The sequence below is a fragment of the Rhamphochromis longiceps genome, linkage group LG3 (genome assembly GCF_057381845.1).
Source record: "Rhamphochromis longiceps isolate RC_006_pf linkage group LG3, R_longiceps_female_GT1.1, whole genome shotgun sequence".
Taxonomy (NCBI): domain Eukaryota; kingdom Metazoa; phylum Chordata; class Actinopteri; order Cichliformes; family Cichlidae; genus Rhamphochromis; species Rhamphochromis longiceps.
The window spans coordinates 6300175-6588532 of NC_140559.1; the positions used below are offsets into that span (position 1 = coordinate 6300175).

Sequence of the window (288358 nt, forward strand, 5' to 3'; positions counted from 1 at the left end):
TGTGAGGGCCTACAGGCTTCCTGATTGTGGTCATTGTTGCACCATTTTCAGTAGGGTTGAAATTGAATGGACAAAGAAAGAAAAGGTACAGTTTAGAAAATATTTATAACATACATCAGAAATAAGAATATAGTGTGTGTGTGTGTTCTGCTGAAGTTCCTCTTCTACATGTTGTGGTGTTAAAAACATTTAAAAGTTCTAGCTTATACAGGGCTTCTTATCCTTAACAGACAGAGGGTGCATCATTCTGTTAGTCAAACCCCTGCAAAAGTTACTATACATACTATACATCTGGGGTGATCGTGGCTCAAGAGTTGGGAGTTCGCCTTGTAATCGGAAGGTTGCCGGTTCGAGCCCCGGCTTGGACAGTCTCGTCGTTGTGTCCTTGGGCAAGACACTTCACCCGTTGCCTACTGGTGGTGGTCAGAGGGCCCGGTGGCGCCAGTGTCCGGCAGCCTCGCCTCTGTCAGTGCGCCCCAGGGTGGCTGTGGCTACAATGTAGCTTGCCATCACCAGTGTGTGAATGTGTGTGTGAATGGGTGGATGACTGGATATGTAAAGCGCTTTGGGGTCCTTAGGGACTAGTAAAGCGCTATATAAATACAGGCCATTTACCATTTACCATAAACATACTATGAACCTCAGGGTGTCCCCCTGACTGCACGTTAGGACTAACGTGCAGTCAGGGGGACTAGAGATTGATTTAATTTTATGTTTCTGTACAACGAGACAGACAGCATAAACTTGTTCTCAGCATTACTGCAGGAGGTATTCTGCAGCACTCAGTTCTAGGAGGGTTATGTTGCTCCTGAGTGCTTTAACCCACCAACTGAAATCTCTTAGTAATGTCCTGCGATGATAACAAATATTATACAATGAAATTATCACTGAATTTGCATTTAAAGCAACATTATAAGTAGAAAGAAATGCTGCTATTCTGAGAATGACTTGTACTGTAGTCTCTGCAGCTTTTAAAGTGTCTTATTAATCCACATTTGTGTCTTGTAGAAAACGTAACAGTGGTCTGACCTAAAATTTAGGTGAACTTACCTAAATTACTGTCTCTGACAACAGAGAGAATTATGTGATAATTACTCTACTAATATTCTCACACATTTAACAGGGGCATTGTAATGGGGAGGAAAGAGATATTGACTGTACTGCTTGCTCTTGCTAGTCTCAAATGACCATTTATTTTTGTTTGCAACCTTTCATTTTAAGGAATTCGATGAATGCAACTGCAATTCGTTAAAACCATAAACCATTGTTAGAACAACTTAATATCATACCTTACTCATACCTTATTTTAACCTTACAGCCTTAATTCAAGAAAAGGCGAAAGAATTAAGAAGGAGGCACCTCTCCAGGTGATGTGCAAGATGTGGTGCAAGCTTTTTTTTTTCTTCCTCTCCTGTCCGATAGTGTAGCAATCAGAAATGTTTTCTAAATGGCAAAAAATTTCACAAAAAAGATTTGCTTTCACAAGTGGAGCATTATGGCATTCGCTATAGTGGTCCACCAGTCATGTTTTATTTGAACTTTAATAGTACTATTTACTTTGATTTATTACAGCCACAATGGACAACATGGGGGGGGGGGACAGAAAAGATGAAGACGAAAGAAAGTGAAGTTAGGGAGAAAGTTAACAGGATGAAATTGTCAATGGAGAATTGTACTTAGTAGTCAGTATAAGCTTTTAATTATATAAGTTTGCATATGATAGAATACTGCATGTTGACCTTTTGATGACTTAGACTGTTGTTCACTACAAGACTTGTTCAGTTCTCTTTTTTTAAAAGGACGGAAGTGACAGGTAAGGTAAGTGACCCATGTTGTAGGTGACGTCAGACGCCGGAGATTTGGCGGAAAAAAAGCGAATCCTTGTCGGGGCCTGGGGCCTGGGGCTCGCTCGGGCCCCTTTGGAGGTGGGGTGCCCCCGGCCTCTCGGCCTGGGGCTCGGTCACTCAGGCACAGCTGGGGGCCGGCGGAGCTCACGGGCGCGTCACTGCAACTCCCCCTGACTTCTGCTCCGCGGCTGCTGGGCGAGCTCTCATCTGGGACTCTCCTCAGCTCTTACTGGAACAGTGGCGCGGCTGCCCCTCTGTTGGTCTTCCATGGTCTCTTGTGTTCTGGGGGCCTCTGGATGTCTGGAGTTTTGATCTCCTCCATACCCGCTTCACACCCTGGAGGACGGGGCTGTGGCCCCCCCACACTCCCTAGCAGATCATTACATGGAGAAACCCTTGGAATGCAAGCATGCTGATCCACACAGGTATGCACACATGGGTATTCACAGACGCGGACTAAAGCTTTCTTGGCTGCTACCTCAAAGCACACTGTGCGCTGTCTATCTTGCGTGCTGCACAATATCGTTTATTATTTAGTAAATATTGATATCTATGACTAGCTAGTTTATTGTGATGGTGCTTTGTTTTCTCTATTATTATGTTGCTCTTTGTTGTTTGCTGTCTCCTCTGTTTGTTTTTTTTTTGTTTTGTTTTTTTTCTCCATACAGGTGACCCAGGAGTTCTTTTTTTTTTTCTCTCTCTTCCCCCCCCTTCTCACCGTCTCTTCTCCCCTTTGGTTTTCCTTCTTTCTCTCCCCCTCTTTCTCTCATTCATTCCCCCTGTCCTATTTATTAAAAAAAAAAAAAAAAAAATGACAAAGGATGAACTGAAGCTCTGCCATCACGTAATGTCGCATACTGCTGTTTCTGATGTCATTTAAAAAAAAAAAAAAAAAAAAAAAAAAAAAAAGGAAAAAAAGCGAATGGTAGCATAGAGTTTAACAAAGTTTTTTCAAGCTTCAGTATTACCAAATATACTAATCGATTGTCATATAACTAACAACATCTATCCTATCATCTCTAACACCCTGGAGGACAACGGGGAGAGTTTAGACGCTCTCCAAGATTACACCCACCGCTGTTTTCAAGATTTAGTAATGAAGAAGGCCCAGAGTGCATCTTCCCCGGCCAAAATTGAGACGCCGTCATCGAAGAGATGTCGCCCGGCAGACTCCCCCGGCACAACATCACCTGCCGGCAAAGACATCGCAGACATCCTGGAGTCAATCGACAAGCGATTGTCCAGTTTCGATGCGAGGCTGGCCCTGGTGGAGATTTTACACCGGGAATTTAAATCTCTGAGAGAATCCCTGGAATTCAGCCAGCAGCAGGTGGAAACGCTTGCCGCTGAAAATGCCACGCTACGGGAGTCGGTCAAATCTCTCACCGATAACGTGACCCAGCTAAACATTGAAAATAAAAAAATAAAAGAGTCCGTTATCGATCTACAAGCCCGTAGCATGAGAGATAATCTTGTGTTCTCTGGTATTCCAGAATCTGTCGGAGAGGATGCGGAGGCAACGGTGAAAAGCTTCATCAAAATCCACCTGATGCTGCCGGAGGACACCGTAAAGAACATCGACTTCGATAGAGTACATCGCTTGGGGGGCGTTCGGTCGTGGACCGGGAGACCACGGCCTATTGTGGCCAAATTCGGGCAATTCAAACAGAAGGAACAAGAGAAGAGTCGCGGCAGAGAGCTGAAAGGAACGGACTTCAGCGTGAACGACCAGTTCCCCAAAGAGATCCTGGAACGACGCAAGGTCCTGTTCCCAGTTCGATGTAGCTTCATCCAGAAAGGCTCCCGTGCTGTCATCGCTGTGGACCGGCTCTACGTGGACGGACAGCTCTACCGCGACCCCGGCACCACACTGTGGTTATATTGACTGCACTCCAGATAAGAACCCGCTACACTCTTTTCTTATTCATTCACACGTTCTCCTTTAAAATGGGTTTAACCTAGTAATATCAATATGATGTCATAGCAGATATAACACCGTCACCCTCCGTCATTGCTTTAATTGGAATGTTTCCGTTTCGTTTCTTTTTTGTTGTTGTTGCTCACAGTTCATGTGGTTTCTTTCTTTCTCTTGTCTTTCACTGCTGTGATCACCTACTTCCCCACTCACCTACAAACAACACCCTGATAAGTATGCCCAATAATAAGGCTCCAGGTCCAGACGGCTTCCCTACAGAATTCTACAAAGAATTCTGGACAATTCTGGCACCAGTATTCCACGGCATGTTGCAGGAAATCGAGGAAAATGGCAGACTACCACCAAATATGAATTCTGCCAACATTAGTCTCCTGCTAAAACCAGGCAAAGACCCTTTATTTCCCTCAAGCTATCGTCCAATTTCTCTTTTAAATGTAGACCTTAAAATAATCTGCAAAGCTCTCTCAAAGAGATTAGAGAAAATAACCCCCCTCTTAATTCATCCTGACCAAACTGGTTTCATAAAAGGTCGGCACTCCTCAACAAACACTCGTAGATTACTTAATTTAATAGACTACTCATACAATAAAAACGTTGAAACCATAATATTATCTCTAGATGCAGAAAAAGCATTTGACAGAGTTAACTGGAAATTTTTATTCGCAACTTTACACAAATTTGGTTTTGGAAACTCTTTCATAAACTGGATAAGAATATTATACAATTCCCCAACAGCTCGTATCAGAACAAATGACCAGACATCCTCCAGCTTCTGTCTCCTGAGGGGCACCAGACAGGGATGCCCACTCTCCCCTTCACTTTTTGCAATTTTTATTGAGCCACTAGCAGCAGCATTTAGACAGGCTACAACAATTAAGGGCATAAAATGTAAGAACATAGAACATAAAATCAGCCTTTATGCAGATGATGTGTTACTTTTTCTCCAAAACTCACAAACCAATATCTCTGGGGTAATTGCATTGATAAATTCTTTCTCAAGTGTCTCAGATTATTCAATTAACTGGTCAAAATCAACAGTTCTTCCGATTAATTGCTCCTTCCATAATTCTTCTCCTTCCCCACTGCAATCTTGAAATATAAAATATTTAGATATTAATGTCTCTCCTAAACTTTCAGAATTAACTAAATTAAACCACATCCCACTTTACCCTACTGCCTACTGGTGTTGGCCAGAGGGGCCGATGGCGCGATATGGCAGCCTGGCTTCTGTCAGTCTACCCCAGGGCAGCTGTGGCTACAACCGTAGCTTGCCTCCACCAGTGTGTGACTGCGAGAGTGAATGAATAGTGGCACTGTAAAGCGCTTTGGGTGCCTTGAAAAGCGCTATATAAATCCAATCCATTATTATTATTATTATTATTATTTTAAAGACAGTAGAAGGCGACCTGGCTAGATGGAAATCTTTACCCATATCACTCATGGGAAGGGTCGCCGCTATAAAAATGATGGTCTTGCCAAAAATAAACTATTTATTTTCAATGATCCCAAATAAGCCATCACAAGATTGGTTCAGATCTCTAGACTCGTATATTTCTAAATTCCTTTGGAAAGATAAACCCCCATGTATCAGCTTAAAAACACTACAAAAGACCAACAATAAAGGAGGATTAGATCTGCCTAGCTTTAATCACTATTTTTTAGCCAACAGGCTTCAGTTCATCTCTAGATGGTTTAAACACACCCTCTTAGATGAACCTTGGATAGATGTAGAACAGGCACTATGTAATAACCTAGAAATTTCAGACCTACCATTTATCAGCTCAAACATCAAACGACATGAATGCTTTAAAAGCATCAATATTGGTGGGAGTTTTTAAAAATGACTCTTCATTAATCCCATGCAAACGTACACCTATCTGGAACAATCCAGACATATTACAAAACAAAAATATGATAAACTTTCCAGATTGGAGTTGCAAAGGAATTAAACACCACCAACTGTGGTACAATTTTTTAGTCTAAAACCCCCCAAATTCCATCCATCCATCCATCTTCATCCGCTTTATCCAAGGCCGGGTCGCGGGGGCAGCAGCCTAATCAAAGAGTGTGTGAATGTGTGTGTGAATGGGTGGATGACTGAATATAGTGTAAAGCGCTTTGGGGTCCTATGGACTAGAAAAGCGCTATACAAATGCAGGCCATTTAATCAAAGAGGCTGCTGCCTCCCTGGGCCTGGCTCCAGGGCGGGGCCCCAGTAACCCTATCCCGGGCAGGGTAAACTGTTCCCTCGATATCCTTTTCATAAGGGTCTTCTGAATCGCTCTTTGTCTGGTCCCTCACCCAGGACCAATTTGCCATGGGAGACCCTACCAGGGGGCAAAAGCCCCCAGACAACATAGCCCCTGGGATCCCTGGGACACACAAACCCCTCCACCACGATAAGGTAGCGATTCAAGGAGGAGACCCCCCAAATTATTTTCTAAAATATACAGAACACTTTCTAAAATAGATGAATCAATATCCCTTCCTATTGCAAAATGGGAAGCAGATTTATCAATCAACTTAGACCCAAACCTTTGGTCTCAGATATCCTTAAAACCCTTTCAATGGATCAGAAATCCCAGTTTGCAACTAATACAATACAAAATATTATACAGAGTGCACTATACTGGTCATAGGATGTTCAAGATGGGCTATACGCCTTCCAACAACTGCTCACACTGCACAGCAATTACATCCACGCTCTTTGGTTCTGTCCACCAGTTCAGAAATTTTGGCGTGAGATATGTGAAGACTTATCAAAGTCCACTTCCCCTGCCAGTGGCAGACTCCCTCAGACATCGGTGCGTTGGTGGTTCTTTGTGTCTGGCGATGGGCGTCCGGGTACACACTGGCTCACTCCTTGGCGGCCGCTTATCGGGGCCTAGAGCCTGGAGCTCGCTCGGGCCACTTCAGAGGTGGGGTGCTGTCAATGGAAGATTGTACCTATTAGTCAGTATAATCTTTTAGTGATATAAGTTCGCATATGGTAGAATACTGCATGTAGTTATTTGTATTAGGAAATATTTAACCATGTATGCTTAGAGGCGTATAATCAGTTGTGTAGTGACAGGATGTGTGATCTCTAGCAGGCCGCAAAAGGCTTGGTGTGCATTCCAGGAATGCACCCCCACATCCTGGGAGCATGGGAAGAGCTTGTACCTTGTTTTATTGTTTTAACGTAGCTATGTCTGTTTTAGTCTAAGTGCCTTTTGTTTAGATGAACTGCTGAACTTCTTCACTTTGTTATCTAGGGTGAACCATCTAGGGTGAGGGGGAGACTACCCTCCTCCTGACCAAGGATGTACCTTTTGTGCTCATGTTATATGACCCTTTGATCAGCAGAACCCCCCCCCCCCCCCCACAGACACACACACTGAAGTATAAATAAAGACCGGGGCAGTTTCTTAGCGCGAGTCTCAGTTCTGGAGGCTGCCCTTGCTAGCAAGAAGTGTGTTTCTCTTCTCTGAGTCTTTACTGAAGAAGTGTTTTAGAGTATATTTCCTTAACAGGTGCCCCCGGCCTCTCGGCCTGGGGCTCGGTCACTCAGGCACAGCTGGCTGCCGGCGGAGCTCACGGGCGCGTTACTGCAACTCCCCCTGGCTTCTGCTCTGCGGCTGCTGAATGAGCCCTCATCTGGGACTCTCCTCAGTTCTTTCTGGGACAGTGGCGCGGCTACCCCTCTGTGGGTCTTCCTTGGTCTCTTGTGTTCTGGGGGTCTCTGGATGTCTGGAGTTTTGATCTCCTCCATACCTGCTTCATGCCCTGGAGGACGGGGCTGTGGCCCCCCCACACCCTCTAGCAGATCATTACATGAAGGAACCTTTTAAAAAAACAAGCGCGTCCATGCTCACAGGTGTACACACGGGTGATCACACCCACAAACTACACCCTTTTTGGCTCCTACCTCAAAGCACACTGTGTTCTGTTGATCTTATGTGCTGCACAATAATGTTTAATATTTAGTATTTACTGTCATATTCCCATATATCATTGTGATGTTGTTTATTCTATTACTCTTGTTCTCTTCTGCTTGTTTTCTTTTTTCTTTCTCAACAGGTGATCCAGGTGATCGATATATGCATTTTTTTTCTTATTTTTTTTCTGCCCATTCTGTTGGTTTTTGTTTTTTGCCCTTCAAAAAAATATAATAATAAAATTAAGAAGACTTATCAAAGTGTCTGAAGTGTAACATTCCAGCCTCCCCTTTAGTATGCTTGCTGGGCAACTTGGATGAGGTCACTGCAGAAATAAACACAGCCCACATTGTTTTTACGGCCCTATGCATTGCCAAGAAAATGGTCCTCATCAACTGGAAAAATAAAAATAATCTTAATTCTAACCAATATAAAAATCACATTAGTCTTGATATAACCTCTGCCATCACATTTGATCAATCCCTTTGGGCTCCGTTGATCGGCCTCATCACCTAGTGGGGGTGGGGTCATGGTTTGGTCCTGCCTTCGCTATTGTGGTTGATGTGGGGGTAGGGACGGCCTTAGGGCGTCTGGGGAGTCCCTAGGGATGTTTCCCTGGAGTGCCTAACCTGGGGGATGTGGCCATGACCTGGTTAGGAGCATCTCTCTTAGATGGTGTTTTCCTTGTGGCTGCGTACAGCGGAGATGGGGGAGGGTCTGTGCTGGCGGACGTTGGTTACTGGCCTGGTAGCCTGGCTGCCCCTGGGAGGATCCGGGACGGGCGTGGAGGCTTGGGGGTCTGGGGGTGCTCCGCCCCCCTGGTGGGGTGCTAGCCGGGCCTTGGGGGCTTGGGTCCTGGCTGTTGTGTCGCTGGAGCAGTGGGCGGGTGGGTGCATGGGGGCTCAGCCCCAGTGCAGGGGACCTCTGGTGCATCGGCCCAACTGGGGGGCTCTCTAACTGGTGGGGAGGTTGTTATATCTTTGCAGGTGGTCTCCTCACTACAGGAGCTCACTCTGCAGGTGGGGGAGAGATATAGGAGAGGTGGAGAATGAACTCAACCTGGGTGTCTATTGTCTTGTGTAGTTTGGGAGATGATTGGATGATGGGGTGGGTGCAGTTTTCTCTGTGGTGTAGTCAGGTGGGCTGCCCCAGACTCTGTGGCGCTGGGCGGTGCTGCTGCTGCGGGCCCCGGTCTGGATGGGCCTGGGGCCCCTTGCCCTGGTGGGTTCCAGAGTGTGGGGGTGCCTACTGGGGTCAGCGGGGGAGCTGGCCCCAGGGAGGGGCCGCTTGCCCCTCCCTTTCTTCCCTCCCCATCCTCAGCTGCCTCCCTATTCCCGCTCTAACATACCCACCCACACATGCAGGGCTTGGGGTGCAGGTATGTCACCAGGGTGCAGGGGAGGCACTCCCCCTCATAATTATAATAAAGGTCAATCAAATGGACCAATATTGTCATGGTCCTGCGGCCATGACTCAGTGACTTTGTGTTTGTGTTCCTTATTGTTGTTATTCTCTTTATTATTCATGGGCTGTTTTGGGATGGTTTGTGTTTTGGGATTTTAGATACTGGGTTCTGGGTTTGTGCTCCCTCTATTGGTCCCTGGTGTTAGTGTTCCCCTGTCTCGTCAGGTTAATTAGGTACAGCTGTGTCTCCCACCTGTGTGTGATTTCCCAGTGTCTCTCTGTGTACTTATAGTGTGTGTTTGCCTCTGTTCCTCGTCGCGTCATCTGTGTTCATACCCGGTGAAATCCCCTGCGTGCTCTCCCTGCTGTTCTCCCTTCATGTTCAGGTTTGCCACTCCTTTGTGTAGTTTCTCCCAGTTTAGTTCATCCTTAGTTCTGTTTTGCCATCTCCACTTTATGTTTGATATTGTCAATAAATCGCCTTCACATCTGAGTAAGCGCTGCATTTGAGTCCTCCTTCCACTCTTCACACGGCCGCTGCCCCGAACCGTGACAAATATGGCAAAGCCATGATTATAATTCCCTTGAAGCACAGGCAGACGCAAGTGGTTTTCTGTCACTGGTTTATTTGAAGACTTCTCTCCAAAACCACCGTGAAAACTATACAGCATTAACAAAATAAAACTCAGCATAAGACACAGCAGTAAAAACACTGTAAAAAAAAGAAAGAAGTAGTTCTCTTGGTACACAGACTGCTCTGTGAAAACATTTCAAGTTTGATGGTTTGTTATCAGCTGATTAATATTTCAGTGAACATGCAAATTACTCACAGAGTTTATCACAACTTACTTAGCTAGGATCTGACTCGTGTGTCAAATCGAAAAATCACTTCGCAGCAGGACCTTGACTTGAAAGATACATTTACTACGACTCCCAAGATGCATTGCAGTAAAAACCATCCAATTGCCTTGCTTAAGATCTGTTGACGTGTCGCTAAAGGCGCGCTGTAGATAAATATTGCAATTTGTGAAAATTTTTTTAAAAAAATGAAATTATCGCTGGTTATTATTTTAGAATAAATAAAGGAATAATGGGTAGCGCAAAGCTGCTGATTGTCTTCATTTCCATTGCAACGGCGGTTGAGCATTATGGGTTGTGTGCAGTTATGGGATTAGTGCACCGTTAGCCTAAATTGGTCTGATTGGTTGGAGCCAAGCGCATCCAAAACTAACAGGAGTGGTGAATGAATCTATAAATGTGTTTTACGTGTGAAATGAAAATAATAAACCTAACAAAGGATTATGTACGTTAAATCTGCGCACTTTCAGATCGTGAATCAGTTTGGAAAACACTGTGTGATGGCCACAACATGAAGCGATTTTATTGTTGAATTATCAGTGATACTTTCATGTGTTTTTGTTGAGAAATGTCAACGATATCATTAAAAGAAGGCCTTAAATTAGGGAGAAAGACACGTCCGGGGAGACTGTCCCCGGTTCCGCAGTAAGATTGTATATCACGGCGTCATGTTTCGCCATGACGGGGTTATTATTGGAGTAAATGGATGGCTGGAGCCTCTGCTCGAAGCATGTGTTATCGCCGCGCGCAGGTTCATATTGGAGTCAATTGAGAACCCACAACGTTTCCTACAAACGTGGAAGGGTACCTTATGCGTCAGCATGAGAAGTTTAGGGACGTGACAAATCGTCGGTATTTTACGCATCAGGAGTGAGAACGGGTTGCAATTTTACTTTTTAAACTGGTTTGCTCAACCAAGCCATCATAAATGTTTTTATTCTTTCAGCTCCCACAGCTTCCCTGTGGAAGAAATGCAAAATATCTATTAGAGATGCAAGGGTCTCTGTCACGGTTTGCTTGAGGACTCACACGCAGAACTCAGAGGCACAGTCGGTATTTATTACAGTTCCACCAGGTGTATATACAAAGCAGTGACAGGGAAAGGGCTCCGGGGAAATCCAGGTAGGGAAAAGACACTTGCTCCTCTTCTGGCTCTCTCTCCAAACACTCACACAAAAGGGGAATCTACTCGGGGGATGCAGGGTCGGGCCCAGGGGATCTATGTACAGAAGGAAACGCACGTTAGACGTTTTGCACAGGGAAGCAAAAGAGAACTTGCTCGGAGCCGGGCTGCACTGACGCGAGTCACACACAACGATCCAGCGACGAGTAGAAGCCACTCCCTGGCTTAAATGCTGGCTGCGCTGATGAGGCCCAGGTGTTTCCTCTTCAGAGGGGGCGTGGGCCGAGGGCGTGAACCCACTAAATCAAAATCTAATCAAATCACTTTTATTGTCACATCACATGTGCAGGTACATTGGTACAGTACATGTGAGAGAAATTCTTGTGTGCGAGCTTCACAGCAACAGAGATGTGCAAAATACAATAACGTAAACAAGCACTATGAGTTCCACCCTAGCGAGAGAGAGAGAACACTAATAGTCAGCGGCCTGCTGATCCCCTGGCCGTGACAGTCTCTCTGCTTCCCTTTACTTTCAGTGACCACGACCTGCTGGCTTTTTTTTTTTACAACAGGAAATGAGCGCTGGCGGTTTGCAGTGAAATTGTTTTTGTGGCACTGTGGAACCTGCTGCATGTACCCACAAGAACAACACATTCAGAGTGGTGAGAAAAAATTCTTGCTGTGGGATAGCAGGTTTTTTTTTTTCTCAACATGCTTAACACAATATCAATTGAAAATGAAATACTACAGTGAAAAGAAACATATAATTCCATGCAATATAAAGAAAGTAAAAGTGTTAATAAGTAAGGTGGGTGCAGAATACGCCTGCAACACATCACTGGATTTTTTGTGAAATCTTGAGATATTATTGGGATTTTGTTTAAGTTTATCCCTCTGTTTCCTGTCTTAACTTTTTTTGTTTTTACAGGTTTCACTTTGCAGCTCGTATCTGGGATGGTGTGAAAAAGTCCTCGGCCCTCTCTGAATACAGTCGTCTGCTCTGCTGACATGTGTTGAACTGCTCTTATGTACAGTTTTATTTCACTGATCAGATCACACAAAGACGAAATAAGTGCAGCTGAATGGGATGTTTGAAGAAAGAGTCAGTATGAACATCACTGCGGCATAAAATGAATATAATTATTTAGACTTTGAGTCCTGCTTGTTAAATAGTTTCCTGGGACTGTCCTCAGGAATTTTGATAGTTACAGATTAAGTTACAGCCTGTGCAGAGGTGGTGAGCAGGAAAAGAAAGAGTCTTCTCTCAGCACGTCTAATAAAAATGTGAGGATGCTTTTTAAATTTAAGTCATTCTTGACTGTGTTTCAGTTTCGATTTACTGAAAGTTGACCTGTTTTATGAGGTGCAAATACAGATTTCTGTCTTTTTTTTTTACCCTTGTGAAAAGAGTAGGGTAAATATGTAAAAAATATACCACTGAAAACTGGTGTGTCTGGTTTTTATGTATATGCTGTAAGATTGAATGCATGTGGCAATAATGGTTGAATACATTTTGTGTGGTTGGTGTCATGAAATTAATATGTATTTTAAGGCTGATTTTGGTGATTATATCGTTTTAGGTGTAAGAGAGGGCCAGCTTTGAGACTAGGTCACATACTGACAGGAAACTGCATGTTTTTGTATGAGCAACAGAGTGAAACTAAGTTCAGACAGGTTGCCCTGGCAACAGACCTTAGAAAGGGGAAGTTATTGCAAGCTGCACAGGAAGTTTTAGTGCACTTCATTTCATTTGTAATGAAACTGTGTGTGATGTCTGATGTACAGAAATAACACCATATAAGATGTTATGTAAGATGTAAGATATGTGGAGCAAAAATTTTAGAGATCGTGCAACTAGCGTTTGGGCTGTGCAGGGCTCTCTCTTCCGGAAGATGATTGAATAAAAAGAAATATAAAATGTTTTGACCACTATGAGTCGGGTTTTCTCTGTTCTATCATGGGGACAAAAGAATCGGGGTTTAATACTTGGTGTAACTTTCATTTCTCATGAATCTCAGTCAGTTTTGTTTTTCATTCAGTGCAAGAAATGAAACTGAAGAAGAACTCAAGAACTATCACACAGAGTGATTTCTTTCACAACAAGAAATGCGCACTGGTGGTTTGTAGCTTACACACTGCAAAATAGTTTTCTGTGTCAGTGTACAACCTGCTGCATGTACCCTTGAGCACAACACATTCAGAGGGGTGAAAAACATTTCTTGCTGCATGATATCAGGTTAATTTTAATTCTCAACATGCTTAATAGATTATCAATTGAAAAGAAAATACTGTAATGAAAAGAAGCATATAAAGCTTCAGGCAAATTTGTGGTGTTGGTAACTTTCATTTCTATGGAAACACAATCCATTTTGTTTCCACTCTGTGCTTAAACTGTACACAAAATTAAACTTTCTTCAAGAACTATCATACACAGTGATTGCATGGTTAAAGCATACTCTGCTGACATTTAACACAGTCACTGGTCATCAAAGGAAAACCAAGTCTATTCTTAAACAAAATTATTTGAAGCCTAAAAATATTTCAGCAATAGAATTAAACATCATAAAAAATATTTCATCAAATATATGATAAAATGAAATGTTAGTGTTATTAAAATGCTTTGAACAAATAAACCAAATAAAAAACAAAACAACGGTTTTTCAAATTCCTTTTAACAGAATCCCATAAGGGCTGACAGAATAATGTACCATAGATGTTATTCTACGGTGGCGATTTCTAACTAATACCATTTTAATTATGTGGATACAGGGCCCATGAAGTCTTTATTTAACTTTACAAACAGCAGAGGCCTTCCAATAAAATAGGTAAACAGATACAAATAGAACAAAAACTGTTGCTGTGGATACCCGGATATCCTCCAATCATTGTTACAAAAGCCCAGTACTGAGAGTTTTTGAATTGCTTATTTCACTAACTTTACTATTTACTCAGACTGAACTATGTATACAAATACAAAAATAGGAAACAAACTTAAATTCGGTTTCAAAGGCTTGTTTTTGATAGTCAGGTTCCTTCACTGTCAAAGAAAGAGTTAAGGAGTGGTCACAGCAAGAAGACCACTCCCCCCAATAAGAATTACTTATAACCTGAAGAGAAACTAAACTAAGACTCACTTCTATCTGACCATCACACAAAGCAGATCCTTGTGCTGATCCTTGGGATCGGGCTGATCCCTAAAGGCAAGTTTTTGTTTAGTTATCTGTTCTTGAACATTTTTTAAACAGTAAGTTCTGTAATATTCAATGAAATGTTTTCCTTTTTAATGCTTCTACAACAAATATTATTACATCTTAGTAAAGGGTTGTCTATTTTCTACAAATGATTGTACTAATTATTGTACTGTTACCCTCTACTTTTTTAAAATGTTTGCTTTAGTGAATATTTTAGAATATGTCCATGAACTGGAAACAAGAAAAAGTTGACTTATCTTTATCATTGTTTTATCAGCCTGTGCTTTGAAATGTTTCGAATGCCCACCGGAACTCTCTGGAAGCTGCATTCAGACAACAAAAGAATGTCCTTTCAACACTCAGTGTGGATCAGTCAGAATGACTTCATATGCAGGTTTGATATTTTATAGTTTTTATTTTATTATTTTTTTGAACTGGTTCAGTTTTCAATGGTTCCTCTTTTTGTTTCAGGTGGTTCAAAACTGTTTGACATTAAAGCGAAAAGTTGTGCTGCGGCTGAGGAGTGTGTTCAGGCCTCAGTCAACTTTGGAGTTTCTCAAACTCTAATGACCAGCAAGTGTTGCACCTCTAATCTTTGCAACTCTCAAGATGCCCCTGGTAATTTCTATCATGGTTCTTGGTATTTTGAAATGAAATTTCTTGTCCTTGAAACTAAAAGAAAAATTAATTTTTTATTAAATATGTTGAGAAAGTTTTGAAGTGACTCAAAACCTTTCTCTCAATCGCCGTATTCGCTTGAATAGATGAGGTCGAAATAATCAGTCTGTGAAAATTTTCTGATTGAAAAATCTCAAACAATAAACATATTAATAACATAAATTGTTTCTTTTGTTTTCTGTTGTTTTTTTCGTGCTGATGTTTTTGGCACACAGCTAAAATAAGCAGGGAAACAAATATTACAAATATTTCTGTATTCAACAGAGGCCAGCATCTCCTCTCCAAATGGGAAAAAGTGCTTCCAATGTGATGGAAACGATTGCACAAAAACTGTAAACTGCAACGGAAATGAGGACCACTGCATCTCAGCAGCAGGTAACAGGACGTTAGCATTCAGTGTTACCGTGTTTTTTCTTTTCTGCTCAGAAAACATTCAGTTATTCCCTCTTTTCATTTCCTCAGTGACTGCAGGAGGGCAAAAGGTGACTTTAAAGGGCTGCGCCTCCAAGCTGATTTGCTCAGGCATGCAATCTGCACAGATCCCAGGAATCGGTGGAGCAAAAATGAGCTGCTGCCAGGGTGACCTCTGCAACAGTGGCAGCAGTACAACTGTCGGTCTTCTGCTCTTTGTCACACCACTGATCTCTCTGGTCTTGTTCTCTTAGCTGATGGAAACAACAACATCACAGCCCAGCTTTTCTTATGACTGTCACAATGTTTCCTCCCATTTCACCACAGCTTAAAAAAAAATAATGAAATTTTTGTAACTAAACATAATTTTTGGTTTGTGGAGAAAATGAATGAATAAATTTTTTAAAATCCTGTACGTTTCTCTATTTTCTTTAAGTCAAGGAAATTATGGGCTATTATGGGCTATCAAATTAAGAAGACGTATACAGAAAATATGGTTGAAATAATCTACACTTGGCTGACTTTTATCATAGATATTAGCCACTGATTTATTTTTCTAGAACGTAGATCATTCTGTCCACGTATTTAACTGCATTTGATACTCACTGCTTTAAAGGTTAATGTTGGAAGTGGGTAGGATTAGATTATATATTTTATGTTTTCTCCATCTAATGGACAAATATTTTTATAGTAGGCAATTTAGACATAGACTTTATTAACCCCACACTGACACATGTTACAGCACCACATGTGTCAGGAAGAAAAGTGAATAAAATATATTAGGAAAAAAAGAAAAAACAAATGTAGCTCATCAATAAAAAAGCCACAATGTCACAGTCCTGGGTCTTATGACCCAGTGTTTTGAGTTTCAGTTCTTTTGATGCTGTTAGTGTATGTTCTAGCTTATTATGTTTCCTATGTGCATCTGTTTATCAGTTCCCCCCTTGTATTGTCATACCCTGTGAAGTCTCCCTTGCCCTTCGCTTCGTGTGTTTCTTATCTATGTGTCTTATGTTGTCAGGTCTGCGTTTCATTAGATTTCCGGTTTTATTTTGAAGGGTTCCTGTGTTCCTAGGTTCAATGTTGTTAATGTTACGCTCCCCTTGTCACGTCGTTATGTTCATGTGTGTCAGCTGTTTCCTCATGTGTTCCCACTTTCCTCATTATCCTCCTGTGTGTATTTAGTCCGCGCGCTTTCAGTCATTCCTTGTCAGGTCGTCTGCTCATCCATGTCTCATCTCCAGGTACCCATGTCAGTTCATTATGGTTAAGGTTTTTCATGTTTTGTTATTAGTTCACCCAGTTTAGGTTATTGTTTAGTTTTCACCCATGCCCTATTATTTTGTACCCTTGTTTCTTGCCTTATTAAACGGCTTGTTTTGTTAATCCACACCACGTTTTGGTCTGCGCTTGAGTCCTTCCCTGCAACACATACGGTCTGCCCCAGCCAGACCGTGACACACAATAAACCTATAAAGACTAATTTGTACCATGTACAAATGTACATAGTTGTAAAATATATTTTGTTTTATATATATATATATATATATATATATATATTTATTTGTATTTTAGAAGTATCTAGTGTGTGTGTGTGTGTGTGTGTGTGTGTGTATTGTTACGTGGTCTGTCACACTTGTTTCCATCATGGTCTGGGTGAGTTGGCTGTATTTTTCCATGTTCTCACCCCTGAGTGGAGCCTCATCACCACACCTACTTGCTCACCTGTCAGTGATCCAGGGCTATCAACAGACAGTATTTAAGGCCAGCTTCCTTATTTATTTCTCACCAGTTTGTCAGCCAGGTCCCGTTTGCGCCTTGCATTTTATGTCTATGATTAACTTACCTCATCCTTCCTGTCCTTGAGGCGACTTCTGTTGTGATTTGGCGCTATAAATAATAATAATAATAATAATATAATAATAATATATATAAATAAAATTGAACTGAATTGAATTGTGCTTACAGCAGTCCACACAGCCACTCTCACTTTCTAGTTTGTAAGTCGACCTGGGCGCTGGCCACCCCTTTTGAAAACCTCAAGCCACTTCAGGCTTTCTGGACACCACAGCACCCTCTTGCCTTCTTGCCTTCAACGCTCTGGATCAGCGGACACATCAGGTTGGACTCCCTTCATGCTGTCATCTCTCTGGACACTCACCCAGCCAATAGCACCATTAGTGCTATCAAATCAGATCATCACCATACAATTTTAATTAAAGTAATAATTTTGATAAGTGCTATTAAACATATCCAATTTAGAAACCATGGTTGAACTGTGAAGTGTGTTCCATGCTGCGTGCACGCTCCACTGCATTTGCCTCTAGTGACACAGAGGGCTACAAAAAGGCCAGATATGACCTACATAGATCCATCAGGGAAGCCAAGAGGCAGTATAGATTGAAGCTTGAAGGATACAACAACAACTCAGTCCTGATGCATGTGGCAGGGCCTGCAACGCATCACTGATTTCCAGTGTTGGGCAAGTTAATTTGAAAAAGTAATTAATTATACTTACTAGTTACTTCTTCAAAAACGTAACTGAGTTAGTAACTAATTTACAATATTCAAAAAGTAATTAATTACTTGAAAAGTAACTATTGCGTTACTTTAAAAAAAAAGTTTAACCCTCTGGGGTCCAGGGTAGAATTGGCCATTTTTAACTACTTTTGTCATGGTCCTGGGTCGTTGACCCAGCGTTTTGTGTTTTCTGATTTTGTATTAGTTTAGGGGTTAACCTGAAGTTTGGTGTGTATTCAGCCCTACCCGTGTCTGTCCTTGGTGCTCTGTTCATGTCCCCGTGTTGTGTTGTAAATCAGTCTGTGTTCCCTGCTTTACTTTGAAGGCTCATGCCCTAGATTTCCTGTTCTATTCTGAAGGTCTGTGTCTGTTGTCTTTGTGTTCAGCTTGTGCCCTCCAGTCATCATGTGTATTCAGATCAGCTGTTCTTCCCTCCTGTGTGCAATTACCCGATTACCGTGTGTGTGTATATATAGTGGGTGTCGGTCTGTGTTCGTTGTCGGCTTGTCTGTGTTTCTTGGTATCCTGTTCCTTAGTCTCTGCTCCGCTCTCCGTTTTGTAAGGTTTCAGGTTTGCTCTTTAGTTTCTCCCAGTTTAGGTTTGTCATTACTCATGCTTCATTGCCTGTTTTTGCCACCACCACCACCTTGTAAATAAAACTTCACTCGTATCATCAGTTTGCTGCATCTTGGGTCCTCCTTTTTCCTCCACTCCACACGGCTCACTCCGCCAGCCGTGACAACTTTTGATCTTTCCTCCACATTTTACCTTTAAAAACTATTTACTTTGCCTTGTTTGGTTTCATCCTTTTCAGCACAACCTCGCGTGTCTGAATTTATTTACAGTTATGTTTTCATTTTTGATGTACTATATTAACACACTTGATCTAAAATCAGATAAAAAACATAAAATCACAGTAGAAAAATGATATATTTCTTTACTGCAACGACCATAAACATGTTTATTGAATCCTATTTCATAACTTTAAACGCAATTATAACTTGTCAATTTTAAAATCCTATGCACCAGATTTGCAAACAACAAAGTTATCTGCATCCATTTACCTTTGACCTTGATTTTTTTAATAACCATTTCAAACTATTTACAGAACAATCAGCTGTTCTTCAATAAGATGCCACAAATTATTTGTGCCACTCCAAATATTTGTGTCCACTATAAAGGAAAACATCAAAGCCTGATCCCTGCAGGTCTGACAGCAGCAGGTGTGTCACTGCTGTTTCTACCTTTTTTTTTCTTTTTTTGGGGGGGGGGGGGTCATAAGCAGAGAGTGCTTGCTACTGCAGTCCTTACGTGACGAAACTATCGAGGAAAAAACGCAGTGTATATATTGTTTATCATGACTCTGGTTTCACGTGGCCTATCAACACAATTCATAAACTGGTATATGTCACCTTGTTGCTTTGTCTTTAAATGGTCATGTGATTGTCTTACCACGACTACTTTATTCTTCCTCAGTCAAACAGCAGCACTCATGTGATTGTTTTGCCCCCTGAGCTCCAGCTGTTGTGCTTATCGTCCGCGGGAGCGCGCAGCTACTTAAAGCTGTACTTATGTAGTCAGCTACTTCCATGCAACTGATATAAGATGCGGTAAGCTGAACACAGCTTCAACCGTCTGTTTGTTGGAAAATAGTAACGGACCGCATTTTCTTGTTAGTAACTGTAACGGCATTGTAACAATAGGAATAGTAATTAGTTAGATTACTCGTTACCAGTGTTGGGACTAACGCGTTATTAAGTAACGCGTTACAGTAACTACGTTATTAATGTGGTAACGAGCACGGTAACTAGTTATTATGCCAAAACCAGGAACGCGTTACTCGTTACTGGGATTTAGATAGGCTCGTTATTCGTTACTTCGTGTGGTGGCATCGCGGAGCTTCCACAGATTCAATAACATTAGCAAGTGGTGGAAGCCAGCAGGTGGATGAAGGAAAAGGGAGGCAAGAGGAGAGACCCGAGGCGGCTGCCGGTCCAAGTGTGAACTGAACTTCAGGTAAGAAGTTATGACCTGCAGTCTCTCTGGGTCAGATATAAACCAAGTTTAGGTGGAGTTTATTTTCGTTATGCTGACTTTCTCCGTACTGAGTGCTAGCTAGCATGACGGAGTTTCTATACAGCTGGGTGGGTGCTATGAAGTTAATGATGTTGAACTTTATTTTGTTCATAAGTTATTAGAGTTGTCAACCGTCTCGTCTGGTATTCAGAGAAAATATTACTCGTTTCTTATTGAGGTGAAAAGGAACAGTTTGTCCCGTAATTCAGCTACAATGAAAAAGACACAAAGCTGGAGTTATTCTGTGTTTACGCTGCACAGCTGCCTCTTCTTCTTTCATTCTCCCCCCTCCCTCTCCTGTTTCTACTTCAATCATGAAACTGATCAATGATCAGCTGATCGGCTCTCTTGTTTGTTTATCGCCCACTTTGCGCCGAAAGAGGAAACCAGCGGATGTCGCGCTAAACAACAGCAGCACGTTTAAGCTTGATCAGCTGTTGTTAGAATTTATTTAATATTAATTTCTAGTATCAGCTGATGTTTGCTGGAGCCACAGCTGTAAACCTGCTGGTCATGATATGGTTTGGTTATCTGGTGAGAAACATGAAGATGAAACCAGGAGATGTCCTTACTGGATCATCATAGCTGAACAGGTGATGGAGAAACAGGTTTACCTTTTAGGTGACATGAATGAGTTGAAGTTATGAACTGTTTCTGAGAGACAAATAACACCAGGATCCTTTTTTAGGTAGCTGACAGCTGGTAACTGTGCAGGTGCGGATCTAGCAAAGTGTTGCCAGGGGGCCAGGTAGGGCATTAACAGGGAAAGGGGGGCACAAAGAAATACTTTTCTTTCTTATTTATTTTATAATATCTCGCTTTTTTTTTCTGCCTGTCCCGTTTGGCTCTTTTGCCATCAGAATTATTGTCTAAAGGCAAAGAAAGATGCCCAACGGATTTACTTTACCAAATTGACCATCCCAGCCTTGCCGTAATGGTCCATTTGATTCACCTTTTATTGTTTATTTTACTTTCACTTGCTGAATACGGGACAGACTTGACTGGGGGAAAGAAGGGGAGAAAGAAAGAGGGAAAGAGAAACAGCTGAGAAGAGGGACGGGGGAGAAGGGCAAAAGACAAAAACCAACAGAATGAGCAGGAAAAAAAAGAAAAAAATGCATCTATCAATCACCTGGATCACCTGTTGAGAAAGAAAAAGGAAAACAAGCAGAAGAGAACAAGAGTAATAGAATAAACAACATCACAATGATATATGGGAATATGACAGTAAATACTAAATATTAAACATTATTGTGCAGCACATAAGATCAACAGCACACAGTGTGCTTTGAGGTAGGAGCCAAAAAGGGTGTAGTTTGTGGGTGTGATCACCCGTGTGTACACCTGTGAGCATGGACGCGCTTGTTTTTAAAAGGTTCCTTCATGTAATGATGTGCTAGAGGGTGTGGGGGGGGCCACAGCCCCGTCCTCCAGGGCATGAAGCAGGTATGGAGGAGATCAAAACTCCAGACATCCAAAGGCCCCCAGAACACAAGAGACCATGGAAGACCAACAGAGGGGCAGCTGCGCCACTGTCCCAGAAAGAGCTGAGGAGAGTCCCAGATGAGGGCTCATTCAGCAGCCGCAGAGCAGAAGCCAGGGGGGGTTGCAGTGACGCACCCGTGAGCTCCGCCGGCAGCCAGCTGTGCCTGAGTGACTGAGCCCCAGGCCGAGAGGCCGGGGGCACCCCACCTCCGAAATGGCCCGAGCGAGCCCCAGGCTCCAGGCCCCGATAAGCGGCCGCCAAGGAGTGAGCCGGTGTGTACCTGGACACCCACCCCCAGATACAAAGAACCACCAACGCACCGACACCTGAGGGAGTCCACCACCGGCAGGGGAAGTGGTGGTGGGTGGAGATAGGCCTCCAAACCTTGGAGGGCCTGAGATGTCCCCAGAGAGGTGGCGTCTGATACCCAACCTGACATATAGACACAGACATACAGGCACACACAGATACAAACATCCATTCCCACCCTCATGCTCTCATATGCACTTCACACTCAACCAACGTGGAGACAGACATAAAGGGACGCTGTATACACGATCACACTCCCCAAGCGTACTCTACAAACTGGGTCTAGGTACCCTTGCCCCTGGAGGGGGGAACCGCACCCAGACCCAGGTGGTGTTACCCTTTTCCCTGCGGTGGGGAGAGGCAGACCACCCCGACTCCGCAGCAGCAGGGAGGCCCCACACTCCAGACCGCAGCCGGACGGCCAACTCCTCCTAGCCCCCCCGCTCCAGCAGGTCGCAGAGAACGGGGGTGAGAGAAGACTCCAAACCTCCCTCCACCCGCTCATTGTAGTGTTGATGCATGTGTGTTCTAAGGTGCAATTAAAACCCAGGAGGGCATGGAGCTATCTCATCATCATCATCATCATCATCATCATCATTTATTTATTTATATAGCACTATAAAAACACACCTGGTAGACCAAAGTGCTGTACAATACTAATATGCACATAAAACCAGACATAGCAATAAAGTTAAAAAACAATAAAAAATGTCAGTTACCCACAGAGTTAAAAGCCAGGGAATAAAAATAGGTTTTTAATAAAGACTTAAAAACTGTCACTGATGCAGCCTGTCTAATATGGAGAGGAAGGTTATTCCAAAGCATCGGTGCAGCAACAGAGAACGCTCGGTCTCCTTTAAGTTTCAGCCGTGACTTTGGGACCGAAAGCAGCAACTGCTCAGCTGACCGAAGGGAACGAGTGGGGACGTGGGGCTTCAACAAATCAGACAAATAAACAGGTGCCAGACCATTTAGAGATTTATAAGCCAATAAAAGGACTTTAAAACGGATCCTGAATTCAATTGGAAGCCAGTGTAAAGAGGCCAAAATCGGAGTGATGTGATCAAATTTTCTTCTGCCAGTTAAAAATCGTGCCGCAGCATTTTGCACTAATTGCAAGCTGCCCAACCCCTGTTAAAAGAGAATTACAATAATCTAAACGTGAGGTAATAAAGGCATGAATAATACTTTTCAAGTCACGCTTGGAAAGAAAGGGCTTAACCTTTGATAAACGTCTGAGGTGATAAAATGCTGATTTTACCACCACGTTTACATGGTCATCAAAGGTGCAGAATCAATTTTAACTCCGAGATTTGTGATCAAACTCTTTAGTTGGGAAGTCAAAGCTGCAAGATCAACATCCAGAGTATGAGAAGAACGATTTGGGCCAAATAAAATTGCTTCTGTCTTCCGATCATTAAAATTTAAAAAGTTTTTTGCCATCCATACTTTGACATCAGTAAGGCAGTCAAGCAGAGGTCCAGTTGGGAGACTATCAGAATGACTAAAAGGTAAGTAGAGCTGGCAGTCATCTGCATATACACTCAACAAAAATATAAACGCAACACCTTTGTTACTGCTCCCATTCCCCATGGGATGGACGTAGAGACCTAAAATTCATTCCAGATACACAATATAACCATCCCTCCCAAACAGTGGTCACAAATCAGTCCAAATGTGTGGTAGTGGGCACATCTGCTATATTGAGATAATCCATCCCACCTCACAGGTGTGCCACATCAGGATGCTGATCTGACATCATGAGTAGTGCACAGGTGTACCTCAGACTGCCCACAACAAAAGGCCACCCTGGAATGTGCAGTTTTGTCTCACAGCAAAATGCCACAGATGCCACAAGCAATGAGGGAGCGTGCAATTGGCATGCTGACAGCAGGAATGTCAACCAGATAATTTCATGCAGCAAAACTATTTTGTACAAATTACATATCATTATTTTTCACATGGGCTCAAATTGTGGTCATAAATATTTTGTACTTGACAGTCAGTAAAGCAACCGTCTAACAGCCAAACCCATCTGTTCTCTGATTGGATTGTTAAATTTGTGATTGACATGACATTGACCAATAAGCTGAAAGGAAGAATAATTGAGTCAGAATTCATACTTGCAAGTTGAAAGTCACACACAGTCAGGGAACTTAAGTGCAGAGTTTTACACCTAGTTTTTTTGCTTTGTATCTGTAACTAGACCTTAACAAATGTGTGACTTGTGTAAATATTTTTTACACACACACAAATTCTTATCTATAGAGACACAAGTCAAAGGAGCTTGCAAAGAAAAGCGTCTGGACTTCTTTAAGTTGCTTGAAGACGTTTCACCTCTCATCCGAGAAGCTTCTTCAGTTCTAAGGTCAAATGGTGGAGAGTCCCAGATATAAACCTAGTGGGAGTGACCCCCCACAGAGGGACAAAAGGACCCCCTGATGATCCTCTAATCACCTGAGCCAAGGTGTGAAACTGGGTGTGGGCCCCAATCAGCCAGAGTTTCGGGTGTGTTCATTGTGAAACCTGGCCCCACCTTATCATGCGAATTCCTGAGGTCAGATGGCCCAGGATGTGAGTGGGCGTTAAGGCGTCTGGGAAGGGATCTCAAAACTGGATTATAGATGGCAGAGAGTTGGTGTCGTAAACCCCGCCTCTGTTCAAAGATGGTCGCTCACAGTGGACATAGATGGCTTCTTTCACTCCTCTTTCAAACCATCTGTCCTCTCTGTCCAAAATGTGAACATTGGCATCCTCAAAGAGTGTCCTTTATCCTTAAGATGCAGATGGACTGCTGAGTCTTGTCCTGTGGAGGTGGCTCTTCTATGTTGTGCCATGCGCTTGTGAAGTGGCTGTTTGGTCTCTCCAATGTAGAGGTCTGAGCATTCCTCGCTGCACTGTACAGCATACACCACGTTGTTAAGTTTGTGTTTTGGCGTTTTGTCTTTCGGGTGAACCCGAAAAACAGACGCTTTTCTTTGCAAGCTCCTTTGACTACGATGACCTGGATGACTGAGAACCTTCACAGACATATAGAGACACAAACATTAAATTTACACATATTGTGGTTTACAAGGTAACAAAACTCAGTTCACAACTATGCATTCTGATTTACAAGTAAGGCCCATACTCTCGTGCTGGACAAATCGAACACACCATGTAATTTCTTTGTGTATAGTGTTGATGATGTTGAACTCGAGGAAACTGAAGTCCTTTGCTTCACTGAAGCAGAGTGATGGCATTCAGGGATTACTGTAGCCTGAGAAAAAAATTTAATCTTTCAACGCCATCAGTTCTGGTTGCACGCGATGTCACCAGGAATTTCGGTCAGCATATTCATCATGGAGCTGCACCAGAAAAAAATGAGGACAACATAATTACAGACAATTCAGCATAAATGACACCCGTATGAAAGAGAGACTGCTACGAGACAATGAACTTACCTTACACAAAGCCACAGAGATATGTAAATCCACAGAACACAAAACACAAATACAGGCAATGCAGATAGCATCTGTCATCCAGGGCACATCAGTGGACGCAATAAAGAAAACCAAAGAACAGACACGAATGGGCGGCTAAAACAAAGGCAAAAGAAGTAAGAAACAAACAACAAATGACTGTCATAAATGTGGAAATAGGCATGAGCCCCGTCAATGCCCAGCTTATGGAGCAGTGTGTCACAAGTGTGGAAAACCACTTCTCCAAGGTATGTAGAGCAGACACTGAAAAGAGCAGTAGCTGTAAGACAGTGGTTCGCCCTTCGGCCACCCTAGACCAATAAGAGGGCCCGGCAGCGGGTGAATAAGACCTAAGCATGGGAGACAGAGAAAGAGTGTGACAGGCAGAAATATGGCATGGTAGCTGGTGGCAGCTTTAGTACCTTGATTTTAAGTCATTAAATTTAATTAGTGGCCTGTCCAAAAGCTAGCCAGTAATTCAAGTCAACCAAATCATATTCAAAGCATGCAAAGTTTTATTGTTGGACTAGCCTTCCCTTTGAAATAAAGATAAATTGCAGCTATGCTTCAGTCTTACAGCTTTCACAGGATTTCAGAAGAAGCACAATACAAAAAGAAGTCCAAAAACCTCTTCTAGTATTAATATACTGTATATATTGATGTTTTTTGTAAGATGATTTATCTACAAATTGATCAGAGGCTATTGTTGCTCTCTTTAACAGTGAACATCCTGCAAAGATCACTATAACCACCCCAAATGCCCAGTTCTGATAGAGAATTAAGTCATTACAAAACCTGAATTTCCAGTGTATTACCAAGAGAACAGTTCACCCTGCCCGGGATAGAGTCCTCAGTGTTCTGTTGGAGGTACTTCGGGATTATCCAGTGTCTGGCACCTTGCTGCAGGCCATTGGATCCTTATGCAACTGTTGCAAGAGCTTGGTCTGCATAGCCAGCAATTAGCCGGACTCAATTCCGATGGGTGATGAACTCCGCCAGAGATGCCCTTTGTCAACAACTCTGCTCGGAACTTTTAAGGGCAGAATTTCTAGGTGCAGCCAAATGGCAGAAGGCTTTCACCTGGGTGGTCTCAGAATCTCATCTCTGCTTTTCGCAGATAATGTAGTTCTGTTGGCTTCATCGGGTGATGGCCTCCAGCAAGGAACTGTTTGCACCCGAGTGAGAAGCAGTGGGAATGAGAATCAACACTTCCAAATCTGAGGCCATGGCCCTCAGCCAGAAAAGGGTGGAGTGCCCACTCGGGATCAGGGACGAGTTCCTGCCCCAGGTGGAGGAGTTTCAGTATCTTTGGGTCTTGTTAACAAGTGACAGGAGAAGGGAGCGGGAGACCAATAGATGGGACGCTGTACTGGTCTATCATGGTTAAGACAGTGTTATAGTTCTGGGTCTTTTGACCCAGGATTTTGAGTTTCATGCCTTTTTCTATTATTATGTTCTAACTTGTATAGTTTAAGCTTCAGTTAGTTCTGTTTGAGTTCTGTTTCCATATTTAATTCATATCTGTTTAGGTTCCTTCCATGTCTGTGTAACCCCACTATGTTGGTTATAGTGTCATGTGGTGAGTTCTGTCAAGTCCCCTGTGTTCAAGTCTCTCTCACCCTTTGCGTGTTTCAGGGATGTCTTTGTCTCCCTTTGTGTTCCTCTTACTCCCTCTCTCTCATGTCCCCAGTCTCTCTATCCCCATGTCTCGTCTCCTCCTCTTGTTTACATGTTTCCCCTTGTGTCTCATTCCGTGCCTCCCCATCTGTCATGCCCTCTGTATGTGTTCTGTAATTGTCTCCATGTCTTGTCTCCCAATTCCACTTTCCAGTTCCCTTGTTAAGTCTGAGTATCTTAGTCTGCATATTTTCTGTTTTATTTTGACATGTGTTCCATGTTTAATGTTTAGTTTAATTTCCCCTGTGGTGTCATCTTCATTTGTATCAGCAGTGTCCCCCATGTGTCTGGGTTTAGCAAACCAAATGAAAAAATAAAAATCCACAAGAGCAAAACATCAAACCACAGTACAACACATGGCAGACATATTTATATTTGTACCAAGTCCTATAAATAATTAAATAACACAGACTTCAACCACTTATATATAAATTAGAAACACCTTAACCAAACTGTCCTAACCTGGAACATTTGTTTGCTCCAGGAGCTCTTACGCAGGTGATTGAGTTACTTTTGATTATTTGTGCTGCAGCCTGCAAAGGAAGCAACCAGGAAAAACTTCTCTTAATACATATACAAAGAATTTAGGTTGCAAACAAATATTTTTTTTTTTTTTTTTGAGGTGGGTTTTTTTAGTGACAAGTAAGTAAAACACGGGTGCACCGTGGGTTTTGGACTCAAGTTTATAAAGATAATTTATTCTCCACTAAGTCATCGCTTCTGTCACTAATTAGCTAACAAAAAACTAATGTATGTCTATTAGCAACCAACCAACTCAAAGAGTTCATGTTGCTAACAGCTCACCTCTCTGCAGCAGACACAGGCTGGACTTTAAAATTAAAGGGCTCATCTTTAGACTTGTCACTCTGTAAGGACACACAGCTGGGTCCAGGTTCAGGTCCAGCAGGTCTCCCATGGATCCTGTCAGAGAAGAAAAATGTGTTTTGAGAATGAGCAGAAGGAAAGTAGTGTTTCACAGTGTAAGAACAGAGCACCACCCAGGGGTCATTTACACTCTGCAGGACTATTGATGGTCCCACTGTGAGCAGCAGGAGTTTAAATGTTGGACATGTTTGATAGAAATAAGGAATAAAGGTTCAGTGACTTCCTTTGAGATGCAGTTTAGAGACCAGGAAACATCAAACAGTTCATTTAAATCAGATAAACTGACATCAAAGAGTTCATGTTGCTAACAGCTCACCTCTCTGCAGCAGACACAGAGCTGGGTGGAGGTCCAGGTGGGTTCCTGTGAATAATGATGGAGCAGTGATGTGAGTGCTGAGCTGTGACATGGAGAAGAGTCATGGACAGTTAGAGATGGTCATCTCACCTCTGAGCTTTGGTCTGGCTCTCATGTTCCCCACACAGAGTGCTTTTAGAGGGAGGGACTCCCTCCTCTCTGTCCTCACACTGATCCATGCTGCTCAATTCACATCAGCTCACACACACTTTCTACCTGCAGAGGAAACACAAATCATTCATGTGCACATCAACTGAGAGCTGCAGAGGTCGTGTCCGATGTGTTGGACTAACATCTGAGACGCAGCTTTCATCAGTTCACTACAAAAAGTGTTAGAGAGCCGAGTTCAGCCTCCTGCAGCATCTGGACTCCCCAGGAACCTACGCCAGGATCCTGTTTGTGGACTTCAGCTCTGCCTTCAACACCATCCTTCCAGACCATCTCCGAGGCAAGCTTTCCCAGATGAATGTGCCTGATCCCATCTGCCGGTGGATCACTGACTTCCTGACGAACAGGAAGCAGCATGTGAGGCTGGGAAAGAATGTCTCAGACTCCCGGACCATCAGCACCGGCTCCCCTCAGGGCTGTGTTCTTTCTCCCCTGCTCTTCTCCCTGTACACCAACTGCTGCACCTCCACCCACCAGTCTGTCAAGCTAATCAAGTTTGCAGATGACACCACCGTTATTGGACTCATCTCGGACGGGGATGAGTCTGCCTACAGGAGGGAGGTTGAACGTCTGGTGTCCTGGTGCAGCCACAACAACCTGGTGCTGAATGCCCAGAAGACAGTGGAGATTATTGTGGACTTCAGGAAGCACACAGCCCCACTCCCCCCCATCATCCTGACTGACACCCCCATCACCTCTGTGGACTCATTCCGCTTCCTGGGTACCACCATCACCCAGGACCTGAAGTGGGAGCCCACCATCACCTCCGTCATCAAGAAAGCCCAGCAGAGGATGTACTTCCTGAGGCAGCTGAAGAAATTCAACCTGCCAACACGGACGATGATGCAGTTCTACACTGCAATCATCGAGTCCATCCTCACCTCCTCCATCACCGTGTGGTACGCTGGAGCCACTATCAGGGACAAACAGAGACTGCAGTGTTGTGCGCTCTGCTGAGAAGGTGATTGGCTGCAGACTCCCAGCTCTGCAGGACCTGTACACCTCCAGGACACTGGGGCGTGCAGCTCGGATCTCAGCTGACCCTTCTCACCCTGGACACAGTCTGTTTGACCTGCTCCCCTCAGGCAGGAGGCTCCGGTCCATTCGCACCAGAACCTCTCGCCATAAGAACAGTTTCTTCCCCTCTGCTGTTGGACACATGAACAATAACCGTATGACTGTTCCCACCACTAGCACATGACCCTACGCTGTGTTCACTGCATCATTCCATGTTTGGCACTGATCACCACCTGCACTCATGTATATATCTATCTACTTAGCACTTTTAATTCTTATTCTTATGTTTCTTTAGGCGTTGTCTGACAGTATGTTTGCACTGAAGCACCGCAGCAATTTCCTAATGTTGTAAACCTGCTCAACATTTGGCAATAAAACCCTTTCTGATTCCAAATCCTCCATTACTGTAGTTCTACAAAGCAGCAGGTCCAACATGGCTGCAGACAGCAGCTTTATGTCAGTAACAATGTCCAGGACCGAGCTGACTGCTTAAGTTGGCCCACACTGTGTGATCTTTGGACCATTTTGAGACCATTTTTCACTCGTGTGACTGTTTTGGGGATCGGCCCGAGTTTGCCCTTCATCGTGTGTTGTGCATCGTGTAATACACATGGGGTAATGAGAAGCAATTAACACCTCAGGCTCCTGATCAGCAATCACAAGAAAATCAAATCTATTTGCATCAGGGCTGTATAGTGTGAGACCCTGCATCGTGACCTACAAACTTCTAACCCCTGAGATTCAGTTATTTGAGCAGTTTGAACACAAGCCGAATAAGGCGAGTGAAAAAATCACAGTGTATACCCAGCGAGACAGTTCATACTCTGACAACTAGCAGCATTTAGTTCTCCAGCAGTTCACCGGCAGGGACAGCTCAGTAGGTAGAGGGGTCGCCCCATGATTGGAAGGCCAGGGATTTGAATTCACTGAATGGCTACCCTGAGGTACCCTTGAGCAAGGTACCGTCCCTACACACTGCTCCCCGGGCGCCCAACGGCTGCCCACTGCTTCACTGAGTGAATGGGTTAAATGCAGAGAGGAATTACCCCACGGGGATCAATAAAGTACACATTATTATCTTTAATCCTTATTATCTGCTCCTCTCACCTCTGTTTACCTCTGACAACAAGAACATTTAGCCAACAGTTTATTAGCTTTGGTGAAATTATGAACAGGCATCAGTGCGGTCACCTACACTGTCCTTTCAAGATTCTTGATTTGTCACGTGCACAGTTATACAAGCACAACACGCAGTGAAATGTATCCTGACGTGCTCCTCGACTGTGTACAAAGAGACAAAACATTATATACATGAAGTGAATATATACAGGAGGACATTATGTGCAGTTAGCAGCATTTAGCTTTAGCGCTGAAGCAGCAGGACCAGTTCATCTGCAGCAAACAGGCGTTCATTGGCTCCTAAAACAATGGTGGCTTTGCACCAAAGTCTTTTGGACTGTCCCTGATATCAGTGCTGTTATTCAACTTATTTACTGTTTCACAGGAAAACGTATTTAACATGTTAAAGAGCTAAAGCACGACGTCACAGATGATACTGAAGCTAACAATCAGTCCAGACTGAGCTCTTCATCGTTGGTATCGTTGCTTTGTTTTTAGGCAGCAGCAGTGAAAGCTGAAGAAAACAAAGTGTAAATGTTGATGAAGGTTCAACTTTGCCAGCACGTCTCCTCTGCCTGCAAACGATGGAGAGAGATGCTGGTGAAGTTTAGACCTTTGACCCACAGGAAGCTTTTTAAAGACACAACGATCAGGTTAGTGAAGGTGAGCATGACAAACTGAGCTGATCAGTCATTGTTCAGCTTTTTGTAAAACATGTGATCAGACTGATTTGTGTTTGTGTTGGATTGAAAGCAGCATTTGTGAGTCCTCAGAGGTTACACACAAACCAATGCGCACATTATAAATATTAGTTTACACTGATGGATCATGTTGAACCTATTGGTAGCATTTTGGAGGCATATTTCCCTCCATACATTTCACTGGTTACAGTTTGTTGTCCTATTAAACAAGCTGCAGATCTGAGCATTTAAAGAGTGTCGGAGTGAAAAACATCCCTGAGTGGAAACAGAATCCAACAGGAACGAGCAGCAGAGCGCTGACTGATGATGACTGCAGTAATGATGTGTTTGATTAAGTTTGAGCTGATGTTTAAAATAAATTGATAAATAATCTGTACACAGTTTGATTGGTTTGTTTTTCTAACCAGGACAGCAGAGAGACGAGGAGGAGGAGGAGAGACCAGAGGAGATGAAGAGTGCAGCAGATTGATGAGACAGTGAAGAAGAGGAAAGCGTCTGACAGAGCAGAGCCAGCTTAAAGGAGCCATTATGGCTCAATAGAAGCTCTGAGGTCACTCTGTCAACATGTCAGCACACAAGCTCACACATGACTGCTTCATCAACATGGAGCTCTGAGGGTTTATTAAAGGATCGCTGTGTGAAAGAGGCTCTAACACAGCTGACTGCAGCCTTTAGCTGTGAGCACACAGTGTCTCACATTTACATTCACTTTACTGTCAAACACAATAACTTTGAACAGCTGCTGTGGTTCCAGGGCTGAGCAGCCAGTGTTTCAGGATCCAGCGTTTCCCCTGATCAGGTCTCAGATATCTGCCTGCACTGACTGCAGGGCCCAGCTACAGGATCAGGTTCAGCTATAAATAGACTGCATGTTTTACAGGGCCTGTCAGCACTAAGGGAGAAGAGGACAAACTAAACAGGACACAAACAAACACACACAGTTTGTTTATGAAGAAGTCAGACTGTTTGATTCCAAGCGATCAATAATCTACAATCATGTGGATTTGTCTTCAAACACGAGTGATCAAAGTTTGTCCTGAAATAAGAGCTGAACATTTAGGTCCAAACATCACAGGAACAGTCAAAGTGTTCAAGGAGGAAACAAAGCAAACTTACAATTTGTTCACACAGCAACAACAAGCTCCAGCGTCTCCACCTGTCAGCTGCTCCAGCTGCTGCTCTTCTGCTGGACCTCAGACAGCAGGTGGTGCCGTCTCAGTGACTGGATGTTCTCTTCAAACTGGTGAAATCTGAACATCAGCGCGTCACAGCGGGACACGAAACATCGCTCCGAGCTGTGTTTAGGAGGACTCAGTGGTGTGATGTTCAAAGACCGGTGACATTGATGCATTCAGGAACGTAGAGGTGTTCAGTAAATGTCACTGTTGTTCGTCTTCACTGGTCTGTGATGTCAGCATTAAAACTGCAGCTCACACTTCCAGTTACCTGCTCTCAGAGTGAGGTTAGTGCACGTGTGTCACAGTGGGACAGCCCACCCACGTGATCCTGTGACACACTCATGAATGTTATACATCTATGCTCTGCTGCAGCCTACAGCTCAGTGATGACAGAGAGCTGACTTTAAACACACATCCAGAAATAATGTTAGCACCGAGAGCAGAGCTGAAAGCATCCGTCCAATCGCTGATGGCCCCTGAAGGAGGCTGCAAAGAGCAGAGCTCATTGGCTGTGAGCTGTTTGTGACACCAGTTTCCCTGCTTGTTTCAAACGTCTCACTGGCATCAAATTTCAAGCGTGTGTTTAAAAGCAGGAACGTTTCCAGAGTTTGATCTGTCGTCTCTGTAGGATTTTACCTTCAATATGGACGCAAGTGACTGCAAATCACTGCTTTGTCTGCTTTTCATGGACACTTTACAAACATCACAGGAGCCAGAGATTAACAACAAGTGTGATTCAGTGCAGAGAGGTCTATTAACACACAGTGAGTGAAGAAGAAACACCCAGTGCATCATGGGAATGCCCCAGCAGCCTACACCTGTTACATCAATCATTTGCAGTCGGGTGGTGGGGCTGCACACAGGCACACACTCTGACGTTCAGCTTCCTCCTTCACATTCTTCATATATCCATGTTGGAGAGTGTAAAAACCGGGGCTGAATGCCCTTTGTACCAGAAAATACAGCTCTTAACAACGCAAAGCTGTCAGCACAGGTGGTGAAAGTACACACAGCATTTATTTACATAGAAGCACTGATACTAGTGTTGAAAAATACTCTAATAAAAAGTAAAGGCTCTGAAATGTGCTGGAAGTAAGAAAGTAAAAAGTAGCTGATTGTAGGACAATGGTAACCTATTGTGACTTTAACATTTATAATATAATACAATATTATTATAATTGATGGATCACCAGCATCACTAATTGAAGCACCTTAAAAATCTCCCTTCTTTCAGCTGTGATCACACACTTTGGTTTTCAGAGAAACGGCCAACAAAAGGAAAGACTTGACTGAGTGAAAAAGGATGGAGATCCAAGCTGGTGATGATCCAGTGCAGCTGGTCTCGGGGAATAAAGAAACAGCCTGATCAGCTTCTCTACAAAAACAAGGAGCGTTTCATGCTGTGCTTGAATATGTCTGTTACTTTAGTTATAAACCGCCTCTATTGGAGCTGAATGCTGTCATGTGTCTGCAGCTCTACATGTATTATAGGAACATGAATGATGATAATCCACAGCAGATCTGAGCAAAGCCAAAACTCTGTTCTTTCAATGGTAGCGTGCACACATTCACTTTGTTTTCCAGTTATTTCCCACCTAACTTTTCTCAATACTAAACTTTGTATTTGGATTCTTTGCATTTGAAGCCACGTTAACTGCGACTGCTGAAGTTCCTGTATGAAGCCAACAAGTGTGAAAATCCAGAGTGAGTGTGTTTTCTTCAAAGCTCAGGTGGAACTTGGTGGACTAACATGCAAACTGAGGCTGCACTCAGGACTTTGTCACACTGGTATATGAAGAGTGGGCCCAAGAGAAAGTGTGCACACACAATGGTCACTTCATGCTGGCTCTTCTCCAGCCTCTGGTGTCACTTTGTCCTCACTTGTGTTGTTATTGTCACCTCAAGAATATTTCAAGGATAAAAGATCTGATGTCTCAACAGGACCTGGAAAAACTAGTCCATGCATTCATCTTTAGTAGGCTTGACTACTGTAACAGCATCTTTACAGGTCTACCTAAAAAATCAGTCAGACAACTACAGCTCATTCAGAACTCTGCTGCTCGAGTCCTCACTAAGACCAAAAAAGTGGACCACATCAGTCCAGCTCTGAGGTCTTTACACTGGCTGCCTGTCCGTCAGAGGATAGACTTTAAAGTTCTGATGCTGGTCTACAAAGCTCTGAATGGTTTAGGACCAAAATACATCAGTGACCTCCTGACCCAGTATGAACCTTCCAGATCCCTCAGGTCATCTGGATCCGGTCTTTTATCAGTTCCCAGAGTCAGAACCAGACACGGAGAAGCTGCATTCAGCTTTTATGCTACTTATATCTGGAACAAACTCCCAGAAAGCCTCAGATCAGCTGAAACACTCAGTTTATTTAAATCCAGTTTGAAGACTCACCTGTTCTCAGCTGCATTTGAATAAAGCACCAAATCCACACTTTTAAGCTTAAATTTCAAAACTTACATTAACTACTGATTTTATCTACTGTTCTGATTTTATCTGTTTTGATTTTATATACTGTTTTGTTTGTTTGTTTGTTTGTTAATTAGTTAGTTAGTTTATTTGCTTGTTTTAATCAATTTTAAATCATGCTTTTTATTTGTTTTTGTTTCTAATGTCTCTGTAAAGCACTTTGAATCACCTTGCTGTTGAATTGTGCTATACAAATAAACTTGCCTTGCCTTGCCTATTGTCTTATTTGTTGTGATTGAGGCTCTGTGAACACAAGCAGAGGCTTTTGCTTGGGAAGTAACCGTGAGCTGGTTTTCAGAGGCTTCTCTAACATTTAATGGTGCTGAAATATGTCAAACTTTTCTCCTCGACTTTAACAGCTGCGAGCATTTTGAGCACAGCGGAGAAAAAGGTGTGCATGAAGGATTTTGATGTTTAAGTGTTGTCACTGCTGAGGATTGGTGGACGCAGATCTTTATTCACTTAGCTGCTGTTTACAGGTTCAGAGTCTTCATCAGAACCAGCTCTTCTAATTGGACTTTGCTCTTAACTGTCTTTGAAAAGCAACAAATTCAGTAAATGTAGTTTAAAGTTTGGTCTAAAAACGTGCTGTCAGCCCTGTGCTGAGAGGGCTGTGCTCATCCATCCGTCCTGTTCTAATAAAGCCACATTTCAGGAACACCTTCTTTAGATGTCTTCAGCTTTATTCATACAGCACAACTTAACACGTTTAGTCTCAAAGCTCATTATATTTATATATAAGACTTTCTTGCTTTAACTGTTTTAACCTCCTTCAGTGGGTAAATGAACCAACCCATGTTAAAGTTATGTTACGGACTCGCCACTCAAATTTTCAAAGTGCTGCTAGAATGGCTAAGGCATCTTTTTTTCCAAAGTCATTCTGGCTAATGGTCACAACCCCCGTATGTTATTTCAAATGTTTAATTCTGTTGCTAATCCTTGTTCTGATATGCCTTTACCATATTCACACGTTCTTTATGAGCGTTTTCAAATTCTTTTTTAGATAAGGTTTCATCTTTTAAGTCTTCCTCCTCGTCTGCTTCTTGTCCTGATTGTTCCTCTGAGTGTAATCCAACTTTTTTTTATCATCAACAATATTTATTTCATTTTAAGCTTCAGTAACAGAACTAAAGGATAAATACATAAATAAATAATTCAAAAAAGTTATCCTATTCTTTCTTCGCACACCAATCCCCACACCACCACTGTCATCACTCCTGTTCTTCAAGTTACAGAAAGCCAGCTTGTAAAGGGCCAAATACAATCATATTGATGCAATTTGTCTAATAAACCATAAGTCACTTTTTCATAAGACGCCAACTGAGCCATTGTCTTTAGCCACTCTTCATAGGGAAGGGGGCTCTTTTTCCACCAATGTCTTAGCAGGACCCCTTTGGCCGTAGTAAGAACCAGAATAACCCATCTTTTTGTATAACTGGAAAAATCTCCATCAGAAAGTTCTGTGGTTATACCAAGGATGGACAGTTTTGGTGAGATACCAAATCTCCTTTTTAAAACACTGAAAATTACCTCCATTATATTTTCCCACCAATCCTGAAGTGCCAAACAGCTCCATAAGATATGTAAGATCGAAGCATTTTGACCATCACATCTTCAACATTCGTCCGTAGAGGCCAGGTTCCTTTTATACAATTGTTGAGGTGTTCGATGCCACCTATGGATTATCTTAAGTTGAATAAATCTACTGCCTGTTTCTTTACACATAGTATTAGTGATGTGACGTTCTGTATCGAGGCTTCGAAGCGTGTGTCGAGTAATGGAGGGGGCGTGTCCGCGAAGCGCGTATCGAGGCTTGCTTCATTTATGGGAGGAGCTGAAAATGATGACGTCCGAAGCCTCGCTGCCCGGCTGTACCACGTGACTGGTTCATGAAGTGGTTCGAACTTTGCCGCGAGCTATGACAGCGATATAAACCCTCAGACTTCATTCAAAATGTGGGTGTTTGATGGAGAGTTGCGGTTAGTGAGAGTTAGAGACAGTTTAGGGGAAAAAAATCGCCTACGACCTGCCACAGTGGAGAAACTGTTGTTTTTAAATAAAAACCAATGATGTGTCCCCTAAACACTAATCACTGTCCTTGCCTCAATGTTACAAAAGCACAACCACTGTCCACACCTCACCTCACAGTATATGATCATTTCCATTTTAGGCATTTCCAAATAATCATGTTCCATACTGCCAGCATAAATATACACAGTAAACTGCATCACTACAATATACATGTTTTACACACTCCTTTTGTTGTTGACATTTACAGGCTGTGTGCAAAAGGCCACACTCTTCAAATTCATGCCAACTAATATTTTTACGTCCAGTAAGTGTCCTGCTAGAGCAAATGAAGCTTCAAGAAGCTTCGCGTTGGGGTGAACCAATTGGATGAAAAGCTTCAGTGCTTCATGAGACATATTAACATATGTCTGTTAATAAAAAATCATGTGTCCATTTTCATGTTTGCATCATGTTTCTGTAAAATCATCAGCTGTTTCTGAACCTTCTTCATTGTTTGACTCATTCCAACAGCTGTGAGCTGTGATGGAGTCAGAGCAGCTTCATCACTGATGTTCAGGTGAAGCTGAACTTAATAAACTGTAGAAATGATCAGGATTCAGGCTGGATGTGTAAAACACTTCTGTGTGAGGTCGCAGTGCTTCATATGTGTGTGTGGGCTGAAGCACACACGTGTGAGTCCTCAGAGGTTTCACACACATCACTGCACACACTTATAATCCTAGTTTAAGCTTGTGGATCATATCGGACACATCAGCAGCTCTTTGGAGACAAAGATTTGAGATTTAAGATGAGTCATAGTCTTTCTATCCATGGTAGCTTCCACTGCTGAGGCTCGGGAAACATGAAGAGGATGATTAAGAGCAAGCATCAGCTCTGTCTCATCTAACTACACAGTATTATGATCATGCACTTATGTCTCAAACTAAGACACAATGAGACAAAATGAGTTCTGTGAGTCTTTAGATTATCAGTAAATTCTGGTGACAGTTTGACGCTCAGTGGAGCCATTTTTGGTTTGTGATGAGTGTTTTGTGAGCTTCTGTTTTGTGAATCGCTCTTTGTAATTTAGAAGCTCGTGCAGAAATGTGCGCGCCCTTATCTGAGAGGACACGGAGAGAGTGTCGCAGACTCGAGGTGAGGAGATAAACCTCGGAGCAGGACGGCCTGCACGTTACCCATGTGCATCTTTTCAGTGACATCAAGTGAACCCATAATAAGCATTTCTATGTCTTAGACATCATGTCCATTTCTAATGAGAGATTATTTTTAAATGAGGGAAACCTGGTGTAACAACACGTTTACAACAGAGCTAAAGGTTCACCACAGTGAGACGGTGGGACTCTGATAAGAACTGAAACACTGTGTATGAACAGCTGAGACAAAACTATATATAAACACTCATTTATTCCAGTTTAGTTTGCAATGATTTTAAAGTAATGTGGAACGATTCATGTTCATGAGCTGTTACAAACACAACTATTGATTTGTCTATATATGGTCGGACTACAAGGCTTGTGTTGAGGCTCTTGGAATAATGTGTGAATTACAGCAAGAAATGATGGTTTTCCATTTTACCAAAGTGGAATAAAATCACCACAGCAAAGAAATAATGTTATTGTCTGCAGCTAAAATATATGGTGAACATGGTTTTATAATAATGTGCAAACACAACCTCACTCTGCTCTATACGAGGAGCCAACCACAGCTGTCCGGGTCTTCATCCACCACCTCCACCATCTTTGCTCATCATCATTCACTTAATTGCTGATTGGTTTAAATCAAACTCCATTACAGGTTCAACTCCATTATATAACAGCATGTTGACTTTGGATCTGGTGTGCAGTGCCACCTTAAAAGATGAGGAAACTAAGAGATTACACAAAAAGAAGTGGAGGAGTTAAAGAGCTGCAGCAGATTAACAGTTTCTGACAGTCATGTGTTAGAAATAGGACGATTAGATGAGCTGAGGGATCCATCTACTGCTCAGTGAAGCCTCATCAGAAACAGTCTCAGTGGAAGGATGGCTCTATTGTTAAGGAAGGACACAGGCAGAAAGACTGGCGTCTGTCACACAGGAACTGGGCTGAAAATCAGCTGCACATATTCATCAGTATGTGCAAACATATTATAGGTGTGGAATTCAGGACAGTACCATCAGAAGTTGATCCACTGTGCAAATGTCTGATTGGCAGTGGCTTCATTTTTCACTATGAACAAACTGCTAATGCAGCATCACAGGACGTCAGCCATGGATTGGCCTCCCCAGACCTCAACATTACTGAAACATCTTAACAGAGGATGGAAACAAAGGGAACCAACATCCAAGAAAAGAGCTGCTGCTGAAAACTTCCTCACAGAAAACACAAACAAGCTTGACTAAGAGACTCCAGGCTGTGCTGAATTATAAAGGTGGACTGACCTCCAGGGTCCTTAGTATCATATAAGCTCAGTTTGTGTCTTATATACTTTCCATTTATATAACAAAATATATAGAAAGGAGGGTGGTTTAAGATGTGTGTAGAGTTTTATTCATTATCTTTAGACAAAGAAAGAAAGCACCATCCATTCGTCTCCAGTCTGTATGAAAAACAGGGGAAAGGTCAAATTAAAACTTTGAAATTCCTTTCACAATAAATCCATAAATAAACAAAATAAAACATAGAAAAGTGTTTAAACCCACTTTTCCATGAAGCTGTCAACAGGAAATGTTCCAGTAAACATGTCTGTGTTTCTGCTGTTTTCCTTTCATGCGTCCACAGCTGACAGGTAACCCTATTGGAGTTGCCATAGTGACGGGTGGCGTCTCAGCTTCAGCGTGTTGATGGGCACAGCCATGGTTACCATAGCTGGAGTTGGTGTACGGCGAGCTGTGAGAGGACAGAGATGGAGAACGCACATTTAACTCTTTAACAGGAGATACGTTACGACTAACAGACGACTGCTGTCTACATGATGTCTTTGCAGCCCTTATGCTACATGTTACACAACTTTTCTTCATGCCAACAAGACTGAGGTGCCACATAGTCGACACATACAGCTGATTATGATGCATGTTTTACTATTGCTATGTTCACATCATCTGCTTGGCTTTATTACTGAAAGCCTGGAGATCCTCTGACGTGTGCATGGCTGATGTGAAGTATGATTAGTCCTACATGACATCAACAACAGAGGCAATGAAAGCTTTGTTGTTAACAGGTTGTAGGTAAAGTCAAATGTCTACTTCTACACTTGTGTTGGGTAAAGTTCTTCTCACTGCAGCAGATTTATATCTGTGCTTTCACAGGGCGTGATGTGGAGCTCAGCGCTGAGGTGCAGGTCTCCTTGGAGACGGCATCCTGGCTGAAATATTATCATGCTTCCAAAACATTTCAGCTTTTATTTTGAAAGAAACAAGACTTGAAAACGAATCCCCTTCTTCCTCTTTGTCTTTATTCTTCAGAGGAGTGTCACCTGGACAAACTCAGGGCTGTTCTAGAGCCTTTGTTATTATTTGACTCCATAGAAATAAAACTGAATCGAATCAAACAAAAACTCCCAAACAGCTAAAACACTTTGCTTTATTCTCTTTTTTAACAAATACGTTGAAGTCCATCCATCACAACACAGCTGAGATCTCCTTTGTAATCAAGTGTTTACATCCTTTGTACAGATCTGCATACAAAACAATCATTTACGTCCCACAGAAGTCTAGTTATACGTAACTATACAAGAACTGGTGAATGACAGAAACATAAGACACATGATCACAGGTGATAACAAAAAGAGAAAGAATTCATGTGTTAGTGATGTTTTTCAGCCCTGATGGCTCATGTTGGAGAAACAAGCTGAGGTACGTGGAAAGTTCACACACACAAGTGGGCGTGAGCGCACACACAGAGAGAAACACAACTGAAGCATCTGTTTGCTGTTTCTGCTTTCATCATCTCTGCTGCTGTGTCAGGCTGGGGTCTCTCAGTGATGTGGTTGAGGTGAAGTATGACGAGTATCCCTGATTCAGTCCATCGAGACAAAGGGCAAAGAAAGCTGTTGTTAACAAACTCTATGGTGATGTGGCATTTAGCTCTGACTCTACGCTCTGCTGAATCCTTTGAACCTGCTGATCAGTAAAGCTCTACGTGCTGCAGCAGATTGACCTCATCTGTGTTCACAGGTGTGGACCTCAGCGCTGAGGTGCAGGAGACTTTCATTCAGTTCTCCCTGCAAACAGCATCCAGCCTGGAAATACTGTCATCTTTCCCACAAATGGTGCTCTTATCTCAGAGAAGAAGTCTGATGTAAATAACTGCAATCAACATAACTGCAATCAATAATGCCAACATGATGACTGTTCATAGCTCCTGCTTTGAAATACTGAACTTAAACATTGACCTGATGAAAGATCACAATTCACAGTGGCCCACTGTCAGAATCATTCTGAATATAAACTCATCGAGTTAATCTGAACCTTTCTCAAATGTGCTGTGAATAAATGCTGCTGCAAGCCACTGTGGGAAAGCTGTGTTATTATTAGAGATGGCACGATACCACTTTTTTATGTCCGATACCGATATCATAAATTTGGATATCTGCCGATACCGATATGAATCCGATATAGTGTTTTTTAATCAACAAAACTGTTTTTTAAAATATCTTGCTGCATTTTGAAAGTCTGCAAGTTCATACTCAAGTTTAAAACAACAACTACACTAAAGCTATTCTGTTATACCTGTATACAAAAAAAACATTTCATAGTTCAGCAATACTGATCAATCTAATAAACTTAGACCTACACCATCCTCCCTATTCTGGTATTTTAAAGAGTACTTAGCGTAAATATTAAGCAACCTAACTAATAGGGTTCCAACTCCCAGCAACAACAAAAATAAATAAATAAAAAATAGGGAACCACCCTTCACGCGCCACCTCATGATGCTTAATCGACGTAATCAACCTTAATTTGATGCAGTGTGAAAAAAAATGCACAGAAATCAATTATTTTTCAAGATTAAATAGATTCAACATCTTTCTTCAACAAAATTGCAGACTGCACAGATGGTACCTTCCCAAAGGAAAAAGTACTATAGCTTACTAGGGTATATATATTAGACTTAATAGTCACTATATACAGTAATTGACTTCTATTCATTTTACATCAAATTAAAACTTTGGGTGTCAGATAATTATTTATTAAAAGCTAGACATTTTAAATGAGAATAAGAAAGAAAAGTATGTCTTTGTGCCCCCTTTTCCCAGTTAATGCCCTATCGGCCCCCCTGGCTAAACTTTGCTAGATCCGCCCCTGCACAGTGTAACAAACCTTTTGGGTTATAGCACCACTAGGGGGGGTTGCCCAACTATTGTAGTAGCTGTGGGGGTCTCCTAGTGGGTGTGTGAGTTGTTAGCGGCAGCCATTCCATGCTGCCCATGTTCCATGCTCCAAGAAAACACCTTACTTACTGTTGTGACAAGCTGGCGCTGGCGGTACCAATCCCCGCGTATGTAGGTTCGGACGAGTACAGCCGAGGAGACCTGGCTTATAAAGTGTAATGTTGCTGACGGCGAATAAAGGTCTGTTATTGGATCTAACCGACTGGCTCCGTGTTATCCGGCTAACCTCCACACCTCCACACCGGCTAGCCGCTCCTTCCTCGCCAGACCGCTGTTACAACAGTTACCAGCCGTCAGCTACGCAGAAAAGGATCCTGGCGTACAAAGTAATATTAAATAAATTCTAACAACAGCTTATCAAGCTTAAATGTGCTGCTGTTGTTCAGCCGCTGGTTTCCTCTTTCTGGTGCAAAGTGAGCCAAAAACAAACAAGAGAGACGGACTCGCGACAGAAAAGCCGATCAGCTGATCATTTAATCAGTTTCACGATTGAAGTAGCAGCCGGAGAGCGAGAGGCAGTCGCTCCATATATCGTTTGTTAAGCTTAACGCAGGAATGCTTTACAAACATTCAGAGATGGACTTACACACTTGCTTTACTTCTCTTGGGGATAACTTTGTCGGAGATGAAATGCCAGGTTGCTAGCGAAGCTCCACATGCTATCCAGACCACCGACAGGTCCCGCATGCCACAGCCGCTCTATCACGTGATGCATACTGCTCCGACGTGCTAACGTTCTGAGGCGTGTTACAGCGTGTTGCGTGAGGTGATTTCGTGATATTTAATGGATCAGATTACATTTTTTATTTTTCTCCGATATCCGATCCAGTAATTTAGGTCAGTATCGGACCGATACGTAATATCGGATCGGTCCATCTCTAGTTATTATCATGGAAACATCTGTGGCACATTCACAGAGGACGAGGACACAAAGGGACGACACGCAGAGGCTGTGTTAAAGTCAAAAATCCAAATCTTTAGTCCTAAACAGGCAGTGGTTACAAACAGGAAGACGAGCAGTCCATTAAACAGTCTACAGGGTCAAACATACAGAGAATTCAAACAGCTATTAAAAACAAATAACTGGACACTGAAAAACTTCAGTGATGTGTGAGGCACCAAAGGGAAGCAGCTGAGTATATTCAATGAATTATCTTCAAATACAAAGACAGAAACTCCTACAGGCAGCATGCAAACTGAGCAGGATACACAAAGATCAGAGATTACAAAATAAATCAGAAAAGGATTTCAAACTTACTGAGAGCAAGGCCTCTGTTACAAATCTGTCTAATAGAAAAACATGCTGTACAGATACAATACGCTCAGTGTTCATGGTCATTTAAAAACTGGCTCTACCTGAACCACTTCAATATTTTATGAAGTCACTGAGTCGACCATTTCTACAGTTTGTTTCCTTCATTGCAGTCAGAGTGCGGCTGGTAAGGATGAAAACACACACAGAGCGTAAATTGTCTTTGTTAGTAACAAACGTCAGCAAAGAAAAGACAAAACACACAAACACTCTGATATTCATGAATCATTAGAAAGCATCCAAACATTCTGCTCGTGGACTTTTACAGTCTTATTTGCACTCGCTCATCTTCATCATCATCCTGATCAATACATGACAGGGGAGGCTTTGAGGTAGGCGGGGCTCTCTGCTGATGTCAGCATGAAAGGCAGGACCAGCGTCTGCCACATGTTGGTGAAACATCACAGTACACTGGCGTGGTTTCCTTTCCAGATGTTGGACGTTTGACACTTCAACGTTGAGGCCAACAAGAAGACACAGTTTTGGGTCGGGTTGCTGCAGGGTTTCTAACTGAGCAAAAGCAGAAGCACACAGACCAACAGGGATCAGATGCTGAGTGTTAGAGGAACATCTGTGCTGATCACTGAATGCTGCTGTGGTCTCTTGTTGAAGTTGGCTGGTGGGACAGTCTAATAGTGATATCCTGCCCATCGGAGGAACACTTTTAAAAACACATGCAATACTTTGTTTGTATTACAGTCACAGTTTATGTTATTTTTGTCCTTTAAAAGTGTTGCTGTACTATAAAGTCCTATAATTTGAGGCTAAAATGGCTCAGAGAGTCTCTCTCTCAGAGGATCTCCTTTGAAAGTGGAGACGACTTTATCCGCTGATCCACGTCACTTTACCTGGATGTTTTCTTTGAAGCTGGATGAAGACTCCTCTCCCTCACTCCTGCTGCAGCTGTGTGGTCCAGTTGGCCTCTGAGGTCACAGTCAACATCTGTAGCAGAAGAGGGGAAATAAAAGTCCAGGTTACCAAAACTGGGAGCTTTTCCAAAATAGAGCGTAACTGGACTTTTTCAGCCTTACAGGCAGATAGTCGTCTGGAGCTGCAGCTTTTTCTTTTTAGCTTTTTCCAATCTCTGCTCTCGGCTTTCTTTGAGAACATGTCTGCTTTCTTGGCATGGGTCTGTCTGCTGTTGGTGAAGAGACTAAATCCACATACTCGCTACTAAGATCTCCTCAAGTAGTCTCAACCAGATTACAGTTTAAGAGTAAATGTCTCCTGAGAGTTTCACCTTGGGGAGATGCTGTCTTGCTAACATGCAATCATGAGCATTAATCTATGAGGTGAAAAAGTAATTTTAAAAGCTCCAGCCACAAGTTTTATTTCATCTGTGTTTTGGTCAGAGTCCCATCAGACCTCCAGAATGGTGTCAGAGTGTTTTCTATCCACGTGATGAGCACAGGCCTCAGGTCCAGACCTCCACGGGCACCATAGCCTCTTTGGAGCTAATAGGTGCAAGAAGGTTTTGTTGGGATAGGAACTGAAGAGGAAACTGACGAGGAAGGCAAGGATCTTCTTCAGCTCCTCCGAGCCGGGACCTCTTTGTGTAGGCCAGCATTGGCCAGGTAGCCCTCCAGCATCGCTGGATGGCCGACAGTGGAAAACCTAGAGGAGTAGGAGAGAAACAGCAGCTTGGAGCATGTCTTTATACTGTTTAGTTTTTAGAGCCACAGACTTTCTTTTAATGTCATTGTTCAGGATCTATGACTGATTATGTATTTATTGTATTCCTCCATGACTGTGTGACAGCAAGTGGAAAAAACCAGCTTAACCTTTGTTGATATGCTTGTAATTTTAATATTGATTAAATGGCCCATGAAATAATAGAAAGCTCATATATGAAAATGTATTTTAAGAAGTAAAAAGTTAATCTGAGTACAAAGGAGTACACTCACCTTCTGGTAGATGGAGGTGTAGCGAGCGCTGGTGAACATCCAGGCCTCCTCGTAGAACTGATCACTGATTGGATCCAAAACATCGATGGAGGATCTGTGTAAGCGCTGAGGATCGTCCTGATGGACAGAACAGAAGGAGAGTGAGACAAGTGAAGATATACTAAACAACACTGTGACATGAACTGAGCCACACACAGTTTGATTCACAGGTGATTGACACATTATTTGACCACGAGCAATCTTTTCTGGTTTGACGCCGTCTTTGTAGCCAGAAACCAGCTCTCTCCTCGGCTTCCTCCACTACACGCTTCCCCCACGCCAGTCTCCTCCGTCACTATAAAGGGGAGAGTCATGAGCTCCATCACCCTCACCTGTGCCGTCCAACGTCCCGCCACCAGCCTCCACTGCAGCAGGCCAGAGACCACACCCCTGCCACAATAAGTAAAAGTATATCCTTGCTGTACCCTTAATGCTAAATGTGCTAAATTAACCGCTGCCTTTGCCCCTTTGGGATTATTCTTATGTCACTGGGATGTTGACCTTTGACCTTCACATTAGAGAGATGGGCAGACATAATTAGTGTATGAATTTTAAAGTAACAGGTAATAAAGAGAGTGTAGCAAATGTAGTCAGGTTTATTACTCTGTATCACACATGAGTGCCCGAGGGAGGCGGGGCTGACTGGGGAGACACAGGAAACAGAGAGACAGGGCTGACTCGACATGAAACGATGAAACGTGGGACACGGGAACAGAAACTAAACACAGGCTGAAATGAACACTGAGGGAGGGAGAACTAAGATTACTGAGAGCCTGATAAATAAGAAGAACAAAAACCAAGAAAAACAAGAGTCAAAGAAAACCAAAAACACAAAGCATTGGGCCAGGACCCACTGCTGTGACATTTATATGTGATAAAAACATTAAAAACTGCTCAGATGTTGAAATCTTTCTACGTATACTTTAGGTTCAGCTCTCCAGCCTGGCATTTGGTTAAGCATGATTCAAACATTTGATTTTGTTTAACTGGTTTTAATTATAGTTACTTTTTGTGAACATTTGTTGCAGCATTTAAAAATACATCATTTATTTTCAAACTTTTATTTGATTTAGAGCATCATATTTGACCAACGTAAATGTTTTAATTTCATATAAAATAACTGAAGCAGTGAACTAAATATCTGAAATCTTTCCTTCCTTAAAAGTTATAATCCTACTTAAGTTATAGTGCAAACGCTTAAGCAACAAATATACTTGATGCTAATTAATTAATATTTCCCTTTGATGTTGCAACTATGCGGTCACTTCTGTCTTTAAACAAAATAATATTTTCCAGTTACAGAAATCATAAAGTCCAAACTAAAGTGCTACTGTTGCTATATGCATTTTATATAAATCATGGATGATGGTCCTGACATGAAGGAAGAGAAAGTTACAGGTTGCATCCTTTGACTTTGTCTCCGTGCCTTTGGGCGATTTTCAGAAGGACAGATGTTTCTGTTCAATTCTTAAATCAATTTTTTCAAACACAAACACTATTTTAAAGCTTCTAGAGAGTAAAATATTAATGATAATTATAATAACAATAATAAAAACAAAAGCTCTCAGATCCATCAAACCAAGCAGCAGAAAGAACAATAACTGAAGAGAAAACTTTAACCTTGTAGACTTCATTATGTTCCAGCTGCTCTACAGACGCTGTGACCTCGAACTTAAGCAGGTCGTAAAGTATGTGCAGCTCAATAACTTCATAATCAATTCAATTAAATCTTTATTGGCAGACTTCATGTCCATAAAAACAAGACAAGAAAAAAAACACACAACTCCCACACACACACACACACACACACACACACACACACACACACACACACACACACACACACACACACACACACACACACACACAAGGTATAAACCATTAAATATATGTATAAATAAGTATATAAAGCATTTGTAAAAATATAAAACCATAATATACATAAAACACAATTACTTAAAATAAATCAATAAATACACAAACACTTTAACAAGTGCTTTCTGAGACTGGATGAGTAACGGGAACCACTCACTGTCGGATCTGTAAGTGCTAAAATTATACTGTTACTCGAACCATCCAGTCGTTCTCTAAAATTGAACATTAACTTTCTTAAAAGTGCTTTAAAAGTCCAGACACCCACAGCTACAAACATCTGGCTGGCACTACCACTTCTAGGTATCCTGCAAAGGATTCTCATCGCATCATTATATGCAACATGCAGCTTCTGCATGCTACATTGTTTGTAGGATGACCACAAGGGGGCAGTATATAGCGGTGTGCAATACGCTTTAAACAAAGCCACTTTAACTGGAAGTGAACAAAAGCTGAATTTGCGTGCAATAGTATTTCCCTGCACATAGAGCTTACATCGCTGTCTGTATATGTCATCATCATCATTCATTTGCTCAGTAATAAAGTGACCGAGGTATTTCACCTTTTTATGAACTTCAAGAGTTTTTTGTGCCAGTTTAAACAAAGGGAAATTTAGCTGTTTATCCTGCTTGGTTCTACATATCAGAACAGCACTTTTAGCAGCATTGTACTCAATGTCATATTGCACACCATATTCAGTACAGACATTGAGAAGATCCTGTAACCCAGCACTGCTTGGACTAAAAACAACCAGGTCATCTGCATACATGAGATGATTTATCAGTGCTTTACCTAATATACACCCAGTGTTACAGGCTCTCAGCTGTATGGACAGATCATCAACATATAAATTAAATAAAATTGGAGACAAAATCCCACCCTGTCTGACACCATTGCTGACACCAAAGGGGGCAGAAATACTGCTTCCCCATTTAACCTGCATGTTCTGATGAGCGTACCAGTAAGAGAGAATCCTCACCATGTATTGAGGAACTCCCCGTGTCTTCAGTTTATCAAAAAGTTTTCTGTGGTTCACTCGATCAGAAGCCTTAGAGGCATCAATGAAACACATGAGGACAGATGACTTTTTAGCCCTATACAAACTGACTATTTCCTTAAGTGCATATATGCACATGTCAGTGCCGTGCTTTGGTTTGAAGCCAAACTGATTATCCAGAGAAGAGATGAACACACTAACTCTATCAAACAAGATTCTTTCTAACACCTTAGATAAAATACTGGCGAGTGCAATCGGCCTGTAATTATCCAAACAGCTCACTTTTGCAGCTTTGTCTTTCATAACTGGTACCAGTAAAATACACAGCATTGAGTCTGGTAATATGCCATGAATCATAAACCCAGTGAAACAGAGCGCTAGAAGAGGAGCTAGCCTTAAACTAGCATGTTTTAAATGTTCTGCAGTGATGTGATCCAAACCAGAGGATTTATTATCAGACAACCTATGAATGGCTTCATATACTTCACGTGTCCTTACACTTATTGTGTCATTACTCATGTCAAGATTGTCCTCATATGGATCACTTTTTATACAGTTAAACAACGCACTGTAATGCTGTCTCCATGACGCTGCAATGTTATCTGCCCCAGAAACACCTTCAACAGTTGATGGTAGAGATGGTTTACAGTTATTAAGAGCTTTCACCTCTTTCCAAAAATCTGCCATATTATTTCACAGCATTTACCAAAGAATCTGCTCTCAGCATTTGCTCATTTTTAGTTATAAAGCGAACAGCGTACTTATATCTGGCATTCGCACATTTTTTCTGTTCAAATTCTGGGCCTTGTTTAGGTCTTCCAGCCATGACCCAACATTTATAAGCTATGCGAGCTTCATCATGGTACATGGATACATGTTCTTTCCAGCCAGGTCTGATGTTAGGTTTCTTATGCTTATATTGTTTATCAAGCAGTGTACCACTTTCATGCAGAGCAGTCACTATATCATCATACATGGAGCAGAGTAAAGGTTTATGCACAGCATTCTTACAGTTGACATCCTTGCACAAAATAGCTTCTTTGGGCAAAGAAATGTTGTTCAGATGTATATCGGTATTACTATGATAAGCTAAGAAATCATCTTCACTACAAGCTGACCAGTCTAATTTTACACTGCACTGCAAAAAACGATTTTCAAGAAAGTAAAAAAACCCTTCTTTATGGACATTTTTTCTTATTTTTTGTCTAAAAAGAAAATATATTCTTAACAAGCAAGTTTTGCACAAGAAAATAAATCTTATTCTAGGAAAATATGTCTAACTTTTCCTTAAAAGGATATTTCAGCTCATCTTGAGCTTTATTTACCAGTTACAAGGTATGGTTGAAATTCCCTAATAAAAACAAGATTATTTTTCTCATTTCAAGAGTAAGGCCACTTAAACAGCTGCTCAGTTTAAGAAATGTATTTATTGACACTAAAGTGTAATAAAACTGCTGTCAAGTTTGACAAAACATGCACAAAAGCTGGAAAAGCACATGATAAACATGAAATACAGGCCCATTTGAAAAACAGAAACGGCATAACTCATTCACTTTAGGCCAGGTCAAACAGATTAATAGATCAGCATCAGACAAGTATCAGTACACATATCTTCACTGTGGCAATGCTACAATCGCATTCAACTGTCAGATTTGATAGAAAACTCAACAACAAAACTGTCCAAAACAATAACCTGATAATACAGTTCATGCATGTAAAGCAGTGTACCTTTTATAAAACATCTGTTGAACTCATGTGTAGTCCAATTACATCACACAGGTAATATTTCATGACTGCATATGTCATATCTTTGTGTGTGAAACTGTAATATGGAGTGAAATCTATAAGATTATCAGCGGATATCAGCTCCGTTGCTTGTGCCATGTTTGGAATCTCTATCTTATATGACATGTAATCTCTGTCATAACAAATGGTATTGTGCTGCTGGAATTCAAAACAGTACAATGATGAATTGATCACATAGATATTTTTCACAAGCCCAAATATAGGTAAACCACTAGAACCAACAGCACAAACAATTAATGACCTATCCCTTATGTATTTGTTACCATTTAGATTAAGCCATTTAACAGTCACTGCATGGTTTACTTCATCATTTCCAAGGAAGGCCCTCATTTTTTCTTTTAAGTATGACATTATGCTTACTTCTGAGGTTGGTCCTAATGTGCATTCATTGGAAAAAATGGGGTGATCAAAACTATCCACATTCTGACAACATTCATACATTTGATTATGCTTTATTAAAGATTTGCAAACATTTTTAAAATTTATTTTTGACACCCATTGTTTGAAAAAGCAATGTTTCGATTCAAATCTCATGCACATATGACGGACCATTGGTCCCAAACGTTTAATTTGGCTTGGTGTATGAATCAAATAATGTTGTTTTGGTGTGATGTTGTTATCTGGGAAAAGGGCTTTCATGTGCTTCAAGTGCTGTTCAATGAGGATTTTCAACTTGTTAATAGTCTGCAGACTGATGACAGGAGCAAGTAAAATCTGAACTATCTCAATGAGTTCAAGAATGAATGCGTAGTGTTCAGTACCTTTGGCTGATTCAATCAGAAATGGCAAAATTTTCAGAAGAACAATCATTTGCCCCGAGGACTGCTTCAACTTATTGTCACTGGAAGCTAATGTACTGTAGGTAATAACACTTGGTTTATCTCTAATATCAACTGGAGAGTATGGGAAACCAGTCATTGCAGCATTGAAGAGATCTAAGTCTAGCTCTCCCATAAGAACTAAGTGTTTCAACACACACTTTATTTCTAATGGAGCAATCCCTTCAAAAATTACATGCATCATGTCTTGGGGTGTTTGTTGGATCAAGTTGAATGCTGGGAAATTAATAAGTTTGCTTCTTCTGTTTATTCCATATGTTGTTTTTAAGCTGCTTCTTAGATACTCTGTGTTGGCCTTCTCAATTTCGCTACATTGCCGGACATGTCGTTCAAATGTCCGTTCCTCAAAGTTATCCTCATCAAAATAAATTTGCATGTCCTCAAATGAACATTCACACTGCCTGCATTTACTATGGGCAAACCCAACACCCTCTTTAAACCCGCAAAGCTCATGCTGCGCCAAAGTGTCTCCACATAATGAAACTAATGCTCCAAATATTTCACGTTCACCATTTCCAGTTTGAATTTTAACTCCATTATATAGCTTCACTAAGTCCTCATGCAGCCTTTGCAAGATTCCATCTACACCACATTCAGAAAGCGCACTCTTTTTTGCAATGGCAAGTAGACGAATGGCAGCTAGTTTTGATCGATATTTAGGATTAATGTTTCCCAAAGTATAATAGAACATTACCAACTTATTTTTGGAGGCATGAGACCCAAGTGGGTTACAAATTTCAATTTCATCTGAGTAAAGGATAATCTGTAAGGCAGAGGGGTGTGCAGAAAATAAACGGTGAGACTTCATGAGTTCTCCATCTATGATATCATATAAATACTCATTTCTGTAATTTTTCTGCTCATCTATCAATGCCAAAACTCTTGGATGGGACAATAACTGCTCCAAACTTCTGACAAGCGGAACATAATGAAAACATTTGGGCACAGTAGTGAGGAATCTTTTTTTCCCTTTTTTTACCATGACAGCAGTATACCCAACACAAACCTCCTCGGACTCCACAAAATTGAAATTTCTCTTTATCACATCATCCTGCCTGTATGTTGTTGAAACAGAGGAAAATGGATCCTCAATCTGGTCAAAGACTGCCAAAACATCTTTTTCAAGTCCACTTCCATGATGCTGCTGGAAAACCTTTTGTACCTGACTTCTCAGATTATTGACCAACGATGCCTGATACTGTTGTAATGCTGCAACGACATCATTCACACCACTCTGTAAAACAGACAAAAAGAACAAACGACATCTTAGTTGTTTGCTATTAAAAGAGATTTATTTTTAGCGAATAGACAACTTATAATGTAAGGACTAATAACGTACGTAGCTCTGCAACCAAAAAACTGCATAGAATTATTTGACTGTTTCTTATAGATTTTTTTCCTCACTGAAACTGAAGGAAAAAATTTTTTTTTAATTCCTTCTCGGATTTCTTGCAAAACTCAAATTTTTAGTTTAATTAAGATTACAATTTTCCTTTTTAAACTGAGACTAAGAGTTAGGTGGCGGAGGAAGGCTTGTGATGGGAGCAACCCTGAAAAGGATAGGCGGAGGTGAATGGATGGATGGCTGGAGACTATGACTGCCTTGGGTAAACTGGAAAGTTGGAGGCACATACAAGTGATGCTCGGTTTTGCATAGTTACTATTAGGATAATCAGAATGAATTAAAGGCAGTTACAGTTTAGGGAAAATTGTTAATAATAAATGATGAAAAAAAATAGAGCCACATGTTAAAATAATCATTCTAATTTTGTATGAGCACAAACCTGTGAAAGACGATGTTTCTCTCTTGCAGTCAATACAAGAGCTGTTGCTTGTCTGGTAAGAACATCGTGGCAGGAGTCATCCTTCAGAAAAGAGAAATAAATATAGGAGTGTAATAAACTGGTAAAATGTTTTATCAAAAGAAGTTGTTATTGTTCAGTAGTGATAGACTCACCATAGATTGGGATGATGCTACTCCATCTGCAAACACGCTTGGACAAGCTGCTGAAATGTTTGGAGTCGAGGTATCATTGTTGGTCTGGGATGGAACAAGGGGCCTTTGCGAGATATGGGCACCATCATCGAAGCCAGAGTACAATGTCTTATTACTGTCAAAAGTACCAAAATGTTCGGGGCACACACTGTCTGGATCATGCTGTATTGTGTTTTGATCAATCACTGCATCTTCTCCTGAGTTCAATCTGGTGTCTACAGCCGCATCCATTGTTGGCTGGCTTGTTGGCTGGTTTTCGACCACTGGATCAGTCCTGTAGGCCCACATGTTACTCAGACTTCTGTTCTCCGCTGATGAGGGTTCCCTCCTAGAACTGCAATTGAGATTAATTGATTAATTGACTAGTTAAAGATATTAATTACAAGCTACACTGATAATTTCTAAATAATTCTATTCGCATTTGATAATTTACTCCAAAATATGTATGTTTTCAGACTGAGTTTAATAAAATTTTACTAATTTATTGCTGATTGATACTTGGCAGCTTAACTGTAGTTTAAAAGCTGTAAGAATCCTCAAAAACCTAAACCTGGAAAGCTAAACTAAAGAACACAGGAAACATTGAAAATGTTGCAAAAACCTTACAACCTGGAGCAAGGATCATGAGACATGAAAACCCGAGGGAGGGAACACAGATGACACAGAGGAGAAAATGCAGACGATCCGACAAAGAACAGAGGGAAGAACACACTAAATATACATACACAAAAGGAAACGAGGAATTGGCAGACAGGTAAGAAACACAGCTGACACTAATCAGATGAGAAGAGACCAGGGGGAAGGGCAACAAAATACACTGATGCAGGGCAGGGACTATCAAAGTAAAACAGGAATAAACATGAACATCAAACCAGGGACACTTGACTCAAGACAAGGGAGGCACGGAGAACACCTAAACACTGGAAATAATTAACAAATAACCAGGAAACTAACTGAAACAATGAATATTAATAAACACAAACAACCAAGGAGACTCTGGACCATGCCCATTGGTTTATTTAAAACAAAAGTTTTAAAAAAATGGTGTTTTCTCTATTAGGAGAAATTAAACACTCAGAAAAATTGTTTAGAAATAGCATTGATGTGGATCATAAGGAATTAGCATTAACATATCTACTGTTAAGCTGTAAAAACAAGTAGGAATCTAACATGAATACTTTATATGATTATTTACAAAGATATCAAAGTATATAGTCAGTCTCACCTTACAGATTTTTGTGTCCTAGTCGATCCGCTGCATCGTCCATTGCCAAGGTGGTCGGAGTGTGTTCGACGAATGTGATACCAAAATGAATTGTAAACACGATATTCTTTGACACATCCATCTATGCCACAAACTACACGGAAATCTGGACTATGGCTATGTGCAGAATTAATATGACTCAGTAAGGATTTGAGGGTCAGACCCACAAATACGAAGCAGATAACACAGCGCCAAATCATTTTGTTTCACTGGTCCGTGAACCGTTTTTCCCATAAAGCCAAGATGACCAGGATTATTCCATTAAGGGGTAGGAATGGCTATCCTAATTCGGTGCCTTATAACAGCTGTACTAAGTAATAGTACCGACATGTCAGTATTTACTTAATATAATCTAACTAAATAGTCATATCTTTAAATATATAGAATTTTATAGATATAAAAGAGCGAACTAAACCATTTCTGTACACAACCCCATACTCCTGAGTTGGTACAGTCCAGCTTCGCGCCTCTAGCTTCGCACCTCAAATTTGGATTGCAGGATTAGTAATATTTTTGGGTCTGGGATACAGTGGTACAGTGTGAAGAAATTAAGGCATGCTATGGAGAAACTGGACGAAATAACAATTGCCACCTTGAAAGGTATGTGACTGTTTTGTTTTTTCTATGTTTTGTGTTCTGCTATGTTGCATGTTAAGTCGCTAGCATGGCAGGCTATACCGGTTGTTAGCTTAGCTTGTGCGGTTAGCTTAGTTGCATTAGCATATTTAAATATGCTAGTGCTATTACACTATGTACATGGGTAATAATCCCGTCCACACGTAAACGCAGAAATTAAGGAAAACGCTGCTAGGAACATGCCAAAGCAACAGGTGGCGATATATTCCTAACCGTGTTCCTAACCTGAATGTTGGCCAATCAGAAGTCTAGAAGCCTCGGTGGGAAATAGTAAAGAAAGATAGGGCATAAAAGCAGAACCCAGTCCTATGTGTGGAGGGACAGTAACTGTGTGTGTATATGTAAGCATTTAAACACTGCAGAGAGTACAATTAACAGTATTGTAGAAATTCATTTCACCGAAACAATAATGCGGCGCACAGTGTGTCGTCAAAAAAGGCCCACACCTTTGACGCTGCGTTTTCTCCGTTTTTCTCGTCCACACCTAAATGCAAAAAAGGAGTTTTCAAAAATATCCACCCTGGCAAGCGTTTTTAGAAATCTCCTTTTTCAGTGACCGAAAACGCCATTTACGTGTGGACGAAAGGTGCAAGCGAATCACAACTATAATGCTTTTTCCAGTCAATAGGAGGAAGGTAATTTAGAACCTGTGGAGCAGTCAGGAGGGAATATAATGGAATAGAGAATTGTTTTTAAATGGTAAATATTAAATTACCGGTATGTTTCTTGTGTATCCTGTTTGTTACCCAAGCAAAGCTGTCAGCTGGCTTGCACATGAGGATAGTGCAATGTAGTGATAATTGGAAACTCCTATTGCAGAAGCAAATGTTGGAGAAGACCTGCTCTCATCACTTTCACGAGATGACATCAAAGATCTGTTTCCTGGTCCTGAACATTTCCTCAGGCGTCGGGCTCTATGGCTTGCAGTGCACAAATGTGAAGAAGTAAGTTCTGTCCTATCGCTGTGTGACAAAACTGAGAACACACCAGCTTGTTTTATGCAGTTTCAAGTAATTCCACCAATACTCGTTTAACAGATAGACAGTAGAATCTTCTTTAGTTTTGATTTAAATCAAGTGGCCTACACATTTATTAAATATACATATTTTTTATTGTTCGACACTTTACTGATATTTTGTTGTACTTTCTTTCATGTGTAGAGACCTAAAGTTCTTATGCAATTTTATGTGAAATTAGCCCCATGTACACTGTATTTTAGAACAAGACTGCTGCTGAAAAAACGCTAACAACTACTGGAGATGGTGACTTCTCCAGAGAGGAACCCAGCACTTCTAAGTTTGTGACTATGTCCAACCCAGAGTACATAGTCTTCACAGACAGTGAACTTGAGCAAGCTCGACATTCCTACTTTGAAAAGAAGCGGCTGGGGACAGAGTGTGCTGAACCTTTGTCAAAGGAACTCTTTTGTCGACTCGTAAGAAACACCATGACAAACATGATTTCAATAGCAAGAGCAGCTGAGGACTCCAGATACCCCAGCAAACATGAGGTTGATGCCATGGCAAAGCGATTAATGGAGTACTACCCAATGCTTAAAGAAACGTGTGGTGAGTGGGTAAGTAGCATTTGCTCAATACCACTCTGTGTTAATCATGAGTGATGTATCTTATCATCTTTTAATTTTTATCGTTTGTACCTATTAGGAGCATGTTGCTAAAAAGCTAATGAAGAGACTCTCCAATGTCAAAAGTCCAAGAAAGGGCAAAAAACCTCCTGTGAAGAAGCCAAGAAAGGATGGGAATGAAAGCGTTGCAAAAAATGACAGCAGTGGGGAGTCCAGTGCATCAACTATTATTCTAGATAAATCACCAGTTAGATCGATGGGCACCCCAGTGCACCACCAGGATGGCAGTGATGAAGAATGTAAGTATAATATAATGCACCCTCTTATTACACCCTGAGTGTAAATGTGGTTTGGACGAAACTTTTTGTTTTTTTGTTAAAAATTCTGCTAACAATGGAACACAACTACTTCACTGTTTATCTTGGAATCTTTGTGTTCCATTTAATAGTGACAACTTGACAGGATGAATGAACAATTTTAAGTTAGGTGTTTAGTTAATTTGTTGATCTAATTTACAGATATATTTTGGTATTTTTGTTTTATTGTTTTGCACCAATAACAGATATATAAAGCCTTACTGTGGCAATAAATGATTTACACACCTCTGCTCTGTGTATTTAGCTGGTTCAGCTGACTTCTTTGACAGCCAAAAAACCCAGGCAAAACACTACAAGACACTTCAAGAAATATACAAGACCAAAAAACAGAACAAAGCTGCTGTTACCCAACTGCTGAACCTGGAGTTTGAGTCTAGAAGACAATTCATTAACTCTGATGCTATAAAGGAGCAGGACAGAGCAGTGAAGATACTAGAGGCATATCCTTGTTTCAGAGAACTGGATCATGTAAGCAGTACTTATTTCTTTTAGCCATCCTGTTATTCCTTTGGGGACATTTTGATATGATTTTCAAATTTCTTAAATACTGGCCCTCATGTTTAAATTGTTATCACTTATTGTCAAGACCAGATACAGAGCTAGACAGATCTATCTCAGTTGGGTTTCTGTCTGTATTTTTCAGGTCCTTGATGAGCTGCGGAGAATTATTCAACCATCCAACTTGAAATACATTTCTGAGATGAAGGATAGATGGGAAATCTTCTACTCGAAGGTGCAGTTTTATGGTGTCATGAAGAAAGTTATGAAGCCGCCAAAAACTTTGGATGGAGGTAATGCTACAGTATCTTGATTTGTCTACATTTATGCTTTGCAGATTAAATTATTTTCAATGCTTAATGGTGTTGCCCTGTCTTATTTTTCTTTTTTCAAACCAGTGGAACATGCAGCAACTGTGTTCAGAGCCCTTCCCATGCTTTTCCCTTCCAGCACAGTACCACCTAAGAAGCTGGGCATCTGTAGTGAGGCTTTTTTCCATGTCCTAAAGGTAAGGCTGCAATATTCTATGTGTATATATTGTTGAATTTTGCAGTTACTCATATTTTCATTTTATATATTTTACTGTGGAGTCAGTCAAATATTCTTAAAGTTCAGATCCCCATAACATGTTGATGTTAATAAAAACTACAAAAAAAGTTGATCTATTTTAAACTGTAATGCAACTCAAAAATTGTCTTTCTCACGGTCTTGTTCTAATCCTCTTTTTTTCTGTCATGTAGACTTCAGAAGACCCTGAAGGCTACCTGCGTCAGCGACCCCTGGCTTGCCCAGTTCTGCTTGTCTCTGAAGGCAACTGCATGATAGCTGTTGGAACCACACCGGTGAGCACTTTTGACCGGAAGGATCTTAATGAGGGACTGCTCTATCTGATGGCATATTACTATGCCCTCCACCTCACATATCCAAAGTGCATTTCCACACTGCTGTCTGTCTTGCAAACTGAAATACTCAAAGACTCCATCCATGACCGAGATTCAACCCCCTCTTACAAGAAGGCGCTTGGTGAGTGGAAGTCATTCATTGAGTGAGTCTCTCAGATGACAGACTCCATCTGCCTTGTTTATCAGACTCAGTGTTGGTCAGTGAGGTTGTTTTTTTTTTCTCTAGAAAAGTTGTTCAAATGTAAAACACATGTTTGTTTGTGTGGTCGTTAAACTTGTTCTTCTAAAATGTTATGTAATATAGGATTTGAAATAGTGATTGTTTTAAGCTTCAGCAAAATGTATTTTTGATACCAGCCTTGAGTGTGTTATACTGTTATTATTCATGTTAAGAGTATCTGGAATATGCACTTCTTATATTGGCCATGTTACACAGTACCCTGCTGAAATGTATAATTTTAGACATGATTCTCCTGGAACAGACCTCAGTGAGTACTGACCCATTGCTGTGTCAATAAAAGCGCAAAAACTAAGAGTGCTTTTGCTGTCTTAATTTAAGATGAATTCCCTTATTTTTAGTAGCTTTTGAAGAGATGGTGTCTTATTCTCAGGAATTTTTGCTGATTATTGTTCTCAGACTCGAAACAGAATTCTTATAGTTAGCTCAATCAAGAAAGAAACAATTCAGTTTTAAGAAAATTTGTCCTATAGTAAGGTGTTTTTTTTATGTGAAAAATCTAAATTAAGGAATCTTAAGAATCTTAAAGTAAGCAAATAATTCTTGAAAACAGCTTGTTCAAGAAAGCATAATGCTCATTTTAGGTACAGATTTTCTAAATATCAAAGTGTCTTTTACTTATAATAAGTCACATTTTCTTCAAATAAGCATACATTTTAGACAATTTTGTCTAGTTAAAAGGCATATGGCAGTTAGATTAATTTGCTAGTTTTAAGAATTCTAGTCAAGCAACTTTTGCTTACCCCATTGGCAGATTTTTTGCTCAAAACAAGAAAATTTTGTCAGATTTAAGAATATTTGGCTTGTTTCAAGTATAGCTGTTTTTGCAGTGTGGTAGCAATATTGTTTCCAGTTGATGCTGGCATTTGTTCCACATTCACAGTAAAACCAAAAGGTATATGATCTGACACAGTTACCGCATACCTGATAGTCATGTTTGCTAAAGCTGCATGTCCATCAGCTGTACAGATACAGTGGTCCAGCCATGATGTACTATGCCAGGCTTCACTTATGTATGTATAGCTGTCTGCAGGCAGCAACACTTTGGTAGACAAGATAAGATTATTAACTTGACAGAAGTGAGTTAAGGGGTTAGCAAACTGAGAACTGCTGTCTGTGAGATCAGCATTAAAATCACCCAAAACATATATGCTGTAAGTATCGTTGTCTTGAATAAATGCATTAATAAAAGCCAGCCTACTGAGGTATTCTTGCTCATTTTGACAAGATTCATAGGGAGTATAAATATTAAGAATGATAAAACTACTATTGTTCTGTGTATATTGTATACCAATACACCAGTCTACATCCAGTCTAATGGGCTTTATCACAGGGTCTATTTTTTTGTCCCAAAGCACAGCAACCCCTCCAGGTATTCTGCCTCTGACTATAGCTGTGCTGAGATCAGTTGTTGATTCCCCCACTCCCAAAAAACTTGCATTTAGACAGTTAAGTTTTCCCAGGTCCTGTTTGGACAACCATGTCTCCTGCAAGCATAAAATGTCACATTCTGCAAGCAGACTGTCCACAACAATCCGTCGAGCTTTGTCCCCTGCACTCTGTCCCAAACGTAGACCATGACAGTTGTAAGATAATATCCTAATAGACATCTTCATGTTGATACGTTGGTACCAGAAGGCGCAGTTATCTCCCCTGCTGGATCCACTGAGCTTGGCACCACCGTACTGAGCTTACGAGGTTCATAAAAACGCCGGACCAGAGCCCCTTCAGGCCAGAGTTCAGGATTGTACATTTCACCCACATCATTACATTCAGCAGTAACCTTGAAAGAGCTGAACCTGCTACGTTTACTAGCAATTTTTTGACAGGTCACATCTCTTCTAAGATTCTCTCTCAAATACAGAGCAAGAGTTTCTGCATCTACATCCAGGGCAAATATAGTGGCAAACACGCTCACCAATTTAGACCCTGTGGTATTTAGGCAGCAGAACAACTAAGAATAACAACTACAAATAATGTTTTTAGGTTTCTGTTGTACTGCAAGGTTCTGTACAGGAGAACCAAACCAAGAGCAAATATTACGTCTCATTTACACCTGAGCACGAAGAGCCATCAACATTTAGCAAATTGAATCATCTTTGTTTAGATGCAAGAAGAATCATATAGAAATGAAAAAGTAGAAATAGAAATCCAGAGCAAAGATATCCTCTAATTCAGCGTAGCACATGTGCAGCTGCTGCGATTCACGTAAGCATTCAGCTCGTCGCTGTTGCAGATTTTTCTCTCGCTGTTCTGGCTCACAGCGCTGCAAACACAAAAATAAATATCCCCAAAGGTGTGAAAGGGAGCTCATTAGTAAGAGTATTGTTACTCTCCGCAGGAGTAGTCCAGCAGTAGAAATCAGTCCAATAACAAGGTGTGTAACATCTAGCAGGGTGACAGAAAAACCCAGGGTAACTTCTAAGGACCTCAACGTCTCTCTCACATTGTGTTTTTTAAACATGCTTCCATTCGTCACTTCAGTCTTTACTCTGAAATACAGGAAGAGAAATCATGGCTGAAACAATTTCTCATGAAACCAGGGGTGTGGTCCAACAGTCAGTTTGGTGAGGAAGGTTCCTAACTGAGAGAAGTGACCCAGAAGTATCTGTGTAGCAGCCACAATGAATCCAGATCATGAGCTTTATTAACTGATCAAAGTCTCTTCTTTCATCTTCTGTATCATTCAGTTTGCATTGGTAATGCCCATTATTGTAATGCTTTTTTAAGACGAGCAAAACTTTATTTCACTTTGGGTTAGCTGGGATAAGTGATGGATGGAGGGAATTTTACTTCAGCCACAGAAATCCTAAACAGGAAGGAGGAGCAGAGTTACAGTGGATCACTATCCAGCAGGGAAACAAGGTTTATTTCAATTTCTTGGCCATGAGTGAGATTTACTGAGTGGGCAAATTAGGGAGACGACACCATCAGATCCCGAGCCCTCCATGTGTTAATCAAGAGACGGCTGCTGTGCTACATCCATATATAATGAATAAATTAGGAGCTAAAGCTGAAAGGACAGTTTATTTGTACCATCTTCACGTGAACACATTCAAGAACATCACAGATGAAGAAACATTAAAAACTTCCACACTACATAAAGCAAGAAAAATAGTTTTTCTTTCAGGTGGTTTCAGAAAAACAGAAACATCAAACATCTCCAAGACTCTCTTTGAAAGAACTAAAAACCTTTGTTCTCATGGTCCAATCATGAGTGAACTCCCCGATGAAGCCTTGTGTGCTAAAACATGTCAGAGTTTTAAAGGTTAAACATGAGTTTCCAAAACGTTTTGCTGGAGAACAATGAACTATTTGACTGAGTTTCAATCATTTACAGACGAGCAAAACCAGGACAGAGAAAAAAGGACAAAACTGACTCAGTAAAACAACAGAAAAGAAGATCCCATGTAGATCTGTATTATGTAGAAGTTCAGCCCAGCAACCAGTTCAGTTCAACACAAGTTTAAATGATTCTATCTGAACTCTGTGGAGCCTGATCTCAAGCTTTTTGAGTCTGACCAGAGGAAACCAGAGGATCTTTCTGTGTCTTCAGATTCACTGTGATCCAGTGATGGGAGTGATTTCAGCCCTGAGTGATCGCGCTGATGTTTGCACAGAGCAGACAATGAGGTGAATGTTTGGGCACATTGGTAACAGTGAAACAGTTTATTAGTAACGTGGGATCGTTTGTGTGCAGAGTATGAACTGAGATTCCTGAAGCTCTTGTCACACTGGTCACAGCTGTAGTTTCCTTCCATGTGTGCACGTTCATGCCTGTTACGACTATGTGAATGTGAGAAGCTTCTCTCACAGTGTCTGCACTTGTGTGGTTTCTCTCCTGTGTGGACTCCTTTGTGTGATTTAAGCTGACCTTCAGTGGTGAAGGATGACCCACACTGATCACAGAGGTGCTTTTTAACCCCACTGTGAATCAGTTCATGTTGTTTTAACTCACTTGATGTGGTGAAGCTTCTCCCACATTCTTTGCAGTATTTCAGTTTGTCTCCAGTGTGTCTACGTTGATGTACTTTTAGGGTCTTTTGCCAACTGAAAGTTTTTCCACAGAAGTCACAATGAAAGTCTTTCCCACCACCACAGTGATGACAGGGTTGAGAACTGGATCCATCTGTGTCGCTCTGCTTCTAAACAAAGACACAAAGACAGTGTAAGTCAGTCCTTCAACATTTGTATCCTGAACGTCGCCTGAAATAAAGAGCATCTCTGCAGACGTCCAACTACATTTGACTGTTTCAGTTAACACACTCAGTTTACTGGGCTGCAATAACTACAATACTACCACCATAATACTACAGTAATACTAAAATCATAACTGAAAGGAAAATCTGAATAATCACTCAGAGGTGCTTTTCCATGCAGTAGAATTGCTAACATGCTAACACAGTTTAATGAGCAGAGTTGTTCCAAACAGTCAGGCTAAAATGACAAGATAACAATATAAATATATACCTCACAGTAGCTGCACTTGTAGAGTCTCTTTCTGGTGTGGATCTGTTGGTGTTGTTTCAGGTGACGTGGAGATTTAAAAGTCTTCTCACACAGGTCACATTGATACGGTCTCTCCTCAGTGTGGGTAAACATGTGTCGTTGTAACTGTGCGTCTGTTGTAAAGTATTTGCCACACTGTTCACAGCAGTACACATCATGTCTGGTGTGAATGCGTAGGTGTGTATTTCGGCTCCCTCTCCAGCTGAAAGTTTTCCCACAGATGTCACAGCTGTATGCCTTAATTCCAGAGTGGGTAACTAGATGCTTCTGTAAGTGGCTACTGTGAGTAAAAGCTCTGCCACACTGATCACATCTGTACGCTTTAACTCCACTGTGGATGAGTTGGTGTTTTTTTAGGGAACCCTTCCTGGAAAAAGAATTTCCACACAAGTCACAGCTGAACGGTCTCTCTCCAGTGTGGATGACCTGATGCTGTTTTAGTTTAGCCCTCACAGTAAAACCCTTCCCACACTCGTCACAGCTGTATGCCTTAATTCCAGAGTGGGTAACTAGATGCCTCTGTAAGTGGCTACTTTGAGTAAAAGCTCTGCCACACTGATCACAGCTGTATGCTTTAACTCCACTGTGGATGAGTTGGTGTTGTTTTAGGGAACGCTTGAAGGAAAAAGACTTTCCACACAAGTCACAGCTGAACGGTCTCTCTCCAGTGTGGATGACCTGATGCTGTTTTAGTGAAGCCCTCACAGTAAAACCCTTCCCACACTCGTCACAGGTGTGTTTTTTCTCTCCCTTTCTTCTGTGAGGTTTGTCGGCCTCCTGAGAGCGCTGACTTCTGGCTCCATGTTGGTCCTGCAGTGACAGAGATACAAACAGAGGCAGTGAGTGAAATGCAGTCGTGGAACAAACTCAACCTTCAACCTCCATTAACACTAGTTTTAAACCTGAAGGTGGAGCGTGGCACCAAACATCCCCACCTGCTGGTAGTTCTAACACATTACATCCAACCTGCTGTTAAAGATAATTCATGACTGTTCAAACACTAAAATCATGCCCATCCCTCCTGATTGCACACACACACACACACACACACACACACACACACACACACACACACACACACACTTTTATAATTTAGATTATTTTGTTGGTTCCTATTACATATTTCTATAATTTGTATAGATTTATACAGAATTATTCAGTGATAATAAATCCTATGTTTGTTTATTCTAAAGGAACCCCGTTAGCTTCCACAACAGATGTTGCTCGTCTTCCGTCAAATACTCACATAAAATATTACACAATAAAGTGGATTCAAGATATCCACATAATTTCACTCTTACATCCACAGTGAGGTTTCACAATTGTTCAAATATAAGCAATCAATAATAATAATAATAATATCAATAACATTGAGGCACATTACACAAATTTCAAAAACAAATCATGTCTTACAATATTTACAACAACTAAAAGCTCTGTAAATCGGCTTTTAAGTGTTCATTGAAGTTTTGAATAATTCTCTAATTTTTTAAGGCAACTTATTCCACTTAAAAGTTGCTCTAAATGTAACAGTTTTACAAAACGTTACTTTTAACTCGAGCATTTACTAAATTGCAGCTTGTTGAAAACTGTGTAATATGATGATGTATTTCATCTGGATACTGCAGCTGAGCAGAATAAATGTGGTGTGTTTAACAGAATTGCTTTATTTAGAACTACAAGTAAGCCATAGAATATTTTAGCCTGTACAGGAAGCCAAGAAAGGTTATTATGCATTTTATCAATATTAGTATAGTATGAACATCTTCACACTAATCTGGACGCCTTATTCTGGACTAACTGAAGTCTGTTAAGATCTGTCTTATTAGCTGCTGACCAAATGATTGAACAATACTCCAGATGAGACATTACTAGTGCATTAATGACATCTTTCATAATGAAGAAGTGATACACAAAGAGCATTTCATAGCCATAGCTATGCCTTGTCGGCAGAGTTATGTGACATTAGTGATGTTTGTACTTTCAGCGTTAACTTGGTTTTAAAGCCTTTAAAATATACGCCGTTCAATAGTCGACCTTAATCTGACAGAGAATGTGATGATTTTGTGGATAATTAAAGTCAGTCATATATCCACAAACACAACAAGCTGAAAGTCAGTGATGCTGCTCGGTTTGCAGTCCTGAACATCACGGCACAAGCAGGATTCACTGCACTGTTAATGTTAGCTGTGTTATATTGCTGCCTCTGTTCGGTGGTGTCGAGCCAAACGCACTTTAACGTGTGTTTGAACGAGCTGACGGTTCACTCGTTAAGCTGAAAGAAAGATGCTTTAATCACAGCAGTAACACATGTGTCCACTGCACCATCTGGAACTCTTCTTGTTTACACTCGTAATAACACAAACACTAAATCCTGCTTCTCTGGTGCTGTTGTGTAGCAGTGTGTACACCTGAGACTGTCACCTGTCTGTCTGTCCTGCACTCTCTCTCTGTTTCTTTCTCTCTGATTGTGGAATAAAAGTATGAACATGTGTTTATAAGTTACACTTGTGTTTGAATCCTGCAGCTTATCACACATTTGATTTCCATGTGTGACGACTGCAAGTGTCCAGAGTGAGGACAGACTGAGGGAGCCACTGCTGCACATCATCTGTGAGGCTTTGCAGCCCTGATGATCCACCAGAACAAATTCAGCAGTGTGTGAGGAAGTGGAGGAGGAAGAGCCAGCAGCACAGAAATGAAGCCCAACAATCATGTTTCACAGTCCTGTGGTCTCAGCCTCAGATACTCATCAAATCACACAGAGCTCATGTAGAAACAAATGAACTAAATATGTTCTCCTTCATTTCTGTCAAACAAAGCTGTATGAAACGTTTCCAGCTGTTAGTATCATGGTTGCTAGGGAACCTGGGCAGCGCGACGGAGGCTAGACGTCCCATTTCACGAGCCTACGAGCCTCGCACTTCGGCCTTAGCGGTCTTTGAGTACGCGGCCCTTGAGGACTTTAAAGCTGCAGAACCTGAATTGGGATACAGCCATGATGATCTCCAGCCTCGTGCTCGCCAACATTCTCACCTGAGTTAAGAAGACGATCACTGAAATGGTCTCAGCAGGTCCTTTGATGACAGCAATGAAATGCAGTGGTAAGGCTTTTTGGGGATTAAGTTCGTTTTCATGGCAAAGAAGGACGATGCAGTTCATCTGATCACTCCTCATAACATTCTGGAGTGCAGGCAAAATGCTATTATAAAAACTTAAGCAGCAACTTCTCCAGGTTCCAATATTTATGCAATTCTCAAAGCTTTTGGCCACGACTGTATAACCTCTTCTGAAGTTTAGTGGATATTATACATGGTTATGCTCAGGATGTGTCGGCCAGTTTCCACTGAAACGCCTTTTGGTTAAACTGTCAGCGAGGAATTTGCATTTGCACTGTTACATTTTTATATAACTTTAATGCACATAAACAACAGCTGCTTGTTTCAGTGAAAATACATTGATGGCTTTTTAATAAAGTTGTGCAGCTGTAAAGTATTTTGTCTGGTGTCAATTCTATCGTCAGCTACATCATTATGGCAAATGTTCAAATGTATATGGTGATAAATATCTTTGGTCATATGGTCCTGCTCTGTCTGTCACCTTCTGTGTTGAGCTCATTGTTTCCTCTGTAGTGGCTGAGCTGAGTCCAAGTAGCTGAAAATGTTCCTCTGCTGCTCCGTCAGACTCTCCTCCTCCTGCTGATCAGCTGGGACACAAAACAGATCTTTGTTAGGCTCCACACTGCACTGAAGAGTCAAAGTGTCTCATATGTTCATCTGACAAGTAAAAGAACACATTTTTGTTTCCCGAGGTGGGCAACTTGTTGGAAACAAACACAAAAGGTTTGAGCACTGATACCTGCCATTGCTGCCATTGAAAGATGCAACGCCAGCAATGTGGATTGTCAAGACTCAAACCAATCATCAAGCAAAGACAACAGGGATCATTTGTTTCTGTTTATTTAGCATTCACAGCATTTGTAGTTGCCTTCTGTGCAGGGGAAGTCCACGCACACTGTGTGGTACCGCCATCCGCAGAAGGTGCATTCAACCTCTGTAAGAGAAACGAGATTGTCTGAGACTGAAATGATATTCACTAAAGAAGTGGTGATTTGTAAAACTTCACATTTTGACCCGGGACGTACTCTGCATGAAAACAAGCGCTCACTCTTCCTGCTCAACAAATGACAAGGGCGGAGCCTTATACCACGTTATACAGAAGCTGTGCCGTGTGATGCTAAAATTAGCAGGGAAACAACAACGGAGAGCACGTCAGGGATGACGAGAAAGTGACAGGAGAAAATCCGTCCCGGTCAACCACCCAAACATTAATAACGGGAACCTTATACAGCGCTTCCCTATACACGTCGAACTCCCGCAGGCACAAAGACATTACGGAGGCTATCACTTATCACCTGACCAAAGATATGGCTCCATCAACACTGTGCAAAACGAGGGATTTAGGAAAACGATCAACACCCTAGACAAACGCTACACAGTGCCGTCCCGCAACTATTTTTCTATTGTTGCACTACCTGCTCTGTACACGCAGCGTCGAGCAATGGTGGAGACGGAATTTCAAGCAGGACAACATTTTGCTGCAACAACAAAACGTGAGACATTTGTTGTTTTATGTTTATTTATTGTTATGAGAGAATCATGATCTCAATTCTAAGCCAAAAAATCGTGATTCTCATTTTATACAAAATCGTGCAGCCCTAACATTAACACAAAACTATTGTTTCACCAGAGAAACACACATGAAGAGAGAGAGAGAGACAATAACAGCTACCAAACAGTCGTCATAATTCGTCACACAATGAGAAAAGGACAAATCAACAAGTAACAATGACTAATTAATATTAAAATCTGTAACATAATGTATTGTTTGGAGTTTAGTCTGATTGGTTCAGGATGACCTGCCATTATCCAATCACACGTCTGCTTACCTGCATCTTTTCTCTAACCTGAGCACCTGATGGCTTTGAACTTTTGTTGTCCATCTTCCATTGGTTTGAATTTTGCGCTCCAGTACAAACACAAATCCCCCAACCCGAGGATCAGCACAATTAACCTAACAGACCTACACCTTAGTTCACAGATTCACTTTGTCTAAGGTTGATTTCTGGGATTTCACACAACCCAGGATTCAGATCGTGAATCCATGATGGGCTTGGATTTACATCATTATAAATGAAATGCGCTCTACTTGGAAGCAGCCGGCCCCGCCCCTTTTGACGGGTTGTGTGAGACTTTAAATCTTTAAACTGTAAATTATAAATGTAAATTGTTATTGATCCTTTACCCCGAGTCCTAAAGTGTAGATTTATTTTCTTACTCTTCTTATATTTATTGTTTGTTTACTTGCACCGCTGTAACTGCAGCCTCGTCGTCTCGTCTCTCTATATGCTGGACTGTCTGTAGCGGAGATGACAATAAAGTTTACTTTGACTTCAGCAGCGCGCAGGCGCACCGAGGGCTCTCGCGCTCACTTTATAGAATTTAGAAAAAACATCGGTGCAGATTATAAGTCTGTATCATAATATCTGTTTGTTGTGTTGTTTTTATTTTGTTTTGCGAGTTGGTTATTAGATGCCGCTCCAGCCAGCCAGAGACTCCCTGCCGCCCCGCCCTCTCCTCCCTGTGCCGCCAGCAGCAGGCGCACCTCGCAAACGGAGGGCGCCCTTACTCCCAGCAAATGGCTGATAGAAAACCGATCGGTGCCTACGAATTTCCCAATATGCGCTGGCATGACGTCGGGGAAGCATGGGTACGACCGATTATTTTATTTTTTTCTTGCCAATGCCAGTGATGCCCCCCCCACCACGATGCATTCTATTGGTTTGCACACTTACACACACACCCAGCTGTGGTTTCCTGTTTTGCTGGACTCTGGAGAGCCCCGCCTTTAACGCTCTTCTCTCACAGAGAGCAACAGAAAACTTGGAAAAACTCCAGATTGACTGAACTCAGTTCAAAGTTACCTTGACACCTTTAGATGTGAGACGTAGTGATGGTCCGCTTGAAGCTGACATGTGTCAGAAAGATCGACGCGCTGCTTCAGAAGCACCGTGTCGAGGCTTGATTCGTTTGGCCAGAGTCACGTGATCAGTGACGTCTGAAGCTTCGTTTAGAACGTACCTCTTTTTAAATCGAACTTTATTGAAACACAATGAGTATACAACATACAAACAGATGAAGTTTACAAAAGAACAGAACATGAACATACAGAACCAGGAGTAAAAAAATTATGATATGAGTAGGCGAAAAAAATCAACATATTGTAACGTGCAGTGGAGATGAAGCCAGCCGCGGAGGTGTGCAGGTGGATAGTGAATGAGCAACAGCTTCTGACTTTCCAAAAAGTACTCATTTATTTACAATATCAAAAATAAAAGTGCTACCTCTACCACACATTACTAAAGAGCACACTAGTCTGCGTACACACGGGAGCATCCATTACAGGAGGAGTGCGAAGAAGAACAAAAAGGGGGTGACACCAGTCGTGAGACAGGAGGCGCCGCCATGTGGTGATACACTGCATTACAATAGCAACTGTTACATAGTCCCCCCCTGGTGAGAAAAAGGCTGTCCTCAGCCGTACACAGCTGAAAAAGCACACACCACACCTAACAGTACCCTATACATAGAGGTTACAGCTAAGATTGGTGCACACACACAGGGCAAAAGACCATTTAAAAATGAAATTGGTGAAAATAAGACGAATATGTACAGTGGAAAATCAGTTTCCTTCGTTTTTTTCACTTTTTTCTTTTGTTCTTTTTTTTTTTTCTAAGTAAATGCCAAGAATGAACCTTAACGCACGAAAGAGCCATAAAACTGGATTAAGTAGAGCAAACAGAAACATCTACATATCATGACTCAAAGTAGCAATGCAACAAGACAGCATCAAACAGGTTTAACCAAAACATTTCACTTCAGATCAAGCCTGGTTGTGTGAAAATCATTAGTCCATCTTTTGTTGCTCCAGCCAGACGTAACTCTGGGGCAACGTCTGGGCCTGAGATTGTAATGTCCACCAGCAGCTGGGTGCTGGACAGATCTGGGTGAAACACTCTCTGGAACAGCGCCCACACCAGAAGAAGAGTCAATGTCTGGTAAATCAAAGGGGAATGGCTCAGAGTCAATGTCAGTGTCGGCAGGGGGGCCAGGGTGGGCCTGAGAGTCAGAGTTCAGACCCTCTGCGGTCTCTCTCTCAGCAGGCAATGAAACAGAATGTTCTTTGGAAGTGAGAGAGTCCCAGGTATGGAACGGTTGCATGTTCACAACATGATAAACACCTGCATCCACACCGGAGTCCACCCAAGTGAGCCTGTAATTAACATCACTGAGTCTCTGAGATACACACAATGGTCCCTGAAACAGTGGTGCAAGTTTAGCAGTTGTCAATGGAAAATTGTATTTAGTAGTCAGTATAATCTTTTAGTGATATAAGTTTGCTTATGGTAGGATGCTGTTTGTAGTTATTTGGTAGTGACAGGATGTGTGATTTTTAGCAGGCTTGGTTCACCCCCACATCCTGGGAGCGTGGGAGAGGTCGTACCTTGTTTTATTGTTTTAACGTAGCTATGTCTGTTTTAGTCTAAGTGCTTTAACTGCTGGACTTCCTCACCGTGCCATCTAGGGTGGGGGAGACTACCCTCTTTATGACCAAGGATGTACCTTTTGTGCTTTCATGTTATATGACTCTTTGATCAACACACACACACACACACACACACACACACACACACGCTCAATGGAGTATAAATAAAGACCGGGGCAGTTCTCTCACTGGAGTCTCTTAGAGTAGAGGCTGCCCTTGCTAGCAAGAAGTTCTGTGTGTTTCTCTTCTCTGAGTCTTTACTGAAGAAGTGTTTTAGAACATTTTCCCTAACATTTACTTGGTCCTTCGTAGCCGGAGCAGAATATATCAGAACTGTTATCTGTGACTCTGTTCCAGGATCCAGCACTGATTCCTGACGCCGTGGGGGGCCGGCACCGAAGTCTGTGCACAGCCCTCTTAGACGAGGAGAGAGTCCCAGAGCGTGAATTCGAGTCTGGGCCGGTGACCAGGTCCACGGCGCTGGGATTCAGTCTGATGATCCGAACCGTCAGTGGGACGTCAGGGGTGAGAAACACTATTTGGTATTTAAAGACGGCCGCAAAGATTTAAAGTAACGTGACAAATTAAAAATACGTTTAAGTAACGTGATAAATTAGGTTGGGTTCGCCGGAAGGAGCCGAATTTGACCAGTTTTAGAGGTAGCTGAAATTATCTCGTGACAAATTAAAAATACGTTTAACAAATGAAAACACGTTGAGTATATAAAACGGCCGCAAAGGTTTAAAGAAATGTGATAAAATAGGTTTAAGTTCGCCAGAAGGAACTGTGTTTTGACCAGTTTTAGAGGTAGCTGAAATTATCTCGTGACAAATTAGGTCTAAGTTCGCCAAAAGGAACTGTGTTTCGACCAGTTTTAGAGGTAGCTGAAATTATCTCGTGACAAATTAGCGCGCAAATGTCTATGTTTGTGTATGTGTCTGGAAGTAAGTTGATTTTACAGCACAATACGCTGCTGAACTACTTCCATTTTTGTTTTCTTTGCTGAGGCTCATGTTCTGGTGACAAAGGAGAACGGTTGAGTTTCATCTCATAAAACTGATACCGCTTCACCGTTAGGGTGAAGTCGAAGGCCGTATCAGTAAACCACCCTGAAGTCAAGCGTGCCAGTGACGGCCCAGCAAAATCTTTGAAAATGGGGGATAAACAAGTAAAATTAACACCTGATGAGAAATGTCTAGAAAAACAGCAAGCCGGAGCACGACTAATCCAAAAGAAAGAGAGAGGAATGCATAGTGGAAGAGCAAGAGGTAGAGGCTACACACACACACCAAACAGTGACTTTAACACTACATGCTGGAGGTGTGGAAAAGAGGGACATTTTGTACGTGACTGTAAGAAACAAAGAAGACAGTAACTCAGAATAGGATAGCAGCTCAGGTGAAGAGAGCAGTTCAGACTAGGAAGAACATAATAATCCCTCACCTAGTGAAAATTAGAGATCATAGTAGTTTGAAGTAGTTTAAAAAAGGGTTGGAAACAGACCCGACTGAATAGATATAAATGCAAGAGGAGTAAAGTAAAATAAACAAAAGGCTAAATTACAACTTAATTTTAATGCATTCAAACTAATAATAAAAAGGATAACAACCTATAAACTGGTATTAATAATGAAAGCAGATAATTCACACAAACAGAACTGTGATAACTGGAGTGTGCAGCGTTTCCGTGAGCAGTTTTCCTGCATCTTGACTTGTGTGTAGAGTGTTCATAACATCAGCATTATGTTTTTGTTTATTTGTTTTGTTGGGTTGAAAAATAGTTTAATAAACTGGTGATCATATTTATGGATCACCATGGTACATATCAGCTATGTGATTTATTTACGCAGATGAAAAAGTGAGTGTGAATGTGTTTGACGTCACAGTGTTTTTGTGCGCTGTGTAAAAGTAATTGCCTTTGATTGTGAGAGCGGTGATTCTGCAGGTCACCAGCTATTTAAAAAAAAAAAATAATAATAATAATAATAATACAAACAAAAAAGAGTGAAAAAGAGACAAAATTTACATTGTAGATGAAAAATAATTATAGGAAAAAGGTTTTGTGTTGATCAACCAAGAACAACTACAATCTTATTTTCTGCTTTTAAGAAAGGACGGTTCACAAAAACAGAGAGAGAGAGAGATGTGTGTTGATTAAGCAGTGAGGATAATAATGAAAGTCTCTCAGTCTGTCGTTTACAGGTGGGGAACGGACCTGGATCAATTCTCCACGGGCAGCAGTCGGAAGAAAATTATAGGTTGAAATCATTAGAAAAAATAGAAAACACCCAGCCAGAATTTTTTGGCTGAATTGTTTTGCAGCTTCCCGTCCTCATCCCGAACAAGCAAGCTCCAAGGAAACGAATCTCTCCCTGAAGACACCGAGTGCAGTTTCAGAAGCACGAGCATGAACATCAACAGTGGACAGGAGTCCAAGAGACAATACCAGAGTTCTGAGCAGAGAGGTCCAGCAGCGCTGTGGGCAAACGGCATCAGAAAAAGAAGAACCACCATCTAGATTGGATGGATGGAGATGCGTTTCCAGCCAGCTGCAACCTCATTGTGTGTGAAGGACTTTTGAGAAGACTGTCTGAGTTTGACATTTGCCATGTTTGGAGTGAGATGGCAATAAAAGAGACAGTGGGACAAAGAGAGAGACACGGGACAAAGCTGAAAAAGCTGACTGCCATTGGACTGAAAAGTGGGAGAGAAGGAAAGGAGCAGAGGAGGACTGAGGCTGCTGTTTTAGTGTGGGCAATCAAATTAGGTTAAGGAATTCGGGGAGACAAGCGACTGCCTGGAAGTGGAGGATTGATACAGTGTCCAGACCACCACAAAAGGGGGAGGAAGACAAGCACTGAGGTATGCAAGTGTACTGTTAGAAAAAAATGGAAAGTGACACGACACATACAGATAATATGCACCAGAGATAAAAAAAAAAAAAAATCATACACAAAGTGTTACACATTAAGAGAGGGCATTTGTAGAAGGGGTTAACAACACACAGTGTGGTTGCCGATGGTAACCTGCAAGCATTTGGGGTTTAGCTGTGCCTGAATATGACAGAGTTTTTCATTTAGATGTTTCTGAAACAAAATTTGGAGTGAACAGAGTTTTGTTTCAGAAAAAAGGGGGGAAGGTACATGAAAGGATACATAAAAACAGAACATGCATTAACCCTACTAATACAAACACAAAATAACTCATGAAGATTAGACAACATTTTAAGTGTGCGAGTGAATGAGATGTGTTGGAGTTTGTTGTGTGCTGAGTGGAGACTCTAAAACACCGAGTTTCCTGTTTTGATGTGCGAGTGAATCCTGTATTTAGATACACAACTCTGAATACGTCAGAACAAACTTCTTTTATGAAGTGCATGACAACATGTCACATGTTTTATGATGAAGGAAAAAGGAAAATTGAATAAAATACATCTGTGGTTTAGATGAGTGAAGAGCACAGACCTGGTGATTAAACTCATAGCTAATAAGACACATTAGGCTTATGTGTGTGTTGTGCAGCTGATGATTGATTTGGAGTGAATCTAGCTGATGATTCTTCTCCTGTTGTGAAGTTGATGAGGAGTTTGTGTCATGACTTAACAAGGCCTTTTTATTTTGATACTTTTACAGTGCACTGAAAGTTTGGTTTGATAATCTCTGTTATTTTTCATTTTTATCTTTTGAACAGACACTGATTTTGTTTGTCTATTTCTTTTCTTTAAGCAGATCTGCACGTCGGGAATTAAAAGTGCTATACGACCTGTCGAGAACGCCGTTACAAGTGCATTTTCTCCACATTAAAATGGGTTCTGGAGAAAGCCACTTATTGGGACAATATTAAATGAAAGTCCCGGCCTAAAAAGGATCCAGCGATGTAATCCAAACTAAAGTTCTTCTTTTTCTTTTTTGAAATGACGTCATTTTGCTGGAAGTGGAAACAAAATGCGACTACAGGTTCCACTATCAGCAAAGAATGAATGTATGAATGCGTGAGTGAAAGGAAAGAAAGCTGATTGACTGGTAAAAGAAACTGTGAGAAAGTGTACACACCTGCGCAGCGCTAACATTTACATTTCTTTTTACAGCAGATGATTAATCATGTGTTTGATCATGTGGTTTATAAGAGGATTAGTTAATGGTTTTTTAACTATAGGATTTCTGGGTTTATATGTGAATGACATTCTTTCCACGAGAAGGGATGGTTGACTTTATGGTCTTTTTTATGGCACCTCTGGAACCTGTTGACCTGTGTCTGACCTCCGTCTGACCACAGTCAATGTGTATTGCTAATGTTTGTTTCTCTGAGAATGCTGTGGAGGATTCGGCAGAGGCGGACAAGTGACATTAGTAAAACAAATAAGAGATTACGATACTTATGGAATAGTTTATTATGGGCTCATTTGCTGGCCACTTTTGAATCCATAATAATATATAAGTGGAGTGACTTTGCTTAAGAGAAGTCACCGATTACATTAATGTTAACTGAGCACATGGGATGATCCATGTTTGAGGCGAATGATGGTAACAATAGTGATTTAATGATTTGAGAAAACTTGCACATGACACTTGTCTTGCCCGTGCTGAATGCTTATACTCTTATGATATAATTGTTTATAAGTGTGAAGTTTGATTTTACTTCTAGATTTTGTTTTCCAGGCCAAGAAGGTGTGTATGCAGGGATCCAGGTTTGGTGAGTTGACGCATGAGAGTGTCCATGCGTCAAGAGGTGGAGTCCAAAGATTAACATTAAACAATGTTTTCTATTATTATTGTTGCAGTGATTTAACCGTTTATTTATGGGTATTAAACCTATGCAAGTGGTGCACCCATGTTCAGATGAGGCTTTGATGGTCTATAAGTTCACTGAACTAAAGAATGTGGTTTGATGATTGTTGACATGCTCTCCAAATAGAAGTTTTTCTAAAATACAGGTGCAGCAGTAATCTCCTGGGAAATCTTCAGAGGCCCAGTGAGAAGCGAGAACCATTCCAGGCATAGCTGACAGCACCAGGCAGTGGTTGAGGTCAAAGGTCAAGCTGGTTAGGGCCCATCATGAGATCAGACTTTGGAGCCACAGCAAGGACCATGAAACTGCGTTGGAATGAGAGCTGTGCCAAAGGGGATTTCCAGAGGCCAACAGAGGAGATTGTGGACAACAGATGGGCACCTGAAGGATGAGGGGAGCGTGCCAAGCTCCATCGACAGCGCAGAGGGAATCTAAGGATGGCATTATGATTCTGTGAAAAGCACAGGAACCAGAAGCTATGGTGGTGATGACAGCAGTTTCCTATGAACATCACCTTGACCTGCAAAATAACGGAGAGACCCTCCTGGATTTATCAGAGCCACTGCAAAAAGGTTGAGGTCCCAGGAAACCCTGACACCCCCAAGACAGCACAGTAGAGAAATCTCACGCTTGGTTGCTTCATTGGTGAGGGGGGAGTGCTGATTGAGCCCCCGTAGGGTAAGCTCGCACTCCAACCTCCAGCCTCTGATCAACTCTAGGGCAACCAAGTGTGAGGTGTGATGGATCTGTGTGCAACCATGGGGAGGTGGACCCTCCTGGTTACCTTGACTACGATGCTCACCCTTACAGGACTTCAGCTGACCTCAACAGCAGCTGAACCAGGAGGCAGGCAGAAGAGATGGACACACGACAACTCTCACCTAAGGGACATGACGCAAGATCACATTCATCCGTGGATGAACAATGCCTGGTACCGTTATATCCACGACAGAACAAAGGCAGAATTGGCAAATACAGACTGTTATGTCTGTTCTCATATGCCCAGCACGTCGACACACCTTCAGGATGACTGCAGTGAACACCACTTCTACAGTACGCCGGAAAAGAAGATTAGTGATTCCTAAACTTCAACCACATGACCCGATATGGGGAGGCGACGTGCCTAAGGAGTTTAAATTATGGACTACTGGACAGAAAGTGCTCCATTCATTGTTCCCCTGGGTGGGAGCTGGAAAAAACATGCTGAGAATTGAAACTCTGGATTACCGGTTTGGACTTTTCCTGAACGCTTCATGTAAGATCAACGAACAGCAGAACCAGGAAATTGATGCATTACGGATTACAGCGATGCAACATCAAGTAGCTCTGGACATGTTATTAGCAAAGAAAGGGGGACTTTGCGTCCTTTTTAATACCACATGCTGCACTTACATACCAGACGACGTGCATTCATCAAACATGACTGACGCCCTGAATGTTTTGAGACAGATCCAGCAGGCTCAAGATCAGGACTATGTAAGTGATACAAGAGACTGGTTCTCTTGGCTATACACTGGCTCCTGGTTACAGGTGCTAAAAAGACTACTCATCGGAGTTGGGATATTTTTACTTTTATTTTGTGTTTTTGTAACGTGTATATTGCCATGCCTAAGACTCATGATTAACCGCATAATATTTTCTACTGTTGCTGCATATACAGCTGTGACAAATGATGATGATAACTTTGGCCTGTTGGAACATGAAGACTTTGTGTGATTAATGACGATGTGACAGAAAATGTACGACAAGATGTTACAAACTGATATCTCACTAAAAGTTTTTTCTGACAACAGGAGGGAATGTCAATGGAAAATTGTATTTAGTAGTCAGTATAATCTTTTAGTGATATAAGTTTGCTTATGGTAGGATGCTGTTTGTAGTTATTTGGTAGTGACAGGATGTGTGATTTTTAGCAGGCTTGGTTCACCCCCACATCCTGGGAGCATGGGAGAGGTCGTACCTTGTTTTATTGTTTTAACGTAGCTATGTCTGTTTTAGTCTAAGTGCTTTAACTGCTGGACTTCCTCACCGTGCCATCTAGGGTGGGGGAGACTACCCTCTTTATGACCAAGGATGTACCTTTTGTGCTTTCATGTTATATGACCCTTTGATCAACACACACACACACACACACACACACACACACACACACACACACGCTCAATGGAGTATAAATAAAGACCGGGGCAGTTCTCTCACTGGAGTCTCTTAGAGTAGAGGCTGCCCTTGCTAGCAAGAAGTTCTGTGTGTTTCTCTTCTCTGAGTCTTTACTGAAGAAGTGTTTTAGAACATTTTTCCTAACAGCAGTAAAGTTAGACTGAGCGTCTGACCTGGGGTGCGTCTTAACTCTCACAAGGTCACCAACACGAAACGTGGCATGTCGATGTCTCAAGTCATAGTAATGTTTTTGTCTGTCATGGCTATAGTCCAAAGCTGCTTTGGCGTGGTCGTGAGCTTCCTGCAGGGAGGCTCTCAGAGTCTCAGGGTAAGGCACACCCGGTTCATCAACACCTGCTGTAGAAGGCTGAGTGATAAGGTCAAGCGGGGTGTCTAACTCACGACCATAAAGCATCATGGCAGGAGTCATACCTGTACTGTCATGGGGGGCGGTGCGCAGAGCAAAGCAAATCTGAGGGAGAAACTTGTCCCATGATGTGTGCTTATCACCTACATAAGCGCGGATTGCAGTTTTCAGAGTCCGGTTGACGCGTTCAGTAGCATTTGTCTGAGGGTGATATGACGTAGTGAGTCTGTGCACCGAGCCTAAGGCAGAAACAACATGTTCAAAAAGCTCACTCACAAAAGGAGACCCTCTGTCAGAAATGAGGTAAGTGGGTGTACCATGCCTAGCAAAAATGTCAGTGACGAATTTACCAGCTGCTACCTGAGATGTAGCTTCTTTGACAGCACTGGCTTCAACCCATTTAGTCAAATAGTCAACAAACACGATCAAATAAGCATTACCAGTGGGGGTGCGGGGAAGTGGCCCAACAAAATCCACACCCACATACTGCCAGGGTTTCTGGGGGACAATGGGAACCATAAGACCGGCTGCTTTTTTCTGACTTGGCTTGGTGAGTTGGCACACTGAGCATGAAATCACATAGCGTTTCACATCAGCTGCCATTTTGGGCCAGAAAAACCTAAAACGCAGTCTAGCCAATGTCTTAGAAACACCCAAGTGACCTGCTGTGGGGTGGTCATGGTAATAGTCCAGCAAGGTGCCTCTCATGGAAGTAGGGGCAAACAGTTTCAGCTCTTTCAAAGGGTGCAAAGCACATGTGGACTTGGGTTCTCTGTGATACAAAAGAGAGTCATACACAACATACTGTAACAAGGTGGCATTGTCCTAGCTGTTCAGAGAGTCTGCTTCAATGTCTCTGAGGAGTGGACCTGTGACATGATCATCTAACTGCAGCTGTCTGAATTGTGAACGGTCAGCCAGAATGTCGGGGGGCAGAGTACGAATGTCCAGGCTGCCCATAACAGCATGATCTGGTAAAAGATCAGTCGGCCTGTCACAGGTCAGAGGCAAAGGGTTGCGTGACAGTGCGTCGGGAACTTTGTTCTGTGCACCAGGTTTGTGCACTATTGTGAAATCAAAGTCCTGCAAACGAAGTGACCAGCGGGCGAGTCGGCCCGTTGGGTTTTGACGAGACATGAGCCACCTGAGGCTGTTGTGGTCAGTGAAGATAGTAACATGAACACCTTCAACATATGGGCGGAAGTGTTCCAGAGCCCATATCACAGCGAGGCACTCCTTCTCTGAAGTGCAGTAGGGGAGTTCAGCTTTGTGAAGGGAGCGACTAGCAAAAGCCACAACGTACTCACGACCCATGTCATCCTTTTGCATCAACACTGCCCCAAGACCAATGTCACATGCATCGGCGTGAATGGAAAAGGGACGGTTGAAGTCTGGAAATGACAGGATCGGGGCTGATGTGTCATGATCCTTCAAAGTGTCCATGGCCCTTCGACAGCTGTCGTCCCAGTGGAAAGCATTGTCCTTTCTGGTGATGGCGTGAAGAGGTTCGGCATGGCGGGCATAATTCTGAATGAAGCGTCGATAATAGCCAGTCAAGCCAAGGAACTGACGGACGTGTTTCACTGAGGTTGGGGTATCAAACTCCTTAACCGCCTTTACTTTGTCCGGATCGGGCTTAACACCTGATGATGTGATGCGGTACCCGAGAAAGGTGAATTCATCGAGGCAGAATTGGCACTTTTTGAGCTTCAATGACAAGCCAGCAGCCTGGAGTCTGCCCAGCACCTCCTCAAGATCCACTAAGTGCTGTTCAAAGGTAGGTGAGGCGATAACAATGTCATCCAGGTAGACTACGCACGTTTTGTAAATGAGGCCAGCAAGCACAGAGTTCATGAGTCTCTGAAAAGTTGCAGGTGCGTTGCAGAGCCCAAAGGGCAGCACCCGAAACTGGAAGAGACCGCAGTGAGAGATGAAGGCAGTTTTAGGCTTCGAGTCCTCTGCTACAGCAACCTGCCAATAGCCTCGCGCTAAGTCCAATGTTGAGACAAACTTTCCTCTTGCCAGAAAGTCCAAAGACTCATCTACACGAGGCAGGGGATAAGAGTCTTTTCGGGTAACTTGGTTGAGCCCTCGAAAGTCCACACAAAACCTTGGTTCCGTGGCCGCTCTATTTACAATGACTACAGGAGCTGCCCAAGGGCTTGTGGAAGGTTCAATGATGTTGTCCTTCAACATTTGTTGCACTTGTTCTTCAATCACACGTTTCTTAGCAGGTGACGTGCGATAGGGTGGGAGTTTGACAGGTGTTGCATTGCCAGTCTCTATGGCGTGCTCAGTGAGAGCCGTTCGACCAAGTTGACCATCAAACAAGGAGCTAAACTTGCTTTACTAAATCTGCTCAGCATCCTTGTTGTTCTCTGAGAGACTTGCTTCAGACAGTTTGGCTGTTAAGTCTGAGCGAACCAAGTCCAAAGACATCAGTGTTCCAGGTGAATGTGAGTAATCATTTTGAAGGTCCTCTTCATTGTCTGCGAGTGGGCAGGGGATGTCCTCAATGTAGACTGTTCTAGTAGGAATGTGAATAGAAACAGAAGCTCTTGCCATAAAACCCATTCCCAGAATGAAAGGAGAGGACAAATCTGGTATTATGGCAAAACGCTGGTAAAAGTTCTTGTTCATGAATCCAATATTGAGCCAAATAACACCAACAGGGATACAGGGAGCATTATTGGCGAGGTTAACTGCAGGACCATTCCACTCACTTGTGTTTCTAGGGTAAGAGTCATTTACTTGAATGAGATCTGCTCGTACAGCCGAGAGGGAAGCACCCGTGTCGAGGGTAGCATCCACAGATGAAGCATTGAAGTTCACTTTCGTTCTTAGTGGGGTATTCCAGTGGACTTGTGAAAAATTGTCTTCCAAGTGTCCAAGACTGTGTCCACCCTGTAGTGAATCGGGCGTGTGAGGCTCCGTTAGTAACTGGGGGAAGGTTGGCCTCTGTGAAATGTCCTCCTCCCCCCCCCTGTAGTTTCCCGACTGCCTGTATTGTGGCTGGGATGTGGTGCTGCTTAATTCCACCTTTTCATGGCCAGGGTCAGAGGGGCCAGGTACTGGCAATGGCTGGACTGGGCCATGCCTAGCGGTGTTCGAGGCTCGTTGTGGCAAATGAGGTTGGGTGTTACAGTTTGGGCAGGTGCGTGTAGTGAACCCTGGCTGAGAGCATTTGAAGCAGTAAGGTTCAGGCTTATAGTTGTCTTTGCTACATAAAGCAGGCTGTGGTCTTTGTGGTCCAAGCACTGAGTGAAGCTCATGAGCGCGTAGCAGCAGGTCCATTACAGAAGTGACATTAGCGCCATACAGGGCAACTCTGTATTTTTCGAGAGCATGTTTACTAATTAGGTCAATTCTGTCTTTTTCAGGTGGGGGGCTCTTCAGTTTGTCAAACTCACTCAACATGTGGGCGACAAAGGTTGGGAGCGGCTCGTCCTGAGCCTGAACACGATCCAAAATTCCTCTCAGGATGCGTTCTTGGTTGTCGGAGGGCAGAAAAACTGTCTTAAACAGTTGACAGAATTGAGCCCATGATGTGATGTGGGAGCTCAGTGCCTTGAACCATTTCCCGGGCTCTTTTGCAAGAAAGTGTGGCAGTTCGTTTGGCAATTGCCCATCAGTTAGGTTCAATGAGGCTTTGTATGTGCCAACTGCATTTAACCAGTCCTCAGGTTTCACTTTTCCGTCCCCAGCATACACAGGAGGCTCCAGCTTTGCGTGATGTAAAGCTGCCGCAATCACTCTGGAAGTGCTGCTGAGTTCAAGTGAGTGAGATGGGAGGAAAGGATTTGTAGGTTGAAATGGGTTGCTGGGCAGGAACGGATTGGTACTGTTGGTGGGTTCAGTTTTGTCCATCACATGAACATGAGGTGTCGATGTGGCCATTGGGAAAACAGGAGACTGTGGGACTGCAGGAGGGGGAGAGTTCCCCATTGTGAGTTGGTCCCACTGCCTTAGTAAACTCTGCTGTATGTTCAGTGAGTCACTTAAACAATCACTAAGCTTATTCACCTCAGTTCTTAACTCCACCACTTGTTGGCTAAGGCTAGGAGTCACATTTTCAACTATCTGGCACATAGGTAACGAGGTAAGTTCCATGTCTGAGTCAGAGTCGTCTGGGCAGTGTGCCATTGCGATTTCAAAAAAATTAAGCCGCTCCAGGGCACAGCGCAGTTATTGATATAGCAGTAAAAGAGTCAGTTAGGTCAGACTAGAAAGACAAAACTGCAAAAATGCGTTCAAGATTAAATTTAGAAAAACCACATAAAATTTCGCCCAACAACTGAAATTAGACTGGAGTGATCAGAACCATGTTATTACAATAGCATGTCTGCAACACTAGAGCTCAATGCAAGATTAGTTTTAAGTCGTTTTGTTATACTGAGCCGAAGACCAGCACCAACGGTTGTAGTCGGCCAAGCTATCACTTACATGTGCTACAGTCAGTCTCAGCAGAGGGAAAGGGGAATGAAAAGCCAGCAGAAATGTTCATGTCCAGGCTCTCCACAGAAGAATTAATCCTTAGAAGACGAAACCAACAACAAATAAAAAATCCACGGAGTCCATTCGCGTCGCGGAGTCAGCTTCTCTCTTTTTCTTTCTCCCAAGCGGAGCAGCGGCACACCACGGTATCCAGAAATTATTCGGGTCCCACCTGAGCTAAGGCTGCAGCCATGGCTGGAGAAAACGTCCGAGCGTCCGCAAAACTGGGGGGGATTTCCGAGACAGTTCAAGTGCTAGAAGAGAAGAATCCTCGGCGGGATGCAAAAATCGTCTGAAGTCCAAGGGGAAAAAGTTCGGGCGCCAGTTGTAACGTGCAGTGGAGATGAAGCCAGCCGCGGAGGTGTGCAGGTGGATAGCAAATGAGCAACAGCTTCTGACTTTCCAAAAAGTACTCATTTATTTACAATATCAAAAATAAAAATGCTACCTCTACCACACATTACTAAAGAGCACACTAGTCCACGTACACACGGGAGCATACATTACAGGAGGAGTGCGAAGAAGAACAAAAAGGGGGTGACACCAGTCGTGAGACAGGAGGCGCCGCCATGTGGTGATACACTGCATTACAATAGCAACTGTTACAATATAAATATTGTTCTGAGAGGCTTTTTGTTGGTTGAGTCTGAAATTGATTGTATGTACAATTCATATCCTTATAAAACGGCAGAAATATGGTGTTTTATTAATAAACTTACATTTATGGATATAAAATAGCTAAAAGTATTAACATGCCTCAGAGAAATCACTAATAACACTAAGGGCTGGACGGATTTGATTTGCATTCTTCAAGAAGAGTGTGGTGTCATCTGCTAGCTGGCTGATGATGAGCTCCTTATCAGCTGTGCTGATTCCTTGTATAACAGGTCAAATCTCGGGGTGGAGTCTTAATCATTTTAATTGAGCTATTGCCATTCGTGTACAAGGTTTTGATAGCTTTACAGAAAAATGCCAAATTTTTCCAAAGAGTGGAAAATAAATTGATGTTCAATTGTATCAAAAGCCTTTTAAAAATCCAGGAAGAGAATGAAGCTATAGTCAGATACCAAATCAGAGTAATCAAGTAGATCTAAAACCAGTCTCATGTTCTTAGAAAGGTGTCTGTTTCTCATAAAGCCTGATTGTGTCTCATCGATAATTGTGTCCAAGAACTCTTTCATTCTGTTAGCAAGTACTAAAGCCATAATCTCATAGTCATCATTGAGCAGACAGATGGGTCTCCAATTATCAATAAGAAGTAAGTCTTTGTTTGGCTTTGGAATAAGTGTTATGAGACCCTGAGTAAGAGTAGGAGGGAGGATGTTATTCTCTACACTTCCTATGAAAAGCTGCAGTAAGAACGGAGCCAGGAGATTAGAAAATGATTCATAAAACTCTGCAGTTAAACCATCTGTGCCGGGAGATTTGTTGGCCTTAAGTGCAGAAATAGGATTACAAACGTCCTCCACAGTCAGAGGGCTGTCACAGTGACTTCTATCTTCCACAACAATAGTTTTTAGGTTTTTAATATTATTGAGAAACAGCGTTGAGACACACATATATATATATATATATATAGATATATATATATATATATATATATATATATATATAGCAGCTGGATAGCGTAGTGGTTAAACTACACGCCTTTGGAACAGAGGATCGCAAGTTCGATTCCTGCCTGGGGCGTCTGTATCCAGTAAAGGGTCCTAAGGCTAGACCCCCTATGCTAAGCAAGCCTACCGCAGACATGAGCGAGACAGATAAATATGAAGGCATGCCGGCTCGGACGTCGCCCGGATCAACAAGGTCCGCGTCAGGTGTTGAGGAACCAGGGCACCCTGACGAAAAGTGGGCTACTGGAACAAGAAGGCATCGGTGGGCAAGGGACGAAAACAGGGCGTTGTTGGAATGCTACTACGCAAGTAACCCCGGCGGAAGGGGCTACATGAATAGGATGAGGGACCTATGGATTCTTCGATACCCAACATCCACAATGACGGCGAAACAACTAGTAGCTCAGTGTTCCAACATTCGAAAGAAGGGACTGCTCTCACAGCTAGAGATTGACGAGGTACAACACAAATGCTACGGCAAGGAGGAGTCAGGACGCCAGGTCAGGGGGGAGATATCATCACCCCCACCCGAGATTGGGTACATAGCCCCAAGTGCGATAGGAGAAGGATCGTTGAGTGCGAGAGGAACTGACCTGAAAAATAGGATCATGGCCAAGCTTGAAACCTGGATTCCCCGTAGCCGGTTACCAAGATTACGTGAAGTACCCTCAGAAGGTCTGCTAGATGATGTTAATGCAGCACTACGGGCAATACCTACAACCACGATTACCGACACTAACAAGCTGATCTACAATACGGCAGCAGTGATCAGTGAGATGCTTGGCTACAAGTTGAACAGCCACAAGGGGCAGTACCCTCCATGGAGAAGGAGGCTAGAGGGCAAGATCAAAGTAGCACGGAGGGAGGTTAGCCAACTAACGGAGTTGCAGAAAGGTGCGACAAATAAGGTGCCTAAGAAATACAGCAAGTTGTCCATACCTGAGGCCTTGGAAACTGCCAAGCAAAGACTCACAGCCTTGGCCAGCCGCTTGAGGAGGTACACCAGAGAGATAGAAGGCAGGAGAATAAACCAGCTGTTCTCCACAGAACCAGCAAAGGTGTACTCTCAGTGGCAAGGGAACAATAAGAGAACAGCACCACCAAGGCTGGAGACGGAGCAATACTGGAAGAGCATATGGGAGAAGGATGCAACCCATAACGGCAATGCTCAGTGGCTAGAGGATCTGAGGGCAGACCACAGCGACCTCCCTGAACAGGGTCCAGTAACCATCACAGTGGCAGATATCCAAGAAAGGGTCTCCAGTATGAAGAGTTGGACAGCACCAGGGCCCGACATGGTTCACGCCTACTGGCTGAAGAAGCTGACTGCACTCCACGAGCGTCTGGCAGCACAAATGAACCAGCTGCTAGTTAACGAAAGACACCCGGAATGGCTAACTGAAGGCCGGACGGTCCTGATCCCCAAGGACCCCAAGAAGGGACCGGTCCCCTCCAACTACCGACCAATAACCTGCCTCAGTACTACATGGAAGCTCCTGTCAGGCATCATATCGGCTAAGATGAACAGGCACATGGGTCAATACATGAGCGGGACACAGAAAGGAATTGGCAAGAATACCAGAGGTGCAAAACACCAGCTACTGGTAGACAGAACAATCAGCCGAGACTGCAAGACCAGACTGACCAACCTGTGCACTGCCTGGATTGATTACAAGAAGGCCTATGACTCAATGCCCCACAGCTGGATACTGGAATGCCTAGAATTGTACAAGATCAATGGGACCCTAAGAGCCTTCATCAGGAACTCAATGGGGATGTGGCGTACAACACTAGAGGCCAACTCCAAGCCCATAGCACAAGTTACCATCAAGTGCGGGATCTACCAAGGAGATGCTCTGTCCCCACTGCTGTTCTGCATAGGCCTGAACCCCCTCAGTGAGATCATTAACAAGACTGGCTACGGATACCGACTACGGAACGGAGCAGTTGTCAGCCACCTCCTGTACATGGATGACATCAAGCTGTATGCCAAGAGTGAACGAGACATCGATTCACTGATCCACACTACCAGGCTATACAGCAATGACATTGGAATGTCGTTCGGACTGGAGAAGTGTAGTCGAATGGTAACAAAGAGAGGGAAGGTAGTCAGAACTGAGGGGATTGAACTACCAGAAGGCAACATTGCAGACATAGAGGACAGTTACAAGTACCTGGGGATCCCGCAGGCAAATGGGAACCATGAAGAGGCCGCTAGAAAGGCTGCAACCACCAAGTACCTGCAGAGGGTCAGGCAAGTCCTGAGGAGTCAGCTGAATGGTAAGAACAAGATCCGGGCCATCAACACATACGCCCTGCCCGTGATCAGGTACCCTGCTGGGGTAATAAGCTGGCCAAAGGAGGAGATAGAAGCCACTGACATAAAGACAAGAAAGCTCCTGACCATGCATGGAGGGTTTCACCCCAAGTCCAGCACCCTGAGGCTGTACGCTAAGCGGAAGGAAGGGGGCCGGGGACTGGTGAGTGTCAGCACCACAGTCCAGGATGAGACAAGGAACATCCAAGAATACATTGGGAAGATGGCCCCAACTGACCGAGTGCTCAGTGAATACCTCAGGCAGCAGAAACCCAAGAAAGAGGAGGGAGACGAGGAACCATCATGGAAGGACAGGCCCCTGCACGGTATGTACCACCGGCAGATAGAGGAGGTGGCTGATATCCAGAAATCCTACCAGTGGCTGGACAAAGCTGGACTGAAAGACAGCACAGAGGCACTAATCATGGCAGCACAAGAACAAGCTCTGAGTACAAGATCCATAGAGGCTGGGGTCTATCACACCAGGCAAGACCCCAGGTGCAGGCTGTGTAAAGATGCCCCAGAGACTATCCAGCACATAACAGCAGGGTGCAAGATGCTAGCAGGCAAGGCATACATGGAACGCCATAACCAAGTGGCCGGCATAGTGTACAGGAACATCTGTGCCGAGTATAACCTAGAAGTCCCAAGGTCAAAATGGGAGATGCCCCCAAGGGTGGTGGAGAATGACCGAGCTAAGATCCTGTGGGACTTCCAGATACAGACGGACAAAATGGTGGTGGCTAACCAACCGGACATAGTGGTGGTAGACAAACAGAAGAAGACGGCCGTAGTGATCGATGTAGCGGTTCCCAATGACAGCAATATCAGGAAGAAGGAACACGAGAAGCTGGAGAAATACCAAGGGCTCAGAGAAGAGCTCGAGAGGATGTGGAGGGTGAAGGTAACGGTGGTCCCCGTGGTAATCGGAGCACTAGGTGCGGTGACTCCCAAGCTAGGCGAGTGGCTCCAGCAGATCCCGGGAACAACATCGGAGATCTCTGTCCAGAAGAGTGCAGTCCTGGGAACAGCTAAGATACTGCGCAGGACCCTCAAGCTCCCAGGCCTCTGGTAGAGGACCCGAGCTTGAAGGATAAACCGCCCGCAGGGGCGTGCTGGGTGTTTTTTTATATATATATATTCTACTTTTCTAAATGATTGACTATTTCAATGGAGAACCTAAATGACACGGACCCGTGTTTGTTATTACATATCTCTATTTTGAATGTGACAAGTCTATCATTGCCTGTTATTCATAGGTATTAACAGAGTTTTTGGCCTTTTTTTCCTCTATAACAGTTAATTGACTCTTTACAGTGGCCTGCTGTGGTTAATAATAACATGTTCAGTCATGAGTGAAATCAAAGCTTTTCTTCACTTTAGCATTTAACATTCCCAACAATATAATGTGATACCTTAATTAAAACACAGTTAATAAAACACAATTTTCTTAATGCAAACATCAGTGACTCAACATTAGCAATCAAAGGGTTCAGTCTGCAGCTCACACTCATGTGAAGCTACAGCCTCCCCCTTTAGTCTCTGTCATCCTTCTGCTCCTGCACAAACAAAGCAAGACAAAACCTCCACCCTTCTTCTACAGGCTGGGTGAATTGTTGTGGACATTCACTAATCCTAAAGTCGGCACCGTTTTTGTCTCAGTATCAAGTCAGTTAAACTTTTAGTCGTCAGTCCGTCACAGTCCAGTCACATGCATACATCCACACACATTCATACCAGATATTGCTGATAATGGAGTCTCACGCGCAGCCTATTCGAGCCTCCATCACCAGCAAGATGACGTCATCATTTTAAAGGAAAACAGCTCCTTGTTTTTGGACTGGATTGACTCGCTGCAATCCTTTTAGGCTCAGGACTTCTCATGTGATCAATGTCACATATAAGTGAATTTCTCCCAAGCCCATTATAATCATTTGAGATACTCTGATGTTAGATCTTCAACTAACATCCGAGTATCTCAACCCCCCGGAGATCGTTAAGCAACCCCCCGGGCTACCCGCAACAGCAAGCCGCAGGAGGAGACGTTGCGAGCGGAGGCAGAAGAGAGGCAGGCGGGGAGGCCTGTGGGCACGGCTAAAGACTAGTCCGTTTAAACCACCACTCCCGACCATATTCCTCTCCAATGCCCGTTCAATCCGTTACAAACTGGATGAAATACGACTGCAGATCGCCACTCGACGGACTTTTAATAACTGTTTGTGCATGATTTTCACTGAAACCTGGCTGGACAGCGCCATTCCCGATGTGGCTATTGATCTAGCAGGCCGCACCGCCTATCGAGCCGACAGGTCTGCGGACTCGGGTAAGAAGACTGGCGGGGGGCTGTGCATCTATATTAACAACTTTTGGTGCACGAACGTCACGGTAACGGAAAGACTGTGCAGTACAGAGGTAGAACTGTTGGTGTTAAAGTGCCGTCCATTCTATCTCCCTCGGGAATTTTCTGCCGTTTACATCTGCGCTGTTTACCAGATGCTAATGCTAAGCTAGCGTTAGCACAATTGAGCAGCAGCATCAATAACAGCCTGGCAGCACACCCGGACAGTGTCTTTATTGCGGCTGGGGATTTTAACCACGCGGACCTGAAATCTGTACTTTACAATTTCCACCGTAATGTGAAGTGTGCTACCAGAGGAGATAGAACGTTGGACCAGGTGTACACTAACATGGCGAATGCATACAGAGCCCAGGCTTATCCCCACCTGGGTCTGTCAGACCATCTCTCCCTTCTGCTACACCCAATATACACACAAAAGATCAAGAGCACTGGGATTACAACCAAAACCGTGAGAACATGGCCGCAGGATGCTATTCCGATGCTTCAGGACTGTTTCCACTGCACAGACTGGGATGTATTCAAGGTGCAGGACACTGACAATCGTGTCGCATTGGACAGTTACACCTCCACTGTCTTGGACTACATCTGTTTCTGTGTGGACAATGTAACAACTTGGAAACGATTCCGTGTGTTCCCTAATAATCCACCCTGGATGACACACGGAGTTCAACAACTTATTCGAACGAGGAACAACGCTTTCAAATCCGGGGACCAGGAGGCATACAGTGCTGCCAGGGCCAACCTGAGAAGAGGCATCAAGACTGCCAAGCAGCAGCACAGGAGGCGTATCGAGGCCAGGTTTGAGAACAACACAAACCCAAGGCAGGTCTGGGAGGGCATCAGGGCTATCACGGACTACAAAAGGAGAACACCATCACCCTCAGCCGACAGTTCTACTCTGGCTGAGGATCTAAATCTCTTTTATGCCCGTTTTGATAGGGAGAACACCGACCCTGTCCTGTCCCCTCTCCCCTCAACCGATCCTGCTCCAGTCCTGAGCACTCATGAGCTGAGGCGTGTGTTCCGGAGCATTAACACCAGGAAGGCGGCCGGGCCAGATGGAGTGCTGGGCCGGGTGCTAAAAGACTGTGCTGCGGACCTGGCGGACGTCTTCACCTATATATATAACACCTCGTTGTCCTGTTCACTGGTACCATCCTGTTTCAAAGCAGCAACCATCGTTCCCATCCCAAAACAGTCAAATGTCACATGTCTGAACGATTTCAGACCTGTGGCACTCACCCCCATTCCCGCCAAATGCCTGGAGAGACTGGTCATTAAACACATCAGAGCTGCTTTTCCACCATCCCTGGACTCGCACCAGTTTGCATACAGGGAGAACCGGTCAACCGAGGATGCGATCGCCACAGTGCTGCACACATTACTGAAGCACTTGGAACACAGGAACACCTATGCAGGGCTCCTCTTTGTAGACTACAGCTCGGCTTTTAATACCATCCGGCCATACAAACTCCGTCCCAAACTCCACCAACTGGGACTTAACTCCTCTCTGTGCAACTGGATTGTGGACTTCCTCACTAACCGTAGACAGAGTGTCAGAGTGGGTAAGAACACCTCTTCCATCCTTGTGGTCAACACCGGTGCCCCTCAGGGGTGTGTTCTGAGCCCTCTGCTATACACTCTCTTCACCCATGACTGTATTTCCTCCTGCGCGTCCAATCTCATTGTTAAGTTTGCCGATGACACTACAGTGCTCGGACTTATATCCAACAACGATGAGACAAACTATAGGACAGAGGTGCAACAACTAGAGTCATGGTGCCACGACAATAACTTGGTCTTAAACACCAAAAAGACCAAGGAGATCATTGTAGATTTCCGGAAGAAGGGTCATAACAACCATCTGCCTCTCTTCATTGGCAGTGAGGCGGTGGAGAGGGTGAGCAGTTTTAAATTCTTGGGGGTAACTGTGACCGAGGACCTGTCCTGGGGCAACCATATCACCTCAGTTGCACGGAAGGCCCAACAGCGCCTCTACTACCTGAGGAGACTGCGGAGCGCACACATTCCCAGATCTCTGATGTTGAACTTCTACAACTGTGCCATCAGCAGCGTTCTGATGTATGGATTTCTAGTGTGGTTCCCCAGCTGCACCAAGGCCGATCAGCAAGCACTCCAGCGGGTGGTGAAAGAAGCTGGCAGAATTATTGGAACAAGTCTGCCAGAGATCAGTAATATCTTCCCCACTCGCTGTCTGAGGAGGGTGCACAGTATCCTGCGGGACCAACATCACCCTGCGCGCCACCTTTTCCATCTGCTGCCCTCAGGGAGAAGGTACAGGTCTATACAGGCCAGAACATCCAGACTGGCCAACAGCCTGTATCCACAGGCTGTGAGGCTCCTGAACTCTCTGCCCCCCTCTCACGGACAATAACCATATCCAACTTCTTAATAGCAATGAACTGGTCTGCATTGGTGCATCATATCTTTATTCTCTCCCCCCCTCCTGCCCCCCCTCTTTCTTAAATAGATAACTATCATATCTGATATCATATCTCACAGTACAATAATATTGAATAGGTTGCATTGTTGTACTTTGTCATGTTTCTCAGGTCTTTGTCTGAATTCCTACGAACATTACTTGTCATGTTCTCATGTTGTTGCTAAGGATTGTCTTATTGCATTGGAGTCACACTGGGTTAAATATTTACACTTGGGTTTTAAGGGGTATTTATTATTTTCTTCATTATTTTATTTACGGGTTGTATGGAAGCCCCAAACGCAATTTCATTGTTCTCTGACAATGACAATAAATACTTAAATACAAATAAATACAAAATACAAATACATGGAGAAAAACACTTTGCCACTGTTTCCAGTAAGAATATTTTATAGCGCTTTAAAGTTCAACCTCTCAGGTCTGGATTAAAGAGCTGATTTGTTAAATCGGGAACTCACAAAATACCAAAATATCACCACCGGTGGATCACACCTCTCAGATGTTCTTATCTCAGTGCACTGTAACAAAAGCACAAACAAACGCAACCAATAGAATTCTAATAAAGTAACAAATACTGGGGCCCATTGCAAACATGTCCAAGCATAAAACCATCTTTCTCTCTCTTAGAGAAAGAAAACAATCCAAACCTCACTGATAAAATCAACCTAGTGTCAAGCAAAACCCAAAAATCAACCAAAACTTCACCAGAAAGTTTTTCTCCCTCCCGGGACAATATTGTGCAGGAATACAGGCACCGTAACTCCTTCTTGCACTGACAAAAACATGTTGGATTTACTTGATTCAATAGTGGACACTGGTTGCACACAAAGGTTTTGCTTTGGCAGAAACTTAAACACCTGAGTTAAATCAACACAACCTTTTCATATTCAGTAAAGCTGCATGTTGTGTTCATAAAACACGATTGAAACATGTTCAGATGGAGTAAGTTGAGCTCCTGGAACATTTTAATCCTTCAATTGAAATTGAATGGGTCTACAACAACTACCATCCTCCTATCTCTATCCTGGTTGCAGCAGGGCTGGGAAATAACCCTGAAGTGATAGGTTACCAGGCAGGGTACACCCTGGACAGCTCACCAGTCTATCAGATAGAAACACACAGCCGTTTACATTCATGGATAATTTAGCCCAGGACCTTCTTACTGTGGAGCAACAGCACTAACCAGCATGCCAACAATGGAGGAAATACAGGAAAGCTATGATTTCCTGTATTTGAGGCAGAATTATTTTGTTCTTGCCCTTGACAGGTTAATCCACAATAAATAGCAACAGCATGCATGTGGTGTGTGTGTCGTTGTCTGCCTCTTATAACTCCAGTGATTTTCCTGTAGTTTGAAATCTTATGCGGTGTTGACACAATAATTTGTTGTAAACCAGGAAATTCCCAACTGTGGTAGAAAGCACAGCTTAGCCTTAGCAAATGTTCAAAGAAAAGTCGTCACTTCCTGATTTCTGCTTCACTGATAAATATTGTCACACTGGGGTTTTTGCAAATGATATCAGTGAGCACTGTGTGGCAGCTGGAGTCAGACAACTGAAGCTCCCACAATCAAGACCACAAACAGCTTTCAAAGGAGATTTGAAGCTTTTCTGGCAGCAAGCTTCATGATTTATGGGACTGTAACTGGAACAGAAACTACCTGATCACCAATGGTGAGCTGGCATGGAATTATTTTTATGACATTTTATCAAAGTTATAAATAAGCATGCCCATTAACACATAGTGAGTGAGCATGTTTTCTTCCCACGCAGTGAACAGCGGATGCTAATGTTTTTGTCACTTTTTACAGAGTCAAACTCAAAGTAAGGTCAGTGCTTCCACGCTTTAAACGCTGCACGCTCACACTCTCTCCACACTCGATAGATTATCCATTGTTCATCTGCACACAGCTGCGGTTTTAGTAACGCAGTAACGCAGCGTGCTTACGGGAAAGTAACAGTAATCTAATTACCTTTTTTGCAATAGTAATCCCTCACTTTACTCGTTTCTTGAAAAAAGTAATCGGATTACTGCCCATCTCTGGTTGGAGCTGTGCACTTGTGGGTTCAACCTTTTGTACACGTTTATCTTTGCTGTGTGTACTTGTACCTCTGAGTGGAAGCTGAACTCTTGAGTTCGAGTATCGAAGCATCAGCTGTGACGTTAAAGTCCAAACAGCTCGTTCATTTGACGTGCAAATGAACGAAGGTAACGCCGTTTTCATGTGGATGTGTCACTGAGACACTTTCCACATCCACAGCTCACAAAATGGGAAAACTATAGAAGTATAACAATGAAGAAGTTACTATGTTACGGGTCCCAAGGATGAAGACCTCGATGACAAACATGTTACCTGTAAAAGCAGGTGAAGAGCAGAGTAAGGAAGACACGATGCGTCTCTGCTTTCCTCCAGAACGTGTCTGAGTCTGATTTATTTCACACAAATAAATGCTATAAAACACTAAACATGAGCTTTCAATATACTGTTCAGCTGGTTCCTCATTCACATCAATTACATTTACTTATTTCACAACATCAGTGAAATATACTCTTTTTAACTGGTTCAGTTTCTCAAGTTCACACTTCTTTCCATAACAGCTACATCCTTTTATCAGATCAATAAACACATCACATTGTCTTCTGCAGTGTCTTACTGGCTAAACAGTTCTATTCAATAACAGCATTGGTAAATACATTACATTTGTTCCCTCCAGTAATTTACTGGCAAAATCACTATTTAGTGCATCATGAAACACAGCTTGTTTAATCAACCCATGAATGCCTCTGTTAGCTACACAGAGTTGCTCAGAGTGCTTGTGTTACACTAGCTAATCTACTCAGTCACTTTAACAGAACTATTAACATTCACATCTCACAGAACTGATTTGATTGGAGCATTACAACACGTTTGCACAGAGCATAGGAGCGCACTGACTCTGCTTCACGAGCGCTCCACCTAACGAGCGGGCTCGCGGTGCGGTCGCGCGGGACACTCCTCTGGTTTTCTCCCGTGTTTACATATAAATAACTTTGGCGGACCGCCTTAACTCTCCCATTCACATTAACGTGGGTAACCATGGTGACAATAAACAACATTTTCGGTGCGAGCACCGTGTACCGACCTGTAAAAGCAGGTGAAGAGCAGAGTAAGGAAGACACGATGCGTCTCTGCTTTCCTCCAGAACGTGTCTGAGGAAGCAGCGGAAGGTGGGCTCCACTTACTGCTCCCCGAAACCCCGGAGCAAGCACCAAAGTTCCGCCCTCACTGCTTTCTAACATAAAATGAATCCCTGTTACATGGATTTTCTATCCTCTTAAAGAAACTGAAAATAAATACATATAGCAATGAAAAATGTCCCGTTACATGAGTGTTTTACACAAAATAATATTAATGTGGTCATTCCCTCACAGGGGTGCCACAACTACACTGCTGTTTTGACAGAGACACAGTGTGTTTATCTAACTTGGCTGAAGCCAAAGTTCTCCAGACAAATTCAGTCTGTTTCTGCCAAGTGTGAACTCACTGGATGAGCGCCAGATACACAGAATCAAAAAGGGATAAATTACTTTTCTTATGTCATGTTCCCGTCACAAACTGGCTCAAGGAGAGGGGAAGCAGGAGTCCACAGATGAAATGTTCCTATAAATAAAGTGGAATTTATTCAAACTTTACCAAAACTTCAACACATCAAATACAAGCAGCTCAGCAGGGAGTGGATGTGTGTTGCATGTGCCAGGTGGATGCAGAGAGAGGCCGGGGCCACGTTCAAACCTGAACACGCTGCACAGTGTTTTGTTCCATTTGTTAGGGATGAATGAAATGCTTCCTTGAAAGGATGTGTGCAGTCACCAGTGGGCGTGGAAGCATGTGCGCCCTCATTTGGTGGGTGTGCAAGAAAAGTCATCCTGTCACACAGCAATGCCTACATAAATCACACCACTCTGCTTAAAATAATAATGTTTAGTGAAGCAGGTGAAGCAAAGGGCTGCTTTTAATAGGCTGGGAGACCCAGGTGTGCTGCTTTAGCTGCTGAGCCTCTTATGACAGAACAGCGGAGAGTGGTAAGAAGGGAGGAGGGGGTCTGGCTGTGTTTGTGAACGATAGATGGTGTAACTCTGGGCATTTCTCTATCAAAGAGACGCTATGCTGTAAGGACATTGAGCTGCTAGCGGTTAGCATGAGACCGTACTATCTACCACGAGAGTTTACACACGTGATTATGATAGCTGTGTATGTCCCGCCCTCTGCTAACGCTGCAGCAGCCTGTGAGGTCCTGCACACTGTAATCAGCAGACTCCAAACACAGCACCCTCAGGCCCTTTTCCTGATCTCTGGGGACTTTAAAGATGATGTAACCATTTAATTATGGTTACATAATTAATTATGTAATTAATTATGCAAAATACAAAACGCTCAGCTGTGTCTCCAGTCAAAGCTCTGTAACTTCAGAGGTGATGTTCATATGTTGACTAATGGTTTTCTTTCATTTTTGATGTACTGCAGAATATTTGTATAAAATCCAGGCCAGGAAAATCTCCTTCATGTGTTTCTGTGTTTTGTCTTCAGCTACGTTGACACAAAGGCCTCTGCTGTGACGCTCACACCTTTGATAAAGTCTGGAGAGTGTCAGCTTCCTTTTTATAGATACAAAAATATGTAATGTTGTGAACTCTGGCCGCAGCGGCGCAAGAAAAAGGAGAATTACGGGAAGCACTCACAACAGGTAAAATCAAAATAACAAAGTAAAGTACGATAAAATAAAAAACAACAAAAGAACAACACAATATACTTCCCCGTACTGTTACTGCTAACCTCTGTTAACCTAGTAACTCTTACCTTCTAACTGACAGCTGCTCAATAAACGAGCTCCATAAACGCTCCATATTCACCTTTACATGGAATATAAAGGGAAAAGAAGAAACACAGTGCTGTGTCAGCGTTAGACATATAGATATATCCTTGCTTTTAATACATTTGAAGGTGGGTGGGAGAGGTGCTTCTCCGCGTAGTCTACGGTCTCTTTGGGATCGGTAAAGCTTTTCCTCACATCACCATGGGTCACTAACAGCTTTGCAGGGTATAGCAGTCTGTACCTGACGCCGGTCATCCCACGTAGTCTTCCTCTCATATTTGCAAATGCGGCTCTGCGTTTCCAACAGAGGGAGGGAAATCTGGGAGGATGTTTATTTTAAAAACATCAGGTTCTTGTTCTCTGCAGCTTTCAGCAGAATTTCCTCACCAATGTGGTAGTAGTGCAATCTCAAGATGATGGGCCGAGGAAGATGACTTTGTTTGGGACGCTGGCGATTCACTCTATGTGCTCGATCGATGAGTGGCTTCTCCTCGAGAGATAGCGCCTCCGCCAACAGGTGTGAACCAACTCAGTCATCTTGGGTCCCTCTGTGCCTTCTGGTATTCCTGCAGTTCTTAAATTATTCCTCCTGGAGTGCCTCAAGAGCTCCACATCTCTCATCTAACTTCTTTACCTCCGCAGACAAACGCTCCACAGTGGCCTGGAGAGTGGCGATGGTGTCAGAGTGGTTCGAGGCACAGTCCTGCAGTTCAGTCAAAGTGTTATCATGCCTGGCCACGTCGCTTTTTATGTCCGAAATTGAGGGCTGGATGCTCTGGTTCAAGGATGATATCTCGCCTCCTATGGTGGTAGAAATCTCTAATATGCAAGTGTCCAGTGCTAGTTAGTTAGTTCTAGTGGTTAGTGGGGCTTTATTTGATGATTCTAGTGTGTGTTACATTGTTGTCATATTGTTGAGTCGCAGAGCTGTACAGTGTTACAGTTTCTGTAGAGTCTGGTATAAGGAACTCAGATCCCTCTGTGAATAATGTTCACTGAAACTGATCTGTAGTTAATGAACTAGTCAGGATTTACACTAGAGAATGTTTCTGCCATTACATGGCCTGTATTTGTAGAGCGCTTTACTCGTCCCTAAGGACCCCAAAGTGCTTTTTTGCCCAAGGACACAACGACCGAGACTGTCCAAGCCGGGGCTCGAACCGGCAACCTTCCGATTACAAGACGAGCTGCCAACTCTTGAGCCACGATCGCCCCACATATTGTTGTCTTTTGTTGCAGACACCAAGTGTTGAGATCCTGTCTCAACCTCCTACATTCTTCCAGCAGGTTACACATTATTTTTTGTATTTGGAATCAAATATATGTGTCAGTTGGGCCTAGTGCAGGGGTCAGCAACCTTTAACACCCAAAGAGCCTTTTGGACCCGGTTTCCACGCAAAGGGTCAGGGTTCGGGAAAACACTGGGAGCCGCAAATACTTTGTGACATCTAAAATGAAGATAACACTGTGTATATTGTTTTTACCTTTATGCTTTGTGTGAACAACTACAGTGTGTTGCTTATGAAATCCATGAAGTGCTACAGAGAAAATTACATTTGATTTATGTAATGAACACATTTTGAGCTCTTAAAGAAATATAACAAAGGAAAGCTGAACTACAATGATCCATGTAGCAAACACAAACTGTTATATCGCCTTTGGGCTTTTGGAGCCTTGACCTGACTTTTAAAAAATAATTGGAAAAAAGCTCTATGCTGCTACAAAATGAAAAATAGATATTTGCAAAATTCTGCCTAAGTATGTATTTTACCTGGTTACTGCGTGTGGTGGGCGTGGTCTGCAGCGCCACTGCAGGGGAGGCGGACGCACCTGAGCGGCACCCGCAATCACGCCTTAACGTCTGTGCTCTCTCTGCTGTTGTTGGTGTGTGTCGGGCTGTGAGCTGCAAAGCTACAGCCGGCTGTGTGCGCACAGCAACCGTGTGTGTAAAGTGGTCAATAAAGAGATGCTGAAAAGCGCGTTCATGCAAACATCGTCGGGTCTGCCGTGATATGTTTACAACGGGACTTCTGCTCCTGAACCTCTGCGCACAGCGTCTGCAGGTCGGGGCTGTACGAAGTCACTTTATCTCTACAGACTGTAAGCTGTCGTCTGTGAGGCGTGAGCGTGTTTATTTGAACACAGTTCACGGTGGAGAACAGCTGCTGACATAATGTGGATCCGAAGATCCATAACTGGCCTACCTGGGGCTGAAAGTCTCCATAAATGCAGGCGTTTCGGCGGCTACACCGGCTTCCACGAGTGTGACGCTTATTTTGAGAAAATAATAGAATATAAATGTATTTTTATATTTCAATATCACAATAATCTTCCAATGTAGAACTACAAGTTAAAAAAGAACTAACATAAATCAAATCCACTTCAGCTAAATACTTCTCATTTATTTCCATCTTACATGCTGTGACTGCAGCCATTCCCACATCTCTGTGAATGGGACTCATGGACATGGATCAGTGGTTGTTGATCAATGGTCCTGAGAATCTGCATAATTAAGATGAAGGAACGGAGCTCCCAGCCCATCGTTCCTGCAGCTGCTTTCAGTCTTTATGCAAATGTCCTGTTTGTAAGACTGAAACCTGCAGCTGAGACTGAAGACGTCACCTGATGATGACGACACGTTTCTCCCACAAAACGCTGCGTCCAGATGAACAGAACCAACAGACTCACTTTCCTGGATGATTGAGATGCATCAAGACTTCATTGTGTGTTACTTCTCATTCAGCACAGACACATTATTCCTGTTAGGTCATGTCAGCTGTCACTCAGTACAAGCACAACTGTGAACAACACAAACTTCTCTTCAATGTGTCACAGAAACACTAAGTGTGAGAGCCTGTATGACACACAGGACAGACTGTAAGCTCTGCTGGCTGCACAGCACTTTGTAGCAGTTTTCCAACATGTCCTCCACCCGTGATGTCAGTGGTGGGACCCCAGTCACAGCACTCAGCATCACCTCCTTTAAATTTATTTTATAGCAGTTCCTCCCGTTACTCGGTGCAACGCTTCTTAAATGTGTTTTTGCAGGATAAAACACAGCAGGTGGTGTAGAGAGGACGTCAGCTGACGGAGCAGAGGGAGGCAGACTGTGGATAAATGACAGAGTGAGAGGAGAGCAACCATGACAGAAGCACAGGTGTGGCAGATAGAAGTGGCTTTATAGACACTTATTGTCAGTCCTCGTGCATGCTGTGGAAATAAGTGTCTGTGTCATGAGGTGACATGTGAGCTTATCTTTGGTCAATAAAGCTGAATGACCAGTTTTCACTTTGCTTGTTACGCTTGTTTAGTGACGTCTGGGTTTCTGTGGAGCCCGAATTTTGATGAGTTCTGGTGAAATCATCTGAGATCATCTGAGCATCGGTGAAGAGTCAGCAGAGAAAGTGTGGGACAGAAGTTTGCTTTGGACACATGGACTGAAATCAAAAAGGAACAAACAGGATTTCCAATGGACAGTATGGAGAAGTGAAAGTACACAAAGGCTGTGCTGGAACACGTGTGTTACACTTTTTGACAGCTGAGAACAAAACACAATATTTTGCATCATCTCTGCAGTGTCTCTTCTTTCCTCTGCTGTTGTGCTTTTAGCTCCAAACTGTTTCAAATGGTTTGTCAGCAAGCTGACCTCTGACCTCTGCAGTACTAACTCCTGACCCGTACAAAGAGCGGGCGTTTCTGACCTTTGACCTGCAGCTGTATGTCTCTCAGTCTCAGTTCTTCTCTCCGTCACTGATGGAGCAGGTGTAGTTGCTGCTGACAGTCAGTCGTTTGTTTTCTCAGAGTGAGGCTGAAGTCTGAACTGTTCAGAGCATCAGGTCTCATCAACGTGCGCTGCTGTAACGCCGCTTTGTCCTCTGAGATCACCAGGTATGAAACCTGAGTGCTGACAGAGCAGCATGTTCCCCCTCATTCACCTCCACCACCACAGCCAAGGCATGCTGGGAAACTGAGGACACACAGACGGAGAACTGAAGTGTCTGCTGTGTGTTCATCTCAGAGTCCTCACAGGTGACACATTAGCTCCAGAACACCAAGCCAGGTGTTTGAAGCCTGACAGGGATTCTTCCCATCCAGAGGGAGGATTTAGCTGCACAACAATGAACATTAGTGTGTAGTTTAGAAACACAGACTGTGCCTGCACTGCATCTAGTGAAGAAAAGTGTTACTGCGAGAGAACGAGGCTCCTTTAAAGCAGCTGATATTAAGGTTGAAAAATCAACAATAAGCTGATGTAATCAACGTTTCACAAAATGGTCAGCAGCTAAAATCTGGAGCCGTTCTTTGGTGGTAATTAACAGTTTGTTCTTGTTAGCTAATTATGTAATTAAAGGTAGCAGCAGAAGCCTTGTGTTGAAAGCCCATTCACTCACACATTCACACAGTATGTGTGTGTCTGTGTTACACTGTGGACATCCCTTCTGTTGGAGCGCCATCTTGTGGCAGGTTTAAGAAATGTTCTTCTTGTAAATCCAAACTGATGCACCTCCATAGCAGACTGTGGAGGCTTTCAGTGACATGAAGACTTGATTTATACTGTCATATTCTCCTGTTACACAAAGCACAGCACGCTGAACATGGATGAACTGAAACTCCCAGCATCTGACTGAGGAAAAGCACAAATCATTCTCACACTGACTCCTGCTTGATTTTAGATTTGCTTTCAAATCCTCACACTTTCATATGAAGCACTAAATGGGCTCCAGACTGTTTATCTCAGCTTCCTGTCAAACACACTGCTGCTCACACCGAGGCTCAGTTTACTCCTCCAGCCTGGCTTAACCTGCTGTCTGTTAAAAACAGTCCCACACTCCTCTGTTTAATCCTTCTGATCAGACTCTTTGATTTTGTATTGTTTTTACCTGAAGTTGTGTTTTTGACATGGTTCTGTCTGTGAAATAAAGCTCACACACACACACTGCTACAGTCCTTCATACACTTAGAAACGAAGCTGCTCCTTTCCTCAGTGCTGACACATAAAGAAGAGTTGGTTTTATATCCAACACGTCTCTGTTCCAGAAAACAGCTTCAGCAGCCTCTGAGTCTGAACTTGGAGTTGGTTATAAGCCACAGGCCTGTGTGCACAGCAATGAGGAAATATAATGCAGTAAGTGAAACATGGATGTGTGGAACAGATTATCCCAAAGGTTGATTCTGTTCATCTGGACGTTCTCAGTGAAACATTTGGTCTCTCGGTCAGGTGACTCCTTTAGTCTCAGCTGACTGCAGGTTTCCAAACCTTTGTCACTGGATCACTCACTTCATCTCCAACGTGTCCCTGACACAGACAGCTGGAGCCGTTACAGCAAAATCATTGATCATCGTTTTTAGAACATTAGCTGGTGTTGGTGGGCAGGCTAGCAGTGCTAATTGTTAGCACTAGTTCTGCTGCTCTCCCTTTGTCTCTGTTATTGTTGGTCTTTAGTGAACAATATAAAGTGTCTTCATGAGACTGTTGCCTAATGTTCAAATGTAGATAACACCACCTGCACCAACCTGTTACACAGCACAACCCTCTGGTGTAGCTTTGGCTGGAGCACATATTGGCAGCTCCAGTGACATCACCACTCCATGGTGACATCATCTCTACAGACTGTGGCTGTTACATATCCTCACCTGGTAATAATAAGACTGTCCTCAGCTGCACACAGCTCCAAGATGAACAAACTGAAGTAAATACAAATTAGAGTTACGATAGATTGAAATCTTGTAATCAGAGCTGATTCTTAGTGAAACTCTCACAACATCATATCATGATCCTGGGTTAGTGTCTCGGTCTCAGATCACAACATCAGCACAGGCTTGGCTTGGGTGAGGTATTGAGTGGTTCTTGTCCATGACAGCTGCAGGTACAGTGCCATCAGCCATGCTGCACCACATGTCTGCCCAGGAACATTAGTGTGGCTGAGTCTCATGTAAACATTGTGCTAAAGTGGTGGGAAAGTGGCTGCAAGCTGGCTGCACTGTGTCCAATACTCTCAGCATGATATCCACAAACCTCTGAGTGTCACAGAGTGGGCCTGTGCTCAGCTCACTGTGCCCCATTCAATTCTACTTGCATAGTTTTACAAGTAAAATTAAATATACAAGTTGCTCAATGATAAGTTATTGTAGTAACAACTAAGTCCATGGTCATTATTTGTTAATAGTAGCTTAAAGCTTCTGCACCAATCATGGAGCAGCAGGTTTAGAGCATGTGGATCTACAAAAGTAAGTCCCAGTAAGATGGGCTGAGCCTTACATACTAGAAGAAACATGTCATTCCCAGCAGATGAAGCGCCCTTTAAAGCAGGATCTCACTTTAAACCTAAAGAACTTGCTATGAGCATGCAGTGCATTCATGGTTATTATTCATACGATTGTGGGGAGCTAATAAAGTGCAACTATCACATTACATTTTATTATTAAATTGTTGTTAACAATCCCTTCACTTCTGCTTATCTAATTCATGGTTGCAGGATGGCTGACAGCTTCCATTAGGCAGGAGGTAATGTCCATTCTGGCCACAGTGCAACCCACAATGTGTAACTGACACTATTATATTGCATTATGTCACATTGTTACATCTTTTTAATAAATGATGACAGTCAGCTGAATTTGCTGCCCCCTTGGTGGAGGACATCAGGATCAGCAGCTGCTGCTCCATCACAAACACCACAGAAGAAGAACAACACTGGATCAGATTATCTGGACGTGTTTGACAGGGACAGTGTTCATGTTCATGGACATCAGGACAAAAACAGACGATGGAAACCTGCCAGATTTGAGCTAAACTGCTCGTTTCCATGTGTAGTCCCTGGGAGGTCACATGACCAACAAAGACACACAAGCTGTGTCCCAAAACGTCGGCTGCATCCTCCGGAGGCCGCATTTGAAGGCCGATGACGTCACAGCCAGGCGACGAAGGCTGTCCCGATTCCTCGACTCCTTCAAATGCGTCCTTCATTCCCCCGAGTTTGAAGGATGGGTCGGGTGTGTCCTTCGTGGCCCACCATATCCCAGAATTCATAGCGCGGCCCAGCCAAATTTCAGCTGCCAACAATGGCGGCCGCTACTAAGTTTTAAAATTTAACGAGGGAGCACTACTTACTTACAATGAATTCCTTACACTATATAATTTTCCCGTCAGTGTTGGGGAATTCTCAATGGTGCTTGGTGCCATACCCTCAGGGACTTTAATGTTATATAAAAACACTGACAGCTCAATATCTGCCTCAGTCACTCTCCCTGATCCAGCTGAGTCAGCAGTGGGAAAAATCTGCTTTTCACAGGAACTTGGTAACAGCAATAAGAGAATACGTAGTTTATTCTAAGAAGATATCATGTCTCTCCCATATATAGAATATCTTACTGGAACCGACATGTTCCAGATATCACCTGGAAGACAGTCTGGATGATCCCATAAATATCTAATTGTGAACAAGGTGAAGGAAATCTCATATAAAATTCTTCATAAATGTTACCCAGCCAGTCACTATATGGTAACATTTAAAAGAGACATAAATACTAATTGAACTTTCTGTGGGGATCATCCAGAAACTGTGGCACATCTCTTTTGGTTCCTCTACACAGAGATTCTGGAAGAATTTAGCAGTTTTGTTATTGTCCATATTTTAAGGGAGTTTTCTTTACGATAGAAAATGTTTTATTCTGTTTCTTTAAGTTCCCCAGGAAGAATGATAAATGTTTTTTATAAAAAATTTGTTAATACTTTTAGCTATTTTATATCCATGAATGTAAGTTTATTAATAAAACACCATATTTCTGCCTTTTTATAAGGATATGAATTGTACATACAATCAATTTCAGACTCAACCAACAAAAAGCCTCTCAGAACAATATTTATATGTTGATTTTTTTCGCCTACTCGTATCATAATTTTTTTACTCCTGGTTCTGTATGTTCATGTTCTGTTCTTTTGTAAACTTCATCTGTTTGTATGTTGTATACTCATTGTGTTTCAATAAAGTTCGATTTAAAAAAAGGTACGTTCTAAACGAAGCTTCAGACGTCACTGATCACGTGACTCTGGCCAAACGAATCAAGCCTCGACACGGTGCTTCTGAAGCAGCGCGTTGATCTTTCTGACACACGCACCGGAGCGTCAGCTTCAAGCGGACCATCACTACCTCTCACATCTAAAGGTGTCAAGGTAACTTTGAACTGAGTTCAGTCAATCTGGAGTTTTTCCAAGTTTTCTGTTGCTCTCTGTGAGAGAAGAGCGTTAAAGGCGGGGCTCTCCAGAGTCCAGCAAAACAGGAAACCACAGCTGCGTGTGTGTAAGTGTGCAAACCAATAGAATGCATCGTGGTGGGGGGGCATCACGGGCAAGAAAAAAAGAAAATAATCGGTCGTACCCATGCTTCCCCGACGTCATGCCAGCGCATATTGGGAAATTCGTAGGCACCGATCGGTTTTCTATCAGCCATTTGCTGGGAGTAAGGGCGCCCTCCGTTTGCGAGGTGCGCCTGCTGCTGGCGGCACAGGGAGGAGAGGGCGGGGCGGCGGGGAGTCTCTGGCTGGCTGGAGCGGCATCTAATAACCAACTCGCAAAACAAAATAAAAACAACAAACAGATATTATGATACAGACTTATAATCTGCACCGATGTTTTTTCTAAATTCTATAAAGTGAGCGCGAGAGCCCTCGGTGCGCCTGCGCGCTGCTGAAGTCAAAGTAAACTTTATTGTCATCTCCGCTACAGACAGTCCAGCATATAGAGAGACGAGACGACGAGGCTGCAGTTACAGCGGTGCAAGTAAACAAACAATAAATATAAGAAGAGTAAGAAAATAAATCTACACTTTAGGACTCGGGGTAAAGGATCAATAACAATTTAATTTATAATTTACAGTTTGATGATTTAAAGTGTGACACAACCCGTCAAAAGGGGCGGGGCCGGCTGCTTCCAAGTAGAGCACATTTCATTTATAATGATGTAAATCCAAGCCCATCATGGATTCACGATCTGAATCCTGGGTTGTGTGAAATCCCAGAAATCAACCTTAGACAAAGTGAATCTGTGAACTAAGGTGTAGGTCTGTTAGGCAGGGCCGTGCAGAGAGGTTTAAAGGGGCGGGTGCTCAAAGTTAAAAAGGGGCACATTGAACCAGGCTGAATAACAACAACACACTTTCATCAAGAATCTAATATGGGCAACAAGGCAAAGCAAACGTAGCCGATGCTTTACCTGATGGGTACAATGTTGCTGTTGAGGGGTTGCTGTGGATAGTGCTGGAGGGCAGGCAGGGCTGGACTGGGACAAAAAATCGGCCCGGGCATTTTGACTGGAGACCGGCCCACCAAAAATGTGACGTCATTCATGGATAAAACCGCAAAGGATTCTGGGAACTTTTGTCAAGCGGTACTAGCGCATGCAGGCTTTCAATTGAACTCAGTTACACAGCGATAAATAGAAACACAAAAAATGGCAAGAAGCTGCTGTATTATTAACTGCAATAGCCGGTGTTGTGCCAAAAAGTGATTGTCTGCCAAAAACTGATTTCCGGTATTTGCAAAGAAACTGATTGCTCGTATTTAAATTGCTATAAGTAACTTGTTGGGCTATAATATGTGAAACATATGTCAAATGCATCCCTCATGGATGACATAAAGTCATACTGAGCTACAAACAACATTAGTGTAACAAGGTAGAAGCCGCAATCAGTCTTTGGCAGTGACTTTTCTATAACCTTTATTTACGCCGTAAAAAAAAATCTAATTAACATTAAAAATGTATTTTGTAAGAAGTAGTTGGACAGCAGAAATGGCTCAAATATTACAATTATTTTTCCACTACTAAGTAATTACCGTTGAGCTCAAAGGTTATATTAATACACGGTTAACGAATGTGTATTTATGACGACGATTTGTGAGACGAACAAAGGTAAACTTACCTTTGTTCGTACGATGGTCTTTCGGTGCATTTCAAGGTCCTGTACCCATCCGTCAGTAAACTGTACCTGGGCTTGTTGCAGTGACCTGAAGTTACTAAACTTCATGAGTGTATGCACTCACTCCAAGAACCGTATAATTATAAATCTGAGCGTGGTGAAAGTTGGGCAGCACGCTGACGTCTTTTGTCCCTCTGTGTGCTCGTAAGGGTCTGACCCTTTCACTCCTTTGATTTTTCCTCGTATCTTTTCTTTGTCTTTTCGTCGAGTCTGTCTTTGTACGGACCGGCATTGTTCTCCGTCGTTTTGTACATACCTTTTTTGTGCGGCACAGAAAAAACAAGAAGGTATTGGAACCGGAGAATGAACGTTTTGCGGTGCTGCAATTGCAAATGCTTGTATTTGATGCGGTACTTGGATTGTTTTGCCAGGAGTTCCCGGCATGCAATGCGCAAAGTCACGTGGTCTGTCAATCGCTATAGGAAAAACCATAAAGCCTTTGCATGAAAACAACTGCTTTGATGTACACTGCCTTGTTGGTATATATGTATCAATCTAATAAAGTTAAACCTACACCATTCTCCCTATTCGGGATTTTAAACAGTACATAGCGGAAACAAAAAGACTGCTTGGTAGAGTTAACCTCCTGAACTATCTACAACACATGGTAGAAACCTTAAATTAAGACCAAGAACACTAGAGGTGAGACATGATCATTAATTAATATTAAAATTAATAAATGACAGATTTAGGGATATTTTCATAAAGTATTTATTTACCAAAACAATAGAAAACAGCATGGTAGCACAATATATTTTGTTAACACAGCAACCTTTAAATATGAAAGGAGACAGAGAAAGAAAGGTGAGAAAGAAGAATAAGAATAACACTTAATTGAGTTTTTGATGGCATTTTACACACAGTACTAATACAGTATCTAGAAAATATGGGAAAATACTGGCATCATATACAGTACTTACTTCTGAAGAAATTATATGGGACCCTGAAAAACAGGACACAAGTGAAAGGACAAAGAACTGTGAATGGCAATTGATGGACTTGCTCAGATGATCACAGTACTGGCATCTTTATTCCAGAAAGGAATTAGAGAAATCATATACACTAGTACTTACGTTGATGAACTTAAAAAGTTGAATGGTCTCGAACCTCTTAAACAAACAATGTATGATCAGACCCTGACAAACAGGACAGAAAGGAATAAAGATTAGATGAATATTAAAATCTATAAAGGACAGATTATGATTGAATTGTATCACCAAAGACTATTCACTCATCAATAAAAGGTCACCTACAACACTTCCACAGCAGCAACACTGAACATATCTTAAGACATGGAAACCTTTATGAAGTGAAAGGACAGACAGTGAAGGTTGAGAAAGAATTGTACTTAATAGATTTTTTCAGACGATGACAGTACTGGTATGCTTACTCTAGAAAAATGGTTGAATCATATTCCATATAGTACTTACTTAAAATGAACACACTTCAGTCCTCCTAAAATGACTGACAGCATCTGAAATGAAACAATGACAGATTAAGACTGTAAGAATATATGTTTATAAATGCCTAATACTCCAATCTCATATTTATTCTATCTATTAAGATGGACAAATTCTAAGCATTTACCAATCACTTGACTTGTTTGAAGTGAAGGTAGATACTAAACGTATTCATTTAGGCAATAACAATAAAGCTGAATTTAATATTAACAATAGATAATTAGGAATGTTTTGCTCATTTTTATTTCACCTCACCAGGTTACAAAAGGAGCTTTCTCAGCAGGTCACTCTTCTCAGCTACCCTGTCAATGACCATGTCAGAGTCCAATGACATGAGAATGTCCTTTTCAGTGGCCATCAGCATAAACATCTCCAGCTTGTTTGCAGACAGGCTGCTTCGGAGTCTGCTTTTAATGAACTTGAGTGTAGAGAATGTTCTTTCACAGGCAACCTGAGTGAGGGAGAGGGTCAGCAGGTACTTGTATGCCAGCCCAAGGAGACGATAGGCATCAGACAGCATGTTGAACCGCCTGAGTATTTGATAGCAGCACAGTGGGCAATTTTTGCAAGAACCACAGCTTTCGGTCACAATTTCACTTTCTTCGTCCCATTCTTCAGATCTGTCCTTTGCTGTTCTGGTCGTGTACTCATCTACATGTGATGTCTTAAGCCTTTCCCACTGTTCAGCAAAACGTTTCAGTTCTGACTGAAGGTTATTAACTGTAGCCCTGCTGTCAAATTTAAGTAGACAGGCGCTGAGGTTCTGAAATGCATTACTTGGAAGAGAAACTGTTCTGACCTGGCTAAACTTCCTGGGGTCCAACCATGCCAAATCGGTAAGAAGAGGGCCATGTATGACAAATCGTCTGTGGATTGCTTCAATAACTGTGTCCAGGATGATGTTGTGCACTTTCACCTCATATGATTTCTCAGCATTGATTTGCAACTCATCTTCAGGCATCTCTCCGGCCATGCCTTTTCTCCTTTTGGCTCTCTTTTTAGGTAGTTCAGCCTCCACTTCCATGTCTGTGTTGTTCTCCCTCTCCTCTAGTTTTTGATTTGTCTGTTTCACAAATGTGTCTGCAGCTGTCTTCACAGTTGGAAAGTCCCTGGCAATACTTTTGAGGCCATCTTGTGTGGCAGTCACCATATGATGGGCAGAGAGAATGTCCATCCCCTTTGACTGGAGGTACTTTGACAGAGGAGTTGTTTGCTCAAACACTCTAAGAAATATCTGTGCTGTTAACACAGTTTCATGCTTCAAGAGACACTCTTTAAAGCCTCGTGCTTTGGCACAAACAGCTGGCTTTTCTTTTTCCCTCTTTTCAATGGCTTCCATCGTCAGCACTACATCAACGAAGAGGCCATCATCTGGTTTTCCAAAATGTCCAAAGATTTTCTGGAGGGCATCATGCTTGGCCCACCACCGTGTCTCACCTATTGGACTGAGGCGTCTGTGTCTTGTGTTTTCGGTTTGTTTCTCCCACAGATTAACCCTGTGATAGGACTCCTTGATGAACACAGCTATGTCATTAAGTAAATTAAAGAGTGATCCACTTTCAATGACACTTTGTGTTATGTCAGCAATCACAAGATTAAGTATGTGTGCATAGCACCACACATGCACATGAGTTGGAGACTGGGCAGTCATAAGTGCTGAAAAGCCTTTGTACTGGCCCTGCATATTTGAAGCACCATCTGTTGCATTCCCAATGCACATGGCCTTGTCTAGATTCAGATGCTCTAAAACTCCGGAAAGCAAGTTTACAAAGTACTGCCCCGTGGATGCTTCGCACCTCACTATGGAGACAAGCCTCTCCTGCACAGACTCAGTAACATACCTGATGATTACTGAACACTGATCATAACCTGTGATGTCTTGGGTTGTGTCTAGCTGAACAGAAAACATCCCAGCTTTCTGGACATCACTGGCGATGCTCTCTTGAAGGAGATGGCCAAGTGGATCAATCACTGAGTTGACAGTTGTTTTGGAGAGTAGGGTGATGAGAGATCCTCTACCTCTTGATCCACTAATGCAACTTCTTGCTTTTTTCAATGCAGTCATTCAAATGTTCTCCAAGGCACATATCATACTTGCCTAATAACACAATCAGTTCCAGAAAGTTACCATGATCGATGGTGTTATCACCTAAAGTGTATGCAGCCTCATTCTCCACATGCCTATAGCTGAGTCCCCTCTTCCCAAGTACTTTGATCACATCCACTATACGCTCTAAAACTTGCCGTCTCTTTTTCACTTGTGCTCTGTGAGCTGACAACTGACTGCCAGCAAACAAGCTCCTGATGTTGCCTTTTGAGCACCTTAAGAAAAAAGCTTCAGCACAGGTCTGGTGTGTATTGCTCTTTTCATGCTCCTCTGTGCGCAGGTGTATATGTCGCCAGTCACTCATGCCTGTTATAAATGTGCTGGTGTCAGTCCGCCTTGCAAATGCCAGACACACAAAGCAGAACAATAAATGGCGTTCTTTGCAATAAGTAAGCCACTTCCTGTTGGTGCCATCTTTACAGCTGAACACCCTCATCACAACTGCACTGCTACTGTTCTGCTGTGGGTGGTAATCTAAGAAGGCCTGTAATATGGCAGGTTCAGGGCGAGCAAAGTAATCGATGCCCTGGCTCTCACTCTCCTGCTCTTCCATCTCTCTCTCTCCTGCTCTTCCATCTCTCTCTCTTGCTCTTCTATCTCTCTCTCTTGCTCTTCCATCTCTCTCTCTTGCTCTTCCATCTCTCTCTCCTGCTCTTCCATCTCTCTCTCCTGCTCTTCCATCTCTCTCTCTTGCTCTTCCATCTCTCTCTCTTGCTCTTCCATCTCTCTCTCTTGCTCTTCCATCTCTCTCTCCTGCTCCATCTCTCTCTCCTGCTCTTCCATCTCTCTCTCTTGCTCTTCCATCTCTCTCTCTTGCTCTTCCATCTCTCTCTCTTGCTCTTCCATCTCTCTCTCCTGCTCTTCCATCTCTCTCTCCTGCTCTTCCATCTCTCTCTCTTGCTCTTCCATCTCTCTCTCCTGCTCCATCTCTCTCTCTTGCTCTTCCATCTCTCTCTCTTGCTCTTCCATCTCTCTCTCCTGCTCTTACATCTCTCTCTCTTGCTCCATCTCTCTCTCTTGCTCTTCCATCTCTCTCTTGCTCTTCCATCTCTCTCTCCTGCTCTTCCATCTCTCTCTCCTGCTCTTCCATCTCTCTCTCCTGCTCTTCCATCTCTCTCTCTTGCTCCATCTCTCTCTCTTGCTCCATCTCTCTCTCTCTTGCTCCATCTCTCTCTCTCTTGCTCTTCCATCTCTCTCTCCTGCTCTTCCATCTCTCTCTCTTGCTCTTCCATCTCTCTCTCTCGCTCTTCCATCTCTCTCTCTTGCTCTTCCATCTCTCTCTCCTGCTCTTCCATCTCTCTCTCCTGCTCTTCCATCTCTCTCTCTTGCTCTTCCATCTCTCTCTTGCTCTTCCATCTCTCTCTCTTGCTCTTCCATCTCTCTCTCTTGCTCTTCTGTCTCTCTCTCTTGCTCTTCCATCTCTCTCTGCTGCTCTTCCATCTCTCTGCTGCTCTTCTGTCTCCTCTGTCACAGACTTCTCCACCTTTGATGATAAATCAGCTGGTGCAACATGGATTGGCACAATTTGTTAAGATTTTGAGAAGTTTGAGAAACTAACCTTAAGCATAAAATAAAATTTACTATCAGTAACTTCATAGCACCCGCCCAGCAGTATATAAACTCCGTCATGCTAGTTACGCTGTACGAGTTATTCTAAGCGACTGTATAAAGTCACCACAACGAAAACAAGCTACAACTAAAATTAGTTTATATCTGACACAGATAGACAGCAGGTCATAACTTCTTACCTGAAGTTCAGTTCCTCTGCCACTATGACCAGCGGCCGCCTCGGGTCTCTCCTCCTCTTGCCTCCCCTTTCCTTCATCCACCTGCTGGCCTCCACCACTTGCTGATCTTGCTAAATCTATGGAAGCTGTGCCATAGCTACCACCAAACAATTCAGTAATTTTCACACATTTGGCAGCGTCTGCCTGAAGGGCTTGTTTCTTTTTGGCTGTGATGGCCAAACCCGTGGCCACACTCTAAAGTCGGTAACTTTTGTATTTTCATTCTTCATTTGAACATAGTAATACATTTTAGTAGTGATGGCCCGCTTGAAGCTGAAGCTCCGGTGCGTGTGTCGAAAAAATCAACACACTGCTTCAGAAGCACTGTATCGAAGCTTGATTCGTTTGGCCAGAGTCACGTGATCAGTGACGTCCGAAGCTTCATTTAGAACCTAACTGCTTCGGTATCTGATTCAATGGTTTATAAGGAAGCGAATCATTCACGGCATTTGTGGAGTGTTTTGATGGTGACAGATAGCAAACCACTGATCATTCCACTGAGAGATTTGGAGCCAGCGAGGAATAGAGGAGGTTCTGTTGCGTGGGAGAATTTTGAGTTGATTTTTGTCAATCGGGTGGGTTTTCCAGCTTTGTGTTCTGGCCGTTTGCTTTTGTTTTGTGCGTGTTTATTATATCTGAAAACAGGAAAAAGGTAAAATGTCAAAAATCTGCTTCCATAATATAAATATCATTAAATAACTTTAGAAAAACTTCCACTTGACTCTTTACATGTAATGTTGTAAAAATATATATTTTATTGTTTAATTAATCTAAAAATGTTAGTCTGCCAAATGTGCAGCAATTGAATTTATTTATTCTCTTTAGCTGATAGTTGGTGGGGCCCAGGTAGACTGTAAAACTGCATCTCTACCAGTTTCTCTGCACTCCAGCCTCCTCTGTGCCATGTGAAGGGATTTTCCTTAAGACTTAGGATAAATGATAGGATAAATGATCTCCACGAAAAGGAACAGGTTCGGCCATCGCACATTAGAACAAATTCTCTTTTTAAATAAAAATGAAAAAGGGTTACCGTCAATGCATCATGTTTTTAATTTGCAATTTCATAAGCATTTTTCCTTTCCATTTCACAATCAATTCTACCCCCAGGTCAAAAATATGTCTGGGAAAATTTCCCTAATATAATATTATTTATAAATACACCTGTCTAGCGATTAATTGCATAAGTGCATGGAGGCAGGACCTCAGAGCAGAAGCATACTCCATAATGTGTTGTACATTATTATATGTATATATTATATGTAACGTGGTATTTTTCAATTATTGTATTTACTAACATCAAGAAGTCACAAGCAAAGGAAGACCACACCATGGTGCATGTTTAAACAAGGAGAGTTTACTGGTCAAAACTATTTATTAAACAAATAAAACACTTTTTTTTTAACCACCAAAAAAATACACGTTCAAAGCAACACAACGGAGGCCCAATATCAGACAAAACTCCACTGTGTAGAGTAGGCAATCGTAATGAAGCAGTTGGTTTTATTTTGTGGATTCAAGCTGCTCTTTGTATTTTTGGCCACCAGATGTCACCAGAGAGGACTGTGTTGAAAAGTTTCGAGTAATGAACCATTTTTCAATACAAGCTTCAGTGCTTCAGAAAGCTTCATTTGGCCATCACTACATTTTAGTTTCCAATAACTTTATTGATTGGTTTGGATACATTTGTTCTATTTGTAAGCGCGCGCATTTAGTTTACTTATGTATTCATACTACTTCATTTCTTTGCTTTCTGACTAACCTTTGTCTTTTTATTTCTTACCTGCTATCATCCCTGGGAGTTGCTGGACAAAAGATGGTAGCCAGGGTTTGAAACCATTAAATACAAAGGAAGATAATTGGACCACACCACCACTTCCTGCTGAAGGGGGGGGGGGGGGGGGGGGGGGGGGGAAGAAATGTGTGTTTTCTTTACTTTAAAAACAAAGGATTTGTATTTAATTAAATATTTGAGTTTAGGGTTTAATGGGGTTTTTGATTTTCTTCTTTAGTGTTTAGTTTATTAACAAACTAGATTGTACTGCATTTTTTGTGATTTATGATTGTGTTTTGTTTGTTACCCCTCATGTGTCACAATGGTCTGATCAGCCATTATATATACCCTTGTATGTCATTTCATGTTTAGGTCAATTATGTATGTTTGAGCAGTCATTTGGTTTGTTAAGTTTGCAGTCTTTGCCTGGGTTCAGTTTTGTTTCTTTGACCTCTTTTATGAGCTCAACATTTATTAGTCTTGTAAATATAATTTTTGGGGGTTAAATAAATGGAAACTATATTTTTCTAATAATTCCTGGGCTCCTCCTGTTCTTCAACTCGGTCCATCACATGTGGTGTCAGAAGTGGGATCCTTCAGTTGAGGAGACAGGATTTTTTTTTTTTGCATTTTTCTGCCCCTTTTTCTCCCCTGACAAACTTTTTGAGCCATGCAGAATGCTGTGCGCCCAAAGAGAGGAAATAAAATGGAGGCCAGAGAGGCCTTGCACCACCCAGAGATTGAGAAGGAGATGGAAGAAGGAATTTCAGTTGTGGCTGGAGACACTGAAGGAGAGGATACCAGGGAGCCAACTCTTCTTGATATTGCTGGGATTCTTCAGGCTTTCTTGGGACAACAGGAAGTTCGAGATAAAAAACAGAGAGAGGATGCTGTACTGCAAGAACAGCGTTTTAAGAGTTTGCAACACCAGTTTTGGCTTTTGCAAATGGAAGTGCAGGCCAGAACCACCCCACTTCCAGAGCCCACATCAACTGATCCAGAGTCTGTTGAAACTCCAGCTGATTATCAGACACAAGCAACATCTCAGCATGAGGGTTCTGGCTCAGCCTCCATATTAACAGGTCAGTCTGTGCATATTCATCATCCTAAACTGGAGAAACTAGCTGTTGAAGATGATGTTGAACATTTTCTGACCACTTTTGAGAGAATTGCAGCTGCTTGTCGCTGGCCTGAGTCAGACTGGATTTTTCACCTCATTCCTCTTCTTACTGGTAAGGCTCGAAGTGCTTATGTTAATATGGATGTGGACGATTCACTGCAATATGACAAGGTAAAAGCTGCCATTTTGCAAAAATATGATATAAACCCAGAAACATACAGGCAAAGATTTCGCTGTCTTGAAGTTTTTGATGAGAGTCCCAAGGAACTGTATGCAAGACTGAAAGAACTTTATGAAAAATGGATTCAGCCGAAAAACAGAACTGTAAAAGAAGTTGGTGAAATTATTATCTTGGAGCAGTTTTTAAGAATGCTGTGTCCTGAGCTTCAGGTCTGGATTAAGGAGCATAATCCAAAGTCTGCTGCAGAGGCTGCCACCCTGGCTGATGTGTTTGTAGCTGCCCGAAGTAAGAGTCAGCCATGGAGCAACAGTGCATGGAAGGCTGCCAGAGATTCACGTCGGTTGCAACCCCCTCAGCATCCTCAGAGGTCAGCGATGGGTGTGGGTAAGCCCTTTACAAGGGAAAAGCAGCCCCTGAATAGCTCGAAGCCAGGTAAAAGGCCACCAGTGTGCTACCTTTGTGGACAGGAAGGTCACACTAAGCCCATGTGTCCTAATAATCAAAGAAAATTATCTCAGATGTGTTTCGTGCCTCATCAGAATGTGGATATTAAATCTGAGAGAAAGCAGTCAAATAAAATCACCACAGTTAAGTTTAATGGACAAGAAATTAATGCTTTAATAGATACTGGCAGCACACAGACTCTGGTACACAGGAAATATGTGTCAAACGATTACACATGCCCCTCTGAAACCATATCAGTTTGCTGTATACATGGTGATGAAAGACCATACCCTACTGCTGATCTGTTTATTGTAGTGCAGGGGACACCCTATCTGTTAAAGGTTGGTGTAGCTGATAAGCTGCCCTATCCTGTAGTTCTTGGGGAGGATCTGCCAGTCATCTATGATCTGTTGAGGGAAGTACATGAGTGCAATGTTGTTATAACAAGGGCTCAAACTAAAAATCAGGACGAGCATTATGCAACCCTCAGTGCTTTACCCTTCTTTGAGGCTGAACTAGAGACAGATCCCGGAAAGTCTTGGAAGCCACGCAGTCAAAGAAGACGTGAAAAATTTCAACACACTGTTAGAAAGACATCAGTTCAGGCTGCTCCAGATATGCCTTTAGGTTTTTCAGTACCTACGAACATCAGACAAATGCAGCAGGCTGATCCAACTTTGTCTGCCATGTTGCTGAGGGCCAAGGAAAAGGACTCTGTTGAATCTGACACAAATAAAGAGCTGTACATTCTGCAAGATGGCATCTTATACCACCAGCACGGCCAGGTTAAGCAGTTAGTGGTCCCTAAAGCAGCCCGCAAAACAGTGCTTACTTTGGGGCACTCCATTCCCTGGGCTGGCCACCTGGGGAAGCATAAGACCACCGCTCGCATCAAGCGATACTTTTTCTGGCCTGGTTTGCGCTCAGATGTTGCTATGTTTTGCAGGAGTTGTCCTCAATGTCAGAAGACTTCAATTAGGGTCCCCACCAAAGCACCACTCCAACCTCTCCCAATCATTGGTATACCATTTCAGCGTCTTGGCATGGACGTAGTTGGTCCTGTAGAAAAAGTAAATCTGGAAATCGCTTTATGCTAGTCATTACAGACTATGCTACGAGGTATCCTGAAGTCTTTCCATTAAAAACTGTTAAAGCAAAAACTGTAGCTTCCTCATTGATTCAACTGTTCTCAAGGGTTGGATTCCCACAGGAGATTTTAACTGACCAGGGCACTAATTTTATGTCCACACTGTTGAAAGAGGTCTATAAGCTGTTAGGCATCAGGAGTGTGCAGACAACCCCTTATCACCCACAGACAGATGGACTGACGGAGCGCTTCAACCAAACTCTCAAACAAATGCTCCGAAAGTTTGTCAATGATACAGGGTCTGATTGGGACCAGTGGCTGCCATACCTCCTTTTTGCCTACCGGGAAGTTCCTCAAGCCTCCACTGGCTTCTCCCCGTTTGAGCTTCTTTATGGCCATGAGGTGAGAGGCCCATTGACCCTGCTAAAGGACTCATGGGAGAGAGAGCAAGGTAAAGAGGAATCGGTCAATGTTATTTCATATGTCATTCATATGAGAGAAAAGCTTCAGCAAATGAGTGAACTGGCTCAGTCATATGGCAGCTGCTCAGAGGCAACAAAAGACTTTGTTTGATAAAAAAGCTCGCCACAGGAGTTTTGTCCCTGGCCAGAAGGTTTTGGTAATGTTGCCAACTTCTGACAGCAAGTTGCTGGCAAAGTGGCAGGGACCCTTTGAAGTACAGAAGAAACTTGGACCTACTACCTACAAAGTTTCTACACCAGGTCTCCAGCGAGGGAGTAGAGTGCTCCATGTTAACCTTCTTAAGGAATGGATTCCACGCACTGAGAATAAAACAGAGGGTTTGCTTATTCACAGCGTGGATGAGGAGGAAGAAGTTAATGACTACTTGCCTTCAGTAACAGTCTGTCCTGGACCTGAGCCATCTCACCAGTGAGCAACAGTCTCAGGTAACACCTCTGATTGATTCAGACATATTTCAAAAGTACCCAGGTTGTACGAGTCTGGTGGAGCATGACATTGTTTTAAAACCTGATGCAGCTGTGAAGCGTATGAGTTACAGGATACCGGAACGCTTCCTGGTGGAGTTAAAGGAGGAGGTGGACCTCATGCTGTCTCTTGGAATCATCCAACCTTCAACAAGTGAGTGGTGCAACCCTGTTGTGTTGGCTCCGAAAAAGGATAGCACGATACGTTTTTGCATCGACTTCAGGTATCTCAATTCCATATCAAAATTTGACTCTTACCCAATGCCACGCATTGACGATCTCATTGAGCGTTTGGGGAAGGCAAAATATCTAACGACCATTGATCTCTCCAAGGGATACTGGCAAGTACCTCTCACTAAGCAGTCTCAAGAGTTGACAGCATTCCGTACTCCGTGGGCATTGTTCGAGTTCAGTCTTGCCATTTGGTCTCCATGGGGCCCCAGCAACATTTCAAAGACTAATGGATAAGGTACTCTGTGGGCTCTCAGCATTCACTTGTGCGTACCTTGATGATGTTGTTGTTTTCAGTGGAACTTGGGAAGAGCATGTGGATCACCTAAGAATCGTGCTGGATCGGCTGTGTACCGCAGGGCTTACATCAATCCAGCAAAGTGTGCTCTTGCTAGGACTGAAGTCCAGTACCTCGGGTTTACTGTTGGAGGTGGGACAATTAAACCACAGGTTGACAAAATTAATGCAATTGCATCATGTCCTCTTCCACAAACCAGGAAACAGCTGCGATCCTTCCTCGGCATGGCTGCGTTCTACAACAGATTCATTCCCAACTTCTCAGCTAGAGCAGCCCCACTGACGGACAGGATTGGCTCAAGATGTCCCAATAAGATTCGGTGGACAGCTGAAGCCGTTGCAGCTTTCAAAGACCTTCGCCAGTCCCTGAGTAAGGACCCCGTTCTGCACTCACCAGATTTCACAAAAGACTTTACATTGCAGACTGATGCTTCTGAAAGAGGTTTGGGAGCAGTGCTTCTGCAGGGACCACCAGAGGATCGACATCCTGTCGCCTACATCAGCTGTAAGCTGCTACCAAGGGAGAGCCGCTACGCAACGGTTGAGAAGGAAGCCTTGGCCATTAAATGGGCACTTGACTCTTTCAAGTATTATTTGCTGGGAAGAGAATTCATCCTTCAAACTGACCACAAAGCCCTGCAGTGGCTGGAGAGAATGAAAGACACTAATGGGAGAATCACCAGGTGGTATCTGGCTATGCAGCCATACCGGTTTAAGGTTCACTATATCCCTGGAAAAGACAATACCACTGCTGATTACCTCTCTCGCTGCCTGATGGAAGATCCAGAAGTGGGGGTGTGTGTGATGGCCAAACCCGTGGCCACACTCTAAAGTCGGTAACTTTTGTATTTTCATTCTTCATTTGAACATAGTAATACATTTTAGTTTCCAATAACTTTATTGATTGGTTTGGATACATTTGTTCTATTTGTAAGCGCGCACATTTAGTTTACTTATGTATTCATACTACTTCATTTCTTTGCTTTCTGACTAACCTTTGTCTTTTTATTTCTTACCTGCTATCATCCCTGGGAGTTGCTGGACAAAAGATGGTAGCCAGGGTTTGAAACCATTAAATACAAAGGAAGATAATTGGACCACACCACCACTTCCTGCTGAAGGGGGGGGGGGGGGGGGGGGGGAAGAAATGTGTGTTTTCTTTACTTTAAAAACAAAGGATTTGTATTTAATTAAATATTTGAGTTTAGGGTTTAATGGGGTTTTTGATTTTCTTCTTTAGTGTTTAGTTTATTAACAAACTAGATTGTACTGCATTTTTTGTGATTTATGATTGTGTTTTGTTTGTTACCCCTCATGTGTCACAATGGTCTGATCAGCCATTATATATACCCTTGTATGTCATTTCATGTTTAGGTCAATTATGTATGTTTGAGCAGTCATTTGGTTTGTTAAGTTTGCAGTCTTTGCCTGGGTTCAGTTTTGTTTCTTTGACCTCTTTTATGAGCTCAACATTTATTAGTCTTGTAAATATAATTTTTGGGGGTTAAATAAATGGAAACTATATTTTTCTAATAATTCCTGGGCTCCTCCTGTTCTTCAACTCGGTCCATCACATTGGCCCTAATTTTTTCGGCACCTCCTTTCCTTTTTTTGTTCTCCATTTTCTTTAGTTCGTCTATAAGATTGCTAAACAAGGGGGCGGGTGCATCCGACCTCCTCGGCTGTAATTGGTCCAGCCCAGAGTCGATCATGACCAATTGGCCAATCCAACACCTTTCATTATTTATACCCTTCCCAAAAAAAAAAAAAAAAAAAAAAAGAAAGAAATCGGTCGGCCCATAAAAACAAAAAATCGCCAGCGGCCCACCGGGCAAATGCCCGGTATGCCCGATGGCCAGTCCAGCTATGAGGGCAGGGCTGTGTTGGTCTGAGACTGTAGACATTAAAAAGTCCACAGGAGAGATGGTAGCTGATTAAACAAGTGTCATGAGATAATAACAAAATGCAAAGATTGGTGACAGCGCTTGGAACCATAAGGCAACAAAAAACTGTGAGAAATAATTTAGGCTCTGCCTGTGAATCACTCTTTGCTTCTCTTCTTCCTTCCATCCCATCATTTCATATATCACTCTCCACTTGCTGTCTATGTGAGAACAAGGCACAACTTGCTATTGCAATAAACTATAATCTAATTATCCACACCTAACAACTCTTGCACTTAATCTATAATAAAATGATGACAGAAAAATGTTATAGCCCTGCCTTTAGTAGCCTCACACAGCTCCTGCTGTTTCCTCCTCATGTCCTTACCAGCCATGTCTGCACAATGTTATATCATGAGTAATATTTTTTTTTAAAAATCCATCTAAATAAAACACACACATGCACACACACACAGTGACATTTTAGACCTTCTTCAGAATACTGTATATACTATGGGCATCATGGTGCTGATCCAGAATCCTTACATTATTATTTATTACTAGAGCTACAATAATAAAGCAAAGAGGAGGGGGAAGTAATAAATATGAAATAATGTATTTATGATGATTCCATTTGTTTCACTATCCACTCTGTGCAGGGCAAAGCTTATTACATTTTTAAACTGTAGAGATACAATAATCTTCCTGCTGTAACATCCAAATTTTGTCTTATTTAAAATATAAATCTAATATAATCTGCTTCTTAATGTATGTTCTTTAAAATACAGCGTGTGTTTTTAATATATTATAATTATAATAATGCATAATTATGTGGGCATGCATATTAGATCGTTTTTAGTGAAATATAATCCCTCCAGAAAGGCAGGAAAAGCCCGGAAACTTGCTTTAAAACTAAATATGTTCCCTAAAACGGTGACAGAGCTACAGACCCATGACAGCCTTACACAGGTAGCCAGCAGCTGTGACCAGCACTACCTGTGCAGTTAATAAAAGGACAGGTAATGTTTGTCGCGCTGTTGCACACACAGCACGCTCGTTTGTTTCAGTTCGTCAGTAGCAACAAGACAGCTTACCAACGTGTACGTAATAAGCTAATACTCCTGTGTGCTACACACTACAGTGTACGCTGTACAGCTACTTACTGGTTTTGTCGCATCAGTCTGTGTCTCTGAGTTAACTTGTGTTTCTCCTACAGCTCCGGACCGCAACAAATGCGCGTGCTCTTTGTGAGCTCGTTCCCGGCTCGTAACCAGCGCGTTCTGCTGTCAAGGGCGATCATTGGTTAAATGTGATCATGTGACTGATGCAAGCCAGATCCTTTTATTTAGCAAAACTGTGATTAATAGTTAAATATTATTGTTGAGGGGCACAGACAGGACTCCGCACGCACACACACATAAAAAAAAAAAATTAAAATTAAAAAAAAAAAAGTTGCCTCAACAAAAGGGCACCTTGGGCACCCATCAGGAAAGGGGCGGGTGCTCAAGCCCCTCTAGCCCCCCCCCTCTGCACGTGCCTGCTGTTAGGTTAATTGTGCTGATCCTTGGGTTGGGGGATTTGTGTTTGTACTGCAGCGCAAAATTCAAACCAATTGAAGATGGACAACAAAAGTTCAAAGCCATCAGGTGCTCAGGTTAGAAAAAAGAGAAAAGATGCAGGTAAGCAGACGTGTGATTGGATAATGGCAGCTCATCCTGAACCAATCAGACTAAACTCCAAACAATACATTATGTTACAGATTTTAATATTAATTAGTCATTGTTACTTGTTGATTTGTCCTTTTCTCATTGTGTGACAAATTATGACGACTGTTTGGTAGCTGTTATTGTCTCTCTCTCTCTCTTCATGTGTGTTTCTCTGGTGAAACAATAGTTTTGTGTTAATGTTAGGGCTGCACGATTTTGCATAAAATGAGAATCACGATTTTTTGGCTTAGAATTGAGATCATGATTCTCTCATAACAATAAATAAACATGAAACAACAAATGTCTCTCGTTTTGTTGTTGCAGCAAAATGTTGTCCTGCTTGAAATTCCGTCTCCACCGTTGCTCGACGCTGCGTGTACAGAGCAGGTAGTGCAACAATAGAAAAATAGTTGCGGGACGGCACTGTGTAGCGTTTGTCTAGGGTGTTGATCGTTTTCCTAAATCCCTCGTTTTGCACAGTGTTGATGGGAGCCATATCTTTGGTCAGGTGATAAGTGATAGCCTCCGTGATGTCTTTGTGCCTGCGGGAGTTCGACGTGTATAGGGAAGCGCTGTATAAGGTTCCCGTTATTGATGTTTGGGTGGTTGACCGGGACGGATTTTCTCCTGTCACTTTCTCGTCATCCCTGACGTGCTCTCCGTTGTTGTTTCCCTGCTAATTTTAGCATCACACGGCACAGCTTCTGTATCACGTGGTATAAGGCTCCGCCCTTGTCATTTGTTGAGCAGGAAGAGTGAGCGCTTGGTTTCATGCAGAGTACGTCCCGGATCAAAATGTGAAGTTTTACAAATCACCACTTCTTTAGTAAATATCATTTCAGTCTTAGACAATCTCGTTTCTCTTACAGAGGTTGAATGCACCTTCTGCGGATGGCGGTACCACACAGTGTGCGTGGACTTCCCCTGCACAGAAGGCAACTACAAATGCTGTGAATGCTAAATAAACAGAAACAAATGATCCCTGTTGTCTTTGCTTGATGATTGGTTTGAGTCTTGACAATCCACATTGCTGGCGTTGCATCTTTCAATGCCAGCAATGGCAGGTATCAGTGCTCAAACCTTTTGTGTTTGTTTCCAACAAGTTGCCCACCTCGGGAAACAAAAATGTGTTCTTTTACTTGTCAGATGAACATATGAGACACTTTGACTCTTCAGTGCAGTGTGGAGCCTAACAAAGATCTGTTTTGTGTCCCAGCTGATCAGCAGGAGGAGGAGAGTCTGACGGAGCAGCAGAGGAACATTTTCAGCTCCTTGGACTCAGCTCAGCCACTACAGAGGAAACAATGAGCTCAACACAGAAGGTGACAGACAGAGCAGGACCATATGACCAAAGATATTTATCACCATATACATTTGAACATTTGCCATAACGATGTAGCTGACGATAGAATTGACACCAGACAAAATACTTTACAGCTGCACAACTTTATTAAAAAGCCATCAATGTATTTTCACTGAAACAAGCAGCTGTTGTTTATGTGCATTAAAGTTATATAAAAATGTAACAGTGCAAATGCAAATTCCTCGCTGACAGTTTAACCAAAAGGCGTTTCCAGTGGAAACTGGCCGACACATCCTGAGCATAACCATGTATAATATCCACTAAACTTCAGAAGAGGTTATACAGTCGTGGCCAAAAGCTTTGAGAATTGCATAAATATTGGAACCTGGAGAAGTTGCTGCTTAAGTTTTTATAATAGCATTTTGCCTGCACTCCAGAATGTTATGAGGAGTGATCAGATGAACTGCATCGTCCTTCTTTGCCATGAAAACGAACTTAATCCCCAAAAAGCCTTACCACTGAATTTCATTGCTGTCATCAAAGGACCTGCTGAGACCATTTCAGTGATCGTCTTCTTAACTCAGGTGAGAATGTTGGCGAGCACGAGGCTGGAGATCATCATGGCTGTATCCCGATTCAGGTTCTGCAGCTTTAAAGTCCTCAAGGGCCGCGTACTCAAAGACCGCTAAGGCCGAAGTGCGAGGCTCGTAGGCTCGTGAAATGGGACGTCTAGCCTCCGTCGCGCTGCCCAGGTTGCCTAGCAACCATGATACTAACAGCTGGAAACGTTTCATACAGCTTTGTTTGACAGAAATGAAGGAGAACATATTTAGTTCATTTGTTTCTACATGAGCTCTGTGTGATTTGATGAGTATCTGAGGCTGAGACCACAGGACTGAAACATGATTGTTGGGCTTCATTTCTGTGCTGCTGACTCTTCCTCCTCCTCTTCCTCACACACTGCTGAGTTTGTACTGGTGGATCATCAGGGGTGCAAAGCCTCACAGATGATGTGCAGCAGTGGCTCCCTCAGTCTGTCCTCACTCTGGACACTTGCAGTCGTCACACATGGAAATCAAATGTGTGATAAGCTGCAGGATTCAAACACAAGTGTAACTTATAAACACATGTTCATACTTTTATTCCACAATCAGAGAGAAAGAAACAGAGAGAGAGTGCAGGACAGACAGACAGGTGACAGTCTCAGGTGTACACACTGCTACACAACAGCACCAGAGAAGCAGGATTTAGTGTTTGTGTTATTACGAGTGTAAACAAGAAGAGTTCCAGATGGTGCAGTGGACACATGTGTGACTGCTGTGATTAAAGCATCTTTCTTTCAGCTTAACGAGTGAACCGTCAGCTCGTTCAAACACACGTTAAAGTGCGTTTGGCTCGACACCACCGAACAGAGGCAGCAATATAACACAGCTAACATTAACAGTGCAGTGAATCCTGCTTGTGCCGTGATGTTCAGGACTGCAAACCGAGCAGCATCACTGACTTTCAGCTTGTTGTGTTTGTGGATATATGACTGACTTTAATTATCCACAAAATCATCACATTCTCTGTCAGATGAAGGTCGACTATTGAACGGCGTATATTTTAAAGGCTTTAAAACCAAGTTAACGCTGAAAGTACAAACATCACTAATGTCACATAACTCTGCCGACAAGGCATAGCTATGGCTATGAAATGCTCTTTGTGTATCACTTCTTCATTATGAAAGATGTCATTAATGCACTAGTAATGTCTCATCTGGAGTATTTTTCAATCATTTGGTCAGCAGCTAATAAGACAGATCTTAACAGACTTCAGTTAGTCCAGAATAAGGCGTCCAGATTAGTGTGAAGATGTTCATACTATACTAATATTGATAAAATGCATAATAACCTTTCTTGGCTTCCTGTACAGGCTAAAATATTCTATGGCTTACTTGTAGTTCTAAAGAAAGCAATTCTGTTAAACACACCACATTTATTCTGCTCAGCTGCAGTATCCAGATGAAATACATCATCATATTACACAGTTTTCAACAAGCTGCAATTTAGTAAATGCTCGAGTTAAAAGTAACGTTTTGTAAAACTGTTACATTTAGAGCAACTTTTAAGTGGAATAAGTTGCCTTAAAAAATTAGAGAATTATTCAAAACTTCAATGAACACTTAAAAGCTGATTTACAGAGCTTTTAGTTGTTGTAAATATTGTAAGACATGATTTGTTTTTGAAATTTGTGTAATGTGCCTCAATGTTATTGATATTATTACTATTATTATTGATTACTTATGTTTGAACAATTGTGAAACCTCACTGTGGATGTAAGAGTGAAATTATGTGGATATCTTGAATCCACTTTATTGTGTAATATTATATGGGAGTATTTAACGGAAGACGAGCAACATCTGTTGTGGAAGCTAACGGGGTTCCTTTAGAATAAACAAACATAGGATTTATTATCACTGAATAATTCTGTATAAATCTATACAAATTATAGAAATATGTAATAGGAAACAACAAAATATTCTAAATTATAAAATAATGTGTGTGTGTGTGTGTGTGTGTGTGTACACAATCAGGATGGATGGGCATGATTTTAGTGTTTGAACAGTCATGAATTATCTTTAACAGCAGGTTGGATGTAATGTGTTAGAACTACCAGCAGGTGGGGATAAGAGACCTTTAAGGTGTTTGGTGCCACGCTCCACCTTCAGGTTTAAAACTAGTGTTAATGGAGTTTGAAGGTTGAGTTTGTTCCACGACTGCATTTCACTCACTGCCTCTGTTTGTATCTCTGTCACTGCAGGACCAACATGGAGCCAGAAGTCAGCACTCTCAGGAGGCCGACAAACCTCACAGAAGAAAGGGAGAGAAAAAACACACCTGTGACGAGTGTGGGAAGGGTTTTACTGTGAGGGCTAAACTAAAACAGCATCAGGTCATCCACACTGGAGAGAGACCGTTCAGCTGTGACTTGTGTGGAAAGTCTTTTTCCTTGAAGGGTTCCCTAAAAACACACCAGCTCGTCCACAGTGGAGTTAAAGCGTACAGCTGTGATCAGTGTGGCAGAGCTTTTACTCACAGTAGCAACTTACAGAGTCATCTAGTTACCCACTCTGGAATTAAGCCATACAGCTGTGACATCTGTGGAAAAACTTTCAGCCAGAGAGGGAACCGAAATACACACCTACGCATTCACACCAGACATGATGTGTACTGCTGTGAACAGTGTGGCAAATACTTTACAACAGACGCACAGTTACAACAACACATATTTACCCACACTGAGGAGAGACCTTATCAATGTGACCTGTGTGAGAAGACTTTTAAATCTCCACATCACCTGAGACAACACCAACAGATCCACACCAGAAAGAGACTCTACAAGTGCAGCTACTGTGAGGTATGTATTTATATTGTTATCTTGTCATTTTAGCCTGACTGTTTGGAACAACTCTGCTCATTAAACTGTGTTAGCATGTTAGCAATTCTACTGCATGGAAAAGCAGCTCTGAGTGATTATTCAGATTTTCCTTTCAGTTATGATTTTAGTATTACTGTAGTATTATGGTGGTAGTATTGTAGTTATTGCAGCCCAGTAAACTGAGTGTGTTAACTGAAACAGTCAAATGTAGTTGGACGTCTGCAGAGATGCTCTTTATTTCAGGCGACGTTCAGGATACAAATGTTGAAGGACTGACTTACACTGTCTTTGTGTCTTTGTTTAGAAGCAGAGCGACACAGATGGATCCAGTTCTCAACCCTGTCATCACTGTGGTGGTGGGAAAGACTTTCATTGTGACCTCTGTGGAAAAACTTTCAGTCGGCAAAAGACCCTAAAACTACATCAACGTAGACACACTGGAGACAAACTGAAATACTGCAAAGAATGTGGGAGAAGCTTCACCACATCAAGTGATTTAAAACGACATGAACTGATTCACAGTGGGGTTAAAAAGCACGTCTGTGATCAGTGTGGGTCATCCTTCACCACTGCAGGTCAGCTTAAAACACACAAACGAGTCCACACAGGAGAGAAACCACACAAGTGCAGACACTGTGAGAGAAGCTTCTCATATTTACAAAGTCGTAACATTCATGAACGTACACACATGGAAGGAAACTACAGCTGTGACCAGTGTGACAAGAGCTTCAGGAATCTCAGTTCATACTCCAAACACAAACGATCCCACGTTACTAATAAACTGTTTCACTGTTACCAATGTGCCCAAACATTCACCTCATTGTCTGCTCTGTGCAAACATCAGCGCGATCACTCAGGGCTGAAATCACTCCCATCACTGGATCACAGTGAATCTGAAGACACAGAAAGATCCTCTGGTTTCTGTGTTGGACTCAAAAAGCTTGAGATCAGGCTCCACAGAGTTCAGATAGAATCATTTAAACTTGTGTTGAACTGAACTGGTTGCTGGGCTGAACTTCTACATAATACAGATCTACATGGGATCTTCTTTTCTGTTGTTTTACTGAGTCAGTTTTGTCCTTTTTTCTCTGTCCTGGTTTTGCTCGTCTGTAAATGATTGAAACTCAGTCAAATAGTTCATTGTTCTCCAGCAAAACGTTTTGGAAACTCATGTTTAACCTTTAAAACTCTGACATGTTTTAGCACACAAGGCTTCTTCTTTCAAAGAGAGTCTTGGAGATGTTTGATGTTTCTGTTTTTCTGAAACCACCTGAAAGAAAAACTATTTTTCTTGCTTTATGTAGTGTGGAAGTTTTTAATGTTTCTTCATCTGTGATGTTCTTGAATGTGTTCACGTGAAGATGGTACAAATAAACTGTCCTTTCAGCTTTAGCTCCTAATTTATTCATTATATATGGATGTAGCACAGCAGCCGTCTCTTGATTAACACATGGAGGGCTCGGAATCTGATGGTGTCGTCTCCCTAATTTGCCCACTCAGTAAATCTCACTCATGGCCAAGAAATTGAAATAAACCTTGTTTCCCTGCTGGATAGTGATCCACTGTAACTCTGCTCCTCCTTCCTGTTTAGGATTTCTGTGGCTGAAGTAAAATTCCCTCCATCCATCACTTATCCCAGCTAACCCAAAGTGAAATAAAGTTTTGCTCGTCTTAAAAAAGCATTACAATAATGGGCATTACCAATGCAAACTGAATGATACAGAAGATGAAAGAAGAGACTTTGATCAGTTAATAAAGCTCATGATCTGGATTCATTGTGGCTGCTACACAGATACTTCTGGGTCACTTCTCTCAGTTAGGAACCTTCCTCACCAAACTGACTGTTGGACCACACCCCTGGTTTCATGAGAAATTGTTTCAGCCATGATTTCTCTTCCTGTATTTCAGAGTAAAGACTGAAGTGACAAATGGAAGCATGTTTAAAAAACACAATGTGAGAGAGACGTTGAGGTCCTTAGAAGTTACCCTGGGTTTTTCTGTCACCCTGCTAGATGTTACACACCTTGTTATTGGACTGATTTCTACTGCTGGACTACTCCTGCGGAGAGTAACAATACTCTTACTAATTAGCTCCCTTTCACACCTTTGGGGATATTTATTTTTGTGTTTGCAGTGCTGTGAGCCAGAACAGCGAGAGAAAAATCTGCAACAGCGACGAGCCGAATGCTTACGTGAATCGCAGCAGCTGCACATGTGCTACGCTGAATTAGAGGATATCTTTGCTCTGGATTTCTATTTCTACTTTTTCATTTCTATATGATTCTTCTTGCATCTAAACAAAGATGATTCAATTTGCTAAATGTTGATGGCTCTTCGTGCTCAGGTGTAAATGAGACGTAATATTTGCTCTTGGTTTGGTTCTCCTGTACAGAACCTTGCAGTACAACAGAAACCTAAAAACATTATTTGTAGTTGTTATTCTTAGTTGTTCTGCTGCCTAAATACCACAGGGTCTGATTATGAAGTTATTGAGCTGCACATACTTTATGACCTGCTTAAGTTCAAGGTCACAGCGTCTGTAGTGCAGCTGGAACATAATGAAGTCTACAAGGTTAAAGTTTTCTCTTCAGTTATTGTTCTTTCTGCTGCTTGGTTTGATGGAGCTGAGAGCTTTTGTTTTTATTATTGTTATTATAATTATCATGAATATTTTACTCTCTAGAAGCTTTAAAATAGTGTTTGTGTTTGAAAAAATAGATTTAAGAATTGAACAGAAACATCTGTCCTTCTGAAAATCGCCCAAAGGCACGGAGACAAAGTCAAAGGATGCAACCTGTAACTTTCTCTTCCTTCATGTCAGGACCATCATCCATGATTTATATAAAATGCATATAGCAACAGTAGCACTTTAGTTTGGACTTTATGATTTCTGTAACTGGAAAATATAATTTTGTTTAAAGACAGAAGTGACCGCATAGTTGCAACATCAAAGGGAAATATTAATTAATTAGCATCAAGTATATTTGTTGCTTAAGCATTTGCACTATAACTTAAGTAGGATTATAACTTTTAAGGAAGGAAAGATTTCAGATATTTAGTTCACTGCTTCAGTTATTTTATATGAAATTAAAACATTTACGTTGGTCAAATATGATGCTCTAAATCAAATAAAAGTTTGAAAATAAATGATGTATTTTTAAATGCTGCAACAAATGTTCACAAAAAGTAACTATAATTAAAACCAGTTAAACAAAATCAAATGTTTGAATCATGCTTAACCAAATGCCAGGCTGGAGAGCTGAACCTAAAGTATACGTAGAAAGATTTCAACATCTGAGCAGTTTTTAATGTTTTTATCACATATAAATGTCACAGCAGTGGGTCCTGGCCCAATGCTTTGTGTTTTTGGTTTTCTTTGACTCTTGTTTTTCTTGGTTTTTGTTCTTCTTATTTATCAGGCTCTCAGTAATCTTAGTTCTCCCTTCCTCAGTGTTCATTTCAGCCTGTGTTTAGTTTCTGTTCCCGTGTCCCACGTTTCATCGTTTCATGTCGAGTCAGCCCTGTCTCTCTGTTTCCTGTGTCTCCCCAGTCAGCCCCGCCTCCCTCGGGCACTCATGTGTGATACAGAGTAATAAACCTGACTACATTTGCTACACTCTCTTTATTACCTGTTACTTTAAAATTCATACACTAATTATGTCTGCCCATCTCTCTAATGTGAAGGTCAAAGGTCAACATCCCAGTGACATAAGAATAATCCCAAAGGGGCAAAGGCAGCGGTTAATTTAGCACATTTAGCATTAAGGGTACAGCAAGGATATACTTTTACTTATTGTGGCAGGGGTGTGGTCTCTGGCCTGCTGCAGTGGAGGCTGGTGGCGGGACGTTGGACGGCACAGGTGAGGGTGATGGAGCTCATGACTCTCCCCTTTATAGTGACGGAGGAGACTGGCGTGGGGGAAGCGTGTAGTGGAGGAAGCCGAGGAGAGAGCTGGTTTCTGGCTACAAAGACGGCGTCAAACCAGAAAAGATTGCTTGTGGTCAAATGTCAAAGGAGCTTGCAAAGAAAAGCATCTGGACTTCTTTAAGTTGCTTGAAGACGTTTCACCTCTCATCCGAGAAGCTTCTTCAGTTCTAAGGTCAAATGGTGGAGAGTCCCAGATATAAACCTAGTGGGAGTGACCCCCCACAGAGGGACAAAAGGACCCCCTGATGATCCTCTAATCGCCTGAGCCAAGGTGTGAAACTGGGTGTGGGTCCCAATCAGCCAGAGTTTCGGGTGAGTTCATTGTGAAACCTGGCCCCACCTTATCATGCGAATTCCTGAGATCAGATGGCCCAGGATGTGAGTTGGCATTAAGGCGTCTGGGAAGGGATCTCAAAACTGGATTATTGATGGCAGAGAGTTGTTGTCGTAAACTCCGCCTCTGTTCAAAGATGGTCGCTCACAGTTGACATAGATGGCTTCTTTCACTCCTCTTTCAAACCATCTGTCCTCTCCGTCCAAAATGTGAACATTGGCATCCTCGAAAGAGTGTCCTTTATCCTTAAGATGCAGATGGACTGCTGAGTCTTGTCCTGTGGAGGTGGCTCTTCTGTGTTGTGCCATGCGCTTGTGAAGTGGCTGTTTGGTCTCTCCAATGTAGAGGTCTGGGCATTCCTCGCTGCACTGTACAGCATACACCACATTGTTAAGTCTGTGTTTTGGCGTTTTGTCTTTCGGGTGAACCAGTTTTTGTCTGAGCGTGTTGCTGGGTCTGAAATACTCCGGGATGTCATGCTTGGAGAAAACTCTCCTGAGTTTTTCTGATACTCCGGCTACATAGAGGATGACAATGTTGTTGCATCTGTCCTTCTTATCCTCCCTCGCTGGTGTCTGATCTTCTTTTCTGTGCCTCTTTGCTGACAGAGGCTCCTTTGACTACGATGACCTGGATGACTGAGAACCTTCACAGACACTTGTGGTCAAATAATGTGTTTTGCAGCACGCAGGACAGACAGCGCACAATGTGCTTTGAAGTAGCAGCCAAGAAAGGTGTAATTTAAGTCTACGAACAGTGAACACCTGTGTGCACGCCTGTGTGGCTTGTATTCAAATGGTTTCCACATGTAATGGTCTGCAAGAGGATGTAGCGAGCCATAGCCCCGTCCCCCAGGGCATGAAACAGGCATGGAGGAGATCCAGGCCCCAGAGTGCGAGAGCCCAAGGAGGACCACCGGAGGGGCATCTGTGCCACCCTCATGGGAAGGGCTGAGGATCCCCAGACGAGGCATCACCCAGTAGCCACCGAGCAGAAGCTAGAGGGGGCTGCACCGGCGTGCCCAACGGCTCCGCCGGCAGCCAGCTGTGCCAGAGTGAACCGAGCCGCAGGCCCTGAGGCCAGAGGCCCGAGGGCCCCCCGCACCCCGGAGGAGGCCTGACCGAGCAACAGGTGCCAGGCCCCGCCAGGTAGCCACCGGGAGTGAGCTGGTACATACCTGAGCGCCCAGCCCCGGACACCAAGAACCACCAATGCACCGACCCCTGAGGGCATCAGTCACCAGCAGGGAGTGTGGTGAGGGGAGATAGGCCTTGGAGGGCCTGGGAGTTCCCAGAGAAGTGGAGTCTAAGACCCGACCTGACATATAGACACAGACAAACAGGCACACACAGACACAAACATGCATTCCCACCCTCATGCACACATATACAAACATTCAGCACTCACCCAACGTAAGGACTGACATAAATGGACATGTACACACAATCACACTCCCCAAACATACTCTATACCCCGGGTCCAGGTACCCTCGCCCCCAGAGGGGGAAACAGAACCCAGACCCAAGAGATGTTACCCTTCCCCCTGGGGTGGAGGCAAGCAGACCGTCCCAGGCTCCGCAGCAGCAGGGAGGCCAATCGGACAGCCAACATCTCCTCCCAGCCCCCCCGCCCCAATGGCTAGCAGAGAACGGGGGTGTGTGAAGACCCCATACCTCCCTCCTCCCGCTCATGTGTAGTGTTGCTGCGTGTTTGTCTAAAGTGCATTTAAAACTAAAAAATGGTGCTGCTGCCAGAGAGCAGCAGGTGTTAGCATGGCCCCTCCCGAGAACCCTCAATGTCTACATGGATTTAAAATTGAGAGGTGGGCACCAGCGCCAGAGGTAGGTTTGAGTACACAGACCGTCCACTGGACGCCGTTAACGTGCCCACCCTCAAGGCCCTATATATATGTGTGTGTTATGAGAGTGTAAGTAATGTGGATGTCTAAGTTGTGAGATAAAATTGAGGCACAGGTGGCCAGAAGGGGACAGAGGGGAGGGGGGGGGATGTCTCACCTGCACCCCTGTGACACACCTGTCCCCCAAGGCCCTACCTGTATGGGTGAGTGTGGTGGAGCGGGAAGAGGGAGGTAGCCGGGGATGGGGAGGAAAAGGAGGGAGGGGAGGATGCCCCTCCCTAGGGCCAGCTCCCCCGCTGACCCCAGTAGGCACCCCCGTCCTCTGGTACCCACCAAGGCAAGGGAGCTCAGGTCCATCCAGACCGGGGCCTACGGTAGCACTGCCAAGCCCCACAGGAACCGGGGCAGCCCACCCTACCCACCGCAGAGGAAACTGTACCCACCCCAAAATGAACATATTTCAAGTAAACAGCTGGACTGATCAGGTCCAAACACAGAGTGATAAACTTGTCAAACAGCTGTCATATCTTTATATATAAGCTCTTTATAAATGCTGCTCACTGCAGTCTGTTTACTAATAATGTCAAACTGTTAGAAACACAGAAACATCAGAATGGTCTTTGTTCACAGAAACCTGTCTGGGATCCTTTGTTGTTCTTTTGATGCAGAGTTACATTATAAATATAAAGAGTTATTTCAGAGTCTCATCAGTTTTCCTGCATGTCTTTATTTAACACATCAGCAGGGCTGAAGCTCTCATGTTAAACACACACTGATCTATGGACACGTTCATGTGTTTCTAACAGAACCAGGCTGTTATCAGCCTGCACTAACATTATGTCACACACACTGAATGTAACAGTGACAGTTTACATCATCACACAATCAGCTGTGATTGTTTCACTGTCATCAAACGAGTCAACAGGAAGTAGAATCAATAGAAACCAATCATTTACTGACAGCATGTCTGATGGAAATAAGTGCAGATTATGTATGAAGTCTAACTGCACACAGTAACTGTGTTACAATAAGGACTTAACAGCGCCCTCTGCTGGAGTGTTTCACACTGAGAGCAGCTTTCCTCTGAATTCAGTGAGGTTATGACTGAAATTATTGGTTTAGTCGGTTTTATAAAGACCAGACCAGTAAAAACAAGAGTGTCTCTGCTGTCTGTGAGGAGATGGAGCCGAACATCAAGCTGTGCTGTTTCACAGTGAAGCCAGGCGGCTGTCACCAGGAAAAGTCTTGTCCTGAGTTTTTGTGCTCAGAGAGCAGATCAGATGTTTTTGGAGCAGGAGCACAAGTATGAAGTCGCAGAGTTAGTGATGAGAGCTTCCTGGCAAAACTGGCCTACCTGAGTGACATATTTGGAAATGAAGTAAATCTACAGCTTCAAGGGAAAGATAAAAACCTCCCTCGGGTCACAAGATCAGCTCTGTCACTGGAAAGCTTGCAGTGTGGGGCAGGAGACTCGATGAAGGAGACACAGATTCATTGGAGAACCTGCATGAATTTGTTGACACTACTGATGATGATGCCGCCTCAGTGACTCCATATATCAAGCAGCATATTTCATCACTGATGGGATACTTTTAAAAGGACTTCCATGAAAACAGTTCCCAGCATGACCAGCTCCAACTGGTTTCAGCTTTGCAGAGCAGAACCAGTTCATTGACGTCTGACTCCACACTGAGACTGCAGTTCACATCACAGACACTGAGTGGATTCTGGCTGAGTGTAGAGAAGCAGTATCCACTCTGAGGGCAGCAGGCTCTGGGCGTTCTTCTTCCTTTAGTCTCATCTTTGTGAGGCTTCTCTGCTGCTGCTGCAGACCAAGTCCAGGTCCCAGCTAAACACTGAGCAGGAGCTGAGAGCTGCAGGATCCTGCTTCAAAGCTGCTTTGAAAAGCTGTGCACTGCAAAACGTGCTCGTCGGAGCCATTAATGCTGACTTTGTTATTTTGATCAAAGAAAGAAATCAGCACAAACTGTTTGATTCGTTTTTGTTTTGTAGGTTAAAGTGTTTCATATATTGTGCTCCTGAGTTAATGTTGCTGATCAGTTTGAATTCATTTTGATTGTTTATGGAGTTTATTTCATTTTATGTTTCAGTATCAAACGGTTCAAATGTTTAGAGTTTTAGTAAGGATTTCTTTTTTATTGAAGGTAAATTGTTGCACTTTACATTGTTTCCATCTAAAAGTGTTACATTGTTTCTCTTCCAAACTAAAAAGTGTTTCTGCTGCAGCTTCCTTTCACTCTTTATCATTTTCCAGTCAGTGAAAGTCTTTTTGTGTCCTCCTAAAGTCCACCGTGCTCACAGTGAACACTCGTATGCTGTTGTGCTGTCACAGACTGTTATCAGCCGTGTAGCCGCTCATACCTCATTTATTCTTCTTGTTCTACCGTCAGACCCAGGCGCACAGCTTTGGTTGAAGTTCTTATGTTTGATTTCATAACAGCTCTTCAGATTTCCACTCTTTATAACTTTATAAGTATTTTTGACAAAGCCATCTTCTTTTACTCATCCACTCAGCAAGCTCCCAACATAGTAACCTATCAACTCACATACCCACATAGCTTGTTCTTCTTTGTCGTTTTATTGGCAGTTGGTGGTGCATTACCGCCAACAGCTGGCTGTGAGAGTGGACCAGCATGATGCTAACCTGCATAGCTGCGTGTCGCGCCAGTTCAAAAGTCAGCCACGGCAGCCGGCAGGAAGAAACTATCCAACTACACGGTAAATGAGAAACTGCTTTGTGATCCGGACAAAATCCTCTTGGGGTCTGGATTTGGACCGGAGTCCAGGAGTTGGGGACCCCTGTTATAGTACCATATCACCCTATTAGAGCACTTCGCTCTCACTCTGCAGGCCTACTTGTTGTTCCTAGAGTATTTAAAGTAGAATGGGAGGCAGAGCCTTCAGTTTTCAGGCCCCTCTTCTGTGGAACCAGCTTCCAGTTTGGATTCAGGAGACAGACACTATCTCTACTTTCAAGATTAGGCTTCAAACTTTCCTTTTTGCTAAAGCATATAGTTAGGGCTGGACCAGGTGACCCTGAATCCTCCCTTAGTTACACTCAAAAAAATCTGTTGTTGTGGGCATAGTTGTCTGCTGCTGAAAACTCCAGTGATTTTCCTGCAGTTTGACATCTAATGTGATCTTGTGAACTTCGTGAGTCCAGGTAACGAACCACTCTGACTAGATTGTATCCTGTCATCTCAACAAGAACAAGAATTAAGTTGCTGAATTTCATGCAGATGCTACATGATTTAATTATGTTCACCACAGAAACATGAAATTATTTAGTTCAAATCACAAGTTTGAATCTTGTACATGTAACATCCACCCAATAGGTGTAGGCTGCTGGGGGACTCCCATGATGCACTGGGTGTTTCTTCTTCACTCACTTTGTGTTAATACACCTCTACGTGTTTAATCATGAGTTATTATTCATATCTGGCTCCTCCACAGCACGTCTTTGATGTCTTCTTTCTCTCAGCCGAACTGGTCACATGGCTGCCCCTCCCTGAGCCTCGGCACATCCTGTGGCTGCAGAATAAGCAGCAGCTCTAATCAAACATGATCAATCCTCAAGTGTCAGTGAGAATAAAAGAAAAGGAAGTCATTTGTCATGAGAAGTGGGGCTCAGGAGGTGGAGCAGGTCACCTGACAATAGTAAGGTCGGTGGTTTGATCCCTGCTGCTCCAGTCTGCATGCCAAAGCATCTTTACTGGTCGTGTTACTATGGTAACCCAGAGGAGTTTACTATGATAAGTATTAATTAATTCATTAAATGAGACAATCAGTCAAAAGTCAATCATTCATTTTTAATCAGCAGTGTTTTTGGAATCATCACATAAATTTAAAACAAAACAAAAAACGCTGAACAAGTTTGTAAAGTTTTTTCTAAGCCAGTCGTCACAAACGTCTGTAAGTTTGAAGGTTTTCAGCTGACAGACGTTCAGGTAGTTTCATCGCTCTGGTTTGGAGGATTCAATGTTTATTAATCGTCCCTTCAGACGACCAAAGGCTGCCACGTGTACGGTAACAGCACAGACACGTGACAGACTAGACTTTCATGTGACAGCGTTTAATCTGTATAAGGTGACGTTGACATATTTTGGAGGCGTGTTGGTCACCAAACTGAACGTGTTCACTCACTGGAGTCTGTGTGGTTGTTGTTGTTGTTATTCACCGTCTTCTCTCTGACTGTAATGATGGTCCCATTTCCTTTAGACACAGTTAAAGATGGAATCTCCACAGTCACTTTACAAATGTGTGTTCCTGAATCCTCTGATGTTTGAAATGTTCAAAGATGAGTCTTTGCCTCCTTTTTCAGAGACTTGGAGATTGATTTGCGTTGGTCTCTCTCTTAATTATTGTTTGATTTTTCAGCCAGGACACTCTGAATCTTTCAAACGTTCTTGTCCAGCAGCAGGTGATGCTTACGGTCTCTCCCTCCATGACAGAAACATCTGGACTCTGGGTCACAACAAACATGCCCGATGAAACAGCTGCAAGAGACACAAAACTGTGGGTCAGTACAAGAGACGAGTCTCCAAAAGTTGGTTCTGTTCATCTGGACGCAGCGTTTTGTGGGAGAAACGTGTCGTCATCATCAGGTGACGTCTTCAGTCTCAGCTGCAGGTTTCAGTCTTACAAACAGGACATTTGCATAATGACTGAAACCAGCCCACTGGGGCTGAGCTCCGTTCCTTCATCTTAATCATGCAAATTCTCATGACCATTGATCAACAACCACTGATCCATGTCCATGAGTCCCATTCACAGAGAGCTGGGGAATGGCTGCAGTCACAGCATGTAAGATGTGACAGATGGACCTTAGGCCCCTCCTCCATTCAGAGATGGTCTTTCCCTTTTCACGTAAATGGCCTCCTTGACTCCGCCCTCAAACCAGCGTTCCTCCCTGTCCAGGATGTTACATCCTCATCATTGCAAGAGTGTCCACTGGCCTGTAGGTGTAAACAGACTGCAGAGTCCTGGCCTGACGAGGTGGCTCTTCTGTGTTGTGCCATCCTCTCAGCCAGAGGTTGTTTGGTTTCCCCGATGTATAAATCCTGCCAATCCTCCTGCACTTAACAGCGTACACTATGTTACTCTGTTTGTGTCGGGGACCCGATCCTTGGGGTGGACCAGTTTTTGGTGCAGCGTGTTGAGGTGTTTAAAAACCACAGAGACCCGGTGTTTAGAGAAAATGCGTCTCAACCAGGGGCGATTCTAGGATCAGAGCTTTGGGGGTGCTGAGCACCCAGAGAGCTGCCCAGCCAGGCAAGATAAACTTTACTCGTCACGATGAGACGTCTTCCCCGTCTCTGTCAGTCCCTGCATCCCTACATGCCTCCAGTTGTCCCAAGTTCTCTCTGACTGTCTCCTTGGTGCATTTAAACCCCTGTTCCTTCCTGTCCTCGTCGTCTGTTGTCTTCGTCTCCGTTATCAGTCATCCTAATTTTACCCTCTCTGTGCAAGTCTGCAAATGTCTTTATTAAATCATAAGATTCTTAAATTCATCAAGTCTCAAAACATGACATCACTGTTTTGTACATTTTAACACAATTTAATAAACATGCTTCAGCCAGTACCTTTTGATTAGCCTTGTCTCGGTTTCTTGCTTTGTGGTAGATCTTTATTGTTTTCACTGAGATATTTGAATGCTAATCAATAAATCAATATTCAATTAAAAAAAAACCCTCTAATCAAACAGTTTTTGAAAAGTTTGTAACAAAACCATCAAATCTGATCAAGGTTATTTAAACGCTGCAAAAGAAGAATGGATTGGAATAAAAAAATACATATCCTGACCTTAATTACTGGGGAGAATGATGCTCATAGTGAGTAAAAAGTAAACTGAGTGATTTTTGGACAGACTTTTAAAGTGTTCGTATAATATAATACAGATACATAAACATGCACTCCAAAAATAGAGTCCTTGAAATGTACAAATGTACAAAATATTAATTAAAAAAATTATAAAAATGGAGGCAACTGTGCCTATGGTACAATGTGTAAAAAGCTCTTCACTGCAGACACGACTAACATGGCTCTGCAGATTGTTTCTTTTATTTTAACGTCACCTTCAGGTTGGCAAATCTATCAGTGTTTGGTGATCAACTCTCTCAAGCAGTTTAACAGTTTCTGCTGTAACTGTCACTGCTCCCTGTCTGCTTCCTTACCTGATTCTTCCTGACCTTGTTCTTTCCCTCTTTCCTCTCCCCCTCTTTGAACTGATAATCACACGCAGATGTCACACAGTGGAAATTTGTGTTTTTATGTTTTATCAATCTGTGTATTGGTACATAGTGTTGATTTTATTTGCATGATTTTATTGTGATATTTATATTGCATGTTTGTTTATTGATATTTATATGGCATGGTTTTATCCTTATATTTATATTATGTGTGTTAATGTTGTACCATGTTCCTTTAATCCACTGTGGACTAAACAGACAATTGTAGGCACCTGTGAGGTGGGGGCGTTCCCCAAGGTGGCCTATCAGCCGCCAGGTTGACCTGTTAAAGGGGATAGTGAGCGCAGAGACAAAAAGAGGAGCGACGCACGAAAGGTGAGCAGGAGAAAAAGGAACGCGTGCAAGCCCGCACGTGTGTGGAAGGAACTGCTGCCTGACTGTGGGGTGCCGCGAGTCGTTCGGCGATCCAGTCCCAACGCAGGAACAGCAACAGTGGGTGGCGATGGCTGCAATGCACAACAGGGCAGGGATGCCCCTCTGCCTGCATCTGACGGTGAGACGAGGGAGTCCGTGTTCAGGTGTGGAGTGGGGCGGGACTGTGCGGCGACGCACTGTCAGCAGGAGACAGGTCTGCGATAGGAGCCTCCTCCCTGGTCTGCTGCTGACGAGTCTTACCATACTGGAAGAGAAGTTCCTCTCCTGTCTCTTTCATATAAGGACCACTCGCCCATGTGTGGCTGGACTGTGGGATTATGGGACTGTGGGAGGGTAATTTTAGCTTATGGAAAACATGTTTTAGCCTTGTTTTAATAGTGTATAGTTATTTCTGCCGGCAGGGTTTTTAGCGGGTTGCAACAATATTTTTATTGTATACGGGGAATTTTATCTTGTATTTGTGACTCTGGCTGTGTTTTTTTTTTTTTATGGAAATAAATGGTGTTTTAAGCCAGTTTAGTTTCTGTGCCCTGAGCGCTGACCCGCTCACTCCCCTTCCTCTTGTATGTGAACGGACTTGGAGGTGAAGATTTAGGTCCACCAGTCTTAGTGGCTACACAAATAGATTGTATTAGATGAAAAAATTACATTAATATGAAAAAATACTATTGAAACCACTAATAAAAAAGTCCTCCCTCAGTGTACTTTCAACCAAAAGGCAAAAAACCAAACACATGAACATCAAATAAAAGACATAAATACTGAAACACTGATCCAACATTATCCTTTATTGACGGATCATTTGTTCTTTCATTTTTACCTGAATGTTGCTGCTTTTTTTGAAAAAACGTCCTTATATCCATTATGAACCTGACTGACACACACACACACACACACACACACACACACACACAACAGGAGTTATAAGGTTAATGGGAATCCAGTCAGTTACCTGGTAAGTACCTTGGGTTTAATATCGGCACATGTGACAAAATGAGCAGCTTCTCTCATTCCTTCCTTTTCTAACAGGACAGTGGTAACAACAGCAGCTACGGACAGTTTTAAGTTTTAGATTTTAAACAGGCTGTATACATTTCAATGGGAGCAACAGGACGGTCAAATGTCTCTGATTTTACTACAGAGCAGGACGGATTGTAGGGCAGCAAACATCGTCGGAAAACACGTTTAACCCAGCAGGTTACCTGGTGTAATGTTTTTCAGGTAAACAGAAACATGGTCTGACTCCTACCAACTATATAAAGAGTAACTGAAGGTTAAATGCAGCTAACATGTCCTGTTTTAAGCCAGGCACTTCCACCTCCGCTCTGCTGCGTCTCAGCCACCATCTCTCTGGCACAAAGGGCACCAGAGCCAGAGCAGGGGAGAGGCGAGCTGGAACAAACCATTCTGGGAGGGGGGTATCTATACTTCTGTTGTTAAAAGATCTCAACCAAGTACTGTATACTTTCTATATTTTTGTAGTGTATCACACAAACACCAAATATTGTCAAAAAAGTAAGAAATCTTTGGGGGTGCTTTGATCCATTTTGGGAAGCACCCCCCAAAACGGGCTAAAAACGCCCCTGAATATAGTTCTTTACACATTTGCCTACCAAGTGGAAGCTCAGCGGCTGAATCTCAGGAGGAGACAAAACATCTCTTTGGGGTTGTGTCAGAAATGGCATCAGGCCTAAAAATGTGTCCAATCACACATGAACAGTCACCCACTGTGGTGCCCTGTGAGTAACAGCTGAACGCAGCCAGTAAGCAGTTAAAGCAGTTCTTTTGTTAAATCCCTCCAATTAAAACTCTGATTCTGCACTTCAACACATCCTGATTGTTTTACTTTGGACAGAGACACAGCTACAGCAGAGTTCATTGTCCAAATACTTATGGGACAAACACTTGTAGTATATCACACAACACAGTACGTGAACATGTACTGAAGCTCCCCTTCCTGCAACCCTAAGTTGGACATGTGGTTATGAAACTAGATGGGCGGTAAAATAAGAACCATTATGGATGACTGTTGCTGCCTGTAAATCAAAGTCTGCCTGAGGTGGGATTTCAGAAGCAGATACCATGAGGAGCACAGCACCACTCCCAGAAGGCTGAGATGTGAAGCCATGTGATGAGTGAAATGATGATGGAGGAGAACACAGATGAAGATCTGGAAGCTGCTGCCTCTTTATATAGTAGACACTGAAATCACCTTTTGCCTCCCTGCCAGCACGAAAACCCACACTAAAAACCCACTTACACAAACCCTCGGCTCTGGGATGGATTCAGAAACATGTCAGTTGTGGTAAACAAATGGACGGTTTTGCAACCACAAAGTTTAATCCTACAAGGGCAGAATTATGTTCACTCTGTGAGAGGTGAACCTCAGACAGTTAGCAAGAGAAACATTCAAAGAAACAACCTAAATAACACAAACTTAGCAGTTGGGATGCAGATCAGACGATATCAGCAACGTGATGATCAAATGTAGTTAAAAACACAAGAAAAACAGGCTTTTTGCTCCAAAAGGACAAACAAAGCAGGGCCAGATTAACCTGTCGCCACCTGCTGGCGTGCAGAGTAACATGTGACAACAACACACACGACACACGTGGTCACCTCAACTTGTTTCACTGGAGTTTCTCTTTTAGAGCTTTAACCTCCTAAGACCTGAACTCTTTCATGCATTTTTAAAGTCTCTTTGCTATTTGGGCTGTTTGGGACCTGATTCATGTACAAACAAAGAATTACCAGAACTTTGTTTCTGAGAGAAATGAGATCCACATATGAGGATATTCGCTTTAAATGTCGATAGAACAGAGGCAGGATAATGACCTCGTAAGTGCAAATCAGGTCCTTGTGGAGCAAAACTTTGTATTTTGGTCTAAACGTCCCAAAATGTGACGTCCACACATGAGGACAACAGGGCGCTAAAGTCCGTACAAACTTTTGTTTCTTCATTTGCTTGCAAACGAATGGAAATCCTCACTTAAAGCCAAGAAGCTTATTACCTGTGCAGGCTTTAGTGCCTCAGAGCAAACAAGAGAGCTTTGATCACAATGATTTTTGTTTTCACATTTCATTCACTAGCGATTTTTTTAATGTCACCTGATCTCAGTCAGCAGACTGAATATAACAGTAAAGCACTAGTGAGCTAATGAATTAGATATTGGTCACTCATATCAACTGAAAGAGTGTAAGACAAGTAAATGTGCTATAAAGCCCGGAGAAGAGTTAATAAAAAGGTCTTGAAATGAAAATATTTCATTATTTGCTGTTTCATAGATTTTTGGTTTTATTGCACTTTTGTCAGCCCTGCTGCTGTTTTTAAAAGTACTTTATTAATAAACTGGCATAAATGGTAACATTGAACACTTGCCAGTGTGAACAAAAGGTTCTTAACTTTAGCATCAAAGCTTCAGTTCACCTTTCTCAGGGCAGTTCCTTCAGTATGTGTATTAATGCAGGAACAACTCGATTCCACACAGCTGACGTACCGAGAGTGTCTGCTGTGTGGTTAACTTTATAACCTTTGGTACGCAGTGGTGTCGCTCCACCTGTTAGCTAGTTTAAGAAACTGGTTAAGGAGGGAGTATCTGTGAGGATGAGGAGGATTTAGTTCTTTAAAGACACATCAGATACTTGCAGGAAGCTTCTTTCAGCTTCTTTTCTCCACTGCGCAGGTTTAAAACCATGACAGCAGAAGTCATGATGAAGAGATTGATTAGTCAGTCACAGTGTAAAGAGTCCTCCTGCCTGCATCGCTCGCCAGTATAAACAGACCTTTGCTCCTGGAAAACAAATATATCAAAGTCATGTTGTCCAAGAAATGCATTTTATCTCACTAGTGAATCAAAGAAAGTCTGTATAGTTTCTGAGAGTGAGAGGTGAACGTCAGACAGTTCTTAGAAAATGTAGTTTCTCTTTAAGCTTTTAACGTCTCTTTTACCCCCATTTGTCTAAAACTACTTGACAGCCCTTCATGTCAGAGGTTTATTACCTGTGCAGGATGGAGCACATGGTCTCAGTCAGGCTGGACACGATCACTCCTACAGGAAGTAAATGTGATTTTATTTCACCTGTGAAATGATGAAAAACAGCAGAATAGCTCACGCTAACAAACGGGTGTTGAAATGTTTCATTTTCTGCTGTTTCACAGGTCAAAAAGGGCGTCGAACCAAACTGAAGCTGAGCTGCTGCTGCTGTTGTAGTGCAGCATCTGCTGTGTGCTTCATCAGAGAACCTTCTGTACACAGCAGACAGAGGCTGCTGCCACTGAAGTCCATCTGCTAGAGAGCTTTAAACACTGGTTATTGAAGTGGCTTTGATGATACTGATACACAGTCTTTGCTGCTGTCACAGGACAGGGATCCACCAGGGAGTAGTTGTCAGGATAAAGAGCCTTCGCTTCTCTAAATATAAACTGGATACTTGTAGGAAACTTTGGGAAGCAGCATTTTTCCTCATATCGTCTAAACTGAAGTTAGCTCAGGTGCTTCTTCCATACTTGCTCTGCAGAAAGCCAAAGAGTTTGGAGCTCTGCAAACATTTGCAGCACAGCTGGATGTTTGTAACTTTGGTCACCTCTGTATCATCCCTCAGATTCTTTCTGCACAGCTTTGAAACCATGACAGCACGAGTGATGCTGAGGAGACGTCCAGTTTAAACAGACCTTTATTCCTGGAACACAAACACATGAAGTGATGCTGCTAAAGAAGAACATTTAATCGCACTAATGAATCAAGCATCTGTATGTCTGTCAGTCTGTCAACAGTTCCTCTGATCGACTTCAGACTTGGTGGGTATTTTGTTTTTGCAGCGGTCAAAGTCGATCAGCGTGTTGCTTTGTCTGCTGTAAATCTGCCTGTACAAAGGGAAACATGCATGTTTTAGATGCAAACTCACAACATGGCTGCATTTTTGTGATTATGTGTATTTTATATTGATTTATTCTATTATGTTTTGTATATGAATCTTTACAAGTGTGTCGATACAAAGGCTTGATTAAAACAAAGGTCTCAGCTGTGCTGTTAGGGATGCTCTCATATTTGTTTCAAATGTAATAAATCAAAGGATTTCAGGCTTTTCATCCTTTTTATTTGTTTGGTTCTAACAGCAGCTGGATAAAAACATGCAGGTGATGAATATAATTGTGTGATATTATGAGCATTGTGAATAAAGAAAGAGCAGAGATAGTAAAAAGGAAACAGGTGATGGACGTGAGATTTTCAGAACAAAAGCTCCTCAGTGAGACGATCACCTGGACACAAGGTCAGGCAGCTGGGACTCATCTAGAGAGCAAAATGGAAAAGTGATCTGTGCAGAACATCACTGTTGATTGCAGTTATTTACATCAGATTTCTTCTCTGAGATAAGAGCACCATTTGTGGGAAAGATGACAGTATTTCCAGGCTGGATGCTGTTTGCAGGGAGAACTGAATGAAACTCTCCTGCACCTCAGCGCTGAGGTCCACACCTGTGAACACAGATGAGGTCAATCTGCTGCAGCACGTAGAGCTTTACTGATCAGCAGGTTCAAAGGATTCAGCAGAGCGTAGAGTCAGAGCTAAACCTGGGAGTCACTCACGCAGTCCGGCTGGCGCATCTCCATCTGAACACCCCCGGTGTCGCGGCGCGGGCGTCTCAGATGGCCAACAGCCCTTGGTGGCACCTCCTCTCTCCACGCTGGTCCTCGGGGATTCCATCGTCAGGAACGTGCGGATGAGGGTGGCGCTCACGCTGTCGTTCCCGGGAGCCACTGTTGTTGACATAGTGGACAGAATTCCCAACATTCTGGCATCCCACCCACAGGTTAACCGGCTCATCATCCACATCGGCACCAATGACATCCCCAAACAGCAATCTGAGCTGCTGAAGTTGGACTTCCTCCAACTCTTCAGCCTCCTTGGTCAGTTGCAGGTGAGTGCTTTTATCTCTGGGCCCACCCCCACCTGTGGCAGAGGGATAGGCCGTTTCAGCCGGCTGCTCAGCCTTAACACCTGGCTTTCCTCCGCCTGTGTCTCCCACGGCTTGGGTTTTATTAACAACTTTGATGCCTTCTGGGAGAGGAGGCATCTTTTTGGGGCAGACGGGCTCCACCTCAACGCCTGGGGATGCCGTTTGCTGTCCGCCAATTTGGCATTTGGCGTACAGCACTGCCGCACATCGCCCTGTCACTACCCCAAACTGACATTACCTGCTGATCCGTCTGCTACTGACTGATGTCCCCTTGGTCCCAGCTCCTATATTTGTTCCACTTTTAACAGTAATACACAAAACTCTGGACTAGGACCTTTCTCTCCCACAGTCAACACAATACCCGTCATAATCACAAACAGAGAGCAACAGAATTATCATAAATCCAGTAACTCCAAAAACATTAATAACCTCCGGCCTCTTCAAAAATATCAACATCCATCCAACTCTATTGTCAAAAATCCACCAGTCTCAATCAGTATGGCACTTTTAAATGTACGCTCTCTGTCGAACAAGTCTTTTATTATTAATGATTTAATTTTAGATAATAAACTTGACTGTTTATTTTTAACTGAAACATGGCTGGGTTCGGATGCACCAGTTGTTCTCACTGAGGCCTCCCCACCAAATTTTAATTTCTCTTTTTGTATTAGAAGTGGTGAGAGAGGTGGTGGGACTGCATCTTTAACCAACAACACACACACCACCAAACAAATTTTATTTGATCATTTTACCACTTTTGAATTCCATGCTATTGTTTTCAGCAGCCCTCCAGTTTTATCTGTCACAATTTATAGACCACCTAAAGACAGTGCTGCTTTTATCAAGGAATTCTCAGAATTTTTAACAAACATACATTCAAAATATAACATGATAATTTTAACCGGTGATTTTAACCTGCACATAGATAATCCTTCTGATCCTGCAACAAAAGAATTCTTAAACATTCTTCACTGTTTGGATTTTACCCAGCACGTCACGCAGCCGACTCACAACAGAGGACACACTCTGGACCTGGTCATCACCCATGGGCTGTCCACCAGCGTGTCCTCTGTTGTTGACTTGGCTGTCTCTGACCACTACTGTGTGTTTTTTAACATCACCGGTTTTATTCAGCGGGAGACCTCGGTGCGAACTGTGAGGAGGCGCTATCTAACCTCTGAAGTGGCTGCAAATCTTACCAGGGTTTTAGACGAATGCCCCCCTGTGATTTTACCTGCACCCTGCGATTTGATTTTTAATCATTTCAACAGCAAACTGAAGAAAAGCCTTGACTCCGTTGCTCCACTCACCACCAAAAAGATTAACGTAAAACATGCATCACCCTGGAGAAACGAAGAAGTCAAAAAACTCAAAAGAAATTGCAGAACAGCAGAAAGGAGATGGAGGAAAAATAATAATACTATCAACCATCAAATATTTTGCGAGCAACTTAAAATGTACAATAATACATTAAGGAAGTCAAGAAATTCATACTTCGCCAAAATAATCAGTAATAACAAAAATAATCCCAAGGTCCTCTTTTCCACCATAGATCATTTATTTAACCCTGATTTTAAAAGCTCCAAAAGAACCCCCACAGACTCGCTCTGTGAGCAGTTTGCAGACCACTTCAGGGGAAACGTCAGCGCCATCAGATCTGATATTTTATCTAATCGTGATATGATTTTAAACACATCTGAGGGCTCGATTGTACCTGAGGAGACACTGGACAGCTTTGTCCTGGTTAATGCTGAGAACCTTCAGAAAGTTTTCTCCGCAGTGAGACCCACCACATGTCTTTTAGATCCAATCCCTTCTTCACTCTTTAAAACACTTTATGGATTTTTTGAGGCTGAGCTTTTATACATGATGAATTGCTCTCTTCAGTTGGGTGTCTTCCCTGCTGCCTTTAAAACGGCGGTGGTGAGGCCCCTTCTGAAGAAGAGCAATTTGGATTGTAATGATTTTAATAACTACAGACCTGTATCCAACTTACCATTTTTAAGTAAAGTCTTAGAAAAACTTGTTTTTACTCAGATTACTGATTTTCTCAATGATAGACAGATCCTGGAGATATTCCAGTCTGGATTTAGGGTGAACCACAGCACAGACTGCTCTCCTAAAGGTTTTAAATGATCTTAGATGTAACTGGGACGCCCAAAAGCTCTCAGTGCTGGTGCTGCTGGATCTAAGCGCAGCCTTTGATACAGTAGACCACGCTATTCTTTTAAACAGACTGAAACACATGGTGGGCCTCTCTGGTGCTGTACACAACTGGTTCACTTCCTATCTCTCTGACAGATCTTTTATGGTGAGTATGGATACATGCTCCTCTAAGATCCATAAAATGACATGTGGTGTGCCTCAAGGGTCGGTTCTAGGCCCTGTACTTTTTAATTTGTATATGCTCCCTCTCGGCGGTGTCATCAGGAGGCATGGAGTGAACTTCCACAGTTACGCTGATGACACGCAGCTGTACATCTCCGTGTCTCCTGATGACACCAGACCAATGGATGCCCTTTTTAACTGTATCTTGGATATAAGATCTTGGATGGCAGAAAACTTTTTACAGCTTAACCAGGACAAAACTGAAGTTTTAATTGTCGGTCCTGAGGCTCAGAGAGAGAAACTCTTGTCCAAATTAGAGGCATTTTCACTATGTCCTTTGCTACAAGTGAAAAACCTGGGTGTTATTTTTGACTCTGAGCTTGGTTTTATCCCACATGTTAAACATGTAACCAAAATTGGATTTTATCATCTAAAAAATATAGCCAGAGTCCGCCCTATTCTCTCTCGGGCCAACACGGAGATGCTGATGCATGCTTTTATTACCAGTCGCATTGATTACTGTAATGCCCTGCTCTCTGGTCTTCCTAAGAAGAATATTTCAACTTTACAACTCTTGCAAAACTCGGCAGCTCGTGTGCTGACGAAGACCAGAGGGCGGGCCCACATTACACCGGTTTTAGAATCGCTGCACTGGCTCCCCGTGTGTTTCAGGATCGATTTTAAAGTTCTTTTATTGGTTTTTAAATGTCTTAATGGTCTTGGGCCTTCTTATCTCTCAGATCTGCTTTTACCATACGAACCCTCGCGGACCCTGAGGTCCTCACGTACTGGCCTTTTGATTGTCCCTAAAGTCAGGACACATACTCACGGAGAGGCAGCTTTTCAGTGGTATGGTCCTCGTCTGTGGAACAGCCTGCCGGAGGAGCTCAGGGCCGCAGAGAATGTACATGTTTTTAAGAACAGGCTCAAGACCCACCTTTTTAATTTAGCTTTTACTTAGCGTTTATTTATTTTATACTTATTTATTCTATCCTGTTATTCTATTATTAATTTAGGATTTACCTAATATTTGTTTAATTTTATTCTTATTAATTTTTTAATCTTCTTATTCTATTTATATTTATATTTATATTGTATCCTGTTCTTATTTATTTTATCATTTTACCCTATATATATCGTATTGCGTCATATCTCCAGTGTTTCCTCGGAGGGCGCTCTCTGCACCGGGGCTGTGATTGACCGTGGCTGCTGGGTCTCTGGGGGTCCTCTCAGCCTGGCTGGGGGGCTCCTTGGCCTCCCTCCTGCTGTGTGCCCAGCCTGAAGGCTGCGGTCTGTGACCGGCTCCCGGTGCAGACGGCTCCCTGTTATAGTGTTTCCTCACTTGGCTCATGCGAGCCCAGCCCAATTTTTACTCTTTAAGTGTGCGCGTGTGTGTATGTGTGTGTGTGGGGGGGTATATGTGTATTGGGAGTGTGGGGAGTGAGTTGGAGGGTGGGGTGGGCTACTTTTAACTATGTAAAGCACTTTGTGCTACATTTTCTCTGTATGAAAAGTGCTTTATAAATAAAGATTGATTGATTGATTGATTGATTGATTGATTGATTGATTGATTGATTGATTGATTGATTGATAAAAACTCCTGTTTGACCACAGCCTCAGTTTGTTCCTGCACTTCAAACACTTCCTGTTGTTGACTGGGTGGAGTCAGGAAGCCAGCGAGGCCCTGCAGGACTGAGACTGCAGACTGGGACATGCTCTGTGATGGAGATCAACAGCATCACTGACTGTTTCTGTGAGGACACCATCATCCCAGCAGGGCTGTTTCCCAACAACAAGCCCTGGACCATCAGAGACCTGAAGCTGCTGCTGAATGAAAGAAGAGGATCTTCAGGTCTGGAACAAGGACCAGCTGAGAGTGTTAATAACGTTACTAATGTTCAGCTACACTTTACTAGGTCACATCTGTGACACACGTCACTTAAATAAAGAAGGAAATATTGGCTCTGTTTTATCTTAGCTTCCTGTCTGACAGACGCCAAGTGGTCAGACTGGGCAGCATCACCTCATCCCCCATCACACTGAACACTGGTGCTCCACAGGGGTGTGTACTGAGCCCTCTCCTATACTCACTCTACACCTATGACTGCACGGCCACTAACAACTCCAACATCATTGTGAAGTTTGCGGACGACACTACAGTGGTGGGTCTTATCACCAAAGGTGATGAGACGGCTTACAGGGAGGAGGTCAGCGCCCTGACCCACTGGTGTCAAGACAACCATCTCACCCTCAACGTCGCAAAGACAAAGGAGTTGATAGTGGACTTCCGGAGGTGCAGAGAAGTACACACCCCCATCACCATCAACGGCGCTGCTGTGGAGAGAGTGAGCAGCTTCCGGTTCCTTGGTGTACATCTGGCTGAGGATCTTACGTGGTCAGTACACATAAACAAAACAGTGAAGAAGGCGCAGCAGCGCCTCTTCTTTCTCAGGAGACTGAAAAGATTCGGCATGAGCCCCCGCATCCTCAGGACCTTCTATCACTGTGCCATTGAGAGCATCCTCACTGGATGCATCACCACCTGGTATGGCAACAGCACCGCCTACAACTGCAAAGCTCTCCAGCGAGTAGTGCGGTGCTCTGAACGGATAATTGGAGGTGAGCTTCCCTCCCTCCAGGACATCTACAGGAAGCGCTGCCTGAGGAAAGCGGGGAGGATCATCAAGGACTCCAGTCACCCCAGCCATAAACTGTTCAGACTGCTTCCATCAGGAAGGAGGTTCTGCAGCATTCTGTCCCGTACCAGCAGACTGAGAGACAGCTTCTTCCATCTGGCCATCAGACTGCTGAACACGTCATAGACACCTCAGCTTCACTACTGGAACTTCAACATTATGCACTACACACTGTACAGTAATGCCGCTGTTTTGCACATGTCTCAACTCTGTATATTTTTATATATTTTATTTTATTATTTTTTACTATTTAATTTGTAAAAATGTGTACTCACACACACACACACACACACACACACACACACACACACACACACACACACACACACACACACACACACACACACACACACACACACACGTAGGAAAATATTTAGTATACACATCCAGAAATGCATACACTATTATATATTGTACATATATTTATTAGTTTCAGGTTGGCCATTCTTGTATTTTGCTCGTTTGTGTTGTTGTGTTTGCACATCTCTGTTGCTTGTGGGGCTCGCACACAAGAATTTCACTCGCATGTGCTGTGCCAGTGTGCCTGCACATGTGATGTGACAATAAAAGTGATTTGATTTGATTTGATTTGATTTGATCTGTGCCGGGAGATTTGTTGGCCATATGTGCAGAAATAGGATTACAAACGTCCTCCACAGTCAGAGGGCTGTCACAGTGACTTCTATCTTCCACAACAATAGTTTTTAGGTTTTTAATATTATTGAGAAACAGCGTTGAGACATATATATATATATATATTATATATATGATTTGATTTGATTTTGATTTGATCTGCTGGGCCCAAAAGTGACTCCTGTATTTAAACTGCTATGAAGAACTTGTTGGTCTATAATATGTGAAACATGTGTCAAATGTCTCCATCATGAAAGATATCAGGTCATCTTGAGCCACAAAAACATTCCTATCATGAGGTAGAAGCTGGAATCAGTTTGTTGCAGACGTTTATATATCCGATATTTATCCAGTTAAAAGCTGAAATTCAAAAACGTCTTTTCCAGAGTCGTCTGTCCAAGAGGAGCAGAAGCTGCAACAAATATAACAACAGTTATTTAAGGCTGTTTTAAACGGCCACAAAGGAGCAGATTGGTTATAATGCAGCTGCTTCAGAGGAACAAACACTGTTTTTATTTCATGTGTAACACCTTTCAATGATGTGTTGACTAAAGTCTATTGACCAGTGTAAGTAAAGACATCACACACACACATGGAAACACTGAAACCTGTTTGTGGTGCAGCAGCGGTCCCAGCTGCTCGCCTTTATCTAGACTGGGTCGGCTGCTGATCTCAATATAATCAATGTTTAAAGTTCTCAGTGTTTCTGTGTTGCTGCGTATAGGATCTCCCAGCATCATCACTGTGCTGTCCAATCATTGTGTGCGAGGTTACCCTTATAGTGCGATGTGTGTTTGCACAAAGAGAAGCATGTGTGTCAAATATAAATAAGCACAGAACAGAAACAGCTGCTCGTTTCTTCTGTTTAGAGTCAAGTTAGTGTTTTGTGTCTTTGTTTGAGGCCTGATGTTGAGCAGAGGTGTGTGTAACTGCACTGGTCTGTTATATGTGTGAAGTGTGTGCTTCTCTTCAGCATCATCTTTGTCACTGCTGATTCCTTTGTGTCATCATGTGTTGAGAAGAGAGAACAGTTATAACGGAGGAGCAAAAGGAAGCCCTGAAATCTGCATCAACAAGGAAGTGTTGGCTCACCAGTGATCCCAGCAGAGCCACTGGTTTGGCTCCAGTTGTTCTAGATTCAATGATGTTGTTGCTACAGATACATGTCAGCATCTTTATTGAATTTTATATGAAGCAGAAATGGTGTCATTAGGAGAAGAAGAGGAGAACAAGTCCGGCGAGGAGGCAGCAGCTCTTAAAGATGAAACAGCAGCTCAGCCCTGAGCTCAGAGAGCTGCACATGAAAAAGCTCCTCAAGCAGATCCTGTCAGAGGTTTGTCATCAACAGCAGGAACTGTTAACATCATAGGATGAAGATGCTGTCAGCTGGATGAAGAAGGTTATTTAATGGCAAACGTTCACACTGAAGTCAAATTGTTGTCGTGTTGAACAGATTCATGTACTGATCGTCTCCAGAATGTTAGAAGAGCTTCAATGAATCATTAGAAACAACTTACAGCTGCACAGCTGTGTCAAACACATCTGTGTGTCATTGTGGGATTGTTGTGTTTCTACATGTGACACACGTCTAAAACATGCACACAATCTGAACACAAACAGGGACTCATGTGTTCCCACAGCCAGATGCTGAGAGCCATTTCCTTGTAGTCCTGTGTCTACATACATGAACCATTAGATGTTATTGGAATGATTGTCAGCTCTGATAGTTTCATGTGTGTTTAGCTGGACGCTGTTTGATCCTCGACATGTTTAAAGGTGTCCAGTCCTGAGACACTGGGGCTGGAAACAGCTGTGATGTCATTGGACTGTCACACAGACAGAAGTGCATGAAGTGAGCAGCCGAGGAGCCGCTGATGTTTTGGATTCAACAGCATTTGAAAGGTCGACACAGACACATTTGCACACAGAAAGCTGAATCTGTCATATGCCACAGTGAACTCACTGTTCAGTGTTTTTCAGGAAGCTTCTTAACTGCCTCTGCTGCCAAACAAGCAGCTGATGTCCTTGAGAAGAAGCTGAAGAAGTCTTCAACAACAAATACAGGAAGTGGACTTTCAAATACTAGATTCACTTTAGACTCACAGAGAAATGACTCAACCAGCTGTGTTTGATTGACTCCTTTAACTGTATGAAAGGTCAGTGTGTGTCTGCACACAGACTGTTGTGTTGGACTGTTATTCAGTTGTCTGCTGAATGTTTTCAAATGTCTGCATCTCAGCTGTGATGAGGCTGGGGGTCATGGGAGGCCACCGTAGCAGCCTCTTCAACATCATGACATCATCATAAATGCTGCTGGACTGTCTGATGGGCTGACGGTGAAAAAGCCGTCGGGAAGGAAACAGAAGACATTTCAGAGGCTGCAGCAGATTTCTTTGATTCGGGGCCTTTTTCAGCTTTATTGGACAGAGCAGTGAAGATAAGTGACAGCAAAGCAGAGAGAAAGGGGGCGTGGCCCGGGTCAAAGCCAGGCCAGCTGCTCTCCACCTCGTGGCACATGGTCACCTGCTCATCCTAGTGAGCTCCACCAGCAGCCCTTTCACACACTTTACACTGTCAAACACTGTGTGTGGACCTCAGCTAACAACAGGCTACATTTAAGTCTGGACTACATGCTTTTATATTGTTTTTATTCCATCAGCAGCTCAACATCATGAGCAGCTTTGACATAAAGACATCAAACTCAAGCTGACTTTAAGCTACTTTTAATACAGGGGCTCAAAAACAACAACATCTTTATTATATATCAGGACAGAAAGTCATTTCATCTCAAACAGCTTTATTTGGAATAACCAGCACTATCAACTGGTTTGGGATCTCCACCAGTTTCATGTCTTTGCAGCTTCTCCAACAAAGTTCCTGTAAAATCAGCATGTTTGTCTTTATTGGTTTGATAGTGATTGATTATTCAGTCCCAATCTGCTGTCATCTAAAGAACAAAATGATGTTTCTATGAGTCACAAAGCTCCAGATGTTGTCGGCTTCACAAAGAAAACAAAGAACTTAAACACAAAGTGTTTGGAGCTAAAATGTTCCCAAGCTGCTCTTTTTGAAATGGCAGAGGTACAGTGGTGTCTAACAGCACACTGTGGAAGGCAAACATGTTATTGTTGGATGAAACTTCATGAATCCTTTGTAGATTTGAGCTGTTGGAGCCTTTCTTTTCTCTTCAGGTGTACAGATGCTGAGGAGGCAGGTGAAGCAGGTGGAGCTGTTGTGATGCTGGCAGAGGGTGTGTCTTAGTAACTCTGTGAGGCAGAACTGGATCCAACATTGTGGATGTGTTGATGTTGGAGCCATTAAGAGTCTCTGGCCACACTGTAGGATTTCCCTTTGATCCACTGTGGGGGCATTTTGGAGTCTGTCAGTGAAACTCTTCATGTTTGTGTTTGACTCCAGTTTATAGAAACAGAGAAATGTGTCATGCTTTTGTTCGGCCTCCACAAATACACACATTTGTTCATTGGTTGGACTTTTTGGAAGGAGACACATTGAAAACCATGTTAATAAGATCTTGTTGTTTCCTGTGGATCCGACACAGAGAGTGGACTTCAGACAGAAAGCGTGGAAGAGATTTTAGAGGCCGTGTGTGGCAACAGGAAGTTTCTGTGTGTTTGCTGATCTTACATGTGGAAAACAACACGTGATGTTTGTGAAGTCCTACAATGATCATTGTTCTCACAGCATTTTGAGTGGGAACAGTTCAAACTGGGAGTAGTGGGAGTTATTTACTGATTGAAACAAGCTGAATGTTTCTGTGACGATGAAGATCAGCAGCTCAGCTGATCAATGAACTGACATCTATCAGTCGTTTCATGAGATGAAGTCATCAGCAGACATTTGTTCTGACTGTGTGATGAATGTCAGAACGTCAGGGCTCTGCTTTAGTCACTGCTTGATGATCATTGGCTCATTGTTGAATCCAGGGGCCCAGTCTGACCTCTGACCCTTTGCTGCAGGTCTTCTGTGTTATCTCCACTTTCATGTCTGATCTTCTGCTGTATCGTCCAAAATAAACATCTGGATCATTTCCAACACTTCAGCAGATCTTTAGTTTGGGCAGTGCAGCACAAAATAACACACTATACTGCCCACTTCCTGATCTTATTGGATCTGTGTGTGAGGTTGGTGAAGGAAACACATGTTTACTGAGTGAGTCGCTGCCATTAGGAACTAGTTTTTATATCACAGCCTGGAAATCACACAGGACCATTTCTGCAAGTGAAAAGTCGTCATTGGAGGAAAAAAATTGTAGAGTTTGTGCAACTGAAGAATTGTCCCAACTACATGTGCTGCTGACCTTTGACCTTTCCTTTAGGTGCACAGAGGAGTCTGTGGAAACATCCAGAACTGAGGCAGTGCTACAGATGCTTCAAATAAAGTGGTGTATTATCCATGTTTTCTATGGATCACATCCAGTATCCTGATCTAACGAGCCCCCTTTTTGTGGATTTTAGAGCCTCTGACTTTTGCTGCGTCTCATTTCAAGCACAAGAGCAAGAAGTGGATGAAGAAATGGGGCGAGTGGGGTCAGTGTGGTGCACGTCAGCTGTGCTCACACATGCTTTCACAAAGAACATGTGTGTTCATTGGCAGCATTAAGGTGCACTTTAGTCTTCATAATAATAAAGTATTCTGACTTTATTCTTCTGAATCCTCACAGTCATGTTGCAGCTCTGCTCTGCTTTAAGAACATGTTCTACCAGGATGTTACTTTCCTAAACGTGTTCTCCAAATGTTCCCAAAGACTTTGTTCTAAGTAGTTCTACATGATGAAACATCCACACTAAGTTTAAGAAGGACACACAAACACCATCTGTCCTTTCATCATGTGTACAAACGTGTTCAGATGTCAAATGTACCGTGAATGGATGCAAATGTGGATCGTTCCAATAAAATGAGACAGTTTTGTAAGTGGATCCCAGTTTGAAGTTCATTAAAACCTATAAGAATATGTTATTCAAACCAATTTTATCCAACAGGAAGAAGCATCAGGGGAACAGGAAACATTCAAACATGTTTACTGTAAGAACTGCACAAAGGAAGGAAACACAATCCTACACACGAGCACTTTAAAATGGACATTTAGCTTTTCAAACATCAGGGAGCTGCAATAACAACACTGTGCCCATTCTGATCAGACTGAAAGATTTATAGAGATTTATCCATGTGCTGCAAAAGGATTTGATATCAACATAGATGCAGATTAGCAGGAGCATTTTCTTCATATTGATTTAGAGTTCAGTACCAGGAATATGTAGAATTAACATCTGTGTGCATGACGAGTGATGAAAATTCAAAGTCAGGCTTTCAAAGGATGTCAGAATTAGTGTCTCTATCTGTGACTGTCCCAGAGGAACCTACCTGAGGGATTATTACAGATCTGTCTATATAGAAAGACTTGCATTGATTCACAGTGTACAATTCTTTCTACCGTATTTTCACGACCATAAGACGCACTGTGCTAAAAGGCGCAGTCTCAGTTATGTGTGCCCTTACTGTATTTAACACACACATAAGGCGCACTGGATCATAGGGCGCATACAAGTACCGTATGCGTATTTAAAAATAAAGCGGGAGCAAACCTGAATTCGGTACCTTACTCACATTTCTATTGCCGGTAATCGTCATCATCAACAACACACAAGCATACAAGTGTGCATATTTAAAAATAAAGCAGGAGCAAAACAAAGTTTGGTACTCACATTTTTATCATCAATCAAACCCATCGAAGTCCTCATCCTCTGTGTCTGAATTGAACAGCTGCGCTAAATCTCCATCAAACATGCCAGGTTCACTTTCTTCACTGTCAGAGTCACTTTCCGTGCCGTGCGGCTCCTCGGAAATGATGCCGGCTTTTGCGAAAGCTCGAACAACAGTGCCAGCAGCCATGTTAGCCCAAGCATCTACAATCCATTGGCAAATTGTGGCGTAACTCGCCCGGCGCTGCCTTCCACTCTTGGTGAAACTGTGGTCTCCATCGGTCATCCATCGCTGGATGTGTTTGTCGCCGATGTGTTTGCTGCAGTAGGAGCGGAAGATGGCCAGCTTTTCCTTATAATCCGCTGGAAGTTGCTGCGCTACCGTACTCCTGGTCCGGATGGAAAAATGGCACCGTTTCATAAAAAGTGAAAGTGAAACTGCTTTTAGCCGAATGGTGACCGTCGAAACGCTTCTCCCGCTCGTTCTTTGCTCGATAATCGCCTTATGTCCGCGGAAACTCAGCTGCGTATTCTTGACCTGTCGGAGCTTGTTTTCCAGCTTCCTCTACTTGCGAACCATCGATTCATTAACCTTAAATTCTCTCGCTGCTGCTCGATTTCCATGTTCCTCCGCGTAGCTGATGGCCTTCAGTTTAAACTGTGCTTCGTAAGCGTGTCTCTTTGCCATTTTCAGGGTTGTTAAAACAACGATGTCCTGCATAATGCACATACCTGTTCTTTTATACAGGTATGTGCGATTGTCCCGGTATATACGATCAACGCCCACACTTCACCCTTTAACGTTCTCATGGTGTTCTCTACTACGTCCTCCTTACAACACATAGGGCGCACTGCGCTATAGGGCGCGCCGCACTTTTTGAAGAAAATCTAAGACTTTTAAGTGCGCCTTATGGTTGTGAAAATACGGTAATCTATTAACATCTTCCTCCAAATCCCGTTTCTGCTGTTTAATAACATATGTCTGAATACAGACAGTGGAAAAATGTCAGTTTTAGTTTTACTGGATCTCAGTGCAGCATTTGATACAGTTGACCACAACATATTACTCAAATGACTGGAGAACTGGACAGGTCTTTCAGGAACTGTACTAAACTGGTTCAAGACATACTTAGAAAACAGGAAATACTTTGTATCAATAGGTAACTTCACATCTGAGCAGACAAGTATCACATGTGGAGTTCCCCAAGGTTCCATCTTGGGACCCTTTCTGTTTAACATTTACATGCTCCCACTGGCACAGATTATAAAGAACAACAAAATAAACTGTCATAGCTATGCAGATGACACACAAATATATATCACAATGTCACCAGGAGACCAAGGCCCCGTACAATTTTCTCCAGCTAAACAAAAACAAAACTGAGGTAATAGTCTTTGGCGCCAAAGAAAAACGATTACAGGTCACCAGAGAACTTCAATCTATACATCTAAAAACCACAAACCAGGTGAGAAATGTGGGTGTAGTGATGGATGCAGACCTAAACTTAGAAAAACACATTAAGACAATAACAAAATCAGCTTACTATCACCTCAAGAATATTTCAAGGATAAAAGATCTGATGTCTCAACAGGACCTGGAAAAACTAGTCCATGCATTCATCTTTAGTAGGCTTGACTACTGTAACAGCATCTTTACAGGTCTACCTAAAAAATCAGTCAGACAACTACAGCTCATTCAGAACTCTGCTGCTCGAGTCCTCACTAAGACCAAAAAAGTGGACCACATCAGTCCAGCTCTGAGGTCTTTACACTGGCTGCCTGTCCGTCAGAGGATAGACTTTAAAGTTCTGATGCTGGTCTATAAAGCTCTGAATGGTTTAGGACCAAAATACATCAGTGACCTCCTGACCCAGTATGAACCTTCCAGATCCCTCAGGTCATCTGGATCCGGTCTTTTATCAGTTCCCAGAGTCAGAACCAGACACGGAGAAGCTGCATTCAGCTTTTATGCTCCTTATATCTGGAACAAACTCCCAGAAAGCCTCAGATCAGCTGAAACACTCAGTTTATTTAAATCCAGTTTGAAGACTCACCTGTTCTCAGCTGCATTTGAATAAAGCACCAAATCCACACTTTTAAGCTTAAATTTCAAAACTTACATTTAACTACTGATTTTATCTACTGTTCTGATCTGTTTTGATTTTATATACTGTTTTGTTTGTTTGTTAATTAGTTAGTTTGTTTGCTTGTTTTAATCAATTTTAAATCATGCTTTTTATTTGTTTTTGTTTCTAATGTCTCTGTAAAGCACTTTGAATCACCTTGTTGTTGAATTGTGCTATACAAATAAACTTGCCTTGCCTTGCCATCAGAAGGGCTCAAACCTCCTGCTGTTTCTACTGGACCATAAATTCTACTTTATGATGATCTTCAAAGATAAAAACGTGAGTTTATTTGTGAACTCTGTGAAATGTGTCTGATGTTTAGTTTGAACCAATCCTGTGTCAGCTGCAGCCACATCATTGCCACACATACAAATGGGTTCGTTCCTGTTTAGACCTGCTGGCTGTCAATGGGCTTCATTCCATTTCATTTCAGCCATTTCCGGTGGTCGGCTGTGATCTAAACTCAACATGGCTCCTGTGTTAGAAGAGCCTCTGATTTTAAACTTTGCACATTTAATAGTTTCTTTCCAACACTGTGGAGCTACCAGCCCAGTATATGTAGCCACAGTAGATGGAGTTATCAAGCTGACTGACAAACATCAGGACTCATGTGATCCCTACATGTGGACCTTTCACAGATGGATCCAAGTGCAGATTCAACTCTGCATTACATTTGACTTCAGCTGTTACACACTTTCTAGCTGTGTCACTTCCTGCTTTTTGGATCAGATAGTTTAATCATGTCCACAAATGTTTGGCTGCATGCTTTTATCATCTATATTTCCAGTCTTCATACAGCCGATATTTCATGTGAACTCCAACCTGCCAGCTGCCATCATGTTTTCAGGGTTCATTCAGTGTTGAAATGTAGGACAAACAGCAGCACATGTTCTCTAAATGTTTGCAGTCATTTTAAATGAAGCTGATTCTACATGAGACGTTTTCCACATTTACTGTCTTTGAACAGAGAATAATAAAGCCATCAAACATATACAGGCTGTGCAAATACAAACTTCTGTGGTGCATTTGATGACCTGCAGAGGAGAACAAGTCGGGCTTTTCAGCCCTAACACAACCTCTTTGTTCTCAATACTACAAAACCTTCAAAGGCTGATATGCAAGTTTGCATGAATCACCAACACAGTTGTATTTGTTTCTAGTATAATTATAAATAAGCTGATCAAATATCTGCTGACTGATTAGATCCAGTATCTATTACAGATGAACAGGATATCACAGCACATGTTGTTAATCCGTCATATCAAACTAAACCGTGTTGCTGGTGTAAATATCCTCCAATAAAGTCAGATGAGGGCTACTGTTGCCAGGTAACGATGAAGACCAGCTCTCTCCTCGGCTTCCTCCACTACACGCTTCCCCCACGCCAGTCTCCTCCGTCACTATAAAGGGGAGAGTCATGAGCTCCATCACCCTCACCTGTGCCGTCCAACGTCCCGCCACCAGCCTCCACTGCAGCAGGCCAGAGACCACACCCCTGCCACAATAAGTAAAAGTATATCCTTGCTGTACCCTTAATGCTAAATGTGCTAAATTAACCGCTGCCTTTGCCCCTTTGGGATTATTCTTATGTCACTGGGATGTTGACCTTTGACCTTCACATTAGAGAGATGGGCAGACATAATTAGTGTATGAATTTTAAAGTAACAGGTAATAAAGAGAGTGTAGCAAATGTAGTCAGGTTTATTACTCTGTATCACACATGAGTGCCCGAGGGAGGCGGGGCTGACTGGGGAGACACAGGAAACAGAGAGACAGGGCTGACTCGACATGAAACGATGAAACGTGGGACACGGGAACGGAAACTAAACACAGGCTGAAATGAACACTGAGGGAGGGAGAACTAAGATTACTGAGAGCCTGATAAATAAGAAGAACAAAAACCAAGAAAAACAAGAGTCAAAGAAAACCAAAAACACAAAGCATTGGGCCAGGACCCACTGCTGTGACATTTATATGTGATAAAAACATTAAAAACTGCTCAGGGCCCTATTTCAGGAAGCTGGTTTAGTGCAAACTCTGACTAAGTACACCCTGAGTTAATGAAAACTCTGGGTTTTCGGTTTCACAAAGCGAGTTTAGATTAATCCTGAGTGAGTCACTATGACGACACACTCCGTGAAGCGACCTGCCCCCTAGCAGGTTTACTTCAACTAACCCTGACTGTCCCCGCCTCTTTGTCGGAAACCTGACTGTAGGAAGTGTCAGACATGGCGTGTCCCTTCCTTGAAGAGCCAGTAGATGTTGAAGCACGAATTCTCCGCAGAGCTCTCCGCCGGGAGAGAGTAATTAGAGTGCGTTTGGACATTTTACCATTCCCTGATGATTTCCTGTGTGAACGTTACCGTTTTCCAGCACAATCTATAATTTACGTGAATAACATCCTCGGGCCTAATATTGCTCGTGTGACACATTGCGGACATTCTCTCAGTTCTGTACATATTATTTGTATCGCACTTCGGTTTGTTGCAAACGGGAGCTTTCTGTATAATATTGGTGACGCTGAGCACGTTTCCAAGGCTACCGTCTGTCGGGCAGTCAGGAATGTTACAGTTGCACTGAAACGTCTCCTGTACTGGTTTGTGGTGTTCCCCGGTCATAGACCCACAAGATTCATCAAAGAGGGATTCCACAAAATTGCAGGTATCAGGATGAACAAAACTTAATTCATGATGTGGTGATATTTGAACTACCACTTAAATTCTACATTTATTCCCACGGTTCCCAGGCGTGATTGGCTGTATAGATGGCACTCGCATTCCAATCATTGCTCCTTCAGTAAATGAAGGAGACTATGTGAACAGGAAGTCTTTCCACAGCATTAATGTACAGGTACATAGTTCCCTGTAGCATTTCAAACTAACAAATTATACCATTATAGTAATGGATGCTAATTTGTGTTCTCTGCACTGTGAAGATCATATGTGATGCTGCCAACATTATCACAAATGTAGAAGCCAAGTGGCCAGGCTCTGTGAGTGGTGGTGGTGGAGGACCCCCACCTGTTTTTCGGGCCTCCGCTTTTTTTCTGTTGGCTATAACGGGCCACATTTGAGCATACAGAGTAAGCAAATATGTACTTGTAATGTGCTCAGATAATTTCAATAAGTGCTTACAGAAAGAAAATTAATGTAGCCTCTAACTGCAATTGATTTACATAGGACAAACAGACCAAGCACTATGGCTCATAATACAATTACACCTTACCTGTTTGGACTGTATTTTTATATTTCATTTTTACTTGCTGCCAGGAACGTTTGGGGCCTGTTGGGTTGCACCTGCGCTCAAATCACATCACAAAATCAAATGTATAGAATAAAAAATAAAATAACATATAATAAAATAACGTGTTAAATGGGTGGAAATCCCTAGATCAATGTTTAAATTAACACTCACGCATTGACTCTGTCGGCTTTGTTTTGCCATGCATGCTCCCTTTCTTTTGCAGCTGAGGCTGTGTTACTTTTTTCCGCGGAATTTGCATGTTATCGGCATATGCTGCCATCAGAATTTCGGCGTCAAGCGCTGTAAAATACATTGACCGCGCCTTCTTTCCCTCCGTCTCCATGGTGACTCGCTTAATCTGTGCTCCACTAATCAGGGCTTTATGTATCCTCGTCCGCGCGCTTGACTTGGGGTTAAAGCAACTCCGCGTTGATTGAACTACTTGTTATCGGCCTTTCTGAAACCGAATATTCCAAGTTGGACAGTTCGGGGTTACTCAACCCTGAGTATCGTTTTTCACTCTGAGTTTTCTAAACCGGCTTCCTGAAATAGGGCCCAGATGTTCAAATCTTTCTACGTATACTTTAGGTTCAGCTCTCCAGCCTGGCATTTGGTTAAGCATGATTCAAACATTTGATTTTGTTTAACTGGTTTTAATTATAGTTACTTTTTGTGAACATTTGTTGCAGCATTTAAAAATACATCATTTATTTTCAAACTTTTATTTGATTTGATTCGTCTCTATTTTTTGAGGCGACTGAGGTCCTTCAACATCTGCCAGAAAATGCTGAGGATTTTCTATGAGTCTGTTGTGGCCAGTGCGATCCTCTATGCTGTTGCATGCTGGGGGAGCAGGCTGAGGGTCGCAGATGCCAACAGACTTAATAAACTGATCCGTAAAGCCAGCAATGTTGTGGGGATGGAGCTGGACTCCCTCAAGGTGGTGTCGGAGAGGCGGATGCTGTCCAAGATAAAGACAATGTTGGATAACACCTCCCACCCACTCCATGACATGTTGGTCAGTCACAGGAGCTCGTTCAGTGAGAGACTGAGATTACCGAAAAGCACCACTGAACGACACAGGAAATCATTCCTGCCTGTGGCCATCTCCCTGTACAACGCATCCACTTAACACACTGTTTGCTGCTACAGCTACACATGTTTCTTTTCCAAATATTTATTTATAAGTGACTTATGTATATATATATGTATATATTGTACTATTCTTAGTTAGCGTATTGTCTGTCTTGTCTTAATGTTGGTTTAAAATGGAGCACTGTAACAAAAAATTATTTCCCCCAGGGATCAATAAAGTATTCTGATTCTGATGATTCTGATTTAGAGCATCATATTTGACCAACGTAAGATCATGAGCTTTATTAACTGATCAAAGTCTCTTCTTTCATCTTCTGTATCATTCAGTTTGCATTGGTAATGCCCATTATTGTAATGCTTTTTTAAGACCAGCAAAACTTTATTTCACTTTGGGTTAGCTGGGATAAGTGATGGATGGAGGGAATTTTACTTCAGCCACAGAAATCCTAAACAGGAAGGAGGAGCAGAGTTACAGTGGATCACTATCCAGCAGGGAAACAGTTCACACATTAACATCAAATTCATAAAAGTAACGGATTATGTTCACAGATGAAAGCCACCAATAAGAGTAAACTGCAGCACATAGGTTATAGCAAGGTAAGACTGTACCACCATGATAAAAGACACCAATAATGGAAAGATAGCAGAGAATTTAATACAATAGGTCACTGCAAGCAAGCCAGCATTTAACTGGTAGAAAAGGCAAGTTTAAAAAGATATGTTTTGAGCCGTGATTTAAAAGAATGAATAGAATCAGACGCCCGGATGCCAATCGGGAGATTGTTCCACAGCTCCGGTGCAACTAGAGCAAACGATCGATCACCTCTAGATTTCAGTCGAGATCTGGGCTGAACCAACAGTAACTGTGAGGATGACCTTAAAGCCCTAGCAGGAGCATATGGGTTTAAAAGTTCCTTAAGATAGCTTGGTGCAGTGTTATTGGTAATTTTAAAAGTAAACAACAAAATTTTAAATTGAATACGATATTTGACAGGCAACCAGTGCAGATCAGCTAGGACAGGAGTAATGTGGGCAAACTTCTTGGTTTTAGTTAGAATGCGTGCTGCAGCATTCTGAACTGTCTGTAATCTATGTAAAAGGGTAGAGTGGAGACCACAATAAAGTGAATTACAGTAATCTAGCCTTGACGTTACAAAGGCGTGGATGAGCTTTTCTAGGTCTTTATACGGGATATACTGCCTGGCCTTAGAAATAAGGCGAAGCTGGTAAAAACTGGATCTGACAACAGCAGACACTTGTTTATCAAGTTTAAATGAGCTGTCAAATAAGACACCCAGATTCCTAACAGTGTCAGAGAAAGAACTAGTGAGAAAACCAAAGGCATCCCGAAGTTTGGCACGAAGGGCATTACTACCAAAAATCATAATTTCAGTTTTCTTATCATTAAGGATAAGAGTGTTTGCCAAAAGCCATTTCTTGACCTCACACATGCATTCTCGAAAGCTATTCAAAGACAGAGCAAGATCATCGTTTAACTCAAAATAGATCTTGATATCATCGGCATAATAGTGAAAAGCAATGTGGTATTTCTCAAAGATAGCACTTAAGGGAAGCATGTACAATGAGAAAAGGGTAGGGCCTAACACAGATCCCTGGGGGACACCGCAGCAAACAGGTACAGCCGAAGAAGAGGATGTGGCCAAATGTACCGAAGAGAGCCGATTGGAGAGGTAAGATTTAAACCAATCCAAGGCAGCGCCCTTAATGCCTACAGTGTGCTCTAGTCTCGCCAATAGGATGTTATGGTCAACCATGTCAAATGCCGATGAAAGATCCAATAGCACTAGGACAGAGGGGCGTCCATTGTCAGCCATTAGTAAAAGATCATTGAAAACACGAAGCAGCGCTGATTCAGTGCTGTGATGTTGTTTGAAGGCCGATTGAAATTTATCATTTATATTATTCTCATCCAGGTAGATCTGCAGTTGAAGCAGAACCACCTTCTCAAGAATTTTAGCCAGGAAGGGAAGCTTAGAAATCGGCCTATAGTTGGCAAAATCACTATGATCAAGGTTCCTTTTTTTTTTTAGAACAGGTTGAATTATAGCTTATTGTTTGTTTGAATTATTGTTTGAGAGCTGAAGGTACATAGCCAGAAAGCAAGGAAAGGTTCAATATGGACAATAAACAAGGTCCAATTGCATTAAAGCAATCCTTGACTATACGGGATGGAAGAACATCATGTACAAAATTAGTATTGTTCAGTTTATCAATTAGACGCTTCAGAGTAGAGAGTGAAACGGGTTCAAATTGATAAAGAGTAGCAGAACAATCAGGAATAGACATACTATCAGTCACCAAAGGAAGAGTAGATTTAAGAGATAAAACTTTATCTAAAAAATAGTTTGAAAATTTTTCACAAAGACCCGTGGAGCACGGCAGTGGCATAGAAGGGCAGGGGTTCACCACAGAGTTAAAAATTTTAAATAGAATTCGAGGATTATCACCATTAGTGGTAATAATTTTAGAGAGAAAAGCTGCTTTAGCCATTCTGGCAGCAGTTTGGAACTTCGAGCGGCTAATACGTAAAATGTCATATGATGACTGGAGTCTATCATTCCTCCACTTCCTCTCATCCCGCCGACATATACGTCGTAAAGCACGAACAGAATCATTTAACCAACATTGTGAGTAGGTTCTGGGGCGTTTCATTTTGATAGGTGCAACAATGTTAAGAATCAAGGAACAGGTAGTTAAAATCTGTATTAAGATCTGTATTATGTAGAAGTTCATCCCAGCAACCAGTTCAGTTCAACACAAGTTTAAATGATTCTATCTGAACTCTGTGGAGCCTGATCTCAAGCTTTTTGAGTCTGACCAGAGGATCTTTCTGTGTCTTCAGATTCACTGTGATCCAGTCATGGGAGTGATTTCAGCCCTGAGTGATCGCGCTGATGTTTGCACAGAGCAGACAATGAGGTGAATGTTTGGGCACATTGGTAACAGTGAAACAGTTTATTAGTAACGTGGGATCGTTTGTGTGCAGAGTATGAACTGAGATTCCTGAAGCTCTTGTCACACTGGTCACAGCTGTAGTTTCCTTCCATGTGTGCACGTTCATGCCTGTTACGATGACCTGACTGTGAGAAGCTTCTCTCACAGTGTCTGCACTTGTGTGGTTTCTCTCCTGTGTGGACTCCTTTGTGTGATTTAAGCTGACCTTCAGTGGTGAAGGATGACCCACACTGATCACAGAGGTGCTTTTTAACCCCACTGTGAATCAGTTCATGTTGTTTTAAGTGATTTGTTGTGGTGAAGCTTCTCCCACATTCTTTGCAGTATTTCAGTTTGTCTCCAGTGTGTCTATGTTGATGTACTTTTAGGGTCTTTTGCCGACTGAAAGTTTTTCCACAGAGGTCACAATGAAAGTCTTTCCCACCACCACAGTGATGACAGGGTTGAGAACTGGATCCATCTGTGTCGCTCTGCTTCTAAACAAAGACACAAAGACAGTGTAAGTCAGTCCTTCAACATTTGTATCCTGAACGTCGCCTGAAATAAAGAGCATCTCTGCAGACGTCCAACTACATTTCACTGTTTCAGTTAACACACTCAGTTTACTGGGCTGCAATAACTACAATACTACCACCATAATACTACAGTAATACTAAAATCATAACTGAAAGGAAAATCTGAATAATCACTCAGAGCTGCTTTTCCATGCAGTAGAATTGCTAACATGCTAACACAGTTTAATGAGCAGAGTTGTTCCAAACAGTCAGGCTAAAATGACAAGATAACAATATAAATACATACCTCACAGTAGCTGCACTTGTAGAGTCTCTTTCTGGTGTGGATCTGTTGGTGTCGTCTCAGGTCATGTGGAGATTTAAAAGTCTTCTCACACAGGTCACATTGATAAGGTCTCTCCTCAGTGTGGGTAAACATGTGTTGTTGTAAGTGTGCGTCTGTTGTAAAGTATTTGCCACACTGTTCACAGCAGTACACATCATGTCTGGTGTGAATGCGTAGGTGTTCATTTCGGCTCCCTTTCTGGCTGAAATTTTTTCCACAGATGTCACAGCTGTATGCCTTAATTCCAGAGTGGGTAACTAGATGCCTCTGTAAGCTGCTACTGTGAGTAAAAGCTCTGCCACACTGATCACAGCTGTACGCTTTAACTCCACTGTGGATGACTTGGTGTTTTTTTAGGGAACCCTTCAAGGAAAAAGACTTTCCACACAAGTCACAGCTGAACGGTCTCTCTCCAGTGTGGATGACCAGATGCTGTTTTAGTGAAGTCTTCTCAGTAAACTCCATCCCACACTGATCACAGCTGTATGCCTTAATTCCAGAGTGGGTAACTAGATGCTTCTGTAAGTGGCTACTGCGAGTAAAAGCTCTGCCACACTGATCACAGCTGTACGCTTTAACTCCACTGTGGATGAGTTGGTGTTGTTTTAGATTAGCCCTCACAGTAAAACCCTTCCCACACAAGTCACAGCTGAACGGTCTCTCTCCAGTGTGGATGACCTGATGCCGTTTTAGTGAAGCCCTCACAGTAAAACCCTTCCCACACTCGTCACAGGTGTGTTTTTTCTCTCCCTTTCTTCTGTGAGGTTTGTCGGCCTCCTGAGAGCGCTGACTTCTGGCTCCATGTTGGTCCTGCAGTGACAGAGATACAAACAGAGGCAGTGAGTGAAATGCAGTCGTGGAACAAACTCAACCTTCAAACTCCATTAACACTAGTTTTAAACCTGAAGGTGGAGCGTGGCACCAAACACCTTAAAGGTCTCTTATCCCCACCTGCTGGTAGTTCTAACACATTACATCCAACCTGCTGTTAAAGATAATTCATGACTGTTCAAACACTAAAATCATGCCCATCCCTCCTGATTGTACACACACACACACACACACACACACACACACACACACACACACACACACATTATTTTATAATTTAGATTATTTTGTTGTTTCCTATTACATATTTCTATAATTTGTATAGATTTATACATAATTATTCAGTGATAATAAATCCTATGTTTGTTTATTCTAAAGGAACCCTGTTAGCTTCCACAACAGATGTTGCTCGTCTTCCGTCAAATACTCACATAAAATATTACACAATAAAGTGGATTCAAGATATCCACATAATTTCACTCTTACATCCACAGTGAGGTTTCACAATTGTTCAAATATAAGCAATCAATAATAATAATAATAATATCAATAACATTGAGGCACATTACATAAATTTCAAAAACAAATCATGTCTTACAATATCCATCCATCCATCCATCCATCCATCTTCATCCGCTTTATCCGAGGTCGGGTCGCGGGGGTAGCAGACTAAGCAAAGAGGCCCAGACCTCCCTCTCCCCAGCCACCTCCTCCAGCTTGTCCGGGGGAATACCAAGGCGTTCCCAGGCCAGCCAAGAGATATAATCTCTCCAGCGTGTCCTGGGTCTGCCCCGGGGCCTCCTCCCGGTGGGACATGCCTGGAACACCTCGCCCAGGAGGCGCCCAGGGGGCATTCTTGTCAGATGCCCGAACCACCTCAGCTGGCTCCTTTCGATGTGGAGCAGCAGCTGCTCTACTCTGAGCCCCTCCCGGATGGCCGAACTTCTCACCCTATCTCTAAGGGAGAGGCCAGCCACCCTTCGGAGGAAGCTCATTTCCGCCGCTTGTATCCGCGATCTCGTTCTTTCGGTCACTACCCACAGCTCGTGGCCATAGATGAGGGTAGGGACGTAGATCGACCGGTAAATTGAGAGCTTCGCTTTTACACTCAGCTCCCTCTTCACCACGACTGACCGGTGCAGCGTCCGCATTACTGCAGCTGCAGCCCCAGTCTGTCTGTCGATCTCCGGCTCCCTTCTCCCATCACTAGCGAACAAGACCCCGAGATACTTGAACTCCTCCACTTGGGGCAGGAACTCATCCCCGACCCGGAGTGGGCACTCCACCCTTTTCCGGCTGAGAACCATGGCCTCAGATTTGGAGGTGTTGATCCTCATTCCCGCTGCTTCACACTCGGCTGCAAACCGTTCCAGTGTGAGCTGGAGGCCCTCACCCGATGAAGCCAACAGAACCACATCATCTGCAAAAATCAGAGATGAGATTCTGAGGCCACCAAAGCGAAAGCCCTCTGCCACTTGGCTGCGCCTAGAAATCCTGTCCATAAAAATTATGAACAGAACCGGAGACAAAGGGCAGCCCTGGCGGAGCCCATCACCCACCGGGAACGAGTCCGACTTATTGCCGGCAATGCGAACCAAGCTCTTGCAACGGTTGTATAGGGATCGAATGGCCCGTAGCAATGGGCCAGACACCCGATACTCCAGCAACACCTCCCACAGGACACCCCGAGGGACACGGTCGAATGCCTTCTCCAAGTCCACAAAACACATGTAGACTGGTTGGGCAAACTCCCATGCACCCTCAAGTATCCTCGAGAGGATAAAGAGCTGGTCCAGTGTTCCGCGACCAGGACGAAAACCGCATTGTCCCTCCTGTATCCGAGGTTCGACTAACGGACGAACTCTCCTCTCCAGCACCCTGGCATAGACTTTCCCAGGGAGGCTGAGGAGTGTGATCCCTCTGTAGTTGGAACACACCCTCCGGTCCCCCTTCTTAAAGATGGGGACCACCACCCCGGTCTGCCAGTCCACAGGTACTGCCCCTGATCTCCACACAACATTGCAGAGGCGTGTCAACCAGGACAGCCCTACAATGTCCAGAGCCTTCAGGAACTCGGGGCGGACCTCATCAACACAAGGGGCTCTGCCACCAAGGAGTTGTTTAACTGCCTCAGTGACCTCGCCCCCGGAAATTATAATAATAATAATAATAATATCAATAACATTGAGGCACATTACACAAATTTCAAAAACAAATCGTGTCTTACAATATTTACAACAACTAAAAGCTCTGTAAATCGGCTTTTAAGTGTTCATTGAAGTTTTGAATAATTCTCTAATTTTTTAAGGCAACTTATTCCACTTAAAAGTTGCTCTAAATGTAACAGTTTTACAAAACGTTACTTTTAACTCGAGCATTTACTAAATTGCAGCTTGTTGAAAACTGTGTAATATGATGATGTATTTCATCTGGATACTGCAGCTGAGCAGAATAAATGTGGTGTGTTTAACAGAATTGCTTTCTTTAGAACTACAAGTAAGCCATAGAATATTTTAGCCTGTACAGGAAGCCAAGAAAGGTTATTATGCATTTTATCAATATTAGTATAGTATGAACATCTTCACACTAATCTAGATGCCTTATTCTGGACTAACTGAAGTCTGTTAAGATCTGTCTTATTAGCTGCTGACCAAATGATTGAACAATACTCCAGATGAGACATTACTAGTGCATTAATGACATCTTTCATAATGAAGAAGTGATACACAAAGAGCATTTCATAGCCATAGCTATGCCTTGTCGGCAGAGTTATGTGACATTAGTGATGTTTGTACTTTCAGCGTTAACTTGGTTTTAAAGCCTTTAAAATATACGCTGTTCAATAGTCGACCTTAATCTGACAGAGAATGTGATGATTTTGTGGATAATTAAAGTCAGTCATATATCCACAAACACAACAAGCTGAAAGTCAGTGATGCTGCTCGGTTTGCAGTCCTGAACATCACGGCACAAGCAGGATTCACTGCACTGTTAATGTTAGCTGTGTTATATTGCTGCCTCTGTTCGGTGGTGTCGAGCCAAACACACTTTAACGTGTGTTTGAACGAGCTGACGGTTCACTCGTTAAGCTGAAAGAAAGATGCTTTAATCACAGCAGTCACACATGTGTCCACTGCACCATCTGGAACTCTTCTTGTTTACACTCGTAATAACACAAACACTAAATCCTGCTTCTCTGGTGCTGTTGTGTAGCAGTGTGTACACCTGAGACTGTCACCTGTCTGTCTGTCCTGCACTCTCTCTCTGTTTCTTTCTCTCTGATTGTGGAATAAAAGTATGAACATGTGTTTATAAGTTACACTTGTGTTTGAATCCTGCAGCTTATCACACATTTGATTTCCATGTGTGACGACTGCAAGTGTCCAGAGTGAGGACAGACTGAGGGAGCCACTGCTGCACATCATCTGTGAGGCTTTGCACCCCTGATGATCCACCAGGACAAACTCAGCAGTGTGTGAGGAAGAGGAGGAGGAAGAGCCAGCAGCAGCTGACAGATGGAGAGAATAGACAGACTGTTCCCTGTTTGTGAAGGACTGCTAGGAAAGTTTAACATAACTGTCTGTGCTGAATCAGTCTTATTAGGTAATGTTCAAATAATGTGATCATCCCAGTGTTTTCAGTGTGGGAGAAAGTACTCAGGGCCTTCAAGTTACACACTATGAAAGGCAGCAACAAGTTTAATGTTCAGAAACCTAAAGTCTGTATCAGCAGCAGAATGGAGCTAAAAATAAATGTTGGTTTCAGTTCTATGAAGCTTTGAGTATTTTGGATCAGTAGCTGCTGTGTTTGTTGCATCATATTGCTGTAACTGTTTATATGCTTTATATATTCTGAGCTAAGTTGATCTATAGTGTTACATCATATTCTATAAGGATGTTATGTGTTTGTAGACTTTCTGCCCAGTTTGACCCATTTAGCAGAAGTCAGCCTGTTTAAGGCTCTGATATCTATTCTTTGTGACTTAAAGCAGTTATGACATGGTCTGATTTTCTCACCCAATAAAGGAATATTTCATATATCAGTCTACTCTTCATTCTATCAGACACAGTTATCACAGCTCCTACATTTGCTTTTTACACATATATGTAAGCATTCAGCCACATTTAGTACCAACATATTAAACGAACAATATTTGTCTCTTATATATGATACATCTGTATACACACTGTCACAGATACTTGTCTGTGAGTGAAGTGATTAATATAATAACTATAATATTGGCCATATTATATTTACATTACCACAGTGAGATGACTTTAGTCTCATGAACAACATCAGCTAATTGTTATTTACAGCTAATCTTAAACGACTGTTCAGCACAGAAATGAAGCCCAACAATCATGTTTCACAGTCCTGTGGTCTCAGCCTCAGATACTCATCAAATCACACAGAGCTCATGTAGAAACAAATGAACTAAATATGTTCTCCTTCATTTCTGTCAAACAAAGCTGTATGAAACGTTTCCAGCTGTTAGTATCATGGTTGCTAGGCAACCTGGGCAGCGCGACGGAGGCTAGACGTCCCATTTCACAAGCCTACGAGCCTCGCACTTCGGCCTTAGCGGTCTTTGAGTACGCGGCCCTTGAGGACTTTAAAGCTGCAGAACCTGAATCGGGATACAGCCATGATGATCTCCAGCCTCGTGCTCGCCAACATTCTCACCTGAGTTAAGAAGACGATCACTGAAATGGTCTCAGCAGGTCCTTTGATGACAGCAATGAAATGCAGTGGTAAGGCTTTTTGGGGATTAAGTTCGTTTTCATGGCAAAGGACGATGCAGTTCATCTGATCACTCCTCATAACATTCTGGAGTGCAGGCAAAATGCTATTATAAAAACTTAAGCAGCAACTTCTCCAGGTTCCAATATTTATGCAATTCTCAAACCTTTTGGCCACGACTGTATAACCTCTTCTGAAGTTTAGTGGATATTATACATGGTTATGCTCAGGATGTGTCGGCCAGTTTCCACTGGAAACGCCTTTTGGTTAAACTGTCAGCGAGGAATTTGCATTTGCACTGTTACATTTTTATATAACTTTAATGCACATAAACAACAGCTGCTTGTTTCAGTGAAAATACATTGATGGGATTTTAATAAAGTTGTGCAGCTGTAAAGTATTTTGTCTGGTGTCAATTATATCGTCAGCTACATCGTTATGGCAAATGTTCAAATGTATATGGTGATAAATATCTTTGGTCATATGGTCCTGCTCTGTCTGTCACCTTCTGTGTTGAGCTCATTGTTTCCTCTGTAGTGGCTGAGCTGAGTCCAAGTAGATGAAAATGTTCCTCTGCTGCTCCGTCAGACTCTCCTCCTCCTGCTGATCAGCTGGGACACAAAACAGATCTGTGTTAGGCTCCACACTGCACTGAAGAGTCAAAGTGGCTCATATGTTCATCTGACAAGTAAAATAACACATTTTTGTTTCCCGAGGTGGGCAACTTGTTGGAAACAAACACAAAAGGTTTGAGCACTGATACCTGCCATTGCTGGCATTGAAAGATGCAACGCCAGCAATGTGGATTGTCAAGACTCAAACCAATCATCAAGCAAAGACAACAGGGATCAAATGTACCACATTTTGATCCGGGACGTACTCTGCATGAAAACAAGCGCTCACTCTTCCTGCTCAACAAATGACAAGGGCGGAGCCTTATACCACGTTATACAGAAGCTGTGCCGTGTGATGCTAAAATTAGCAGGGAAACAACAACGGAGAGCACGTCAGGGATGACGAGAAAGTGACAGGAGAAAATCCGTCCCGGTCAACCACCCAAACATCAATAACGGGAACCTTATACAGCGCTTCCCTATACACGTCGAACTCCCGCAGGCACAAAGACATTACGGAGGCTATCACTTATCACCTGACCAAAGATATGGCTCCATCAACACTGTGCAAAACGAGGGATTTAGGAAAACGATCAACACCCTAGACAAACGCTACACAGTGCCGTCCCGCAACTATTTTTGTATTGTTGCACTACCTGCTCTGTACACGCAGCGTCGAGCAACGGTGGAGACGGAATTTCAAGCAGGACAACATTTTGCTGCAACAACAAAACGTGAGACATTTGTTGCTTTATGTTTATTTATTGTTATGAGAGAATCATGATCTCAATTCTAAGCCAAAAAATCGTGATTCTCATTTTATGCAAAATCGTGCAGCCCTAACATTAACACAAAACTATTGTTTCACCAGAGAAACACACATGAAGAGAGAAAGAGAGACAATAACAGCTACCAAACAGTCGTCATAATTCGTCACACAATGAGAAAAGGACAAATCAACAAGTAACAATGACTAATTAATATTAAAATCTGTAACATAATGTATTGTTTGGAGTTTAGTCTGATTGGTTCAGGATGAGCTGCCATTATCCAATCACACGTCTGCTTACCTGCATCTTTTCTCTTTTTTCTAACCTGAGCACCTGATGGCTTTGAACTTTTGTTGTCCATCTTCCATTGGTTTGAATTTTGTGCTCCAGTACAAACACAAATCCCCCAACCCGAGGATCAGCACAATTAACCTAACAGACCTACACCTTAGTTCACAGATTCACTTTGTCTAAGGTTGATTTCTGGGATTTCACACAACCCAGGATTCAGATCGTGAATCCATGATGGGCTTGGATTTACATCATTATAAATGAAATGTGCTCTACTTGGAAGCAGCCGGCCCCGCCCCTTTTGACGGGTTGTGTGAGACTTTAAATCATCAAACTGTAAATTATAAATTTAAATTGTTATTGATCCTTTACCCCGAGTCCTAAAGTGTAGATTTATTTTCTTACTCTTCTTATATTTATTGTTTGTTTACTTGCACCGCTGTAACTGCAGCCTCGTCGTCTCGTCTCTCTATATGCTGGACTGTCTGTAGCGGAGATGACAATAAAGTTTACTTTGACTTCAGCAGCACGCAGGCGCACCGAGGGCTCTCGCGCTCACTTTATAGAATTTAGAAAAAACATCGGTGCAGATTATAAGTCTGTATCATAATATCTGTTTGTTGTGTTGTTTTTATTTTGTTTTGCGAGTTGGTTATTAGATGCCGCTCCAGCCAGCCAGAGACTCCCCGCCACCCCGCCCTCTCCTCCCTGTGCCGCCAGCAGCAGGCGCATCTCGCAAACGGAGGGCGCCCTTACTCCCAGCAAATGGCTGATAGAAAACCGATCGGTGCCTACGAATTTCCCAATATGCGCTGGCATGACGTCGGGGAAGCATGGGTACGACCGATTATTATTTTTTTTCTTGCCCGTGATGCCCCCCCACATCGATGCATTCTATTGGTTTGCACACTTACACACACCCAGCTGTGGTTTCCTGTTTTGCTGGACTCTGGAGAGCCCCGCCTTTAACGCTCTTCTCTCACACAGAGCAACAGAAAACTTGGAAAAACTCCAGATTGACTGAACTCAGTTCAAAGTTACCTTGACACCTTTAGATGTGAGAGGTAGTGATGGTTCGCTTGAAGCTGACGCTCCGGTGCGTGTGTCAGAAAGATCAAGTAGCTTCTTTCTACTTGGCTCTCGGTGAAGGCGGTCGCACTTTTCTCCTCTCCTCCTTCCCCTTATCTTCCCTGCTTAGCCTCTTGTGTCCTGTCTTGTCTTGTGTGCACTACTTTTCCCTGGAACAGTCTCTCACTGTCGTTTTCTATAACCTAACAGAAAATTATGGATTTGATCAACTGGTCTCTGAATGCTATTGACACCCTCTTCTCAACGAGAAGTCTGGGCTCGGGAGAGCCCGAGTGCCCTGGAGGGACTTTCCCTGCCGGATACACGATGGATGGGTGGCAGACCTGGAGGATCTTGTGCCTGGCGGGACTGTCTATCGAGGACGCTGAGGATATTTACCTATTCGGAACCATGATAACAGGGTTCTTGCTGATCGGAGCTGGCTTGGCCCTGACTTATCGGAGAAATAAGAGAGCGGAACCAGCTGTTCAAACCCCCCCTAAGCTGACCGCTGGAATTGAAGCGATGGGACGAGGCGCGGCCTCCCACACCGAACGCAGCATGGTTAACACCTTGGAGACGCTTACAGCTGCCGTGAAGACTCAAACTAACACCATTGAGCGTATGATGGGATACATCAGAGAGGGGCCTGCTCACAATAACACCCTTGAGCGGAAGTTGGATAACATCGCAGAACGGCTCACTGCAGCTGTGGGGTCTCAGAATCAACAGAATGACAACACCACGGAACAGAAGCTTGATAACATCATGGGGAGGCTCGCAGCGCTCCAACGGGAAATCGAGGCCCCAGTGTCAGAGTGCTAAATTCGCTGCTCGCATAAAGGAGAAATCAACAATATTCTACATTTGGTCACCACGGCGCCAGCTGCTAGGCCCAAGGCTGGAGCCCACCAAAACAACTCCCTGATAACGACTGTGTGATGACTATTCTTCCCATCCCATGAAGGACACCTGGATCGGCTGGAGGACTGTTTACTTAGCCTGATAGGCCGAAAGACACTGTCTCAGCTGAACTCTGGACACGCACACACATACACTTACACTGATAAGCACGCACTCCCCCCTCCCTTCCAAACGCCTTCGATGCTTTGTTCCTGCGGGGGAAGACAGCGGGTCTGTGTGCCGCGCTGAAATGATAGCATGGGGCAGGACGACTGCTGTGTTCCTTCGGATTACCCCCCACCACCCTATCCATCCCCTGTGGCTTGTCATGTGCTCTGATGTTGTGATGTGGACATTAATGTGCTCTCTGTGCAGAGGAGTTTTTTTTGTTTCCTGTTCTCATGCTGTCCTCCCATAGGTTTCCCAGCGTGTGAAGAGGTCTCTTTTTTTCCTCTTGTACTTTTCCCATTGTTGTGTAAATTTTTTCAGTGTCATTCTCCCAACGCTGCCGATCTCCGACTGTATTCCCTTGTGTTGTCTTTGTTGTTGTGTGTGTAAGTCGGGGGGGGGGGGGGGGGGGGGGGGGGGGTCCTATTCCTCATTCATTCATTTTTTTTTTTTACTTTGATTCTTATTAAGTTATTTTGACATTGTGGACATACAGTAAAGAAAATAACAAACAGACATACATATAAACAAACAGAGTCTGGAGTTTACATATCTTTCTCCATTTATCACATTGCAGAAAGAAAAAAAAAGAAAACCTATTATGTTATTTCATTTGTGTCACTTCTGAATGTTTTCCACTTCCTCCATAGTCTGTCGTATTTACCTCCCATCAGTCTAATGTTGAGTGTTATTTTTTCCATCTCTGAGATATCCTCTACAATACTGATCCAATCCCGCTGGGTGGGAGGATCTGGATGTAACCACTTCTTTGTAATTGCTTTTTTTGTTGCGGCCAGAATTATTTTGACTAAATACACGTCCTCTTTTTGTATGTATTCTTTTATGTTTCCTAGATACATCACTTGGCAAGTATTTGGGAATGTATAACTCAAAATATTATCCATATTCATTTTTAAGTCTTCCCAATACTTTTTAATTTTAATGCATTTCCAGAATACATGAGAATGATCCGCTTCCATTTCTCCACACAATCTCCAACAATTTTGTAAACTTGAGGTCAGTTTGCTTTTTATTTTGGGTGTAATGAAAAAACGTGTCAAATTTTTCCAACAAAATTCCCTCCACAACGGCGAATTAGTTGTACTGTGTTGCAATTCACACATATTGAGCCATTCTTTCTCTGTTATTTTTATGGTCAGTTCAACTTCCCATTTCTTTTTAATATAGAGTGTTGAATCTTGTCTATTTTCTTCTAATGACCTATAGAAGGTGGAAATAGTTTTAAATTGTTTATGTTCATAGCAATCTTTTACTTTTCCGACAACCCCCAGTGGTTTCCCAAGCCAGTCAGATTTTATTTGTTTTGCGTAGTAGTCCCTAACTTGCAAATATCTAAAGAAATCTCTATTTTCCAATTTGTATTTGTTTTTTAGTTGTTGGAAACTCATTAGTCCTCCGTTTTTCATAAGGGTACAAACTGCTGTAATCCCTTTTAGTTCCCACTGTTTGAATGTTTGGTCCAATTGTCCTGCCTTGAAATTTTTATCATGTCTAAACCATCTGAGTATAAATAATTGTTCTTTTAACTGACATTTTTTCTATTACTGTGTGCCATATGTCTAATGTAAATTTCACAATTTGATTCATTCCACTTTTATTCTTTGTCATTAAATGTTTGTCAGAGATAAAAATCTGAATGTTGTTTCCCTCGATTTCTTTCTCAATTTCCTTCCATCTTGCCTCATATTCTGGTCTACACCAACCAGCAAGTGGTCTGAGTTGGGCTGCATAGAAGTATTCCCTTAGGTTCGGCAAGGCCATCCCTCCCTTGCGCTTCGGGAGTTGCAGCGTTGTTAGTCTTATTCTGGGCTTCTTCCCACCCCAAATAAACCTTGATATCATCTTGTCCCATATTTAGAATTTTTTTTGAGATATAGGAAGTGGGAGTGACTGAAACATGTATAACAGTCTTGGGAGAACATTCATCTTTATTATTTGGATTCTTGAGTAGAAGTTTGTAGGTGTTGCCGACCACCGTTCTAGATCTTTTCTAATGTTGCCCTCCACCTGATTATAGTTTATGTCCGCCATATCTGATAATGATTTTGTCAAGGTTACGCCCAAATATTTCATGTTGTTCGAGTGCCAATTTAATTTGTATTCGTCTCTGATCTTTTGGGAGGGTATATAATTGAATGATAGAATTTGTGTTTTGGATACATTAATTTTATAGCCTGATAAGTATTCAAAGGTATGGAATAGTTGCATCAAAATTGGGAAGCACTTGTCAGGGTTTCGTAGAAAAATAATAACGTCATCAGCAAACAATCCAATAAGGTGTTTTTGTCCAGCAAGGGATACCCCCTCCAACTTTGAATGTTGTCGCACTGCTTGTGCTAGTGGCTCAACATATAAAGCAAAAAGAATTGGTGACAAGACACAGCCCTGTTTTGTACCTCTATATAGCCGAATTCTATCTGTCAGACTACCATTCACCTTGATTCTAGCTGTAGGTTGATTATAGATTGTCCTTATACATTGTATTGAGCTGTCCTTAAACCCGAATTTTTCCAATACTCCAAATAGGAAGAGCCAGCTTACGCTATCAAATGCCTTTTCTTGATCTAAGCTAATTAACACAGTACTGATATTCGTTTTTTCTGCATTGTCAATAATGTGAAGGACTCTCCTTATATTGTCCTGTGCCTGACGTCCCTTGATGAATCCAGTTTGATCCACTTCTATCAGATCTGGTACAAATTTTTGGAGTCTTTTGCTAATGATCGAAGCGTACAATTTATAGTCGTTATTTAGGAGGGAAATGGGTCTATAATTCTTGCAGTATTCTTTGTTTTTTCCTTCTTTGGGTAAGATTGTTATAATAGCTTCTCCCCATGATGGTGGAGCTATTCCCTGATTCAGAGTCCAGTTGAAGCAAGATAGAAGAAGTGGCTTGAGTTCTTCTTTGAAAACTTTGTAAAATTCAGCCTGAAAGCCATCGCTTCCTGGGGCTTTATTTGTTTTTTGTTCGGCAATAACTGTATCTAGTTCCTTATCTGTAATCTGTGAAATCAGTAACTTGTTTTGGGTATCTCCTATGGAGGGCAGATCCAGCGGGTCAAGAAAATTTTTTATTGTCTCAAGGTCTGCGGCTGCCGGTTGTGAATACAGTCTCGTGTAATATTTTTTAAATTCATTTTCTATCTCATTAGGCATATAGTGTAATTTGTTACTATCCAAATTTCTTACTTTATCAATAATCCTTGATCTCTGCTTTTTACGCAGTCTACTGGCAAGTATTCTAGTTGCTTTGGGCCCTGATTCGTAATAGGTTTGTTGCATATACCTAGCCTTTTTTTCTACTTCTTCTTTTAGTAATTCATCAATTTGGTTTCTGATGTCTGATATTTCTTCTAGAATTTCAGGATTTTTAAGTAGTTTATGTTCCCTCTCCAGATGTTTAAGTTTTTCTATCAAATTTTTATATAGGGCCAGTCGCGCTTTTTTTTGTGCTGCTGTTAGGGCTATGAGTTTTCCCCTTAAGACTGCCTTTAATGCATCCCAAAGTATAGTTGGGCTCACATCTCCGGTATCATTGTCTTCTATATATATTTTTATATCTTCTTTAATTTTCTTAACATGTTCATCCCTATTTAAAATACCCAAATTAAGTCTCCATGCTGTATGTATTTTCCTATTATCGAGACTGATTTCTAGACTAATCAAACTATGGTCTGAGACATCTGCCACACCTATTTTACAATCTGTAACATTATGAAGTTCTTCAATATTAATTAGAAAATAATCAATTCTCGAATATGTGGCATGAGGTGCAGAGTAGTGGGTGTAGTCCCTGGTTTGAGGATTACGTGTTCTCCATACATCAATCAGTCCCACCTCTTGTAATATTGTATTCATAAAATTAGACAGACGATGTTTACATGTTGCAGCACTGGTAGTGTCAATATCCCGATTTAGCACAACATTGTAATCCCCTGCACATATCACCAGACCTTCAGATTCTTGTGTTACTAAATTGAATAAATCTTTGTAATCACTTTTCTTACTTCCTGGTGGGGCGTAGATATTAACCAGGGTAACTAGTTTATTTTCCAATTTCCCTTTAATTAGTAAGTATCTACCCTCTTTATCAGACACTTCTTTGTGGCATTCAAATTGTACAGAGTTTGCTATTAAAATAGCTACTCCTCTTTTCTGACTTTGTCTGTAGGAATTGTAATAGGTATTTTTATAACCAAATCTTTTCAATTTTTCATGTTCCTGTTGGGGCAGGTGAGTCTCCTGCAAGAATATTACCTGTGCCTTTTCTTTTTTGAGTTTTGTTACCACTTTACTTCTTTTGATTGGGTTATTCAGACCATTCACATTCAGTGACACCAGTTTTATATTATTAAAAGGCATGTAATCCACGCGATTGTAGATCGTAATTCTCCAGACAACAAAAAATTGTGGCCTTGACATTTGGCCAACCACCATATACCATTACAACAGTGCAAAAAAAAAAAAAAAAAAAAAAAAACCAAACAAACCCTATAACACCCGACTTCCACGTTGGGGTGAACGCTTCCCACCCCGAATCCCCGTTGGCAGGCTGAGGAGAAAGTCTCTTCACAGAGGGCCCCTCCTTGGCGGTGATACATAATGTTTCACACATCCAAAAGTCCAACGATCATTCATTCATTCATTCAGAAGCACCATGTCGAGGCTTGATTCGTTTGGCCAGAGTCACGTGATCAGTGACGTCTGAAGCTTCGTTTAGAACGTACCTTTTTTTAAATCGAACTTTATTGAAACACAATGAGTATACAACATACAAACAGATGAAGTTTACAAAAGAACAGAACATGAACATACAGAACCAGGAGTAAAAAAATTATGATATGAGTAGGCGAAAAAAATCAACATATTGTAACGTGCAGTGGAGGTGAAGCCAGCCGCGGAGGTGTGCAGGTGGATAGCGAATGAGCAACAGCTTCTGACTTTCCAAAAAGTACTCATTTATTTACAATATCAAAAATAAAAGTGCTACCTCTACCACACATTACTAAAGAGCACACTAGTCCGCGTACACACGGGAGCATCCATTACAGGAGGAGTGCGAAGAAGAACAAAAAGGGGGTGACACCAGTCGTGAGACAGGAGGCGCCGCCATGTGGTGATACACTGCATTACAATAGCAACTGTTACATAGTCCCCCCCTGGTGAGAAAAAGGCTGTCCTCAGCCGTACACAGCTGAAAAAGCACACACCACACCTAACAGTACCCTATACATAGAGGTTACAGCTAAGATTGGTGCACACACACAGGGCAAAAGACCATTTAAAAATGAAATTGGTGAAAATAAGACGAATATGTACAGTGGAAAATCAGTTTTCTTAGTTTTTTTTCACGTTTTTCTTTTGTTCTTTTTTTTTTTTCTAAGTAAATGCCAAGAATGAACCTTAACGCACGAAAGAGCCATAAAACTGGATTAAGTAGAGCAAACAGAAACATCTACATATCATGACTCAAAGTAGCAATGCAACAAGACAGCATCAAACAGGTTTAACCAAAACATTTCACTTCAGATCACGCCTGGTTGTGTGAAAATCATTAGTCCATCTTTTGTTGCTCCAGCCAGACGTAACTCTGGGGCAACGTCTGGGCCTGAGATTGTAATGTCCACCAGCAGCTGGGTGCTGGACAGATCTGGGTGAAACACTCTCTGGAACAGCGCCCACATCAGAAGAAGAGTCAATGTCCGGTAAATCAAAGGGGAATGGCTCAGAGTCAATGTCAGTGTCTGCAGGGGGGCCAGGGTGGGCCTGAGAGTCAGACTTCAGACCCTCTGCGGTCTCTCTCTCAGCAGGCAATGAAACAGAATGTTCTTTGGAAGTGAGAGAGTCCCAGGTATGGAACGGTTACATGTTCACAACATGATAAACACCTGCATCCACACCAGAGTCCACCCAAGTGAGCCTGTAATTAACATCACTGAGTCTCTGAGATACACACAATGGTCCCTGAAACAGTGGTGCAAGTTTAGCAGTAAAGTTAGACTAAGCGTCTGACCTGGGGTGCGTCTTAACTCTCACAAGGTCACCAACACGAAACGTGGCATGTCGATGTCTCAAGTCATAGTAATGTTTTTGTCTGTCATGGCTATAGTCCAAAGCTGCTTTGGCGTGGTCGTGAGCTTCCTGCAGGGAGGCTCTCAGAGTCTCAGGGTAAGGCACACCCGGTTCATCAACACCTGCTGTAGAAGGCTGAGTGATAAGGTCAAGCGGGGTGTCTAACTCACGACCATAAAGCATCATGGCAGGAGTCATACCTGTACTGTCATGGGGGGCGGTGCGCAGAGCAAAGCAAATCTGAGGGAGAAACTTGTCCCATGATGTGTGCTTATCACCTACATAAGCGCGGATTGCAGTTTTCAGAGTCCGGTTGACGCGTTCAGTAGCATTTGTCTGAGGGTGATATGCCGTAGTGAGTCTGTGCACCGAGCCTAAGGCAGAAACAACATGTTCAAAAAGCTCACTCACAAAAGGAGACCCTCTGTCAGAAATGAGGTAAGTGGGTGTACCATGCCTAGCAAAAATGTCAGTGACGAATTTACCAGCTGCTACCTGAGATGTAGCTTCTTTGACAGCACTGGCTTCAAACCATTTAGTCAAATAGTCAACAAACACGATCAAATAAGCATTACCAGTGGGGGTGCGGGGAAGTGGCCCAACAAAATCCACACCCACATACTCCCAGGGTTTCTGGGGGACAATGGGAACCATAAGACCGGCTGCTTTTTTCTGACTTGGCTTGGTGAGTTGGCACACTGAGCATGAAATCACATAGCGTTTCACATCAGCTGCCATTTTGGGCCAGAAAAAACTAAAACGCAGTCTAGCCAATGTCTTAGAAACACCCAAGTGACCTGCTGTGGGGTGGTCATGGTAATAGTCCAGCAAGGTGCCTCTCATGGAAGTAGGGGCAAACAGTTTCAGCTCTTTCAAGGGGTGCAAAGCACATGTGGACTTGGGTTCTCTGTGATACAAAAGAGAGTCATACACAACATACTGTAACAAGGTGGCATTGTCCTAGCTGTTCAGAGAGTCTGCTTCAATGTCTCTGAGGAGTGGACCTGTGACATGATCGTCTAACTGCAGCTGTCTCAATTGTGAACGGTCAGCCAGAATGACGGGGGGCAGAGTACGAATGTCCAGGCTGCCCATAACAGCATGATCTGGTAAAAGATCAGTCGGCCTGTCACAGGTCAGAGGCAAAGGGTTGCATGACAGTGCGTCGGGAACTTTGTTCTGTGCACCAGGTTTGTGCACTATTGTGAAATCAAAGTCCTGCAAACGAAGTGACCAGCGGGCGAGTCGGCCCGTTGGGTTTTGACGAGACATGAGCCACCTGAGACTGTTGTGGTCAGTGAAGATAGTAACATGAACACCTTCAACATATGGGCGGAAGTGTTCCAGAGCCCATATCACAGCGAGGCACTCCTTCTCTGAAGTGCAGTAGGGGAGTTCAGCTTTGTGAAGGGAGCGACTAGCAAAAGCCACAACGTACTCACGACCCTTGTCATCCTTTTGCATCAACACTGCCCCAAGACCAATGTCACATGCATCGGCGTGAATGGAAAAGGGACGGTTGAAGTCTGGAAATGACAGGATCGGGGCTGATGTGACATGATCCTTCAAAGTGTCCATGGCCCTTCGACAGCTGTCGTCCCAGTGGAAAGCATTGTCCTTTCTGGTGATGGCGTGAAGAGGTTCGGCATGGCGGGCATAATTCTGAATGAAGCGTCGATAATAGCCAGTCAAGCCAAGGAACTGACGGACGTGTTTCACTGAGGTTGGGGTATCAAACTCCTTAACCGCCTTTACTTTGTCCGGATCGGGCTTAACACCTGATGATGTGATGCAGTACCCGAGAAAGGTGAATTCATCGAGGCAGAATTGGCACTTTTTGAGCTTCAATGACAAGCCAGCAGCCTGGAGTCTGTCCAGCACCTCCTCAAGATCCACTAAGTGCTGTTCAAAGGTAGTTGAGGCGATAACAATGTCATCCAGGTAGACTGCGCATGTTTTGTAAATGAGGCCAGCAAGCACAGAGTTCATGAGTCTCTGAAAAGTTGCAGGTGCGTTGCAGAGCCCAAAGGGCAGCACCCGAAACTGGAAGAGCAACCTGCCAATAGAGTCGCGCTAAGTCCAATGTCGAGACAAACTTTCCTCTTGCCAGAAAGTCCAAAGACTCATCTACACGAGGCAGGGGATAAGAGTCTTTTCGGGTAACTTGATTGAGCCCTCGAAAGTCCACACAAAACCTTGGTTCCGTGGCCGCTCTATTTACAATGACTACAGGAGCTGCCCAAGGGCTTGTGGAAGGTTCAATGATGTTGTCCTTCGACATTTGTTGCACTTGTTCTTCAATCACACGTTTCTTAGCAGGTGACATGCGATAGGGTGACTAAACTCAGCTAAACTTGCTGAACAGATTTAGTAAAGCATCCTTGTTGTTCTCTGAGAGACTTGCTTCAGACAGTTTGGCTGTTAAGTCTGAGCGAACCAAGTCCAAAGACATCAGTGTTCCAGGTGAATGTGAGTAATCATTTTGAAGGTCCTCTTCATTGTCTGCGAGTGGGCAGGGGATGTCCTCAATGTAGACTGTTCTAGTGGGAATGTGAATAGAAACAGAAGCTCTTGCCATAAAATCCATTCCCAGAATGAAAGGAGAGGACAAATCTGGTATTATGGCAAAACGCTGGTAAAAGTTCTTGTTCATGAATCCAATATTGAGCCAAATAACACCAACAAATCAAATCAAATCAAATCAAATCAAATCACTTTTTATTGTCACATCACATGTGCAGGCACACTGGCACAGCACATGCGAGTGAAATTCTTGTGTGCGAGCCCCACAAGCAACAGAGATGTGCAAACACAACAACACAAACGAGCAAAATACAAGAATGGCCAACCTGAAACTAATAAATATATGTACAATATATAATAGTGTATGCATTTCTGGATGTGTATACTAAATATTTTCCTACGTGTGTGTGTGTGTGTGTGTGTGTGTGTGTGTGTGTGTGTGTGTGTATACACATTTTTACAAATTAAATAGTAAAAAAATAAAATAAAATAATAATAATAATAATAATAATAATAATAATAAAATATATAAAATATACAGAGTTGAATATGTGCAAAACAAGTGGCATTTATACACAGTGTGGAGTGCATAATGTTGAAGTTCCAGTAGTGACTGTGAGGTGTCTATGACGTGTTCAGCAGTCTGATGGCCTGATGGAAAAAGCTGTCTCTCAGTCTGCTGGTACGGGACCGGATGCTGCAGAACCTCCTTCCTGATGGAAGCAGTCTGAACAGTTTATGGCTGGGGTGACTGGAGTCCTTGATGATCCTCCCCGCTTCCCTCAGGCAGCGCTTCCTGTAGATGTCTTGGAGGGAGGGAAGCTCACCTCCAATTATCCGTTCAGAGCACCGCACTACTCGCTGGAGAGCTTTGCAGTTGTAGGCGGTGCTGTTGCCATACCAGGTGGTGATGCATCCAGTGAGGATGCTCTCAATGGCACAGTGATAGAAGGTCCTGAGGATGCGGGGGCTCATGCCGAATCTTTTCAGTCTCCTGAGAAAGAAGAGGCGCTGCTGCGCCTTCTTCACTGTTTTGTTTATGTGTACTGACCACGTAAGATCCTCGGCCAGATGTACTCCAAGGAACCGGAAGCTGCTCACTCTCTCCACAGCAGCGCCGTTGATGGTGATGGGGGTGTGTACTTCTCTGCACCTCCGGAAGTCCACTATCAACTCCTTTGTCTTTGCGACGTTGAGGGTGAGATGGTTGTCTTGACACCAGTGGGTCAGGGCGCTGACCTCCTCCCTGTAAGCCGTCTCATCACCTTTGGTGATAAGACCCACCACTGTAGTGTCGTCCGCAAACTTCACAATGATGTTGGAGCTGTTAGTGGCTGTGCAGTCGTAGGTGTAGAGTGAGTACAGGAGAGGGCTCAGTACACACCCCTGTGGAGCACCAGTGTTCAGTGTGATGGGGGATGAGGTGATGCTGCCCAGTCTGACCATCTGGCGTCTGTCAGACAGGAAGCTAAGGATCCAGCTGCAGAGGGAGCTGCTCAGTCCTAGATCCTGCAGTTTCCTGTCCAGCTTCGAGGGAACGATGGTATTGAATGCTGAGCTGTAATCTACAAACAGCATCCTCACATACGTGTCTCTCTTCTCCAGGTGTGACAGGGCAGTGTGTAGTGTCAGGGCTATGGCATCATCAGTGGACCTGTTGTGGCGGTATGCAAACTGTAGAGGGTCCAGTGAGTCGGGTAGTGCAGAGCAGATGAAGTCCCTGACCAGCTTCTCGAAGCATTTGCTTACGATGGGGGTCAGGGCTACAGGTCGCCAGTCGTTCAATGAGGAGATGGTGGAGGATTTGGGTACAGGGACGATGGTGGCCATTTTGAAGCAGGCTGGGACTACAGACAGAGAGAGGGAAAGGTTGAAGATGTGCGTGAACACTCCAGCCAGCTGAGCCGCGCATGACCTGAGGACGCGGCCGGGAATCCCGTCCGGACCAGTAGCTTTGCGTGCGTTCACCTTCCTGAAGCACTTCCGCACATCCTCCTCAGACACAGTGTGCGCACTGACGTCATCCGCGGTGCGCACACTGTCCGGTCTCATGGTGTTCGCTGGGATACAGGGAGCATTATTGGCGAGGTTAAGTGCAGGTTAAGTGCAGGACCATTCCACTCACTTGTGTTTCTAGGGTAAGAGTCATTTACTTGAATGAGATCTGTTTGTACAGCCGAGAGGGAAGCACCCGTGTCGAGGGTAGCATCCACAGATGAAGCATTGAAGTTCACTTTCGTTCTTAGTGGGGTATTCCAGTGGACTTGTGAAAAATTGTCTTCCAAGTGTCCAAGACTGTGTCCACCCTGTAGTGAATCGGGCGTGTGAGGCTCCGTTAGTAACTGGGGGAAGGTTGGCCTCTGTGAAATGTCCTCCCCCCCCTGTAGTTTCCCGACTGCCTGTATTGTGGCTGGGATGTGGTGCTGCTTAATTCCACCTTTTCATGGCCAGGGTGAGAGGCGCCAGGTGCTGGCAATGGCTGGACTGGGCCATGCCTAGCGGTGTTCGAGGCTCGTTGTGGCAAATGAGGTTGGGTGTTACAGTTTGGGCAGGTGCGTGTAGTGAACCCTGGCTGAGAGCATTTGAAGCAGTAAGGTTCAGGCTTATAGTTGTCTTTGCTACATAAAGCAGGCTGTGGTCTTTGTGGTCCAAGCACTGAGTGAAGCTCATGAGCGCGTAGCAGCAGGTCCATTACAGAAGTGACATTAGCGCCATACAGGGCAACTCTGTATTTTTCGAGAGCATGTTTACTAATTAGGTCAATTCTGTCTTTTTCAGGTGGGGGGCTCTTCAGTTTGTCAAACTCACTCAACATGTGGGCGACAAAGGTTGGGAGCGGCTCGTCCTGAGCCTGAACACGATCCAAAATTCCTCTCAGGATGCGTTCTTGGTTGTCGGAGGGCAGAAAAACTGTCTTAAACAGTTGACAGAATTGAGCCCATGATGTGATGTGGGAGCTCAGTGCTTTGAACCATTTCCCGGGCTCTTTTGCAAGAAAGTGTGGCAGTTCGTTTAGCAATTGCCCATCAGTTAGGTTCAATGAGGCTTTGTATGTGCCAACTGCATTTAACCAGTCCTCAGGTTGCACTTTTCCGTCCCCAGCATACACAGGAGGCTCCAGCTTTGCGTGATGTAATCACTCTGGAAGTGCTGCTGAGTTCAACTGAGTGAGATGGGAGGAAAGGATTTGTAGGTTGAAATGGGTTGCTGGGCAGGAACGGATTGGTACTGTTGGTGGGTTCAGTTTTGTCCATCACATGAACATGAGGTGTCGATGTGGCCATTGGGAAAACAGGAGACTGTGGGACTGCAGGAGGGGGAGAGTTCCCCGTTGTGAGTTGGTCCCACTGCCTTAGTAAACTCTGCTGTATGTTCAGTGAGTCACGTAAACAATCACTAAGCTTATTCACCTCAGTTCTTAACTCCACCACTTGTTGGCTAAGGCTAGGAGTCACATTTTCAACTATCTGGCACATAGGTAACGAGGTAAGTTCCATGTCTGAGTCAGAGTCGTCTGGGCAGTGTGCCATTGCGATTTCAAAAAAATTAAGCCGCTCCAGGGCACAGCACAGTTATTGATATAGCAGTAAAAGAGTCAGTTAGGTCAGACTAGAAAGACAAAACTGCAAAAATGCGTTCAAGATTAAATTTAGAAAAACCACATATAAAATTTCGCCCAACAACTTAAATTAGACTGGAGTGATCAGAAACATGTTATTACAATAGTATGTCTGCAACACTAGAGCTCAATGCAAGATTAGTTTTAAGTCGTTTCGTTATATTGAGCCGAAGACCAGCACCAACGGTTGTAGTCGGCCAAGCTATCACTTACATGTGCTACAGTCAGTCTCAGCAGAGGGAAAGGGGAATGAAAAGCCAGCAGAAATGTTCATGTCCAGGCTCTCCACAGAAGAATTAATCCTTAGAAGACGAAACCAACAACAAATAACAAATCCACGGAGTCCATTCGCGTCGCGGAGTCAGCTTCTCTCTTTTTCTTTCTCCTAAGCGGAGCAGCGGCACACCACGGTATCCAGAAATTAGTCGGGTCCCACCTGAGCTGAGGCTGCGGCCATGGCTGGAGAAAACGTCCGAGCGTCCGCAAAACTGGGGGGATTTCCGAGACAGTTCACGTGCTAGAAAAGAAGAATCCTCGGCGGGATGCAAAAATCGTCTGAAGTCCAAGGGGAAAAAGTTCGGGCGCCAGTTGTAACGTGCAGTGGAGATGAAGCCAGCCGCGGAGGTGTGCAGGTAGACAGCGAATGAGCAACAGCTTCTGACCTTCCAAAAAGTACTCATTTATTTACAATATCAAAAATAAAAGTGCTACCTCTACCACACATTACTAAAGAGCACACTAGTCCGCGTACACACGGGAGCATCCATTACAGGAGGAGTGCGAAGAAGAACAAAAAGGGGGTGACACCAGTCGTGAGACAGGAGGCGCCGCCATGTGGTGATACACTGCATTACAATAGCAACTGTTACAATATAAATATTGTTCTGAGAGGCTTTTTGTTGGTTGAGTCTGAAATTGATTGTATGTACAATTCATATCCTTATAAAAAAGCCGAAATATGGTGTTTTATTAATAAACTTACATTTATGGATATAAAATAGCTAGAAGTATTAACAAATTTTTTATAAAAAAACATTTATCATTCTTCCTGGGGAACTTAAAGAAAAAGAATAAAACATTTTCCCATTGTAAAGAAAACTCCCTTAAACTATAGACAATAACAAAACTGCTAAATTCTTCCAGAATCTCTGTGTAGAGGAACCAAAAGAGATGTGCCACAGTTTCTGGATGATCCCCACAGAAAGTTCAATTAGTATTTATGTCTCTTTTAAATGTTACCATATAGTGACTGGCTGGGTCACATTTATGAAGAATTTTATATGAGATTTCCTTCACCTTGTTCACAATTAGATATTTATGGGATCATCCAGACTGTCTTCCAGGTGATATCTGGAACATGTCGGTTCCAGTAAGATATTCTATATATGGGAGAGACATGATATCTTCTTGGAATAAACTACGTATTCTCTTATTGCTGTTACCAAGTTCCTGTGAAAAGCAGATGTTAGAGTTTGTATTGTTGATTGTCATTTATGCTTAGAAATATTTAACCATAGATGCTTAGAGGTGTATAATCAATTGTGTAGTGATAAGTTGTGTGATCTTTAACAGGCTACAGAGGCTTGGTGTGTATTCCACACTGGAATGCACACCTACATCCTGGGAGCATGGGAAAGTTCGTACCTTGTTTAATTGTGTTATGGTAGGATTAACGTAGTTACGTTTGTTCTAGTCTAAGTGCTTTTTGTGTATAATGAACTGTATAATGAACTGCTGGACTTCCTTACTGTGTTATCTAGGATGAGGGGGGTCTACCCTCTTCCTGACCAAGGATGTTTGCTTGTGTGCTTTTATGACCCTTTGATTAGCAGTACCCCCCCCCCCCCCACACACACACACACACACACACACACACACACAAACACACACACACACACATCCACCACACACACACAGGCAAGGTACTCTTTGTGTGTATGTAGACGTCATATGTTAATGAACCTATGCATATTCATGTAACCTCAATAAAAGGACAGTGGTACGGGAGAACGGACGAGAGCAACTGGGGTCAAGCGAAGGGACGGCGCTTTGTCCAGTTCTCTCCCGTATACGAGTAACATGAAGAAGCTTGCCTATTTGTGTCTTGCTTTGCGGTGTAATTATATTGTCTTCAACGTTCCAGCGAATAGGTTTATGCTACAAACCTATCAGCAGATTTTTCCCACTGCTGACTCAGCTGGATCAGGGAAAGTGACTGAGGCAGATATTGAGCTGTCAGTGTTTTTATATAACATTAAAGTCCCTGAGGGTATGGCACCAAGCACCATTGAGAATTCCCCAACACTGTTTGACAAGTTTGACGAGCATCTTGACTTTTGGTCTTTGGATATTAACAGTCCTGGATATGTGACTTCTTGTTTAACAGAAATGTTACAGAGAGCATTTGCAGTGCAGCCTTTAATTGCTAGTAATTCACATTTTTTTTTAGATTTCGACATAAAGCAGATGCCTCAGAGAAATCACTAATAACACTAAGGGCTGGACGGATTTGATTTGCATTCTTCAAGAAGAGTGTGGTGTCATCAGCTAGCTGGCTGATGATGAGCTCCTTATCAGCTGTGCTGATTCCTTGTATAACAATTCAAATCTCGGGGTGGAGTCTGTTAAGGTTCAAAAATTGAGGAAGGAGAGTACAAACAACCATGGTCCAGAAGATCTTGGTCAAACAATGATTTTAATGAACACACGCAGCGTGGGAAGACAACGCTGTACGCAGACAGGAATTGATCTTCGACTTACTCAAAGCATACACAGATTTTTATAGCATCAGGGTTTGAATTAATGACGCCCCTTCATACGTCACAGACAGAATATATACATACGTCAAATCAAAACCACAATGACTTTTAACACAGTTCAAAAGAACATTGTCTTCTATTTTCATCTGAAACACGAGCCCCACATCCTGCCAGACGCTGTTCCCCTTTCTTGCAGAGACAACAAGAAACTGTTCCTCTTTCACAGTTGCGAGTAAACATAACTAACCTCTCACTAGGGATGGGTATTGATAAGATTTTAACGATTCCGATTCCATTTTCGATTCTGTTTAACGATTCGATTCTTTATCGATTCTCTTATCGATTCTTTTTTTTTTTTTTTTTAAAGGAGAACACTAAGGTCGATTAGCTTAGAACTTTGTTTTATATCTTCTCTTTGAACAAGATAGAAATTTAGGAGTAACATGGCCTTACAAACCCAACAGTGAGATCTTAAGAGATCCAGCCTACGGCTCTTCAATGGGGCGTCACAGGGTCCCCAGGAAAAAAAATTGTAAATGTAAAATAATAAAATAAATATTCTCCTGTAGCAATAACAAAGTATAACATAAATTGTTCTGTGGCAATTACACAAGAATATCCAGTAATGTCCCTGCCTACAATTAAACACATTCACTTACCGAAAATCATCTGCTGTGGCAAATGGGTGCAAGCCTTTGACCACCTTTGACCACAAACTTAGACACTGCTCGGTGACATTCGTCTATCCTGGCCTGAAAGGAGACGCTACCGGTAGACTGCAGCGAGAACTGCCAGCGAGCGCCAGCCAGACTCTGTCTGTCTCTCTCATCATGATCACCTACATGTACAGTAATGGCAGGTCTTGTAATAAGGCAGATTGCGCTAACATAATATGCACTGTTAGTTGATTATTTACCTGCCGCATTAACGGGAGAGGACGTGCAAACGTTAGCGCTGCTGCTGGGTTGAGAGTCACGAGTCCGGAGCGGAATTAAAAACACGTGTCATCGCGTGTTTTGTGAGCAAATGCTTTTGCATATTCGTAGTGTTTCCTCCCTTAAATGAAATATCTACTTTGCAAGTTGCCCTGTTGTCATCGGTTCTCATAAAGTATAATCAAACTTTTGAGCGTTTGAGCCGCTTAGGCGCCGTGTTTCCTGCCAGGTAAATGACGCTCCGCAACGTGGTGACGTCATTCGGGGCGACTGGAATCGATAAGGGAATCGTTTGCAAAAATGGCAAACGATTCCAAGGAATTGAAACAGTGGGAACCGGTTCTCAACAAGAACCGGTTTTCGATACCCATTCCTACCTCTCACCTATAAATGATTCTAACTAATGTGTGTGTGTGTGTGTGTGTATGTGTTGACCTCAATTGCACCCTATTTCACCTCTTCAGAATAACTTAGACTCTGCTTTCACTTCTGCAAACTTTCTGTTTCCTGTCAGCCTGTGACTTTTAGTCTTTCTGAAAGACACACTGTTAAACCTCTGAATGCAATATCAATGCTGCAGATTATATTATTAATGCAATGGTGATGATGATTCTTTAACAATAGCAGTAAAATAATTTCCCTGCTCCACAAGTCTTAATCATTTTAATTGAGCTATTGCCATTCGTGTACAAGGTTTTGATAGCTTTACAGAAAAATGCCAAATTTTTCCAAAGAGTGGAAAATAAATTGATGTTCAATTGTATCAAAAGCCTTTTAAAAATCCAGGAAGAGAATGAAGCTATAGTCAGATACCAAATCAGAGTAATCAAGTAGATCTAAAACCAGTCTCATGTTCTTAGAAAGGTGTCTGTTTCTCATAAAGCCTGATTGTGTCTCATCGATAATTGTGTCCAATAGGGCTGCCACAAACGATTATTTTGATAGTCGACTAGTCACCGATTATTTATGCGATTAGTCAACTAATCAGATCATCATCCACTGGACGTAAAACTACAGCTTATTGCACCAGCAGCATCTACTCTTATATAACTATCATTAGCTTACAGCTTTAAGCTTTTAAGGTGCTAACTAAAAATAAAGACAAGATGATAGTTTATTCAATTTTAATGAAATTAGCAGATTGTCTCGGTGGAGTTTAATAAACTCCTTGCTATCTAAAATATAACAGGACACCGGAGTAAATTCTCCAGCATCTCACACTTCTGATGATCAGCTGTCTGCTTGACGTTTATTCAGCTGTGTAAAAACTATAACTTTAATCTCAGACAAACCGATTTACTCAGGAACAACTAAAATACTGAAAAAAAAAGCCAAACAATAACATTTTTAATTTATCTAAGTGACTCATATATATTTAACCTGAGTAGCGAAAGACGGCGGTGGGTTTGAAAACAATTTGCCGGGAGTCCGGTGTTCTCACAGCGCTAGTGACCTAGCCCCCGGCTAGCTATCGAGCTAGTGGGTAACAGATGTCTCCAAAAACGTCGGAGCGCTTTTGAAAATATGTGGTGTCCTGATAAACTGAGCCGATATTTGAGGTTTACACAGCTACATTCTCGCCTGAAAATATGTTAAACGTTTATTTTGTGACCCAGAAAGAATAATAAGAGTAATATTAAAACTAACTAGCTACCGCCATTGTTGGAAACTAAGCTGGGCCGCGCTATGAATTCTGGGACAAAGCTGCTTCTTCTTCTTCTTCTTCTTCGGGGTTTAATGGCAGCTGGCATCCTTGTACATGCAGTGCTGCCATCTTCTGTTTCAGTCCGTTATTACACTCTTAAATCCTGCTACTTATTCCTGGGTCTTTTGGGATCTTACAAAGCTTCAAACGACGCGTCGACTATTAAATCAGTCGTCGACGATTTTGATAGTCGACGTAATCGTGACTAGTCGACAAATCGTGGCAGCCCTAGTGTCCAAGAACTCTTTCATTCTGTTAGCAAGTACTAAAGCCATAATCTCATAGTCATCATTGAGCAGACAGATGGGTCTCCAATTATCAATAAGAAGTAAGTCTTTGTTTGGCTTTGGAATAAGTGTTATGAGACCCTGAGTAAGAGTAGGAGGGAGGATGTTATTCTCTACACTTCCTATGAAAAGCTGCAGTAAGAACGGAGCCAGGAGATTAGAAAATGATTCATAAAACTCTGCAGTTAAACCATCTGTGCCGGGAGATTTGTTGGCCTTAAGTGCAGAAATAGGATTACAAACGTCCTCCACAGTCAGAGGGCTGTCACAGTGACTTCTATCTTCCACAACAATAGTTTTTAGGTTTTTAATATTATTGAGAAACAGCGTTGAGACATATATATATATATTAGAGATGGCACGATACCACTTTTTTTATGTCCGATACCGATATCATAAATTTGGATATCTGCCGATACCGATATGAATCCGATATAGTGTTTTTTAATCAACAAAACTGTTTTTTAAAATATCTTGCTGCATTTTGCAAGTCTGCAAGTTCATACTCAAGTTTAAAACAACAACTACACTAAAGCTATTCTGTTATACCTGTATGCAAAAAATAATAATTCATAGTTCAGCAATACTGATCAATCTAATAAACTTAGACCTACACCATCCTCCCTATTCTGGTATTTTAAAGAGTACTTAGCGTAAATATTAAGCAACCTAACTAATAGGGTTCCAACTCCCAGCAACAACATAAATAAATAAAAAATAGGGAACCACCCCTCACGCTCCACCTCATGATGCTTAATCGACGTAATCAACCTTAATTTGATGCAGTGTGAAAAAAAATGCACAGAAATCAATTATTTTTCAAGAAATATTAAATAGATTCAACATCTTTCTTCAACAAAATTGCAGACTGCACAGATGGTACCTTCCCAAAGTAAAAAGTACTATAGCTTACTAGGGTATTGGTATATATATTAGACTTAATAGTCACCATATACAGTAATTGACTTCTATTCATTTTACATCAAATTAAAACTTTGGGTGTCAGATAATTATTTATTAAAAGCTAGACATTTTAAATGAGAATAAGAAAGAAAAGTCTGTCTTTGTGCCCCCTTTTCCCAGTTAATGCCCTGTCGGCCCCCCTGGCTAAACGTTGCTAGATCCGCCCCTGCACAGTTACCAGCGTCAGCTACATAGAAAAAGATCCTGGTGTAGAAAGTAATATTAAATAAATTCTAACAACAGCTTATCAAGCTTAAACGTGCTGCTGTTGTTCAGCCGCTGGTTTCCTCTTTCTGGTGCAAAGTGGACCAAAAACAAACAAGAGAGACGGACACGCGACAGAAAAGCCGATCAGCTGATCAGTTTCACGATTGAAGTAGCAGCCGGAGAGCGAGAGGCAGTCGCTCGTTAAGCTTAATGTGGGAATGCTTTACAAACATTCAGAGATGGACTTACACGCTTGCTTTACTTCTCTCGGGGATAACTTTGTCGGAGATGAAATGCCGGGTTGCTAGCGAAGCTCCACATGCTATCCAGACCACCGACAGGTCCCGCATGCCACAGCCGCTCTATCACGTGATGCATACTGCTCCGACTGCTAACTTTCTGAGGTGAGTTACGGCGTGTTGCAAGTTTTGTGAGGTGCTTTCGTGATATTTAATGGATCGGATTACATTTTTTATTTTTCTCCGATATCCGATCCAGTAATTTAGGTCAGTATCGGACCGATACCGATACGTAATATCGGATCGGTCCATCTGTAATATATATATTCTACTTTTCTAAATGATTGACTATTTCAATGGAGAACCTAAATGACACGGACCCGTGTTTGTTATTACATATCTCTATTTTGAATGTGACAAGTCTATCATTGCCTGTTATTCATAGGTATTAACAGAGTTTTTGGCCTTTTTTTTCCCTCTATAAAAGCTAATTGACTCTTTACAGCCTGCTATGGTTAATAATAACATGTTCAGTCATGAGTGAAATCAAAGCTTTTCTTCACTTTAGCATTTAACATTCACAACAATATAATGTGATACCTTAATTAAAACACAGCTAATAAAACACAATTTTCTTAATGCAAACATCAGTGACTCAACATTAGCAACCAAAGGGTTCAGTCTGCAGCTCACACTCATGTGAAGCTACAGCCTCCCCCTTTAGTCTCTGTCATCCTTCTGCTCCTGCAAAAACAAAGCAAGACAAAACCTCCACCCTTCTTCTACAGGCTGGGTGAATTGTTGTGGACATTCACTAATCCTAAAGTCGGCACCGTTTTTGTCTCAGTATCAAGTCAGTTAAACTTTTAGTCGTCAGTCCATCACAGTCCAGTCACATGCATACATCCACACACATTCATACCAGATATTGCTGATAATGGAGTCTCACGCGCAACCTATTCGAGGCTCCATCACCAGCAAGATGACGTCATCATTTTAAAGGAAACAGTTCCTTGTTTTTGGACTGGATTGACTCGCTGCAATCCTTTTAGGCTCAGGACTTCTCATGTGATCAATGTCACATATCAGTGAATTTCTCCCAAGCCCATTATAATCATGGAGAAAAACACTTTGCCACTGTTTCCAGTAAGAATATTTTATAGCGCTTTAAAGTTCAACCTCTCAGGTCTGGATTAAAGAGCTGATTTGTTAAATCGGGAACTCACAAAATACCAAAATATCACCAGCGGTGGATCACACCTCTCAGATGTTCTTATCTCAGTGCACTGTAACAAAAGCACAAACAAACGCAACCAATAAAATACTAATAAAGTAACAAATACTGGGGCCCATTGCAAACATGTCCAAGCATAAAACCATCTTTCTCTCTCTTAGAGAAAGAAAACAATCCAAACCTCACTGATAAAATCAACCTAGTGTCAAGCAAAACCCAAAAATAACCAAAACTTCACCAGAAAGTTTTCCTCCCTCCCGGGACAATATTGTGCAGGAATACAGGCATCGTAACTCCTTTTGCACTGACAAAAAACATGTTGGATTTACTTGATTCAATAGTGGACACTGGTTGCACACAAAGGTTTTGCTTTGGCAGAAACTTAAACAACTGAGTTAAATCAACACAACCTTTTCATATTCAGTAAACCTGCATGTTGTGTTCATAAAACACGATTGAAACATGTTGAGATGGAGTAAGTTGAGCTCCTGGAACATTTTAATCCTTCAATTGAAATTGAATGGGTCTACAACAACTACCATCCTCCTATCTCTATCCTGGTTGCAGCAGGGCTGGGAAATAACCCTGAAGTGATAGGTTACCAGGCAGGGTACACCCTGGACAGCTCACCAGTCTATCAGATAGAAACACACAGCCGTTTACATTCATGGATAATTTAGCCCAGGACCTTCTTACTGTGGAGCAACAGCACTAACCAGCATGCCAACAATGGAGGAAATACAGGAAAGCTATGATTTCCTGTATTTGAGGCAGAATTATTTTGTTCTTGCCCTTGACAGGTTAATCCACAATAAATAGCAACAGCATGCATGTGGTGTGTGTGTCGTTGTCTGCCTCTTATAACTCCAGTGATTTTCCTGTAGTTTGAAATCTTATGCGGTGTTGACACAATAATTTGTTGTAAACCAGGAAATTCCCAACTGTGGTAGAAAGCACAGCTTAGCCTTAGCAAATGTTCAAAGAAAAGTCGTCACTTCCTGATTTCTGCTTCACTGATAAATATTGTCACACTGGGGTTTTTGCAAATGATATCAGTGAGCACTGTGTGGCAGCTGGAGTCAGACAACTGAAGCTCCCACAATCAAGACCACAAACAGCTTTCAAAGGAGATTTGAAGCTTTTCTGGCAGCAAGCTTCATGATTTATGGGACTGGAACTGGAACAGAAACTACCTGATCACCAATGGTGAGCTGGCATGGAATTATTTTTATGACATTTTATCAAAGTTATAAATAAGCATGCCCATTAACACATAGTGAGTGAGCATGTTGTCTTCCCACGCAGTGAACAGCGGATGCTAATGTTTTTGTCACTTTTTACAGAGTCAAACTCAAAGTAAGGTCAGTGCTTCCACGCTTTAAACGCTGCACGCTCACACTCTCTCCACACTCGATAGATTATCCATTGTTCATCTGCACACAGCTGCGGTTTTAGTAACGCAGTAACACAGCGTGCTTACGGGAAAGTAACAGTAATCTAATTACCTTTTTTGCAATAGTAATCCCTCACTTTACTCGTTTCTTGAAAAAAGTAATCGGATTACTGCCCATCTCTGGTTGGAGCTGTGCACTTGTGGGTTCCACCTTGTGTACACGTTTATCTTTGCTGTGTGTACTTGTACCTCTGAGTGGAAGCTGAACTCTTGAGTTCGAGTATCGAAGCATCAGCTGTGACGTTAAAGTCCAAACAGCTCGTTCATTTGACGTGCAAATGAACGAAGGTAACGCCGTTTTCATGTGGATGTGTCACTGAGACACTTTCCACATCCACAGCTCACAAAATGGGAAAACTATAGAAGTATAACAATGAAGAAGTTACTATGTTACGGGTCCCAAGGATGAAGACCTCGATGACAAACATGTTACCTGTAAAAGCAGGTGAAGAGCAGAGTAAGGAAGACACGATGCGTCTCTGCTTTCCTCCAGAACGTGTCTGAGTCTGATTTATTTCACACAAATAAATGCTATAAAACACTAAACATGAGCTTTCAATATACTGTTCAGCTGGTTCCTCATTCACATCAATGACATTTACTTATTTCACAACATCAGTGAAATATACTCTTTTTAACTGGTTCAGTTTCTCAAGTTCACACTTCTTTCCATAACAGCTACATCCTTTTATCATATCAATAAACACATCACATTGTCTTCTGCAGTGTCTTACTGGCTAAACAGTTCTATTCAATAACAGCATTGGTAAATACATTACATTTGTTCCCTCCAGTAATTTACTGGCAAAATCACTATTTAGTGCATCATGAAACACAGCTTGTTGAATCAACCCATGAATGCCTCTGTTAGCTACACAGAGTTGCTCAGAGTGCTTGTGTTACACTAGCTAATCTACTCAGTCACTTTAACAGAACTATTAACATTCACATCTCACAGAACTGATTTGATTGGAGCATTACAACACGTTTGCACAGAGCATAGGAGCGCACTGACTCTGCTTCACGAGCGCTCCACCTAACGAGCGGGCTCGCGGTGCGGTCGCGCGGGACACTCCTCTGGTTTTCTCCCGTGTTTACATATAAATAACTTTGGCGGACCGCCTTAACTCTCCCATTCACATTAACGTGGGTAACCATGGTGACAATAAACAACATTTTCGGTGCGAGCACCGTGTACCGACCTGTAAAAGCAGGTGAAGAGCAGAGTAAGGAAGACACGATGCGTCTCTGCTTTCCTCCAGAACGTGTCTGAGGAAGCAGCGGAAGGTGGGCTCCACTTACTGCACCCCGAAACCCCGGAGCAAGCACCAAAGTTCCGCCCTCACTGCTTTCTAACATAAAATGAATCCCTGTTACATGGATTTTCTATCCTCTTAAAGAAACTGAAAATAAATACATATAGCAATGAAAAATGTCCCGTTACATGAGTGTTTTACACAAAATAATATTAATGTGGTCATTCCCTCACAGGGGTGCCACAACTACACTGCTGTTTTGACAGAGACACAGTGTGTTTATCTAACTTGGCTGAAGCCAAAGTTCTCCAGACAAATTCAGTCTGTTTCTGCCAAGTGTGAACTCACTGGATGAGCGCCAGATACACAGAATCAAAAAGGGATAAATTACTTTTCTTATGTCATGTTCCCGTCACAAACTGGCTCAAGGAGAGGGGAAGCAGGAGTCCACAGATGAAATGTTCCTATAAATAAAGTGGAATTTATTCAAACTTTACCAAAACTTCAACACATCAAATACAAGCAGTTCAGCAGGGAGTGGATGTGTGTTGCATGTGCCAGGTGGATGCAGAGAGAAGCCAGGGCCACGTTCAAACCTGAACACGCTGCACAGTGTTTTGTTCCATTTGTTAGGGATGAATGAAATGCTTCCTTGAAAGGATGTGTGCAGTCACCAGTGGGCGTGGAAGCATGTGCGCCCTCATTTGGTGCGTGTGCAAGAAAAGTCATCCTGTCACACAGCAATGCCTACATAAATCACACCACTCTGCTTAAAATAATAATGTTTAGTGAAGCAGGTGAAGCAAAGGGCTGCTTTTAATAGGCTGGGAGACCCAGGTGTGCTGCTTTAGCTGCTGAGCCTCTTATGACAGAACAGCGGAGAGTGGTAAGAAGGGAGGAGGGGGTCTGGCTGTGTTTGTGAACGATAGATGGTGTAACTCTGGGCATTTCTCTATCAAAGAGACGCTATGCTGTAAGGACATTGAGCTGCTAGCGGTTAGCATGAGACCGTACTATCTACCACGAGAGTTTACACACGTGATTATGATAGCTGTGTATGTCCCGCCCTCTGCTAACGCTGCAGCAGCCTGTGAGGTCCTGCACACTGTAACCAGCAGACTCCAAACACAGCACCCTCAGGCCCTTTTCCTGATCTCTGGGGACTTTAAAGATGATGTAACCATTTAATTATGGTTACATAATTAATTATGTAATTAATTATGCAAAATGCAAAACGCTCAGCTGTGTCTCCAGTCAAAGCTCTGTAACTTCAGAGGTGATGTTCATATGTTGACTAATGGTTTTCTTTCATTTTTGATGTACTGCAGAATATTTGTATAAAATCCAGGCCAGGAAAATCTCCTTCATGTGTTTCTGTGTTTTGTCTTCAGCTACGTTGACACAAAGGCCTCTGCTGTGACGCTCACACCTTTGATAAAGTCTGGAGAGTGTCAGCTTCCTGTTTATAGATACAAAAATATGTAATGTTGTGAACTCTGGCTGCAGCGGCGCAAGAAAAAGGAGAATTACGGGAAGCACTCACAACAGGTAAAATCAAAATAACAAAGTAAAGTACGATAAAATAAAAACCAACAAAAGAACAACACAATATACTTCCCCGTACTGTTACTGCTAACCTCTGTTAACCTAGTAACTCTTACCTTCTAACTGACAGCTGCTCAATAAACGAGCTCCATAAACGCTCCATATTCACCTTTACATGGAATATAAAGGGAAAAGAAGAAACACAGTGCTGTGTCAGCGTTAGACATATAGATATATCCTTGCTTTTAATACATTTGAAGGTGGGTGGGAGAGGTGCTTCTCCGCGTAGTCTACGGTCTCTTTGGGATCGGTAAAGCTTTTCCTCACATCACCATGGGTCACTAACAGCTTTGCAGGGTATAGCAGTCTGTACCTGACGCCGGTCATCCCACGTAGTCTTCCTCTCATATTTGCAAATGCGGCTCTGCGTTTCCAACAGAGGGAGGGAAATCTGGGAGGATGTTTATTTTAAAAACCCTTATACATCAGGTTCTTGTTCTCTGCAGCTTTCAGCAGAATTTCCTCACCAATGTGGTAGTAGTGCAATCTCAAGATGATGGGCCGAGGAAGATGACTTTGTTTGGGACGCTGGCGATTCACTCTATGTGCTCGATCGATGAGTGGCTTCTCCTCGAGAGATAGCGCCTCCGCCAACAGGTGTGAACCAACTCAGTCATCTTGGGTCCCTCTGTGCCTTCTGGTATTCCTGCAGTTCTTAAATGATTCCTCCTGGAGTGCCTCAAGAGCTCCACATCTCTCATCTAACTTCTTTACCTCCGCAGACAAACGCTCCACAGTGGCCTGGAGAGTGGCGATGGTGTCAGAGTGGTTCGAGGCACAGTCCTGCAGTTCAGTCAAAGTGTTATCATGCCTGGCCACGTCGCTTTTTATGTCCGAAATTGAGGGCTGGATGCTCTGGTTCAAGGATGATATCTCGCCTCCTATGGTGGTAGAAATCTCTAATATGCAAGTGTCCAGTGCTAGTTAGTTAGTTCTAGTTCTAGTGGTTAGTGGGGCTTTATTTGATGATTCTAGTGTGTGTTACATTGTTGTCATATTGTTGAGTCGCAGAGCTGTACAGTGTTACAGTTTCTGTAGAGTCTGGTATAAGGAACTCAGATCCCTCTGTGAATAATGTTCACTGAAACTGATCTGTAGTTAATGAACTAGTCAGGATTTACACTAGAGAATGTTTCTGCCATTACATGGCCTGTATTTGTAGAGCGCTTTACTCGTCCCTAAGGACCCCAAAGTGCTTTTTTGCCCAAGGACACAACGACCGAGACTGTCCAAGCCGGGGCTCGAACCGGCAACCTTCCGATTACAAGACGAGCTGCCAACTCTTGAGCCACGATCGGCCCACATATTGTTGTCTTTTGTTGCAGACACCAAGTGTTGAGATCCTGTCTCAACCTCCTACATTCTTCCAGCAGGTTACACATTATTTTTTGTATTTGGAATCAAATATATGTGTCAGTTGGGCCTAGTGCAGGGGTCAGCAACCTTTAACACCCAAAGAGCCTTTTGGACCCGGTTTCCACGCAAAGGGTCAGGGTTCGGGAAAACACTGGGAGCCGCAAATACTTTGTGACATCTAAAATGAAGATAACACTGTGTATATTGTTTTTACCTTTATGCTTTGTGTGAACAACTACAGTGTGTTGCTTATGAAATCCATGAAGTGCTACAGAGAAAATTACATTTGATTTATGTAATGAACACATTTTGAGCTCTTAAAGAAATATAACAAAGGAAAGCTGAACTACAATGATCCATGTAGCAAACACAAACTGTTATATCGCCTTTGGGCTTTTGGAGCCTTGACCTGACTTTTAAAAAATAATTGGAAAAAAGCTCTATGCTGCTACAAAATGAAAAATAGATATTTGCAAAATTCTGCCCAAGTATGTATTTTACCTGGTTACTGCGTGTGGTGGGCGTGGTCTGCAGCGCCGCTGCAGGGGAGGCGGACGCACCTGAGCGGCACCCGCAATCACGCCTTAACGTCTGTGCTCTCTCTGCTGTTGTTGGTGTGTGTCGGGCTGTGAGCTGCAAAGCTACAGCCGGCTGTGTGCGTACAGCAACCGTGTGTGTAAAGTGGTCAATAAAGAGATGCTGAAAAGCGCGTTCATGCAAACATCGTCGGGTCTGCCGTGATATGTTTACAACGGGACTTCTGCTCCTGAACCTCTGCGCACAGCGTCTGCAGGTCGGGGCTGTACGAAGTCACTTTATCTCTACAGACTGTAAGCTGTCGTCTGTGAGGCGTGAGCGTGTTTGTTTGAACACAGTTCACGGTGGAGAACAGCTGCTGACATAATGTGGATCCAGGATCCATAACTGGCCTACCTGGGGCTGAAAGTCTCCATAAATGCAGGCGTTTCGGCGGCTACACCGGCTTCCACGAGTGTGACGCTTATTTTGAGAAAATAATAGAATATAAATGTATTTTTATATTTCAATATCACAATAATCTTCCAATGTAGAACTACAAGTTAAAAAAGAACTAACATAAATCAAATCCACTTCAGCTAAATACTTCTCATTTATTTCCATCTTACATGCTGTGACTGCAGCCATTCCCACATCTCTGTGAATGGGACTCATGGACATGGATCAGTGGTTGTTGATCAATGGTCCTGAGAATCTGCATAATTAAGATGAAGGAACGGAGCTCCCAGCCCATCGTTCCTGCAGCTGCTTTCAGTCTTTATGGAAATGTCCTGTTTGTAAGACTGAAACCTGCAGCTGAGACTGAAGACGTCACCTGATGATGACGACACGTTTCTCCCACAAAACGCTGCGTCCAGATGAACAGAAGCAACAGACTCACTTTCCTGGATGATTGAGATGCATCAAGACTTCATTGTGTGTTACTTCTCATTCAGCACAGACACATTATTCCTGTTAGGTCATGTCAGCTGTCACTCAGTACAAGCACAACTGTGAACAACACAAACTTCTCTTCAATGTGTCACAGAAACACTAAGTGTGAGAGCCTGTATGACACACAGGACAGACTGTAAGCTCTGCTGGCTGCACAGCACTTTGTAGCAGTTTTCCAACATGTCCTCCACCCGTGATGTCAGTGGTGGGACCCCAGTCACAGCACTCAGCACCACCTCCTTTAAATGTATTTTATAGCAGTTCCTCCCGTTACTCGGTGCAACGCTTCTTAAATGTGTTTTTGCAGGATAAAACACAGCAGGTGGTGTAGAGAGGACGTCAGCTGACGGAGCAGAGGGAGGCAGACTGTGGATAAATGACAGAGTGAGAGGAGAGCAACCATGACAGAAGCACAGGTGTGGCAGATAGAAGTGGCTTTATAGACACTTATTGTCAGTCCTCGTGCATGCTGTGGAAATAAGTGTCTGTGTCATGAGGTGACATGTGAGCTTATCTTTGGTCAATAAAGCTGAACGACCAGTTTTCACTTTGCTTGTTACGCTTGTTTAGTGACGTCTGGGTTTCTGTGGAGCCCGAATTTTGATGAGTTCTGGTGAAATCATCTGAGATCATCTGAGCATCGGTGAAGAGTCAGCAGAGAAAGTGTGGGACAGAAGTTTGCTTTGGACACATGGACCGAAATCAAAAAGTAACAAACAGGATTTCCAATGGACAGTATGGAGAAGTGAAAGTACACAAAGGCTGTGCTGGAACACGTGTGTTACACTTTTTGACAGCTGAGAACAAAACACAATATTTTGCATCATCTCTGCAGTGTCTCTTCTTTCCTCTGCTGTTGTGCTTTTAGCTCCAAACTGTTTCAAATGGTTTGTCAGCAAGCTGACCTCTGACCTCTGCAGTACTAACTCCTGACCCGTACAAAGAGCGGGCGTTTCTGACCTTTGACCTGCAGCTGTATGTCTCTCAGTCTCAGTTCTTCTCTCCGTCACTGATGGAGCAGGTGTAGTTGCTGCTGACAGTCAGTCGTTTGTTTTCTCAGAGTGAGGCTGAAGTCTGAACTGTTCAGAGCATCAGGTCTCATCAACGTGCGCTGCTGTAACGCCGCTTTGTCCTCTGAGATCACCAGGTATGAAACCTGAGTGCTGACAGAGCAGCATGTTCCCCCTCATTCACCTCCACCACCACAGCCAAGGCATGCTGGGAAACTGAGGACACACAGACGGAGAACTGAAGTGTCTGCTGTGTGTTCATCTCAGAGTCCTCACAGGTGACACATTAGCTCCAGAACACCAAGCCAGGTGTTTGAAGCCTGACAGGGATTCTTCCCATCCAGAGGGAGGATTTAGCTGCACAACAATGAACATTAGTGTGTAGTTTAGAAACACAGACTGTGCCTGCACTGCATCTAGTGAAGAAAAGTGTTACTGCGAGAGAACGAGGCTCCTTTAAAGCAGCTGATATTAAGGTTGAAAAATCAACAATAAGCTGATGTAATCAACGTTTCACAAAATGGTCAGCAGCTAAAATCTGGAGCCGTTCTTTGGTGGTAATTAACAGTTTGTTCTTGTTAGCTAATTATGTAATTAAAGGTAGCAGCAGAAGCCTTGTGTTGAAAGCCCATTCACTCACACATTCACACAGTATGTGTGTGTCTGTGTTACACTGTGGACATCCCTTCTGTTGGAGCGCCATCTTGTGGCAGGTTTAAGAAATGTTCTTCTTGTAAATCCAAACTGATGCACCTCCATAGCAGACTGTGGAGGCTTTCAGTGACATGAAGACTTGATTTATACTGTCATATTCTCCTGTTACACAAAGCACAGCACGCTGAACATGGATGAACTGAAACTCCCAGCATCTGACTGAGGAAAAGCACAAATCATTCTCACACTGACTCCTGCTTGATTTTAGATTTGCTTTCAAATCCTCACACTTTCATATGAAGCACTAAATGGGCTCCAGACTGTTTATCTCAGCTTCCTGTCAAACACACTGCTGCTCACACCGAGGCTCAGTTTACTCCTCCAGCCTGGCTTAACCTGCTGTCTGTTAAAAACAGTCCCACACTCCTCTGTTTAATCCTTCTGATCAGACTCTTTGATTTTGTATTGTTTTTACCTGAAGTTGTGTTTTTGACATGGTTCTGTCTGTGAAATAAAGCTCACACACACACACTGCTACAGTCCTTCATACACTTAGAAACGAAGCTGCTCCTTTCCTCAGTGCTGACACATAAAGAAGAGTTGGTTTTATATCCAACACGTCTCTGTTCCAGAAAACAGCTTCAGCAGCCTCTGAGTCTGAACTTGGAGTTGGTTATAAGCCACAGGCCTGTGTGCACAGCAATGAGGAAATATAATGCAGTAAGTGAAACATGGATGTGTGGAACAGATTATCCCAAAGGTTGATTCTGTTCATCTGGACGTTCTCAGTGAAACATTTGGTCTCTCGGTCAGGTGACTCCTTTAGTCTCAGCTGACTGCAGGTTTCCAAACCTTTGTCACTGGATCACTCACTTCATCTCCAACGTGTCCCTGACACAGACAGCTGGAGCCGTTACAGCAAAATCATTGATCATCGTTTTTAGAACATTAGCTGGTGTTGGTGGGCAGGCTAGCAGTGCTAATTGTTAGCACTAGTTCTGCTGCTCTCCCTTTGTCTCTGTTATTGTTGGTCTTTAGTGAACAATATAAAGTGTCTTCATGAGACTGTTGCCTAATGTTCAAATGTAGATAACACCACCTGCACCAACCTGTTACACAGCACAACCCTCTGGTGTAGCTTTGGCTGGAGCACATATTGGCAGCTCCAGTGACATCACCACTCCATGGTGACATCATCTCTACAGACTGTGGCTGTTACATATCCTCACCTGGTAATAATAAGACTGTCCTCAGCTGCACACAGCTCCAAGATGAACAAACTGAAGTAAATACAAATTAGAGTTACGATAGATTGAAATCTTGTAATCAGAGCTGATTCTTAGTGAAACTCTCACAACATCATATCATGATCCTGGGTTAGTGTCTCGGTCTCAGATCACAACATCAGCACAGGCTTGGCTTGGGTGAGGTATTGAGTGGTTCTTGTCCATGACAGCTGCAGGTACAGTGCCATCAGCCATGCTGCACCACATGTCTGCCCAGGAACATTAGTGTGGCTGAGTCTCATGTAAACATTGTGCTAAAGTGGTGGGAAAGTGGCTGCAAGCTGGCTGCACTGTGTCCAATACTCTCAGCATGATATCCACAAACCTCTGAGTGTCACAGAGTGGGCCTGTGCTCAGCTCACTGTGCCCCATTCAATTCTACTTGCATAGTTTTACAAGTAAAATTAAATATACAAGTTGCTCAATGATAAGTTATTGTAGTAACAACTAAGTCCATGGTCATTATTTGTTAATAGTAGCTTAAAGCTTCTGCACCAATCATGGAGCAGCAGGTTTAGAGCATGTGGATCTACAAAAGTAAGTCCCAGTAAGATGGGCTGAGCCTTACATACTAGAAGAAACATGTCATTCCCAGCAGATGAAGCGCCCTTTAAAGCAGGATCTCACTTTAAACCTAAAGAACTTGCTATGAGCATGCAGTGCATTCATGGTTATTATTCATACGATTGTGGGGAGCTAATAAAGTGCAACTATCACATTACATTTTATTATTAAATTGTTGTTAACAATCCCTTCACTTCTGCTTATCTAATTCATGGTTGCAGGATGGCTGACAGCTTCCATTAGGCAGGAGGTAATGTCCATTCTGGCCACAGTGCAACCCACAATGTGTAACTGACACTATTATATTGCATTATGTCACATTGTTACATCTTTTTAATAAATGATGACAGTCAGCTGAATTTGCTGCCCCCTTGGTGGAGGACATCAGGATCAGCAGCTCCATCACAAACACCACAGAAGAAGAACAACACTGGATCAGATTATCTGGACGTGTTTGACAGGGACAGTGTTCATGTTCATGGACATCAGGACAAAAACAGACGATGGAAACCTGCCAGATTTGAGCTAAACTGCTCGTTTCCATGTGTAGTCCCTGGGAGGTCACATGACCAACAAAGACACCCAAGCTGTGTCCCAAAACGTCGGCTGCATCCTCCGGAGGCCGCATTTGAAGGCCGATGACGTCACAGCCAGGCGACCAAGGCTGTCCCGATTCCTCGACTCCTTCAAATGCGTCCTTCATTCCCCCGAGTTTGAAGGATGGGTCGGGTGTGTCCTTCGTGGCCCACCATATCCCAGAATTCATAGCGCGGCCCAGCCAAATTTCAGCTGCCAACAATGGCGGCCGCTACTAAGTTTTAAAATTTAACGAGGGAGTACTACTTACTTACAATGAATTCCTTACACTATATAATTTTCCCGTCAGTGTTGGGGAATTCTCAATGGTGCTTGGTGCCATACCCTCAGGGACTTTAATGTTATATAAAAACACTGACAGCTCAATATCTGCCTCAGTCACTCTCCCTGATCCAGCTGAGTCAGCAGTGGGAAAAATCTGCTTTTCACAGGAACTTGGTAACAGCAATAAGAGAATACGTAGTTTATTCCAAGAAGATATCATGTCTCTCCCATATATAGAATATCTTACTGGAACCGACATGTTCCAGATATCACCTGGAAGACAGTCTGGATGATCCCATAAATATCTAATTGTGAACAAGGTGAAGGAAATCTCATATAAAATTCTTCATAAATGTGACCCAGCCAGTCACTATATGGTAACATTTAAAAGAGACATAAATACTAATTGAACTTTCTGTGGGGATCATCCAGAAACTGTGGCACATCTCTTTTGGTTCCTCTACACAGAGATTCTGGAAGAATTTAGCAGTTTTGTTATTGTCCATATTTTAAGGGAGTTTTCTTTACGATGGGAAAATGTTTTATTCTTTTTCTTTAAGTTCCCCAGGAAGAATGATAAATGTTTTTTTATAAAAAATTTGTTAATACTTTTAGCTATTTTATATCCATAAATGTAAGTTTATTAATAAAACACCATATTTCTGCCTTTTTATAAGGATATGAATTGTACATACAATCAATTTCAGACTCAACCAACAAAAAGCCTCTCAGAACAATATTTATATGTTGATTTTTTTCGCCTACTCATATCATAATTTTTTTACTCCTGGTTCTGTATGTTCATGTTCTGTTCTTTTGTAAACTTCATCTGTTTGTATGTTGTATACTCATTGTGTTTCAATAAAGTTCGATTTAAAAAAAGGTACGTTCTAAACGAAGCTTCAGACGTCACTGATCACGTGACTCTGGCCAAACGAATCAAGCCTCGACACGGTGCTTCTGAAGCAGCGCGTTGATCTTTCTGACACACGCACCGGAGCGTCAGCTTCAAGCGGACCATCACTACGTCTCACATCTAAAGGTGTCAAGGTAACTTTGAACTGAGTTCAGTCAATCTGGAGTTTTTCCAAGTTTTCTGTTGCTCTCTGTGAGAGAAGAGCGTTAAAGGCGGGGCTCTCCAGAGTCCAGCAAAACAGGAAACCACAGCTGGGTGTGTGTAAGTGTGCAAACCAATAGAATGCATCGTGGTGGGGGGGGCATCACGGGCATTGGCAAGAAAAAAATAAAATAATCGGTCGTACCCATGCTTCCCCGACGTCATGCCAGCGCATATTGGGAAATTCGTAGGCACCGATCGGTTTTCTATCAGCCATTTGCTGGGAGTAAGGGCGCCCTCCGTTTGCGAGGTGCGCCTGCTGCTGGCGGCACAGGGAGGAGAGGGCGGGGCGGCGGGGAGTCTCTGGCTGGCTGGAGCGGCATCTAATAACCAACTCGCAAAACAAAATAAAAACAACAAACAGATATTATGATACAGATTTATAATCTGCACTGATGTTTTTTCTAAATTCTATAAAGTGAGCGCGAGAGCCCTCGGTGCGCCTGCGCGCTGCTGAAGTCAAAGTAAACTTTATTGTCATCTCCGCTACAGACAGTCCAGCATATAGAGAGACGAGACGACGAGGCTGCAGTTACAGCGGTGCAAGTAAACAAACAATAAATATAAGAAGAGTAAGAAAATAAATCTACACTTTAGGACTCGGGGTAAAGGATCAATAACAATTTAAATTTATAATTTACAGTTTGATGATTTAAAGTCTCACACAACCCGTCAAAAGGGGCGGGGCCGGCTGCTTCCAAGTAGAGCACATTTCATTTATAATGATGTAAATCCAAGCCCATCATGGATTCACGATCTGAATCCTGGGTTGTGTGAAATCCCAGAAATCAACCTTAGACAAAGTGAATCTGTGAACTAAGGTGTAGGTCTGTTAGGCAGGGCCGTGCAGAGAGGTTTAAAGGGGCGGGTGCTCAAAGTTAAAAAGGGGCACATTGAACCAGGCTGAATAACAACAACACACTTTCATCAAGAGTCTAATATGGGCAACAAGGCAAAGCAAACGTAGCCGATGCTTTACCTGATGGGTACAATGTTGCTGTTGAGGGGTTGCTGTGGATAGTGCTGGAGGGCAGGCAGGGCTGGACTGGGACAAAAAATCGGCCCGGGCATTTTGACTGGAGACCGGCCCACCAAAAATGTGACGTCATTCATGGATAAAACCGCAAAGGATTCTGGGAACTTTTGACAAGCGGTACTAGCGCATGCAGGCTTTCAATTGAACTCAGTTACACAGCGATAAAAAGAAACACAAAAAATGGCAAGAAGCTGCTGTATTATTAACTGCAATAGCCGGTGTTGTGCCAAAAAGTGATTGTCTGCCAAAAACTGATTTCCGGTATTTGCAAAGAAACTGATTGCTCGTATTTAAATTGCTATAAATAACTTGTTGGGCTATAATATGTGAAACATATGTCAAATGCATCCCTCATGGATGACATAAAGTCATACTGAGCTACAAACAACATTAGTGTAACAAGGTAGAAGCCGCAATCAGTCTTTGGCAGTGACTTTTATATAACCTTTATTTATGCGGTAAAAAAAATCTAATTAACATTAAAAATGTATTTTGTAAGAAGTAGTTGGACAGCAGAAATGGCTCAAATATTACAATTATTTTTCCACTACTAAGTAATTACCGTTGAGCTCAAAGGTTATATTCATACACGGTTAACGAATGTGTATTTATGAAGACGATTTGTGAGACGAACAAAGGTAAACTTACCTTTGTTCGTACGATGGTCTTTCGGTGCATTTCAAGGTCCTGTACCCATCCGTCAGTAAACTGTACCTGGGCTTGTTGCAGTGACCTGAAGTTACTAAACTTCATGAGTGTATGCACTCACTCCAAGAACCGTATAATTATAAATCTGAGCATGGTGAAAGTTGGGCAGCACGCTGACGTCTTTTGTCCCTCTGTGTGCTCGTAAGGTTCTGACCCTTTCACTCCTTTGATTTTTCCTCGTATCTTTTCTTTGTCTTTTCGTCGAGTCTGTCTTTGTACGGACCGGCATTGTTCTCCGTCGTTTTGTACATACCTTTTTTGTGCGGCAAAGAAAAATCAAGAAGGTATTGGAACCGGAGAATGAACGTTTTGCGGTGCTGCAATTGCAAATGCTTGTATTTGATGCGGTACTTGGATTGTTTTGCCAGGAGTTCCCGGCATGCAATGCGCAAAGTCACGTGGTCTGTCAATCGCTATAGGAAAAACCATAAAGCCTTTGCATGAAAACAACTGCTTTGATGTACACTGCCTTGTTGGTATATATGTATCAATCTAATAAAGTTAAACCTACACCATTCTCCCTATTCGGGATTTTAAACAGTACATAGCGGAAACAAAAAGACTGCTTGGTAGAGTTAACCTCCTGAACTATCTACAACACATGGTAGAAACCTGAAATTAAGACCAAGAACACTAGAGGTGAGACATGATCATTAATTAATATTAAAATTAATAAATGACAGATTTAGGGATATTTTCATAAAGTATTTATTTACCAAAACAATAGAAAACAGCATGGTAGCACAATATATTTTGTTAACACAGCAACCTTTAAATATGAAAGGAGACAGAGAAAGAAAGGTGAGAAAGAAGAATAAGAATAACACTTAATTGAGTTTTTGATGGCATTTTACACACAGTACTAATACAGTATCTAGAAAATATGGGAAAATACTGGCATCATATACAGTACTTACTTCTGAAGAAATTATATGGGACCCTGAAAAACAGGACACAAGTGAAAGGACAAAGAACTGTGAATGGCAATTGATGGACTTGCTCAGATGATCACAGTACTGGCATCTTTATTCCAGAAAGGAATTAGAGAAATCATATACACTAGTACTTACGTTGATGAACTTAAAAAGTTGAATGGTCTCGAACCTCTTAAACAAACAATGTATGATCAGACCCTGACAAACAGGACAGAAAGGAATAAAGATTAGATGAATATTAAAATCTATAAAGGACAGATTATAATTGAATTGTATCACCAAAGACTATTCACTCATCAATAAAAGGTCACCTACAACACTTCCACAGCAGCAACACTGAACATATCTTAAGACATGGAAACCTTTATGAAGTGAAAGGACAGACAGTGAAGGTTGAGAAAGAATTGTACTTAATAGATTTTTTCAGACGATGACAGTACTGGTATGCTTACTCTAGAAAAATGGTTGAATCATATTCCATATAGTACTTACTTAAAATGAACACACTTCAGTCCTCCTAAAATGACTGACAGCATCTGAAATGAAACAATGACAGATTAAGACTGTAAGAATATATGTTTATAAATGCCTAATACTCCAATCTCATATTTATTCTATCTATTAAGATGGACAAATTCTAAGCATTTACCAATCACTTGACTTGTTTGAAGTGAAGGTAGATACTAAACGTATTCATTTAGGCAATAACAATAAAGCTGAATTTAATATTAACAATAGATAATTAGGAATGTTTTGCTCATTTTTATTTCACCTCACCAGGTTACAAAAGGAGCTTTCTCAGCAGGTCACTCTTCTCAGCTACCCTGTCAATGACCATGTCAGAGTCCAATGACATGAGAATGTCCTTTTCAGTGGCCATCAGCATAAACATCTCCAGCTTGTTTGCAGACAGGCTGCTTCGGAGTCTGCTTTTAATGAACTTGAGTGTAGAGAATGTTCTTTCACAGGCAACCTGAGTGAGGGAGAGGGTCAGCAGGTACTTGTATGCCAGCCCAAGGAGACGATAGGCATCAGACAGCATGTTGAACCGCCTGAGTATTTGATAGCAGCACAGTGGGCAATTTTTGCAAGAACCACAGCTTTCGGTCACAATTTCACTTTCTTCGTCCCATTCTTCAGATCTGTCCTTTGCTGTTCTGGTCGTGTACTCATCTACATGTGATGTCTTAAGCCTTTCCCACTGTTCAGCAAAACGTTTCAGTTCTGACTGAAGGTTATTAACTGTAGCCCTGCTGTCAAATTTAAGTAGACAGGCGCTGAGGTTCTGAAATGCATTACTTGGAAGAGAAACTGTTCTGACCTGGCTAAACTTCCTGGGGTCCAACCATGCCAAATCGGCAAGAAGAGGGCCATGTATGACAAATCGTCTGTGGATTGCTTCAATAACTGTCCAGGATGATGTTGTGCACTTTCACCTCATATGATTTCTCAGCATTGATTTGCAACTCATCTTCAGGCATCTCTCCGGCCATGCCTTTTCTCCTTTTGGCTCTCTTTTTAGGTAGTTCAGCCTCCACTTCCATGTCTGTGTTGTTCTCCCTCTCCTCTAGTTTTTGATTTGTCTGTTTCACAAATGTGTCTGCAGCTGTCTTCACAGTTGGAAAGTCCCTGGCAATACTTTTGAGGCCATCTTGTGTGGCAGTCACCATATGATGGGCAGAGAGAATGTCCATCCCCTTTGACTGGAGGTACTTTGACAGAGGAGTTGTTGCTCAAACACTCTAAGAAATATCTGTGCTGTTAACACAGTTTCATGCCTCTTTAAAGCCTCGTGCTTTGGCACAAACAGCTGGCTTTTCTTTTTCCCTCTTTTCAATGGCTTCCATCGTCAGCACTACATCAACGAAGAGGCCATCATCTGGTTTTCCAAAATGTCCAAAGATTTTCTGGAGGGCATCATGCTTGGCCCACCACCGTGTCTCACCTATTGGACTGAGGCGTCTGTGTCTTGTGTTTTCGGTTTGTTTCTCCCACAGATTAACCCTGTGATAGGACTCCTTGATGAACACAGCTATGTCATTAAGTAAATTAAAGAGTGATCCACTTTCAATGACACTTTGTGTTGTGTCAGCAATCACAAGATTAAGTATGTGTGCATAGCACCACACATGCACATGAGTTGGAGACTGGGCAGTCATAAGTGCTGAAAAGCCTTTGTACTGGCCCTGCATATTTGAAGCACCATCTGTTGCATTCCCAATGCACATGGCCTTGTCTAGATTCAGATGCTCTAAAACTCCGGAAAGCAAGTTTACAAAGTACTGCCCCGTGGATGCTTCGCACCTCACTATGGAGACAAGCCTCTCCTGCACAGACTCAGTAACATACCTGATGATTACTGAACACTGATCATAACCTGTGATGTCTTGGGTTGTGTCTAGCTGAACAGAAAACATCCCAGCTTTCTGGACATCACTGGCGATGCTCTCTTGAAGGAGATGGCCAAGTGCATCAATCACTGAGTTGACAGTTGTTTTGGAGAGTAGGGTGATGAGAGATCCTCTACCTCTTGATCCACTGGTCTGATGCAACTTCTTGCTTTTTTCAATGCAGTCATTCAAATGTTCTCCAAGGCACATATCATACTTGCCTAATAACACAATCAGTTCCAGAAAGTTACCATGATCGATGGTGTTATCACCTAAAGTGTATGCAGCCTCATTCTCCACATGCCTATAGCTGAGTCCCCTCTTCCCAAGTACTTTGATCACATCCACTATACGCTCTAAAACTTGCCGTCTCTTTTTCACTTGTGCTCTGTGAGCTGACAACTGACTGCCAGCAAACAAGCTCCTGATGTTGCCTTTTGAGCACCTTAAGAAAAAAGCTTCAGCACAGGTCTGGTGTGTATTGCTCTTTTCATGCTCCTCTGTGCGCAGATGTATATGTCGCCAGTCACTCATGCCTGTTATAAATGTGCTGGTGTCAGTCAGCCTTGCAAATGCCAGACACACAAAGCAGAACAATAAATGGCGTTCTTTGCAATAAGTAAGCCACTTCCTGTTGGTGCCATCTTTACAGCTGAACACCCTCATCACAACTGCACTGCTACTGTTCTGCTGTGGGTGGTAATCTAAGAAGGCCTGTAATATGGCAGGTTCAGGGCGAGCAAAGTAATCGATGCCCTGGCTCTCACTCTCCTGCTCTTCCATCTCTCTCTCTCCTGCTCTTCCATCTCTCTCTCTCCTGCTCTTCCATCTCTCTCTCTTGCTCTTCCATCTCTCTCTCTCCTGCTCTTCCATCTCTCTCTCTCCTGCTCTTCCATCTCTCTCTCTTGCTCTTCCATCTTTCTCTCTTGCTCTTCCATCTTTCTCTCTTGCTCTTCCATCTCTCTCTCCTGCTCTTCCATCTCTCTCTCTTGCTCTTCCATCTCTCTCTCTTGCTCTTCCATCTCTCTCTCCTGCTCCATCTCTCTCTCCTGCTCTTCCATCTCTCTCTCTTGCTCTTCCATCTCTCTCTCTTGCTCTTCTATCTCTCTCTCTTGCTCTTCCATCTCTCTCTCTTGCTCTTCCATCTCTCTCTCTCCTGCTCTTCCATCTCTCTCTCTTGCTCTTCCATCTTTCTCTCTTGCTCTTCCATCTTTCTCTCTTGCTCTTCCATCTCTCTCTCCTGCTCTTCCATCTCTCTCTCTTGCTCTTCCATCTCTCTCTCTTGCTCTTCCATCTCTCTCTCTTGCTCTTCCATCTCTCTCTCCTGCTCTTCCATCTCTCTCTCTTGCTCTTTTATTTCTCTCTCTTGCTCCATCTCTCTCTCTTGCTCTTCTGTCTCTCTCTCTTGCTCTTTTATTTCTCTCTCTTGCTCTTCCATCTCTCTCTCTTGCTCTTCCATCTCTCTCTCTTGCTCTTTTATTTCTCTCTCTTGCTCTTCCATCTCTCTCTCTTGCTCTTCCATCTCTCTCTCTTGCTCTTCCATCTCTCTCTCTTGCTCTTCCATCTCTCTCTCTTGCTCTTTTATTTCTCTCTGCTGCTCTTCTGTCTCTCTCTCTTGCTCTTCCATCTCTCTCTCTTGCTCTTCCATCTCTCTCTCTTGCTCTTCCATCTCTCTCTGCTGCTCTTCTGTCTCCTCTGTCACAGACTTCTCCACTTTTGATGATAAATCAGCTGGTGCAACATGTAAGGATTGGCACAGTTTGTTAAGATTTTGAGAAGTTTGAGAAACTAACCTTAAGCATAAAATAAAATTTACTATCAGTAACTTCATAGCACCCGCCCAGCAGTATATAAACTCCGTCATGCTAGTTACGCTGTACGAGTTATTCTAAGCGACTGTATAAAGTCACCACAACGAAAACAAACTACAACTAAAATTAGTTTCTATCTGACACAGATAGACAGCAGGTCATAACTTCTTACCTGAAGTTCAGTTCCTCTGCCACTATGACCGGCGGCCGCCTCGGGTCTCTCCTCCTCCTGCCTCCCCTTTCCTTCATCCACCTGCTGGCCTCCACCACTTGCTGATCTTGCTAAATCTATGGAAGCTATGCCATAGCTACCACCAAACAATTCAGTAATTTTCACACATTTGGCAGCGTCTGCCTGAAGGGCTTGTTTCTTTTTGGCCCTAATTTTTTCGGCACCTCCTTTCCTTTTTTTGTTCTCCATTTTCTTTAGTTCGTCTATAAGATTGCTAAACAAGGGGGAGGGTGCATCCGACCTCCTCGGCTGTAATTGGTCCAGCCCAGAGTCGATCATGACCAATTCGCCAATCCAACGCCTTTCATTGTTTATACCCTTCCCAAAAAAAACCAAAAAATCGCCAGCGGCCCACCGGGCAAGTGCCCGGTATGCACGATGGCCAGTCCAGCTATGAGGGCAGGGCTGTGTTGGTCTGAGACTGTAGACATTAAAAAGTCCACAGGAGAGATGGTAGCTGATTAAACAAGTGTCATGAGATAATAACAAAATGCAAAGATTGGTGACAGCGCTTGGAACCATAAGGCAACAAAAACTGTGAGAAATAATTTAGGCTCTGCCTGTGAATCACTCTTTGCTTCTCTTCTTCCTTCCATCCCATCATTTCATATATCACTCTGCACTTGCTGTCTATGTGAGAACAAGGCACAACTTGCTATTGCAATAAACTATAATCTAATTATCCACACCTAACAACTCCAGCACTTAATCTATAATAAAATGATGACAGAAAAATGTTATAGCACTGCCTTTAGTAGCCTCACACAGCTCCTGCTGTTTCCTCCTCATGTCCTTACCAGCCATGTCTGCACAATGTTATATCATGAGTAATATTTTTTTTAAAAATCCATCTAAATAAAACACACACATGCACACACAGTGACATTTTAGACCTTCTTCAGAATACTGTATATACTGTGGGGATCACTGTGCTGATCCAGAATCCTTACATTATTATTTATTACTAGAGCTACAATAATAAAGCAAAGAGGAGGGGGAAGTAATAAATATGAAATAATGTATTTATGATGATTCCATTTGTTTCACTATCCACTCTGTGCAGGGCAAAGCTTATTACATTTTTAAACTGTAGAGATACAATCATTTTACTGCTGTAACATCCAAATGTTGTCTTATTTAAAATATAAATCTAATATAATCTGCTTCTTAATGTATGTTCTTTAAAATACAGCGTGTGTTTTTAATATATTATAATTATAATAATGCATAATTATGTGGACATGCATATTAGATCGTTTTTAGTGAAATATAATCCCTCCAGAAAGGCAGGACAAGCCCGGAAACTTGCTTTAAAACTAAATATGTTCCCTAAAACGGTGACAGAGCTACAGACCCATGACAGCCTTACACAGGTAGCCAGCAGCTATGACCAGCACTACTTGTGCAGTTAATAAAAGGACAGGTAATGTTTGTCGCGCTGTTGCACACACAGCACGCTCGTTTGTTTCAGTTCGTCAGTTGCAACAAGACAGCTTACCAACGTGTACGTAATAAGCTAACACTCCTGTGTGCTACACACTACAGTGTGCGCTGTACAGCTACTTACTGGTTTTGTCGCATCAGTCTGTGTCTCTGAGTTAACTTGTGTTTCTCCTACAGCTCCGGATTGCTGAAAATGCGCGTGCTCTTTGTGAGCTCGTTCCCGGCTCGTAACCAGCGCGTTCTGCCGTCAAGGGCGATCATTGGTTAAATGTGATCATGTGACTGATGCAAGCCAGATCCTTTTATTTAGCAAAACTGTGATTAATAGTTAAATATTATTGTTGAGGGGCACAGACAGGACTCCGCACGCACACACACATTAAAAAAATAATAATAATAATTAAAAAAAAAAAAGTTGCCTCAACAAAAGGGCACCTTGGGCACCCATCAGGAAAGGGGCGGGTGCTCAAGCCCCTCTAGCCCCCCCCTCTGCACGTGCCTGCTGTTAGGTTAATTGTGCTGATCCTCGGGTTGGGGGATTTGTGTTTGTACTGGAGCGCAAAATTCAAACCAATGGAAGATGGACAACAAAAGTTCAAAGCCATCAGGTGCTCAGGTTAGAAAAAAGAGAAAAGATGCAGGTAAGCAGACGTGTGATTGGATAATGGCAGCTCATCCTGAACCAATCAGACTAAACTCCAAACAATACATTATGTTACAGATTTTAATATTAATTAGTCATTGTTACTTGTTGATTTGTCCTTTTCTCATTGTGTGACAAATTATGACGACTGTTTGGTAGCTGTTATTGTCTCTCTCTCTCTCTTCATGTGTGTTTCTCTGGTGAAACAATAGTTTTGTGTTAATGTTAGGGCTGCACGAGTTTGCATAAAATGAGAATCACGATTTTTTGCTTAGAATTGAGATCATGATTCTCTCATAACAATAAATAAACATAAAACAACAAATGTCTCACGTTTTGTTGTTGCAGCAAAATGTTGTCCTGCTTGAAATTCCGTCTCCACCGTTGCTCGACGCTGCGTGTACAGAGCAGGTAGTGCAACAATAGAAAAATAGTTGCGGGACGGCACTGTGTAGCGTTTGTCTAGGGTGTTGATCGTTTTCCTAAATCCCTCGTTTTGCACAGTGTTGATGGAGCCATATCTTTGGTCAGGTGATAAGTGATAGCCTCCGTAATGTCTTTGTGCCTGCGGGAGTTCGACGTGTATAGGGAAGCGCTGTATAAGGTTCCCGTTATTGATGTTTGGGTGGTTGACCGGGACGGATTTTCTCCTGTCACTTTCTCGTCATCCCTGACGTGCTCTCCGTTGTTGTTTCCCTGCTAATTTTAGCATCACACGGCACAGCTTCTGTATCACGTGGTATAAGGCTCCGCCCTTGTCATTTGTTGAGCAGGAAGAGTGAGCGCTTGTTTTCATGCAGAGTACGTCCCGGATCAAAATGTGAAGTTTTACAAATCACCACTTCTTTAGTGAATATCATTTCAGTCTCAGACAATCTCGTTTCTCTTACAGAGGTTGAATGCACCTTCTGCGGATGGCGGTACCACACAGTGTGCGTGGACTTCCCCTGCACAGAAGGCAACTACAAATGCTGTGAATGCTAAATAAAGAGAAACAAATGATCCCTGTTGTCTTTGCTTGATGATTGGTTTGAGTCTTGACAATCCACATTGCTGGCGTTGCATCTTTCAATGCCAGCAATGGCAGGTATCAGTGCTCAAACCTTTTGTGTTTGTTTCCAACAAGTTGCCCACCTCGGGAAACAAAAATGTGTTCTTTTACTTGTCAGATGAACATATGAGACACTTTGACTCTTCAGTGCAGTGTGGAGCCTAACAAAGATCTGTTTTGTGTCCCAGCTGATCAGCAGGAGGAGGAGAGTCTGACGGAGCAGCAGAGGAACATTTTCAGCTACTTGGACTCAGCTCAGCCACTACAGAGGAAACAATGAGCTCAACACAGAAGGTGACAGACAGAGCAGGACCATATGACCAAAGATATTTATCACCATATACAGGGAGTGCAGAATTATTAGGCAAGTTGTATTTTTGAGGAATAATGTTATTATTGAACAACAACCATGTTCTCAATGAACCCAAAAAACTCATTAATATCAAAGCTGAATATTTTTGGAAGTAGTTTTTAGTTTTAGCTATTTTAGGGGGATATCTGTGTGTGCAGGTGACTATTACTGTGCAGAATTATTAGGCAACTTAACAAAAAACAAATATATACCCATTTCAATTATTTATTTTTACCAGTGAAACCAATATAACATCTCCACATTCACAAATATACATTTCTGACATTCAAAAACAAAGCAGCGACCAATATAGCCACCTTTCTTTGCAAGGACACTCAAAAGCCTGCCATCCATGGATTCTGTCAGTGTTTTGATCTGTTCACCATCAACATTGCATGCAGCAGCAACCACAGCCTCCCAGACACTGTTCAGAGAGGTGTACTGTTTTCCCTCCTTGTAAATCTCACATTTGATGATGGACCACAGGTTCTCAATGGGGTTCAGATCAGGTGAACAAGGAGGCCATGTCATTAGTTTTTCTTCTTTTATACCCTTTCTTGCCAGCCACGCTGTGGAGTACTTGGATGCGTGTGATGGAGCATTGTCCTGCATGAAAATCATGTTTTTCTTGAAGGATGCAGACTTCTTCCTGTACCACTGCTTGAAGAAGGTGTCTTCCAGAAACTGGCAGTAGGACTGGGAGTTGAGCTTGACTCCATCCTCAACCCGAAAAGGCCCCACAAGCTCATCTTTGATGATACCAGCCCAAATCAGTACTCCACCTCCACCTTGCTGGCGTCTGAGTCGGACTGGTGCTCTCTGCCCTTTACCAATCCAGCCACGGGCCCATCCATCTGGCCCATCAAGACTCACTCTCATGTCATCAGTCCATAAAACCTTAGAAAAATCAGTCTTGAGATATTTCTTGGCCCAGTCTTGACGTTTCAGCTTGTTAGAATTAGAATTAGAATTCAACTTTATTGTCATTGCACATGCACAGGTACAGGGCAACGAAATGCAGTTTGCATCCATCCAGAAGTGCTTTAGTGATATAGATATATTACAATATATATTAGCAATAGTATAGATATGTAAGTATATTACAGAAATGGGTCTATTATGGTATGTTATAATGTACACGGTATGAAGTATGTTGTGAATATGCTATAACTATAAGTATGTACAGGCTGTAGTGAGTACAAGCTATGTACAGGATATAAATATGAAAAACTATACAGAATATGAAATAAATAACTTTACAGAAATCTGAGATATACAGCTATACAGAAATGGGAACTATGCAGGTTGTAAACAGTTGTAGGATTAAAGATTATCGAATGTACAGAATGATTATTTACACAGAGCTATACAGTAGTGCAGTTAAGATAAGTGAGGGTGTGGATAATTTCTACAGAGGCTATATAAAGTGCCAGTGGTTGTGAGTGGTGGTTCACTCCATGTTATTATTGTGTGTTTGAGGGTCCAGGGCCCTATTTCAGGAAGCCGGTTTAGTGCAAACTCTGAGTAAGTATACCCTGAGTTAACGAAAACTCTGGGTTTTCAGTTTCACAAAGCGAGTTCAGATGAAGCCTGAGTGAGTTACTATGACGACACTCTCCGTGAAGCTAACCTGCTCCCTAGCAGGTTTACTTCAACTAACCCTGACTTTCTCCGCCTCTTTGTCGGAAACCTGACTGTAGGAAGTGTCAGACATGGCGTGCCCCTTCCTTGAAGAGCCAGTAGATGTTGAAGCCCAAATTCTCCGCAGAGCTCTCCGCCGGGAGAGAGTGATTAGAGCGCGTTTGGACATTTTATCATTTCCTGATGATTTTCTGTGTGAACGTTACCGTTTTTCAGCACAATCTATAATTTATTTGAATAACATCCTCAGGCCTAATATTGCTCATGTGACACATCGCGGACATTCTCTCAGTTCTGTACATATTATTTGTATTGCACTTCGGTTTTTTGCAAACGGGAGCTTTCTGTATAATATTGGTGACGCTGAGCACGTTTCCAAGGCTACCGTCTGTCGGGCAGTCAGGAATGTTACAGTTGCACTGAAACGTCTCCTGTACTGGTTTGTGGTGTTCCCCGGTCACAGACCCACAAGATTTATCAAAGAGGGATTCCACAAAATTGCAGGTATCAGGATGAACAAAACTTAATTCATGATGTGGTGATACTTGAACTACTACTTAAATTTTACATTTATTTTCACGGTTCCCAGGCGTGATTGGCTGTATAGATGCACTCACATTCCAATTATTGCTCCTTCAGTAAATGAAGGAGACTATGTGAACAGGAAGTCTTTCCACAGCATTAATGTACAGGTACATAGTTCCCTGTAGCATTTCAAACTAACAAATTATTTCATTATAGTAATGGATGCTAATTTGTGTTCTCTGCACTGTGAAGATCATATGTGATGCTGCCAACATTATCACAAATGTGGAAGCCAACTGCTCAGCCTCTGTGAGTGGTGGTGGTGGAGGACCCCCACCTGTTTTTCGGGCCTCCGCTTTTTTTCTGTTGGCTATAACGGGTCACATTTGAGCATACAGAGTAAGCAAATATTTACTTGTAATGTGCTCAGATAATTTCAATAAGTGCTTACAGAAAGAAAATTAATGTAGCCTCTAACTGCAATCGATTTACATCGGACAAACAGACCAAGCACTATGGCTCATAATACAATTACACCTTACCTGTTTGGACTATATTTTTATATTTCATTTTTACTTGCTGCCAGGAACGTTTGGGGCCTGTTGGGTTGCACCTGCGCTCACATCACGTCACAAAATAAAATGTATAAAATAAAAAATGAAATATAATAAAATAACGTGTTAAATGGGTGGAAATCCCTAGATCAATGTTTAAATTAACACTCACGCATTGACTCTGTCGGCTATGTTTTGCCATGCATGCTCCCTGTCTTTTGCAGCTGAGGCTGTGTTACTTTTTTTCTGCAAAATTTGCATGTTATCGGCATATGCTGCCATCAGAATTTCGGCCTCAAGCGCTGTAAAATACATTGACCGCACCTTCTTTCCCTCCGTCTCCATGGTGACTCGCTTAATCTGTGCTCCACTAATCAGGGCTTTATGTATCCTCGTGCGTGTGCTTAACTTGGGGTTAAAGCAACTCCGCGTTGACTGAACTACTTGTTATCAGCTTTTCTGAAACCGAATATTCCGAGTTGGACATTTCGGGGTTACTCAACCCTGAGTATCATTTTTCACTCTGTGTTTTCTAAACCGGCTTCCTGAAATAGGCAAGGCAAGGCAAGGCAAATTTATTTGTATAGCACAATTCAACAACAAGGTGATTCTAATAGGGTACAGTTGTCCATTGTGGGTGTGTGTATGTTGAGTCCATAAGTTAACGTGGGTCAGATGTCAGGAGGCAGAGTTCAGGAGTCTGACAGCTGTGGGGAAGAAGCTGTTCCGGTACCTGGTGGTCTTAGTCCGGAGGCTCCTGTAGCGCCTCCCAGAGGGCAGGAGGGTGAAGAGTCCATGTGATGGGTGACTGGGGTCTTTGATGATTTTCCCAGCCCTTTTCAGACACCGCTTCCTGTAGCTGTCTTTTATGGCAGGAAGTGGTGCTCCGGCGATGCGCTGGGCAGTTTTCACGACCCTCTGCAACGCCTTCCGGTCCGAGGCAGAGCAGTTCCCGTACCAGACTGTTATACAGTTGGTCAGGATGCTCTCGATGGTGCAACGATAGAAGTTCACCAGGATGTCTGAGGACAGGTGGTTCTTCCTCAGAGTCCTCAAGAAGAAGAGGCGCTGGTGAGCCTTCTTGACCAGCTTGGAGCAGTTGGTCGACCAGGTGAGATCCTCGGAGATGTGGACTCCCAGGAACTTGAAGCTGCTCACACGCTCCACAGCCGTCCCCTTAATGTGGATGGGTGGATGTGGGTCAGCATTCCTCCTGTAGTCCACGATGAGCTCCTTGGTCTTCTCGGTGTTAAGCAGCAGGTTGTTTGTGTCGCACCACTCAGCCAGACGATCCACCTCCTCCCTGTAGGCGGCCTCATCGTTGTCACTGATGAGGCCAATCACCGTGGTGTCATCTGCAAACTTAATGATGGTGTTGGAACCATCAGCAGGTCTGCAGTCGTGGGTGAAGAGGGAGTAGAGGAAAGGGCTCATCACACAGCCTTGTGGTACACCGGTGTTCATTGTGATGGTTGATGAGCAGTGGTTATCCAGCCGGACATATTGGGGGCGATTGGTCAGGAAGTCCAGTAACCATTTGCAGATGAGGGAACTGATGCCCAGGTCTGTCAGTTTCCTGATGAGTTGTGAGGGGTGGATTGTATTGAATGCTGAACTGAAGTCTATAAACAGCATTCTGGCGTAGGTGTTGTTGTTGTCCAGGTGTGAGAGGACAGAGTGCAGTGCGATGGAGAAAGCATCCTCTGTGCTCCTGTTCTGGCGGTATGCGAATTGGTGGGGGTCCAGGGTGGGGGGGAGACAGGATTTGAAGTGTGCTAGGACCAGCTGCTCTAAGCACTTAGTGATGATGGGGGTGAGTGCTACTGGGCGGTAGTCATTGAGGCAAGATGGGTTGGAGTTTTTGGGTATCGGGACGATGGAGGTGGATTTGAAGCAGGCCGGTACCACAGCGTGGGCCAAGGACAGATTGAATATGTCTGTGAGCACTCCTGCAAGCTCCCCAGAACACGCTCCAGGGCTCTAGAGTGCGACCAATTTGGTCGCAAATGCGACCAAATTTTTCAGTGGTGCGACTAAAAAAAAAATATTTGGTTGCACCTGTGCGACCAACTGTTCGGGTAGCAAAAAAAAAAAAAAAAAAAAAATCTGCAACCTTCCCTGTGGTCAACAACAGACACACATTTTGCCCCTATCGTGGACTAAACCAATCAGAGATAGTCAGGGGCGGGACCTCTCTGATTGGCCGTGGTCCAGTTGAAAGTGCAGGTGGAAGTGGGAGGTGAGTAGCTTGAATAAAGCGATATCAATTCATTAAATCCTGAATCGACTTTTAAATATAACTGTGTTTTGCCAGAAACGCCAGATTCTCAGATTAAAGCTCACAAAACCAGTTCAACAACAACCAAACAGCAGATGAGAGCAGGTACACGGATTCCACACAAAGAAGTAAACACAGCACAGACCCGACGCATCAGAATTAACTTTGTCTTTCTCGGCTTTCTCACCCGACGGCCCGTAGACGGACACGCTGTCGGAGCTTAGCGATCCTGATGCGTCCGGTCCACGCTGTGTTTACGTCTTTTTGCGCTGATTCTGAGCTGCAGGTTTTGTCTCTCCAACCAAAATTCACCGAGCTGAATTTTGCTGTTTTGCTTCCACGACTATTAAAATCGCACTTCATGCACAGCTAGCTCTCTCTATCTCTCTCTGTACTTCAAGAACAGTTTCCCGTCTCCAATCTCTGTTTTCTGTATTATTCATTCGCTTATTACCCACCAGTCTACCGTTGTTTACAGCGCTGCGGCTGCTGTCTTTTTCTTTTCTTTTTCTTTTTTTCACTTAAATGACCTCGAACAAGAAAGCCTGTTTTTTTCTGTTGTTCAATACTGAAGAAATTTAAACTTTATATGCAGAACATTGTAGAATATTTTAAGGTTATCTGCTATAGAAAGCCAGACCAGGAAAATCTCCTTCATGTTTTTCTGTGTTTTATTCTCAGTTACTTTCACACAAAGGCATCTGCTGTGATGCTCACAATTCTGATGAAGTCAGTACTGATAAATGATCAGAATTATAATATTTCTGACTGTCTGAGGCTAAGTTGAATCGAATCGGGACTTTGAAAACCGGAATCGAATGGATTATAGAAATCAGTGATGATACCCAGCCCTAGTGAGCAGCCTAGGCACGACAGAAGTGGATGTAGCTGTAATAGGAAAAGAACTATTGCTAACTTTTCTGTTAAGGCCTGATCCTTCTGAAATTCATAGCCAGTGCTCTGACACGGTGTCATCAATCTTTGAATGCTGAAAAAGCACAGTGTATCCAGAAAAACACATTATATTATATAAATTATTAGAAAATTTGTGTGCGCCTAACTTTTGTGCCGGTACGCCTAACTTTTTAAAGTTAGGCGTACTGGTACGCCCATGGCAAAAAGTTAGTCTAGAGCCCTGCGCTCTGAGAACACGCCCGGGGATGCCATCAGGACCTGCAGCCTTGTGGACATTGATCCTGTTCAGCACCGCTCCTACATCGGTGGGGGAGAGAGTCAGAGGTTGGTGGTCTGGCGTCATGTCTGCTTTGGTTGTGGTTGTGGGGTTCCCTCGCTCAAAACGAGCATAAAAGTTGTTGAGCTCGTTGAGGAAGGAGACATCAGAGGATGCGGGGGAGGGTTTGGTGGTCCTGTAGTCTGTAATGGTCTGGAGTCCTTGCCACATGCGTCGGGGGTTGGAGTTGGAGAAGTGTTCTTCTACCTTCTTTTTGTAATGGTGTTTGGCTTTTTTGATGCCCTTCTTTAGATTAGCCCTGGCTGTGCTGTAGGCGTGTGCATCTCCTGACCTAAAGGCGGTGTTGCGGGCGTTCAGGAGGAGACGAACATCCCGGTTCATCCAAGGCTTCTGGTTGGGGTACATGGTGATCCGTTTCTGGGTGGTGACACTGTCTGTGGTTTCGGAGATGTAATCCAGTACAGATGAGGCGTACTGGTCCAGGTCTGTGTGGGTGAACATATTCCAGTCTGTGTTTTTAAATCTGTCCTGGAGCACTGCGTCTGTCCCCTCTGGCCACACTTTAATTGTCCTCACAGCAGGTTTCACACGTTGGATGAGTGGTGAATACCTAGGTGTGAGGAACAGGGAGAGATGGTCCGATTGTCCAATGTGGGGGAGGGGTGTGGCTTTGTAGGCTCCAGCCAGGTTGGAATACACATGGTCTAAAGTCTTGTCTCCTCTGGTGTGGCAGGAGACATGTTGGTGAGAGGAGGGAGGAGGGGAGGACTGTCTTTAAGTTGGTGTGGTTGAAGTCGCCAGCAACAATAAAAGCAGCTTCGGGGTGTTTGTTCTGGTGTTTGTTAATGGCTGCAGAAAGTTCTTTCATGGCCAACCTAGCATTAGCGTCGGGGGGGATATACACGGCAGTGAGTATGATCGAAGTGAGTTCTCTGGGGAGATAATAAGGTCTGCATTTGACCATTAAAAACTCCGCATTAGGTGAGCAGTGACTCTCAGTAGTAGTGGAGTTCATGCACCAAGCATTGTTAATATAAATGCACAAACCTCCACCTCTGGTCTTGCCGGAGTCATCTGCTAGCCTGTCGGCTCGGTGTGTGTGGCATCCTGCTAACTCGATAGCATTGTCCGGGCAGCTGTTGTTCAACCATGTTTCGGTGAAAAACATGACATTTGAGTCCATAATCCGTCTGTTGTTAGTGATGGAGACCCGTATCTCATCCATTTTGTTTGCCAGAGAACGGACATTGGCGAGGAAAATACTGGGTAAAGGCAGCTGGTGTGGTGTTAGCTTTAGCTTAGCCCGTAGCCCTCCGCGCCTACCTCGCCTTTGTTTACGATCTCGGCGCCGTCTGCGTGCACTTCCGCCCGGCCGGGGAGAGTGGGCAGCCTCCGGTGTTCTGGAGATCTCTGGGATGAGTCGGAGATCGGCGATAAAACTGTCGGAGTTGTGAGTCCAGATGTCCAGAAGCTCTTGTCTGCTGTAGGTCAGCAACGCACAGCAATTCTGGACGAATAATCCGGTTAAAAGTAGATAAAAAACCGCTAAATAGCAGATTCTGGAGAGACACTGAGCGTCATCTTGTGTGTCTTGTTCAGTGGTGGTCGTCTTTCAGCCTTTCTTACCTTGGCTCTGAGTATTGCATACGTTGTGCTTTTGGGTACTCTAGTGATGTTGCAGCTCTGAAATATGGCCAAACTGGTGGCAAGTGGCATCTTGGCAGCTGCACGCTTGACTTTTCTCAGTTCATGGGCAGTTATTTTGCGCTTTGGTTTTTCCACACGCTTCTTGCGACCCTGTTGACTCTTTTGAATGAAACGCTTGATTGTTCGATGATCACGCTTCAGAAGCTTTGCAATTTTGAGACTGCTGCATCCCTCTGCAAGATATCTCACTATTTTTGACTTTTCTGAGCCTGTCAAGTCCTTCTTTTGACCCGTTGCGTAATAATTCTGCACACCTGATATAGGGTGTTGATGTCATTAGACCACACCCCTTCTCATTACAGAGATGCACATCACCTAATATGCTTAATTGGTAGTAGGCTTTCGAGCCTATACAGCTTGGAGTAAGACAACATGCATGAAGAGGATGATGTGGACAAAATACTCATTTGCCTAATAATTCTTCACTCCATGTATACATTTGAACATTTGCCATAACGATGTAGCTGACGATAGAATTGACACGAGACAAGCAGCTGTTGTTTATGTGCATTAAAGTTATATAAAAATGTAACAGTGCAAATGCAAATTCCTCGCTGACAGTTTAACCAAAAGGCGTTTCCAGTGGAAACTGGCCGACACATCCTGAGCATAACCATGTATAATATCCACTCAACTTCAGAAGAGGTTATACAGTCGTGGCCAAAAGGTTTGAGAATTGCATAAATATTGGAACCTGGAGAAGTTGCTGCTTAAGTTTTTATAATAGCATTTTGCCTGCACTCCAGAATGTTATGAGGAGTGATCAGATGAACTGCATCGTCCTTCTTTGCCATGAAAACGAACTTAATCCCCAAAAAGCCTTACCACTGCATTTCATTGCTGTCATCAAAGGACCTGCTGAGACCATTTCAGTGATCGTCTTCTTAACTCAGGTGAGAATGTTGGCGAGCACGAGGCAGGAGATCATCATGGCTGTATCCCGATTCAGGTTCTGCAGCTTTAAAGTCCTCAAGGGCCGCGAACTCAAAGACCGCTAAGGCCGAAGTGCGAGGCTCGTAGGCTCGTGAAATGGGACGTCTAGCGTCCGTCGCGCTGCCCTGGTTGCCTAGCAACCATGATACTAACAGTTATTTATATATATATACATATTTATATATATATTTATATAATTTCTGAGAGTGTATCATGTAACACTATAGATCAACTTAGCTCAGAATATATAAAGCATATAAACAGTTACAGCAATATGATGCAACAAACACAGCAGCTACTGATCCAAAATACTCAAAGCTTCATAGAACTGAAACCAACATTTATTTTTAGCTCCATCCTGCTGCTGATACAGACTTTAGGTTTCTGAACATTAAACTTGTTGCTGCCTTTCATCGTGTGTAACTTGAAGGCCCTGAGTACTTTCTCCCACACTGGAAACACTGGGATGATCACATTATTTGAACATTACCTAATAAGACTGATTCAGCACAGACAGTTATGTTAAACTTTCCTAGCAGTCCTTCACAAACAGGGAACAGTCTGTCTATTCTCTCCATCTGTCAGCTGCTGCTTGCTCTTCCTCCTCCTCTTCCTCACACACTGCTGAGTTTGTCCTGGTGGATCATCAGGGCTGCAAAGCCTCACAGATGATGTGCAGCAGTGGCTCCCTCAGTCTGTCCTCACTCTGGACACTTGCAGTCGTCACACATGGAAATCAAATGTGTGATAAGCTGCAGGATTCAAACACAAGTGTAACTTATAAACACATGTTCATACTTTTATTCCACAATCAGAGAGAAAGAAACAGAGAGAGAGTGCAGGACAGACAGACAGGTGACAGTCTCAGGTGTACACACTGCTACACAACAGCACAGAGAAGCAGGATTTAGTGTTTGTGTTATTACGAGTGTAAACAAGAAGAGTTCCAGATGGTGCAGTGGACACATGTGTGACTGCTGTGATTAAAGCATCTTTCTTTCAGCTTAACGAGTGAACCGTCAGCTCGTTCAAACACACGTTAAAGTGCGTTTGGCTCGACACCAGCGAACAGAGGCAGCAATATAACACAGCTAACATTAACAGTGCAGTGAATCCTGCTTGTGCCGTGATGTTCAGGACTGCAAACCGAGCAGCATCACTGACTTTCAGCTTGTTGTGTTTGTGGATATATGACTGACTTTAATTATCCACAAAATCATCACATTCTCTGTCAGATTAAGGTCGACTATTGAACGGCGTATATTTTAAAGGCTTTAAAACCAAGTTAACGCTGAAAGTACAAACATCACTAATGTCACATAACTCTGCCGACAAGGCATAGCTATGGCTATGAAATGCTCTTTGTGTATCACTTCTTCATTATGAAAGATGTCATTAATGCACTAGCAATGTCTCATCTGGAGTATTGTTCAATCATTTGGTCAGCAGCTAATAAGACAGATCTTAACAGACTTCAGTTAGTCCAGAATAAGGCGTCCAGATTAGTGTGAAGATGTTCATACTATACTAATATTGATAAAATGCATAATAACCTTTCTTGGCTTCCTGTACAGGCTAAAATATTCTATGGCTTACTTGTAGTTCTAAAGAAAGCAATTCTGTTAAACACACCACATTTATTCTGCTCAGCTGCAGTATCCAGATGAAATACATCATCATATTACACAGTTTTCAACAAGCTGCAATTTAGTAAATGCTCGAGTTAAAAGTAACATTTTGTAAAACTGTTACATTTAGAGCAACTTTTAAGTGGAATAAGTTGCCTTAAAAAATTAGAGAATTATTCAAAACTTCAATGAACACTTAAAAGCCGATTTACAGAGCTTTTAGTTGTTGTAAATATTGTAAGACATGATTTGTTTTTGAAATTTGTGTAATGTGCCTCAATGTTATTGATATTATTATTATTATTATTGATTGCTTATATTTGAACAATTGTGAAACCTCACTGTGGATGTAAGAGTGAAATTATGTGGATATCTTGAATCCACTTTATTGTGTAATATTTTATGTGAGTATTTGACGGAAGACGAGCAACATCTGTTGTGGAAGCTAACGGGGTTCCTTTAGAATAAACAAACATAGGATTTATTATCACTGAATAATTCTGTATAAATCTATACAAATTATAGAAATATGTAATAGGAAACAACAAAATGATCTAAATTATAAAATAATGTGTGTGTGTGTGTGTGTGTGTGTGTGTGTGTGTGTGTGTGTGTGTGTGTGTGTACAATCAGGAAGGATGGGCATGATTTTAGTGTTTGAACAGTCATGAATTATCTTTAACAGCAGGTTGGATGTAATGTGTTAGAACTACCAGCAGGTGGGGATAAGAGACCTTTAAGGTGTTTGGTGCCACGCTCCACCTTCAGGTTTAAAACTAGTGTTAATGGAGTTTGAAGGTTGAGTTTGTTCCATGACTGCATTTCACTCACTGCCTCTGTTTGTATCTCTGTCACTGCAGGACCAACATGGAGCCAGAAGTCAGCGCTCTCAGGAGGCCGACAAACCTCACAGAAGAAAGGGAGAGAAAAAACACACCTGTGACGAGTGTGGGAAGGGTTTTACTGTGAGGGCTTCACTAAAACGGCATCAGGTCATCCACACTGGAGAGAGACCGTTCAGCTGTGACTTGTGTGGGAAGGGTTTTACTGTGAGGGCTTCACTAAAACAGCATCAGGTCATCCACAGAGGAGTTAAAGCGTACAGCTGTGATCAGTGTGGCAGAGCTTTTACTCAAAGTAGCAACTTACAGAGGCATCTAGTTACCCACTCTGGAATTAAGGCATACAGCTGTGACGAGTGTGGGAAGGGTTTTACTGTGAGGGCTTCACTAAAACGGCATCAGGTCATCCACACTGGAGAGAGACGGTTCAGCTGTGACTTGTGTGGAAAGTCTTTTTCCTTGAAGGATTCCCTAAAACAACACCAACTCATCCACAGTGGAGTTAAAGCGTACAGCTGTGATCAGTGTGGCAGAGCTTTTACTCGCAGTAGCCACTTACAGAGTCATCTAGTTACCCACTCTGGAATTAAGGCATACAGCTGTGGTCAGTGTGGCAGAGCTTTTACTCACAGTAGCCACTTACAGAGGCATCTAGTTACCCACTCTGGATTTAAGGCATACAGCTGTGACATCTGTGGAAAAACTTTCAGCCAGAGAGGGAGCCGAAATATACACCTACGCATTCACACCAGACATGATGTGTACTGCTGTGAACAGTGTGGCAAACAGTTTACAACAGATGCACAGTTACAACGACACATGTTTACCCACACTGAGGAGAGACCTTATCAATGTGACCTGTGTGAGAAGACTTTTAAATCTCCACGTCACCTGAGACGACACCAACAGATCCACACCAGAAAGAGACTCTACAAGTGCAGCTACTGTGAGGTATGTATTTATATTGTTATCTTGTCATTTTAGCCTGACTGTTTGGAACAACTCTGCTCATTAAACTGTGTTAGCATGTTAGCAATTCTACTGCATGGAAAAGCACCTCTGAGTGATTATTCAGATTTTCCTTTCAGTTATGATTTTAGTATTACTGTAGTATTATGGTGGTAGTATTGTAGTTATTGCAGCCCAGTAAACTGAGTGTGTTAACTGAAACAGTCAAATGTAGTTGGACGTCTGCAGAGATGCTCTTTATTTCAGGCGACGTTCAGGATACGAATGTTGAAGGACTGACTTACACTGTCTTTGTGTCTTTGTTTAGAAGCAGAGCGACACAGATGGATCCAGTTCTCAACCCTGTCATCACTGTGGTGGTGGGAAAGACTTTCATTGTGACCTCTGTGGAAAAACTTTCAGTCGGCAAAAGACCCTAAAAGTACATCAACGTAGACACACTGGAGACAAACTGAAATACTGCAAAGAATGTGGGAGAAGCTTCACCACATCACATCGCTTAAAACAACATGAACTGATTCACAGTGGGGTTAAAAAGCACCTCTGTGATCAGTGTGGGTCATCCTTCACCACTGAAGGTGAGCTTAAAAGACACAAACGAGTCCACACAGGAGAGAAACCACACAAGTGCAGACACTGTGAGAGAAGCTTCTCACAGTCAAGTACTCGTAACAGGCATGAACGTGCACACATGGAAGGAAACTACAGCTGTGACCAGTGTGACAAGAGCTTCAGGAATCTCAGTTCATACTCTGCACACAAACGATCCCACGTTACTAATAAACTGTTTCACTGTTACCAATGTGCCCAAACATTCACCTCATTGTCTGCTCTGTGCAAACATCAGCGCGATCACTCAGGGCTGAAATCACTCCCATCACTGGATCACAGTGAATCTGAAGACACAGAAAGATCCTCTGGTTTCTGTGTCAGACTCAAAAAGCTTGAGATCAGGCTCCACAGAGTTCAGATAGAATCATTTAAACTTGTGTTGAACTGAACTGGTTGCTGGGCTGAACTTCTACATAATACAGATCTACATGGGATCTTCTTTTCTGTGTTTTACTGAGTCAGTTTTGTCCTTTTTTCTCTGTCCTGGTTTTGCTCGTCTGTAAATGATTGAAACTCAGTCAAATAGTTCATTGTTCTCCAGCAAAACGTTTTGGAAACTCATGTTTAACCTTTAAAACTCTGACATGTTTTAGCACACAAGGCTTCATCGGGGGAGTTCACTCATGATTGGACCATGAGAACAAAGGTTTGTAGTTCTTTCAAAGAGAGTCTTGGAGATGTTTGATGTTTCTGTTTTTCTGAAACCACCTGAAAGAAAAACTATTTTTCTTGCTTTATGTAGTGTGGAAGTTTTTAATGTTTCTTCATCTGTGATGTTCTTGAATGTGTTCACGTGAAGATGGTACAAATAAACTGTCCTTTCAGCTTTAGCTCCTAATTTATTCATTATTTATGGATGTAGCACAGCAGCCGTCTCTTGATTAACACATGGAGGGCTCGGGATCTGATGGTGTCGTCTCCCTAATTTGCCCACTCAGTAAATCTCACTCATGGCCAACAAACTGAAATAGACCTTGTTTCCCTGCTGGATAGTGATCCACTGTAACTCTGCTCCTCCTTCCTGTTTAGGATTTCTGTGGCTGAAGTAAAATTCCCTCCATCCATCACTTATCCCAGCTAACCCAAAGTGAAATAAAGTTTTGCTCGTCTTAAAAAAGCATTACAATAATGGGCATTACCAATGCAAACTGAATGATACAGAAGATGAAAGAAGAGACTTTGATCAGTTAATAAAGCTCATGATCTGGATTCATTGTGGCTGCTACACAGATACTTCTGGGTCACTTCTCTCAGTTAGGAACCTTCCTCACCAAACTGACTGTTGGACCACACCCCTGGTTTCATGAGAAATTGTTTCAGCCATGATTTCTCTTCCTGTATTTCAGAGTAAAGACTGAAGTGACAAATGGAAGCATGTTTAAAAAACACAATGTGAGAGAGACGTTGAGGTCCTTAGAAGTTACCCTGGGTTTTTCTGTCACCCTGCTAGATGTTACACACCTTGTTATTGGACTGATTTCTACTGCTGGACTACTCCTGCGGAGAGTAACAATACTCTTACTAATTAGCTCCCTTTCACACCTTTGGGGATATTTATTTTTGTGTTTGCAGCGCTGTGAGCCAGAACAGCGAGAGAAAAATCTGCAACAGCGACGAGCCGAATGCTTACGTGAATCGCAGCAGCTGCACATGTGCTACGCTGAATTAGAGGATATCTTTGCTCTGGATTTCTATTTCTACTTTTTCATTTCTATATGATTCTTCTTGCATCTAAACAAAGATGATTCAATTTGCTAAATGTTGATGGCTCTTCGTGCTCAGGTGTAAATGAGACGTAATATTTGCTCTTGGTTTGGTTCTCCTGTACAGAACCTTGCAGTACAACAGAAACCTAAAAACATTATTTGTAGTTGTTATTCTTAGTTGTTCTGCTGCCTAAATACCACAGGGTCTGATTATGAAGTTATTGAGCTGCACATACTTTACGACCTGCTTAATTTCGAGGTCACAGCATCTGTAGAGCAGCTGGAACATAATGAAGTCTACAAGGTTAAAGTTTTCTCTTCAGTTATTGTTCTTTCTGCTGCTTGGTTTGATGGATCTGAGAGCTTTTGTTTTTATTGTTATTATAATTATCATTAATATTTTACTCTCTAGAAGCTTTAAAATAGTGTTTGTGTTTGAAAAAATTGATTTAAGAATTGAACAGAAACATCTGTCCTTCTGAAAATCGCCCAAAGGCACGGAGACAAAGTCAAAGGATGCAACCTGTAACTTTCTCTTCCTTCATGTCAGGACCATCATCCATGATTTATATAAAATGCATATAGCAACAGTAGCACTTTAGTTTGGACTTTATGATTTCTGTAACTGGAAAATATTATTTTGTTTAAAGACAGAAGTGACCGCATAGTTGCAACATCAAAGGGAAATATTAATTAATTAGCATCAAGTATATTTGTTGCTTAAGCGTTTGCACTATAACTTAAGTAGGATTATAACTTTTAAGGAAGGAAAGATTTCAGATATTTAGTTCACTGCTTCAGTTATTTTATATGAAATTAAAACATTTACGTTGGTCAAATATGATGCTCTAAATCAAATAAAAGTTTGAAAATAAATGATGTATTTTTAAATGCTGCAACAAATGTTCACAAAAAGTAACTATAATTAAAACCAGTTAAACAAAATCAAATGTTTGAATCATGCTTAACCAAATGCCAGGCTGGAGAGCTGAACCTAAAGTATACGTAGAAAGATTTCAACATGTGAGCAGTTTTTAATGTTTTTATCACATATAAATGTCACAGCAGTGGGTCCTGGCCCAATGCTTTGTGTTTTTGGTTTTCTTTGACTCTTGTTTTTCTTGGTTTTTGTTCTTCTTATTTATCAGGCTCTCAGTAATCTTAGTTCTCCCTCCCTCAGTGTTCATTTCAGCCTGTGTTTAGTTTCTGTTCCCGTGTCCCACGTTTCATCGTTTCATGTCGAGTCAGCCCTGTCTCTCTGTTTCCTGTGTCTCCCCAGTCAGCCCCGCCTCCCTCGGGCACTCATGTGTGATACAGAGTAATAAACCTGACTACATTTGCTACACTCTCTTTATTACCTGTTACTTTAAAATTCATACACTAATTATGTCTGCCCATCTCTCTAATGTGAAGGTCAAAGGTCAACATCCCAGTGACATAAGAATAATCCCAAAGGGGCAAAGGCAGCAGTTAATTTAGCACATTTACCATTAAGGGTACAGCAAGGATATACTTTTACTTATTGTGGCAGGGGTGTGGTCTCTGGCCTGCTGCAGTGGAGGCTGGTGGCGGGACGTTGGACGGCACAGGTGAGGGTGATGGAGCTCATGACTCTCCCCTTTATAGTGACGGAGGAGACTAGCGTGGGGGAAGCGTGTAGTGGAGGAAGCCGAGGAGAGAGCTGGTTTCTGGCTACAAAGACGGCGTCAAACCAGAAAAGATTGCTCGTGGTCAAATGTCAAAGGAGCTTGCAAAGAAAAGGGTCTGGACTTCTTTAAGTTACTTGAAGACGTTTCACCTCTCATCCGAGAAGCTTCTTCAGTTCTAAGGTCAAATGGTGGAGAGTCCCAGATATAAACCTAGTGGGAGTGACCCCCCACAGAGGGACAAAAGGACCCCCTGATGATCCTCTAATCGCCTGAGCCAAGGTGTGAAACTGGGTGTGGGACCCAATCAGCCAGAGTTTCGGGTGAGTTCATTGTGAAACCTGGTCCCACCTTATCATGCGAATTCCTGAGATCAGATGGCCCAGGATGTGAGTGGGCGTTAAGGCGTCTGGGAAGGGATCTCAAAACTGGATTATAGATGGCAGAGAGTTGGTGTCGTAAACCCCGCCTCTGTTCAAAGATTGTCGCTCACAGTGGACATAGATGGCTTCCTTCACTCCTCTTTCAAACCATCTGTCCTCTCTGTCCAAAATGTGAACATTGGCATCCTCGAAAGAGTGTCCTTTATCCTTAAGATGCAGATGGACTGCTGAGTCTTGTCCTGTGGAGGTGGCTCTTCTGTGTTGTGCCATGCGCTTGTGAAGTGGCTGTTTGGTCTCTCCGATGTAGAGGTCTGGGCATTCCTCGCTGCACTGTACAGCAAACACCACATTGTTAAGTCTGCGTTTTGGCGTTTTGTCTTTCGGGTGAACCAGTTTGTCTGAGCGTGTTGCTGGGTCTGAAATGCACCGGGATGTCATGCTTGGAGAAAACTCTCCTGAGCGAAGTGCTCTAATAGGGCGACATGGTACTACAAGGTCATTAAGATAAAATGGGGCCTGATTACTTAAGACCTTGTATGTGAGGAGCAGGATTTTGAATTCAATTCTGGATTTAACAGGAAGCCAATGTTGTTGCGTCTGTCCTTCTTATCCTCCCTCGCTGGTGTCTGATCTTCTGATCTTCTTCTTACTTTAAAGTCAGCAAAGAGGCTCCTTTGACTACGATGACCTGGATGACTGAGAACCTTCACAGACACTTGTGGTCAAATAATGTGTCAATCACCTGTGAAACAAACTGTGTGTGGCTCAGTTCATGTCACAGTGTTGTTTAGTATATCTTCACTTGTCTCACTCTCCTTCTGTTCTGTCCATCAGGACGATCCTCAGCGCTTACACAGATCCTCCATCGATGTTGTAACTGTTGGCATGATGACATTGTATATAATTTGGATTATTTCTTTATCTTGTCAAGATCTATGTCATGATTGTAAATTGTTTAAGCTGTACATTACTGTTTGTTTTTTGTAGTCAACGTTTTGGTGCTTTGTGCTTTTATTTTGAAAATCAAGTTCGCTTACAAGTTGCGCTAGAATAAAGGTTTTTAGTGGTTTTATTATAAAGGTTTTATTATTATATAATAATGATAATAATAATAATATCAATAACATTGAGGCACATTGTGTGGAGGAGGTTCAGTCATATCCTGATCATCCAGACAGATTTGATGGTTTTTATCCTCACCTGCTGTGTAGAAATGGTCTGACTGGTTGCTGTTACTGGGAGGTCGAGTGGAGAGGAAACGTTTATATATCAGTGAGTTACAGAAGCATCAGAAGGAAAGGAGGCAGTGATGACTGTGTGTTTGGAAACAATGATCAGTCCTGGAGTCTGATCTGCTCTGATGATGGTCCTGATTCTGTCAGGCACAATAACAGACTAACATCCATCTCCTCCTCCTCCTCCTCCTTTGTCTCTAACAGAGCAGAAGTGTATGTGGACTGTCCTGCTGGCACTCTGTCCTTCTACAGAGTCTCCTCTGACACTCTGATCCACCTCCACACCTTCAACACCACATTCACTCAAACTCTTTATCCTGGGTTTATGTTAGGAATGAGCTATGAGAAACATGGTGAGACATATACATATAAAAACTCTACTGGTGCCTCAGTGTCCCTGTGCTGAGTGGAGTGTAAAGAGTGTCTCAATTCAATTCAATTCAATTTTATTTATATAGCGCCAAATCCCAACAAAAGTCGCCTCAAGGCGCTTCATAGATACAGAGAAAAACCCAACAATCATATGACCCCCTATGAGCAAGCACTTTGGCGACAGTGGGAAGGAAAAACTCCCTTTTAACAGGAAGAAACCTCTGGCAGAACCAGGCTCAGGGAGGGGCGGCCATCTGCTGTGACCGGTTGGGGTGAGAGAAGGAAGACAGGATAAAGACATGCTGTGGAAGAGAGACAGAGGTTAATAACAGATATGATTTAATGCAGAGAGGTCTATTAATACATAGTGAGTGAGAAAGGTGACTGGAAAGGAAAAACTCAATGCATCATGGGAATCCCCCGGCAGCCTACATCTATTGCAACATAACTAAGGGAGGATTCAGGGTCACCTGGTCCAGCCCTAACTATATGCTTTAGCAAAAAGGAAAGTTTTAAGCCTAATCTTAAAAGTAGAGATAGTGTCTGTCTCCCGAATCCAAACTGGAAGCTGGTTCCACAGAAGAGGGGCCTGAAAACTGAAGGCTCTCCCTCCCATTCTACTTTTAAATACTCTAGGAACAACAAGTAGGCCTGCAGAGCGAGAGCGAAGCGCTCTAATAGGGTGATATGGTACTACAAGGTCATTAAGATAAGATGGGGCCTGATTATTTAAGACCTTGTATGTGAGGAGCAGGATTTTGAATTCAATTCTGGATTTAACAGGAAGCCAATGAAGGGAAGCCAAAACAGGAGATATATGCTCTCTCTTTCTAGTCCCTGTCAGGACTCTTGCTGCAGCATTTTGGATTAGTTGAAGGCTTTTCAGCGAGTTTTTTCGACTTCCTGATAATAATGAATTACAGTAGTCCAGCCTGGAAGTAATAAATGCATGAACTAGTTTTTCAGCGTCACTCTGAGACAGGATATTTCTAATTTTAGAGATGTTGCGCAAATGGAAGAAAGCAGTCTTACATATTTGTTTAATATGTGCGTTGAAGGACATGTCCTGGTCAAAAATGACTCCAAGGTTCCTCACCGCGTTACTGGAGGCCAAGGTAATGCCATCCAGAGTAAGAATCTGGTTAGATACCATATTTCTAAGATTTTCAGGGCCGAGTACAATATCCTCAGTTTTATCTGAATTAAGAAGCAGAAAGTTAGCGGCCATCCAGGTCTTTATGTCTTTAAGACATTCCTGCAGTTTAACTAATTGGTGTGTGTTATCTGGCTTCATGGACAGATAGAGCTGGGTGTCATCTGCATAGCAGTGAAAATGTATGCTATGTTTTCTAATGATGCTGCCTAAGGGAAGCATGTATAATGTAAACAGAATTGGTCCTAGCACTGAACCCTGTGGAACTCCATAATTCACCTCAGTGTGTGAAGAGGACTCTCCATTTACATGCACAAATTGGAGTCTATTAGATAGATATGATACAAACCACTGCAGCGCAGTACCTGTAATACCTACAGCATGTTCTAATCGCTCTAATAGGATATTATGGTTAACAGTATTGAACGCTGCACTGAGGTCTAGCAGGACAAGCACAGAGATGAGTCCACTGTCAGAGGCCATAAGAAGATCATTTGTAACCTTCACTAAAGCTGTTTCTGTGCTGTGCTGAGCTCTGAAACCTGACTGAAACTCTTCAAATAAACCATTCCTCTGCAGATGATCTGTTAGCTGTTTGACAACTACTCTTTCAAGGATTTTTGATATGAAAGGAAGGTTGGAGATTGGCCTATAATTAGCTAAGACTGCTGGGTCTAGAGATGGCTTTTTGAGTAAAGGTTTAACTACAGCCAGCTTGAAGGCCTGTGGTACATAGCCGATTATTAGAGATAGGTTGATCATATTTAAGATCGAAGAATTAATTAATGGCAGGACTTCTTTGAGCAGTTTTGTAGGAATGGGGTCTAAAAGATAGGTTGATGGTTTGGAGGAAGTAATTATTGAAATTAACTCAGAAAGATCAATTGGAGAAAAAGAGTCTAACTTAACATCAATGGTACTAAGAGTAGCTGTAGATAATATTACATCTGTGGGATGATTATTGGTAAATTTTTCTCTAATGATAAAAATTTTATTTGTGAAGAAGTTCATGAAGTCATTACTAGTTAACGTTAAAGGGATGGTTGGCTCGAAAGAGCTCTGACTTTTTGTCAGCCTGGCTACAGTGCTGAAGAGAAACCTGGGGTTGTTCTTATTTACTTCAATCAGTGATGAATAGTAAGATGTTCTGGCTTTGCGGAGGGCTTTCTTATAAAGCAGCAAACTATTTCTCCAGGCTAAATGATGATCCTCTAGATTTGTGACACGCCATTTCCTCTCCAGATTACGAGTCATCTGCTTTAGGGTACATGTTTGAGAATTATACCACGGAGTCAGGTACTTCTGATTTGAGGCCTTAGTTTCTCCTGTTAGAGAAACACTCTGACTGTTGAACAGATAGTTCAGTCTGTACATGTCTGTCTCTTTCACTCACAAACACGTTTTCAGATTCATGGATTCAATCAGTTGATGTTTGAAACTCTTCTAAATGATTCCTTGTAAACTTCTTCCTCTTCAGTCGCAAACAAACAGGAAGTGATGTCATATGTGTTCCTGTCCACACAGCAGAATGAGTCTATTGCTGACAGTGATGTACAAACAGAGTGAGCATTTCTGAGGCCCAAAATAAACTGAGTAGTTCACTGAATGAACAATGGACTGTGAGCTCAGTTCCTTCATCATTAGTATGGATTATATATGTATATGTATTATATTAGTATCATATATATCAGGTGCTGCTGCTTTCAGTCATTGTGCAAATGTGCTGTTTGTAAGGTTGTAAAGCTGCAGTCAGCTGAGACTGAAGAAGTCACCTGATCAGTGAGCAAACGTTTCTGAAAACGTCCAGATGAACAGAATCAACCTTTTGGGATCAGCCAGCAATGCAGCATCATTGTTGTTCAGCTTCAGAGGTTTGCAGGAATGAACTGATGACCAGAAACAGCTGCAAAGTCCAAGAAAATACCAGCTGGAGTTCAGCTGCATTTGAAGAAGTCAAAGAAAAGTAAGGATGGCAAAGGGCGACGTTTTCTTCCAAAGAGCTGCAAACATGGTCGACGCCTCATTAGAAGAATCATCTGGACATTTGTGAGGAACTCTAACCAAGAAAGCAACGTCACACAGATCCAACAGACAGTTTCCATGACTGCAAGTGTTGAGTGGAAAAATGCTACATTGCATTATTGCATCCTCTCACCACAGGAGGCGCTGTTGGCACCACTGATTGCTGATCAGCTGTTCTCTGATGATCTGATTGATACTGTGAATAACGGGACTCACTGAACTCTGTGACACAGTGAAGATTACAGAGTTTAACTTCAACATCTGACTTACGTCACACAGACAGAAGGATGAACCAGTGAGGCACAGAACACAGTTACTGGAGATACTGGATCAGCTCCATGTGAACCTCTGATGGAGAAGCTGCTGAGCCAGAGAAACATCAGGACATGACAGCAGCTGCACTTATCTAACAACATGTAGCAGAGCTGATCTATGTTAGAGGATCTATCACAGCAGCTTTCAGCTCTTATTTTGAAACTGGCTTATTTAGAGAGCTGTGATGTGAGCGTGCCTGGCTCTGAGGCACTTGGGTCAGCCTCTGTTGTTTAGAAGTGTTACAGACTGTGAATGACACAGACCTGTCAGTTTCCATGTTTGTCTGTAACACAGCTCAGGGCTCCATGCTGAACGCATCCATCCAGTGTTATTGATCCAGGACTGATACCAGCATTGGGATCAATACTACAACACACAATCACATGTGTCCACGTGATGCAGTTTGAAGAGCAATCAGATGTCTCTGTATGAGGAGACGGGGTCACAGGAGGTTCACAGAAACTCTGCAGCAGCATCATCAGCTCACATGGAAACTTTGATGATTCACTTCTGTGGTGTTTTTACAGAAACACGTCACAAAATTAGCTCCACCTGTTTTGTGAGCTTTGAGTTTCTTGTCTTCATCCTGGATTCTTGTGTTGCTGTTTTTACACACAGCAGATATTTCCTGGTTGCTTCCTTGATGACCACATGAAGCTTTCTGAAGCTTGGATTGAAAACGCTTCATTACTCAAAGCTTTCCAACACAGGCCTCTGTGCTGCCATCTGGTGGACAAACATGTGAAGTGCAGCGTGAAGCTACAAATGAAACTGCTTCAGCTACGTTTATATATAACATACTATAACCTATATAACTATATGTATAGTGTATTATGTAGGTTTTAGAGCTGGGGGTAGAACTGCTGATGGCCTGGTTGTTATTTATGTTCCCCATGGTTCACCAGCTCTCACACAACATCAGCACCAATGATCCACGTCCTTATAAACCTCTGAATCAGGTCCTGAAGCAGTGACGTCCTGAGTGAAGACCTCACTGATCACATGACTCTGGTCACCTGGACTCAGTGTTTCTGAAGCAGTGTGCTGGGTTTTTAAAAATACGTGGCTGCTGCCTGATGTTGGGCCCACAGAGGAAGACGACTCACTCGCTCTTCTTCACTTCCTCCTTAAACATGTGGAAGGAGAGCAAAGTGCTGCCAGACTCTTATTTCTGACAGGAACAGAAGAAACCACAGCAAACTGTTCCAGTTCTTCATCTTCATCACAATCTGTTTATTTCTGATGGTGTCTTCAGTCTGAGGTTTGAAGTTTCCATGTCTGTGTGATGTGTGGTGTGAAGGCTGCTGGTTAAACTGGGACTCACTGGTTAAAGCACTGAGTGCTCATAGAGAGATGCTCCATGAGTCCCAGTACAGACTACAAACATGGTGGAAACTTAGCTTTGATATCCACACACTCTGCACGTCTGTGAGTAACTGTGATGAAGATGTGCAGAGATCTGTGTCCAAACAGGAGAAAGACTGTAAAGACTCTGTGCTTCTAACAGCCTCTGTTAACATATGTGAGGCTGTTTGTTGTTGTTGCCATGGAGCTTTGCACTGTTTGGGTCAGCAGGTCATGTGATCAGGTTTGTTCTGCTGGACGATGGTTCAGTGTCAGGTTTGTTTGCATTCATCAATAAATATCTAAATAAATCAAAGGCTCCATGTTTGTTCTTTCATCATGTGACCTCTGCTCATCCATCTCTGTGTGTATCAGGATACATTTGGTTCATAATACACAGAAAAATCAGAGTTATTACCTGTAATAAATGTGAAAGATTCCTGCAGTGATAACCAGGCAGGACTGAAACACATCCAAGCTGTCACCACGGTAAAAGCAGCGTCCATCCACAGGTGAGGGGAGGAGCAAAAAGAGGGACTTTCACCATTTTATACTAAAAACACTCAACTAATGTTTCTAATATGAAACAAATAAGCCCACATTAATGTGAGCGTTTATTAAATAATAATAATCATGATTTCCTCCTGATCTCATTTCCACAGCAGAGAAAACTGTGGTGTATATTGAGGTGGAGGGTGTGGTCTATGGCTCAGGTGTAGAGTGAGGGTGGGGTGCACCGCAGCAGCATGCTGGGACTGCTGAGGGTGGAGGAGGGAGTGATGATGACATCAGAGCTGCAGCACAGAGACCAGTGAACACACAGTCTGTTCATCTTTGCATAGATACAATATACAGCACAATATTGAATGACAGACACGCTGTGGGAGCTTCCACAGATACACTGACGGCAGCATCCAGAGTCCTCCTGCTGCTCCCCCCTCAGAGCCCCGTGATCAGCACCAACACATTCAGTTAGATGACAGAGTCCAGCTGCAGCTAGAATCAGCTCCCCTCTGTGAACAACAGCACAGCGTCAGTGTTTCACACTCAGTGAAAGGAGGAAACAGCAGAAGAACACCATGTGTGCTACGTTTCCCAGGACACACTACAAACTGCATAAATACAGAGCAGCACGTGGAAGGACCTGGAGCTGCATTTACAGAGCTGCAGACAGCGTGATGTCCTGTATGGACAGGTGGAAGGAAGCAAGTCCTCAGCTGGAACACTCGTGTTTGTCCACAGACAGGAAACACAGCAGGAAACTTCCTCACAGAAGTGCAGCTCATGGATAACACACTTCCTGTCAGTCAGAATGAGGCTGCAGCCAAACACAGAAAGGTGTTTTTGTCCAGATGAGCCCAGAGAAGAAACACGAGTGTTCACAGACATCAGAAGCTCAGAGAGGTGAAACATGAGGTTGGAGTCCTCGTCAGCATCCAGAAGAGCTGCTGTGAAACCCTGAGTACTCATGACAGACTCTGATGGCACAAACACATCATGATTCAAACAGAAAGACAAACATGGAGCTTGTGGACAAAAGATATTTTGTTTTGTATGCTTAGGGTGACAGTTTATAATCAGAACTAGTATTCAGCATTGTCGAATCTGTTGACAGAATAACCTTTTAATTAGATCTATGTTAATCTGAGTAAAATATTAATGTACACATACTCTCATCACTTTAATCAGTCTCTGTATTATTCTTTTTATCTGCTTAAGCTGTTGCACTACATCAGTGTGTTCACTCCACTCGATTAGGTGGGTCCTGTTGGACCTTGGCCTTCTACATTCAGTTTTGCACGTAGTTAGGCCTACACCAACATGCACGGAGAGTCATGTAACACACGCACGTTCACAAACACACTTATTAACACAGGGAGGTCGTCTTAGGACATCCTCTCTATAAGGACACACAATCTCACAAAATGCACATCATATCACACACTTGTTTTTCTCTAAAATATCATCTGATGTCTATATAAGGGGAACTTTTGGAATTGTGGGGAACTTGTTATCATTTCCAGTAAAGTCTAACTGTGTGACGTCATCATGGTAATATAATAGGATGAAGAGCCTCCGCCCGGCGGAGATTGTTGTTGCAAGTTGTCTTCCCACACTTCTGCGCAAAGTGTGTAATAAAGATCACTATTTTTGACACCATACCTGGACTCAGCCTTGCTTTTCTTCTCTTACCCAAATCGAACGAACCTTAACAATTTTTGGTGCCGAAAACCCGGTTGGGGAGGAGAGGAGCTTGCGGCTGCTTCTTGGAGGTGACAAAGCGACGAAGGCCAGCAGCTTATCTGAGTGACGCCAGGCGAAGTAAAAAGGTGAGTAGTGCCACCTGTTTATCCAAAGGCGCTAAAATTGGAAGTAAAGCTAAAAATAATATTCACTCAGTATGGGCTTCTGGTGTTTGTCCATAGTGATTTTTTGGGATAATTAGTGTTAAAACTTTGGGGAATATTGGACTGAGTAAATGTATTGGTGTTTATTTTGGGAGTGAACTTTTGAGTTAAGAGGTTATGTGTTTAAGTCAATACGGTTTAAAGGGTTTAAAGTAATGTTGAGTTGATTGGGTGCCGGCCAATCAACCGGTAGTGTAGGGTATTTGGTTTTATTGATCAGCAGAAACGCAGTTTCGGGCGTCAGGTAATTAATAGTTGAGGGTGGAGGCCTCACTTTGATGCTTATAATACCTTGAGTAAACTTTCTTAGGATGGGGGCGTGGCCCCTAAGGGCGCAGTTTCTCAGCACGTGGCGGTGACTCCTGATTGTGGACGCATAATCAGGCTTAAAGCCAGGGTGGTCCCCTGGGGATTTCGGGCACCCCTTAAAAACCAAAGTGAACAAGGGGTTCACTTTCCTTACTGCGCTATTTTGATTGACAGGGTCAGGGACCCGGCTGTAACCTTAACGTTGGGGACTTGTGAACTTTAAGTAAAGCCAAAAGTGTGACCTGGGATAGTTCACACGGCTGGTGGAGATCCTTGTTTTTGCCTGACGGGAAGCAGTTTTAAATTAATTAGGACTTAGGAATCTGACCGTTTTCAAGGCGGCGTCCTTGAAACGTTAATTGATCAGCAAGGGCGCGGCCCTGGGCTGAAAGATGCTTTTAAATCAGTCTAAAGTTTAGGAACACCAGCAGAGAAATAGAGAAGATAAGTTGTTCTGGCATATGGTGTTTTTCTTATGTCTATACGGGCACGTGTGTAAATAGAATATAAATTACCTGTGCGTGTGAATATAAGTGTAATTACTTATATGGACTGCATAAACTGTCTGTGTGCTTCCAGAGTGAGAACAGGAAAAACTCCTTTCTTTTCTCTCTAGCAGAGGAGCAGTGTGGTTATATTTAAAAAAAAGAGAAGTCGCGGGCACGCGCTCCTCTGTGGAGAGAAAAAAAGGTGGGGGCCGAGCCGAGCGCTCAGGCTGTGTGTGTGTGTATTTCTTCTTAGGAGAAGGAGGGGCGGTGTGTGTGTGGCAGCTGGCTGTGTTTCGTCTCCCTATTTCTCCATTTCTATGTTTCTTAGTTTGGTTTGGGTTAGGTGAAGGTGTGTTTCAGAAGTGTGGTTAAAAGATTTTAGTATATTAAAGAAATTAAACCTTGTAATCTTGTGAGTGTGTGTTCCCTAAAGTGAGTATGATTGGATAGGATTTAATGTGTAATGATCTCTCGTGAAAAACTCCTGTAAAATAGGAGGACAGCTAAGGATATTGACGAAAATTGAGTATTTTGTGTGATTGCTGGGAGATTTTCTGGTTGGGTTATATTTCCTCCTCGGCCTGGAACCCAGAGATCTGTGCTTTATTTTGATGTTGCCTATATAAAGTCCTATAAAGAGCGGTTGATTCTCTCTCTATAAGGAGAGAAACGGCGTGCATGGTAGATTGAGTGGATTAGTTTTGTGTGTAAAAACTTTGTAGTGGTTAAGGAGTGAATGTGAGATTGAATTTTCGCTGGCTTTGCGTGCTTAAAACTGTTGCAGTAGAGGTTTGTGAAGTTTCTCTTGTAAAGGAGGATTAGAGTGTGTGTGTGTGTATGTGTGTCTGTGGGCGGTTTCTTTCTCTCTCTCTCTCTCAGGCTGGAGCCTAGCGGAAGTTAGGTTTGACCAGCTTGTGGGATTCTGACTGCCGAAAGGGGAAGTACAGTGAGGCAACCCCAAAAGGAGGAGCCTAGGAGCGGCCATTTTGGTAAGGTAAGTGAGGTCGAAAAGCAAAATGGCTGAAGAGGAAAAGGCGACCCCTGGTGGGGGAAAGAGATACAAGCCACTGAAGGAGCAAATACAGCAATTGAAGAAAGCAATTAAAATTACTGCTGAAGGAACTTCAAAGGAGATTGCCCGCCAGTGTCAAGATCTGGAAAAAGAAGTAAAAGAATTATGTGAAAATCAACAGAAGACGTTGGAGGACAGAACTCCTCTTCATTCTATCTTCCAAGTTGAAGGTGAGAACTGTGAGAAGAGGATTAAAGAGCTTGAAGAGGAACATGTGGGACGTTTGCAGGGGAGAAAATTAAAGGCTGAAAAGAAGCTCATGATTGAAAAACAAAGTAAGTATTGCAAGCTTATGATTGTCTCCCAAGGCGTTTCTCACTGGATGCAAGAGGAAGTGAAGGACATTAAACCAGTCTTAACAAAGGAAGCCGAGGCTAAGGCAACATTATATCCCAGCCTGAAGGAATTCCTGAGTGCCCCACCCCCTCCTTATATCTGTCCAGTGGTGACTTTGGAGGGTGGCACTCTCTGGGGGCCGGGAGGAAAAACAGGAACTGTTAAAGGAGGACTTCTGGACGTACAGGAGAATCCTGTACCATCGACGTCTGCTCGGAGTACAGAGGGGGCAGACACAAGAGTGGGGCAGCCTCAATCAGCGGCAGCTGGATCACAGGTAAGTCAGCCCCACCCAGCTGCTGGGACATCACAAGGAAGCACTACACGGGGGGTGATCTTGATCCCTCCCTCTATTTTCAGCCCAGATGGAGCTACAGAAGAAGCTCAACCGGTGGCTTCCACGAGTACAGGTCAGGTGACACCACAACAGCTCACCCAGGGAAATCCATCCCAGGAGGTCTGGACCTCAGAGGAAGATTCACCTTCACTGCAGTATCAGAAGGCGCCATTAAAGGCGAGCCAAAAAACCAGTCAGAGGTCGACGGTTGACAACCTTGAGAAAGAACAGTGGCAAGGCCATGTTGTTGGGAGAGTATCTGACAACCGAGACGCTGTGATAAAGTTGGAACGGATGTTGAAAAGACTGGAGGAAGAAGGCGTAGCCTCACCACAAAGCGTAGTACAAACGCTTGAGGCATTGGAAAAGGACTTGGCGGCTTCAGTAAATAAATCACGGAAATCTAGAGAAGTGTCGAACCTGGAAAGGGGAGGACTCGCCCCAAACTTTCAGGGTCCCCCAGGAATGACAAAGCTTCGTTCTGGGAGGGTTCTGGATGAAGTAAGAGATAAAAGACCGTCGATCTTTGGAAAGAATCGGAGGCAGAATGTTGCATTGCAAACCGGAGAAGGGCAGTGTGACACAGAGGAGGAATTGGCTCCCAATGTGTCACTCACAATGCCTTTATTGACGGGTTCACAGGGCGAACCAGTCTACCACCCCTATAATATCAGAGATCTTGAGGCTCTGGTGAAGCAGCTGCCCCCGATCACAGAGGGAGGAGCGGCTTGGTTGAGAAGACTAGGCAGTCTTACAGAAGGAGAGGAACTTGCCCTGGGGGATTTTAGGGCTATCGGTGGGAGGACCTTCCGAGGTGGAGGCCTCGCAGATGTGGAAGAGATAGCAAGAACTGCATGCCAACCAAACGATGTCCCCTATGCAAGGGTGCGAAATGCTCTCTCTGATGCAGTGCGTGAGAAGTATCCGACCCATAATATTGGCACTACCCCTAGGATTGTTTGGAGCCCAGAACATTCCCCTAGAGAGTTTATAGAGCACGCAAAAGAACAGTGGATTCTCCAAACTGGAGAACATCCTGGGCAGGATGGGGAACCGCGGGCGTGGTTCCGATGCGCTGTTTTAGCAGGTCTGCCAGAACGAGTGAGAGCAGATCTACAGAAGAACCCAGACTTTGCGGTGGCGAATTCAGCAAAATGGGAGAGGCATATCATACATCGACTTGAGCTGGAAAGAGACGAGGCGAACAAGAAAAAACAGGAGCTGGAGCTGGAGGAGGCGCAAGGGCAGAAATTGGCCGAGGCGAGAGAAAAACTAAACGAAAAGAAAAAGGAAAACAAAGATGGAGCTAAGAAGATGCTGGTGGCCCAGCCACAGGGCGATCTGGGGCCTGCTTGGCCAGATTTGGATCCGGTTCTGTACCCTGATGACCGATGGCCCGCCAATGGAGCAAGGCAAGGAAGACTCGCAGGGAATTGGGGGGCTACTAGGTCGTTGAGGGGGCGTGGTGGATCTCAAAGGGGAGGCGGACCAAGGGGCCGTGGTCTGGGGGGACCTATGCTGGACTTTGATCTGTGTAGAAGGTGTGGAGGACGAGGACATTGGGCTCGTAACTGTCCTACGCCATGGCTACCAGAAACAAGTTATCAACCACCACCCCAGGCACAAAGAGCGCCGCGAGGCAGGACATTCCAGACAAGGGGGCATCAAGCTCCAAACCCAGGCATGGCGCCGGTGGCTCAGTATCCCCTGGCCTACTGGGGCGGAGAGGAGGAGCTGTACTGACGGGACCCGCAGAGATCCGGCGGCAGGGGAATGGCGGACCCTCTGTTGCCGATGACAGTGGAAGGAACTGAAATGACCTTCCTCGTGGACACTGGAGCGACTTACTCAACACTGAGACAAAAACCAAGCAGTGCCACGCTTTCCAATCACGTGGTCAGTGTTGTGGGGTTTTCTGGGGTACCGGTGACTCTCCCAACAACTAATCCAGCCCTGACGGTGCTGGGAAAACAGACATTGAAGCACAGCTATGTGGTATCTCCCCATGTGCCTGTGAACTTGATGGGCAGGGATCTGCTCGTTAAACTGGGGGCCACCATTATGTGTTCAGCTGATGGACTAACAGTGACTCTTCCAGGAGGAAAAGAATTCCTGTGCCTGGGGACGTCTTCAAAGAACCAGTATTTGCTGCAAGACTGTGAACAATCTACAGCGGATATTTACTGGGGTCGGTTGGTGGAAGAAGGCATTCTGAGACAGTATCAGTTGTGGAAACCTTGGATTATGGCCTTGGCGGTCTATTCTCCCCCCCGAGATCCATTCCATGTGACCCTCTTCTATGATAGGAACGATGATGAAATTTATAGGGACCTGTTCCAGTCTGACCTCGAAGGTCAGACCTGGAATGTGTGTTCTCAGAATATCTATGTCGGTCCTGAAGGCGTCGCTGCAGCAGTAAATTTAACCGAAGAACAACGGCCTTGGTTCAAAATGGGACCTGACTCAGTGCCCCACATTACATTGGCGGTCCATGAGGGTCATCAGGCGAAGGAGCTGGGAACAATGGTCAAGAGAGCCCTCGAGGTACCTGACTGGCAAGCTACTCAGATTCCAGACGTTTGGTACTCGAAAAAATGCAAAATTTACCGTATCACTTGTCTATCAGAGGACACAGTGATATTGGAGCATGAACAAATCTCAAGAATCCATGGGAGAGAAAGAATAGACCATGCGGATGCAGTTGCCGCACTTGCGACTCTTCCTGACACCTTATGGTCATCAGGGTCTACGGATGTGGGCCAGGCAACTTGCTCGCCTGTTTGGTTCCAGCTGAAGTCGCATACGCCAATTTGGAAACCACAGTATAGGCAAAAGAGAGAAGCTGAGGAGGGAATTGCAGAAACCATTGAAGGGCTATTGAAAGTAGGGGTGCTTGAGCCCTCTCAATCCTACTGGAACACTCCTATTTTGCCAGTAGAGAAGCACGGGACAGGAAAGTACAGAATGGCACATGACTTAAGAGCCATTAATGCCATTGTACGTACTGACACGGTACCTGTCCCAAATCCATACACAGCATTGACGGCATTAACGCCAGAACAGAAGTGGTTTACATGTATTGATCTGGCGAATGCATTTGTCTGTCTCCCGTTACATGAGTCTCTGAGGGACATTTTTTCATTCACATATAGGGGGCAACAGTACAGATACACACGGTTGCCACAAGGGTTTGCACTCTCCCCTGGCATTTTCAACCAGGTGCTTAAAGAAGCTCTATCGCCATGCCACCTACCAGAGGGGTGTTCATTGGTGCAATATGTTGATGATTTGCTCATTGCGGCTCCGTCTGCTTCGGCATGTACGGCAGCCTCACTCACCATACTGAAGAGACTCGCGGAGTGCGGGTTTAAAGTCAGTAAAGAAAAGTTGCAGCTGGTCCAACCAGAGGTAACATTTCTGGGCCGAGTCATTGCTCACAAATCAGTGGGTTTGCTAAACACCCATCGCGATCAGATTTTGACACATCCAAAACCGTGTACGGTTAAGGAGTTGCTCTCATTCTTAGGGTTAACAGGATACAGCCGTCACTTTATTCCAAATTATGCAGGAAAAACAGCCCTTTTGAGGGATTTGGTAAAAACGGTGGGTGTCCGAAACTTGAAGGCTGAGCTGCCATGGACATCGGCCACTGAGTCGGCGTTTATCGCATTGAAACAGGACTTGTCAAGATCGGCTGATCTTGCCATCCCTAATTATGAACAACCCTTCTATCTTGATGTTTCAGAAACACACGGGATAGTTAATGGGGTGTTGTTTCAGAAAAAAGGAGGAGGGAGAGATGTACTTATGTACGTCAGCGTCAGATTGAATCCATTAGAGACAAGGCACCCGGGATGCACACAGCATGCCATTGGGGTGTCAAAGATTATACAAAAGACAGCACATGTAGTGAGGGACCATCCGTTGAAGGTGCTGACCACCCACAGTGTGGTGGCATATGTTAACTCACAAGCCTTCACCATGACACCACTCACACAACAGAGAGTGAGTAAAGTTTTAGACGCTCCCAACTTGACCTTCACACATGAAGGAATTAACATGGCAGATTTAATGGGAGCAGGAGAACCCCACGATTGCACAAAGAGAGCTGAAGTTGAGAAGATAAGAGAAGACTTGAAAGCAGAACCTCTGACAGGAGCTGAAGATTGGTTCACGGATGGATGCTGCTACAGAGATGAGGAAGGATTGAAAGCAGGCTACGCGGTAGTTTGCAGAAAAGGGGCTGAATTTGAAGTCAAGGAGGCTGGAAGACTTGAAGGACAGCAGTCAGCCCAAAGAGCAGAAGTAATTGCTCTAAGTCGAGCCCTAAGACTTGCAAAAGGAAAAAGAGTTAACATTTACACGGACTCAGCTTATGCCTTTGGAGCAGCTCACGTGGAGCTGGCCCAATGGAGAAGAGCAGGATTCAGGACAGCTGAGAATGCACCAATCTGCCACAAAAAGGAAATGGAGGAACTTGAGCAGGCCCTGGGAGATCCAGAGGAGGTGAGTATCATAAAGTGTAAAGGTCACTCCTCGGGGACTGGCATGGTGGCCAGAGGAAATCAGGAAGCCGATCGAGCTGCGAAAGAGGCAGCAGGCTATAAAGCATCACGGCAAATGGTGCAAATAGCTGTGGAGGAAGAACAAGGAGTCAACATGCTAGAGGAGGCCAGGAAAGCCCAAGAGGCGGCGGCTCGGAAGAAAAGGGGGTCTGGAAGAGTCGAGGAGCCTGGGAAGAAGGAGGTCTCTGGCGAGGACCTGACGGACGACCAGTGTTGACCGCCAACCTGGCAAAACAGAAGATTGCCGAAGCGCATGGGCTTGGTCATGTAGGTGTGGCCCACATGGGGAGACATCTGTGCCATTGGTGGCATCCCTTTTTGAAGGATATGATTAAGGAAAAAGCCAGGACGTGTCTGATCTGTGGGAGACACAATCCAAAGCCAGTGATTAAACCGGAGGCAGGTAAGTTTCCCATCCCAGAGAGACCAGGTGAAGAGATTGTGATTGACTTCACTGACATGATTGATTCAGGGCCAGGAGGAGTTCGATATCTACTGGTAAGTGTAGATGCTCTGACGGGATGGCCCGAAGCGTGGCCAACAAAAAGGGAGGATGCAAAAAGTGTGATTAAGTGTTTAATCAATCATTACATCCCCCGGCATGGTTTTCCTAAGAGAATTAGGTCAGACAATGGGACTCATTTCAAAAACAAAGATTTGGCAGAGGTAGAACAGAAGCTGGGGTTGCAACATAGATTTGGCACTGTATATCACCCCCAGTCGCAGGGGAAGGTAGAAAGAATGAATCTAAACTTGAAGAATAAAATCGCTAAAATTTCTGCTCAGACGGGGCTAAATTGGGTGGCAGCCCTGCCCATTGCATTAATGATAATAAGATGTTGTGTTAATCAATCCACAGGGTTCACACCATATGAGCTGTTGACAGGACAACAGTTTCCAGGTCCCTGGACAACAGTCCCGGCGGAAGAAAGTATAAAGAGTAACAGAAAACATATTGAATGTTGGAAAGAATTAAAAGCTCTTGTGTCTAGTTTCACACAACAGGTTGGAGAGGGGGTGAAAGCGGAGGACAGGTCCGTCCCCGATGCCAAGGCGGTGTGGTTGAAGGTCATCAAGCGAAAGTGGAGAGATCCAAGGTGGACCGGACCATTCGAAGTAACTGCCCGAACCACCAGTGCGGTCCGTCTGAAGGGGAAAGGGGAGACCTGGTATCATTGGTCTCAGTGTGCAGTCGCGGACGAGAGCTTGCTGGAGCTAAGCTCCACCTCAACCAAAACAGGGGGGAACATAGAGGCAGAATAATCCTCTCCCCCTGTGCACCGGTCCTCCCCAGTAGTCCACCTGGTGGAGGCGAAGAAAGAAGAGGAGCATCACACGCCAAGAGTTAATTCATTCCGGGTTTTTAATAGGCTAGGGCTCTAGTCTAAAAGTATTTGATAGTTTAAAGGAATTGTAATAGTTTTTATGTTAATCGCATATTTTTATACTCATCATCTTATATTCTTATCACAAAGGTTAAAGTAAAAGTAAAAGAGCCCGGGTACAGTGATCATGAAACTGTGGGAAAATTGGAAACTAACGGGGATATTGGGGTTGATAAGTGTTATAATATGTTTGTTTGTTTTTAGGCAGACAGGTGAATTGCCCAGACGCAGAGGTCTATCCATGCGATTTAAGCGGGAGGTTGGCTCAGGTGGGAACGATGCGTGTCTCAAAGCCAGTGGCGGTGTCGAATTTGGGTATGTTAACGGGTCCGCGACAGCGTTCACATTTGATGTGTGTGAGGTAATTGGATGCCCAGGAGACAGTAGCAGCTGGAGAACCTATGATGTGTGGGTTTGTTATCATCCGATGATATGCTACCCTCAGTCAGTGTGGGGCCCGTCAACCGAGGGAGACGTTTTCACTTATATAACAGATCAGTGGTGTTCTTGGCAGGATGTGGTTGCTTGGACAGGAGTAGGATGGCAGCCAACGGTGCCAGAGGCCCTTGAAGGGATAGCCATTCAAAGAGATTTTTCTGTTACCAATAACCCTGTCACTCTTTCCCTAGGACCATGGAGCGAACTCCCTGAACCAGGGTATGAGGGAGGTGCGTTTTATCTAGTCATAGGGATAGACAAAGCAGGGACAGATCCATTTGGGGTAATTCGGGTGAATTTATTCAATCCGGGAGCTAAACTAATAGTAAACGACCCTGCAATGAATCTCACGGAGCCAATGGATCCCTTAGAGACAGTTACTTACAAGGACTCGGAGGAGAAATGGTTTGTTGCCACTGACTATACCAGATTAAAACCTCAGGAGTTAATAGAGCGGGCCACAGGTTTTGGTGATAGGAATCTTTGGTTAGATTGGGTGGCTCAAAATGCTAAAGAGCAGGAAGTGGTTGATTGTGTTGCTTGTGCTACAGCTAGACCTCGTTTGTTTACTGAACCCGTGGGGTTATGATTGTATGCTGAGGTTAACTAGAGAGGCGACGAACACAGGTAACTGCACTACTTTGTCAGGTTTATATCCGCCAATTGATAAACGTACACAACCAGGTTCATTCACACCTAAACGAAATAATTATACCTGTTTTGAGTTCTCTACAGACAGAGTGAGATATACGGTAGGAAGGATTTATCCAAGCTGGTGTCAGAGGACGATTCCAGGCAGGACTACCAATAATGTAAGTGACCCAAACACAATTATAGGCACCTGGGCCAGGGGTGGGCTATATTATTATTGTGGGCATTACACCCTTTTGGCGCAGGTTCCCCTGGGGAGTGTGGGGACCTGTGCTTTGGTGCGCTTAGGTGCACCGTTGATGCTTATGGGGAGTAGACTAGGAACACTTCCACAGCAGGGTACGAATGCGTCGACAGCCAGACGAAGGAGAAGCACAAGGGGTATGCACAGGTATGATCCAAGATGGGACTCGCCTACCTGGATTGACTCAATAGGAGTTCCCAGGGGAGTTCCAGATGAGTATAAGTTAGTTAATCAGATAGCGGCCGGCTTTGAAAGTGTGTTTTTATGGATAACTCCAAATAAAAATGTTGATCGCATTAACTATGTCCATTATAATGTGCGGAACAATTAGGTCCGACGTCGCTAATGGGAGTTCAAAATCGAATGGCGCTGGACATGTTGTTGGCTGAGAAAGGTGGGGTATGCGCAATGTTTGGAGACATGTGTTGCACCTTTATTCCCAACAATACTGCTCCGGACAGAACGGTCACTAGGGCGCTTGAAAGTCTGAAAATGTTATCTAAAACCATGCATGAGCAATCAGGCGTGAACACGGGGCTGGGAGACTGGATCACGTCTGTCTTTGGGCAATGGAAGGGTGTGTTTATGTCTGCCATGTTTTCTCTTATAGTTTTTCTAGGTATATTGATGAGCGGATGTTGTCTCATTCCTTTGGTAAGGCGGATTTTGGTAAAAATGGTAAGCAGGGCCCTAGACTCTGGTTCAGCTGGTTCAGCTGGTCCGGGGCATATGATGCCATTGCGAGAGGCCGCCTGGACGGAGGAGTGAAACAAAATTTGGGTAAAAGTTGGCCGATGGCCAAAGAGGAGGAGTGTGGACAAAAGATATTTTGTTTTGTATGCTTAGGGTGACAGTTTATAATCAGAACTAGTATTGATCAATCATTCAGCATCGTCGAATCTGTTGACAGAATAACCTTTTAATTAGATCTATGTTAATCTGAGTAAAATATTAATGTACACATACTCTCATCACTTTAATCAGTCTCCGTATTATTCTTTTTATCTGCTTAAGCTGTTGCACTACATCAGTGTGTTCACTCCACTCGATTAGGTGGGTCCTGTTGGACCTTGGCCTTCTACATTCAGTTTTGCACGTAGTTAGGCCTACACCAACATGCACGGAGAGTCATGTAACACACGCACGTTCACAAACACACTTATTAACACAGGGAGGTCGTCTTAGGACATCCTCTCTATAAGGACACACAATCTCACAAAATGTACATCATATCACACACTTGTTTTTCTCTAAAATATCATCTGATGTCTATATAAGGGGAACTTTTGGAATTGTGGGGAACTTGTTATCATTTCCAGTAAAGTCTAACTGTGTGACGTCATCATGGTAATATAATAGGATGAAGAGCCTCCGCCCGGCGGAGATTGTTGTTGCAAGTTGTCTTCCCACACTTCTGCGCAAAGTGTGTAATAAAGATCACTATTTTTGACACCATACCTGGACTCAGCCTTGCTTTTCTTCTCTTACCCAAATCGAACGAACCTTAACAAGCTCCTCATCCTCCTGCATGAGAACAAGCTGACATGAGCGCTGTGTCTGAGAGTGTCTCCCTGTCACAGTGACAATAACACAGCTGCTGCTCACAGTCATTAAACTGACCTGAGGTCAGCTGTGCTCCTTACATATGAACCATGTGACCTCACATCAGTGCTGTGGATGACTGTAGTCATAGAAGAGTAGAGCTGTAGCAGGTGGTGTGAGGAGGAGGAGGAGGTGTATTCTAGTTAACGCAGTACTGAAACACTCCAGCAGAGGGCGCTGTTAAGTCCTTATTGTAACACAGTTACTGTGTGCAGTTAGACTTCATACATAATCTGCACTTATTTCCATCAGACATGCTGTCAGTAAATGATTGGTTTCTATACATTTCTAAACACAAAACCTCTTCACACTTCTAACATGCACATTTACACAACTAAATGGCAGTATTGATGAAAAGAAACACATTCAACAAATCCATTTAAACCTTAAAACAAACAAAAGGAAGCATCTCTATGGACAAACAAACCCCTCCACTTGGTTTGACCTGCTGATGTCATGTGTGGCATCAGCAGGACTTTAAAATGAGGAAATGCCGGGCGGGCGTTTCCCCACACCTGACCCTCATGAAGACTGAAAAGACAAACAAAGTAAGAACAAATGACTTAATCTGTAACATAATAAAATGTAAAGAAACATGTAACTGAGTATTTTGATTTGATTTGATTTGATTGATTAGCATTCAAATTCAAATCTCAGTGAAAACAGTGAGAAAAAAAAAACAAAAAACAGTGAAAACAGAACAAAAATCTACCATAAAGAAAGAAAGCATGAGACAAGGCTAATCAAAAGGTATTGGCTGAAGCATTTGCTTATTACGCCAACCCTTTTCACAAAATATCTTTTTGTATGCAGCTCCTGTACACAGGGCTTGAAGAAAATAATAAAACAAAGCAAAAACCAAACCAAACAAACAAACAAACAAACAAACAAACAAACAAACAAACCAAAGAAAAAAAAAACTTTCCACCTTAAATAAGTAACTACATCAAAGTAAAGAATCAAGAGGTTGTTGTTTTTTTTCTCCTTTTTGTTCTTTTCATTCTTGATTTATATATTTTTCTAATACTCTATTTTTAAACATGTTTTTAAACAAGGAAAATGAACTACACCTTTTTAAATCACTGTCATAACTATTCCACAGGTTAACTCCTCTAACAGAAACACATCTCTGCTTTATATTTGTCCTCATCTTGTTTTTCTTAAAGAAATCTGTTCCCCTTAAGTCATATTGACTCTCTCTGACTTTGAACAGCTTCTGAGTACTGGGGCAAAGCAAGTTATTTTGTGCTTTATACATTATATGTGCCATTTTATATTCAACTAAATCATAAAATTTCAGGGTATTCAGATTAATAAACAAAATGTTAGTTGGTTCTATATAGTATTCAGCTTCATTTGCAGAATGTTTGATTTGCCAGCAACTGAATGCTTCCACACATAAACTCGGCATAGTGAGTGAAGCAATGTTACTTAACAAATAGCAAATCATAGCAAATACATAGAAACCGAATAATGTGTTTAATATGCAAAAGAAGAAGAAGAAGTAAAATCATATGGGACAAATGGAGACCATTGCAGCTCATCCACTTTGTCACACAGTAACAGTATAACTGGAACACATTTGCAATTTAGATCCAATGTTTCTGAGAGAAATAAAAATTGATAGAGATATATGCATGTGTTATTATATTTATGTGTCCCAGATAATTGTTTTTCATCTAGTCATGGGACACCCACCCCTTCCTCCCAAGTTAACTGCAGCCAAAGCGAGCTAGTGGGGGTATTTAGACACTCACAACCAGTGGGGTAAAAAGAGCAACCAAGAAAGTGGCAGCCTGCACGGCCACAGATGTGCTGGAGGAGCTAGAAGCTCTACCCATGGAGAAACTCCTGGAGAACCTTGCTAAGCCTAACAGGGGACAGGTACTTCTGCCCAACCTGGCAGCCACAAAGTGAACTCATTTAGGTAAAGATAACCACATGCACCTAACCAGCCTGCACCAGCCTGACATTTCTTCCTCCTAAGTAAAAACCAATGGATGGATTGAACTTAGAGTCTCAGCTCAGTTTTCTATTTTGACCACCTACACCCCAAGATACTCTTTTAAAAAGTGTTGTTTCAGATCCCTTTGAAGTTCATAAAGGGCCTGTTCATTTTCATTCAGATGTTTTATTACATAAATGTTACTGTTTTCTTTTGATTTATGCTCCCACTACACTGCACCTCTACAAACAACAATGCCACGGACTGTCAGTTGCTTTTACATGCTGTGAACATGAGTAGTGTTCTGGCTCCTTAAGAGTCACCGCTCACGTTATGTAGTGTTATACAAGTTCATGCAATCTTTATTCGTTTCTGGCACACTGTTCATTTTATTTTGACATTCTACCGGAAGTGCTACTTCTCATTACTTCCTGTCTAACGGGAGAAGGACAGTTTGCTACTCCTGTGCCTGCCTATGCTGCCTCTTAAGCCAGCACAGTCTGTAAGTTGGCAGTAATGTTGTGTTTTACCGGTGAATGTTTAGCACTAACTGCCGTGTGTTGTTTGTGATATTTTGAGACAGTAAATTGACTCAATGATGTGCTTTATTAGTCATTAGCCTAAACGCTAATTAGCGCTAGCTAACCGCTAACGTTAGCTTGTTAGCTTGTTTCGTTCTGCTTTGCTTTGCATAGTAACAGGTCATAGCATCTTCTAATTGTAAGAATGTTTGCTTATATTAGCTCACATGGGATATTTTGTGTTTGTTTACAGTTTTACCATTCATCCATTCATGTATTTCTACAAAGCCATGCTATGCATCCAATCAAATAAATCCACCAGAAAGGAACAACGGTGTGGTTTTTCTACATGGGATGATGGTTGTCTGTCAGCCTAGTTAAGTGCGAGGGCAGAACAAGTAGGTTTGATCAGAGTTTCAATTATCAAAGAAAAGACAAACTGAGCAGAAAGAAGGAAAAAAGACCAACTTCTTCCCAACTGACAAGAAAAATACTCGTCATGTTTTCATAATAAAGGCTCAGGCTCCCCATTTATGACAGCTTGGACCAATAATGTATGTTACACTGATGCTACTGTAGAGACAGGGTCAACATCTCTATTTAAATATAATTAATATACAAAACACAATAAAAGTTATACATGAATTATTCATTCTTTTTACTATTGATAAAATTCATGTATACTAATCAAAGTTATACATGAGTAACGACATTATTAATAATGATTAATAATAATAATTCTAATGCCAACATGATGACTGTTCATAGCTCCTGCTTTGAAATACTGAACTTAAACATTGACCTGATGAAAGATCACAATTCACAGTGGCCCACTGTCAGAATCATTCTGAATATAAACTCATCGAGGTAATCTGAACCTTTCTCAAATGTGCTGTGAATAAATGCTGCTGCAAGCCACTGTGGGAAAGCTGTGTTATTATCATGGAAACATCTGTGACACAGAGGACGAGGACACAAAGGGACGACACGCAGAGGCTGTGTTAAAGTCAAAAATCCAAATCTTTAGTCCTAAACAGGCAGTGGTTACAAACAGGAAGATGAGCAGTCCATTAAACAGTCTACAGGGTCAAACATACAGAGAATTCAAACAGCTATTAAAAACAAATAAGTGGACACTGAAAAACTTAAGTGATGTGTGAGGCACCAAAGGGAAGCAGCTGAGTATATTCAATGAATTATCTTCAAATACAAAGACAGAAACTCCTACAGGCAGCATGCAAACTGAGCAGGATACACAAAGATCAGAGATTACAAAATAAATCAGAAAAGGATTTCAAACTTACTGAGAGCAAGGCCTCTGTTACAAATCTGTCTAATAGAAAAACATGCTGTACAGATACAATACGCTCAGTGTTCATGGTCATTTTTACAGGAGATTCTATCTGAACTCTGTGGAGCCTGATCTCAAGCTTTTTGAGTCTGACACAGAAACCAGAGGATCTTTCTGTGTCTTCAGATTCACTGTGATCCAGTGATGGGAGTGATTTCAGCCCTGAGTGATCGCGCTGATGTTTGCACAGAGCAGACAATGAGGTGAATGTTTGGGCACATTGGTAACAGTGAAACAGTTTATTAGTAACGTGGGATCGTTTGTGTGCAGAGTATGAACTGAGATTCCTGAAGCTCTTGTCACACTGGTCACAGCTGTAGTTTCCTTCCATGTGTGCACGTTCATGAAGGTTACGATTACCTGACTGTGAGAAGCTTCTCTCACAGTGTCTGCACTTGTGTGGTTTCTCTCCTGTGTGGACTTGTTTGTGTGATTTAAGCTGACTTGCAGTGGTGAAGGATGACCCACACTGATCACAGAGGTGCTTTTTAACCCCACTGTGAATCAGTTCATGTCGTTTTAAGTGATGGGATGTGGTGAAGCTTCTCCCACATTCTTTGCAGTATTTCAGTTTGTCTCCAGTGTGTCTACGTTGATGTACTTTTAGGGTCTTTTGCTGACTGAAAGTTTTTCCACAGAGGTCACAATGAAAGTCTTTCCCACCACCACAGTGATGACAGGGTTGAGAACTGGATCCATCTGTGTCGCTCTGCTTCTAAACAAAGACACAAAGACAGTGTAAGTCAGTCCTTCAACATTTGTATCCTGAACGTCGCCTGAAATAAAGAGAATCTCTGCAGACGTCCAACTACATTTGACTGTTTCAGTTAACACACTCAGTTTACTGGGCTGCAATAACTACAATACTACCACCATAATACTACAGTAATACTAAAATCATAACTGAAAGGAAAATCAGAATAATCACTCAGAGCTGCTTTTCCATGCAGTAGAATTGCTAACATGCTAACACAGTTTAATGAGCAGAGTTGTTCCAAACAGTCAGGCTAAAATGACGAGATAACAATATAAATACATACCTCACAGTAGCTGCACTTGTAGAGTCTCTTTCTGGTGTGGATCTGTTGGTGTCGTCTCAGGTCATGTGGAGATTTAAAAGTCTTCTCACACAGGTCACATCGACAAGGTCTCTCCTCAGTGTGGGTAAACGTGTCGTTGTAAGTCTGCGTCTGTTGTAAAGTATTTGCCACACTGTTCACAGCAGTACACATCATGTCTGGTGTGAATGCGTAGGTGTGTATTTCGGCTCCCTCTCCGGCTGAAAGTTTTTCCACAGATGTCACAGCTGTATGCCTTAATTCCAGAGTGGGTAACTAGATGACTCTGTAAGTGGCTACTGCGAGTAAAAGCTCTGCCACACTGATCACAGCTGTACGCTTTAACTCCACTGTGGATGAGTTGGTGTTTTTTTAGGGAACGCTTCAAGGAAAAAGACTTTCCACACAAGTCACAGCTGAACGGTCTCTCTCCAGTGTGGATGACCTGATGCTGTTTTACTGAAGCCCTCACAGTAAAACCCTTCCCACACTCGTCACAGGTGTGTTTTTTCTCTCCCTTTCTTCTGTGAGGTTTGTCGGCCTCCTGAGAGCGCTGACTTCTGGCTCCATGTTGGTCCTGCAGTGACAGAGATACAAACAGAGGCAGTGAGTGAAATGCAGTCGTGGAACAAACTCAACCTTCAAACTCCATTAACACTAGTTTTAAACCTGAAGGTGGAGCGTGGCACCAAACACCTTAAAGGTCTCTTATCCCCACCTGCTGGTAGTTCTAACACATTACATCCAACCTGCTGTTAAAGATAATTCATGACTGTTCAAACACTAAAATCATGCCCATCACTCCTGATTGTGTACACACACACACACACACACACACACACACACACACACACACACACACACACATTATTTTATAATTTAGATCATTTTGTTGTTTCCTATTACATATTTCTATAATTTGTATAGATTTATACAGAATTATTCAGTGATAATAAATCCTATGTTTGTTTATTCTAAAGGAACCCCGTTAGCTTCCACAACAGATGTTGCTCGTCTTCCGTCAAATACTCACATAAAATATTACACAATAAAGTGGATTCAAGATATCCACATAATTTCACTCTTACATCCACAGTGAGGTTTCACAATTGTTCAAATATAAGCAATCAATAATAATAATAATAATATCAATAACATTGAGGCACATTACACAAATTTCAAAAACAAATCATGTCTTACAATATTTACAACAACTAAAAGCTCTGTAAATCGGCTTTTAAGTGTTCATTGAAGTTTTGAATAATTCTCTAATTTTTTAAGGCAACTTATTCCACTTAAAAGTTGCTCTAAATGTAACAGTTTTACAAAACGTTACTTTTAACTCGAGCATTTACTAAATTGCAGCTTGTTGAAAACTGTGTAATATGATGATGTATTTCATCTGGATACTGCAGCTGAGCAGAATAAATGTGGTGTGTTTAACAGAATTGCTTTCTTTAGAACTACAAGTAAGCCATAGAATATTTTAGCCTGTACAGGAAGCCAAGAAAGGTTATTATGCATTTGATCAATATTAGTATAGTATGAACATCTTCACACATCTGGACGCCTTATTCTGGACTAACTGAAGTCTGTTAAGATCTGTCTTATTAGCTGCTGACCAAATGATTGAACAATACTCCAGATGAGACATTACTAGTGCATTAATGACATCTTTCATAATGAAGAAGTGATACACAAAGAGCATTTCATAGCCATAGCTATGCCTTGTCGGCAGAGTTATGTGACATTAGTGATGTTTGTACTTTCAGCGTTAACTTGGTTTTAAAGCCTTTAAAATATACGCCGTTCAATAGTCGACCTTAATCTGACAGAGAATGTGATGATTTTGTGGATAATTAAAGTCAGTCATATATCCACAAACACAACAAGCTGAAAGTCAGTGATGCTGCTCGGTTTGCAGTCCTGAATATCACGGCACAAGCAGGATCCACTGCACTGTTAATGTTAGCTGTGTTATATTGCTGCCTCTGTTCGGTGGTGTCGAGCCAAACGCACTTTAACGTGTGTTTGAACGAGCTGACGGTTCACTCGTTAAGCTGAAAGAAAGATGCTTTAATCACAGCAGTCACACATGTGTCCACTGCACCATCTGGAACTCTTCTTGTTTACACTCGTAATAACACAAACACTAAATCCTGCTTCTCTGCTGCTGTTGTGTAGCAGTGTGTACACCTGAGACTGTCACCTGTGTCTGTCCTGCACTCTCTCTCTGTTTCTTTCTCTCTGATTGTGGAATAAAAGTATGAACATGTGTTTATAAGTTACACTTGTGTTTGAATCCTGCAGCTTATCACACATTTGATTTCCATGTGTGACGACTGCAAGTGTCCAGAGTGAGGACAGACTGAGGGAGCCACTGCTGCACATCATCTGTGAGGCTTTGCAGCCCTGATGATCCACCAGGACAAACTCAGCAGTGGTAAATGGTAAATGGTAAATGGCCTGTATTTATATAGCGCTTTTACTAGTCCCTAAGGACCCCAAAGCGCTTTACATATCCAGTCATCCACCCATTCACACACAGGTGATGGCAAGCTACATTGTAGCCACAGCCACCCTGGGGCGCACTGACAGAGGCGAGGCTGCCGGACACTGGCGCCACCGGGCCCTCTGACCACCACCAGTAGGCAACGGGTGAAGTGTCTTGCCCAAGGACACAACGACCGAGACTGTCCAAGTCGGGGTTCGAACCGGCAACCTTCCGATTACAAGGCGAACTCGTAACTCTTGAGCCACAATCGCAATCGCCCCACAGTGTGTGAGGAAGAGGAGGAGGAAGAGCCAGCAGCAGCTGACAGATGGAGAGAATAGACAGACTGTTCCCTGTTTGTGAAGGACTGCTAGGAAAGTTTAACATAACTGTCTGTGCTGAATCAGTCTTATTAGGTAATGTTCAAATAATGTGATCATCCCAGTGTTTTCAGTGTGGGAGAAAGTACTCAGGGCCTTCAAGTTACACACTATGAAAGGCAGCAATAAGTTTAATGTTCAGAAACCTAAAGTCTGTATCAGCAGCAGAATGGAGCTAAAAATAAATGTTGGTTTCAGTTCTATGAAGCTTTGAGTATTTTGGATCAGCAGCTTCTGTGTTTGTTGCATCATATTGCTGTAACTGTTTATATGCTTTATATATTCTGAGCTAAGTTGATCTATAGTGTTACATGATACACTCTAATAGAGGTACGAGAGAAGAACATTTTTGTACCTATAGGAACATTTTTTTTAAATGTTCCCTTAAAAGTACATTACTGGTCTTTAAAAGTCCAGAAATGCCCCTTTAAAGGTTCAATTTGAAATAAAGTACAAATCTGTATTATAAAAACTTAAGCAGCAACTTCTCCAGGTTCCAATATTTATGCAATTCTCAAACCTTTTGGCCACGACTGTATAACCTCTTCTGAAGTTTAGTGGATATTATACATGGTTATGCTCAGGATGTGTCGGCCAGTTTCCACTGGAAACGCCTTTTGGTTAAACTGTCAGCGAGGAATTTGCATTTGCACTGTTACATTTTTATATAACTTTAATGCACATAAACAACAGCTGCATGTTTCAGTGAAAATACATTGATGGGTTTTTAATAAAGTTGTGCAGCTGTAAAGTATTTTGTCTGGTGTCAATTCTATCGTCAGCTACATCGTTATGGCAAATGTTCAAATGTATATGGTGATAAATATCTTTGGTCATATGGTCCTGCTCTGTCTGTCACCTTCTGTGTTGAGCTCATTGTTTCCTCTGTAGTGGCTGAGCTGAGTCCAAGTAGCTGAAAATGTTCCTCTGCTGCTCCGTCAGACTCTCCTCCTCCTGCTGATCAGCTGGGACACAAAACAGATCTTTGTTAGGCTCCACACTGCACTGAAGAGTCAAAGTGTCTCATATGTTCATCTGACAAGTAAAAGAACACATTTTTGTTTCCCGAGGTGGGCAACTTGTTGGAAACAAACACAAAAGGTTTGAGCACTGATACCTGCCATTGCTGCCATTGAAAGATGCAACGCCAGCAATGTGGATTGTCAAGACTCAAACCAATCATCAAGCAAAGACAACAGGGATCATTTGTTTCTGTTTATTTAGCATTCACAGCATTTGTAGTTGCCTTCTGTGCAGGGGAAGTCCACGCACACTGTGTGGTACCGCTATCCGCAGAAGGTGCATTCAACCTCTGTAAGAGAAACGAGGTTGTCTGAGACTGAAATGATATTCACTAAAGAAGTGGTGATTTGTAAAACTTCACATTTTGATCCGGGACGTACTCTGCATGAAACCAAGCGCTCACTCTTCCTGCTCAACAAATGACAAGGGCGGAGCCTTATACCACGTGATACAGAAGCTGTGCCGTGTGATGCTAAAATTAGCAGGGAAAAAACAACGGAGGGCACGTCAGGGATGACGAGAAAGTGACAGGAGAAAATCCGTCCCGGTCAACCACCCAAACATCAATAACGGGAACCTTATACAGCGCTTCCCTATACACGTCGAACTCCCACAGGCACAAAGACATTACGGAGGCTATCACTTATCACCTGACCAAAGATATGGCTCCATCAACACTGTGCAAAACGAGGGATTTAGGAAAACGATCAACACCCTAGACAAACGCTACACAGTGCCGTCCCGCAACTATTTTTCTATTGTTGCACTACCTGCTCTGTACACGCAGCGTCGAGCAACGGTGGAGACGGAATTTCAAGCAGGACAACATTTTGCTGCAACAACAAAACGTGAGACATTTGTTGTTTTATGTTTATTTATTGTTATGAGAGAATCATGATCTCAATTCTAAGCCAAAAAATCGTGATTCTCATTTCATGCAAAATCGTGCAGCCCTAACATTAACACAAAACTATTGTTTCACCAGAGAAACACACATGATTTAAATGTAGCATATTTGCAGCGCTGGAGGCCAGGATTACTGAATTGGAGACTCGGCTTCGCACCCTTCATTCACCCGTAGCTAGCCAGGCCCCTGTAGCTGGTGCAGCCGAAAATAGCGTAGGCCCCGCTAGCTGTTCCCCGGCAGGTCCCAAGCAGCTGGGGAAACAGGGAGGCTGGGTCACGGTGAGGAGGAAGCATAGTCCTAAACAGAAGCCCCAGGTACACCACCAACCCGTTCATGTGTCTAACCGTTTTTCCCCACTCGGCGACACACCCGCCGGGGGTCAAACTCTGGTAATTGGCGATTCTGTTCTCAGACATGTGAAGCTAGAGACACCGGCAACCATAGTCAATTGTCTTCCAGGGGCCAGAGCAGGCGACATTGAAGGAAATTTAAAACTGCTGGCTAAGGGTAAACGTAAATTCAGTAAAATCATAATTCACGTCGGCAGTAATGACACCCGGTTACGCCAATCGGAGGTCACTAAAATCAATATTGAATCGGTGTGCAACTTTGCCAAAACAATGTCGGACTCTGTAGTTTTCTCTGGTCCCCTCCCCAATCAGACCAGGAGTGACATGTTTAGCCGCATGTTCTCCTTAAATTGCTGGCTGTCTGAGTGGTGTCCCAGAAACGATGTGGGCTTCATAGATAATTGGCAAACCTTCTGGAGGAAACCTGGTCTTGTTAGGAGAGACGGCATCCATCCCACTTTGGATGGAGCAGCTCTCATTTCTAGAAATATGGACAAATTTATTAAACCCCCCAAAATATGACTATCCAGAGTTGGGACCAGGAAGCAGAGTTGCAGTCTTACACGCCTCTCTGCAGCTTCTCTCCTCCTGTTACCCCCCCAAAAACCCATCTCCATAGAGACTGTGTCAGCTTCCAAAAAGACAAAAAACAAACTAAAAACCAGCAACAAACAACTTAAACATAAACAATTACAAAGAAAGAACAATACAGTATCCACATCTGAACCAAAGAGTAAAACAGTGAAATGTGGATTATTAAATATTAGGTCTCTCTCCTCCAAGTCTCTGTTAGTACATGACTTAATAATTGATCAACAAATTGATTTACTCTGCCTTACAGAAACCTGGTTGCAGCAGGATGATTATGTTAGTTTAAATGAATCAACACCCCCGAGCCATTCTAACTACCAGAAATCTCGAAGCACAGGCCGAGGGGGCGGTGTGGCAGCAATTTTTCACACCAGCCTATTAATTAATGAAAGACCAAGACAGACTTTTAATTCATTTGAAAGCCTGATGCTTAACATTGTCCACCCCAGCTGTGAAACTCAGAAACCAGTCTTACTTGTTATCATCTATCGTCCACCTGGGCCTTACACAGAGTTTCTGTCTGATTTCTCAGACTTTATATCTAATTTAGTTCTGAGCTCAGATAAAATAATTATTGTGGGTGATTTTAACATCCATGTAGATGCTAAAAATGACAGCCTCAACATGGCATTTAATCTGTTATTAGACTCAATTGGTTTCTCTCAAAATGTAAAAGAACCCACCCACCACTTTAATCACACTCTAGATCTTGTTTTAACATATGGCATCGAACCTGAACATTTAACAGTGTTTCCTGAAAACCCTCTCCTGTCTGATCATTTCCTGATAACATTTACTTTTACAATAATTGATTACACAGCGGTGAAGAGTAGACTTTATCAAAGTAGATGTCTTTCTGAAAGCACTGTAACTAAGTTTAAGAATATAATCCACCCACTGTTATCATCTCCAATGCCCTGTACCAACACAGAGCAGAGCAGCTATCTGAACACTACCCCAACAGAGGTCGATTATCTTGTTAATAATTTCACCTCCTCACTACGTACGACTCTGGATACTGTAGCTCCTGTGAAAACTAAGGCCTCAAATCAGAAGTACCTGACTCCGTGGTATAATTCTCAAACACGTACCCTAAAGCAGATGACTCGTAATCTGGAGAGGAAATGGCGTGTCACAAATCTAGAGGATCATCATTTAGCCTGGAGAAATAGTTTGCTGCTTTATAAGAAAGCCCTCCGCAAAGCCAGAACATCTTACTATTCATCAATGATTGAAGAAAATAAGAACAACCCTAGGTTTCTCTTCAGCACTGTAGCCAGGCTGACAAAAAGTCAGAGCTCTTTTGAGCCAACCATCCCTTTAACGTTAACTAGTAATGACTTCATGAACTTCTTCACAAATAAAATTTTTATCATTAGAGAAAAAATTACCAATAATCATCCCACAGATGTAATATTATCTACAGTTACTCTTAGTACCATTGATGTTAAGTTAGACTCTTTTTCTCCAATTGATCTTTCTGAGTTAACTTCAATAATTACTTCCTCCAAACCATCAACGTGTCTTTTAGACCCCATTCCTACAAAACTGCTCAAAGAAGTCCTGCCATTAATTAATTCTTCGATCTTAAATATGATCAACCTATCTCTAATAATCGGCTATGTACCACAGGCCTTCAAGCTGGCTGTAGTTAAACCTTTACTCAAAAAGCCATCTCTAGACCCAGCAGTCTTAGCTAATTATAGGCCAATCTCCAACCTTCCTTTCATATCAAAAATCCTTGAAAGAGTAGTTGTCAAACAGCTAACAGATCATCTGCAGAGGAATGGTTTATTTGAAGAGTTTCAGTCAGGTTTCAGAGCTCAGCACAGCACAGAAACAGCTTTAGTGAAGGTTACAAATGATCTTCTTATGGCCTCTGACAGTGGACTCATCTCTGTGCTTGTCCTGCTAGACCTCAGTGCAGCGTTCGATACTGTTGACCATAATATCCTATTAGAGCGATTAGAACATGCTGTAGGTATTACAAGTACTGCGCTGCAGTGGTTTGTATCATATCTATCTAATAGACTCCAATTCGTGCATGTAAATGGAGAGTCCTCTTCACACACTGAGGTGAATTATGGAGTTCCACAGGGTTCAGTGCTAGGACCAATTCTGTTTACATTATACATGCTTCCCTTAGGCAGTATCATTAGAAGACATAGCATACATTTTCACTGCTATGCAGATGACACCCAGCTCTATCTGTCCATGAAGCCAGATAACACACACCAATGAGTTAAACTGCAGGAATGTCTTAAAGACATAAAGACCTGGATGGCCGCTAACTTTCTGCTTCTTAATTCAGATAAAACTGAGGTTATTGTACTCGGCCCTGAAAATCTTAGAAATATGGTATCTAACCAGATTCTTACTCTGGATGGCATTACCTTGGCCTCCAGTAACGCGGTGAGGAACCTTGGAGTCATTTTTGACCAGGACATGTCCTTCAACGCACATATTAAACAAATATGTAAGACTGCTTTCTTCCATTTGCGCAACATCTCTAAAATTAGAAATATCCTGTCTCAGAGTGACGCTGAAAAACTAGTTCATGCATTTATTACTTCCAGGCTGGACTACTGTAATTCATTATTATCAGGATGTCCAAAAAACTCACTGAAAAGCCTTCAGCTAATCCAAAATGCTGCAGCAAGAGTCCTGACAGGGACTAGAAAGAGAGAGCATATTTCTCCTGTTTTGGCTTCCCTTCATTGGCTTCCTGTTAAATCCAGAATTGAATTCAAAATCCTGCTCCTCACATACAAGGTCTTAAATAATCAGGCCCCATCTTATCTTAATGACCTTGTAGCACCATATCACCCTATTAGAGCGCTCCGCTCTCGCTCTGCAGGCCTACTTGTTGTTCCTAGAGTATTTAAAAGTAGAATGGGAGGGAGAGCCTTCAGTTTTCAGGCCCCTCTTCTGTGGAACCAGCTTCCAGTTTGGATTCGGGAGACAGACACTATCTCTACTTTTAAGATTAGGCTTAAAACTTTCCTTTTTGCTAAAGTATATAGTTAGGGCTGGACCAGGTGACCCTGGATCCTCCCTTAGTTATGCTGCAATAGATGTAGGCTGCCGGGGGATTCCCATGATGCATTGAGTTTTTCCTTTCCAGTCACCTTTCTCACTCACTATGTATTAATAGACCTCTCTGCATTGAATCATATCTGTTATTAACTTCTGTCTCTCTTCCACAGCATGTCTTTATCCTGTCTTCCTTCTCTCACCCAAACCGGTCGCAGCAGATGGCCGCCCCTCCCTGAGCCTGGTTCTGCCGGAGGTTTCTTCCTGTTAAAAGGGAGTTTTTCCTTCCCACTGTCGCCAAAGTGCTTGCTCATAGGGGGTCATATGATTGTTGGGTTTTTCTCTGTATCTATGAAGCGCCTTGAGGCAACTTTTGTTGTGATTTGGCGCTATATAAATAAAATTGAATTGAATTGAATTGAACATGAAGAGAGAGAGAGAGACAATAAGAGCTACCAAACAGTCGTCATAATTCGTCACACAATGAGAAAAGGACAAATCAACAAGTAACAATGACTAATTAATATTAAAATCTGTAACATAATGTATTGTTTGGAGTTTAGTCTGATTGGTTCAGGATGACCTGCCATTATCCAATCACACGTCTGCTTACCTGCATCTTTTCTCTTTTTTCTAACCTGAGAACCTGATGGCTTTGAACTTTTGTTGTCCATCTTCCATTGGTTTGAATTTTGTGCTCCAGTACAAACACAAATCCCCAACCCGAGGATCAGCACAATTAACCTAACAGACCTACACCTTAGTTCACAGATTCACTTTGTCTAAGGTTGATTTCTGGGATTTCACACAACCCAGGATTCAGATCGTGAATCCATGATGGGCTTGGATTTACATCATTATAAATGAAATGTGCTCTACTTGGAAGCAGCCGGCCCCGCCCCTTTTGACGGGTTGTGTGAGACTTTAAATCATCAAACTGTAAATTATAAATTAAATTGTTATTGATCCTTTACCCCGAGTCCTAAAGTGTAGATTTATTTTCTTCTTATATTTATTGTTTGTTTACTTGCACCGCTGTAACTGCAGCCTCGTCGTCTCGTCTCTCTATATGCTGGACTGTCTGTAGCGGAGATGACAATAAAGTTTACTTTGACTTCAGCAGCGCGCAGGCGCACCGAGGGCTCTCGCGCTCACTTTATAGAATTTAGAAAAAACATCGGTGCAGATTATAAGTCTGTATCATAATATCTGTTTGTTGTTTTTATTTTGTTTTGCGAGTTGGTTATTAGATGCCGCTCCAGCCAGCCAGAGACTCCCCGCCCTCTCCTCCCTGTGCCGCCAGCAGCAGGCGCACCTCGCAAACGGAGGGCGCCCTTACTCCCAGCAAATGGCTGATAGAAAACCGATCGGTGCCTACGAATTTCCCAATATGCGCTGGCATGACGTCGGGGAAGCATGGGTACGACCGATTATTTTATTTTTTTCTTGCCAATGCCCGTGATGCCCCCCCCCACCACGATGCATTCTATTGGTTTGCACACTTACACACACCCAGCTGTGGTTTCCTGTTTTGCTGGACTCTGGAGAGCCCCGCCTTTAACGCTCTTCTCTCACAGAGAGCAACAGAAAACTTGGAAAAACTCCAGATTGACTGAACTCAGTTCAAAGTTACCTTGACACCTTTAGATGTGAGACGTAGTGATGGTCCGCTTGAAGCTGACGCTCCGGTGCGTGTGTCAGAAAGATCAACGCGCTGCTTCAGAAGCACCGTGTCGAGGCTTGATTCGTTTGGCCAGAGTCACGTGATCAGTGACGTCTGAAGCTTCGTTTAGAACGTACCTTTTTTTAAATCGAACTTTATTGAAACACAATGAGTATACAACATACAAACAGATGAAGTTTACAAAAGAACAGAACATGAACATACAGAACAGCAATCTTTAAAGCCTGAGGCAATCGTGTTAAACACACGCGAGATGCTCACGTAAATCCAAGAGCTGCCCTTTTTTGTTCCCTTTTTTTCTCAGTGTGTTCCTCCTTCAGTTTGTCAATATAAAATTGTACTTAGTAGTCAGTATAAGCTTTGAGTGATATAAGTTTGTATGTGACAGAATACTGCATGATGACCTTTTGATGACTTAGACTTGATAAATTCTTCCTCACAGCGATAATAGCTGAACCAGCTGTGATTATTTCACTCCTGCCAGGAAGAGGAGAGCTGGACACTTTGATCTGCACTAACAAGAAGAGAACCACACACACACTCCCTACACACTAACATCCCTCTGCCTATGAATAGATGTATTCACTGTTGTATTACGTTTGTATATAAATAAAGAAAAGTGCAGGAACAGAGCGCACATCACAGGCCCCACTCTGGTGGGAGCATCTGTGTTCATGCCCTTGCAAGTAAAATCTGCAGCGTCTGTGTGTTTCTACCTTTAGATTCTCAGCTGAAGAAGTGTCTTTAGAATAAATCTCTTGACACAATTAAATCTCAATCACAAAATGTGGCGCTCCGAAATAAGACTCACACCGTTAATTCATCATTTTCACTCTGCGCCACTGCTCTTTATCAGGCCGTGTGAAGCACAGCAAACAGTTCAGTCGAGGCCTTGAGCCACAAACAGACGTTGTTTTCATAACCAAACTGCTTTAGACCCTGTCCCCTAAATCTGCACAAATGCCTTCTGGGTGACATGAAACGCATTTAACCAATAAACAATCAATGGCTTCTTGTTGTTGGAACAGATGCTGTGTTTGGATGTTTGTGTGCAGCATTTTGTGTGTCAGCATAAGCATCTGTTAGTAAAGCATTCTTCATTGCACAAGTGTGTGTGTGTGTGTGTGTGTATCACTCTTCATTGCACAAGTGTGTGCATGTGTGTGTGTGTGTATCACTCTTCATTGCACAAGCGTGTGCATGTGTGTGTGTTTGTATCACTCTTCATTGCACAAGCGTGTGCATGTGTGTGTGTGTGGATCACGTCTCAGTGAATTGAATCAGCATTTCGACTTGTGTGCGTGTGTGTGTGTCATTTCTCATTCAATCAACGAGTGCAGATGTGTTCATATGTGTGTTTCTCTTCATTCTGAGTCGGTGTGTGTAGATGTGTGTGTTGGTTTACTTAACAGTAAATTACCATGGTAACATATAGCATGAATTTAACCTGCTCTGGCTTCAATTAGGGAATTATAAATGGGTAGTGTTGGCAACTTGTGACGCACCAGAAAAGAGCTGCTATGCTAGTAAATTGTAGCCTAAATGGAAGCAGGGAGACAAAACAGCAAACATGTCACAGATAGACCATTATCAAAACTCTAAGATTAGGACACAGCAGAATCTGACTGATGAAAACTGAGTGTTTCTTTGAGTTTGTCATGATGTGCTGTGTGACATGCAGGAAGGACCCAAATGAAGGGCTCACAGATGGAAACTTAAAGCGTAGCTTCATTCGCTAGAAATACTTTCATAGGAAATTAACAGAAAAACTAGAAACTAAACTAAACTCAAGAAACGAAGGAAAAACAAAAGCAGGAGCACAGAAGCACGGACTAGATACAGGACACAGTGACAAGAGTTAGTAGAGAAATGACTGGAACAAGAAAAAACATGAAGACAGAACTAAAGCTACACTTGACTTGACTCCAGCAAATCCTGCTTCCTCCCTGGGGCCTCCTCATGCCCCAAAACCCTCTGGACACCCAGGAGGCATCATAGTCAGATACCCAAAGCACCGTAAAAGGGGTCAATCAGCATTCTGCAGAGGTTGGCTGGCCTCTGCCTTAGATATAAGGGGAGGAGCAGGTGGTCAGAGTAGAGCAGCTGCTCCTCTGCATCGAAAGGAGCCATTTATTGCCTCAGTTTCAGCTTCAGTGGTGTTAATTGTCTGAGAGTAAGGCTTAAATCTAAAAATATATGTAGAAAACACATCAAATATAGCATGCTCAATCGTAGCTAAGTCCATGTGCAAAACATATTTAAAGTCACCAAGTACAGTGCAGGTGTGCGTCTCCTCTGCAGGGAGAGTTCAGGTCCAGGATCAAACAGGGACATCAGGAACAGAAGCAGCTCCATTGATCCGACTCCTCTGATGGCTGAGCGATCAGTTCATAGATCCTCTGAACTGTGACAGAGGTCTCACTCTGGAGGAAGCTCTCAGCACTTTCCAGCAGCTCCTCCATCATGGAGGACGTTCCCTCACTGTAACAGGTGGAGGAGAGAGGAGAGGAAGCACAGGTGGATCCTCTGAGGAAGAGGAGCGTTCCTACAAACCACGTGATCACATGAGCAGAGGGGCGTGGCCTTCAGTGGTAGTAATAAAGGAACAGTCCACATGTTCCACTTTGAAGGCTCCAACAAAAAAGACCTGTGATCACTTTGACTCAGTATGATGGATTCTTTGGATTTGCCTTTGTTTCTCTGGCTTTTCTTGTGTGTCTGTAGCTGTGTCCCAAAACGTCAGCCGCATCCTTCGGAGGATCCCGGCCTTCCTAGCCTACGTGGGCCGGTGTTAAGTCTAATTGTTGAATGTTGCCATTGTGTTTCTTAAATTTGTACAGTCTTAGTTTAAGCAGTACGATCAAAGCCATTCCTTAGATTCTGACTCTGACCACCTCTCCAGCCACTCTGTGCTGGGGGAGGTTTTATTGTAGATACATCCTTTCTGAAAGGTCTGTTTCTTCTGATGTAAGCTTCCTGGGTTTATGACCCTTTGATCAGCAGACACACACACACACACACACACACACACACACACACACACACACACACACACACACACACACACACACACACTCAGTGTATGTCATTTACATACAGTGCCTTGTCTTTGTAACCAAAGGGGGGTTGCAAGGGGAGGTGTTTTGTAAACTATTGTTTGAAGTTTGTCAATAAAAGGCAGCGAGAGGAGGCCACCATTGTGGTCATTTCGACGTGCTGGTCACAGATGGAAGGGCCTCCCTTGCGCAAGAAATCGATCGAACACTGTTGCCTTGTTTTTCTTTCATGGGAATAAGTCCTGGATACAGCGGGGTCTGAGTTTAGACCCAACAGCCGGGTCCTGCAAAGACCGAGAAGGCCAGAAGTGCGAGGCTGTGAAATGGGACGGTCCAGCCTTCAGATCTGTGTCACCGCTGTGTGGGTGGAGTTTAATAAACTCGCCGTCTGCTCCTTGCTATCTAAAATATTACAGGACACTGGAGTAAACGCTCGACCGTCTCACACTTCTGTTTCATCAGTTTTCTGTTTGACGTTTATTCAGCTGTGTGAAAATCCCGGAGGAACCCACCGATGGATTAATAAAGTTGTATTTAATCTAATAATCTAATAACTTTGATCTCAGCCAAACCGATTTACTCCAAAACAAATGAAACACAGAAAAAAGGCAAACAATTACATTTTTAAGTTATCCGAGTGACTTATGGTAAATGGCCTGTACAGCGCTTTACTTGGTCCTAAGGACCCCAAAGCGCTTCACACATCCAGTCATCCACCCATCCACACACACACATCCACACACTGGTGATGGCAGCTACAGTGTAGCCACAGCCGCCCTGGGGCGCACTGACAGAGGCTGCCGGACACTGGCGCCACCGGGCCCTCTGACTTATATATCATGTTTAACCTGAGTAGCCAAAGAGCAGGGTCTGAAAACGATGAAGCTGGGAGTCCGCTGCTCTCGCCGGCTGGAGTGACCATTGAACCCCCCGGCTTGCTATCGAGCGGGTGGGTAACAGACGTCTCCGAAAACGTCGGCGCGCTTTTGCAAATATGCGATGTCTTGATGAACCCAGCAGATATTTTAAGTTTACATAGCTACTTTCTCCCCTTAATATATGTTAAAAATTTATTTTGTGGCCCAGAAAGATTAATAAGACTAATTTTAAAACTTAGTAGCGGCCGCCATTGTTGGCAGCTGAAATTAGCTGGGCCGCACTATGAATTCTGGGATATGGTGGGCCACGAAGGACACACCCGACCCATCCTTCAAACTCGGGGGAATGAAGGACGCATTTGAAGAAGTCGAGGAATCGGGACAGCCTTCGTCGCCTGGCTGTGACGTCATCGGCCTTCAAATGCGGCCTCCGGAGGATGCAGCCGACGTTTTGGGACACAGCTTGGGTGTCTTTGTTGGTCATGTGACCTCCCAGGGACTACACATGGAAACGAGCAGTTTAGCTCAAATCTGGCAGGTTTCCATCGTCTGTTTTTGTCCTGATGTCCATGAACATGAACACTGTCCCTGTCAAACACGTCCAGATAATCTGATCCAGTGTTGTTCTTCTTCTGTGGTGTTTGTGATGGAGCAGCAGCTGCTGATCCTGATGTCCTCCACCAAGGGGGCAGCAAATTCAGCTGACTGTCATCATTTATTAAAAAGATGTAACAATGTGACATAATGCAATATAATAGTGTCAGTTACACATTGTGGGTTGCACTGTGGCCAGAATGGACATTACCTCCTGCCTAATGGAAGCTGTCAGCCATCCTGCAACCATGAATTAGATAAGCAGAAGTGAAGGGATTGTTAACAACAATTTAATAATAAAATGTAATGTGATAGTTGCACTTTATTAGCTCCCCACAATCGTATGAATAATAACCATGAATGCACTGCATGCTCATAGCAAGTTCTTTAGGTTGAAAGTGAGATCCTGCTTTAAAGGGCGCTTCATCTGCTGGGAATGACATGTTTCTTCTAGTATGTAAGGCTCAGCCCATCTTACTGGGACTTACTTTTGTAGATCCACATGCTCTAAACCTGCTGCTCCATGATTGGTGCAGAAGCTTTAAGCTACTATTAACAAATAATGACCATGGACTTAGTTGTTACTACAATAACTTATCATTGAGCAACTTGTATATTTAATTTTACTTGTAAAACTATGCAAGTAGAATTGAATGGGGCACAGTGAGCTGAGCACAGGCCCACTCTGTGACACTCAGAGGTTTGTGGATATCATACTGAGAGTATTGGACACAGTGCAGCCAGCTTGCAGCCACTTTCCCACCACTTTAGCACAATGTTTACATGAGACTCAGCCACACTAATGTTCCTGGGCAGACATGTGGTGCAGCATGGCTGATGGCACTGTACCTGCAGCTGTCATGGACAAGAACCACTCAATACCTCACCCAAGCCAAGCCTGTGCTGATGTTGTGATCTGAGACCGAGACACTAACCCAGGATTATGATATGATGTTGTGAGAGTTTCACTAAGAATTAGCTCTGATTACAAGATTTCAATCTATCGTAACTCTAATTTGTATTTACTTCAGTTTGTTCATCTTGGAGCTGTGTGCAGCTGAGGACAGTCTTATTATTACCAGGTGAGGATATGTAACAGCCACAGTCTGTAGAGATGATGTCACCATGGAGTGGTGATGTCACTGGAGCTGCCAATATGTGCTCCAGCCAAAGCTACACCAGAGGGTTGTGCTGTGTAACAGGTTGGTGCAGGTGGTGTTATCTACATTTGAACATTAGGCAACAGTCTCATGAAGACACTTTATATTGTTCACTAAAGACCAACAATAACAGAGACAAAGGGAGAGCAGCAGAACTAGTGCTAACAATTAGCACTGCTAGCCTGCCCACCAACACCAGCTAATGTTCTAAAAACGATGATCAATGATTTTGCTGTAACGGCTCCAGCTGTCTGTGTCAGGGACACGTTGGAGATGAAGTGAGTGATCCAGTGACAAAGGTTTGGAAACCTGCAGTCAGCTGAGACTAAAGGAGTCACCTGACCGAGAGACCAAATGTTTCACTGAGAACGTCCAGATGAACAGAATCAACCTTTGGGATAATCTGTTCCACACATCCATGTTTCACTTACTGCATTATATTTCCTCATTGCTGTGCACACAGGCCTGTGGCTTATAACCAACTCCAAGTTCAGACTCAGAGGCTGCTGAAGCTGTTTTCTGGAACAGAGACGTGTTGGATATAAAACCAACTCTTCTTTATGTGTCAGCACTGAGGAAAGGAGCAGCTTCGTTTCTAAGTGTATGAAGGACTGTAGCAGTGTGTGTGTGAGCTTTATTTCACAGACAGAACCATGTCAAAAACACAACTTCAGGTAAAAACAATACAAAATCAAAGAGTCTGATCAGAAGGATTAAACAGAGGAGTGTGGGACTGTTTTTAACAGACAGCAGGTTAAGCCAGGCTGGAGGAGTAAACTGAGCCTCGGTGTGAGCAGCAGTGTGTTTGACAGGAAGCTGAGATAAACAGTCTGGAGCCCATTTAGTGCTTCATATGAAAGTGTGAGGATTTGAAAGCAAATCTAAAATCAAGCAGGAGTCAGTGTGAGAATGATTTGTGCTTTTCCTCAGTCAGATGCTGGGAGTTTCAGTTCATCCATGTTCAGCGTGCTGTGCTTTGTGTAACAGGAGAATATGACAGTATAAATCAAGTCTTCATGTCACTGAAAGCCTCCACAGTCTGCTATGGAGGTGCATCAGTTTGGATTTACAAGAAGAACATTTCTTAAACCTGCCACAAGATGGCGCTCCAACAGAAGGGATGTCCACAGTGTAACACAGACACACACATACTGTGTGAATGTGTGAGTGAATGGGCTTTCAACACAAGGCTTCTGCTGCTACCTTTAATTACATAATTAGCTAACAAGAACAAACTGTTAATTACCACCAAAGAACGGCTCCAGATTTTAGCTGCTGACCATTTTGTGAAACGTTGATTACATCAGCTTATTGTTGATTTTTCAACCTTAATATCAGCTGCTTTAAAGGAGCCTCGTTCTCTCGCAGTAACACTTTTCTTCACTAGATGCAGTGCAGGCACAGTCTGTGTTTCTAAACTACACACTAATGTTCATTGTTGTGCAGCTAAATCCTCCCTCTGGATGGGAAGAATCCCTGTCAGGCTTCAAACACCTGGCTTGGTGTTCTGGAGCTAATGTGTCACCTGTGAGGACTCTGAGATGAACACACAGCAGACACTTCAGTTCTCCGTCTGTGTGTCCTCAGTTTCCCAGCATGCCTTGGCTGTGGTGGTGGAGGTGAATGAGGGGGAACATGCTGCTCTGTCAGCACTCAGGTTTCATACCTGGTGATCTCAGAGGACAAAGCGGCGTTACAGCAGCGCACGTTGATGAGACCTGATGCTCTGAACAGTTCAGACTTCAGCCTCACTCTGAGAAAACAAACGACTGACTGTCAGCAGCAACTACACCTGCTCCATCAGTGACGGAGAGAAGAACTGAGACTGAGAGACATACAGCTGCAGGTCAAAGGTCAGAAACGCCCGCTCTTTGTACGGGTCAGGAGTTAGTACTGCAGAGGTCAGAGGTCAGCTTGCTGACAAACCATTTGAAACAGTTTGGAGCTAAAAGCACAACAGCAGAGGAAAGAAGAGACACTGCAGAGATGATGCAAAATATTGTGTTTTGTTCTCAGCTGTCAAAAAGTGTAACACACGTGTTCCAGCACAGCCTTTGTGTACTTTCACTTCTCCATACTGTCCATTGGAAATCCTGTTTGTTACTTTTTGATTTCAGTCCATGTGTCCAAAGCAAACTTCTGTCCCACACTTTCTCTGCTGACTCTTCACCGATGCTCAGATGATCTCAGATGATTTCACCAGAACTCATCAAAATTCGGGCTCCACAGAAACCCAGACGTCACTAAACAAGCGTAACAAGCAAAGTGAAAACTGGTCGTTCAGCTTTATTGACCAAAGATAAGCTCACATGTCACCTCATGACACAGACACTTATTTCCACAGCATGCACGAGGACTGACAATAAGTGTCTATAAAGCCACTTCTATCTGCCACACCTGTGCTTCTGTCATGGTTGCTCTCCTCTCACTCTGTCATTTATCCACAGTCTGCCTCCCTCTGCTCCGTCAGCTGACGTCCTCTCTACACCACCTGCTGTGTTTTATCCTGCAAAAACACATTTAAGAAGCGTTGCACCGAGTAACGGGAGGAACTGCTATAAAATCCATTTAAAGGAGGTGGTGCTGAGTGCTGTGACTGGGGTCCCACCACTGACATCACGGGTGGAGGACATGTTGGAAAACTGCTACAAAGTGCTGTGCAGCCAGCAGAGCTTACAGTCTGTCCTGTGTGTCATACAGGCTCTCACACTTAGTGTTTCTGTGACACATTGAAGAGAAGTTTGTGTTGTTCACAGTTGTGCTTGTACTGAGTGACAGCTGACATGACCTAACAGGAATAATGTGTCTGTGCTGAATGAGAAGTAACACACAATGAAGTCTTGATGCATCTCAATCATCCAGGAAAGTGAGTCTGTTGCTTCTGTTCATCTGGACGCAGCGTTTTGTGGGAGAAACGTGTCGTCATCATCAGGTGACGTCTTCAGTCTCAGCTGCAGGTTTCAGTCTTACAAACAGGACATTTGCATAAAGACTGAAAGCAGCTGCAGGAACGATGGGCTGGGAGCTCCGTTCCTTCATCTTAATTATGCAGATTCTCAGGACCATTGATCAACAACCACTGATCCATGTCCATGAGTCCCATTCACAGAGATGTGGGAATGGCTGCAGTCACAGCATGTAAGATGGAAATAAATGAGAAGTATTTAGCTGAAGTGGATTTGATTTATGTTAGTTCTTTTTTAACTTGTAGTTCTACAGTGGAAGATTATTGTGATATTGAAATATAAAAATACATTTATATTCTATTATTTTCTCAAAATAAGCGTCACACTCGTGGAAGCCGGTGTAGCCGCCGAAACGCCTGCATTTATGGAGACTTTCAGCCCCAGGTAGGCCAGTTATGGATCTTCGGATCCACATTATGTCAGCAGCTGTTCTCCACCGTGAACTGTGTTCAAACAAACACGCTCACGCCTCACAGACGACAGCTTACAGTCCTGTAGAGATAAAGTGACTTCGTACAGCCCCGTCTTCAGTCTTGTGGAGATGATCTCGACGCTTTGGTGGATGTTACTAGCTCCTGTGCAGTATTTTGTAAAGACATGATTACACCCCGTAAGCGCGTTAAAATTTACGCTAACAATAAGCCATGGGTCACTAAAAGTGTCAAATCCTGTTTAAGGAAAAAGAGACAGGCCTTTAAAGAGGGGCTGTTACCGATTTTCAGACAGCTACCAAGGAAATGAAAATCGAGATCTTGAAAGCAAAACAGACAAAAACCTTCTTGAAAGCAAATTTGCTACAAAAACTTTTGGGTCTGCCTGGACTTGTATGAAAACCATAGCAGGGTTTCAAAATCCCCAGAGCAGCAGTCAGGTCATTTTAGATGTTTTAATTCAGACAGAGATTTTCAAATGCTTTAAACATGTTTTATGCTCGTTTTAGTTCTTCTGATTTCAGCGAGGATATTTGGGAAGTGAAACAGAAACTGAGAGATACTCAGCACTTTATCATTGAACTCAGCGATGTTAAAAAGGCCTTTCATACAGTCAATGTGAACAAGAGCCAGGTCCTGATAATATTAGTGGCCGCCTAATTAAATCTTGTGCTGATGAACTCAGTCCTATATTTCAGGTTATTTTTAACAAATCCTTGCAAACACAACATGTGCCCTCTCTTTGCAAAGAAGCAGTCGTGGTTCCTGTCCCTAAATCTAAACGACTTCAGGCCTGTTGCCTCACTTCAGTTGTCATGAAAGTCTTTGAAAAAATCCTCAGAAATGTGATTATGAAGAGACTGAAGGTCAGCTGGATCCAATGCAGTTTGCATACAGGCCCAACAGAGGAGTGGAGGACGCACTTTTGACTTTACTAAATCTGATTCTTAAACATGTAGAGAGTAAAGGGACTTTTGCAAGACTTCTTTTCATTGATTTTTCTTCAGCTTTTAATACAACACAGCCCCATATTTTAATTAAAAGACTTTTAGAACAGTTTGAAATCAGGAAAAACCTGCTGGGCTGGATTTTAGATTTTCTAACTGACAGGTCACAAAGAGTGAGAATAAATGGGGTTCTGTCTGACCCAGTGTTCTCCTCCACAGGTTCTCCTCAAGGCTGCGTCCTATCGCCCTTATTATTCACTCTCTATACAAACATGTGTCAGGGCAGACATGAAAACAGGGTCATTATTAAATATGCAGATGACTCTGTTATTGTCAGCTTACTGAAAGAGGGTGAAACTAACCACGGCCCAGTCATTGATGACTTTGTTCAGTGGTGGGAGGAGTCTTATCTCCAGCTGAACATATCTAAAACAAAAGACATGGTTGTTGATTTTAGGAAACAACAAAATGGGCACGGAGTCACTTTAATTAAAGGTCAGAAAATAGAGCAAGTACAATCATATAAATATCTTGGGACCATAATCAATGAAAAACTGAACTTTGATCAAAATTGCAAATCAGTTTGTAAAAAGGGTCACCAGCACCTTTATTGCCTTAGGAAACTTGTTCATTTCCACATTGACCAAAAAATTTTAACTTTGTTTTATCGTTCTTTTATTGAGTCTGTTTTATCCTTTTGTTTGGTGGCATGGTTCGGTCAGACCTCTGTCACAGAGAAAAACTCTCTGAATCAGATAGTGAGATGGTCCAGTCGTCTGATAGGTGAGCCACAGTCTTGTTTAGCCTCCCTGTACTCTGAGCAGGTACAGAGGATGGCTTTATCGATCCTTAAAAATGGTTCCCATCCTCTAAGGGGTGAATTTCAGCTTCTTCCCTCAGGACGGAGGTTTCTATTTCCGAGATGCAGGACAAAGCGTTATAAAAACAGCTTTGTCCCCGTTGCTGTCACTGAATTAAATAAGAACTGTTTTTGATTCGAAATATTAAAGTATGTGTCACAGTGAGTTTTATATATTTACTAGGTATGTGTGTAAAATACATACTTGGGCAGAATTTTGCAAATATCTATTTTTCATTTTGTAGCAGCATAGAGCTTTTTTCCAATTATTTTTTAAAAGTCAGGTCAAGGCTCCAAAAGCCCAAAGGCGATATAACAGTTTGTGTTTGCTACATGGATCATTGTAGTTCAGCTTTCCTTTGTTATATTTCTTTAAGAGCTCAAAATGTGTTCATTACATAAATCAAATGTAATTTTCTCTGTAGCACTTCATGGATTTCATAAGCAACACACTGTAGTTGTTCACACAAAGCATAAAGGTAAAAACAATATACACAGTGTTATCTTCATTTTAGATGTCACAAAGTATTTGCGGCTCCCAGTGTTTTCCCGAACCCTGACCCTTTGCGTGGAAACCGGGTCCAAAAGGCTCTTTGGGTGTTAAAGGTTGCTGACCCCTGCACTAGGCCCAACTGACACATATATTTGATTCCAAATACAAAAAATAATGTGTAACCTGCTGGAAGAATGTAGGAGGTTGAGACAGGATCTCAACACTTGGTGTCTGCAACAAAAGACAACAATATGTGGGGCGATCGTGGCTCAAGAGTTGGCAGCTCGTCTTGTAATCGGAAGGTTGCCGGTTCGAGCCCCGGCTTGGACAGTCTCGGTCGTTGTGTCCTTGGGCAAAAAAGCACTTTGGGGTCCTTAGGGACGAGTAAAGCGCTCTACAAATACAGGCCATGTAATGGCAGAAACATTCTCTAGTGTAAATCCTGACTAGTTCATTAACTACAGATCAGTTTCAGTGAACATTATTCACAGAGGGATCTGAGTTCCTTATACCAGACTCTACAGAAACTGTAACACTGTGCAGCTCTGCGACTCAACAATATGACAACAATGTAACACACACTAGAATCATCAAATAAAGCCCCACTAACCACTAGAACTAGAACTAACTAACTAGCACTGGACACTTGCATATTAGAGATTTCTACCACCATAGGAGGCGAGATATCATCCTTGAACCAGAGCATCCAGCCCTCAATTTCGGACATAAAAAGCGACGTGGCCAGGCATGATAACACTTTGACTGAACTGCAGGACTGTGCCTCGAACCACTCTGACACCATCGCCACTCTCCAGGCCACTGTGGAGCGTTTGTCTGCGGAGGTAAAGAAGTTAGATGAGAGATGTGGAGCTCTTGAGGCACTCCAGGAGGAATAATTTAAGAACTGCAGGAATACCAGAAGGCACAGAGGGACCCAAGATGACTGAGTTGGTTCACACCTGTTGGCGGAGGCGCTATCTCTCGAGGAGAAGCCACTCATCGATCGAGCACATAGAGTGAATCGCCAGCGTCCCAAACAAAGTCATCTTCCTCGGCCCATCATCTTGAGATTGCACTACTACCACATTGGTGAGGAAATTCTGCTGAAAGCTGCAGAGAACAAGAACCTGATGTATAAGGGTTTTTAAAATAAACATCCTCCCAGATTTCCCTCCCTCTGTTGGAAACGCAGAGCCGCATTTGCAAATATGAGAGGAAGACTACGTGGGATGACCGGCGTCAGGTACAGACTGCTATACCCTGCAAAGCTGTTAGTGACCCATGGTGATGTGAGGAAAAGCTTTACCGATCCCAAAGAGACCGTAGACTACGCGGAGAAGCACCTCTCCCACCCACCTTCAAATGTATTAAAAGCAAGGATATATCTATATGTCTAACGCTGACACAGCACTGTGTTTCTTCTTTTCCCTTTATATTCCATGTAAAGGTGAATATGGAGCGTTTATGGAGCTCGTTTATTGACCAGCTGTCAGTTAGAAGGTAAGAGTTACTAGGTTAACAGAGGTTAGCAGTAACAGTACGGGGAAGTATATTGTGTTGTTCTTTTGTTGGTTTTTATTTTATCGTACTTTACTTTGTTATTTTGATTTTACCTGTTGTGAGTGCTTCCCGTAATTCTCCTTTTTCTTGCGCCGCTGCGGCCAGAGTTCACAACATTACATATTTTTGTATCTATAAACAGGAAGCTGACACTCTCCAGACTTTATCAAAGGTGTGAGCGTCACAGCAGAGGCCTTTGTGTCAACGTAGCTGAAGACAAAACACAGAAACACATGAAGGAGATTTTCCTGGCCTGGATTTTATACAAATATTCTGCAGTACATCAAAAATGAAAGAAAACCATTAGTCAACATATGAACATCACCTCTGAAGTTACAGAGCTTTGATTGGAGACACAGCTGAGCGTTTTTCATTTTGCATAATTAATTACATAATTAATTATGTAACCATAATTAAATGGTTACATCATCTTTAAAGTCCCCAGAGATCAGGAAAAGGGCCTGAGGGTGCTGTGTTTGGAGTCTGCTGGTTACAGTGTGCAGGACCTCACAGGCTGCTGCAGCGTTAGCAGAGGGCGGGACATACACAGCTATCATAATCACGTGTGTAAACTCTCGTGGTAGATAGTACGGTCTCATGCTAACCGCTAGCAGCTCAATGTCCTTACAGCATAGCGTCTCTTTGATAGAGAAATGCCCAGAGTTACACCATCTATCGTTCACAAACACAGCCAGACCCCCTCCTCCCTTCTTACCACTCTCCGCTGTTCTGTCATAAGAGGCTCAGCAGCTAAAGCAGCACACCTGGGTCTCCCAGCCTATTAAAAGCAGCCCTTTGCTTCACCTGCTTCACTAAACATTATTATTTTAAGCAGAGTGGTGTGATTTATGTAGGCATTGCTGTGTGACAGGATGACTTTTCTTGCACACCCACCAAATGAGGGCGCACATGCTTCCACGCCCACTGGTGACTGCACACATCCTTTCAAGGAAGCATTTCATTCATCCCTAACAAATGGAACAAAACACTGTGCAGCGTGTTCAGGTTTGAACGTGGCCCTGGCCTCTCTCTGCATCCACCTGGCACATGCAACACACATCCACTCCCTGCTGAACTGCTTGTATTTGATGTGTTGAAGTTTTGGTAAAGTTTGAATAAATTCCACTTTATTTATAGGAACATTTCATCTGTGGACTCCTGCTTCCCCTCTCCTTGAGCCAGTTTGTGACGGGAACATGACATAAGAAAAGTAATTTATCCCTTTTTGATTCTGTGTATCTGGCGCTCATCCAGTGAGTTCACACTTGGCAGAAACAGACTGAATTTGTCTGGAGAACTTTGGCTTCAGCCAAGTTAGATAAACACACTGTGTCTCTGTCAAAACAGCAGTGTAGTTGTGGCACCCCTGTGAGGGAATGACCACATTAATATTATTTTGTGTAAAACACTCATGTAACGGGACATTTTTCATTGCTATATGTATTTATTTTCAGTTTCTTTAAGAGGATAGAAAATCCATGTAACAGGGATTCATTTTATGTTAGAAAGCAGTGAGGGCGGAACTTTGGTGCTTGCTCCGGGGTTTCGGGGTGCAGTAAGTGGAGCCCACCTTCCGCTGCTTCCTCAGACACGTTCTGGAGGAAAGCAGAGACGCATCGTGTCTTCCTTACTCTGCTCTTCACCTGCTTTTACAGGTCGGTACACGGTGCTCGCACCGAAAATGTTGTTTATTGTCACCATGGTTACCCACGTTAATGTGAATGGGAGAGTTAAGGCGGTCCGCCAAAGTTATTTATATGTAAACACGGGAGAAAACCAGAGGAGTGTCCCGCGCGACCGCACCGCGAGCCCGCTCGTTAGGTGGAGCGCTCGTGAAGCAGAGTCAGTGCGCTCCTATGCTCTGTGCAAACGTGTTGTAATGCTCCAATCAAATCAGTTCTGTGAGATGTGAATGTTAATAGTTCTGTTAAAGTGACTGAGTAGATTAGCTAGTGTAACACAAGCACTCTGAGCAACTCTGTGTAGCTAACAGAGGCATTCATGGGTTGATTAAACAAGCTGTGTTTCATGATGCACTAAATAGTGATTTTGCCAGTAAATTACTGGAGGGAACAAATGTAATGTATTTACCAATGCTGTTATTGAATAGAACTGTTTAGCCAGTAAGACACTGCAGAAGACAATGTGATGTGTTTATTGATATGATAAAAGGATGTAGCTGTTATGGAAAGAAGTGTGAACTTGAGAAACTGAACCAGTTAAAAAGAGTATATTTCACTGATGTTGTGAAATAAGTAAATGTAATTGATGTGAATGAGGAACCAGCTGAACAGTATATTGAAAGCTCATGTTTAGTGTTTTATAGCATTTATTTGTGTGAAATAAATCAGACTCAGACACGTTCTGGAGGAAAGCAGAGACGCATCGTGTCTTCCTTACTCTGCTCTTCACCTGCTTTTACAGGTAACATGTTTGTCATCGAGGTCTTCATCCTTGGGACCCGTAACATAGTAACTTCTTCATTGTTATACTTCTATAGTTTTCCCATTTTGTGAGCTGTGGATGTGGAAAGTGTCTCAGTGACACATCCACATGAAAACGGCGTTACCTTCGTTCATTTGCACGTCAAATGAACGAGCTGTTTGGACTTTAACGTCACAGCTGATGCTTCGATACTCGAACTCAAGAGTTCAGCTTCCACTCAGAGGTACAAGTACACACAGCAAAGATAAACGTGTACACAAGGTGGAACCCACAAGTGCACAGCTCCAACCAGAGATGGGCAGTAATCCGATTACTTTTTCAAGAAACGAGTAAAGTGAGGGATTACTATTGCAAAAAAGGTAATTAGATTACTGTTACTTTCCCGTAAGCATGCTGCGTTACTAAAACCGCAGCTGTGTGCAGATGAACAATGGATAATCTATCGAGTGTGGAGAGAGTGTGAGCGTGCAGCGTTTAAAGCGTGGAAGCACTGACCTTACTTTGAGTTTGACTCTGTAAAAAGTGACAAAAACATTAGCATCCGCTGTTCACTGCGTGGGAAGACAACATGCTCACTCACTATGTGTTAATGGGCATGCTTATTTATAACTTTGATAAAATGTCATAAAAATAATTCCATGCCAGCTCACCATTGGTGATCAGGTAGTTTCTGTTCCAGTTCCAGTCCCATAAATCATGAAGCTTGCTGCCAGAAAAGCTTCAAATCTCCTTTGAAAGCTGTTTGTGGTCTTGATTGTGGGAGCTTCAGTTGTCTGACTCCAGCTGCCACACAGTGCTCACTGATATCATTTGCAAAAACCCCAGTGTGACAATATTTATCAGTGAAGCAGAAATCAGGAAGTGACGACTTTTCTTTGAACATTTGCTAAGGCTAAGCTGTGCTTTCTACCACAGTTGGGAATTTCCTGGTTTACAACAAATTATTGTGTAACACCGCATAAGATTTCAAACTACAGGAAAATCACTGGAGTTATAAGAGGCAGACAACGACACACACACCACATGCATGCTGTTGCTATTTATTGTGGATTAACCTGTCAAGGGCAAGAACAAAATAATTCTGCCTCAAATACAGGAAATCATAGCTTTCCTGTATTTCCTCCATTGTTGGCATGCTGGTTAGTGCTGTTGTTCCACAGTAAGAAGGTCCTGGGCTAAATTATCCATGAATGTAAACGGCTGTGTGTTTCTATCTGATAGACTGGTGAGCTGTCCAGGGTGTACCCTGCCTGGTAACCTATCACTTCAGGGTTATTTCCCAGCCCTGCTGCAACCAGGATAGAGATAGGAGGATGGTAGTTGTTGTAGACCCATTCAATTTCAATTGAAGGATTAAAATGTTCCAGGAGCTCAACTTACTCCATCTGAACATGTTTCAATCGTGTTTTATGAACACAACATGCAGCTTTACTGAATATGAAAAGGTTGTGTTGATTTAACTCAGTTGTTTAAGTTTCT

At 42.8% G+C, this 288358-nt stretch overlaps 11 protein-coding genes, 3 long non-coding RNA genes and 1 pseudogene across 26 annotated transcripts; 4 read left to right on the plus strand and 11 right to left on the minus strand.

Moving 5' to 3' along the window:
- The first annotated feature begins 14203 nt into the window (after nucleotides 1–14203).
- Nucleotides 14204–15775, plus strand: LOC146672665 (urokinase plasminogen activator surface receptor-like). The gene is made up of 5 exons (XM_085402234.1): nucleotides 14204–14285; nucleotides 14554–14670; nucleotides 14748–14894; nucleotides 15219–15329; nucleotides 15417–15775. The coding sequence occupies exons 2-5, from the start codon at nucleotides 14655–14657 to the stop codon at nucleotides 15617–15619; spliced, it is 477 nt and encodes a 158-aa protein (XP_085258360.1). The 5' UTR covers nucleotides 14204–14285; nucleotides 14554–14654; the 3' UTR covers nucleotides 15620–15775.
- Nucleotides 15776–19157: 3382 nt separating this feature from the next.
- Nucleotides 19158–33005, minus strand: LOC146672666 (uncharacterized). Of its 5 annotated transcripts, XM_085388486.1 has the most exons (7): nucleotides 32256–32775; nucleotides 28428–28638; nucleotides 28225–28350; nucleotides 28096–28140; nucleotides 27699–27815; nucleotides 25200–25567; nucleotides 19158–25103 (listed from the first exon to the last, which is right to left on the minus strand). In XM_085388486.1, exons 3-6 carry the CDS (start codon nucleotides 28247–28249, stop codon nucleotides 25437–25439), a joined length of 318 nt encoding a protein of 105 aa, XP_085244612.1. In that variant the 5' UTR covers nucleotides 28250–28350; nucleotides 28428–28638; nucleotides 32256–32775; the 3' UTR covers nucleotides 19158–25103; nucleotides 25200–25436. The 5 variants fall into 5 exon arrangements, 4 of the variants coding, with proteins under 4 accessions (XP_085244612.1, XP_085244604.1, XP_085244623.1 ...); XR_014908415.1 differs by lacking the exon at nucleotides 28428–28638 and having other exon boundaries at nucleotides 19158–24776; nucleotides 24913–25103; nucleotides 25200–27815; nucleotides 32256–33005; XM_085388478.1 differs by lacking the exon at nucleotides 28428–28638 and having other exon boundaries at nucleotides 32256–32772.
- A 10794-nt stretch (nucleotides 33006–43799) lies between these two features.
- Nucleotides 43800–45782, minus strand: LOC146672667 (phospholipase D1-like). 2 transcript variants are annotated; one of them, XM_085402236.1, is made up of 4 exons: nucleotides 45413–45782; nucleotides 44874–45122; nucleotides 44357–44450; nucleotides 43800–44014 (listed from the first exon to the last, which is right to left on the minus strand). In XM_085402236.1, exons 1-3 carry the CDS (start codon nucleotides 45632–45634, stop codon nucleotides 44397–44399), a joined length of 525 nt encoding a protein of 174 aa, XP_085258362.1. In that variant the 5' UTR covers nucleotides 45635–45782; the 3' UTR covers nucleotides 43800–44014; nucleotides 44357–44396. The 2 variants fall into 2 exon arrangements, with proteins under 2 accessions (XP_085258362.1, XP_085258361.1); XM_085402235.1 differs by having other exon boundaries at nucleotides 43801–44018.
- Nucleotides 45783–49811: 4029 nt separating this feature from the next.
- LOC146672668 (uncharacterized) lies at nucleotides 49812–53253 on the minus strand. The gene is made up of 3 exons (XM_085387937.1): nucleotides 52923–53253; nucleotides 52750–52830; nucleotides 49812–52199 (listed from the first exon to the last, which is right to left on the minus strand). Exons 1-3 carry the CDS (start codon nucleotides 53247–53249, stop codon nucleotides 50052–50054), a joined length of 2556 nt encoding a protein of 851 aa, XP_085244063.1. The 5' UTR covers nucleotides 53250–53253; the 3' UTR covers nucleotides 49812–50051.
- Nucleotides 53254–56101: 2848 nt separating this feature from the next.
- Nucleotides 56102–58575, plus strand: LOC146672669 (uncharacterized). Its single transcript, XM_085388298.1, has 6 exons — nucleotides 56102–56437; nucleotides 56526–56745; nucleotides 57068–57291; nucleotides 57467–57614; nucleotides 57720–57829; nucleotides 58062–58575. Exons 1-6 carry the CDS (start codon nucleotides 56168–56170, stop codon nucleotides 58368–58370), a joined length of 1281 nt encoding a protein of 426 aa, XP_085244424.1. The 5' UTR covers nucleotides 56102–56167; the 3' UTR covers nucleotides 58371–58575.
- Nucleotides 58576–59245: 670 nt separating this feature from the next.
- Nucleotides 59246–60639, minus strand: LOC146672670 (uncharacterized). Its single transcript, XM_085388420.1, has one exon. It carries the CDS (start codon nucleotides 60075–60077, stop codon nucleotides 59250–59252), a length of 828 nt encoding a protein of 275 aa, XP_085244546.1. The 5' UTR covers nucleotides 60078–60639; the 3' UTR covers nucleotides 59246–59249.
- A 96-nt stretch (nucleotides 60640–60735) lies between these two features.
- On the minus strand, nucleotides 60736–93630 carry LOC146672671 (uncharacterized). 3 transcript variants are annotated; one of them, XM_085388212.1, is made up of 4 exons: nucleotides 93487–93630; nucleotides 66571–66676; nucleotides 62932–63780; nucleotides 60736–62606 (listed from the first exon to the last, which is right to left on the minus strand). In XM_085388212.1, exons 2-4 carry the CDS (start codon nucleotides 66586–66588, stop codon nucleotides 61938–61940), a joined length of 1536 nt encoding a protein of 511 aa, XP_085244338.1. In that variant the 5' UTR covers nucleotides 66589–66676; nucleotides 93487–93630; the 3' UTR covers nucleotides 60736–61937. The 3 variants fall into 3 exon arrangements, with proteins under 3 accessions (XP_085244338.1, XP_085244333.1, XP_085244328.1); XM_085388207.1 differs by lacking the exon at nucleotides 93487–93630 and adding an exon at nucleotides 68954–72697; XM_085388202.1 differs by lacking the exon at nucleotides 93487–93630 and having other exon boundaries at nucleotides 66571–68506.
- Nucleotides 80236–83176, minus strand: LOC146672672 (uncharacterized). The gene has a single exon (XM_085400897.1). It carries the CDS (start codon nucleotides 82027–82029, stop codon nucleotides 80236–80238), a length of 1794 nt encoding a protein of 597 aa, XP_085257023.1. The 5' UTR covers nucleotides 82030–83176.
- A 10372-nt stretch (nucleotides 93631–104002) lies between the features above and the next one.
- Nucleotides 104003–232972, plus strand: LOC146672673 (uncharacterized). 6 transcript variants are annotated; one of them, XM_085388159.1, is made up of 5 exons: nucleotides 208438–208593; nucleotides 219098–219203; nucleotides 230580–230928; nucleotides 231097–231512; nucleotides 231838–232972. In XM_085388159.1, exons 2-5 carry the CDS (start codon nucleotides 219186–219188, stop codon nucleotides 232528–232530), a joined length of 1476 nt encoding a protein of 491 aa, XP_085244285.1. In that variant the 5' UTR covers nucleotides 208438–208593; nucleotides 219098–219185; the 3' UTR covers nucleotides 232531–232972. The 6 variants fall into 6 exon arrangements, with proteins under 6 accessions (XP_085244261.1, XP_085244252.1, XP_085244279.1 ...); XM_085388135.1 differs by lacking the exons at nucleotides 208438–208593; nucleotides 219098–219203 and adding exons at nucleotides 104003–104156; nucleotides 122195–122300 and having other exon boundaries at nucleotides 230580–231512; XM_085388126.1 differs by lacking the exon at nucleotides 208438–208593 and adding an exon at nucleotides 104003–104156 and having other exon boundaries at nucleotides 230580–231512.
- LOC146672674 (uncharacterized) lies at nucleotides 106762–107517 on the minus strand. The gene is made up of 3 exons (XR_014908337.1): nucleotides 107388–107517; nucleotides 107031–107093; nucleotides 106762–106900 (listed from the first exon to the last, which is right to left on the minus strand). It is a non-coding gene; the product is annotated as an uncharacterized LOC146672674 (long non-coding RNA).
- LOC146672675 (uncharacterized) lies at nucleotides 124858–127093 on the plus strand. The gene is made up of 3 exons (XM_085402598.1): nucleotides 124858–124865; nucleotides 125362–125680; nucleotides 126006–127093. Exons 1-3 carry the CDS (start codon nucleotides 124858–124860, stop codon nucleotides 126696–126698), a joined length of 1020 nt encoding a protein of 339 aa, XP_085258724.1. The 3' UTR covers nucleotides 126699–127093.
- Nucleotides 162610–198144, minus strand: LOC146672676 (uncharacterized). The gene is made up of 4 exons (XM_085388256.1): nucleotides 197915–198144; nucleotides 172156–172261; nucleotides 166041–166889; nucleotides 162610–165715 (listed from the first exon to the last, which is right to left on the minus strand). The coding sequence occupies exons 2-4, from the start codon at nucleotides 172171–172173 to the stop codon at nucleotides 165143–165145; spliced, it is 1440 nt and encodes a 479-aa protein (XP_085244382.1). The 5' UTR covers nucleotides 172174–172261; nucleotides 197915–198144; the 3' UTR covers nucleotides 162610–165142.
- Nucleotides 185694–188328, minus strand: LOC146672677 (uncharacterized; annotated as a pseudogene).
- LOC146672678 (uncharacterized) lies at nucleotides 211206–211961 on the minus strand. Its single transcript, XR_014908338.1, has 3 exons — nucleotides 211832–211961; nucleotides 211475–211537; nucleotides 211206–211344 (listed from the first exon to the last, which is right to left on the minus strand). It is a non-coding gene; the product is annotated as an uncharacterized LOC146672678 (long non-coding RNA).
- A 28218-nt stretch (nucleotides 232973–261190) lies between the features above and the next one.
- LOC146672679 (uncharacterized) lies at nucleotides 261191–271600 on the minus strand. The gene is made up of 3 exons (XR_014910588.1): nucleotides 271440–271600; nucleotides 264762–264867; nucleotides 261191–261605 (listed from the first exon to the last, which is right to left on the minus strand). It is a non-coding gene; the product is annotated as an uncharacterized LOC146672679 (long non-coding RNA).
- Between the last annotated feature and the right edge of the window lie 16758 nt (nucleotides 271601–288358).

Coding starts and splice junctions, on each gene's coding strand:
- LOC146672669 (XM_085388298.1), top strand. CDS start 56,168: ATGTCCAACCCAGAGTACATAGTCTTCACAGACAGTGAACTTGAGCAA. Junction 56,438..56,525: donor AAGAAACGTGTGGTGAGTGG/GTAAGTAGCATT, acceptor TGTACCTATTAG/GAGCATGTTGCTAAAAAGCT. Junction 56,746..57,067: donor GGATGGCAGTGATGAAGAAT/GTAAGTATAATA, acceptor CTGTGTATTTAG/CTGGTTCAGCTGACTTCTTT.
- LOC146672675 (XM_085402598.1), top strand. Junction 125,681..126,005: donor ACAAGTGCAGCTACTGTGAG/GTATGTATTTAT, acceptor GTCTTTGTTTAG/AAGCAGAGCGACACAGATGG.
- LOC146672670 (XM_085388420.1), bottom strand. CDS start 60,077: ATGAAGATGTCTATTAGGATATTATCTTACAACTGTCATGGTCTACGT.
- LOC146672665 (XM_085402234.1), top strand. Junction 14,895..15,218: donor CAACTCTCAAGATGCCCCTG/GTAATTTCTATC, acceptor TGTATTCAACAG/AGGCCAGCATCTCCTCTCCA. Junction 15,330..15,416: donor CCACTGCATCTCAGCAGCAG/GTAACAGGACGT, acceptor TCATTTCCTCAG/TGACTGCAGGAGGGCAAAAG.
- LOC146672667 (XM_085402236.1), bottom strand. CDS start 45,634: ATGTGTCAATCACCTGTGAATCAAACTGTGTGTGGCTCAGTTCATGTC. Junction 45,123..45,412: donor ACACCTCCATCTACCAGAAG/GTGAGTGTACTC, acceptor CTACTCCTCTAG/GTTTTCCACTGTCGGCCATC. Junction 44,451..44,873: donor ACTCTGACACCATTCTGGAG/GTCTGATGGGAC, acceptor CTTCTGCTACAG/ATGTTGACTGTGACCTCAGA.
- LOC146672671 (XM_085388212.1), bottom strand. Junction 62,607..62,931: donor ACAAGTGCAGCTACTGTGAG/GTATATATTTAT, acceptor GTCTTTGTTTAG/AAGCAGAGCGACACAGATGG.
- LOC146672666 (XM_085388469.1), bottom strand. CDS start 28,313: ATGGATCAGTGTGAGGACAGAGAGGAGGGAGTCCCTCCCTCTAAAAGC. Junction 27,816..28,095: donor TCTGTGTCTGCTGCAGAGAG/GTGAGCTGTTAG, acceptor CTTCTCTGACAG/GATCCATGGGAGACCTGCTG. Junction 25,568..27,698: donor CCTGTGTCTGCTGCAGAGAG/GTGAGCTGTTAG, acceptor TCCCATGCTTAG/GTCTTATTCACCCGCTGCCG.
- LOC146672668 (XM_085387937.1), bottom strand. CDS start 53,249: ATGTGGGCCTACAGGACTGATCCAGTGGTCGAAAACCAGCCAACAAGC. Junction 52,831..52,922: donor TAGCATCATCCCAATCTATG/GTGAGTCTATCA, acceptor TCTTTTCTGAAG/GATGACTCCTGCCACGATGT. Junction 52,200..52,749: donor AGAAACATCGTCTTTCACAG/GTTTGTGCTCAT, acceptor TCTGTTTTACAG/AGTGGTGTGAATGATGTCGT.
- LOC146672672 (XM_085400897.1), bottom strand. CDS start 82,029: ATGGCACACTGCCCAGACGACTCTGACTCAGACATGGAACTTACCTCG.
- LOC146672673 (XM_085388135.1), top strand. Junction 231,513..231,837: donor ACAAGTGCAGCTACTGTGAG/GTATGTATTTAT, acceptor GTCTTTGTTTAG/AAGCAGAGCGACACAGATGG.
- LOC146672676 (XM_085388256.1), bottom strand. Junction 165,716..166,040: donor ACAAGTGCAGCTACTGTGAG/GTATGTATTTAT, acceptor GTCTTTGTTTAG/AAGCAGAGCGACACAGATGG.